Consider the following 242,500-nt stretch of genomic DNA (forward strand, 5'->3'; position numbering starts at 1 on the left):
CTCGATTAGGGCCAGATCACAGCCCAGATGGGGATGATCTTGATGTCATTACCAGGACGTCATATGGACTTTTTTGTTTGACAGGATTATTGTTATTGTTTGTGATGTTAGTTGAAATATGAGCATATAAGGTAATATTCTGGGACATATCTAACTAGTTCTGATATTTATCTGGCCTAGAATATCACCTGATTTCAACCAACATAAATCCTGTCAAACAAACCATGACCCGGTAGAGACACACACACTGACCAATAGGACAGACCTAAACCCTGGAAGAACGTCACTTTGTTGACACTCCCATTGAACGCTCAAGTGTGAAAGTTCAAGGGTAAGGGAGTAATGCTGCTATAGGCAGAGGCGTTTCGCTTCCTTACGAGCCAGATATCTGGACGTACCCTTAGACTAGAGAGTCCGCCCTGAGACTGGGAGGTCGGAGTTATGATCCCGGTCGGCGGTCGGGTCATAACCAGTGCCTCCTGCTTGGCACTCAGCACCAAGGGTTTGATTGGGGCTGAGTCCCTGCGACATGCTAGCGCCATGTCCTCACTCCTGAGGTGTGCTTACTTGTACATCAAGCTGCCTCACGCTACAGAATCAGGAGATAGGCTCCTGCCCTATGGTCCTCAAGACTCGGCAAGGCTTACTTACTTTACTCTCCATATATGGGCATAAAAGGGACAAGGACTAACAGATACAGAGGTCTCTATGAGCTAGTAGGGCATAATGTCAAATTTGCGGGTCGGAACCTCTAGTATTCAAAAACTGCGGATTTACAAGCTTACAACAGTCAAGGTGCGACAGCTTCTAGTATATTAGAAAAATCTTGAAAAATTGTGGAACATTTTGAATATTTTCTAAAATGTTTAACAACACACACACACACACACCTGGAGGCCAAATAGCTATCAGTTTTTTAGGGGACATAGACATGATGTAACTTAAGAATCCCCGTCTGTTAGACAACTCCCTCAAAATCTTCAGCCATCTCTCTCTACACCCCCCAACCCCCCACCCCCTTGTTTTTCTAATGTCTTGTTCTCTCTCCATCACTATTTATATAATCTATCATATCTCTATCTATATATCATCCATCTGCCTGTCTATGCCCCACACCCTCTCCCCACCCTCTCCCAAAAGGTCAATATCATCTGTTAAATCTAGATTTGCTGACTGCTGCATTATTTATCAATATGGAGGGAGAGGAGATGCTCTATTAAAAGCTCAATTGACTCTGTCTATGTCTCTGGCTCCATTATTCTCCTGGTGATGTTTCCTCCTCCTCTGGTGTGTGTGTGTGTGTGTGTGTGTGTGTGTGTGTGTGTGTGTGTGTGCGTGCGTGCGTGCGTGCGTGCGTGCGTGCGTGCGTGCGTGCGTGCGTGCGTGCGTGCGTCCATGCGCGTGGGAAACTATTTAGCTGCACACCGTTGTCACGCCCTGAACATAGCCGGTCTACAAGCTCACATAGCGTGACTCGTTGTGAGCTTTTAGAAAATGCTATCTTCAGCAAGTGACGTATATAACATGAGAGGGAGCTTTATGAAAAGATGTATACATTGCAGTACAGTCAGTGTGCAACTAATTATGTATGGATGAAGGTATGCATGACTTGGTGTATATATAATATACAGATCCCTCTCGAAAAATTTGAATATTGTGTAAAAGTATATTTTCTTGAAACTTTCATATATTTCTTGAAACTTTCGTATATTCTAGATACATTGGACATTCAGTGAATTATTCCAAACCTTTTTTGTTAAAACTTTGAATTTTAATGGCATACGTACAGCTCATGAATATCAAAAGGCCATATTTCAAAATATTACAATATTACACGAGACCACTCAAAACAAGGATTTATAATAGAGAAATGTCAACCTTCTGAACGACATCCTTATTGAGCCAACCCAGCTAAGATCCTCATTGTGGTCTGTCTGTCTGTCTGTCTGTCTGTCTGTCGGTCTGTCAGTCTGTCGGTCTGTCGGTCTGTCTGTCGGTCTGTCTGTCTGTCTGTCTGCCTGTAGTACCCTTCAGCAGGGGACTCCCTTGGAGAGATGAGAGAGACAGCGAAGGAGGGAGTGGTTACCACATGGCTTTGGTGACCTGAATTAAACTGCACTGACTGAGACGAATGGGACAGAGGAATAGAAACAGACTTTTTACGACATCGGTTCGGCCTGAGACAGAGACACATGGGAACAGGGGTCCTACAGTAGCCTATATGCCGCATTGGCTCTTTATGTCCTCATTTAAATTCAGCAAACCAACACTGTACAACAAAAACAGGCATGCAGCTTAGATGCCAACAGATTGAGAAATATATATATAGTAGATGAAAGAACGAGCCAACAGGCTGACAAAGACAAACAGAATTACTGACGAGGACAACAGCTTGGGTAACAACAACCAGACTGGCAGACACAGTGCAAATGCTGAAATTATATATATGTATGCTGAAAAATAGAATTTAATATATGCAGAGGAGGTGGTTATCCTTTTATGATTTCCTGGAAACAGCTGGAAACCAGACCGAATTTAACCTGAAGAAAGAAACAGAAAATGGAAAAACTCACGGTATCAACCAGCCAGCACAGTCCACTAAGTGTCTTACCGTATAAACATGTGTACCTAAGAAGTTACTTTCATTGCTATCTATTAACAAATCTTTAAAGGTCATTACTTAATTAGGATTTTGATTAGTTTTCCCAGAATTTCATTTTATTAGATATCCCCTACCCACTGAGCACGCCGTCTAAAAGTGGTCTAATAGACGTATAGATTTGAAAGTTTTTTAGTTGTCTAAACTTAGACTAGACGACTAATAGACTTCTAATAGTCGTCTACCCTAAAGATAGACCGTCTACATTTAGACGACTATTAGAAGTCTATTAGTCGTCTAGTCTAAGTTTAGACAACTAAAAAACTTTCAAATCTATACGTCTATTAGACCACTTTTAGACGGTGTGCTCAGTGGGTAGCTTTTAACCCATTTAGAACGGGTACACATTATTGTGTATCATTATTTTATGCTTTAACTATTGAAAAATAGCAGATATATAAAAAGCTCACAGCGCGGCTGCGAGCTTGTAGATCTGCTATTTTTTTTTTATTGTGAAAATTTGAATTTTGACCAGATTCTAAAGTGTCTTTTGAATCCTTCTAAGGTTTTTTGAAAAACCTATGTTTCTATGTCAGCAATCTGGCTAAACGTCGTCAAAGAAAAGGTCCTTTTCACTTAACTGGAGCTCAGTTAGTCTGTTCTTGAGAGATTACTATGTCAGTGGTTCTCAAACCTTTTCATGTGAAGGACCCCCAAAGTGATATGTATTTGGCCACGGACCCCCATCTCAAAATATTTAGTTCCGGGGACCACCCAGAAGCAAAATTTGAGTTACAAACGTTCGCTTTGAAAATTCATAATATTAAAATATTTGCACACATTTTCACGACTTTTCCAAAAATAGCAGATCTACAAGCTCGTCGGTGCCGCGCTGCGAGCTTGTATATCTGCTATTTTTCACTGGTTAAAGCATTCAATAATTCTAGGCCTGAATTGTAAATAATTTGTCTGCTTCTTCAGCTAGATACAGCTATGTCAATGAGTCTGACCAGTGTATTCCTGGGTTTTCCCAAAGGACTTGCTGATGGAGCATATCATGTTGTTCAGCTGGATGTGAGAGATGCCTTACATGAGTTATTCTCAGGTCCATGAACCCCCAGGGGTCCACACAACCATTCATTGATTAATTAACCCTTAGCAAAGTATTTATTTGCATATTTCGGATGTGGCACTGATTTACTATAGCTGGATTACTGCCTGATGAACACTTATACCAGGGGTAGGCAACCTGCTGTTATAGAGCCATGTGTGGCTCTTAGGCCCTCTCCCATGGCTCCCTGTTGCTTAGGGTAAGGGAATAAAGGTTTATTTTGTACATAACAAAAAGTTATTCTTACATTCTTCTATTGTAAAGGGGAAAAACGAAGGTTTCGCCTATACACCAGATAATAAGGAATACATTATTGAAGGAAAATAAAGAATGTATTAAAGCTTCGATATACAGTATCTGTTTGCTTTCACCACATGAGACTTTACTGGTATACTTATCTGCTTTGAGAAATTAGCAAACAATAATTTAAAATAATAATATTGTGCTTTCCAGAAAAAGCACAAAGAAGCAAACATTTTGCGGCTCCAGACAGATCTTTTATTAATTCTTGGACCAAAATTGGCTCTTTGGATAATAAAGGTTGCCTACCCCTGACTTATACAAATTCACAGTGCAACTGCTCTACAGTGCTAAGCAGTCATACCACACATTAAAGGTGGTCTCCTAATTTGCTGAGTGGCTGCTGATGTGTATTGTGGTTGTTTGTTATTTCCCCATTTGTTGCATCAGACACAGACTACACAATGCATTTTATGCTAAGGGACACAAGAATTGCACAGAGATATAAAACTAAACTAAAAAATCGCAACATGGCTACATCTATCATTTTAAAACTAAAACATAATTTATTATATTAGTCATGTATTAAATATAATAATAATTCATGTTATTTGTATCATTATAAACTTGATTTATATAGCACCTTTCTTACCAATGTGCTTGTACAGATTATTTAATGGGAAATAAAATGAGACATGAAATGCAATTATACAATACATACTGTAGCGGGTGATACCAACAGGATAAGAACTAAAGGCAATTAAAATAAGCAACATGTGATGTAGGATCATAACATAACATAAAATGTTTAATCCCTATAAGGTACATTTTCTGCAAAGTCAGAAGGATAGTCAGTGGGTGGATGTAGAATGATACTACATAGCTGTCCAATGCTGTCAATATTGTCCTTGACGAGTACACTGAGCTGATAACAGCTGTATAGAATCTAGATAAAATATAGATGTGTACACAGTCAAATCCAAGCATTCATATAAGTCAGGGTTAGGTCCATTTGGTGTCATTATTTTGTACACTCTAATAAAAGTCAAATGAACACAGCATGTTATAGTGTAGATGTGAACAAAGATGGAATCTTTATTGAACTCTTGGTGCCACAACAACCAGTTATAATTTTTACAGGATCAGATATAGAAAAAGAACGTCAAGAATGATCTCCTTCTTATTCATCTTTTTCTCTTTAGCGTCCCAGAAGAACAGGATAGATGAGATGGGCATGACAAACTCAGAATATTCTGGGAAAAAAAACTCTTTCAATCTCTGTCTCTGTCTCTGTCTGTCTGTCTGTCTGTCTGTCTGTCTGTCTGTCTGTCTGTCTGTCTGTCTGTCTGTCTGTCTGTCTGTCTGTCTGTCTGTCTGTCTGTCTGTCTGTCTGTCTGTCTGTCTGTCTGTCTGTCTCTCTCTCTCTCTCTCTCTCTCTCTCTCTCTCTCCATGTTAATGTCTATACTATCTATGTAGGACTCTTTCTCTCTGTCACTGTCTCTCTTTCTCTCATTTTGTCTGTCTTTTCATTTTTTTTAACACACGCACACACGCACGCACGCACACACACAATGCACAGGTCAAGCATGCACACATATCTAACATTGGAATGTAAAGGGGGTCATCAGTTATTATGACTTATGATCATTCCAACAGTCATAATGGCCAATGTATTTTTAGACTTCAGTCACACAAGGCAGGTTTGGAAGTGATATGAAATATGTATGAATATTAAATATGCATCGCAGATATGTGAGCAATGCTCTTGTCTACTTAGATTTGTTAGTTCTAAAATGTAGAAGGCTATGCACACACAGTAGCCCACACAGCAAGTATGCACTCACACACACACACACACACACACACACACACACACACACACACACACACACACACACACACACACACACTCACTCACTCACGCGCACGCACGCACGCACGCACGCACGCACGCACGCACGCACACACACACACACACACACACACACACACACACACACAATATTAAGCCTTCCTCTTCCAAACACTTTCTACATATTAAACTGATTTTACTGCCAAGCCTTTAAATAATAAAGCAACTCTGATACTCTCATGAGTCTCATATGTATACAGTATGTTTTACACTTTCAGGGATTGTTTTAAGTATCCAACATTTATCAACAGACTAATTCGCTCCAACATTGCTACAGCCTTGCAGTTGTGGTTGTATGCATGTTTTGTTTATTTAATGAAGACCTGCATCTTTAATGCATTCGGTGTACATGGCAAATGAACCAGATGCTAGAAACATGAACCAATAAGTGGAGCTAGTTGCATAAAACCTCAGGTCATTCCACAGCAGAGGTCTTCAACAGGGGGTCTGGGACCACTAGGGGGTCCTCAAAACGACTGCTGTGCAGCCACCAAAACTTTGTATGATAGGAACTTTTACTTGACATGTTCTCCTTCACCACTTGAACCCTATCATCCCTATTCTGGATTCACCGCAGTTCTGCAAGCTCACAACACGTGATGTTTTCGGCAAAGAGATTTGGTGTAGAGGGGAAAAGGAGCAGATCAGGTACAGATCCAAAGGTCAAGTTTACAGGGGCGGCTGTGGCTCAGGAGGTAGAGCGGCTCCTCCTGTCCACATGTTGAAGTGTCCTTGGGCAAGACACTGAACCCCACGTTGCCTCCAATGAGTTGGTGGGTGCTATCCTGCCACCAGTGTGAAGTGGGAAGTGAGGACGCTGGCACTTCACTTCCCAATGGACCATTACATCAGTGGCGTCAGTTCAGAAAAAGCTAAGGTATGGCAACATGACTGGTATCTTGCACGCGTGCCTGCGCGCGCATGCAAGACACCAGTCATGTTGCCATATACCTTATAGTGGGAGAAATATGTAACAAAAATAGGCTAATGTGTTCACTTCCGGCAGAAAGCGTGAACATTTTTGTGCGCCGATTTAAAAAATTGACGGTCCCAAGCACTTTTCCCATGGGATCTGGTGGCTCTAATTCACTTACCATACTAGGGAAAAAAGACCCCCCAAAAAATCTTCTTTAAATAGCATGTGAGGGGTCTATCTAGGGGGGTTTCATGATTCTGAATCCATTGCAAGCATTTGTTTTGCACAAAAAACATTCCTTGGGCTAAAAATGGACCCTACACAACTGTGAAAAGTGATGACTCATCACTAAACCATAGTTTTGCGGGGTCCATTTCTTGCCCAAATTTTCACGCTTTCTGCCGGAAGTGAACACCTTTTTCACATATTTCTCCCACTATTAGCAACAGGCAGGTGGTTTCAACGGTTTCTTGGTCTGGATATGGCAGACTGGAACGGTTGTTCCAAGTGCAGCTAATGTTAGTAAACGTGCCACAATTCACCCTTTGTTAGCCTCCTGGTTGGTCCCTGACTGACCAACCAGCAGGCTCTATCTGCCTTGTCCCGCCCTGGTTCCGCCTTTTTTATGTTGAATTAGCTAAAACATAATTTTTGGAGAAATAAAAACATTTAAAACATGCTGATTCACTATGCTGCCACTGAGCAGCTCCAATTGACTGAAACAAAGTTTGAAATTAGAATTGAGCACACAGAATAACAATATGAAGCAACTGAATTAACATGGCAGTGGATGGAATGTCCCACTGAATGTCCCTCCAAGTCAAAGCAACCAATGGGTGTGGAGAGGGGCAGGACAATGGGCGGGACTTGACAAAGGGTGAATTAACAATAATGCATTGCACCTGTGCAGCTGACCTGCGGAACCTGGGAATATACCATTTTGTCAAGATGGGGAGAATACAAGTGTGGAGAATAAAATTATAATACCTTGTTGAAGTGACCATTTTGTAAAATGTTGCATTTGTAGTTATTTTACTGTAATTTAACAACATAATAACCAGCACAGATAGACAAAGAGACATTCATTGATTTATATTAAAGGTAACTTTTATTTTCCCCCCTGGACCCAGGGTATGGCAGCTGCATACTCCTGGCATACCCAATTGACGCCCCTGGGACCATCCCTTTTATTGCCAAGGAGATCCCTGTGATGCCAGGGGAACCAAATCCCTTTTCTGCCCATATATGGAGATCCCTTTGATGCCAGGGGAACCAAATCCATTTTATGCCCATATATGGAGATCCTTGATGTCATCAATATTAAGCCCATATCTGTGAATGCCAGTATATAATCACTGTGATGTCAGGGGAAACAAATCCCCTTTATTGCCATATATGGAGATCCCTGTGATGTCAGGGGAACCAAATCCCTTGGGCCAGATGGCCAAGACATGGCGCTTCTCGCCCTTAGGTGTCTTATATGGTACATCTACTCCTCCACATATCAGAGGCAAATCTTACCATTAAACTACTTTCTAGTCCACTACAATTACTTGACAGCGTGTTACTATTAGATTAGGATATACAGCAGCAAATGAAGTAATTACAGTTAGCTCCACCTTCATCAGTCGCAACACAGTAATGCATTATTAATTACAATCCAATAACATAATTGTGAAATGGGCCATTCTGCATACTGAGTGGCCTACTTGTACGTTTGGTAGCATAGGTATTAGGGCATTAACGACTTGTGATTTTTGCAAGTCGACTCGACTCAGTAAAAAGTTGAGTTGAAATCGACTTTATCGTTTGATGACGTCATCACATCACACACAACCCTCCAATTATTTTGGGGGGTCCCCAGATGACTAACTTTATGTGAAACATTGTTTTTTCACTCAACTGTAAAGAAACATAACGTTTAAGTGTATGAGGGTATCTTCACATTTCTAAAGTGGCAATTTAAGACTTTTTAATACCTCTAAAATGAAATAAAATATATTTATATATTTATATATCTATATATTTAAAATATATAGAGGCAGAAATTGTGAAAATAGCAGATCTACATGCTCACAACGCCGATCTGCTATTTTCACAGTAGAACCTTTTTTTTTCAACTTCAACTTTTGACTTTCTCTGGTGGGAGTCGACTTGTGTAATGAAGTCGACTGAGTCGACTTGTCAACTTTTCCGTTAATGCCCTAATAGGTATGATTTCATGCCAATACTTTAGTAGGCTACTTTTACTCAACTCGATAACACTTTGAATGGAGGACTTTAATTTGGATTGAGGTATATTGCCACTTTTACTCTTTAATGACCATTTCTTTCACTGCTGATCTTACATCCAAATAAGGCCCCGAAGCATCGACGTACAAACCAACGTTATGGTCATTGAACATGCTGCCAGTTTATGCAGGGTTTGTCTCTTACCAACGTCACTGAGTCCAGCTCTGGGAGGTGACACATCATGCACTATTCAGTTCTATTTTAGGGTGGATTTCACTATACTGAGTGTAGGATTCATATGGGGATGAGGTGGAGAGGAGAAACCTGAGGAGATGAATGAACTGAACACCAGGCTGTTACAGCATAATGGGCCGTCGGGGCGGGGGGGGGGGGGTGGAGGAGGGTGGGGATGCACATTTCCCACTAGGAAAACCTGGTGTTAGCACGCGGCACATATTCACTTCATCTCTCTCCGTCTATTTCTCTTTCTGCTTTATGTCTGTCTGCCGGGCTGTCTTCTTCTCTCTTAAAACACCTTCATCTTTCTCTCTCTACCTCTTAAAACACCTTCATCTCTCTCTCTCTCTCTCTCTCTCTCTCTCTCTTCTCTCTCTCTCTCTCTCTCTCTCTCTCTCTCTCTCTCTCTCTCTCTCTATCAAGATGCCTCTTCCTCTTGTCCTTACTATCACTGTTTCTCTCTGTCCGTTCTTCAAACTATCCTTCTCTATTCTCTCTCTCTCTCTCTCTCTCTCTCTCTCTCTCTCTCTCTCTCTCTCTCTCTCTCTCTCTCCCTCTACCCCCCCCAACCCTCTCTCTCTCTCTGGCCTATGGATAATTCATCAGTATTTCTCAAAGAGCTGGCGTCTACGGGGTCCGTGGCTGCCTGCCTGCCTACAGTGATTTCCACAGGGACCCTTTCAGAGACCATTCCCACCTCTGCTGGGAATTAGAGCCACGGCTACAGAGGGAAATTAATCACAACCATCTTACACTAAACCCCACACACACGCACGCACACACACACACACACACATGCACGCACGAACGCAGGCACACATACACACAGTCACAGGAAGGAAGGCAGGTAGTATACACGCCCGGAGACACGCACGGGCACAGCTGCACGCACACATACATACACATATACCAGTAAGACGCCTACGGGCGATAGGGCGAGGTCGCACCATGTCTTGGCCATCTAGCCAGTGATGTATATCGGACCAGTTACCCATATATGGAGACCCCTGGTACCCATACTGTATATGGAGATCCATGTACTGTATATTATATGCTGTGAGACCCCCAACATGCTTATAGGCCTACTCAGTTTTTCATTGACATCTGACATCATACATACAATCCCTTTTATGCTCATATATGGAGATCCCTGTCTGTTTGAACCAGCCACACAGATATGGGCTGTCTTGGCCATATGGATTCTGTTAGTGTGGTATGTGGCCTCCATATATGGGCATTCCCATATGAAGTCATGTTAGATGGGCTTAATATTGATGACATCAGGGATCTCCATATTGGGCATACAAGTGGATTCTGTTAGTGTGGTTCCCCTGACATCACAGTGATGTCACAGCGTGATGTCAGAGCATCAAACCCATAGACCGTAAAAAAACGTGACACGCACCGCACGGAGACAAGATGTGCCGCTTCATACTAAACTGCGACCTGTGATGTTCATTTCTCTCTCTCTCGTACACACAAATGCACTACCTCTCTCATGTGCTCAAACACATGCATGTGCGTATGTACAATGGATTGCATTTTTATGTGCGTATGTACACACACATACACATGCACACCTCAGCTGAGGTTGTCCCTGTAGGTTTGTATCCCCTGAGGAGGAATATACCGGTACCTGGGCTATAGCAGCGATGATGATGATGGCTGTTTTATAGTATTCATATAAACTGGGCTGTTAACTGCTAATGTTGGGATGCACAGGTTTGGAGGTGCACAAATAGAACACATGCGCACGCACGCACTCACGCACGCACACACACACACACACGCTCGCACACACACACACACACACACACACACACACACACACACACACACACACACACACTGTACAACACAACACACTCTCTGACCAGGCCTATAGCCAACCATATACTGTATACAGTAGGGAATGAATAACAGAGGGCGTCAGATCATCAGTCAGATCTTGGATATCAATCAGCCTTGCTGTTCTGCTCACCATGATGATGAGGAGCGTCAAAGAGAGTAAGATGAAGAACATGGTGATGAGACGATGTGAGGGAACGAGGAAGGAATGATTTAATTTTAATAAATTCATCACTTAAACCACTAGTCTTAGAGAAGTGGACTTGAGTTACAACTGATGTACTTTGACCGCTTCTTTTTTTCTACTTCCACTGAATCTCTTGGCCAAAAATACCTGATCTAGCTCAAAAGTCAAAATGTTCCAACTCGTTTTGGAAGGGCTTTTTATGGCTTCAAAAGGAATATTAATTTGGACATCCTAATTCAAATCTGGCTCAAAATATTGGATTCCAACATAGAACACTTTTCACTTTAAGGTTGCGAAGTCTGCACTCCACAAAAGGGACAAACACAAAATTGTGACTTTGCTGCAAATCCTCTGCATCCAACGGAAAACACCACATAATGTACGCAGAGCAGAATTACGAAGATACTCACTAATTATCCTAATTCAAAAGAGATCATTTGAATTTTATAATAGCATAGAAGAAAGTGACCAAGGCACACTTTATAACAAAAGACTATAGATGCCCCCTCAGCCAGCTGGTTCTGGGACTCTGCTCACAAACACAAGCAGAGCCACCAGACAGAAACCCCATCCCCATGGGACCAAATCAAATGATAAGAAAACAAAAAGGAAACTATATCTGACACATGCAGAAGAATCAACAAAAAACAAGAACGAATTGGAATGCTATTTGGCCCTAAGTAGAGAATACACAGTGGCAGAATACCTGCTGTGACTGATCCAAAACGAGGGAAATCCTTGAGCATGAGCCGACACAGTGAGCACAGCCTTGCCATGGAGAGAGGCCGCCACAGGCAGACCTGGCTCCCAAGAGAAGACAGACTGTGTGCACCCACTGCACACAAGATGAGCTGGAAGCCAGGGGCGTCTCAAGCGGGGGAAAAGTGGGACTGAGTTACCAGGGCCAGGGGCGCTGGAACTCCCAAATCCCAAGGGGAGCTGAGCCTGGAGGAGTTCATGTCGAAAAATTCACGTTTTTTATCCGGTTTTGGGTTATTTTTATTACGGTTTCGGGTGCTTATTCCCCGCACAACGGTGTAACAAGGAGCTGTATAGTTACTAGTTATTTTAGCACACCGTGCAACACACAGCACGCATGCACACACACAGTCACTCACGCACACACTACAAAATCGGGTATTATTTTTGTAACAGTTTTCTACTGTTTTTTATTCCCCATATATAACGGTGTTAGTTTGCAACAATGAGACTATAGACAGTTTCTAGTCCTCAAATAAATAGACTTTGGTGTGCCATCAAAGCGGGATTTAAATTTGACTTCCCTTCTGACCGGAAGTGGCAAGGTGACCATGTGATTAGGTCACCATGTGATAATCAAATACCTTTTTTCAACATATTTTATTCCCCAAAGTCAAAGACATTATTGTTTTAATATAGCTCTGTGTGTGTGTATATATAGGCTTATTTAAAAAAAAAAAAAAAAAAAAAAAACGTTTTTTTTTTTTTTTTTTACTTTTTTTTTTCCCCCTCCCCACCACCAGGGGAGCTGCAGCTCCCTCAGCACCCCACTTCCAGCGCCCCTGACCAGGGCCCAAGGTGAAGGGTCCTTAATTATTTTATACTTTAGCTATTGATAAATAGCAGATAATACAAGCAGATAGCGCGGCACCGAGTGCCACGTTGCGACCTTGTAGATCTGCTATTTTTGAAAAGTCATGAAAACGTGTGCGAATCTTTGAATATATGTATTTTTTTAAGTGAACATTTGTAACTTAAATTTTGCTTCTGGGGGGGGGGGGGGGGGGGGTCCCTGGAACGAAATATTTTGAGATGGGGGGTCCGTGACCAAATACATATCATTTTGGCGGTACTTCACGTGAAAACGTTTGAGCACCACTGACATAGAAACATAGGTTTTTCAAAAAACCTTACAAGGATTTGAAATGTGCACAATCTTTTCATTTTCTTTCAAAAATAGCATCCCAGGGCCCAGAATTTGGTGTGACACGCCTGCTGGAAGCCGAGCTACTTTCTAACCATCTGCCAACTGTATCAAGACATCAGAGCCACATACTTCCCACCGAAGAGAGTTTGAAATCATGACTAATGTTTAACAATAACAAAATATATCTGCCCATATCTGCAGGGGGAAGTACAAGCAATGTGTAAACAGCAGCAACATTAGTGAACTGCCGTGACAGGGTAAATATGTCCAAAGGAATACAACCACTGTAAAGACTGTAAATCATAATAATGTGTATTCTTGCTTTATCTGCACCATACTGATCTTGGTACATTCTATACCTTTAAATAATATATTTGAAAAATTGCAGCAATTTTATTTATTATTATCTTATATTATTTATCACCGCCAAAGGCCAGAGATTATGTTTTCGGTCCTGTGAGTCTGTCCGTTCGTCTGTGAAAGTTTGCACACACACTCCCAGTAGACCAAGGAAGAACCTCTACCCCAAATGTTTCAAATTAGGCTCATAGTGGATTCACATTTTGGACCATACACCATAAAGTTAAATTCATTGGATCATGATGCAACTCCCCATAGTACATGTCATGGCCATTTCTGCTTACAAGAATTTTTGCCATTTTGCATTTCTTTGCTAAACACACTGTTTTGCTACTACTCCTATATTTAGTCCAAAACTCACGTAAAGTGGTACAGCTCTGCAGTCACATGATCAAGATCTGTTGGTGATGGTGCGCGGGTGTCCACAGTAGGCCTACAGTTCTAAGAAACGGCTAGCATTACATGTATGCAATATGCGGCTAATTTGGTCTCCCAAGGTCAGTTTGGACAAACACACACACACACACACACACACGCACGCACGCACGCACGCACGCACACACACACAGAGCAGAGCACGGTTTCCTCTCTTGTAACAAAGTAACAACAAAAATAGTGTTTCGAGGAAATCATATCAAAAGTGAGTGAGAGAGAGAGAGCTGCATGAGAGGGAGGGAGAGGAGCCAGTATTGATCAGCGATAGAGTGGCTCCCTGCATGAGCACTACAGGAGCGAGTGGAAGCTCAGTAAATGTCACTGTTAGGCATACCATCTAAAAAGAAAAACACTGTAAAGTGTATGTGGATGGGGGCATGCTGCATGTTGTATGCATTTCTTTACATTTATGTGAGTGTGGACTGTGTGTGTGTGTGTGTGTGTGTGTGTGTGTGTGTGTGTGTGTGTGTGTGTGTGTGTGTGTGTGTGTGTGTGTTCACTATTCATGGAAGCATTTGTATGTACAGTACATGTTTTGGTATTCTAATTCATGTGTGCATATATAATGCAAAATATGATGCAAATATCACAACATTTTAAGCTTTCATAAATTAAACTATAGCCTACGACTACATACATACTCACAGAGATTTCTCGCATTTATTGTAAGATTCTCAGGATTTAGATTTAGAAAACATTTGAAAAATATGTATTTTCTAGGTCTTAGGTTTCTAAGTCTTCTACGTCAATGGTTCCCAAAACTTTTATTGTCGAGACCCAAAAGAGAGAGGACTGTGTTATGAGCTTGTAGGTCGGCTATTTTCACTACTCTTTAATTATTATATATTTTTTACTCATGGAAATGTATTAGATTTGTTAGTTTTTTTGTTTAAAATGTTTAAAATAATAGTTAAAAAAAGTAAGTAAAGTAAAGGTCTGGAATTCAAAATTTACTTGAGTAAAAGTACAAAAGTATTGGTATCAAAATGTACTTAAAGTACCAAAAGTAAAAGTACTAAATGTTTGAAAATAGCAGATCTACAAGCTCACAACGTGTTGCGATGCGACGCATTGTGAGCTTGTAGATCGGATATTTTCAAATTAGTCCAGTGATTTTAGGCCAAAATTAGGCTAAACCTAAAACAAATTGCAATAGTAGCAAACTCAACTGATTTTGTATCCTCATTATGTCCTTAGTGAGAGAAAAAAGTCCCAAGGAATCCCATCAGGGGAAAGTTTTGAAAACGACCTACCTACCTTCACACTATACACTACACTATAAAGGAAAAAATGACTCCCAAAAAATCTGCTTTAAGTGGGATGTGAGGGGTCAAACTAGGGGTTTTTAATTATTCTGAATCCATTGCAAGCATTTGTTTTGCACGAAAAACATTCCTTGGGCAAGAAATGGCCCCTCAAAACGCTGGTTTGGGGGCTCCGTAGTTTAGTGATGAGTCATCAATTTTCACAGTCTTTTGGGGTCTGTTTTTAGCCCAAGGAATGTTTTTCATGCAAAACAAATGCTTGCAATGGATTCAGAATAATTAAAAACCCCTAGTTTGAACCCTCACATCCCACTTAAAGCAGATTTTTTGGGAGTCATTTTTTCCTATATAGTGTAGTGTATAGTAAGTGAAGGTAGGTAGGTCGTTTTCAAAACTTTCCCCTGATGGGATTCCTTGGGACTTTTTTTCCCTCACTAAGGACATAATGAGGATACAGAATCAGTTGATTTTGCTACTATTGCAATTTGTTTTAGGTTTTTTCATATAATGACTGGACTAAATAGTCAAGGTACAAAATAGAGCTAAAGTGGATTAATGTATATTTTATAATATTATAATGTATGTATATCGGCAAAGTAACTAGTAACTAAAGTTTTCAAATGAATGTAATGGAGACTAGGAGTAAAAGTACAATGTTTGGATCAGAGATGTAGTGGAGTAGAAGTAAAAGTATTGGAAATTGGGAATACTCAAGTAAAGTACAAATACCTCAAAATTGTACTTAAGTAAATATACTTAGTTGCTTTACACCCTAACCCTAACCCTAACCCTAACCCTGCCCACTGTTCCAGCCAGGTTTTGTAGAGAGTAAAATGTAAAATGCTGATGGAGAGGATGAGAGAGGATACAGCTCAATTGATTAGAGTCAATTAGAGAAAAGGTCAGGCCACCGCAGGGCCCAAAAGGATGCTAGCCTATCTGCCAACACTGCAGCGCTCACACACACACACACACACACACGCACGCACGCACGCACGCACGCACGCACGCACACTACACGCGCACACACACACACACACACACACACACACACACACACACACACACACACACACACACACACACACACACACGCACACACACACACACACACACACGCGCACACACACACATACGCACGCACACACACACACACACACACGCACACACACACGCGCACGCACACATGCACGCACAATCACACACACCTTATCTTCACACGTATCCACATGTACTGTATTATTTATTCACATACACATGCATGCCAACCCCCCCCCCCCCACACACACACACACACACACACCACACCACACACATACACACCTCCTTCTGCTTAGCTGATTGCTCTTCTGTGGATCGATCCACCTCACATGTGATCAGTGTCACTTTACTACGCTGTGTGTGTGTGTGTGTGTGTGTGTGTGTGTGTGTGTGTGTGTGTGTGTGTGTGTGTGTGTGTGTGTGTGTGTGTGAGAGAGAAAGAGAGAGAGAGAGAGTGTGTTTGTGTGTGAGAATGTGCGTGTCCACACACAGTACAGTTCTAAGAAACGGCTAGCATTACATGTATGCAATATGCGGCTAATTTGGTCTCCCAAGGTCAGTTTGGACACACACACACACACACACACACACACACACACACACACACACACACACACACACACACACACTGGAGCAGAGCATGGTTTCCTCTCTTGTAACAAAGTGTTTTTTCCTACAGACATCCCTAGACACCCGCCCACCCACTCTCATAACATCCATATCGTCTTTCTCTCTCTTCTCCCCATCCTTCCCCTGCCGTCTCCTGCATAACCATCTCTCTAGTCTCTCCTTTACTTCACATCCGATGCTCATTCATCCCTCCTTCTCCCTCGCGTAGATCTCTCCTCTCTCCAGGTCCTCACACACTCTCTCTCACTCGCTCTTCTTCCCTCGCTCCTTGTCTATCGTCTTCTTAATCACTCACATCTTCCCATTTTTTTTTATTTGAAGGTTCATTGACATCCCAGATGATGGTCTTGTTTTTAAAAGGAGCAGATTACAGTAAGCTGCCTGGTTGGGTCAGCCAGTTAGTGCAGTTAGTGCACAGACCATAATATGGTATGGGGGGTTAAACCCAGGTCCTCGCATGCTCCTTGTGAGCCAGAGGACCTGGGTTTGAAACCGACACCCGTCTTGTCTCCTATATCTCTTCATCTCTGCCCTTGGTTTACTATCTCTCTCTGAAAAAAAATGAAATGGAAAAATGGAAATACTTACAATACTGTAACTGTAACGACCCTGCAAGAGATGGGGCCGTAACTCGCCATGCCAAGCGGGCTAGCCTTTTTGGCGTTGCGGGTTGCTTCCTTGTCTGCTGAGTGGGGGGCTGGGTTTGTCTCCCATAGGAGGCGAACTGCCTCACTCAGCCTAGGGTGACCATATTCTGAAAATCCAAAAAGAGGACACACACACGCACGCGCGCGCGCACGCACGCACGCACGCACGCACGCGCGCGCGCACACACACACACACACACACACACACACACACACACACATATATATATCTTTTTTTCTTTTCTTTTTTTCCCAAAATAATTTATAGTACTAGTTTACAGCTCAATTATGTTATTAGTTATGTATTCATTTTTGAGGGGGTTCCAATTGGACCCTTTACAAATCTATAGGCTAGAGAATGAGATCCACTGATAAAGTATGCCTTTTGACTCCTGTATGAACGTTCAGCTTTGTAACGAGAGGTAACCCAAACCGCCGTTCTGCTTTACAAGGTTGTACAAAAGATTCTGTCAATTTAGTTAGCGGAAGAGCTCTCACCTCGCACAGACTGTCTTGTAGACTACTTTGCAGTGTTGATATGGGCTTGAAGCAGAATAATTTTTATTTGTAAATGCCTAAATAGACACAGAAGAGTACCAGCTTTGCTGGCAGAACGCTCTGCTTCTCATTGTTGGTCACTGGCACTTTGTGTGCATTTCATCAGTGAAACAGCATTAATTGCGTTAGCAGAGCGATGCTGCCGACTGCCGAGCTCGCGCTGCTCTGCCTCTGATCTGAAAGCGAGACAGGCTGAGGGAGGGGCGTGTATCAAAACAGCGGCGCAGTTCGGCCAGTGGGGAACGAGAGGGGCGTCTCCACTGGCCGAACTGCGCCGCTGTTTTGATACACGCGAGGGAGGGATCGCAGCGCAGGCAGAGAGTAGTATGAATAATACACGTTCCGGGGTTAGGGGTGGAAACTCGCCTCTCACAGTGTGTTTCCAAACGAACCATTGAACGTGCATTGTAAATGCTCGTGCTTTAACTGTGATATGCGCGAAACCCCGGACATTTGAAGGAATTTATAAAACCCCCCCGGACAGGCCGGACAGCCCCCTAAAAGAGGACATGTCCGGGCAAAAGAGGACGTATGGTCACCCTAACTCAGCCTGCTAAACGTTACATCCCACTTCTGACACCAATGTTACAATACAAAAGTATTGTGTGTATGTCGGTTTCTCTTTTTATGTTAATTGCTCTATGCGTGATGTTTATGTGAATGCATTCCTTTGAAATGCTGCTGGTTTCAAAACAATAGCTTTTCAGGTAATAATAAAGTTCCTGCTTATATTTTATTTTATATTGTATATCCACATTTTAATATGGGTAAGGTGCTCAAGCACCTTGTTCCTTTTTCATGCATCTTTGCTGCATGCATTGTGTATCAAAGATCCCCAGGATAAACACATTTTTAGCACATCTGCAGCATTTTCTTTAATTTACACTGACAGAAACAGGTCAGTGAGGTGAACCCTCTCTAGCATCAAGGGTGTAGCCGTCTGTTTCCTGAAATTAGGGAGAGATAAACAAAAACGTCTCTAAAGTTCCTGGTCCTGAGTTAATAAGCCTGTGTGTACAACAGTGTAATCCAGTGTGCATGTGGTCATCCTCTATATTATTGCACATCATATATCCATGCCTGTCTTCAGTGTCCGTGTATCTAAAATGATCGTCTTGTTTTTTATTATTATATATGCTGATTGCAGCAATTGTCTGTCTTTACCTTCTGCTGCCAAAGGGAAATTTCCATTTTATGTAGATTTTATGGACAATAATGGCCTCTTCCCTTATAAATCACCCACCCTCTCATTGGCTCTAATGGGATAATACAAGAGAGAGACTATATGACATGGAACTTGTACCATCTTCCAGATACACACCAACATTAAGACATCCCAACCATGATATAATACATCTAACACTAAGCATTCACAAATGTGGTCCTCAATCATTGGAACCCTGGCATGTAATCACCTTTTAGTCTCCTATAACATTCATCTTGTGTGATTTACAACAGTACACAATCAACAAATTGTCAGCGTACCGGTATGCATGTGGAAAGGACCCAAATGCAGGACGGGCAGCCAGGCAAGGTTCAATGCAAAAGGTTTAATAACCTACAGGAATGACAAAACATAAATAAGAACTTGAACTGGTAAAACTGAAGGCTCACAGACTAAACACACACACACTGACACTAAAATGACCAACTTAAGAGGACCTCATTACACAGAGGAGTTTAAATAGACAAAGTACTAACAGGACACACACAGGTGAATCAACTGAATCACAAGAATGCTAGGGCCCAGGGGCGTGCAGAGAATGTTTGCGAGGCAGGGGCTAACATTTTTAAAAAGGCCTTTTGGTGGAAATATCGAAAATAGCAGACCTCCAAGCTCACAACGCATTGTGCTGCGACTCGTTGTGAGCTTGGAGGTCGGCTATTTTTGGTGCTTGATACCACACTGAACAAAGCATAATCAATTGAATACTGGAGATGTGGCGTATACGGCATGGATTTCTACATAGAGAGGGCAATTCTTTCAACATAATATGCTGAATTCAAGTTCAGGAGAGAACTTTGGACAAGGCTCTTGAATGCTACCTTCAGGAATGGCATGGAAAGAGGGGCATTTGCGTTTCTTTCACCATAGTAAAAACTGCATTCATGGTCTGGAGAGGGCACTTTTTACAGACGGGTAAAAGGGCAGATGCTCAAGCTCCCTTTGATGTCTATGTGTGTGTAGTGATACGCGGAAGCGGGGATTGAACCCGGGACTCCCACTTGCCAGTCCAACGCACAACCAGTCGTGCTAATAGGGCTGAGCCCGATTAGCAGGGCTGTTGTCGCTGGTTCATGGCTGGTACTAACTCTGGGGGCTACAATCACCCCCCTGATCTTTGGAGCGCGCCCTCGCGATTCACACTTCACGCCGTGGACCGCCGCACACGACGTGGACCTGTCCCTCACGCGAGGATACCACGCTCCTCATCCTGCCGACAACGCCAGATTGTAGTGATACGCGGAAGCGGGGATTGAACCCGGGACTCCCACTCGCCAGTCCAACGCACAACCAGTCGTGTTAATAGGGCCCTATTAGCACGACTGGTTGTGCGTTGGACTGGCGAGGCCCTATTAGCACGACTGGTTGTGCGTTGGACTGGCGAGTGGGAGTCCCGGGTTCAATCCCCGCTTCCGCGCATCACTACATGTGCACGTGCCTGCTAGGGCCTACCACAAAATAAGATAGAAACAAGAAACACCTGGGGAATTAACAGAACTCAGACCTAGACATAAAACATACAAAACACACATGTCACAGTTACAGAACTAAACAAGAAAACTTCAATCAGGCAAAAAAAAAAAAAAAAAAAAGAAAACTAAAGACCTAAACCAAACAGGGAAATGATGTCCTAGTTGACGAATGTCAGAAGGTTGAAGAGCAAGCCGTGATACAAATAGGTGAAAAGATAGCTTTTATGGATTCAAATTCAAAAAGTGATCATGCCACTATTACTGTTGCCCTTCAGAACAAATAAAAATTAATGTTGTTCGAGGGAAGACATTCCCTTTGGAAGAGTAATTAAATTCTTCCATGACCATGTGGTTGCAGGTATCCACATTAGCCAAGTAATGTTTGAAGTCAGAGAAGAGAGGATTCTGCCTCTGGATTCCTCTGTGATAATAATGGTGAAGAAGAAGAGCTAGCTGTCTGAAGGGTTCAGAAAAAGTCTTCAGAAAACCCCAGAGACCTTGGCATTCCTGTTTCCATGGTTCACAATAATGACGTTTACTGCACATGGACCTGTCAAGAATCTCCCAGGATGTGGTGGCAAGAAGATGTTGTTATGAGTGAAAGCATTAAGCCTGATTTATACTTGATTGCTCGACCAAAAATTGCCAGGGTGTAGATTGCCTATTTTTGGCAGTTTGGCACACAAAACTGGTGCGCGACTATAAATATAAGAGTTGGGTGGAAAAGTCCACGACAGTTACTATGAAATGGAAAGATAAAACTGTGTTTCAATGGAACCAAATTTAGTCGTAAGCTCATGTTACTACTTTCCATTGATTTAATATTTATAAACCCCACACACCGACTTAACCACTTTCAACCTCGATGCCCTGTTTTGGCCATATCATAGATGAACATTTTCAAAATCTCTCAAAAATGAGTTTGTAGATTGTCTTTTTCTGTTACGCAACACTGTCATACAAAGGTGTATAAATTACATTCATATAAAATATGGAGATTAAGGTTTCTACCTGACAGCGATGCGAAAAACTACTGACATACAATAATTTCAGAAATAGTTAAGAGTGAGCACTGGGTGTGTACCGGTATGTACACGCTTAGGCGTACTACCTTGCTGTGACATATCAGCCCACTCTGGGTTGGAGAAACTGATACTGGTCCATTCTGATGCTCTGCTTCTTCCAGTGGGGAGGTGACCTGGCCTGTGTGGGAGTGGAAGCAATGGACAATGGACAATGGACAGAAGACACACAACCTGGAGGACGAAGGGGGAGAGAGAGACACACACATGCACACGCACGCACGCGCGCACACACGCACACACGCACGCGCACACACACACACACACACACACACACACACACACACACACACACACACACACACACACACACACACACACACACACACACACACACACAGTCTGACAGAGATTTAACGTTTTAGTGATTATCTTTGCACTTATTAGGAATTGGAAGTGTCCAGATTGGTGGATTGGTGTCCTGCTGCCTTGAATTTTGGACATCCCCTTAAATTTTGAACCCCTGAATCTTGAAATGTGTTTTCTCAGCCCCACAGACATCAATTATAAATCAAAGTTAAGACCGGTTCAGCAGTTCATTCCGGACACACCAGGGACGTGCAGAGAATGTTAGAGAGGCAGGGGCTGAGATTTCTGAAAGGGCCTTTGGTGAAAATATTGAAAATGGCCGACCTCCAAGCTCAGAGGTCGGCTATTTTCGGTACTTGATACCACACTAAACTAAGAATAATCAAGTGAATACTGGTGGGATGTGGCATACAGTATGGCATGGATTAGGGGCAATTCTTTCAACATAAGATGCTGCATTCAAGTTCAGGAGAGTTTGGACAAGGCAATTCTCTTGAATGCTACCTGCAGGTATGGCATGGAAAGAGGGCATTTGCATTTCTTTCACCATAGTAAAAACTGCATTCATGGTCTGGAGAGGCACTTTTTACATGGGTAATAGTCCAGTCATTTTAGGGTTAGACCTAGAACAAATTGCAATAGTAGCAAACTCAACTGATTTTGTATCCTCATTATGTCCTTAGTGAGGGAAAAAAAGTCCCAAGGAATCCCACCGGGGCAAAGTTTTGAAAACGACCTATCTCTTCACTTACTATACACTACAATATAAAGGAAAAAATGACTGAAAAAAAACCTGCTTTAAGTGGGATGTGAGGGGTCTAACTAGGGGTTTGTCATCATGCTGAATCCATTGCAGGCATTTGTTTTGCACAAAAAACATTCTGTGGGCTAGAAATGGCCTTAGAAAACAATACACGTATGGGTGCGTTTTCATGTTAGTCGGAGGCCTTAGGGGTTTTTTTTCTCGTGCTAATCAGTCTAAAAGTTCAAAATTTTGCACAGATGTAGCTCAGGGCATGCTCTAATGATTTAGCTAGGGCGCGCGAGTCTGCAACATTCGGGGTCGCTACAGCGGCCAAGTTGGGCTCCCATCGACTTTAGTGATGAAAAGTGACTTTTCAGAGTTTTGTTGGTGCTGTGGTGACCCCGAAGGTCGCAGACTCGGGCGCCCTAGCTAAATCATTAGAGCATGCCCTGAGCTACATCTGTGCAAAATTTTGAACTTTTAGACTGATTAGCACGAGAAAAAAAAAACCCTAAGGCCTCCGACTAACATGAAAACGCACCCATATGTGTATTGTTTTCTAAGGCCATTTCTAGCCCACAGAATGTTTTTTGTGCAAAACAAATGCCTGCAATGGATTCAGCATGATGACAAACCCCTAGTTTGACCCCTCACATCCCACTTAAAGCAGATTTTTTTTTCAGTCATTTTTTCCTTTATATTGTAGTGTATAGTAAGTGAAGGTAGATAGGTCGTTTTCAAAACTTTGCCCCGGTGGGATTCCTTGGGACTTTTTTTCCCTCACTAAGGACATATTGAGGATACAAAATCAGTTGAGTTTTCTACTATTGCAATTTGTTCTAGGTTTGGCCTAATTTTGGCCTAAAATGACTGGACTAATTTGTACAGCCTGCAAAACACTATATGAATCTTGCCAAAAACTGCATGGGATTAGCATAAATCTGGTATGTCTGTATAGGGGAGGCTTGTAGGCACCCATGGAACCCATTTCCAGTAACATATATTGAGGTGGAAGGTCACGGGACCATTTGAAAAATGATGATGTCCATATTTCTCTCGCCAAAAAAATCATCTAACTTTGAATCATTAGGTATTTAGCCCTCTTCCCAATGAGCTAACATGACATGGTTGGGCCCATTGGAAACCTGAGATTGTCTTGAATCAAATGCTATCTTTACTTTTGAGCTACCTCAAAATCTGAGCGCGCCACAATCTCTGAAATACAGTGTCGTCAGTGATCCTGCCAGCAATCGAGTAGGTGTCATAGGGGTAACAAAACAATGAAAAAAACACATTTGCCCCGGTGGGATTCCTTGGGACTTTTTTTCCCTCACTAAGGACATATTGAGGATACAAAATCAGTTGAGTTTGCTACTATTGCAATTTGTTCTAGGTTTGGACAAATTTTGGCCTAAAATGACTGGACTATAAAGGGGCAGGGGCTCTTTGATGTCTGTGTGTGCACGTGCCTGACACACACACACACACACACACACACACACACACACACACACACACGCACACACACACACACACACACACACACACACACACACACACACACACACACACACACACACATCGTCAAAATACTCTCCGTCCAATCAGCATGCAGCGTGCAGCTGTGACACACCAACTTGGGAGAGTTTGGGAATATAAAGGTATCGGCACTGCACTAAGAAAGTAGAACTTTACACCTGTAGTGGGAGCTGAATCATAAAACAGCTACTGGAGTACCGTGTTTTACGGGCGGTGGCCACTACTCATTCAGGGCATGCAGTGACATCAGTCAGTGCTATCGTCTCCACATATGGGCATCTTGACAGACTGACAGACTGACAGATAGACAGACAGACAGACATATTCATTCATTCCTGGAATTTATAGATAATAAATACATAATAATAATATATATATTACTGTATGTTTAATTTTAAAGTGTTCGGTGTTGGTACAACGGCGGCAGCAGCAACGACAACACTTATGGTGCGTTATTATGCTTACATGCAGAAAAGAGAAAAAAGAGCCTTAGAGGAAATGAACCAGATCTTCGTCAAGGAGAAGAATGAAAGGAAGCAGACGTCAGAAGACAAGCTGGTTAAAATGCTCTTCTGGCAAGAAGAGAAGATTAAAGACATGGAGGAAGAGATGAAGACCAGGGAGAACCGCCAGGTCACTGCCACTCTCAAGGAAGAGAAGATGGAGGAGAGGAGAAAACTGGAGGAGGAAATACTTCAAAAGATTCAAGAGAAAGAGGCTCTGTCAAACAAATGGGCGGAGGAGAGACTCCAATTGGTCAGAGAAAAGGAAGCTTTGGCAGACAAATGGGCGGAGGAGAGACTCCAATTGGTCAGAGAAAAGGAAGTTTTGGCAGAGAAATGGGAAGAGGAGAGACTCCAACTGGCAAACAAATGGGAAGAGGAGAGACTCCAACTGATTCAAGAAAAGGAAGCTTTGGCAGACAAATGGGAGGAGAGATTCCAACTGATTCAAGAAAAGGAAGCTTTAGTAGACACGTTTCTCTCTGCAGAGCCAAATGTCAAGGTCACGGAGGAGGAGAGGAAGTTCTCATATGTGTGTGAACTCACACTGGACCCAAACACAGCCAACGGAAACCTCTCTCTGACTGAGAACTGCAGAAAGGTGACATGTATGAGAGAGCACCAGTCATATTCCTATCATCCTGAAAGATTTAGCTCAGAGCAACAAGTTCTGTGTAGAGAGGGTCTGACTGGATGCTGTTCCTGGGAGGTAGAGTGGAGTGGATGGGTTCATATAGCAGTGACGTATAGAGGAATCAACAAGAGTGCACAGGGCGATGACTGTCGGGTTGGATACAATGACAAGTCCTGGAGTCTGGAATGTTATGAAGGGCTACATTGGAACAGATACTATGTCCATCACAATAGGAAGGTAATAGTCTTCACTGTCGGTCCCTCTCACTCCAACAGAATAGGCGTGGAACTGGACTGGAATGCTGGCACTCTGTCCTTCTACAGACTATGCTATAACACACGTCCACACCTGTACACCTTCCAGTCCACGTTCACTGAACCCCTTTACCCTGGGTTCGGGTGCTGGTTGACGGACTCCTCAGTGGCTCTGACCTCCTCGCAGATCATGGAGGCTGCTAAGTCAACGTCACCTGTCCCAGCTGCTGAGAACCTGGAGATTGCAGCTGGCGGTAACATCCCGGAGAAAGAAGAGAGTTCTATAGGTTTGCATGGTCGCACTGGCCCGGTCACAGCTCTGCCTGTAGACCCCATAGATTTGGCCTTGTCCAAGACTGATTCAGATGCAGCAACCAAGCATGATGAAGACTTTAAACAGGCAGGAGGGAGAAAGAAAAATAAAGGATTCAAGTTCAGCCACCTGCGTGGATTCTTCTCAAAATCAACAGCCACTGGCAGCCAGACCAACCAGAGGCGAGGACTCTATTACAATATCCTCATGCTTCCAAAGACAGCATGGTCTGCTAAACAGAAGAATGACAAGAAACATACAATGCACAAGAGAGTGAAATGGTCAAAGCTGTAATATCGACATGCAAGGTGTGTTGATTGAGTCACAGTGTCTAACTATCCATTGAGTAACAAGCAAGACAACATTCCACCTTCAAAGTTGAAAGTGATTTAAATGATTTTTTTATCGAGTATATCTAACGTTAACTAGTAATAATGATTAAAAGTAAGCTAACCGTCAATTGATGTAGTTAAACGATAGGCCTATTTGCTTACCTCATAAACTCGGTCTAAAATGTGATTGTGTGATCAGTTATACAGTAGTTGACTAATATATGCAGACTTGACACAATAGGAACAGTGATTACCTGTAAAACAAGATACAACCGTGCAAGCATGACGTGCGTGTCAGTGCTGTGCTCCCCCGGTGTTTAAACCATACGTCATAAGTAAGATTTAGCCAATGAGGAAGCAGCAAAAACTTAGCCTGGAACCAGACCAAGCCGCCTGGCCAAAAAAACGTGCCCTTTGCGAATATGGGTCTGGCCCCGCTCAATTGTGAATCCATTTCCCCAATATTTGGGGGACCAATCAGGGCCCAGCAATGGTCTGGTCTAACCAATCGTGTCCAGAGTCCATCTGTTTAACCCACCCCTTGGAAATGAAAATTTTGCTCGCAAGTCCAGACAAATATCCGATACGCAGTGAGGAATTAGTATGAGCAACGCTAGGCTAGCAAAAACTGCTTTTAGCCAATGAGGAAGCTGCATAAAGGTGACGTCACGAGAATGCTGGTTCCTTTTTGGCTAAATGTTACTCTATAAACTCAAACCGAGAACAATTGTGTGTCGCCCTTCAGGCAACCACGCTGGAAAATGAATTCTGTCTTACAATTTATATTATACTAGTCCTTTCCAGTTCTAATGTGCTCCGAGTGCTCAGAGTTTGGGTCTCAGAAGTAATGTTGGAAAACTCAGTGGCTGTTTTCATCTGAAACAGTGCCCAACACAGATATAAAAAGCTAGATGCCTCATCCTCCGCTGCAGTCCATTGGAGCGATGTGCAACAACGGAAATCGGACAGACAGACATTCGGTCATTTATTATGTATAGGAAATAGTGATATCAAGTAAAGCATAGCCTCGGAAACCCAGACTTTTATTTTGGCGATAGGAAAGTGAAGCATGACCAAAAGCTTCACTTTCCTGTTTTGCAGCCGCCCAAACCGGATAAGATTACTAAGTTTACAAAACACAGGTTCACTTTGCGGGGAAAATATTCTCTGACCAAATACTAGAAAGGTGCAATTCTGGGAAATTGCAAGTGTGGTTGCCTATTTATATTATACTAGAGGTTTGCACCCGCTCTTCCCGTTTTATAGTAAGATATGATGTCACGTGAAAACTGGTTAGCTGAAATGTCATGTGAAGCTCACCAATCCACCAATCCTAAAGCTTATTGGACATATGCCCGTTTATGCCCATCTGGCTACGGGCATGGTCCCTTATTGGCTGTTGATGGTGATGATGGTGACATCATCACCCAGTTCATGACGTCACTCTGTGTTTTTTCAAGGGCTTTCCCATTGGATGACGTCACTCTGTTTGGAGATTTGCCTAATTTATAGTTGCCAGACCCATGAAATGGGTAGGCCTACATAAGCAAATGTCGGTCTGTCTGTCCGGGTTTTCTATATAAAGGGTATATATGATGATGACATGATGATGACATACCTACAAAAGGCATGATGTCATAAATGATGATGACAGACAGGGGGTCTGGCACAACCAGGTTGACCTGGTCTAGTTATAGATTAGAGGTCCCGTGAAACTTAACCAATCATGGAGATTGTCCCATTTATAGTCAGGGTTAGGCTCACCAATCCACCAATCCTCAATCTTATCGGACATATGCCCGTTTATGCCCATCTGATTGGCTGGGCATAGATGGCTCCTCTCGTGGCCTTATACATGCCTAGATATTATGACGTCACCCTTTGCCCCTCTATGATTGGCTAGGGGCCCATGGCCCGTGATTGGCTATGGCCGTAATTTCACGTGAATCTTGATAAATCCTCAAGCATGCACCACTCTTCCTTTGACCTCAATGGACTTTTGGGGTTGCCCTAGAGAAGCATATGTCATGAATGGTGGTATACGTTCATATTCCCAGATGTGTGCTGTCAGCATGAACCTCTGCATTGCTTTGAGGTTGAGCTCAGTACAGTTCTAATACAGTGATGGCAGTGATGAAGCCAGTCAGGATGCTCTCAGTGGTACCTCTGTAGAAGGCCCACGGCCAGGACATTGCACCAGGACCCATACCAAACTTCTTCAGTCACCTGAGGAATTAGAGACATCCTGTGCCTAGTTCGGTGTGTACATCTCAGGTGAGTTTCTCACGCTTGAGCTGTTGAGCACATCACACTAAAGCACAAAAGGTCACTTCAGTTGCTGGAGACTTTTAGCCCCATTCCAAACTTGCTGTAGAACTTTGCTTGATGCTAGGTGCAGCTGTACTCATAAAAACTGCATAATTTGTAACTGACCATGTCCATTTTTCTCTGGCTTGTGAATATGGCCAATAACCTGTCCTGCAGCAGCTAACTTGAAGAAGAGCATAATGAACCAGTTTAGTGATTATTTTAATCCACTTTAAACCCTGGCAATATTATTTGGGGCATGTCATTGTAGCAAAATGCTTAAAAAGGAAAATAAAGTAAAAGAAATGCATCAGCGTGTTTTTAGATTATAGAACAGCTATTTTCACTATTTTTCATACGACAAGGTATATCAATCTATGAATTCATGAAATCTGTGTGTGTCTCTGTCTGTATGGCCGTCCTGGGCATAACTCTGGCATTGCCTGAACGATCGACCTCAACTGCAGTGTATAACGGGTATGCTGATAACAGGTACATTGGGTATTGCATAACCAGATGTGGCACGCATTCTCAGGTTGCATACTGTATGAATATGCAATTGACCCGAGCTAAAGCTCCAGATGAATCAGATAGCAGATCTATCTATGTCAACGTTGTAATTGTACAATATGTGTGCAGTTGTGTGCACCATGCAGGATTTACATTTTGGAAAAAATGATACAAAAATATAACATTACTGTGACAGTAGCTGCTCATGGCCAACTCTATACAGCCACTCTAGAGGCCCGTCAGCATAAACGTATCTATTGTGGTGGATGAGCAGGGAATAACTGACAGCATTGTGTATAAGGAACTCTTTTAATTATCTGTAAGTGATTCATTCAAACAAATGTTTGTAACAAGTTTGTTTTAATAATAAAATAACATTCTGCATTCATAACAAATTCTCTAATGAGTACTGCTTTTCAGAAATAAAACTACATTGCTGGCTACATGTATAGTGTATACAATATACATGATTGATTACAAATATAGATTACACTCAAATGTGACAAGGAGAGCTGGGAGGAGGGTCAGGTATCGGAAGAGTGGAAACGCCTGAAGGACGCTTTATAGTGTTTCCAACCACTCCTGGCTTCTAGAATAATCATGGAACTTCGGCCCCGGGAATGTCCATCGTTTGTGTTGTCCATCTGTTCTTGAGGCCACTTTGATCTTGGCTGTTCAGATCTCCATTGTGTTTGATGGGCAGCCTCCAGGAGTCACACACACACACCCCTAAAGCACTTCAAAGCAAGCCTTGATATTATCATTCACCAGAATGCACTCTTTTCGTCTCATCTCTCTCAATATTGGCAGATGTGTGATATTTAAATGGCATCGTGGACAGTAAAGCAGAGCATAGGTTACACAATACACAAAAAAGGTCCCCCACCCTGTAACTCATATAATAAAACACATAGAAGATCCAGTTCCACATGCTCATTCTACAAGCAAATATGATCAAATAGTGGCATTTGAATCATATCAAAAACGGTTTAACCAAGTACAAAAGAAACAAAAAAACAACAAAACACAGAAGTGGGCTACCTGTTCTTCTGACCCTCTTTACCCCACCCCCACCCCAAGCACATACACAATGTATAGCACATATGAACAAACACTATATGAGACAATTATGAAAAGCAACAACAACTTGCACAAAGGAAGACAGTGATAGACAGTGACAAAAGTAATGTAGGATCAACAGTAAAATATGTCTATTTAATATACAGTAATTTGTTTTTAACTACTTTTACAGTGTCCTGTGCATAAATAAAGCTGGAAATGAAGTTCTGCCTATATAGTTTAACTTCCTCTTGCAATTCCGCTCAACATCCGTCATTTTAAGTACTTGTCAATTCACCCATTTGTCAAGTCCCAGCAGTGCCCATTGGTTGCTGTTCTAGGTAGGCCAAAAAGCTCTCTCTATCCACTACCATTGAAAACACATGGTTTTCAGTTGCCTTGTATTCATGTTTTATGTATTCAGTTCTTATTTTAAAATTGGTCTTAGTCAAAATTAAATATTGTCCTCATGTTTAGCAAACTCGGCAAAAACAACCGCCGGAAGAAGGCTGACAATTGGTGAATTAAGTTGGTAAATTTTATTGGTTTAAAAGACTGTTCAAGCTCATGCATCTGCAAGGCTGGTAAAAATGGCAGATATGAATTTGGCTGCTATGTACAGTATATAAATGATAATTTAACTGTAAATATTCACACTATATACATATAGGGTGTATATGTAACATAACTCAATATGTAATGTACAACATAATTCCTATAGATCTTATAGATTTGTAAAGCTTTTGTTTAAAAAAACATTATGCTATTATTGGCGTATAGCACTGTTTGTGTTGGTGACACATGGCATGTGTTGCTATAGAATCCAGTTGAGGGACATTTTTCATTTATGTTTACCAAGATAAATAAATCATTCCATTCCACTTCAAACAAAACAAAACACACGCACGCACGCACGCACGCACGCACGCACGCACCCACACACACACACACACACACACACACACACACACACACACACACACACACACACACACACACACACACACACACACACACACACACACACACACACACACACACACACACACACACACACACACACACACACACACACACACACACACACACACACACACACACACACACACACTGTACAGTATATTGGTAGATCCCACAGTAAATAATAATGCACTATTGTAGTTAGTTTCCCTGCTTCGTATTTCATTGATGAATCCCAATCCTTTTACATTAACCACAAATTAAAATCAGGGCCGCCACACAGTAATGCTCCCCTCTAATAATATGTCCTTGCCCTTCCCTTTTCCCTAAATATAGGGAAAGGCTAAATATAGAGCTCTAATGGATTGGAAATACCATTTCTCTTTCTGAAACCACAACACAATACATGTATTTTGTTTAGCTGATATTGATAATGAGAAAATGTCTAATTACAGAAGCTGTGGGGAGTTAGGGTTTCATTCATTATCCATGGCTGGTCACTAAAGCTTTGGACATGGATCTGTTCTTCTGGTGAGTCTGTGCGGTGTCTACTGAACTGCATCTAATCCTTACGCTTTGATTTAGGGGATGGAATTAAGGATCTTTAGACTTGTTTCCAACTAGGCTCCCCCTCCATGTAGCCATGGCCAGAGGCATTATGTTTTTTTTGGCTTGTCTGTCCGTCCATCCATCTGCCTGTCTGTCTGTCTGTCTGTCTGTCTGTCTGTCTGTCTGTCTGTCTGTCTGTCTGTCTGTCTGTCTGTCTGTCTGTCTGTCTGTCTGACTTTGTCCACTTGGACTCATGGATGGTCACAGGTAAGGTCACTATATGCATAATCAACTTTACTCAAAGAGACTTTGGGGGGGGGGGGACTGCCAGACAGCCCATTCTGCCCAATGGACAACCCCTGGTTGCTCAGGGCCTGTTCAATTTGAAACAGTTGAAGCTCTAAATCCACATTTGGATTTAACAGTGTTATATTGTACAATTCCTACAATCATTACTATGGAAGAGCCACAACCAGCACGTTCTTGTTGCCAGCAAACAACTGCCTAAGCCAAGGGGGTAGTTAGTGAAAGAAGTGATTGTTACAAACACAGACGTGGTACTGGCTTGTTGGTGAACACACAGTGTTGAAATGTCATCCATGTCTCATTCCCGCATTCCTTTATTTTTCAATCTGGTCCCCTTGTTAAAAGACTAAACTAGTGGACAGATGCTGGGGGCTACAGATACAGCGCCCCAAGTGCTGTGTTGGTTGCAAAGTCTTGTATTTCACTGTACTTCCCTGCTCAATAAGACTGCCTTTACACAGCCAGCTGAAATGTGATTTTCCTGCATATCATACATGATGCATATGTTGTCAGGAAAGAAATCAGATTTAGTCTTTTAGACCACGTTATAAATGTTATCTGACTGTCTGTGAGCCGGAAAACAATACAATTTGAGCAAGAGTGTAAACCTCTAATCAAATGAGGCCCGGTTCCCTCAAAATGAAGCCCTAGTTATATTGACATACTGTATCATAGTGCAGTAAGTGCAGTGCACGTTTGGTAAACTCCCTAGGACTGCATTAAAAATAACATATATATAACATATATTTTTTTTAAATTACTGCTTTTGTAAATTAAGTGGAACCCCTAATCCCTAATCATAGGGATAATTCAAGTTTAAAATCACCTCAAACAGAGTTAACCATCCACACTCTGTTTCCCTACCACAGAAGTAAATGTCTTCTTGAGAAATACACTGGATGTTGGCTAATTGGATTGGATTTTCTCAGTTAAATGCTGACTGTTTTTATGTATGCTTGTTCCACTTAAAACTCTCACTTGGATAGTATTTACTAACGAGGGTCTATAGTTTCGGACACTGAGATCCAAGATGGTACCCAACTTTGGTTTGGTTGGTACCTACATGATAGGAATGACAATGAGTTGGATGAAAGAGTCCACCTTCTCGGAGAAGGCTTCTCCCTATGGTCCCCATGCAGACGAAGATTTATAACTGTCTTCAAGCCCTTCATAATAATCCTCTGTTCTACGTAGAAATCGACGTATATGTAAAACAAACCAGCCTGTGGCAAGGTAGATTGAGTCAACTACTTCCCAAAGTGAAACAGTTAAGGGCTCTCTGTTGTCTTATTCCACCAATCTAATCCACCAAGATAACTAACATTTTGTTCCTTTGAGATCCACTGCAGATCATTGCATAACTGTTTATAAAGATAGGCTCATTTGACTCATTTTAATTGAGGAGAGAAATGTACACCCACACTTTAAACCCTTGTGTGTAAAACAACTCATTGCCAGATTGGTGGATTTGATCTACAGTAGTAATTGTCAAAGAGGAAGTGTTTATTTCTTTTAGGTGTGCCACTCTGTCTTTCTCACTGTCTCTAATAATACTGCCTGTGATTCTGGTTCAGACAGAAACAAATGCTACCCGGAGCCACTTAAAATAACAAGCAGCTTTGGCAGGTCTTGCAGGGCCAAGCAACGATTCCCGGAGCATGAAACTCACTCGGCATTACAGTGAATTCCAATTCCGACTACAGTGTGCACAGTCTTATGGTGCACTGTAGCCTAGTGGAGCCTCATAGGACTTCATACTTGGGAAACTGCAAAATGAAAAAGACTCCCAGCTACTGTATACTCACTGCACCTCTGCTTATTCTGCTCATTAGACTGCAGTGAACTGAATGAAATTAAACAAATTTTAATGTAATGAACCACACGGAATGACATGAAACAGATTTTACTGCAATGAACTGAACTGAACAAATTAATATGGACTGAAATGAAAACTGCACTGAATTAAATGTTTTTCACTGCAACAAACCTCACTGAATTAAAAACATGATTACATGATTTTACTGCAATGAACCACACTGAATGAAATTAACCCTCTAAGGCCCACGGTTGTAATATTACAACGTTTGTATTTTATCCAAAAAAAGGTTTAAATCATTTTATTTTAGCTCCCCCTACCACCTAAACACCACCATTGGATTCTATTGTTTAGTATTACAATGCCATTGGCCACAATATTTGCATATAAATACCCCCCACAGGGGCTGACATTCACACCCGCCACACCCGCTGAAATTCCAGAGTTTTGACGAACAACATCTCACTTTTTCATGGAAGCTATACCTCACAAAAACATAAGTAAAATGCCTGTACTATTTTTTTTGGTGATCATTAGAATGTCTAGAACATGTACATATGTTATTATTGTGAAAAATATCCCCCATATGTAAATTAGAGCATGATTTATGATTTTTGATTTATGGCTATACAATCTTACAAAAACATTTTTTTGAAAAAAACATTACATTTTCCTCTTAACACCTTCCAAGCCAAGGGGAGCCCCTTAATGTTAAAACCGTCCTATATCGGACTTCCCCCCAGGTCCCCTCAGCCACGTCGTACTTAATCGGACTTTGTCTTTAAAACCGTTATAAAAGATTTTGATCCGAAAATCGGCGATCGTCTAGCCTTCCCTGGCCCTCACTCGAGCATTCATAGCTCACCCAGGCCGTACATGAAGCAGAGGTGACGTCATGGTCCTATCCTTGTCCAAGCAGCTCTCCCAGCCATTTGTTTGCTGTTTGCAGACCCTAGCTTCTACTGCAGCCATAGTTGCAGCTATGCAGGCGAAACTTCTCAGTGTTGTTCTTCAATCACACATGGATTATTTGCGGGGACATTTACGTGAATGGATCGCGCACGCGAAACGCACGGAGACATCGTTGATCGGCCAAAACGCCCATTCTATCCCAACGGAGATCGAGAAAAACATGGTGAGTTACTGCCCTGGGAAAAAAAAGAAAAAAGAAAATCAACGCCGCTGTCCAAGATGGAGGGGCGGCAGGCTCGTGTTTATAAACATAATATTATGTCTCAGATCACAATACAATAATAGAAATTTCATGGCTAATCCACCAACCACCATTCTATTTCGGACTGCAACGTGTTAATAGGACTCCTACAACACCATCTGATTTTTTTCAATTTTTTATTTCAAGTATTTCTTAATGCGGGCCTTAGAGGGTTAAACAGATTTTTTCTCTATAATTCTTATCCCACGATTTTGTAACCCATTTTCAACCCAGTGCCAATTGCCTATGTAATCCTGGGCTCTGCTCTCCCTCTGCTGCGCCTGGGGAGACAACGGACTGACCTCATGCTTCCTTCTATGCATGAGGAGTCCAAGTTGCTTCTTTTCACCTGACAGTGGGGATTTCCCCGGTTTGGACGTAGCGCGTGGAAGGAACACGTTATTCCAACCTGTTCCATTCCCCTCCATCAGGCGCCCCTGCTGGCCAGGTGGAGGCATTATAGAGACCAGGATTACTGCATGTTTTTGTGAGGGTATCTACCCTAGGAGACACGGGGAGAACATGCAAACTCCACACAGAAAGGCCCTATCGCCAACCCCACCTAGGGTGTGGGCGCTGATGACGCGGAGGAGGGAACACGCCCCCAGCGCCCATAGCGTCCCCCGGCGGGAATCAAACCCAGGACCTTCTAGCTGTGAGGCGACAGCGCTAACCACTGCGCCCGATTAAACAGATTTTACAGAAATCAACCGCACTGAATGAAATTAAACTAGTTTTTACTGCAATGATCAATACTGAATGAACTTAAACTGATTTTTACTGATCTGAATGAATCAGATTTTACCACAAAGAACTCCACTGAATTAAATGAAACAATAGTGATAACATGACAAAAGTGGCTTAGTGCAGTAGAAGAAGGTTATGTTTTTCCAATCCGTAAGGTCAGATATCTTTTTACCTTTCTAATTTCATCCTCATTTTGAAGGTTATTTGGTACATGTATCTCTTATTTCTAAAAATAAAAATGTATTGTCCGGAGTCTCTGGACACTTGTGCGTAGACAAGAGAAAGAAGATAGCTGGGGCGCTACTGGTATCCCTCAAACCACCGCTGCTCATGAAAGGGAATACAATGAGCAGAAGAGGACAAAATGTGCCACAGCCTGTCCCATAACCAACTTATTTAGTTCATACTTGTGTCCTAAACTTAAGGCTACATGTCTGATATCAGACAGTATGGTGGCAAGCTGCGGACATTAGGCCAATCTCCATCTGACAGGAGTGCTGGCATGATTTAATGAGCCAGCCAGAAAGGGAGCGATAAAACACACAGAACTCCATATCCAGTAGATAACGAAAAAATAAGAAGTTAGGTTTACATCACAGTAAAATGGTTCACATAAATCTAACAAATGAGTGTGAGCTATTTTCAGGATGTGCTCTATTCTTTGCCTTGTTTTCACATTTTTTCGCAGCTCATTAATATTCTCTCCTCATTACTGGCACAGAGAGATTTCCCCGGAAAGCTTTCATATAATCTCACACTAACAAGATGTAGGGAGAGATATGTTTCATAGAGAGGGTAAGAAGAAAGACAACTTTGTGTTGTTCCATGTGTGGTGTACATAATTGTGCATGGTTGCTGGTAACTGTGTGCATTTGTAACAGCACAGGATACAGTACGTTTTTGAAGTGGGCCGGCCAAACTGAGCCCAGCAAGCACGGTCAGGACCTGGACCAATCAGTGACGTCTCGATTGGGGCTAGATCAAGTCAAACCATGACTAGTCAGATCTGGCCTAGAATATCACCTGATTTCAAACCAGCATAAATCCTGCCCACGAAAACGGACGTTCCGGATTAATCAGAGAGGGTCTGATCGAGGCCAGATAAATATCATCAACTAGTCAGATATGTCCCAGAATATAACCTTACATGCTCATATTTCAACTAACATTACAAACATTAACAATAATCCTATAGTTCATATGACGTCCTAGTAATTACGTTAATCATCCCCATATGGGCTGTGATCTGGCCTAGTTCTGAACGTCACTGGAGTCACCAGAGGACGTTATCATAACGTCATCATGACGTCATTTGGCTTGCAGGGAGAGCAGTTTGCTCCTCCACCCCTCCTCCCCCTCCTCCTCCTCCAGCTGATCTGAGCAGCCAGAGGCAGGACAGCCCCCCCTCCCCCCCACCCTCGACTGATACAGCGTAATAATTCATGGATGGTGTCTTACTCACATGGGTCGCCTACGATAAACTGCACCAATCACATTAAGAAACTCGGCGATCTCATAAAATTGTCACAGTGTGCTGAGCATCATTGTATGGAAATTGGATATATTGTCGAGAAAGGGATTTGATCATTCTGCTAATGGTTGGCTGTGATATATTGGACGTATCCCCGACCCCGATGTCTCTCTGAGATCCCTGTGACAAAAACCCCAATGCAGCGTGGAGGCACCCAGCCGACACTGGCACAGGTATGGCATGCAAGGGTTTCTCTCCCTAACTAGGGGTGGGCGATATGGTGATAATTACCGTTGAGACGATACAATGTCTCCACGATATGCCTTTTCAGAGATATTGTATGTATCGTGATACAAGGGAGGGAGCCTTGTAAGAAAATCCTGTTTAATCGTTAATACAGAGATTCATTGCAGAATTCAATTTAAACCTGCATTTTGGTCTAAATCAGTAGTTCTCAAACTTTAAAATGTGAAAGTCTCCAGACTCTCCACTTAACTCTGACAGTATACAAATGAAACCAAATGGACCCGTAAGGGTAAAGTTCAAATTAGACCTCCCAAAAGGAACCCAGAGAGTCTAGTTTTTGTCAAGTAACTTGAAAAATAACCATAAAAACCAATGTGAAAAAGAATCGTGATAAAATCGTGTATCGTGTACAGCTTGGGAAAATATCGTGATATTGTATTTTTCTATATCGCCCACCCCTATCCCTAACTGAAGTTCCAAATTGTGGCATAACTCCTGAAGGACATGCCGTGAGAGATGTCACTCTCCATGAAAAGATTCCTTTTGGGAAATCAGACAAAGATGGGGGTGGGTCAGACAAAGATCTGAATACTGATTAAGAATAAAGCCTAAAACATTTTAAATGTGTCATTGTAATTTATGTTACCTGTTACCCCGTTGATGTAAACAATTACAAAATACCTATAATGTTAGAGATATACATGGTCTAATCAAAATATGAATATTTTGAGTTTTCACATACAATAGGTTGTTATACCCTCAGATGAAAGTGACATATTATCTAGCTTATTATAGTGATGTGTAGTACCTGCTTATTGTAAATCGGTTTGGATTAAAAGCGTCTGCGAATTGCCTAAACTGTAAACTGTAACTGTAAACAAATGCCGAGTGTTGTGCTGGAATTAGCGTACGCCCAATGAGGGTCAATGTGATTAGGGATGTAATGCTGTTTCTCCTTCTCAAAGGTGAAGGGGAGAACCTGGAGGGGACGTGTCCCCCTCGACCGCCGGGCATCCCAGTGCATTTGTGTGAGTGAGCTAGTGCCACGTACGTGTGTCCATGTGCACTGAACAAAGAGACTGATAAATAGACAGATAGATAGAGAGACACATAGACAGATAGATAGATAGTAGGGCATTAACGAAAAGGTCGACAAGTCGACTCAGTCGACTTCATTACACAAGTCGACTCCCACCAGAGAAAGTCTAAAGTCGAAGTTGAAAAAAAAAAAACTTTCTATTGTGAAAATAGCAGATCTACATGCTCACAACGCCTCTATATATTTGACAATTTGGACAATGTTGGTTTGTTTACAGTTGAGTGAGAAAACAATGTTTCACATTAAGTTAATCATCTGGGGACCCCCCAAAATAATTGGGGGGGTCGTGTGTGATGTGATGACGTCATCAAACGATAAAGTCGACTTCAACTCAACTTTTTACTGAGTCGAGTCGACTTGCAAAAATCACAAGTCGTTAATGCCCTAATAGATAGATAGATAGATAGATAGATAGATAGATAGATAGATAGACAAACAAACAAACAAATACAAGTCAAAGAATATGTATGAAAGAGCACACCCAGGTAAAAGTTACATTATCAAAAATGACTTTGGGGCTTCTGAACATGCAGTTAGAAATATTCAACTCCTGGCTTGAGTAGAGAAAAAAAGACTGGAGGAAAAATATATACAGAGTTCACAAGTCTTCTACACCCGTTCCTGTCTGTGTGGCAACAACTATATCCACGACATCAGAAACAGCAGAGGGAGAAGTAAAACCAGGAGGAAGTGTGAGCCGGGGCCGTGCAAACGGGCAGCGTGCCCTCGTAGGGACTCCTGGTTGATGTCCTCCTTGCCGGGTGGGGGTACGTGGGGCACGGCGGACGCCCCCGGTTGGCTGCTGCGCTTGGAGCACATGTCGTACAGGTTCCCAGAGAACTGCATCTTCTTAGACTCCTGCCGCAGAGACTCCCAGACGGTCGCCGCTTCCTCCGGACATCCGGCCATGGCCACGTTGGCACAGTCGTGGAACTCATCCCACGACCTGCAGAGAGGAGGGCAAAGAAAGGACAGGGACGGATGAGAGGACACCTTTTACATTACATCAGGGGTCTTCAACGTTTTCAGGCCAAGGACCCCTTAGTTGAGAGAGAGATGAAGCAGAGACCCCCACAACCTTTTCATAGATTCCATATAGTTTCATTGTTTGACAGCACGATCATCAGTGTATTTTGTCAATTTGTGTTTTATATTTATAAAATATTTAACCACTTGAACCGTTAATACTTAATAAACTTGACCTTTCACTCTGTACTTTGTCTGCTCTTTTTCCCCTCTACACCAAAGCTCTTTGCCAAAAATAGCCAATCTACAAGCTCACAACGCCTCGCAGCGTGAGGCTAATGTTCTCAGAATATGGACACTAAGTGGTTAATATAAAAAAGGAGAAAAAAAGTTTCTATCACGATTTGGAGGACCCCCTGTAGTAAGGGGTCCCCAGAGTAGTAAAAGTATCAATACTGCAATGTAGAAATACTCTGTTAGGGTGCACCCACACCAATGCATTTCAATGGGAATGGAGCAGTTTCATGCCAGTAGAGGATTTCTGCAAAAAAACACACCATTCTCATTGAAATGCATTGGCGGAATGGGGAATCCACTCTAATAGGTACTTGGTGCGAGTGCAGCCTTACAAGTAAAAGTCTGGAATTCGAAATGTACTTGAGTAAAGGAAGTGTTGGCATCAAATTGTACTTAAAGTACCAAAAGTAAAAGTACAAAATGTTTTAAAATAGCAGATCTACAAGCAGATCTACAAGCGTGCGTGCGTGCGTGCGTGCGTGCGTGCGTGTGTGCGTGCATGGAGTTATGAATCCAACAGAGCTTTCAGAGCTTTTGGGAGAAAGCTCTTGGGCAGGCTGATCATTGTGGGCAGGCTGGTCATGCAGGCTAGTATAAGATGGAAGGGTGGTGTCCAGGGTGTGAGGGCTCTCTGAAGATCTTGGAGTGGATATCACTCAGGCGTGGTAGTGGAGAGCCCATGATCCACTGCTCTGCAGCTCTCTGCTCTCTGCATCAGTGCAGCTGGAGTACTGAACCAGAGGTTCTCAAACTTTTACATTTTAAGGCCATGATTTTTCCCCCACCTAAAACATGATGATCAGGTATTATTGCGACCGTAGGTCGCATTTACTACCAAAACCTCCACCGGCTGTCTGTGAGTGAGTGAGTCACACGTCACACGTCACACTTTTGCCCTGCTCATATCTCCACAACCGTTGCCCCGATCCATGCCACATTTTGCACACACACTCCTTGACTGCCAAACTACAACCTCCAAGGACCCCCGGAGCCCCAGGGACCCCCAGGTTCCTGGGGGACCCCCAGATGTAAAAAATGCCCAAATGTGCTCACACGTCACACGTCACACTTTTTCCCTGCTTATATCTCCGCACCCGTTGACCCGATCCATGCCAGATTTTACACACACACACACACACACACACACACACACACTCCTTGCCTGCCAAACTACAACCTCCAAGGACCCCCAGATGTAAAAAATGACCAAATGTGCAAAAATGACCAAATGACCACCCCAACGGGGCTGCTCACGGGGAATTCCCGGGGACCACCGACTCCTGGTGCTCCAGAACGGATGCAAAAGTGGTGGCGCCCCCAGTGGAGGACCCCCTGCCACTGCAGCGCACATAAAATGCCGTAACTCGGGCTAGGAGCGTCCGGGAGAGCCGGGGCTGGTACCTATTCGTCCGCCAAGGCAACGCGGAGACCCCACCCCTCATTTCTCACATGGCCCTATTCTAGCGCCACCTTCAGGCCGATTTTTAAAACACATTTTGGGACACTGCTCCTACAGTTTTTGCCCTAAAATCACGAATATCACTACACAGCATGTCTACACTCATGTCATCAACATGGATCAGGAAGATTTTGGAAAAACACATTTTTGCCCTATTTGTGGAGATAAGCCACCTACGGTCGCTTATCTCCCGATTAGGGAGTCTTACTGGTGAGTATACTAGGAGGAAGATTCTTAAAAAAAAGAAGTGTACAGAAAGTGTTCAAATTGGGTTTTTATGTGGCCACACCCACCAGTTCATTAGGTTTGCCTGGTTGTCTGGTGGCTGGTGATCCAGCTTTTCTTCGTGCCCACATGAACATGAACAGCAAACATTCTGTGAAAATAGCAGATCTACAAGCTCAAAATGTGTCACAACGTGATGCGTTGTGAGCTGTTGTGACAAAGTGATTTGGTGCATGGGGGATAAGAGGAGCAGACCAAGTATAGAGCCTTCAGCCTTGGGGGACCCCAGTCAACTGAGTACATGGGTTTAAGTGGTTATTAAGTAGAGGCTGCTGAGTGAGCTTCTATCGTGGATCATGCGTTGGCTGAAAGCTCGCCGGCGGATCCCAGAGTTTATACGAGTGCTAACTAGATATGAGGAGGAGGGAGGGCTTGGTGGGGAATATGACGGAACCAGATGGCTGTCATTAACATCTGCCAAACATCATCGCCGCACTTAATGCCACCGCACGCAGCGTGCTCCTCCCACCTGCATGTACAATACATGTAATCTGTACTACACATGGGAACGTCATGTCATGAGTGTGTGTGTGTGTGTGTGTGTGTGTGTGTGTGTGTGTGTGTGTGTGTGTGTGTGTGTGTGTATGCGTGTGTGTGTGAGAGAGAGAGAGTGTGTGGAAGGCAGCGTTGAAACCAGTCGTGCTGATGTGTTCCATTCCGCTGTGCTCAGAACCGTGGTGTGTATCTGGCGGGCGGCCAGGGCCTAAACACCCCAGTGGTCTCCCCTCCGTCAGAACAGCTGCTAGGAGGCTGAAGGGGGGCTGCTTACCTGCTGTTGTGGGGAGAGGAGGGGGCGACGGTGGGAGGGCTGGCGGGGGTGTTGAGACAGGCAGCATCTGTTTAATTTTTATCCAGTGAGTGTTTTCTTTCACACACACACACGTGTGTGTGTGTGTGTGTGTGTGTGTGTGTGTGTGTGTGTGTGTGTGTGTGTGTGTGTGTGTAACATTCATGTCAGTGGGTGTGTCAGTGTCATTGCGACCGTCAGATCGCAGTTACTATGAAAACCTGCAACTCATGTCCGTGAGTGAGTCTGTGAGTCACGCAGACACAACACTGACTGGCTGTGGCGTTCACCCACACACACACACACACAAACACACACACACACACACACACACACACACACACACACACACACACACACACACACACACACGACCTGGCGGTCGCCACTCGCCATTAGGCCGTGATACTTGTCTGTGTACAGTATGTGTATCATGTGACTTGGTACTTCTAAGAGAGAGAGAGAGAAAAAGAGAGAGAGAGAGAGAGAGAGAGAGAGAGCAAGAAGCCTGGTGCATGCACTCACGCATTTAGAAAGATTCAGATTGACATACAAAGTGCAAAATCAGATTAAATGGTGTGCACCCAGGTCAATATATGACAGACAGGGTAAATGGTCTGTAGAGTGCAAAGAAAACAATTAAGTGCTGTAAAGTAACTAGCATACCAGTAAACATCAAACCAAAAACAAACATGCTATCTAAATAACATGCTTACTATTATATGTGCAGTCAGGCAACAATATATCTAAATAAAACACATAGCATACTGAATAATAATAATACCGTAATAATAATACAAGGAATGGGGAGTACTAGGGGTGTGAGGTAGGCAACCTGGCGTTTCCCAAGGAACCTAAGCACAACAGTGGGGGCCAGTGGTGGGCAAGGAGGTAGGGAGCGCTTTGCTGTATTCACTATGACCGGGTGGAGGTGTCGAAAGTCGGGGGACGAAGATTTACTATTCTGTCCATAACAGTACACAACTCGGTAACGGCACTGAGTCGGCTCATGCGACCGTCGCAATGCTCGACACGGCGACTCGCTCGGCGGTGTCTCGTGTGGCTCATGGTCGCCTGAGACGGCGCGCCTCCGTAGTCATCACCGAAAACAAGCGCTCCTTTCCCTTGCAGCCCCCCGCGCCACCACCATTGCGCTTAGGGCAAGGGTCTTCAACAGGGGGTCCGGGACCCCTAGGGGGTCCTCAGAGTTATTACAGGGGGTCCTCTAAATCTTTATGTGATAGAAACTTGTTTTTTTCCTCCTTTTTTATATTAATTACTTGAACCCTAGCGTCAAAAATAGCTGATCTACAACGCCTCGCAGCGTCAGCTTGTAGATCTGCTATTTTTGGAGGGGAAAAAGAGTAGACTAAGTACAGTGAAAGGTCAAGTGTATTAATTATTGACAGTTCAAGTGGTGAAATATCTGAAAACCCACATTAACATGAATCCAAAATACACTGACGAATAACTATATGGAATCTATGAAAAGGTTGTGGGGTCCCTGCTTCATCTCTCTCTCCTCTAAGGGGTCCTTGGCCTCAAAACGTTGAAGACCCCTGGCTTAGGGTCATTGGGAAAAACGTGGACGCGTGGTGAGGTAGAGTCCGAAGAAGTGAGTTTTCAGACCGCAGAGGAAATGAGTGAGTGAGGAGTGAGTCTGCACTGCAGTCCTGACGGAGAGGTCATTCCACAGATTGACAGCCAGGACAGAGGATGTGCATGCGCGTGTGTGTGTATTCTTGTGTGCACTTGTGAGCCTTAATCTTCCTCCAGTGTATGGGCGAGCTGCATGGCAGAAGGGTCTCTGCTCCAATCACAGGTGGTGCCGAGACAGCAGAATCACAGTGGGAGACTGACAGACAACCAGCTGCTTTCGTAATAATAATGAAACCTCCCGAGGCAACTGCTGTGCTCCCGCTAATATATGCACTCAAATGTTTGCTTTACTTTGTTCTTTATTAACCTGAAATAAATGTGTATATTATTGGTTTGCGTGGATGAGGCTGCAAGAGTCTTCTAGAAGACAGGAGAGGAGTTTATAGGGAGTTATTGGTCAGTTGATTTATGTATTTCCCTCTTAAAATATACATACAGTATACTGTATATCAATTTCAGTCCAGTGAGGGTTTCAGGGTTGAGAAGGAAAAGACGATTGATGCGTGTGCCTTACGTGTCCGTTTTACTTATTTTTACTGAGCTAGATGTTACATAAGCATTTCCTTCACCACATTTTTATACCGCTAATTCTAGCCTCAGTATGATGAATCTCAAACCAGTCCAGTGAGTGTCCAAAACATTTCACCAAAAATAGAATCAATGTGTTCCTCAGTGCCAAGGCTGCAAATAACATACAGTAATCATTATCTGTTGTTCCAACTCAGCAGAACTACATTTAGTTTAGTTGAAATCGACACATAGAATTTGATATTGAATCAATGGAAATAACTTATTTCTTCACTATGTACTAGTATGTACTATGTACTACTGATAAGAACAGTAAAATGTAAATCACAGAAAATACGTCTAAAAGCATCTACAGTAGAGCATTGTGATTGCATCCAGCTGACTATATCTAATGCTAATTCAATACTGTTCTGTCGGCACATTAGACCTTAACAGGCAGCTACAACATTTTCGGTGCAAATTTCCTTTGTGAACTTGTTTTTTTAAGCTGCCGACAAAATAACAAAACCAAAGTTTTGCCAGTAAGTTTGGATAAACGAGTGACCCTTCTTTGTTTAAAAAAAAGCTGCCCGTGTCTGCAGAGACCTTGGAAGCTATACTATGCACTAGTTTGTGAATTCTTAAGTTTAGAAAGAGAAGAACATTGTGTGTAATGGGAATTGTAATAGGGTGGGATGTTAGTGAAGCTAGCTGACCCCCTGGCCATGGACTGAGGATGTGCCAGACTGAACTGGCTCTCGGGAGCAGAATGGAGGTGATCTTAGTTTCACCTGCTCTGGGTATACAAGAGAGACAGGAAATAAGGTCATAGAGGTTTGCAAACTATTATGTAGATAGGGCAAACTGTGGGTAGAACAGGGAATAGCTGGGGCGTAACCAGGGGCGTCACAAGGGGTAGGAAAGTGGGACTGAGTTACTAGGGCCCAAGGTCTTGGGGAGGCCTTAATTATTTTATACTTTAGCTATTGAAAAATAGCAGATATACAAGCTCACAGCGCGGCACCGAGTGCCGCGCTGCGAGCTTGTAGATCTGCTATTTTTGAAAAGTCGTGAAAATGTGTGCAAATCTTTGAATATATGTATTTTTTAAACGAACATTTGTAACTCAAATTTTGCTTCTGGGGGGTCCCTGGAACTAAATATTTTGAGATGCGGGTCCGTGGCCAAATACATACCATTTTGGGGGTCCTTCACATGAAAAGGTTTGAGCTCCACTGACATCGAAACATATTTTTCAAAAAACCTTAGAAGGATTTGAAATATTCAAAGATTTTCATGATTTTTCAAAAATAGCAGATCTACAAGCTCGCAGCGCGGCACTCGGTGCCGCGCTGTGAGCTTGTATATCTGCTATTTTTCAATAGTTAAAGCACAGGGGCCCCACAGTGAATCCTTGTACCCGGGGCCCAGCATTTGGTGCGACACCCCTGGGCGTAACACTTCCTCCTACCATGGGCACTCACTGACAGTGCTCGGTGCACAGTGAGTGATCAGGCATGAGACTTTCTCCTACAGAACATTCATCATAAACTCAAACAAAAGAGTCCATAGAGACATGCACCTTTGATCTATTTTGGAACCACTTATTGCAGTGATTAATGACTATTGTTAGGCCTGCTAATGCCAGCGATCCAAGGGTAGCTCTGGTGGTCATCCGTCCAGCTGTCCTTTGGAGCCAAACAGAATTATCTAAAAAACGACTCTATTGCCTAGGGCAGTGGTTCTCAAAGTGGGGCCCAGGGACCCTCAGGGTTCCTTGAGGGGGTTCCGAATGTATCCGTACAGGTCTTTGATATTTAAGAGTGTGAGAATCACTGGCCAAGGAGACTATCACGCCGAGACATGTTGCTTAACTATATCGTCAGCAAAACGGAATCACTTTTTGCCCCGCGTATTGCATTTCTCTAGCGGTCATTAGATGTGCATAAAGTAAAAAAATATACCCACGAGTTTCCAACGCCCCATAGTGCATTGCGCAGACGCTGTACCAAGCTTCCGGCGCCGCAGCCGAGTGTGATTTACAAGCTCACAACAGGATGCATCTGCGACGCGACGTGAGCTTGTATGTCTGCTGTTAAACCGGAAGTGTGGTCCAAATAATCTCCAGTCGCCTCCAGCAAACTCCCGCGGAAAGAGGTGGATATATTCTCAACTTTTCAGCACAAGGGGCAAAGTCACACCACTCCTTCCTGTTTTGGTGCCAGCCCAGTACATGTGATAGGAACGGTGGACAATGGCAAATACAGAAGAAACTGTATTTTTTCACGTGATCCATTATTTGATTACCCGGTTATGCACGCAGGTCCGCTCTCACACTTGCACAAAATGTGCTGTTTTGCCTGATGGGCTGTTGGTGTTTCTGAACCATCTTTGCCATTTTTCGATGTAATCACCCCATTTGGTCCAAATGTACATTCACAGGGGCTCCTGCCTGCCTGATTTCCATTTTCAAATAATATGTTGCTAAATCTAACGGTGGTGATCAACATGCATCTTACTGTGCGCATCCGTGCTCCCCAGAGAATGAACTATACTGATTTTGGTGACCCCATGACCTTTCCTCTATCGCCAACGCATAATGCAATATTTGCATCTGACACAGGTTCTCAAAATTCAATGGCCTGACCATGAACTCTAAACATTTGAATGACCTCATGACCTTTCCTCCTGGGATGGTGTTGGGCATCTTTTGATGTCTTATTACTTAGTATCAATACAGTATGAAAATCTACCTGGAAATTACATTTTGAAACTTGCTTGAGATAATCCAACACACTAAATATCATTGCATTTATTTTTAATCAAAGTTCATAATGGGTTGGTTTGACTAGTCCAGGGGTCGGCAACCCAAAATGTTGAAAGAGCCATATTGGACCAAAAAAACTAAAAACAAATCTTTCTGGAGCCGCAAAAAAATATAAAAGCCTTATATATTGTCGTTGTCGGGTGGAAACCTTGTATGTCCAAAACTACGTTTTGTATTTATCATTTACAAAATGAACTAAACTAGTGAAAACAGCCGATCTACAAGCACACAACGCCTCGCACCGCGAGGCGTTGTGTGCTTGTAGATCGGCTGTTTTCACTACTTTTGTGCGTCAGTTGATGAAGCAGGACTTTACTTTGAGGGGAAAAAAAACATACAAATTTGAAACTTGGAGATAGGCCTAAGGTTTCTGCCCGACAGTGACAATATGTTAAAAGTCTATATTAGCTATATTAGCCTACTGTCAAAATGACTAAGTAGGCTACAAATACATAATGAGCATTACATTTAATATTTATTTTACACATTTTTACAGCATTGGAAAGCGTTAAGAATGTTTGTGTCATGTTTGTCCTCCTACAGTAACCATATTAAAACAAAAAATATATATTTTCCCCCTTATCTTTTTCCCTTAATACATTTTTGAAAAAGCTCCAGGGAGCCACTAGGGTGATGCTAAAGAGCCGCATGCGGCTAAAGAGCCGCGGGTTGCTGACCCCCGGACTAGTCTAACCAAAATGAGTCCCTGGAGAAAAGAGAAATTTACGAATGCAATTCAAATGTTTCAAACCGTTGATTGACTCAATTATTTAATGTCAATTATTTGGTGTCATACTGTATGTTTTAATGACTCTATATTATTGATCTAAATCTAAATCACATTGTTCTGTGATGAAGAAAGAAATTTCCCTTTAAACACCAATACCACCATGGACAACACTTGCGCGATAAGTATATTGTTACAGGTGCACCTATGCTTTGTTGCAAGATTCTACTATTCATGCCACTGCAAAAAAAAAGGGGGGAAAAAAGTACTGAGTCTTCCAGACACTTTCTTTATATCTCTTGCCATGTCCTTTTCCAAGACAGAAAAGAAAAAGCATATAAAATGTCACCATATATATTCTGGAGCCATATAGTGAAAGATTCCAACTGCATAATTGCAGAGACACAAAGTATAACCAGCCTTGCAGTCCTGGGAGAGCGAGCTGACAGTGGTGCAGCCTTGGCCTAGATGCAAATCACAGCCTTCTATTCAGACTATAGTGTAAAGTGCCAGTGTGTGTGTGTGTGTGTGTGTGTGTGTGTGTGTGTGTGTGTGTGTGTGTGTGTGTGTGTGTGTGTGTGTGTGTGTGTGTGTGTGTGCGTGCGTGCGTGCGTGCGTGTGTGTGTGTGCGCGCGCAAATGGTAACCTCATTTGTAATATTACTATACCATAGTAGGTGCATATGAATGAAAGTTTGTATGTGTGTGTGTGTGTGTGTGCGTGCGTGCGTGCGTGCGTGCGTGCGTGCGTGCGTGCGTACACACACTGAAGATGACAACATATGACTTTTGAAGGGAGCACAATGCAACCTTCTCATTAGCTTGCCCTGCTAGGACTCTAGTTTAGAGTTCCTGGATGGGGAGATGGAAAGAGGGGGGCAAGGGGTGGATGGGAGGAGGGAGGGGGGAGTAGGATGGGAAGAAGAAGGACAGAAAGAGAGTGCGGGAGAGAGAAAGAGAGAGAGAGAGAGAGAGAGAGAGAGAGAGAGAGAGAGAGAGAGAGAGAGAGAGAGAGTGTATTTAGACTGACACACTGGCCACTTGTTCCAATTATTCATAATAAAGAATGAAATTAGAGACTTTTATAGGGTTAATTAGAGGCTATTACTAGGGCGCGACGTTGGTGTAGTGGTTAGTGCTTGTGCCCTTCATGTGGAAGGTGAGGGGTTGTGGTTCAAACCCTATAGGCCGACCTCAGCAAGGGGGAGAAGACGACAGCCACCTCATGGCCTCCCCAAGTAATAAGAAATCTTGTGATATAAAATGTCGTCAACCAATCATCAAGGACGATGATACACGAAAGAAGAAGAAGAGACTATAATAGGTTTTTTTTGCTTTTTTTTTATATAATTTTGACATTAGTATGTCAAACAACACACAGGGAAATAGACCCAAGGAGCAAAACCTCAGCTCAAATCTGCACAACTATTATTAGCACATTCTCATCCTCACACTTTGCAAAATACTAAACACACTTTGTTACATTAGACGTAAGCAATTTACCCCGAGTGAGAGGACATTATGCTCTCATAATGTCCGCAGTGAGGGTGTTATCGGACGAGGCGCAGCCGAGTCCGATAACACCCTCACTCAGGACATTATGAGAGCATAATGTCCGACCCCGAGTGGTAAATAGCTTTTCTACCACTTTTTCCCTTATACATGAAAGAAAACACATAGTTGTAACTTGCAAGGATCTTAACTCATTTTGTGCCCGCGATTTTCGGTCGCAATGATGTCCAGAGTGCCTCACGCAGGCTCCATCCGCTTGCACTCTCTTATTTTGAAAGCCAGAAGTGCCACAGCGTGATCACTTCCGGTCTGACGTCATCGGGTCGTGCGCCGGAACCGATCATTGTTTACGTGGTGCCATGCTGGATTGCAATGGAGCGTTTATACATGTGTTATATAAGCGAGCATCTGCCTCCATCTTCGCTTCTAAAGTGTTGTTTTGAGATAATGGACATTAAAGATGAGATCGGCCGTCCACCTCAATGTTATGGGATGACTATTGTGTGCTCGTGGAGCCGTGATGATGACAAATCAGCGCGGATTTTCGTCTCCGGACATCCGGCCATTCTACTCGGTAATGTACTCAACGTTACAGTAATTTATTACTTTTTGCGCGACATCACGCATTCGGCACTGTAAGTACTCTAGTACTTATTGCGTGACATCACGCAAACGGCACTAGATGAGTTAAGTTACAATCATTATTGCCTATAAAACTTCCGCGAGACAGCAGATAGTTCCACCAACAACATCTTCTACTCACCAACAGATGGCGCCAACTCCATACTAATCCATGCGTCTAGCTTACAGCTAAGCTAACGTCAGTTAAAAGCACCGTTCCGGCCGTAAATAGAGGCTGTTCGCTTCCAGAAAGGCATAGGTTCAGAGAAAAGGGGCTTTAAAGTTGGCGGATTGCATTGGATCCAAATAAATCGGCGACGATAGTACGCACGTTAGTAAACATAGGACCACTGCGACCTTCATTTGTTGGTTGGGGGAAAGTCCCCGGATGTACACTGAGGCGCATTGATCTCGGACACACAACTTTGCGGCAGTTGTCCTCTCATAACCTCCGGAATTTAGCCAATCAGAATCCAGTATTTGAACACGTGACTAGAAAAAGTGGTAGAAACAGAAATATAACATGATGACTTGAAGGCACTGCACTTCAAAATACTGCACCTGTCGATCAATGTATCAAATAGTGCTGTCAGGTGTACAGACACTTAGGTGCTCAGTTGTAAACTTTACCAGTAAGCATTATAAAAACTACAGCTACAGGTGCGTGATCTGTGTTCAACAAACACAGGAGGCAGTGTTCCAATAAGAGGAAGAGGAAGTGATAGAGACATGGAGTCCACTGTATTTATGACCAAATCCAGCCACAAATGTTATTGCTGTGTTTATGTACTATGTTCTATTTTTAATAATACCAGTGCAAAACACAGCCGTTGGAAATGCACGGATGTATTGACTGATTTTACAATGTGCTGAGAAATCAATATTTTCATCAAGGGCCAGTACTGTGTGTTTGATCAATATATTCATGTATGTTTCTCTAATATCTCAGGAAAAAATCACACCCAGAATATATCATTAGAAAAGTAGAAATAATAAGGTGTTTTCGATTGAGCACAGTACTGTAACCAGCTCAAAAATCTGATCATATGAACCATGTGCGCCATACATGCGGTCGGTAATCTATTTCATCTATTCATCCCATGTCTATAGGGCATTATAAACATTTATTTTTGTGTATTTATTTACCAGGAAGGGACAGTGCACATTAACATTTCAGTTTTCACTGAATTTCAATGTACTGTAAATTAGCTAGAGCAAACTAGAGCAGTGATTTGCAACGAGTGGACAAGATAAAATCTCAAGACGAACCTTCTACAAGCTCACATCTACAAGCTCACAACGCACTGATATGCTATTTTTTTTGTCAAATGTATGGTTTATAATGAAAGTGGGTCAAATAAAGTATAGCCTCTGTATTGGGAAAGGAGTGCACAAAGTATTGAAAGAGGACATTTAAAAACTATTCATAACTTTTTGTATTAAATGGCAATAATAATGTGAGGTTGTCACAAAATCCCAAGGCAAACCTGGACTTGACACCAGGGTGCTTCAGCACACTGTTTGAGAGCCACTGCTCTGTTACCGTGTATGTCGGGTGGAAACCTTGTTTGTCCAAAACCGTTCGTTTTTATCATTTAAAAAAATGAATTAAACTAGTGAAAACAGCCGATCTACAAGCACACAACGCCTCGCACGCGTTGTGTGCTTGTAGATCTGCTGTTTTCACTAATTTTGTGCGACAGCCTTGTCTGATGAAGCAGGGCTTTACTTTGCGAAAAAACATACAAATTTGAAACTTGGAGATACGAGGTTTCTGCCCGACAGTGACGATATTGTAAAGAAAGAGAAGGTCCACACGCCGCCTTGATGCTCCCAAAGCAATTTAAAAGTAGAGAAAGAAAGAAACGTCAGGTATACTGTACCTGTACCTGTTACGCAAAATGCGTACAGGATTTAAGGTCTGCAACTCTCACACCAAGGTGCTTTGGTGGCAGAATGAGTTTAATTGATACCTCAAGGAATAGAAGACAAGAACAGCAGCGATACCACAGGTGGTCTGCAGGGCATTAGCCACGCACGCACGCACGCACGCACGCACGCACGCACGCACGCACGCACGCACGCACGCACGCACGCACGCACGCACGCACGCACGCACGCACGCACGCACGCACGCACGCACGCACGCACACACACACACACACACACACACACACACACACACACACACACACACACACACACACACACACACACACACACACACACACACACACACACACACACACACACACACACACACACACACACACACACACACACACACACACACACAAACTCTGCTTACTAATGATTGTAGCCTATATGGTAAACAAATTAGTAACAAGTGTTACTAAAACTATGATTTAACATTTGACTCTAAAATACTGAACACTAGTGAGAGGCCTGGAATAGCGACGTGCTGTAAACACCCCCCCCCCCCCCCACAACACACACACACACACACACACACACACACACACACACACACACACACACACACACACACACACACACACACACACACACACACACAGATGCTGATAGACTGAAGTAATGAGGTAATCATAGTCCTAAAGGACATATACACTGTAGACCCACCTTATGTGAAGTATAATTTAAGTAAAAGACAACGATCTCTGTGTGCACAAATAAGGTCTGGAACATATTAGCTCTATTAGCTCTGGAGCATCTGATACATGCGTTATCATATCCTTGGGATGGGACTGTTATCAATATTGTCATGCCTTAGCCAAGGCTCAGTAGTCAGACTACCAACTACCAGGAGCTGGGTAGTCCCAATATCAGCCTTAATATCAGCCTTGGTCTTGTCATTGCAATGCGCATGCACCAACACACGAGGGGAAAAAAAGAAGTCACGCTGGGATTCGAGACTACAGGGTTGGGAATTCTAGCCATGCGTTCTTACTGAGGACGCTACTGAGATGGATGCACTGCTCCGACATTTTTATTTAGCATTAGTTTTAGCCATAGTTTTACTGAGGTTAAGGTTAGAGTTAGGGTTAGGGTTAGGGTTAGGGTTAGGTTTAGGGTTAGGTTTAGGGTTAGGCATAGTATTGTTCACCGCCGCGTCGCGTTCCGTTACCGAGTCATGTGTAAAACCAAGCAAAAAAAAAGAAAGTCCGCCAGCTGCCTGGTTAGCTCAGTCGGTAGCGGCGGGGACTGGTAATCCGATGGCCCGGGTTCGATTCTCACTGAGGGAGCGACCAGTACATTGTTCCTGTGAACGTGCGTTGGCGCATGCGCATTGCAATGACAAGTCTATGGGCGATAACGGATCTACCAGCTCCTGGTAGTTGGTAGTCCGACTACTGAGCCTTGGCCAAGGCATGACAGGGGTGATAACAGACCCATCCCAAGGGAGGATAACATGGAAATCGGCTGTCTGGAGACAGGCAGGTTCAATGCCACCCCAGAGGAGGAGAGATGTTGTTTGTTTTGTGAACTTGGGGAAATTGAAAATGAGGTTCACTTTTTGTTTTATTGTCCTAAATATAATGATATAAGAGAGGTATTTGTTAATCTTCCATCTATGATGATTTCCTTGACCTAGACGATTATGAAAAACTTGAGATATGTTTTGCCAAAGGAGTGATTATTGTGTCAGATTGTATTTGTCAAGCTTGGGAGAGAAGACAAAATACTCTGTATAATTCTGAAAATGTATAAAAATCAATGTATGACTATATTTTAAAACATAATGTAAACTTGAAATGGTGTCTTCTAAACCCATGAGGGTTGGGCACTCTGTGTGCAGGACACGAAAAATAAACTAATCGATCAATCAATCAATGTTCTGTACTGTATGTGGTGTGCTGAGTCCCAGGGTCACACTGAGACAGGTTGTAGATCTACAGTATTAGTGTAGTCGCTTGTGTGATTTCGTTCAAATTTTTGGGGGATTATGAAAACATTTTTTGGAGACTTAAAGGTAGGCCTATAACAAATCAGAAAATCCATATACAGGTATGTGAAATGGCACATGCTGACTCCGTCTGGACGTGTACACTTTTTTACAGTCAGGGCGGCAAATATGGGTTTGCCGCTCTGACATCACGCTCTGACATCACTGTGATGTCAGGGGAACCACTCTAACAGAATGGGTTTGCCGCTCTAACATCACGCTCTGGCTTCACTGCGATGTCACACTAACAGAATCCCTTTTATGCCCATATATTCACACTAGGCGAACAAATGCCACTTCACATTTTTTCACAAATCAGCCTCTTGGTGTTGCTATAACAAACCACAGTACACAGTTTCTCTATTGTCATGTGATCACGACAGATCTGTCTGATATTTCATATTCCATCCTAATTGCCTAATATCGGCTTTCACATTTTGCAGGATTGGTCTGTTTTGAACAAAATACCTCAACTCATGAACACAGCTTGCGATAGTTGATTTTGAATTTGATTGCATTTGATAAATGCTACAACTGACAATGATTAAGCAAATGAAAGCAAAAATGTCTGTCTCAGATCATCCAGCAGTCCTATTCTAAGATCCTTTTATGAGTAATGCATTAATGCCACGTACAGTCAGAGAGGATGTGACGTTACAAGAAGACGGACGAACGAGGAGGGTATTAATAGATAAGTGGCGCAGACATGACAAAGAGAGGGGCAGATGACAGATGGACAAAGGATATGGAGAAATACTGTAGAGGAGGAAAGAAAGAAAGAATGAAAGAAAGAAAGAAAGAAAGAAAGAAAGAAAGAAATAAAGAAAGAAAGTTCTACATTTTTCATCAGGCCTTTCGGGAGTTCAGCAGAGAAAAAATACAAACTAAAGTGAGGAGAAAACAGACTGTACCTGTGTTTGTGTGTGCTTGATCATCAGTAAATTATGTAAAGTGGTCCTACATACCGCTCGCTTTAAAAATGCATATTGGTCCTGTGACCGATCACAGAACTTTGATCTGTAACAATGCCAGTGTTATGTAAACATCATGTACAGCAGGGTTCCCCAACTAGAAAATATTGTTCCTTCGAAACAATTGTGGGCTCGCTTCAAGCCAGAAAACAATGGCTATAAAAGTACAAAATGTCAAGATCGCAGGCAGTGCTCTCTTTGACGTTACTGACGCCATCGGACGCTGTATGCATGATTTGAGGCATTTTGTTCCAAAAGTTGACCCGCTGGTGGCGCTATAACAGGCCAATGTGAGAAGGGTGGCATCTGTTCCTTGACCTAGTGGGAATGTGCTTGCAAGATTTCACGCACATCACAGGCTGTGTTCATGATTTGAGGTGTTTTTGGCCACTTTATCACTGCTTGCAGCTATATTTATTATTATTTATATTATTAAAAAAGAATTGTGCACTTCATAGGCATGTTAGATAAAGGTCCTTAGATTGCGTGTAGAATGTTTCATGCAAATTGCTCAAAAGTCCCAGGCAAAAAACGGGTTTAAGCGTTTTACAAACTGCTCAAAATTATATAGCGCCCCCCTTTGGCCATTTGGGGTAAGATTGGTTTCAGTGATATTTGAACTAACCCTCTACACTATTTCGTCATGAAAATGTGACTTTACGTGTATGTTTTAGAGGCAGAAGAATAATTTGCATAAAACTGCATTATTCATTGAATTATTAAAAAAGAATGTTTCAAATAAAAAAAAAATCCGATCAGACAGATCTTTAGATATCGGTCCAAAGTTCATGTAAAAAAGGTTCTGTGCACGTGACGCGAAAATCCCAGAATAAAAGCGGGTTTAAGTGTTTTACAAACTGCTCAAAATGGCAGAAAATCTAAGGGCGGAGCTTACTTAACAAAGACACAGATGTCTTCCGCTTGAGTCAAGGCACGCGTGTAAGCAAGTTGCATGTCTTCAAACAAAACGAGTCATGACTTATGCCCGTTTGAAGTTTGAATTTTCAAACGCTTCGTATATCTAGTCCTTGGGCTGGACGAGATATCGGTACCGCTGAGGGGGCAAAACCTTACCTATACTAAATTGTTTTTAGGGTCAATATAAGTAAATTAAAATATGATAGACTTTCCATAGGAGTAGCTTTTTATATTTGTTGCCATTTTGTTATTTTCCTCTATAGGCGGATTTTCATTCATGCATATCTTGTTATTGGCTCATGTTCAGGACATATTGCAAGGTTTTATATTATATGTTTGGTATTGTTTTTAAGGGGACACTTTGAGCTTTAATTCAAGCCCTTTTGTGAATATGTATGATAAGTACAGTGGTCACTGGAGCTCTTCAAAACTTTAATAACTCAGATTTTCCCACAATTTCCGCCTAAACCATATATTTTATTTTAGTTCTGTGGCATCAAGAAACATCAGAGACACAAAACACAACAACTAGAATACAGGCAAGACCCCAAGGATTCAGGAAATGTATAATTTACCCACAGTATTTCATTCTGAGGTGGTCATTTTCATCCAAATTAGATACAGTCTTTTCGGTGCACGGCTCAAAAGAACATGCGAGGTGAAGAAGTTGCCAGCACTCAAGGAATCTCCTTTTCTTTTTTTTTAAAGTTTTATTTACCTTACAACAAGCTCAAAACGGACGCGTTTCGACCATCTAGGTCTTCATCAGCGTTTGAAGACCTAGATGGTCGAAACGCGTCCGTTTTGAGCCTGTTGTGAGGTAAATAAAACATTTTATATGTAGACTATCTGCTATGAAAGAAATACATTATGCTATTTACAATTTGATCCATGCTCAGCTCTGCACCAAGCAAAGATACTGGATTGGTTTTAAAAATGTAGACAAAAGACACTGGTGTCTACATGACAAGAAAGAGACTGAGGAGAAAGTGGTACAGTCAGCTGGGGCCTCAGGGAATGCCAGTTTTTGGAGGGGCACAAGGCCAAACCGAGGTGCAATGAAAGCCATGGCCTTCTTGGCCTCCCTGAAATTCCTTCCCTGATAGTATGCTCTAAATAAACGAGTGGTTCTCAAAATGTGTAGTTTCAAGAACCTCTATAACTCTGAGAGGGTACAAATGTAACCACATTATGTGTCCATTAGGTTCCATTTTCACACTCCCAGAGTTACAGAAGGAGTTACATTGCATGATTGTTTGAATATATGAGCCATTACTTTGGCACCCAAGGTGATCAATCACCAGTCTGGTTTGGGACAGTGAATGTGTTGGCACAAAGAGGAGACCTGGTTAACTCCACAGCTACACCCCTGCTCATTCACACCACATAGCTGGGGCCAGTAATCGGACGTGGGACCTTCAGTGTCCCAGGTGGTCTCTCAGTTACGGCCATCCATTGCCTTATGGATGGAGAACAGGGTCTCCATTTACAAGCTTATGGAAAGTAGTCTTTTTGCCAAGACCAAAATCTGAGAAGTCTTGTCCATTGTAGATGGCAGTTTTAAAGTGTACTGTATGACAGCAACCATTTAAAAGAACATCTGCCCCAAATGACCAACTTTCTTAGAGCACTGGTTATCAAAATTGGGGTCCACAGAGGGAGTCTAAATGGACCCTTATATGTCTGTAACTCTGGAAGTGTGCACATAGAACCTAATGGAAACATAATGTGGTTACATTGTACCCTCTCAGAGTTATGGAGGTTATTGAAATAAAAATGTTTGACAACCACTGTCTTAGAGCATAATAACACATCATTGGGCAGCAGTGGCTCAGGAGGTAGAGGGCAGCTTGGGAAATGGAACGTTCCTAGTTCAAAACCTGGGTTCCCCCGGAGTTGGTATCAAAGTGTCCTTGAGCAAGACACTGAACCCCTAATTGCACCCGATGAGCAGGTTGGTGCCTTGCCATGGTTTCCATCAGTGTGAGAGTAAATGTTTGAATTTAAGTACATTGTAAAGCGCTATATCCACCTGTTTCCGCGGGAGTTTACTGGAGATTATTTGGACCTGTTTGGACCACACTTCCGGTTTAACAGCAGACATACAAGCTCACGTCGCGTCGCAGATGCAACCCATTGTGAGCTTGTAAATCACACTTGGCTGCGGCGCCGGAAGCTCAGTACGGCGTCTGCGCAATGCACTATGGGGCGTTGGAAACTTGTGGATAGATGCAGTCCATTTACCTTTATGGTCTGGATGAGAAAAGAAGAGGGTATGGTAGCCATGAGCTGGGGCTGAAACCTGAATGAATGTTTATCTAGCCTAGACGGTCTCATGAAGGTCATTCATATCTGCTGCTCTCTGTATGTAAATGTATTACTGTCTGTGGACCATGTCAACTTCTTAAGGAATGTGACAATCCGTATAAGTTTCTTCCAGAGGAGTCAGAATATGGCAACGAACAGTGCATACATAAGACAACAAGTGCCTATAGGGCTAGTAGATCTTGCTTACAGGATAACTTGACTACTTTGTGGTTATTTAAGTGATTAAAATACTAATACATAGTATACATGCTTCCAAAAGTGTTTCCTAGTTTTGACATTAAATGTGAGAGTTAGTGTTATTTATTGTTTGTAGTATAGTAGTATAATGGGACATCATCTTGGGAGGGACGCCATCTTGCATTTGGCATTAACATTTGATTAACTGGTGTTAATTTCACTGATTCAGACACATTCCTTGAACCCCAAAACCTTGGGTTAAACACCAAAACCACCTTTCTAGGTTGCATAATTGAGATATACCGGTAGCCATTTTAAGCTCCCGGCAGCCATCCTGGGTGCCATCTTGAAAATGATGCCTTTATGGTAAATATATTTTCCAAATTTTTCGGTTCTCAAGCATGCCTAAAGGTAAAAGAACCAATTGAAACACTTTTGTATCAATGTTTAGGGAGGTTTAATGCTATTCTTTCATATAGGCCTATTGACCTGTATTTCTCATAAAAAGTGCCCGTTTAAGATAAGGCTGAAGATTACCACCTCAGAATGAAATACTGTTGGTAAATTATACATTTCCTGAATCCTTAGGGTCGTGTCTGTATTCTAGTTGTTGTGTTTTGTGTCTCTGATGTTTCTTGATGCCACAGAACTAAAAGAAAATATATGGTTTAGGCGGAAATAGTTATTTTTATGTATTTATTAAAGGTTTGAAGAGGTCCAGTGACCACTGTACTTATCATACATATTCACAAAAGGGCTTGAATGACAGCTCAAGGTGTCCCCTTAAAAATTATACCAACCATATCATATAACACTTTACAGTATGTCCTGAACATAAGCTAATAGAAATATATGTACCTGTGTCTAAAATGCCAATTTTCAAAGGGGGATGGTAACTTTAGCAGCTGATAACACCACTTAAGCTACCTGTCTGCAAGGTCTATCATATCAAAACTTAATCTAGAGATGTATAGGAATATAAAAATCACAACTAGAATTTGCCCACCCAGGTGGTACCGATATGTCAAATGTTGAGTATGAGCCTAAGGACTAATCGCCCCCCTTTGGCCGATTGGAATAAGATTGGTTTCAGTGATATTTGGACTAACCCTCTACATATTTGCCAAAAGCCATGAACGTGTCACTTTGCATGTATGATTTAGAGGCAGAAGAATAATTTGCATAAAACTGCAATATTCAGTGAATTATTAAAAAACAATGTTTCACTTGACCACACACAGTTTGACCGAATTGGTCCAAAGTGTTGTGCACTTGACGCAAAAATCCCAGGAGGAGATAGATTTTTACTGTTTTTTAATATAATTCAAAATGGTGGGAGAACTAAAGGTCAGAGATCAAAAGTCAGAGTGTAAAAGTTGTTCGGCATGAGGGGACGCATAAGTGTATACAGGTTTCATGGATGTACCTCAAACAGAGCATGAGCTATACCTGTTCAAAGTTTGCACTTTCGAAGGCTTCCTACAGCGCCACCATTTGGCCGATTGCTGTAAAAAACACGTTGCCACAGTAAGCTGAACACATTGATGTTTTTATTTTCATTTTCTGTCTAAGTATGTAGGAGTAGAAAGGTGCCAAAGTTTTGAGGAGAACTGTTGACTGACTGACTGACTGACTGATAGATAAATAAATATTGACAATATCTAAAGTGTGCTCGCCTTTCAGGCGAGCCCACAATTAGTTTTCCCCAAGGGCCGAATTATGTCTAGGGTACCAAGCCGAGGGCCACAGCATTGCGGGGGTACGACAGCGGTGTTCCCGCTACTCCAGCGACAGTTCAGATAAACTAGTGTTGTTGCTGTTCTTATACCGCCATTATTATAATTATTATGAGAAATGCACTCCTTAAAATTGAAACAAAATAAGTTAAGAACCAATTAACCAGTCTGCTTGAAAGGTATGCATGTGTACAACAGCAGCTAGTTGACAGTGCAGAGACTGAACCATTAACGAGGGGCCGTCAACTACTAACTGGCATCAGCCAGACACAGACACGCACACACCTTCCCTCTGCAGTGCTCTGTGTCGGTTTCATTTCTCTCCAAAAGCCCTTGAATATGACTGAAAATGATTAAGGATTATACTGTGATTATGGTAAGCTTAGGCTATGTTTCATATTGCATTCAACATACCTGTAACTTTCACTACTCCCCCCAAATATTCTTTTGGAAAAAATAAATAAAAAGAAAACTTGAACAATGTAAATGTGAACAAGCAGTGCTGAAACTCTGATCTGCGATGCCTGCCAATATACAGCCTGGAACTGCACTGTTGACAACTTAACAATGAGTAGTCGACTGACTGACTGGGTGGAATAATAAAGTGCTCAGCACTTTCACATTGAAACTTTGATGTAATTGTTTTGCTCGAGTGGTGGAGAGACACTAATAACATTACTTTCAAAATCAAACCAGACAATGCACAGCAATCACTGTTAAACTGCAGTTGCTGAAATCCTCTCCAAGTTTTAGCAACGGGACCCTACAGGGAACTGTCCGTCCATCCAACACTTTGGTCCCAAATAACATACCTCAGAACTAATGGCCTTTCCTGTATTGAAAGACTGGGGGCAAAATGCACCTTGTAGATTTTTAATTGCGACCAAAGGTTGCAGTTTAGTATGTGAAACGGCACATGCTGACTCCGTCTGGACGTCTGGGTCTGGACGTGTACATGTTCCTTTTAGGCACAGTGTTCAACTGTACTTGTACTGTACTACTGTACATTTCAATTGTATTGACTATACTTGTACTGTTCTCCATTTTTGTCTAATAAAATAATCAATCAATCAAAATGCACAAGGCCCTAAGTATGGCAACATCAGTCATTCAGTTTGGGTGCACCTAGCAGAGCTTTTAGACTTTGGTCCATATTGGACGTCGTACGGAGACACGCTGGGGTTGTTTACGGTTAAGGTTATGATGGAACAGCAAGTTAAGGACAGCTTTTGGCATGAGCTCAGGTTGGCAGAGGGACGGTAGTGCCCATGCAGGATTACAGTTTAGGCATTGGCACTGGGTGAAAATGGGGTGGGGAAAGGACAGCTTTTTGAAATCTTCACAAGGACTGTATAGTGACACGGTTGTGTGTGTGCGTGTGCGTGTGTGTGTGTGTGTGTGTGCGTGTGCGTGTGCGTGTGTGTGTGTGTGTGTGTGAGGTCATCAATTAAATATTGGCATGATTTACAGAAACTGTGTGTGTGTGGTATGTGTCAGTTGCGGTCTCACATATCCCTCTGTGAGAGTATAACAGATATGTGTACTCAATAATACAACCATTGCCATGATTTATTCATTCACACAAGTGCATTATGGAACCCTGCATGCTGCTATACCAGTCTCTACAGTCTCCTCAGGTATTACATAATATCGTAGATAGTTTTTACTATATACTGTAATGCACCTATAACCGAGACAAATTCCTGCAAACATACTTGCTAATAGAACGCACGCACGCACGCACGCGCGCGCGCGCGCGCGCACGCACGCACACACACACACACACACACACACACACACACACACACACACACACACACACACACACACACACACACACACACACACACACACACACACACACACACACACACACACACACACACACACACACACACATCGCAAACACGCACTCCATCGCAAACACGCACTCCAGCTACCCAATCCCAACGGCCTTTGCTGCATGTCACTCCCCATCTCTCTCCCCCATTTCCTGTCAGCCTTCCTGTCTATCCCTATCAATAAAGGCATAAAAGCCCCCCCCCCTCCAAAAAAAAGAGAACACACAAAGTATTCAAATATGAATGTCCTTGGACCATTTGAGTGCGTGCATAAAGAGCTCTTGAGAACAAGAGCATAAATGACTACAGAAACGACTACATTACATAATCAGGCAAGTTTAAAAGGTTTTTTGGGGAAAAAAGAGAGGCGAGGTTGGGATGGTTTGGTCGCGTGCAGAGAAAGATGCTGAAGATGGAGCTGCCAGGCAAAAGCGGTGAAAGATGAAATGCAGAAGACTGGAGTGACTGAGGAATATGCAGAGAACAGAAGCAGATGGAAACAAGATGATTCGATGCTGTGATGACCACTGATGGGAATTAGCCAAAAGAAGAAGACTTTGAAGAAGGATATTACTGTAAATGTCGGCCTACTTGTGCAACAGAATGTCAAATGCGAGTTTACGCGAGTGATCTTTATTCAAAGTGATCTTATTCTGGCCAGCTCGTTTGTGCTTCCCGCACCAGATCTTTCTTCAGCACATCCACGTACGTATGTAGGTAGAAGTAGGACGTCCTTGTCCTCATCAGCGCCCACACCCTAGGTGGGGTTGGCGATAGGGCCTTTCTGTGTGGAGTTTGCATGTTCTCCCTGTGTCTCCTAGGGTAGATACCCTGACAAAAAACATGCAGTAATCCTGGTCTTTATAATTCCTCCCCCTGGCCAGCTGAGGTGCCTGATGGAGGGGAAAGGAATTGGTTGGAATAACGTGTTCCTTCCACGCGCTGCGTCCAAACCGGGGAAATCCCCAATGTCAGGTGAAAAGAAGCAACTTGGACTCCTCATGCATAGAAGGAAGCATGAGGTCAGTCTGTTTTCTCCCCAAGCGTGGTAGAGGGAGAGCAGAGCCCAGAATTACATAGGCAATTAGCACTGGGTGAAAATGGGTTACAAAATCGTGGGATAAAAATTATAAAAAAAGAACTAGGACGTCCTTTTAATCGATGTGTTGTACAAGCTCCCGCTGGAGATGGCAATGACCAGCTAGTTTCATTTGCCTGACTGCTTTCATCTCTGATACATTTGGTAGTGCGCAACACGCTACTTTCAGTATTTTCACCGTAAGTGCCCTTTTAGAAATGTCAGCCCCTGCACCTCTAACATTCTCTGCACTTCCCTGCACAGCAGTTAACACACATAATAACAACCCAATCGCATATAGAGAGCGCTCAGAGCAGCCAATACACAAACACCATGTACACAACTGGGGCGGTCACACTGAAAAGTGAGGGGACAAAATATCTGGGCGCACCTCCCCCCCGGTCCAGCCAGCGGCTACAGTATTAACAACACGTGAACCCACTGACCTGCAGATGGAGTGGATCTCATGTGTGTCCTCATCCTTGTGTGCGCTGTCCGCCAGGCTGTCCCCCAGGGCCATCAGACACTGGGCAAAACCTTTGTAGATGGAGTGACACCTTCTGGCTGAAGCGGCAGCAGCGGGATGCGGGCTCAGCACTGGAATGCGTTCACACGTACGCACACACGCACGCACGCACGCACGCACGCACACACATCCACATCCCACACACATTCAAGAACAAAAAACACAGACAAATGATTTGCACTTCAATATAAACAGCCTTGAACCATTTCAGAGTGTGTGCTCACCACATACATAAAACTGACAGAGAACAAAGAGCCCACTGAACAGGCTGCAGCATACTGTACTTCTTGCCAAAAGGTTTGGCCAGGTAATAAAGAACAGAATGGCATATTTTTTTGTGGAGAAAGCGAACAAATGCTCACAGCACTTTGCAAGTGTAGATCTGCTATTTTCAAAAGGTTTTTGACAAATCTTGACAAATCTTCTGTTGTGGTGGTGGTCCCAAACTCTTTTCAAATCAGTGGCCGCGGACAAATACATATACTTTTGGTGCTCCTTGACATGTAAATGTTTGAGAACCACTGTTTTAACGAGCCAAACATCACAGCAGATGACACGGATGCAAACATTGTGTGTGACTGGGCAGCGAATCAAGATGTTTGTGATTCATGTTGCGTCGTTCCTGCTGGCAATGTACAGTACAGTACCATGGACAGTTTTGAAGAAAGGTTGGCTTATGGGTGCTTAGAAGGTACAATCTCTCTGAGGGACTACAAACACAAACAGATGGAAATTAATTCATGGCGAGAGATAGCACACATTTGTGTCCATGGAAAAGGACGGTCACCAGTAATGGCGAAATCTCAGAGACAAAGTTCGAGACGCGATCCCCAATGTCAGACCCCCAGGGTGGGGTCAGGTGTAGCGCTCAGCAGTCAAACAAGTTAGTCCACAGAGAAAATGAATTGGAATTGGATTGATTGTGTGAGCGTGAACTGCATGCTCTTTTAATTCTTCAGGCAAATCATTTGGTTGAACGCACCCAATGAACAGGTGCACAATGAGGACAACTATGAACTTGGATGATTAGCAATTTGTAGTTGTCATTATCTCAGCCAAGCCGAAGGCCAGGGAGAGAGATTGTTTCCCCCTGTGTGTGTGTGTGTGTGTGTGTGTGTGTGTGTGTGTGTGTGTGTGTGTGTGTGTGTGTGTGTGTGTGTGTGTGTGTGTGTGTGTGGCCTTCTAATCTCACAAACTACTAGACCAATATCAGCATCAAGCCTTTTGTGCACGCTGCCATTATGATGGTGATATACCAGCCTGATTTACGTTTTGTCCAACTACTTGTACATTAAACTTATTTTTTCCCTTTGATCATGGTGCAATAGGCCATGTCCATTTCATCTAACTACATTTCCTGCCATTTTGCAGTTTGTTCAAAACACACGTTTTGCTACTGCGCCAAATTAGAATTGCATGTTAAAGAGGTGGTGCCATGATTTTTTCCCCCTCTAAAACATGATTATCAGGTATTATGATTATACTAGGAGGAAGATTTTTTCCAAAAAAAGAATACAGAAAGAGTTAAAATTGGGTTTTTATGTGGCCACACCCCCAGTTCATTAAGTATGCATGGATGTCATGGTGGGTGGTGACCCAGCTGAAGTTAGCCACACCCCACAGTGTTGGGTGAATGGTAATTAGGAGAGGAGTTGATACTGTGACATACTTAGTATCTGTGTGTTTTTTAACTGACACTTTTGACCACAAGGTGGCAGCCTCCAAGAGAAAACAAACAAATACCAAGAGAATACATCATTTCTCATAAAAAACACCAGGGGGTCTAATGAAGTACTTTCAACCTCCTAGACACATGAAAAACAGAAAAAGTACAAAACTATGGCACCACCTCTTTAAGGGGTCTCTGAGTGAGGGGATGCAACACATGTACAGAGTTGAACTGTATATCTAGTATGACATACTACTGTATGTCCTCTTGCTTTTTCCTAGGGTCCTGACACTGGCCTGGCAGAGATACTGTATGTGCTCCACCACCGCAGAGAACCGCTTCTAGTTGTTAATGCAGCTTTTTCTTGAAGCCATCTGGCTCCTCAATAACCACATCGAGCGAGCCCCTACCCAATAATGTGGTAATGAGTTCTGGTCCAAAACAGGTGGTGGAAGTAAAAAAAAAAAAAACTATGTTTCTATGTAGGTGGTGCTCAAAATGTTTCATGTGAAGGACCCCCAAAATGAAATGTATTTGGCCACGTACCCCCCATCTCAAAACATTTAGTTACAGGGACCCCCCGGAAGCAAAACTTGAGTTACAGATGTTCGCTTAAAAAATCATGACTTTTCAAAAATAACAGATCTACAAGCTCGCAGCGCGGCACTCGGTGCCGCGCTGTGAGCTTGTATATCTGCTATTTTTCAATAGCTAAAGAATAAAATTATTAAAGCCCCTCCACCAGTAACTCAGTCCCAATTTCCCCCCCTTGTGACACCACTGGGTGGAAGGTCCTGAGATAAGAGAGAGGGCGAGATCATTTAGCGACCTACAACCGGGTCGCGACGTGGTCGGTAATTTTCAGCGACTGGGTCGCTAAATCGACCGACTGGGACAGTAAAACCACCGACCGGGACGCTAGAACCACCGACCGGGACGTTAAAACCACCGACCGGGACGCTAAAACACCGACCGGGTCGCTAAATCGACCGACCGGGACGCTAAAACCACCGACCGGGACGCTAAAACCACCGACCGGGATGCTAATTCCACCGACCGGGACGCTAATTCCACCGACCGGGACGCTAATCCAGCGACTGGGTAGGTAAATCCACCGACCGGTGGTCGCTTCCACCGACCACCGGGCTACTAACCCTAACCCTAACCCTAACCCTAACCCTAACCTCAGTAACCTTACCTCAGTTAGGCTAACCTGCCACGCAACCTCCCGACCGGGTCGCTAAATCACCGACCGCGTCGCTAAATCACCGACCGCGCCGCAAAAGCGAGCGACGGGGTCGCTAAATCGACCGACTGGGGCGCAAAATCTTCCGACCGGGTCACTAGATGTACCAAACGGGTCGCTAAATCTACCGACCTAAAACTGCAGGCAGGTCGGTAGATTTAGCGACCGGGTCGGTCGGTTTAGCGGCGCGGTCGGTGATTTAACGACCCGGTCGCTCGATTTAGCGACCCGGTCGCTCGATTTAGCGACCCGGTCGCTGAAAACTAACGACCACGTCGCGACCCGGTTGTAGGTCGCTAAATGATCTCGCTCCTACTGTGAGATAAGTCTAGACTCTAGTGTATAACACATGCCTCACACTATAGTCTAATTGGAACAACTTTGTGCTGCAGATTGAACTGAATGACCAATTTATTGACTATAAGCTGTCAATACCACAGCACGAAACTCCTACCTCTCTACAACAACCACATCTCACTCACAGCCAGTTCCTCCATAATTCATTTAATTCACATATCCAACTACTTTAATTTGGAAGCTAGACCAGTGATTGATAGCTCATATCCCACAACTATATTGCACAGATTTTTATTCCAATTCAGTCTGCGTAGAATATAATGTACTATACCATTATGTTGATGAGTAAAATGCGTGATGTCTGATGTAATAATACTCATTGTAAAGCAATTTGAATAAATATTTTTTTCATTCGAGGCACACCATTCATGATTTTTACTCCCAACGTATATTTATTGCATATTTTAGCGATTATGTTGTGAGGAGTACATTGAGATAATTTTGGTTAGAACTGACTGAAAATAACTTTGTACTTCAAGTTTAAAATTATACTAAATAAATTCCAAATATTATCAAATTACCTCGCGGCACCCCTGGACTGCCGTCACGGCACCCCAGGGTGCCCCGTCACCCACTTTGAAAACCCCTGCCTTAAAAACACTCCTTAAAAACCCATGAAATCAATACCTCTTTTAAGAACAGCATGGAATGCCATAGCCAATTAAGGCAGTGAAAGACTACAGGCTACATGCTCAACATGCTGGTCTATGGTTTTAACCATACTGCTTTCTGTGGAGAGTTATTAAACACCACCACAGAGATGATCTCTAGACTCCTGGCTTGTGAGTTGTGAGAAAGACAGTTGAGTTGAAGCCCTGGATACCACTTTAGTCCAACTATGGATTCACGCTATCAACAGCTAAAATAGCCCTCCCTGAAATAGTGTCCATCCTGGCGACATATTGTCACGACAAGTATAAGAGACAGCTAGTGCTTCAAAGGAGGCTTGTCGTTTCTCATAGAACCAGTGATAGGCTAGCGCTCATTGTCCAACAGTTAGAGGCATGGTTGGAGGCCGGCAGGTGAACAAGAGATGCTAATTGTGTCAGACAGTGCATCACCAGAACTCTCCTACCGGTACGTGTCCCCAGAGATTTAGTGATAAATATTTAATAAGTCTGACTTTTTTCCCCCCTCCTTTTCTTTTCTGTAGCAGGAAACCTATTGATTCCAGGCAGGGCTGTTCACAGGGCTTTAAGATTATTGGCTTCACTCATCCCCATCAAGTTTTAATGAAGACCTGAGGAAAAGGGGTGTGTGTGTGTGTGTGTGTGTGTGTGTGTGTGTGTGTGTGCGTGCGTGCGTGCGTGCGTGCGTGCGTGCGTGCGTGCGTGCGTGCGTGCGTGCGTGCGTGCGTGTGACTGATGAAAGAACATGAATTGGGATAAGCAAAACAAGGTTGGACTTAATGACGAAGAGATTACGAGTGATATAAATATTCAACTATATCTTTACACAGGCTCCAAAGACATTTAAACATTAAAAAATCACACTCGTGTGAACTGAGCGGTGGTGTGTGTGTGTGTGTGTGTGTGTGTGTGTGTGTGTGTGTGTGTGTGTGTGTGTGCAACAGCGCCCCTCCCTTAACATGTGTGGTCAGAAAAGGTTACTGCAGGCTACAGACAGACAGACAGACAGACAGACAGACAGACCCACACACACGGCCACGTATAGGAGCGTTGTGACCACCGCTCAAAAACATTTAAAAAAGCATTTGAAAATACTACTGTTCTATACTGGTCTATAAAGCATTGATTGATTGGTTTAGGGACAAAATACATTTCTGATTTCTGAATACGATGCGATATCATGAACCGTTCAGACCAAAACGAGAAGCAGCATTTAGTTTTTATGCACCACATACTGTATCTGGAATAAACTCCTTGAAGCAGATCTGCTGTAGCTTAACACAGCTAAACAACCCACCCATGTTAAAACAAGGTGGGAATATATACTGCAGTTAGTTAGCTGCATTAGTATATAGTCTGGCCAAGCCAGGCTAGGTCTGCTGCAACTCTGGTACTCTGCTGCTATTCACAAGAGGTTGTCGTGTTCTTTCAGTTCTCTGGACAGCCTTTGTAACGTAACCATTAGGTAACCACCATTCTCTCCAGACAGAGTCATGATAGCTTACGCTTCTGACAGAGTCACGACAGCTTAGGAAGAGGGACAACCCGAGTGGGCGTTCCCTTTTCTTTGACAATGGCTAGCCAGATTGGGTAACCACTGACAAATGACATCCTGATCATATTGTAATTGCGACCGTTAGGGAGCAGTTTACTATGAAAACCTCCACCGGCCGTCCGTCGGTCGGTCGGTCGGTCGGTCGGTCGGTCGGTCGGTCGGTCGGTCACACGTCACACGTCACACCTTTGCCCTGCTCATATCTCCGCATCAGTATATAGGGCTTGTTTGTTTATTGTATGACATCACGCCACATCATCAGCTGTGGACTCTGTGATGTCATCGTATCGCATCAGTATATAGGGCTTGTTTGTTTATTGTATGACATCACGCCACATCATCAGCTGTGGACTCTGTGATGTCATCGTATCTCCATATATGGCCATCTCCGTATATGGAGATATAAGTCGTCCATGCCCAAGTATGGGCTGGTGAGGTCAGACTTTGTGTGATGCGTAGGTTATCTCCATATATGGAGATTCAACATTCCAGGCAATGCTCTCTTCCCTGGTGAGAATTGCCCCTTTATATAGGGCTTGTTTGTGTATTGTATGACATCACGCCACATCATCAGCTGTGGACTCTGTGATGTCATCGTATCTCCATATATGGCCATCTCCGTATATGGAGATATAAGTCGTCCATGCCCAAGTATGGGCTGGTGAGGTCAGACTTTGTGTGATGCGTAGGTTATCTCCATATATGGAGATTCAACATTCCAGGTGTAACTATGGCTACCCGTATGACGTGAGAGGTGGAGGTTGTGATATTTGTGGAGATAAGCGACCAACGGTCGCTTATCTCCCAATTAGGGAGTCTTACTGGTATTTAAATCAGGGGACTTCAACACCCCCTAGGAGGTCCTCAGAGTTACTACAGGGGGTCCTCCAAATCTTTGTGTGAACTTAGCCACGTACCCCCATCTCAAAATATTTAGTTCCAGGGACCCCCCGGAACTTGTTTTTTTCCCCCTTTCTTATATTAACCACTTGAATCCTAGCGTCCATGCATATTCTGAGAACTGCAAAGCGTTGTGAGCTTGTAGATCGGCTATTTTCGGCAAGTGGTTAAATATCTGAAAACACACATTAACTTCATCGTGCTGTCAAACAATGAAACTATATCTATGAACAGATTGTGGGGGTCCCTGCTTCTTCTCTCTCTCAAATAAGGAATCCTTGGCCTGAAAACGTTGAAGTCCCCTGATTTAAATTGCTCTAATTGTATTCCCACCACGTACTTCTTTAAATTGTACTGGTGTCCTAGATTAACTTTGCTTGGGTGTTTCTGAAGTTATGTAAAACTGAGAAAAATAAATAAATAAAGAAAAAACAGTCCAGTCTCCAATACCCCAAATGAAGTAGAGCATCAGATCATTTAGGCTACATCTTCAAAGTGATAAAACTATGACACTATAACTCCAGTATGTATGTAATAATGTGTGCTGAGACTGATGTTTTTGCTGTTTTGAAGATACTAAGGAGGTGTGCTGTGTGCCCTATCTATTGAACTTGAACTGTGTGTGTGTGTGTGTGTGTGTGTGTGTGTGTGTGTGTGTGTGTGTGTGTGTGTGTGTCGTGCGTGCGTGCGTGCGTGCGTGCGTGCGTGCGTGCGTGCGTGCGTGCGTGTGTATTGGGGTATTGTTTGAATGACTTTGGGAACAAAGAAACATTCCTTTAATCTTTCGTGTTTCTTCCTTCAGAAATGCAAGTAGCTCACCTTCTCCCTTTTGCATATCCAGCACTTTGAAATTTCCCTACGACTCTAAGGGGGAATTGTTTTTCTGCTAATACTTTCTCACAAAAGGAAAAGCACGCGTGCAGAAAGTTCAGGGTTGTTTCAACTTTCACCGGATCCTGGTTACACATTGTAAACAACAACCATTCTGCTACGAAAAGCCATAGCTTTGTATTCTGTGAAGAAAGAAACTAACTTCAATCAAATCAGAAAAGTTGAGTTTTAACGAGGCTTTGACTTTTAAATAATACAGGGCGCGTGAGGCACACTCAATTAGACAATGGTCTATTCTGGCTGTATGGGAAGAACACAACACCCCGTCACAGTCATTCTTAGTTGAGCGGAGTCGCTCAGGGCTCTATATACAGTATTTTCTGTTTCGCTGAAAGTATAGCCTATCGACAAGTTCACAACGTGACGTGTTGTGAGCTTGTCGATCTGCAAAAGCTTTCCTCTCAAGTACAGATGGGGTTTAAGTGGTTTAGGCCCTAGCCTAGCCTAAATGTGTTTGCTAAATATGTTTGCTATTTTTGAGGTTTTTGGGGGGAAATGTTTGAAAGTTATTCCGTACAAATTGGGAGAAAATGTGTTAATTTAACAATGGAGGACAGGATAAGGCATCATCTTTACCCGTCTGGAAAATACCAAGCCACTGACCAAGCTCAAGATTGACAGCATCTTGTTATATTCTCAGCTCAACCTACAGTATGAACTGGCTCCACGGCTTTACTCATTGACATGTCAATGTACCATTTTGTCAGAGAGACCACCATTGCTGTGCTGTTACTTGTCTCTCAACACAGTAAATTAAAAGTATACAACTTTTCTTTTCTTCTTATTTTCCGTGTGGATTAATTATTTTGTCCCATGGGAATAAGATTCGAGTTTGATGTTGTTATTTAAAATATTATTTTTAAGGCATTATAGAGACCAGGATTACTGCATGTTTTTTTGTGAGGGTACCTATACCCAAGGGGCCAACATGCAAACTCCAGACAGAAAGCCCCTTTCACCAACCCCACCTAGGGTGTGGGCACTGATGATGCAGAGGAGAGAACATGCCCCCAGAGGCCAGAGCCCACAGCGTCCCCTGGCGGGAATCGAACCCAGGTTCTTATAGCTGTGAGGCGACAGCACTATAGACTGCACCCACGTGCCCCCGATTCAACCATTTTTTTTACGTTTGTTCTCAATTTTCAAAATGGTCAAATCCTTGCATTGTGCATCAATATCATTATAATAAATGAGTAAATCCCTTATTTTAGATTTGGTTCAAATTACTCAAAATATCATTAATACTAATGGAACTTTCAGCTAGTTCAATTCAGCTAGATCAATTTGAATCAAGTTGTTTATACACTCCTTTAATATTGCAGTAAAGAAATACTTGATATCTATCTATAAATGCGAGAAGTCTCTGCGTGTCTGTCTGTCTGTCTGTGTGTCTGTCTGTAATCCGCGTATCTCGAGAACCGTTCGTCCCACCGGCTTCAGATTCGGCACGCGCGTTCCCCGCCGCGGCACGGAGTGCAGTGCCGGGTCTCGACCCGACCCGACGCGCGGTTTTCCCGAACCGGCGCGAAACGTTCGGAATCTCCTTATGCGGGGTTGATTGTTGACATCAGGCTGTTCCGGAGGAAATCGGCGAAAGCTCTGACTCATTGTGACATCACTTCATAAAAGGCTCTGACATCACGTACGCCACATGAGTCAACAAAAAATCTCTGTGAGTGTGTATGTATGTATGTAATCCGCGTATCTCGAGAACCGTTCGTCCCACGGGCACGCGCGTTCTCCATATATGGGCATAAAATGAATGCCCCCATATATGGGCAGAAAATGGATTGCAGACAGACAGATACAGATATCTCCATATATGGACATAAATGGACAGAGGCAAACAGATGGTCAAAGATCTCCATATATGGGCATAAAATGGACGCAGACAGACAGATACAGATATCTCCATATATGGGCATAAATGGACACAGGCAAACAGATGTTCAAAACGGGTCCTATGACAACAGGTATAATGAGGTTTGCATTAAAGGGGGAACCGGCACTGTGTCTGCAACACAGTTGGAGGCACAGACAGATACTCCATATATGGGCATAAAATGGACGCAGATAGACAGATATCTCCATATCTGGGCATAAAATGGACCCAGAACTATAACTGCAGTGATCTCCATATATGGACATAAAATGGACACCGACAGACAGACAGACAGACAGATACAGATATCTCCATATATGGGCATAAATGGACACAGGCAGACAGATGGTCAAAACGGGTCCTAAAGGGCGGGGCATTCATTCCCTATTTACATTGTTCCGAGTTGGCCAGGTCGCCGACTAGACGCGGGCGGCCCAGCTTCTAGTGTGTTTTAATAGTCCATTTTGTGATTTTGAATGAAGGAAAAAGTTGAGACAAGGTCCAACAATAAGGACCCCTGCTTGCCCGGAGCATGTTAGAAAAACAGATGGGCAAGCAAAACCTATCCAGGCAAGCAATACCAATTACAATATGTGGTTTCTGTTCTTCAATTCTCCTATCAGTTGCAGTGATTGTGCAATTAACATTTCACCGTCCTGATTGCATTAGTGTGACTGTGTGAGTTCTAGATGATCATAACATATTTTACTGTGCACGTCTTCGACCCAAAACTGAATTTTAATGATGGACACCTCTGAAATGTGCACACCAAACTGGCACTACAGCACAGCTAGCCTACATTCACTTCCACAGTCCGTTTGGTCTGCATACCAAACTCCTCTTCAACGCAACCAGTTGAATAGAAGAGAAGATAAAGTTGTTTCATAAATATGTCGCTCACATCATGAAGCCCTCATTCAAACCATGTTGGTTTGGGTGGGTTTTGAAATAGTGAACAACAGTGGCACACTGTTTCTGAGTGAATCTGGGACAGTGACAGACTGATTGGACCCAGACGTCCTCATAATAAGAAGTTTGACTGAAACACACACACGCACAAACACATGTGCACACGTCGCACACACGTTGCGCGCACACACACACACACACACACACACACACACACACACACACACACACACACACACACACACACACACACACACACACACACACACACACACACACACACACACACACACACACACACACACACACACACACACACGCACACACACACACACACACACACACACACACACACACGTACAAGCGCACGCACGCTCATGCATACATGTACACACACCCTGCTGATTGTGGGCAGTCGTGGACATCTACACATGCACAAACACACACACACACACGGCACACTGATCTATTCATGAGACTAGTTGTGCAAAGGCTGGCAAAGATCACTGCTGACTGTGCAGAAATGCTGCTGATGCCTGCTGCTCACCTTACATTACAAACACACACATGCACACTCAAACACAAACAAACACACACGTGCACTGTGTCTCCAGGGAACGCATCCAGATTGATCAGGCCCACTGCTATTCTTCTTTCTGTCTATCACTGAATGATGCTCATTGCTCTTTACCACCGCAGACTACAACATTCAATCACACGCACGCACTCCATCACACACTCACACACGCGCTCGGGCGCATGCACACATACAGGCACACGCATACGCACACGCGTGCGCGTGTTTCATGTTGCCGACAGATGAAAGGTTTGTGTGTGAGTCAATTGGGTTTCCATCGAACAGTTTTTATGCACCATTTTTTATTTTTACATAAAAATTCTTTAAATGTCACGTTAAATGGGAGATGGAAACACTTTTGCCAAATATAGAGACATTGACATGCGAGTATATTTTATTTATAGAGCACCTTTTCACCTTCTCTAGAAATTCACAATTTTGATATTTTGGGTAGGGCTGCGAATCTTTGGGTATCTCACGATTCGATTCAGAATCGATTCTTGGGGCCATGATTCACAATTTTTTTAGATTCTTTCAAATCCAAACGATTCGAATTCAGAAACGATTATTTTCCGTTTTAAAAACAATTCTCGATTCAAAACGATTCTCTATTCAAAACGATTCTCTATTCAATTCAAACATCAGGATCTACTCCAGTCTGCTGGTATGAAAGCAGAGTACATTTACGTAGCTTTAGTAATTGTAAAGGTTTTATCAACTTATTGCAATAATGTAAACAAAGGTAAATCCAAGACAACATGTCTGATTTATTCATGCTTGCACACATTCTTTTAACTTGTACAAACCAAAATCTGATAAATAATATCTTCGATTTTTGGAAAATGAGAATCGATTCTGAATCTTAATTTTGGGGTTTAGGCGATATCTTATAATATTATATTACATTTATATTGGTTATTATTTTATTACTATTTTTCATTTTCAAAGCCATTAGCGTTTGCCGTTCACATAATTATTTTGTCAATGTGGGTGAAATCCATATACTAATTAGGGAGAGCAGTCAGTCAGTCAGTCAGTAGGTCACTCACACAATGGATTATCTATTCACTCGCTTCAGCGACTGATCTCAAATTTAACATGGCATTGGCCATTAGCATTATACACACGGTGACGGAGCCCGAATTCCATTTTTCCCAAATTCTAGCTATTTATTAGCGTTTCTTCACTCTACAGCTCTACAGCCTGTTGTCAGGGTTACAGTCCGTTCCTCCAGGCCATGGGATCTGTAGCCCCGGGCCTACACACACCTCTCTCACAGTTAGGAATGTTGCAGTCTCTCTCTCTCTCTCTCTCCCTCTCTCTCTGTCTCTCTCTCTCTCTCTCTCTCTCTCTCTCTCTCTCTCTCTCTCTCTCTGCATGGGTCACGCATGCAACGGGTGATGTGTGTCTCATCTTCCAACGGGTATGGAAAAATTATGTGGAGCAAGCACATACATACTCATACTTCTATTCACCTAATTTTGGTGTTAAATCATTTGTATCCATCATAAATATACACTCCTCCATGGGCTGCTCCTTACATTATGATGCTCCCACATATTCTCACGCACGCACCATGCAGTTACAGTTACTTTCCCCATAACCCACACTCTGCACATATTTTGCAGCACATATCTTCGAACGGGTAAGGTCTAGTATTGGTAAATATCGGTAAATATCGGTGAAATAGGCCTATTGGTCAATATCTGTGAAATAGGCCTACTGGTCAATATCAGTGAAAGAAATATTGGTCAATATTGGGAAAATAATAATTTTGTTTATGCAATATTCAATACTGATATTGCATTTTTAATGAAATATCGGCAGATATCGATATTCTACACATCCATAATTTGGCGGGATTTCTTCAGTCAAGGTGAAGATGGGCAGCCTGGCACAAGAACAGTGTGTAATTAACAGTAATGTGAGTGCTCAGATGGGAAGAGCAGAATTGGTACCAACCAAGTAGTTAGTCTAAGTACTGACTCAATTCAATCATGTCTGTAACGTAAGCTACGCTATGTAACTTTTTTAGTTAATAAAACAAAAAAGACCAAATAGGCCACGATTACTCTGGGACAAGCAAGTTTGGGACTACGGAAATTTGGGGCAATGCAAGTTAACGATGCAAATTGTGAATGCATCCCACAACTATTTATGCAGGGGTTCCCAAACTTGTTTGGCTCAGCGCACCCCTATGAATATTTTTTTCATTCGAGGCACCCCTACATTATATTCATGATTTTCACTCCCAGCACCTTATATTTATTGCATATTTTAGTGATTATGTTATGAGGAAAACATTGAGATAATAGCCATTTTGGTTAGAACTGTACATCAAGTTTAAAATTATACTAAATAAATTCCAAATATCAAATTACCTCGCGGCACCCCTGGACTGCCGTCACGGCACCCCAGGGAGCCCCGTCACCCACTTTGAAAACCCCTGATTTATGCATTACTCATTGTATTTATTGTCAGAGAGTTTGCACTACTCTCAGAGTACCCAGTGCCATACGACCGATCAACAAAAATTCGGTCTATCCTCCACAGACTGAATATTTGTGTATTAATTTGCATTATTCTTTTGCCAATCATGTGAAAATGGTTAATATTTGCGATACATCTGAATGGAAACCCAACTACAGAAGCCCAGCAGGCTGGATGAGAGTGATAATTTTCCATGCTACTACGGTAACTTGTACTATGGTAACCCTGGTCTCTGGTGTGATATTGCCATGTTAATAAGATGCTGCACTGCAGGGTGGCCGGTCCCATTGCGTGACAAACCAAATCCTATTGAGACCCTGGAAGGGGTGTGTGTGTGTGTGTGTGTGTGTGTGTGTGTGTGTGTGTGTGTGTGTGTGTGTGTGTGTGAGTGTGTGTGTGTGTGTGTGTGTGTGTGTGTGTGTGCGTCCGTGCGTGTGTGCGTGCGTGCATGTAGTATGGTGTTGTCTCAATTAGCCTTCAAAAGCTAAGCTTAGAGGCTTAGGCTTGCAATGTGTGTGTGTGTGTGGGGGGGGGGGGTGTTTGTATTACTATACTCGTGAGGACCTTAAGTCCCCACAAGTATAGTAGAATTTGAAATGCTATAGATATAGGCTTATAATTAGGAAAGGATTCAGGGTAGAGGTAGGATTAGATGTTGGTGTTGTGCACTGGAAAATATCATTTTTTTTTTACCATTTTTGCTTAGTAGAGAGACATTAGTCTGGAGTGTCCATGCAATAGCCTGGCGGGCCATCCCACATACTGCGTTCACTCACTCATTCCTTCCCCAGTATGAGGTCTGGACTTCGTATAGGCAGCGAGTATGAGACATTGGTCCCGACCATTTTCTGATCGGGGCCAATCAGTGACTGTGTTTCAACTGCTGTCCGCAAAACAAGTGAAAAGCTTCCCCTGATTGGTCCATGTGTAGATGGTGACGTAGATGTTTGCTGCAGCATTTTCAAAACAACATAGCTGCCCTTGATGCAACAAGTGTAACAGTTAACGCTGAAACAATAAAACAAGCAATACGTGTAGTTATTTCAGAGTTGGGATCAATTACAACAATTAAAAAGGAACAGGAGTATGCGCTAGCGGAGCTCATCGGCCGAAAATATGTCTTTGTTTGTCGTTCTTCCGACTGGCTGCACTTTGATGACAGATGTTTTGCTAAGCTGATTGGTTAGAGGAGTCTGTCTGTCAAGGCAAGTACTCCCGCCCACTTTTCAAGCTGCCTATCCACAAGTTTCCAACATCCCATCGTGCATTGCGCAGAAATTGGACGGAGAAGCCGAGTGTGATCTACAAGCTCACAACGGCTGCATCTGCGACGCGACGTGAGCTTGTAGTCTGCTGTTAACCGGAAGTGTGGTGCAGTGTGGTGCAAAACATTCTCCAGTAAATTCCCGCGGAAAGAGGTGGATAGGCCGAAGGCCAGACCTCATACTGGGAAAGGAATGAGTGAGTGAACGCAGTATGTGGGATGGCCCGCCAGGTTCTCCATACAAGACTTCAATATGACTCATCAACCTAATATACTATACTATACCTTTCCATTAGGGACTCAAGAAACAGATAGAAGGACAGAGAAGGGGGTGGAGGGCACAGAATGAGAAGAAACATACTGCCTGGTGATAACGTGGAACATGCAGGACGTGAAGGAGTGTAAAGAAACAAACTAAAAAACTAAAAAAAGGAATGGAGAAAAAAAAGTCGACATAAAAAATATATAATCAAAATGAATCATTCTGAAACTGCAAAAAACTGAGAAACAATTAAGACACTATAGAGCAAATGAGAGGTTTGGTGTAGGGTTGGGGAAGGTAACCGCCGTACCGCCGTATACCGAGGCCTACAGCGGTGTCAGTGTGCTTACCGCGGTCAAAAAAGACAAAACAATTGTCTAGTTTTTTATTGAAAACAAGCGAGTTTTAAAACAGGGGAGAAGCGAGGACCGCAAGCGCTCCATGCCGCTCTTCTCTGGGCCGTGTACCACATGTTTGGAAGCCACATACGTCACTCGGAGACACAGACCTGCAGGGCAGCTATAGCAGCAGCCTCGTTGGGGAGTAGAGTACGGAGCATCGTAAACTTTCTCTGTAATCCACACACGACACAAGTATGTTAATAAATACCGTGTGTTGTGTCAGTACTTGATGGCAGTTTCTTTTTTATTCATACGGATTACGGGCGGAGCGCCGGCCGTGTGGACTAAAACCGAAAATGAAACTATTTTACTTTTTCCACCGCGTTGCGCGTTGTGTCCCGTCGGCGATTTTATAACCTTTTCTGTCAAGTCTTGTAACTAAAACCTGTATATCAGCACTCAATCACTGCGATTTGAGACCTGAGTTACTGAGTTTACAGAATCACTGTACATGATCTGACTGACCCGTCTCTCTTCTGGTTTGTTGACACACAGCTGTCTGTCTGAAAAGCCCAAGTAGCCTATGTTTCTATGGTAACCCGACAGTGTACGGATCTAAAAGCTCAGAACGCGTCGCGGATGCAACGTGTTGTGAGCTTGTAGATCTGCTCCTTTCAAAGCCAGACCCGCTGTGCTGTACGGGGAAGTATAACTCGGGCAGTCAGGCTGTGGAGAGGCGACTTTTGGGAAGACGATTGCAATATTTTGGCTGATCGCCGAACCTTAATTAATAGATACGGGGGTGCGGTAATTACCGCAATACCGGCGGTAAATGGGAAGACGGTAACCGCGATAACAAAATGTTGATACCGTCCCACCCCTAGTTTGGTGTTCAGCCAGCCAAATGTCAGTCCTCCAGCCTCTGTAAAGAGGGTCAGAGGGTCCTCCACACAGATATAAAAAGCTAGATGCCTCATGCAGTTCATTGGAGCGATGTGCAACAATTGTAGTCCGTACTTCCTGGAAAAACTAAGGGACTGCTGCCAGTCAAGTGACTACTGGTCAATGCCGCGTCGTCTCTTTCGGGACTTGTCTATGGTCCTCCATCCAACAAATCGCCCAAACCAGCAGGGGGTTCATTAGTGGCTGAGGGGCCGGAAGAAGCTAGCTTTGGAGGTGTGGGGAAGATCATTGTATAAAATGGAGAAGGCTGCTGAAAGGTGGCAATTTAGCGCTTGTTAACATGAAAAGGCAGAGGTAGAGCGAGAGACAGAGAGTAAATGAAAGAGAGAAGATGAGATTCTCGATAATAAGCTGACAGTCAATTCAGTCACTCTCTCTCACTCTATTGTGCTCCTTTTCTCTCACTACCTCTCTCTCTCGCTCTCTCAACATACATCTTTCTACCCTTGTCTCATCCTATTTTTAATGATGTCCTGTAAACTCTGCAGTAGATTACATTTTACAGACTCCTTCTGTCTCTCAGCAGAGATAGAAAACATGAAAGCATCAAATGCATCAAGGCCACAGAGCATTAATGTGAATCCTTTGCTGTATTCCTTTTGTACGGTGTTGTTTTCCAAACACACATGCACTCGCATGCACTCAGCATGACTGATGGCTCAGCCAGTGCACAGACCACATGCCCTTTGTGCTTTGCACCCAAGTTTGAATCAAACTCCCTTCATACTGTATCTTATGGGCCCAATTTTCGTCCATTTTACTATTTTGAAAAACAAATTTTAAATACTGTAGTTCAATAGCTGATCTACAAGCTCACAACGTGTCAATGTAGATTGGTTTTTGTGTTTTTCAAAATTGTAAAAAAGGCAAAGACGTTTAGGGATAAGGGGTAAGACATGGACAAAATAAAGCTCTGGGGAGACCAAGGAATGTTTTTCGTGCAAAACACATGCTTGCAATGGATTCCGAATCATGAAAAACCCCTAGTTTGACCCCTCATAGTCTACTTCAATTTAGCTGTGACTCAGGAAGGGTTATCATACCAAAATATTATCTACAGATACCGGTATATAGCTTCTCAAAAATGCTAAGTAACCTTTGCCACCTTTCCGAGAGCGACAACTCGTATGGCCCATGGACTATCTAATGAAGCAAGAATTGCCCAAAGAAATTATCATTAAAAACAAACAAAAACTTACATGCAATGTCTGTTCTCTTCCTGTCCCTCCCTTACGCACGCACAAGATAAACACATCATACCTCCAGGCTACGGGATGTAATCTATCCTCTGTAACTAGAAAGATGCAATTGGAAATAGCAAGGGTGGTTGCTGTGACGCGAGTCACACTTGCAAATTAATTTTGTCTTAACGTTTTAATTTCCCCCCATTCAAGTCAATGGGTTAAATTAATTCACTAATAAATGAATGGCCATTAGGGCTGTCCCGATATGCCTAATCCACCATTCAATTCAACTTTCGATTCTAAGGTCACGATTCGATTACATTTTTGATACGATATACTATTAGAACCTCCTTTTTTCAGCACTGACAGCTATATGACTATTAATTTAGGCTATTGTCTTGATTTGTAACTCTTTTCTCAATAATTCACTTTTATTTGAATAATAACATGAGAATGAGAATAACAAAAAGTTTGAAGTGTTGCCTGAGTGAGGGGGGATACGGCACTCGTGTGGAGAATATTTGACCCGTTGAGCGCCTTCATAATTGACAGGGAAGCCAAAATATTTCCACACGTTTGACCTGTATGAAGCGGGAGGGTTTTCCAAATCTTCCGTGGGCTTATCATCATCACTGACTGCAGCAGTGGAATGAAACGCTGTCTCTCTCTCTCTCTCTCTTTGTGAGCAGGGACGTGCTGGCCATTGGGAAAAGCGGGACAACTCCCGAACGGCCGGCTCATTCCCGGCCATTAGGAAGAAAATACAAATAAAATGTCGGCCTTCGTTCCATTTTGGGGGCTGGGCAGCCAACAAAGTAAATCGTCACTGTCCGGCAGAAACCTTGTATCTCCAAGTTTCAAATTTGTACTTTTTTTTTTTGCAAAGCAAAGCCCTGCATGCTTCATCATCCAAGGCCGTTGCACAAAAGTAGTGAAAACAGCAGATCTACAAGCACACAACGCCTCGCACCGCGAGGCGTTGTGTGCTTGTAGATCGGCTTGTAGATCGGCTGTTTTCACTAGTTTAAATCATTTTTTAAAATGATAAATACAAAACAAACGGTTTTGGACATACAAGGTTTCCACCCGACAACGACGAAATATAACTCAAGTAATTGGCCCACTGCCACTGGCTTGTCACTTGTCATGATCTGAAATGGCAAATCTTTGAGCAGCAGCAGTGCTATAGAGAGAGATCTCTCTCTATAGCGCGCAATGAGGGCCTCTACAACTCTTTTTCCCGGGCTGAATCAGGGGCCCAGCACGTCCCTGATACTCTGTCTGCACTGTGGTCTGTGTTCAGTGTGTGTGTCACCTCTCTATGTCACACATAACACGGTTCAGACGTGCAATTGGACGTTTGCATGCGCAGAAGTGAACCGCGATTCGGGTTGTAATTTCGATGAATCACTGAATCGAACGTCAATTTAATTTCGGTTCTAATCGAAGATCGTGACAGCCTTAATGGCCATATATGGAGATCTCTGTGTCAGTCCTCCCTTTTATGCCCATATATTGAGATCCCTGATGTCATAAGCCCGTATCTTGGAATGTCCATATATGGACATACAGTGTCAGTCTCAAGCAATGACGTCAGACATCTATGATGTCAGTCATCTCCAAATTTGGGAAGAGCTTAATCTTTTGCATTTTCCCATTCCGGTCAATGGAGAAAATTAATTCACAAATAAATTAATATAAATTTAACAATATAATGTATCTCTTAGCAAAACGCACCCAGATGTGTCCGGATGAAGCCGGTCGATTTGACATATGGCCCAAAACTGTGGGAGATTTATCTGGAAAGATGGAAGGAGGGCAACCACACTAACTAGTCAACTGCAGATCAAGCACCCCGGGATGTACTGTAGTGAGCGGAGTGCGGATATGGCCTTCCTCACCTAGACTGGCTCCGCTGGTTGCCCGATACTAGAGCTCACAGGCGGATAGAAGTGCAGTCAGGTTGAGTCTGTGGTGGTTCTAAAGTTCAGTTCAGTTCAGTTTGTATTTATTTATAGTGCAACATCACCACAAGGGGTCTCGAGTCTGTACACTTCACAACAAAAGATTGCAAAAATCAGACAATGATCAGACAATCATTAAAGGCAATAGACTTTTCTAAAAAATAGAAAGGGCAAAAAACGAAATCACAGAAAATGAACAACAAAACATTTAGTGTGTTTTGAGTTTTTTATTTTTAAAATGATTTCTCCCCCTCGCACATCAACGAAGGGGGATGTCAGTTCTTTGTGGACTACAATGGACTACAGCCCCAAGTTTTCTGTAGTTCCAAACAATATGCTTAATTTAGGCTACTACTTTTATTAGATTTTATTATTATTTTTGTGCTATATTTATTGTTATGACATGGCAAAACAAAACATTAGTTTGTAATAATGTAGGAATATGTTTTATTTGTCTCTTTCTAAGAGTAAGAAATACAAATATTCTCTGATGTCCTTGAAGCAAAATACACTCATTTGTCATAACAGCAAATTACAGCTGAAAAGACTATTCCTCTAATATGACTTCACACAAACACCAAATCAATACGCTGCAGCAGTTAGTCATGGCCTCAGAGAAAAGGCAACCCTTTATTTCAACTGGTACAACACAACTCTGTCATGAGGATCCAGCTGAGAAAAGTTGAGGCAGCTCAACATATCCAACTCTGATCTTAAAACATTTGGTTCATTAGAGAGCTGGCAGAGAGTGGGAGGTTTAATATACCAACAAGGCACGCAAGCAAAAGTTTTCTCTCAAGCACAGATGAAATAAAAAGAGCCTCAGAGATTATAGATGGGGTTTATCTCTAATGACGCTCGTGATCAGTGATACAAATTGGCTTTAATGGCAAGAAGGAGGGGGACAGAGTACAGTATGCTCTATATAGTTTTAGGCACTAGTATGATATAAATTGGAGAAATTGCTTATGTTACGTTAGGGCAGGTGTTCAAGCAGGAATAAGATTCGAAAGGTTTTCTTTTTTCCGGCTTCTCAATCCGCTTTGGTCTTTTCTTCCATCATTATCTACATTCTAGAGAGAGGTCTTTCAATTTCTACCCCTTCTTTTTCACTCTTTCGCTCTCAGCTTCCATCTCTCTCATCCTCTGCCTTACGTACCCCTTTAGTTAAAGAGAGACAGACTGTTGACTGAAACCATTTTCAAATGTTTCCACCTAACAGTCTGTACATCGGAAGCGCAAAAAATGCTAAGACAATTAAGTGGATGTCCAACCTTCCATTTCACCTTTGCAATTGCGTAAATATAATTTAAATTAGATTTTTTGTAAACACTGCAGTGTGATCGGTCAAATACTCTTCCGGTCTGAATGGCAGACACATGGTTATAGACCGGGATCCATTCACTTTGCAGGTTGTTGATCTGGTCTGGGTCTTGAGTGGATACGGAAACTGTGTGTGACCGGATCACACTGGTAAATTCGGAAACAAAACCAGGCTTTCCTGTGTGGAAAGCTTGGTGATGTGAGCTTACGGACAAAATCTAAATACTGACGGGCTACAATAAAAAATGGTGGAGAGACAACAAAATATTTGTTAAACATATAAACAGGGTTTTCCTGTCAACAATTAGTTTTTCTTTTATAGTGACTTCTTTTCCAAGTCATCTTTAGTCTTTTTTAAAAATCGTGATATATATGGTGGATTTTCTTTTGTAATATTACTGATATGACAAACATCACGCAAATCAGTACACATTAGTCCTGTCATCAAGACGGATGGCCAAGTTTGGCTTCTATTTTTACTGCTACTACTTTGTTCTTGTTCTCTGCCCTTACCTGTATCTTTGTTTCATCCTTACAGCAGTGCTGCTATGACAACTGAATTTACCCTAGGATCAATAAAGATTCATTATCTATCTATCTATCTATCTATCTATCTGCCTGCCAGCCTGCCTGCCTGCCTGCCTGCCTGCCTGCCTGTGCCTGCCTGTCTGTCTGTCTGTCCATGATCCAGCCATAGGTTTCATCTAGCCTTGTTGAATGCGACGTGACACTGCAGTTTTCCTTCAGTTCATTCAGTAGATTTGCTGCACCGGGGTCATGCTCACCCACTCTGTCACTGTTCTCATCCTTGTGTTCCAAAGAACACCTTGGGATACCATTCTCCATACCCATTTTAAATTACTGCAGCACAGTGCTATGATGGCAGCGGTGGCAGCTGAGCGTGGGGAGCGTCATTTTGAGGGAGGTGGGTATATTTCCACTACCCTATGCATGCGGTAATTAGATTGATGGATGACTATGCTTTAATAGTATGCCTAAATGTCTATCCAGAGAAAGTGGTGGGGAACACTCCCATTCCCTCAGCTATATCACTCCTACACTGCTCTGTTCTGTTCCTCTCTCTAACAATTTTATCTCTCTAACACCAAGCACTATCCTTTTCCCATTTTGTTCATTGATTCATTCATCCATACACCACTACACACTACACACTCTACTCACATTCCCTTCGCCGTTGGGTCTGCCCCCTCCGCTGAGTCTTTTAGATCCAGGCTCAAAACCCTTCTATATTCACAAGCCTTTGAATCCCCCTGATGAATTTGCCCTATCCTATGATGTTAAGAAGGGCTTGCCTTGCTGCTTTTAATGTGTGTCTAGTGTTTGACTACTAGTACTGTGTATGTGTGTAGTTTTATGATTGAGTGTTCTGCTTTGCTGTTTGTTTTGACCTGTAAAGCAGTGAGTTGTTTTTAAATGCGCTATATAAATATATTTGATTTGATTTACACTTCCGTTGAATCACATCTTACTGCAGGAATTACTGAGGCGTAGTAGTAGGAATAGCAATGTAACAAGACTTTAACACGTTGGTGCAGAGCCGATTACACTGACAGACAGCCAATTGTGCCAAACATATTTCACATTGATAAATAAACATGGTGTGTCAGAAGAGAGACTGCGGCTAGAGTGGACTCACTGCGGCCGGTATGTATACGTTGCCCCTTGACTTATAAAAACGGACAGACAGGATTTGAAATTAACACTGGCAAATTTGAGCATATGTTTTTGGGCTAATTCTGACCCAAATGTTTTTGGATGATTTTCTACACTTTAAATTTTGTTATCAAACTTTGTACCTCTTGGTCAAATACTAGGCATACTATCCATGGAATTTACTGTGCACATGCATGTTTCCAAGAGAATGAACACTACTGGTTTTGGTAACAAGTACTGATTCATGGCACCAAGATGATCAAAATCTAGTGGTCAGATGATTATGATGAAACTTGCTCAGACATTAAAATTACATTTAGCTGATCCAGATGATCCAGAGTGACAACTCACAATAAATGGTGTGAACCCTAGTACAGTGTTTCCCAAAAACTAGTACTTGAGAGAAAATGGAAAATAGAAACGTTTATGTCACTGTTATGTGTAATGATAGAAATGACAAATGTATGTGAATATGCTGCTCCATAAAGCTTTAAACCAAATTAAGTATGATTTTTTACTGAATAGAAAACGGGCTACTTACTTTTATTTTCAAGATATTGACATAAAAACTGGACTTTTGATGTCACTATTTTTTAGTCAAAATGTTGTTATTATCAGGAAAAAATACTGAAGCCCAAAAGGTTTGAGAACCACTGCCCTAGTCAACCAAAACAAACAAAGTGCAAGCACAAGTGTGGACCAATACCAGCAATACAATGCAATGATGGTTTTGCTCCACACTGTGTTTTATATCAAGTTCAGAGTCAACACAGCCATCTACCCTGGGAACTTTAGAGCACTTTGCACTTCCATAAGCTTTAAGCTTTATGGAGATGATTTCCTTTAACCAGAAGCACTTGGCACCTGCCCACAAAGGTTTTGAATATTTCACTGCATTCACAATGAATCTAGAATATATATATATTACAGAAAAAATGAACAATTTTCTATTTTTTGGGGATTGATCTGTAAATAACATACATACCTGTACATCTTTGCACAAGCAACAGCAAAAATCACTGAATCAAAATCTTTAAAATAATCGACTAAATCTATGAGTCTGATGAACCACTTAACTCTGTATTATACTTCATTGGCATACAAAATAACTGATCTGCAACCTCACAATCGGTCGCAGCACGACACATTGTGAGCTTGCAGACCTACCGGTACTTTCTATGTTAGAAAATAATTAATCAGAAATCAGAATTAATCAGAATCGAGGCAAATGTAATCAAGATCAAGATATAGTCATATGAACCCAGCCCTACACATGCATATAGTACACGTGTGCACATACCTGTACAGACACTAGACGTACGACAACACACACGCACGCACGCACGCACGCACGCACGCACGCACGCACACACACACACACACACACACACACACACACACACACACACACACACACACACACACACACACACACACACACACACACACACACACACACACACACACACACACACACACACACACACACACACACACACACACACACACACACCTGCCATCCTGCTTATCCCTGCTGTTTCAATCCCAAAAGAACCACACTGGGTTGATGAAAATTATACTGTTTGGCAAATAGCACTCATCAAGGAATGTCTTTGTATTTTTCCAAGGTGTGTGTAAGTGTGTGCGTGTGTATGTATTCCTCTAGACATTACAAAGCTGAATGTTACCCTTGCGATCCATTCCCACGCACGCACGCACACACACACGCACGCACGCACGCACGCACGCACGCACGCACGCACACACACACACACACACACACACACACACACACACACACACACACACACACACACACACACACACACACACACACACACACACACACACACACACGCACACGCACACGCTCACGCTCACGCTCAGTCACGTCTGTTGTAATTCAGGCATCAGAGGATATAATGGTTTGCGCAGGAAGCTTTTAAAATCACCTCCAGTGCTTTATTCAACAGAGCTGCTCCCATCAGCTCTGCGTGTCAGGATGACTACTGGCTATAAAACAAACACACCCGACCACAGGAGAGGAGGGAACCACAGTGGGACGGCAGAGAGAGAGCAGCATGAAAAGTGGCTCCTTCTAAGTGAGATTAATCACTTGTGAGAAGTGTCACATGCTCTTTGAAAATGATTTGTTGGCATGAAATGGAACGTTGTGAACGGAAACATCGCTGGTGTTTTAAGGAATCTCGACACGGTCCTTCAATGGAGAAAAAAAAGTAGTGTGAGTTTAGGGTTAGGGTTTGTATTAGGGTTAGGCTTAGTCATAATGCACAAGATTACAGTTCTACTGGATTAAAAAGAAATAGGGTGATCTTTCCCTTTGATTCTGTCCTGTTATCGGCTTGACTGATGACTTAGTCAACTCTGTGATAAATGGTCTTAAGGGGAGAAATGCTCATTTCGTGCAAATCAGTCTGAAGTCTAAAAGCGCCAAATTTTGCACAGATCTAATCTCTAATGATTTAGCTAGGGCGCCCGAGTTTTCAACCTTCGGGGTCGCCACAGCGGCCAAATCAAGTTGGGCTCCCATCGACTTTCTATACAGGAGGAAAATACCCAGAAAAAAATCTGCTTTAAGTAGGATGTGAGGGGTCTAACTAGGTAGCCTATCTCAGCTAGACCATCCACAAGGTGGAGTCTTCAGAGGTTAGTCTTTAGATGAATCAAGAAAGCTTTATTTATCAGTACCCCATACCAAGAGAAAAATGGAACTTGTCTCCATGGGGTGAGTAATTGATAGAAAGATTATCGCTCTAATTACCCTTAACATGAGCACACAGCAAACTGGACTGGATCATGTTCTGTTGGTTCTGCTGCTGCAGGTGAAAGAGATCTCAGTGACAAGAGATCCTGTCATCTCGTCTTTGTCTCAAACATTGCGGTTACAAGCTTTAATTGATGGACTGATCATTTCATTCAACATCTGGCCTTGGCTCTCTTCCTTTTGAGCAGATGTCCAACTGGTATGCACTTGAGCAAGGCACTTAACCCAACAACCTTATTCCTGGGACCACTCTACCTCCTGAGCCACTGAAGCCCCAGGGAGTTTAACTACAAAACTGAGCTACAGTACATGTGACTTCTGTGGCTAACATAATCATAGCATCCACTTTACTGAGACACTGAGGAGTATAATCCATGCTTTCAAACAACTAATTTGCAATGCAGAATTTAAAACACTCAATTGGCATGCACCGATTGACTCTACCCCAAGAAAGCCATTTTGGTAAGGGGAGAATCAAATATTCTACAAAGTCACTGGGTGTAAAAACCAACACTTTAATTTAGAGGGATTTATTTTTATTATTATTCTCGCTTGCCAAAGCCAGAGATAATTGCCTTGGTTTGTAATTCACTGTGTTGAAGAGGCTTGGCTAACACCATTCAACGAGTATGCAAATTTGGCCAAGCTCTAAAAATAATCATTATAGTTTCTGTCAAAATGATGCACAGTGGACCCAAATGGACCCATGGGAGAATTGGATCCATTTTTACACCCTTGGAGTTGAAGTGAACACCACAAGTGTTGCCACTGTAAATTGCCTGCTTTATGCAGAAATGCCCACACAGCATTAGGAGGACTTGTGTACAGCAATATGCAAGAGAGCAGTGCAATATTTCCTCTAATGGGTCTTCAACAGGGGGCCCAGGGCCCCTAGGGGGTCCTCAGAGTTACTACAGGGGGTCCTCCAAATATTTGTGTGATAGAAACCTTTTTTCTCCTTTTTATATCAACCACTTGAACCCTAGCGTCCATATTCCGAGAACTTTAGCCAAAAATAGCAGATCTACAAGCTGACAACGCCGTTGTGAGCTTGTAGATCGGCTATTTTCGGAAAAGAGCTTTGGTGTAGAGGGGAAAAAGAGCAAACTAAGTACAGAGTGAAAGGTCAAGTTAATTAAGTATTGACGGTTCAAGTGGTTAAATATCTGAAATTGACATGAATCCAAAATATACTGAGGATAAACAATGAAACTATATGGAATCTCTGAAAAGGTTGTGGGGGTCCCTGCTGCATCTCTCTCTCAACTAAGGGGTCCTTGTCCTGAAAATGTTGAAGACACCTGCTCTAATGTATCAAACCATACTGGTGCACCTCACCTTCACGCCGTAAAATCCCTTGTTAATCAGACTGTTAATCTGTTGACTCAGTGTACAAATTCAACTAAATGGACGCATATACAATAGCCATAGATCACATCATGGTCATGTTTTACTGGTATTTCACAGTAAAACATGGTGAAATGATAATCTGGGAGCCAGAGTCACACCCGGAGGAGAAAGTTAAGTTCAAAGGTGCCATGCCACCCCAAAATAACATGATTTCACTAAGGTAAGTCCCTCTGTGGTGGCAATAAGCCCACTTCACATTTTGGGGTTGTAACACTTGAACCAGAGGTTGTACAATCAAAATGTATTTTACCCATGCTTCGTTGGATCATGTCACAACTCCCCACATATGCCACGCCCATTTTCACAAAAGGAGCACTTAAGCCATTAATTCATATAATTGGTCATCACTAAATGCCCATTATGTTTTGTTTACTCTGTCTGCTTGTGTCTCGTGAGGGCTATGGACAGCTCAGAAATCTGTCTAACAGCAGTATCATGGGGAATCCAAGATCATAGAAACTGCAGTCTTTCTCTTCATGGAAAGTTAGCATGCTTAAATAAAAGCCATTGCACTCACTCTAAAATAATGTAATTTTTACATTTTACATAAGACCTTTTTTTTCACTGGTAGGCAAGTTTCTGATCTGCCCACAGTCCGCCTCTGAGACGCAGACGAGTAGACAAAAACAGTAACATATTTGAGCATTAGTTTGAAGACAAGTTGAATCTGAATTGACATTTCGTTTCACTTCATTATTCAGTCTGAGGTCGCTCCCACCCAGGGCGATTGCTGGGATGGGCGTTGCCAAAGAGGCAGTCTTCTGCGATTGGTTCACCGTCTGACCAACACATGACGTAGTGTTGTTATGTGTGGCTGGCTAGTGGCTAGCCTGTTGCTTGCTAGTGCTACTTGCTAACCAAAGAAACAGGCAGAATAGGAGCACTACGAACTAGTAATCAAACACAACATAACATGCCTGCTACTGGTGTTTCAAAGCGAGATCGATACGATCGCATTTTACCGCATTTTACCACGACGCAATGCACGGTACGGTATGGCGGCGGCGCTGGTTTACTTGGAAACGCACATGAGTTCTGGGAAACCCCCACCCACGCTGATCACAAGACGCTGATTCATGCCGCTGATTCACCGTACGGATTTTCGAACGAGGAAGGCCTCTTCAATGAGAGCGATTCTAGACCCCTGAATCGCCAAAACAAAAATTTAAAGGGGTGTGGCTAGCGATTCAGGGTCTGGAACTAGGCTAGCTCTTGGGAACACCCTGAACAGTTTTTGAATTTCTTCATTCAGTATTTAGATATTTGATAATTCATTTCCCCCTTCCAGGACCTTCCTATACAAACCCATTATAACTTCAAACTCTATTTTAACCATGATAGATTCAATGAAAACAACCGTCCTTTTTTTTTTATTGTTCTTTGCTCATTTACTTCCGCAGTGTTGGGCAGATTATATCAGGAGATCAAAGAGAGAGAGAGAGAGAGCACCATCACCTTATTAACAGTATAGTTACCACAGGTTTTCATTTAATACACTAGTATCTATTTACAGTACTGACATGTGACATGCCAATATGCCAATGCCAATAACAAATATGTATTGTAACTGAAAATAGCTAGATGAATCAATCAATAGAAAGATCGCATGGTATCAAACACTGCACACGTGCATATCTCCTTGTATGGGCCGTTCTGTCTGTGACGTCACTTACATGTGTATGAGCACAGATCTCCGTACATGGAGATCTGTGTACACACAAAGTGAAATGCTAATACACACAAAGTGAAATGTAGGAGCGGTTTGCACCGCTCGTAAATATATTAATGTAGATCAGAGCTGATATATTAGCCAATAATAGACCCCCCCCCCCCCCCCACACACACACCCCCAGTAAAATCACTGAAAACTCGAGGGAAAGCTTCCTTGGATCCTGACAGCTATAGTACAACCTATGACATTCCACAGAGTGACCCTTTCTAGTTTTTAACTGTGTTTTTGGACATAAGGCCTTTGGACTTGCTCTCAGAGGCATTGCAGTCTATTCATCAATATCACCCCCTCTCCATGGAGGATACAAAAAGTTAGATTTACAGTTAATCAATATTGAATCAATAGTCAACAGATGTCATTCCTCAATGTAAGTGACTAAATCACTATGCTGTAGTCGCTGGGTGTTTAGTACGCTTTGGTCCAGCCGAGCTTCCAACTGCAAAAGAAGCTCACGCTTCTCTACGATCCTAAACAATTAAATACATACAAATGATTAAAAACCCAGCAAGCACGGTCAGGACCTGGACCAATCAGTGACGTCTCGATTGGGGCCAGATCAAGTCAGACCATGACTAGTCAATGATCATCCCCATATGGGCTGTGATCTGGCCTAGTTCTGAACGGCACCGGAGTCACCGGAGGACGTTATCATAACGTCATCAGGACGTCATTTGGCTTGCAAGGAAGTCCCAGAGTGACTGACTGGTAAGTTATGCAGCGAACACAGCAGGGAGAGGATATAATGACAGTCTGAGGGAAAGCAGTTCAGAGGGGTTATAGAACGTGGCTCTCATTCAGTCTCTCATTATTCAGATGACAAGAGATGAGGATGATGCTTAGAGAAGACTGTACATACTGTAGTGTAGTATACCTTTATCATGGTCTTATTAAAAAAAGAAAAGGAAAGAAGTGCAAAGCTGTGCTTACATTGTGTGACTCCCACCCTCAGTCAAGATAAAGCAGGCAGCACAGCTGTAGTACGTTGAGAAACCAGATAACTTGGAGCAATAGGCTACATCAGGGGGTCTGGGACCCCTAGGGGATCCTCAGAGTTACTACAGGGGGTCCTCCAAATCTTTGTGACTTTTTTATATTAAGCACTTGTACCCTAGCGTCCATATTCTGAGAAGTTTAGCCAAAAATAGCAGATCTACAAGCTCACAACGCCTCGCGCTGCGAGGCGTTGTGAGCTTATAGATCGGCTATTTTGGCTACGAGAGGAGAATAAGAGCAGGGTAAGTACAGGGTGAAAGGTCAAGTTTATTAAGTACTGACAGTTCAAGTGGTTAAATATCTGAAAACACTAATTGACATGAATCCAAAACACACTGATGATTGTGCTGTCAATGAAACTAATGAAACTATATGGAATCTATGAACAGGTTGTGGGGGTCCCTGCTTCATCTCTCTCTCAACTAAGGGGTCCTTGGCCTGAACACGTTGAAGACCCCTGGGCTACATAGCTGCAGTCCCAGGTTGGCATAACCTGTTTCCTGTTCCAGTTCAAGACTGGTGGGCCAGGAGGACCGCTGACCTAGCGGTTCGGGCACTTGGGCTCCAATGCAAAGCCTGACAGTGTGTGGTGGTGCTCGAATCCCGATCCCGACGACCTTTACTGCGTGTCACTCCCCGTCTCTATCTCCCCATTTCCTGTCTATATACTGTAAAATATCAATAAAACCCCAAAAATATGTAAAGAAAAAAAAATGCTGCTGAGCCAATCAAACGAAGCGAACAGAACTACAGTCATGGACAGACCCATATAATTAAAGAAATTATATGTAACTTTAAGACTATTAAAAAATGTATATGTATGTACATTTTTAGCAGTCATTTCCCTTCATCGGTAACTATATTATTGTGTTGGGGTGTTTCCTTGCAGAAAGACACATCCCCTGGCTGTATTTCTGTTCTGTTCCACTCTTTATGTTGACATTAAATGTCAACAGAAACAGTGGAGGGACATTTTTGTCAGGGGGAGCTCAGCCAGAGCTCTTAATTGCTCCCTTTGAACTTCAAAGGGGTTGTGCACTAAGGTAATTGATTGGGCCATAAAAGTGTCAAGTCCTCGTTAGTGATCTCTTTAATCAATGAAAGCATCAAAGACAACTACCTGTTTGATGCCTGTCATAGAGGGGAGGGGAGGGGGGAATGTTTTTGTGTACACACAAGCTTGCATATTTTTCCTTTAAGAGAGAGGCCTGAACATTGCAGAATACTCAACCAGAGATACTGTATGCGAGTGTTTGTGTGTGTCGTGTCCGTGTGCGTGTGTGTGGAGTGCACGCGCACGCACATGTGTGTGTGTGTTGCATGTGCAGCAAGTATTCTCCACTGAACGATCCTCTGCAAAGTACACATTTCAGCCAACATCTGGCCATGGCTCACTTCCTTTTGAGCAGATGTCCAACTGGTATGCCCTTGAGCAAGACACTTAACCCAGCAACCTTATTCCTGGGGCACGAGACTGGCCGCTGTGATGCTGACAGCAGATGGGACCGATGGACGGTATACACTGACTCTCTGCAATGGAAATGAATCGCACCTCAGAGACCATCAATCTACATGGACTGCGACTGCTGATACTCTCACATACTATACAGTACAGTATATCGTCACTTCGGGCAGAGACCTTGTATCTCCAAGTTTCAAATTTGTACATTTTTTTGCAAAGTAAAGCCCTACTTCATCATACAAGGCCATCGCACAAACGTAGTGAGAACAGCTGATTGTAGATCGCCCGTTTTCACTAGTTTAAGTCATTTTAAAAATGATAAATACAAAACAAACGGTTTTGGACATACAAGGTTTCCACCCGACAACGACGATACGCATGGGCACATGCACACATGCGTGCACAGAAAGGATGCTACCTACGGTAGAGGTCGCTGGCCGCCAGCTGGTACATTTATTCAACTTAAGAACATGTTGAAGAGAACTCACAGCGGATTGATGATGAATGATTGATGTAGAAATACAGTATGGTTAGACCCGCTTATGAGAAGCAAACCGGGAATAGATGGAAAAAGAGAGGGAATAGACAATGTCAATAAGGAGAGAGAGAGAGAGAGAGAGAGTGGGAGAGATAGAGGAGACACTGGAGGACTGGTTTTCACTCAGACTATTTTTATGTAATACTTGTATAAAGTTGACTCAAAAGAGTCAAAAGAGAACCTTTTTACTATGTTTAATTTAGTTATACCAAAAAAAAAACATTGTCGTCCCTCCTGCCTTCATTAGTGGATATGAAATGCACCTCTATTTTAAGTAGGATGTCCTGAGATATCAGAGGAGAGGAACAGAGAAAGAGAGTGGGAGTTAAGATACACAAGCAGATGGACATAAAGAAAGGGAAGACAAACTGACAAAGAAAGAGAGATATGGGGCAGATGGAGGAAAAAACAGAAAAATAATGGGATTAAGACAGACAGAAGGAGCAACAGGACTATAGAGATTATTAGAGAATGAAATTTAGCTCAAGTGAGCTATAAAACAAGAGACTAAGAGCAAGTAAAAGTTAGTAGTCACTAGGGGTGTCTTAAAAAATTCGACGAATCGACGCATCGTTTTAAGCCAATTGTTTGAGTCGAGCCGTCAAAAATATATTATTTTTTATCACACCGGTGCGGTATGAGAGCGCTGGACTGTCATGTTCTTCCTATTTAGTCCATACTTCCTACTGCTTGCAACTAGACTTAAAAATAAAACCAGTTCACGTGACTTGAAAGTTGCCTTGATCATATAACAAGGTGCTCTTATTTTGAAGTTAACCGCTTTGAGAGGAAATACGTCGACTTGTTGTTATTCTACTTGTTAAAGCTGACCAAGAAGCAGCAGTGCGATGCGCTTTCACTTTCACTCACTGCCGCTGACTCGCTGAGTGTGGCTCTGTGGTGGTGGTCTAAGGCAGAGGACTGCGGTGGAGTAGAGGACTTCTTAAAAAGTTTTAGATTATGACAATTTGCTTGCATTGTGATGCAGCCGTGTACCGTTCTGCATCGACGCAGTGATGTTACATTATTGTTACCTTTAGCCTACTTTGGTTAGGGTTAGGGTTAGGAACGGGGCTAAATCGTTAGCATGCTAGCGCTTTAGCCCTGTTCCTTTAGCCTTGGAGAGGCATAAAATCATTACAACCCGGCAGTTTTCAAAGCAGAGAATCCACCAATCATAGTGGTTTACAACAGCTGTTGTACCGGTACTCTATCAATGCGTCGCGGTCGCGCCTCCTCTCCAGTCATTAAAGCACAACTTTTTTTATACGATTCGTCGACGCGTCGGATTAACCCCCGCGACTCGAGTCGACTTGATAAATCCTGAGTCGAAGACAGCCCTAGTAGTCACTGAGTGCATTTGGGGCAAAGAGAGAGATCTCACTATGCATAATAAGGAACTTCAGAGGTGCTAGCCAACATCTCCATCTGAGACACATTGTTAAACTTATGACCTCTCCCGACAAAACATAGCTCATTACAGCTTGGGGCGGCAGTGGCTCAGGGGTAGAATGGCCGGTAGAGCGGCAGGATGGGTTCCCAGTTCGATCCCTGTCTACCCCAGAGTGTCAGAGTGTCCTTGAGCAAGACTCTGAACCCCTAATTGCTCCCGATGTGCAGGTTGGTGGCTTGCATGGTTTCCTCTGCCATCGGTGTATGGATGTGTGTGTGAATGGGTGAATGTAATGCACAATCGATGTAAGATGCTTTGGATAAAGCATACAGTAAATGCACCATTTACAGCTAAGCATGATTAAAGCAGCCTTGCATGGTAACCTTGCGTTGAACGCGGCAAAAACAATCATACCATGTCCTAAACTCTAAAGTAAGCACATCATCAGCCCTCATTATCAGATGAGTCAGGTGGAAACCTATCTCCACGTTTCAAATTTGTACGTTCTTTTGCAAACTAAAGCCCTGCGTCACCATACAAGGCCGTTGCACAAAAGTAGTGAAAACAGCAGATCTACACGAGGCGTTGTGTGCTTGTAGATCTGCTGTTTTCATAGTTTGAATCATTTTTAAAATTATAAATGCAAAGTGAACTGTTTTGGATATACAAGGTTTCCACCCGACAATGACGATATGTTAGTTTAGCACTGATACTGGATGAAAACATTTTACCTAGGAGTTGAACCAAGAACTGTAGTGAATGACCCGTAATAAAGTTGTCAGACTAGGTTACAGGTTAATCTAGGTGTGACAGGTGTCTACTCTGTTCTACCCAAGAATAGCTGTTATATAATGAACATCCTCATCCTCATCACTATCATCCACCATTGCCAACATCATTATCATCATCATCATCTCTCTCCTCCAATAACGTCCCCCTTTCATCGCTTTCATCTTCCTCCTGCACCCTCATTCTGAAGTAGAACTAAATGAACCTTCCAAACCAATTGATCCGGTACACACTTGCAAGTTGCAACGCCACACCACACACGTGCACACTGCACTGCATACACACAGACGCACGCACGCACACGCACGCGCGCGCACGCACGCACGCGCACGCACACACGCGCACACACACACACACACACACACACACACACACACACACACACACACACACACACACACACACACACACACACACACACACACACACACACACACACACACACACACACACACACACACACACACACACACACACACACACACACACACACACACACACACACACAGCTACGGCTCTCCCCAGTGAAGAAGACAAAGTGGGGGGTATATTGCGGTGGACGTAGCCAGTGACCCTCTCGTTGAGTTAATGAGCTTTTATTGACTTCAGCACCTGGGGCTGCCGCTGTAACTTATCACTGTTAGCATCTTATGCTCCCTCACCACGAAACGATCAGAGGAGCGCACACACGTGTGACTGTGCGTGCATACACACGCACACGCGCACACACATACACGGAAAAATATACACACACATTCTCACACACACAGGGGCGTCAGTCACACCAAATTCTGGGCCCTGGGTACAAGGATTCACTGCGGGCCCCCCCACGAATGTTAACTATTGAAAAATAGCAGATATACCGAGTGCCGCGCTGCGAGCTTGTAGATCTGCTATTTTTGGGAAAATTGTGAAAATGTGTGCAAGAAACCTATGTTTCCATGTCAGTGGTGCTCAAACTTTTTCATGTCAAGGACCCCCAAGATGATATGTATTTGGCCACGGGCCCTCATCTCAAAATATTTAGTTCCAGGGACCCCCCCAGAAGCAACATTTTAGTTACAAATGTTCGCATAAAAAATACATATATATTCAAAGATTTGCACACATTTTCACAACTTTTCAAAAATAGCAGATCTACAAGCTCGCAGCGCGGCACTCGGTGCCGCGCTGTGAGCTTGTATATCTGCTATTTGTCAATAGCTAAAGTTACTAGGGCCCCCTCCACCTTGGGCCCTAGTAACTCAGTCCCACTTTCATCCCCCTTGTGACACACCTGCACACACGTACCCTGGTACTTTAAATTGTGTAGGTGCATTTGTGTGTTCATTTCTCTCTTCCCCCACAGAGATCAGCGTGATCTCCACGGGGACTCTGGAACAAACAGTGGGGAGGTCACGTTACTGTCCTGACCTACACCAAAAAACTAAACAAAAAACAGGAAAGAAATTCAGTGCCATCTCACTGGTTTTGGTAGAGCAGGTCACAAAACCAATCTAGATTATTGATTTACCGGACAAAATACAAGTAAAAAACGTATTCCTATCAAGTGAAAAAAAGCAATGCTTTGAACCAGGGGTGTTGCACCATCTGGGCCCTGGGGACAAGGATTCACTTTGGGCCCCCCTATGAATGTTCTTCATAGGGGGAAAGGGGTTTCAAGCCCCCCCCCCCCCCCCCCCCCACCTTGGGCCCTACTTAATTAAAGGATAGTTGGTCAGAAGATCAAAAACAGGAAAAATGTACTGTTTTCCAGTTGGTTTCACTGAAGGGAGAAGTGGCTCTGACCATTCATTGACCGTTCATCTCTGAGTGTATAGTGTACAGTAAGTCTAATTGACAGTGTGTGCGTGTGCGTGTGCGTGTGTGTGTGTGTGTGTGTGCGCGCGTGTATGCGTGCATGTGCACACGTGACTGTTCACACATGCACATTCATGAACAATATTGTGCGTGTACACAGTAAACATTTAGGCTACCGTGTAGTGTGTGCGTTACTAATGTAATCATCATAGATGATTATTTACACAAGAGAAACTTCTTTGATTTTCCTAATGAGTAACATCCATCTTAGTAGTCTGTTTGGCAACACCACTGTCTGTTAAGAACAGCGATTCCAAGAATTCCGTTCCAAACACAATCAGAGAAGTACTGCTCCAGAGCAAATGCTGCAGGGTCCGAGCACAGAGATTTTGGAGAGCAACATTGATAGCAACATATTATGTCAAGTTGCAGAAACGCTGTATCGATAGACCGTGTTCCTGAGCGTTCCCCTGTGGAGAGCGCCGCCGCCATTTCTGCGGTGTGAACCGCAGCCAGTGGTGAAGTAGAAGTCAAATTATAAAAAATTGGAAATACTCAAGTAAAGGAGAAATACTCAGAATTGTACTTAAAGGAGTAGTTCACCCCCAAAATGACTTTTTTTTCCTATTGATTACGATTAGTCACGCCATGGAGACTAGAGTTCAATAATATTTTTAGTTTTTTGTCGCATTCCTAAGACAAAAATGTGATAATAAATGTACCCCCATTCGTTCCGGATGGGGACCCGTTTCGAAACGGGTCCCCATCCAGAATCAATGGGGGTAAATTTACTCGAATCAAATTTTTGTCTTAGGAATGTGACAAAAAACTAAAAATATTATTGAACTCTAGTCTCCATGGCGTGACTAATCAATAGAAAAAAAGTCATTTTGGGGGTGAACTACTCCTTTTTTTATCAGTCTAACCATTGATTTTATAGCGAATGCTATATAATTTTTACCCCTAGAACTGATAGTTTTAAAGTTGGTTTAGAAAGTCGGAAACACACCTCGGACAGCTTTTTTTGGGGCAGTTTCAAAAGATAATGATATGGATAATCGACTCCGCCCCTCCCCCCATATTAGCCCAATCAAATTAATTTATTTCAGTTACTGTACAGTAACTACAATAAATTAATTTGATTGGGTCATTTAACATGGGGGTACATGACATCATTAAAAAAATTGGCTAATTTGATAGCCTTAATTAGCTGTTTTGGCCATGTCACTCCACCTTTAAGTAAATGTAGGCTACACGTTACTTTACACACTGTTTATACCGCAGAAATATAGGATGTCGCTCAGGAAATCGGTCTATAAAAGCACAAAATCACTGTTAGTGTGTGTGTGTGTGTGTGTGTGTGTGTCGATGTGATCCCCATGTGAGGGTGCATGTGTACAAGTGTGTGCACGAGTGTCTGTACGCATGTCAGTGTGTGTGGGTGTGTGTGTGTGTGTGTGTGTGTGTGTGATCAGCTAGCCGTGAGCTCCACAGTGTGACGTATACATTTGTCTCCCTCAACAACCTCGGTGGGTTTTTCCCTGTGGCTTGAGTTTACTTTTTCCTTGAATGTGTCTGCTGCTGGTCGATGGTAGACACTGAGCCTTAAAGCCTCAGATCCTTCCTTATACCCAGGAACCTGGCACAATGGCTGCCTGTCCAACTGAACTTCACTTCACTTCAACCTCACTTTACCCCTTCCCGTCAGTGATTATTCCTACCGTAGGAGACGGTGTCACATAAATTAGAAGGCGCGTCTTGTGATTGGCTGGAGCGGAGGTCTGGAGCGTTCGGCTGTGGTCACTTGGACCGCGCGGGTGTGAATGTTAACCTCTATGCCTAAACCTAACCCAAACCCTAACCCTAACCTCAGTAAAGCTATGCCTAACTCTAAGCCTAACCTTAACCTTAACCTCAGTAAAACTATGTCTAAACCTAACCCTAACCTCAGTAACCCTGACGCTGGTGAGTAGCCGACGCGCGTGAACGGAAAATAAGCACTCCTTCATCCACCGTCTCCTACGTTTGGAATAATTGCTTCCCGTCACAGACATCTGTCCTCCTGTCTGTCTCAATTTTGTTGATCACATTAGACAGAAATGCCATGAGGACCTCGTCAGTGATCCATGGCTGTCTGTCCGGTTCTGTCAGTAGGTACAATAAGGAAGGTATGTTCATTGACGAATAAAAGTTGTTTTTTAATTCTTTATAATAGTCTCATTTTTCCTTATATATCCTTCTGTAATATGATATGGGCTAGCACTCATTCTTCACATCTTCAAAATATTATTTTACTTCAAAAAAGATTTGTTAGACTGGCAACTTCCTCTGATCGATTTGAACCATCTGCTCCTCTCTTCAAGAAACTAAACATTCTTGGACAATCTAACAAATGGTTTTAATAGTTTCTTTTCATTCAATTCTGATATTCATTCATATGTCCTACGGCAAGCATAAGACCTTCATGTACTGAGTGCATGTACTTCCCTCAGGCAGTTTGCAAAGATATAGAGGAGCTAATTTATGGAATGCCGCCGATCCAAGGCAAAAAGAATCTTCATTAACGGTCTTTAAAGCCAACTACAAAACATGCTCATATCATAGAACGCATTATTGTATAACGTTTTATTTTTATTTTGTATACCATTACTTATGTCTGATTTTATAAATTAGGGGAAGTTCTTCATAAGCATATAGGCTTCTTAACTTCTCCTGCACAATATGTCATAATCATTTAATGTTTTCTTGTATTTCAACTATGTGCTAATAAATAAAATAAATACAAAAGAAAAAGCTCTATATTCTGACAATATTCACTGCTATACAGGTACAGTGATTCATCAGGAGAGAGTACCCATTTGTCAGCTTCAATTTCATTTTGTCTGATCACTTATTTGTGTAATCACTTTCAATTTCGGTTTTATATGTTGTATCCTGAATGAGCTGAGTTTTCCCTCCTGATTGGATAAAATTGGTCCTAAAGATTCATTTTGAGCTGGAGAGACAGGGAGACCCCTGATACTGAGCAAACACTCTATAGCAGGGGTAGGCAACCTTTATTATCCAAGAATTAATAAAAGATCTGTCAGGAGCCGCAAAATTATGTTTGCTTCTTTGTGCTTTTTCTGGAAAGCACATTATTACTTTTTATTTTTAATTATTGTTTGGTAATTTCTCAAAGCAGATAAGTATATCAGTAAGGCCAGCAGCGTTGGTGGTGAACGCAAAGAGATACTGTATATCCAAGCATTAATACATTCTTTATTTTCCTTCAATAATGTATTTCTTATTATCTGGTGTATAGGCGACACTTTTGTTCCCTTTACAATAGGAGAATGTAAGAAAAAACTTTTTTTAAATATACAAAAGATCCACATGCAGCTCTATATCAGAAGGTTGCCTACCCCTGCTCTATACAATGACTATCAGACTATAAAGCTATTTAAAAACGTATTTTAACAAGACATATCCCTTAACTGCACCTTTGCACCTAATACCTTAATTTGTTGCACAACCAAAGATTGTTGATTTAATACAGTACAATATGTGACATATCGTGTCATGGTTTTGAAATTAAGTTATTTTCATAAGAAAAGCATTATCAATTCAACTCTTTTAGTTTTTCCCCATTACTATACACTTTAATATTCTGTTATTTTGATTCTGACATGGTGTTAAATACATCAGTATCAGTAAGCCAAAGTGAAGTAACAAAAAAACAAATCTAAAGTAGCAGTGTTCACAATCTCCATATCTGATTGTATTTTGTAAAAAAGAAAAAATCTCTCTGCTCTCTGTCAGTGAGAAAGAAGCGTTTCTTTGTCCATCTGTTAGCAACTGAAGGTTTTGCTTATGTGTGTGTGTGTGTGTGTGTGTGTGTGTGTGTGTGTGTGCGCGCGCGCACGTGCGTACCTGGGGGTGTGCGTACGTGTAGGCAGAGGACATAAGAGATGAATAGGGAAATATATCGTCGTTGTTCGATGAAAACCTTGTATGTCCAAATCTGTTCGTTTTGCATTTATCATTTTAAAAATGATTTAAACTAGTGAAAAAACAGCCGATCTACAAGCGCACAACGCCTCACACCGCGAGGCGTTGTGTGCTTGTAGATCTGCTGTTTTCACTACTTTTGTGTGACGGACTTGTGTGATGAAGCGGGGCTTTACTTTACGAAAGAACTTACAAATTTGAAACTTGGAGATACGAGGTTTCTGCCCGACAACGACGATATTATAGTTCCAATGTTCAAGGTCAAGGACACTTTGACCAACCATACAGTACTTCTCACTATAGGAACCTTCCCCTCTTAAGCTTCCCCTTTCACTATCTTGCCATGTCTCTTTCTCTCTCTCACACACACACACACACACACACACACACACACACACACACACACACACACACACACACACACACACACACACACACACACACACACACACACACACACACACACACACACACACACACACACACACACACACACACACACACACACACACACACACACACACTCTCATGTGTGAACAAACAGACACGCTCAGATTAAAGCCAGCACACACAGTGAGAATCAGAGTTGAATTCAATTAGAGTCATTACATTAGTATAGAGGGCAGCCCTCTTCCTCCCTCAGTCATTGATTCATCTATGTGTGCCCGCACGCGCGTGTGTGTGTGTGTGTGCGCGCCTGCCTGCATATCCGCGTGCATGTGTGCGTGCGTGCGTGTGTGTGTGTGTATGAATATTCATGGTCAGTGCAGTTTGGGGATAGGTAGTGCAGATGAATATCACGCTCCACTGGCACTTCACAACGTCAGTGTGTGTTTGGGGACCATATATACTGAGGCTACATCAACACTAATACGTTTTCATTTTTAAATTAATTTATAAAACACAAACAATCTCTGTCCACACGGGCACGGTTCAGTAATTACTTCCATCCATATTACACGCCTGGAAACGCAGATCACATCTTACATTTGATAACAACGGCCATGAAGCAGTACTTGTTGTCACACAACGTTGCACTTCAAAACCGTTTTACCTTTTCTGTTGATGTAGTCTGTGGATTTAGTTGTTTTACTTCTATGTGTGTGCATTCAAATGCGTCCAAGGCAAGCATTGTCACATACCATGTGTTTGGTAGATGTCGACTACAAGATCCGTCACTTTGGGATATGTACTCTGTGTTTAGGCACAGCATTGGCTTTACAGACTTGTCATGATGACTGAAACAACTTATCAGGGTAGTACAAATGCAGTTGCAGATAATGCCATGACATGGGAATTGTCAATAGCTTTCCTCCTGCACATAAAGTACTGTATTGCAGTAGTAGTATAGCGTTATAAAACGCAGAATTTAACTGCACGGCAGCTGCAAGTACATGAGGGAAGGATGTCGGGACTGAGAAGTTCTAATCAAGAAGTGAATGTTCATGACTACATCATCATCTTCAAAACTCTATTCCTGCCTGTCGAGACAAAAATGCAACACTGGATTTTTCAAACAGAACGGGGTCAGTGGTGTTGTGAAAAGTATGCGTATTAGGGGTTTGAAATGCCAGGGTAGTGTGGATGGATGATGGGTGTACTGTAAACATAGCAAAGCTTAAAAGTGATTTCAAAACAAAAACGTATTAGTGGATGTAGTCGCACATACACACACGGCACTCGCACATGCTACGTACATGAGTGAACATACATCAAGGCACACACTTTGAAGGAATTCAGAGTATGTTCACACATGCAATTACACTCACACACACGCACGAACGCACACACACAGCAAGACATAATATAGGACAGCACAGTATAGATATGGCCCAAATATGTATTATAGGCCTACATAAAACACACTTACACATACATGCAACCCGAACTATTGTGATGCAGTTAGACACATGCACAAGAGCCTTTACTGCACACATTGTGAACAATGTAATACAGTTCAGAAACATGTTATTTTATGTACACACAAATGTATGCAGAGTACAAACACCCTTGTGCACTGCACACAGCTTTATTACAACCTAAAATATCCAATTTTCAGTTACAGTGTACAGCAGGGGTCTTCAACGATTTCAGGCCAAGGACCCCTTAGTTGAGAGAGAGATGTAGCAGGGCCCCCCACAACCTTATCAAATAGTTTCATTGTTTGACAGCACAATCATCAGTTTATTTTGGATTCATGTCAATTTGTGTTATCAGATATTTAACCACTTGAACCGTCAATACTTAATAAACTTGACCTTTCACTCTGTACTTATTTAATATGCTCTTCCCTCTACACCAAAGCTCTTTGCCAAAAATAGCCGATCTACAAGCTTACAACGCCTCGCAGCGGCTAGAAACGGCTAGAAGGGAAGTAGGACAGGTAAATCCCTCATTTATACCTAGTTGTACAAAGCTGTGCCGCACAAAAAGAATAGAGAATAGATCTGCAAGCTCAGAGTATAGTAGACGGAGTGTAAATTAGGCATGAAGTGAAAATAGAGAACTCAGACAAGAGGAGGAATAGTGGTGAAGGCATGGAGGGACTGAAGGGGCGAGGATGGTTGCAAGGGAGAACACCATGTTGGCAGTGCATATCAATCGTAAGGCTTGGTTTCTTTCCAATGCCTGCAAATTAGCAATTATAGGGCTAATCATTTCCTATTAATGTTTTTATTGTATAAGCCCTTTGGACTTTTCCTGCATCCTCCTCGCACTTTTCCTTTTTGGAGCGGTGAAGCACCTCCCTACAAACTAGTTTGTCTCCCTGTCCCCCTGTCCCGTAGAGTACAAATAGCTACAATACAGGCCTGGGTCACCAAGTGGCGCTGTTGAGCAGCCGAGACGCAGACACACTGTTTCATTAGTACAGTGCTTGGACGGTTTAAGAAACACACAATAAGATGTTAATTTCCTTTGTGCAGGCACATGCGTGAGTGTGTGTGTGTGTGTGTGTGTGTGTGTGTGTGTGTGTGTGTGTGTCATCTTGGTGGTGAATGATGTCATTTCCAATTAGTCATGAGAGTATCATATATGGATGGATGGCAGACTTCTCATGGGACTGTGCAAGGCAGGGGCGTCCTTTTCCCTGAGTCAAGCCTATAGGCTGACCGCATACCTCCTGGCTCCAGTTTAGGCATTTAGCAAAAGCTCCCAATCCAAAGCGACCCACAACAAGCAAAGCAATACATACATCAACCCAATAAGCAATACAACAATCAATGAGATTAGTCATGAGAGTAGCGTTCATCTTATGGATGTTTCATTAGTACAACGGTGCGTGGCCGGAGTTATCTTTCATTAGTACAACTGTGCACGGGCGGATTTTTAAACTATAACAACAGGAACAGATTGAGAAGACCACTGTTGTGCAGCCTAGACACACTCACGCACACACACAGGGTACAGCTTCACTGCTCCACTTCGAACTGAGGTTTGATTTTTATATTTTATTTACAGTTTTTTGTATTTTTGTCTCCGCCAGGAGAGTATGTTTTCGCCCCTGTCCGTCCGTGTGTCTGTGTGTCCGTCTGTGTGTGTGTCCGTCCCATTAGTTTGTTACCAGCTAATCTCCGCTGGCCCGGTCATGCACCAGCTTCGACTGCTCTCTTCGCATTCAATCGGACTTTTTCACCATTTCTCAGACGTTTGAATGCAGAGAGTATCCACAGGGTATCCACGGAGTATCCACGGGGTATCCTGTTTCCGTGCACTTTGATGTACGCATGCGCCGATATCTGTCGCCTTGAATATTATATTCCCCTCACGGGAATCGAACCCAAGCCGTGGGTTTGTTGCATCCGTGCTCTACTGACTGAGCTAATGAACGGATGTGACTCCTTTTTTGTGCATTTATCTTTGACGTGGATAGTGGGGTAGACGTGCAGTGGGGTAGACGTGGATAGTGAGGGACTGAATATTTACTATTCTGTCCATAACGGCACATATCACGGTAACGCGGCTGAGTGGGATTGGTCGCCGTTCCCACCGCTTGTCGCGGCAACTCGGCTCGCTAGCGCTCGCCTCGGTGGCGACTCACGGGGGTCATCGGCGCCCAATACCGCGCCGCTCCGTCGGGGTCTGTGGCGTGGAGCATTACACCGGGGAACAGAGAATCCATGGCCTCTAGTTCGAAGCTGGAATTCAGCTCAGGTTTTATTATTGTGTACCTCTGAGGTTGACCACTAGATGTCGACATTTCACTACTAATCAAGCCACTGAGGGAGAGGAGGAAAATATACCAGCAGTCCTCCAGGGCCTGAACATCGACGATGGACCCTTCACAATCAGCGCTGCGACCTAGACAACCTCATCCTAGACTTTTGCAACAATGCTCTACAGCACAACAAGCAACCTGAAATATGGTCTCTGTCTAACATCATCCCGGTGCCTAAAGCTGGGGACCTCTCAAAGCCAGACAACTACAGAGGCATCAGCCTGACATGTATCACTGCTAAGGTCTTCAACCGAATGATACTGAACAGGATACGGCATGCCATCGACCCTCACCTGAGAGAGAACCAAAATGGTTTTCGAGAGGAGAGAACAACCGTAGCACAGATCCTGGCATTAAGGAGATTAATAGAGGAGGTGAAAAAGGACAACCTAGCAGCTGTACTGTGCTTCATTGACTTCAAAAAGGCTTTTGATTCTATCCACAGAAGCAAGATGGTGAAGATCCTTGAGGCCTACAATGTCCCTCCCAACATTCTCCGGGCTATCGAGACCATGTACGCAAGAACAAGGGCCAAAGTGGTGACCCCAGATGGCAGCAGTGAGGTGTTTGACATCCGAGCTGGTGTAATGCAAAGAGACACCCTAGCCCCCTACCTCTTCATCATAGTTCTAGATTATGCGCTCAGGAAAGCCATAGGTGGACGAGAACAAGAGCTTGGCTTCACGCTAACACCAAGGAGGTCAAGGCGGCATCCCGCAGTAGTTCTGACAGACCTGGACTATGCGGACGACATCAGCCTGCTCTCCGACAGCATGGAACAAGCACAAGAACTCCTGAACAGGGTGGAGATAGAGTGTGCCAAAGTTGGTCTCAGGCTAAATGCTAAGAAAACTGAGGTTATCACCTATAACCTACCTGATCACTCACCTCTGACAACAACAGAAGGAGCTGTGTTGAAGGAAGTCAAGGACTTCAAGTACCTGGGCGCATGGGTCGACTCAACTGAGAAAGACCTTAAAGTAAGGAAGGCACTCGCTTGGAGGGCCCTGAACGGCATGAACAGTGTATGGAACTCTAGCCTCTCCCGCCAAATCAAACTTAGCTTCTTCTTTGCAACAGTGGAGTCTGTTCTCCTCTATGGCAGTGAATGCTGGACCCTGAAGCCAACCCTGCAGAAGTCTCTAGATGGGTGCTACACTAGAATGTTGCGTGCAGTACTCAACATCAACAGGAGTGCACATGTTACCAACAGGAGCCTGTATGAGGGAATACCAAGGGTAAGCGAGAAAATTGCCACCAGAAGAATGAGACTAGCAGGACACTGCCAAAGACACCAGGAGCTTCCAGCCAGCAAATTGGTACTGTGGGAGCCAACACATGGGCACCGGTCGCGAGGACGTCCCACAAAAACATACGTGGACGTACTCAAGGAAGACGTAGGGACACAGAACACCAATGAGCTGGCCAGATGTATGGAGAACCGAGATGACTGGAAACAACGATGGAGGGCTCGTCTGAGGACGACCTAGAGAGAGTTTCATTGTTTTTTTCTCAACCATCCACTGTGAGATACCGGGATACCCAGTATCCGGTATCTACGGATACCTCTGCATTGAAGCGTCTGAAAACACATGAGAATTTCGCATTAAGTGCGTTGATATCATTCGAAACAGGTGGGTCATGACCAAACTGTGCTCACACACTCCCTGGATGCCAATTCAGAACCTCTGCCCCACATTTCTCACATGGCCCTGTTCTAGTGCCACCATGAGGCTGATGTTTGCAAAACACATTTCTGTACATTACTCCTACAGATTCTGTCCACAAATCATACGAATCCGCAGACAGTATCTCTACAGTCATGTGATCAACATGGATCATATTCCATCCTAATTGGCTAAAATTGGCTTTTACAGTTTGCAGGATTGCTCCGTTTTGAACAAAATGCCTCAAATCATGAACACAGTGTGAAATCTTGGTCAAATTGGGCATGCATGTTCCCACTAGGCAGAGGAAGAAATGCCAATTAACATTTCTCGAATCAGCCTCATGTTGGCGCTATAACAGGCCAATTTGTGTTTTACCTCCACCGATCAATGGAAAACTTGCGCACTCCATAGAGGCAAAGGAAAAACCTTTGCCCTGCATTTTTCACATTTGCCTTTTATAGCGGCACCAGGAGGCCAACTTATGTAAAACACATTCTTTGCTATTATCCGATTTTCTCCAACAATGCGAATCATACACAGTATCTCTATAGTCATGTGATCAAGACCGATCTATCTGATATTTCATATTCGATTCTAATTGGCCAATATTGATTGATTGATTGATTGATTGATTGATTGAAGACTTTATTAGAAGTTTGCATAGGAAAAGTTTCATGACGGTACAGTTCACTGGTACAAGGTCTACTAAAAGGAGATCCATGAAAAGACTAAGCTTATTTCCACAGGAAACCATTAAAGTATCTCATATAACATTGAATGACAGACGAATAGAACACAGTACTATGCAGTAGATATGTAAAGAAAAGAAAATGAGAGAACAAAAAAAAAGAAAACAGTAAGTCTAAACAAACAGTAAGTATATACAAAGAAAGGGCAGGGGAGGGTAGGGTTGGGGTAGGTTAGTTTTTTTTTTTTACCAGTTGCGAACGGCTGCTGCCTGTAAGTGGTTTTTCAGGGCAATTTTAAAGGATGCTAGTGATCCACACTCCTTTATGGCCTTCGGTAAGGCTTTCCACATTTTGGTGTTATAGCAGAAAAAAAGAGTTTGACCCTTTGTTGGTTTTGACTCTGGGTTGAAAGTGATCTGTGGCGCTGCCTCTGGTGTTGTAATTATGGACATCCTTAATGTTTATAAAGTATTTTGACAGGTACTTGGGTATCATAGTGGTGTAGTGTATCGTGTACACCAGGCCAATTGCAAGTTGCTGTACTCTGTCATCTACTCTGAGCCACCCCACTCTTAACTGGTGAGTAGCGGTGAGGTGAGTCTGATAGGGAGGGTTAAGCAGGACCCTAATTAGTTTATTTTGGGCTGTTTGGAGTTTAGTTTTCAGGGCTTGTGGGGCGTCACGATACCATACGTGGACTCCGTAGTCAAAGAGGGGCTGGATTATTGCACCAGCTATGGTCTTCAGTGTGTTGAAATTGACCATTGGGGCGATCCTCTGTAGGAAATTAGTTTGTTGGTTGATTTTATTTATTACTTTAGAAGTCATCTTTTCACTGGAACGATTAGCTTCAAGGATACATCCTAAGTAAGAGATTTCGTTTTTTCGTGTTATGACCTTGTCACCCACTTTGATTGTGAAGTTATCGATATTGGCTTCCAAAGTTTGCAGGATTGCTCGGTTTTTGAACAAAATACCTCAAATCATGAAAGCAGCTTGCCATTGTCCACTAGGTCAAGGAACAAATGCCACGCGTTTCACATTGGCCCTTTTATAGCGCCACCAGCAGGTAGATTTTTGCTAAACAATGTTTTTGGAACACAGTGACTCAAATCATGCATGCAGCGTCCCGATTGCCGTGAAAGGCCTAAGAATGGCGAATAAGACATGCCACCCTTTTCACATTGGCCTATTATAGCGCCACCACGATGCCTGACCTGGCGGAGACCTGTGCTCGGAAGAGCAATGTTTCTAGTCTGTTACTGAAGAGCTGGCTAGATGGGGAGACCCGTTACTGAACAAACACTCTAGCAATGATTACTGAGAATAGAGATATTTAACACTTACTTTAGTAAAGGAATCACTTACTGCATCGACAGGATGTACATTGAAAGAAACAGAACAGAGGGATGGAGGACAAAAAAAGGACTAAGAATGAAAAATGGGAATGCACAGAATAGATACCTGTACTGCTAATACTATAACACATTATAATGTGTAAGGACCAGGAAATAACAGCAACATTGCAATGTCCAGAGTGTTAATTTCACTTTAGAGAACAGGTCAACATTCATTTTTATTCTGAGTAATAAATACCCTCGGATGAGGGTGTGGTCTTGCTAGAACCAGGCTCTTGATGAGATGACTTTTAAATGGGGGCTTAGAGGGAAAATGTGTGTGTGTGTGTGTGTGTGTGTGTGTGTGTGTGTGTGTGTGTGTGTGTGTGTGTGTGTGTGTGTGTGTGTGTGTGTGCGCGTGTGCGTGCGCGTGCACAGATACTGCATGATCTGTGAGGTAACAGTAATGAAGAGCTGCAAGCGAACAGAGGTGGAAGGGTATGGGAGCAGAAAGGGGGAGAGAGACAGAAAGAGAAGGGTGGTGGCAGAGGCAATTTTCCATGTGACTTTTAAACCTATTTTTAACGAGGAATTGTCTTCCACATATGCTTATGCTAGTGTGTGTGTGAGAGAGAGAGAGAGAGAGAGAGAGAGAGAGAGAGAGAGAGAGAGAGAGAGAGAGAGAGAGAGAGAGGAGTTAGACAATTAAAAGCCAAATATAATGGCTTTGCTTCAGCAGCAAACCACAGCCACAACACTGTCCACAGGATGGTTGGTGATTCAGCGAGGCTTTCACTCATGGGGAAACTCACTAAACCCGTTCTTTGCATTTATGGCTTTCTCAGTCAGTCAGGCCAATGAATAAAGCCCCTTATATCGACTTCATAATTAAACTTTGCTCTGATCTACAGCAACTTTCATGGGCTGAGCAAATGAACTAATGCAGTGCACCAGACAGTAAAACTGAACTGCAACACCGATGGAGAGATATAGGAGGCCATTGATTGCATGTGCCTGGCAATTTTCCTTCGCACCTTCTCCTGGACAAATAGTTTGGCAAGACAACAAGTCAAGTGTCAGAGAGAGACTGAGAAAGACAGACAGAAGAGTCACAGACATATTATTTTCAAGAATACTCCTGCAACAGCCACATCAGTGTCTCACAGATGCATCATTACTAATGATGCACTAATGATTCATAACTGGTCTGGTTGCCCAAGCAGACTACAGTAGCCTACTTGTCAGACTTTCTTCCATCTTTCCGGATAAACTTTTTTCCACACTACTCCTCCCACAGTTTTGGTCGCACGCTCTTGGGCCATGATGTCAAATAGACCGCATCATCGCGGCTCGTCTGCTTGCATTTTGCTAAGATATACGTTATATATAGTTTAATTTATTTTAATTTATTTGTGAACTAATTTTCTCCATTGACATGAATCAGAAAATGAAAAAGATTAACTTTTCCCAAATATGGATATGACTGACATATAGGGTGTGCCGGTGACGGAATTGTAGTCCTAGAGCGGCCATATTTTGGGTCAAACACAGGTGTTTCAATTGTTTGATTGGCATAGAACTACTACTACCCCAATCAGAACACCTGTGTAAGGCTGTGTTTAACCCAAAATACAATTGCACACCCTATATATGGGCATTCCAAGATATGGGCTTAATATTGATGACACCAGGGATCTCCATATATGGGCATAAAAGGGACAAGGGCGGAATTCATTTGCAAGTGTGACTCAAGCGGAAACCATTGATTGATTGAAGACTTTATTAGAAGTTTGCATAGGAAAAGGTACAGTTTCATGACGGTACAGTTCACTGGTACAAGGTCTACTAAAAGGAGATCCATGAAAAGACTAAGCTTATTTCCACAGGAAACCATTAAAGTATCTCATATAACATTGAATGACAGACGAATAGAACACTTGCATTTTCCCAGAAATGCCTCTTTCTAGTTTTAGTGTGAAGCCAAAGCAGCAGTTGAGAGAGAGTTCCCCTCGGTTCTGTCAGTGGACTCCCATCCCCTGGGGCTGTGCCTGTACTGCTGAAGGGGACAGGTGCGATTCATTCATGATTTATTTACGTCGGCATGTTTTTTTTCCCCGCGCGCATCCCCGGGGGCCCCCCCGAGGCTGTGACATCACCTCAGTGTGTGTGAGGTGGTGAATTTATAACCATCCACTTCAACGTGGACTCGTGGTGGTGGTATGTGATGCAATGCAATAGTGTCATAGTAGTAGCTAGATGGGGAGGAGGGGGGGATGCGCGGTCAGCGGTGGTGCACCGTGCGCTTCTCCCCCTCGGGTTAAATGCAGTTTAATAAGCCACGTGCATAACATTACAACAGAAACAGAACGTTTGCGTAAAACAAAAGCTCTTAAGATTATATACGTCGCTACTCGTGTGAAAAACGGAGGATAGATAATAGGGATAGGCAAGCACCGCTGACTGCAGATGCAGGGTGGAATTCTCCGATGCGCACACATCGCCAGTTGGACAGCCTATCCTATTGCATGAGTGTGTTTAAGTGTGTTGCCTCTACTACAGCACGAGGAGGACCGGTACCAAAACTCAAGTCAATGAAAACGGTGGCAGCGGCTGCTGCTATACACGAGAAGCCACCGCCTTTGCCATATAGCGGTTATAATAACTGTACATTGAATGTATAATTGTTATACTGCTGCTCCCCGTCTCCACCTGGGCATGGTTGCGTCAAGGCGCGATGCTACACATATCAAAGGTGTGACTGAACGTAGCCTCGCAACTTGTGATACAGTAGCCAGAGTAGTAGAGCTTTCAGATTGACACAATAAAGGGTATCCTATTAAATAATATATCAACTATAACTTGAAGCCAGTGTGTCGTTCCGCTACAGCTTAACTTCTAGTGCCAATAGAAAATCCATTATTTCATATTCGCAATTCATCATATCAAGGCAAAGAGTTCAGAAATGACACGACACCGTGCATTATGTTCTGTACTCACCCAGATAGAGAGCAACAGGCAAGAGGATGAGGCAAGCAGAGTTCACCAATGATGCCATTCTTCTGACCCGAGTTCTTCCAACAACAGCGTACAGGCTTCGACCGAAATGCCAAGTTTTCCCCGTCTGTCTGCAACTCACTTTTCCCGTCGTATTTGCGTAATTAATGTTTCTATTTGTTTCCCCGCTTTCCTTAACGTGGCTGCTCCGGTGCAAGTTGGGGAGGAGGAAGCTGGTGTGAGTGAAATGAGAAGAACATACTACTCCAGTCAGTGTGAAAAGATACAGAGACAGTGCGCTCTGCTTTAAGGGGAGGGCACGTTTGTGCTGAGTAGGACGGTCTTCGATCCTCTGTAGCTTCCCCAATTAGCTGGAGAGGAGTGCAGCTGTACTGTAGCTAAACCCAACAGTTAGTATGAATCTTCACCAGTTCACCTCTTACAATCTATCTATGATATCCACCAAGAAGGCTTTTTTTTTTTAGAGCAGGGGTCTTCAACGTTTTCAAGCCAAGGACCCCTTAGTTGAGAGAGATGAAGCGGGACCCCCACTACCTTATCATCCATTTAGTTTCATCATTTGACAGCACAACCATCAGTTTATTTTGGATTCATGTCAATTTGTGTTTTCATATATTTAACCACTTGAACTGTCAATACTTATAAAACTTGACCTTTCACTCTGTACTAAGTCTGCTCTTTTTCCCCTCAACACCAAAGGTCTTTGGCAAAAATTGGTGATCTACAACTAAGCTCACGCCTCGCAGCACGAGGCGTTGTGAGCTTGTAGATCTGCCATTTTTGGCTAAAGTTCTCCGAATATGGACGTCCGGGTTCAAGTGGTTAATATATAAAAGGAGGGGAAAAAAAGTTTTTTATCAGGAAAGATATATACGGACCCCCTGTTGAAGACCCCTGTTTTAGAGGAATACAATGTTAGTGTATTAGATGGAGATTAAAATAAAACAATACCATACATTTATTAACAAGACTTATTTTTTTATTCAAAAAATGCTTAGGGTAAAAGAAACATTGTAAAATATACAACATAATCATCCAAGCACAGGGAAATGAATACAATATGAAATATGCCACAGACAAATGAAATTAAACCTTACTTATCAACAAACTAGGAAAGAGGGGGGAAAGCTATATTCTGTTGCATTTATGTGCAGGCTTCCTGACATTCTAGAGAAAACTCTGGTGGAGCCAAACTGCTGAAGGAAAAGAAGAAAGAAAAAAGACAAAGGTACAATAAAACGTGGGCTACTTGACCAAGGTCACTTATTTGCTTGCTTTGTCCTTCCAAAAGTGAAGCCTTGATAGAAAAATGTCAAGATGTGTGCCACATTTGGACTACATGACTCATTTATCTACATGCAGGCTTGCCCAGTGTTTGATAAATGTGTTTATAGTGCTGCTATAGATAAACTCAAAAAACCAATGGGTCAACTCACTGAGGAGAGAGGGGGAAAAAAGTTAACAAAAAGGAATTGTAAAGGCAATGTAAATCTAATAATGTTTTAAGTGTTGGTCTGGGCCCGGTTGACATTAACATTGTTTTTCATCACAAATCCCAGGAACGGATATAAAGTGTGGACAACAGAATCCTTCAACCAACCAACGTTATATTCTTTCTGAGGCCAACGACTGAAACGGAAGAATAAAAGTTACTCAATCTCTCTCACCCCCAAGGTTCCTTTTGTAAATAATTGACGAGTGGGAATTTGCTCCAATCAGTGCTCACGAATTAAATGTTTGCAAACCTAAAACATACACGCTCTCCTCTGCTGTGCCATTTGAGGCTTACTTAACACTATCCTGTAGTAGTCACTTTAACTGCTATTTACGTACCCAAATTGTTTTAACTATTAACCCTTGTGAACATAAAAAAAAGAAAGACTTAGTGTCTTATATTTGTGTCTACAGGTTCAAATTAGATCAAATGAGAAAAGTACAATAAGGCACTTACCATACAAATTCAGTGTAACGGATTCTAAACATGACAACCAAATGAACACAACCACTGAGCATTATACAATCTGAAAGAAAAAAAAAATCAAAACAAAAAAATCGGACAACCTGCAGTTAACAATGACATTCAAAATTGAGATATACAAATTATCATACAATTAAAAACAAACTTCAAAGATGAACCAATGCAAAATGTACAACCTAAAAGTCATGTTCTTGAATGTTTTGTTGTAGTTTGAACTAGACTAAAAGTCCAATGCCAGGAATGCTGTTTGTATTCAAAACTGATGCAACAGAAATGTTTACAATTCAAATAAGTGCTGCCCCCTAGAGCTACAGAGAAGTAACTGTACATTAAGTTTACAAAGGATGATTTTAGAGTTGCCCTTTTAGAAAACGTTGACAATATTTTTTTAGAAGCATTATCTAATGGATAACCATTAGGGGTTTAAGCAAGTAAACATCTCTTACAAATATTGAGGGTATAGAAAAAAAAGTGGCCAGTGTAAAGAAGAAAAATCAGTTATCCTAGAAGGAACATGGGAGTGAATGGCGAGGATGGTCTTAACAGTTAACCGCATTGAGGTTTACAAATGGACGGCAGCCTTTTTGGCTATTGGATTCAATAACTCGCATTTTGAAAAAAATAAAATAAAAAGCACACAGTATGCTTTCCAGAATCCAGACACATTTCAATATAATTTCCTCTGCCGTTTCTCATGTTTATATCAGTCTCAGAAACGCACCTTTCAAATCTTTCTGGAAAAGAGGCCAACTGGAGAGGTGATACATCTGCAAATTCTACATACAAGTCAACTGGACATATCCCTGCTAATATGTACTATTATTAGCACGGTGGAGTCGTGACTGCCAGGAAGATGTAGTTTCATTGTTACTATAAAGTATGTCAAGTACAGTGTGCAATGATAGTGAACCTAAGTCAGCTTTTAAGAAATGCTAATTCAAACCGAATCCTTAATGCTTCTAGCGAACAAGATGTGAAGACGATCTCCAGGCCAGGCCACGATACAAAGACATTCTGAGGCAAAGTACATGTTTAGTTTTATCAGTGATCCAATATTCCTTTACTGTATTCTCACCCCCTGAAGCACATGTAGCTAGCTGCATTGATTATAGCCTAAAGTATATTCCATAGTATGATGAAAATAAGAGTTATTTTCAGCAATTTCGCCATAGTGCAATGGAGTATAAATTAAACTCTAGGTCAATTTGCATCACTGCTGAAGGCAACCTTTTATTCCCTCACTTATTACCGAACTTGATTGCCTCAAGAATGGCCCATGTATCACTACCATGATTCCAATACACAATCACTCATTTCTATGACAAATAATGGGTTATAGGAATATGACGGATCACAAAGAGACAGTCTGGTCACAACAACCAGCCTGGCTGAATGTGCTTTAAATGTCTTGTGGAAATCGTCTGATTTCCAAGGTATTATGTCAGGTGTCAGTGTCAGGTATTGTCTGTAACTGGCTGGCAGATACAGAATGCCCAAGAGTTTTCAGTCCAACGGTTAAGTCTCTTCTCACACAGCTTGCGTCTTCATATGATGGGGTAGAAAAGGGATCAAAAGTGAAGTCAAAAGATAGACATTTCTCAAGGTGAACAATGTATGGATTAACCAAGGTCTGGAAGCATGAACAAGACTCAGTCTTGCGGTCACCAGGAGGAAGGCCTCCTAGGAACAATCCCATCCAGAACAATCCCGTCTTTCCTTGCAGTTTTGTCCAAAAAATAAAAAAAGTTTCAATCTTCTAACTGAAGCACTGTTCACTGGTGCACAGACAGCCAGGGAGGCCTGGGATGAGAGGGCTTATGGAACTCAGAATACTCGTCAAAACCTCTCCAACAGCTAACCTCAGTCCCGCCTCATATTCGCATTCAGTCCAGGTTCAAACATGTTTTTGACCCCTCTGAGGCAGCAGCAGCAGCAACTTCTACATCCAACCATCCTTTCCTGGCTCAACAAGCAGGACACTGCTTGATCTCCTCAGCGCTCTACCATGAATCCCTTTTCTCCCAATTGTAACGGTCAGTAAAGAAATGATTAAACTAAAAGCAGGATCTTATAGGTCAGCCCCCTTCCCCCTCCCCCGATGGCAAACTGAATGTCTAGTGGTTGACCAGGCCTTGCAACATCATCACTAGGCGACGGGCCCTCTTGATGAGTGGACTGGGATGGTCCTGCTGCAGGAAGGCAAAGAGTTTGGGTCTGACCTGGGATAACACAGCCGCCATATGGTCTCTGGTCAGAGGGTCACTGTGGTCTAGGTTCATCACGGCATCGTCCAAGTAGCTAGACAGAGAAGAAGGGCAAAAAAGATAGACATAGTCATCTTCAAGGTTTTAGGTTTGATGAAGAGGGAATGAAAGCTATACTTTGTTAGAGATCGGTGCACTAAGGCAGTGGTTTACAACCTGTGGGCTGGGACTTTGGGGGGTCCCCGTATGATTAACTTAAAAACTGTCAAATATTAGAGACATAAATTGTGAAAATAGCTGATCTACATGCGCACAACGACTCGCGCTGAGAGGCGTTTTAAGCATGTAGATCGCCTATTTTCACGATAGAACTGGATTATACAAAATGTAATGTCTCAACTCTTAGAGCTCGTCAGGGTGGGGGGGTCCCCAAGTTAAAATATAATTTTTGGGGGTGGCGGCCTGAAAAGGTTGAGACCCACTGCACCAAAGGAACAACCTAGACAGAGAGGAGGAGGGGAAACATGTTACAAGTGGCCTCCTGAACAATTTAATCTGGTACTGTGGAAAACCCATTGTTTTAACAAGTCGCGCGGCACGCCAGAGAAAATTGTCTTCACAGAAATTACAATTAACACTGCAGTTGCACTTTGTGGGGTGCTCAAGTTGGAATCCCTCCCCCACTGCCTTTGTCATAAATGTGTCCTGTTCCCCTTTCCCCCACATTCCCCCGCCGATATGAACCTCATTACTATATTTTTAAGCTAGACATCTGGTGTGTTAGGTAGTTTTGGTGCCACATTTATTTCAATTTTACTCCCTCCCTTCCTCCCAGAGTATGTGTGTGTGTGTGTGTGTGTGTGTGTGTGTGTGTGTGTGTGTGTGTGTGTGTGTGTGTGTGTGTGTGTGTGTGTCTCTCTCTCTCTTTTGAATTTAAATGGCCATTTGCCTCTCTCCGTACAATTTACCTATTCCCCATCCAATATCACTGGAGCCACCTCCACTCCCCATCCCGTTGGCATAGGGCCATATTCCACAGAACACACACACTAGAGGGCTATCACATCCCTGTAACACTGCCAACATGCTCTTTGAAGAGACATTTAATGCCCTTGTCCACCAAGCCAGGGAAGAGACATTGATACACCCAGGGCTTTTAAAAGTTATATCTTGAAGGAGATAAGCTGGCTACACATTATTCACCTTTGCTTTTCTGTCTACAGCTCTTTCCAGGTCTTTTGAAAAACACCCCACTAAAGTATCAACTCAACAACTTAGATAATTAAAGGACAACTAAAGGACAAAGAAAAGAAAATGAGTGTTAAAATGTTTTCATTTACTTCTTTCTATCGTTTTAGCGATTTTAATGACTTTGATTTCAGTGGTTGAGGGCATGGATGCAAGTGGCTAAATATGTCTTAAGACACAATAAGCCCATTCCCAAGATGCACCACAATCCTTCAGGAAAGGGGGGTCCACGCGCAAGTCGCGCATAGGGTGGATTTTTCAGAATCTTAAAATATACCCTTTAACAACTTGGGGGCCCAAACTCTTTCAGTAACGAGATACGGCCACTGGAGGTCGCTGTGCCAAAACTAAGTTGTCTCGTTGAGAAACGAGACAAGGGGTTAACTGTGCAGCGTGCAGCTGCGCGCATGTTGTGTTCCCTGTGAAAGACCCTGGTCCATACGTCATAACGTGGCTCGCACAGAAACAAAATGGACCGTCTAGGCTGCATACACTTCCATTCTATGCTGAAACATAAAAAGGGCTTTATCTCTGAATAAGGTGCAAAGAACGCCAGGGAAGCAGAGATCTGATTGTTTTCACGGCGACACTTTACCGCGATGGTCGGCCCCGGTTTGGATTTTAGTTTCGCGAGCGTTTGTAAACAAATGGATTATCTTCCTCAATCGTCAGCGGACACTCACGTGCACACGCACGAAGCTTCCGAGGCTCTTCAAAATAAAGCGTAAGTGAACGGCGGCACCAGCAACAGGTAGAAATGTTAGAAACCTTGGCTTCCGTTGTGTTAAGGATTAAGAAAAAAAATCCAACCTATGCGCGTGGACCCCCCTTTCCTACTAGACTATGCCGTTTCAGGTAGGTTGGTCCTCCACCAGCGAGGAAGGCCCATAATAAGTTACATCAAAGCAGGGACATTTACTATGAACATTCAACCACACCCTTCTACCCATGTCCATGGCTCCTCTCCAGATGGTGCAGGGAGGTAGCAGAGGGACCGTATTAGCAGCAGCAGTGGGCAGCCTACAGTTTAAACTCAGAACAGCAGATTGACAGCTGATGTGAGCCTTGGGCCACTTCGTTAAGGAACTTGAAATGGTTTATAGGCTGTGGTGGTGGTGTGCATGGGGAGGGTGGGGTGGGGGATTCAGGACACTGCCATAACGAGTGATAAGACAAGGGAACTCTGAGATCCAGATTATCACATTTAGAGGTGGGGGGAAAAAGGCACAACGAGCTGAGAGGGAACAGATGAAGTACAGCAACAGCGAGAAGAGAGGAGGGAGGACATTATACTGCTATTCAGAGTGCCATGCATGCTCCCCAAACAGCCATCTAGTGGGGGCTACAGACGGAACAGGGTGATGGGGTCAGCAGTTTAGCACCGTTGAACACGGAGGGGAAGAGTCATAATGGAGATCCAATAAAGATGAGATGGGGGAGAAAAGGTGTTGCTAAAGATGGCCTCTGATACTGATGAAGGGCAGGGCAACGCGGAGACACGATGGCAGATATTCAACAGTGTGTGTGGTGCAATGCAACATTATTTTGTCTGCTGGCAGGCAGTCCCCTAAAATAATTTTAAATTAACGGATTATGAAGATGAGAATTTGAATCCCATGCTTTCCGACGGCTACCTATCAAACCACTTGTCGTTAGCTGGATCGACCGATGTTGCTGCAGTGCACAACGAGCCCGTTCCCTGCTGCAACAAAAGCAGGCTTTACCTCAAGGCTCACTGCAGTAGGACAGCTCAAACCACTTTTATTAACCCATTTAGGCCTAGGATTATTGACTACTTTAACCATTGAAAAATAGCAGATATACAAGCTCGCAGCGCGGCACCGAGTGCCGCGCTGCGAGCTTGTAGATCTGCTATTTTTGAAAAATCGTGATTTTTCTTTGCAAGTCTTTGAATATATCTATTTAAAAGCGAACATTTGTAACTCAAATATTTGCTTCTGGGGGGGTCCCTGGAACAACATATTTTGAGATGGGGGTCCGTGGCTAAATACCTGTAATTTTGGGGGTCCTTGACATGAAAAAGTTTGAGAACCACTGATTTTGGAGGAAGGATTTAGTAGTCGGGTCAAAGATCGGGTCAAAGATATTCATAGACTTGCACACATTTTCACGATGTTTCAAAAATAGCAGATCTACAAGCTCGCAGCGCGGCACTCGGTGCCGCGCTGTGAGCTTGTATATCTGCTATTTTTCGAAGGTTAAAGCATACAATAATGGTTAAAGTGGTTAAAATCTAACGCGACTCGGGCGCGTTCCAGGTATTTGAGAGTTAAAAATCACACCCGTGTGAAGTGGAGCTGTGTGTGTGTGTGTGTATGTGTGTGTGTGTGTGTGTGTGTGTGTAGATCATGTGTACCAATTTTTGTGACATTTGAAGAAAATATGTAGGAAAAGGAGCAAAAAGTGTGTTTTGGAGAAAATTCAAGATGGCGGAAAATCTATCCTGGCGCAAATGGGCGTGGCCTATATGGTCTCGTCGTCTTGACCCAAGGAATCGAGGGAAAAAAGAATTTTAATTTTCCGATCCACGGTTCAAGAGTTACGGGGCAAAACGTAAAGTGGGCCGTTATAGCGCCACCATGAGGCCGAGTGATGTAATTATTTTTCGATTCATTCTTAAAATCATTATGAATCTCCTCTCCGATGTTTGAAACTGTAGCTCCTATGGTTTACGAGAGAAAAATACTTGAAAGTGATTTCTTGCATTGTCCCATTATAAGTCAATGGGGACAATTAAGCGTCGTTTTTTGCCGATTACGTCGGCATGGTAAGGCGGATCGGAACGAAAGGTAGTAGAACACCATTCCCGGCCGAGCCGCACATTTTGATGTATATATTGCGCGAGTGGCGTAAATGGTGCGGCACTAGTTACGCGCCGAAGTCAGGCTACATACACACACACACACACAGACACACACACACACAGACCCACACAGCCACGTATAGGGAGCCTGTGTTTCACACAGCTCCAAAAAGTATCACTGTATAACAATACCCCCGAAAGTCATGTTGAAACTGTGGAGCAGAGAACTCTCCTAAGGGAAGGCAATTCTCCCATAGCAACTCTCTGATTGGACAACAAAACTAATGAAAATACTTTGTTGAATCTATGTACGTGTGAAAAAATAACCTGAGTGGCTTTGTAGTGGACTTACCCCCACAAAAAACAAATCTTTGGATATTATCTTTGCATCCTGTATATTTATGTGACTGAAGAGAAGATTGTGCTGGGAATCAGACTATGCTAGTGAGTCTGCGAGAGCATTTCAGTGAAGTGGACACAGAGGAATTGAAATAGAAAATGTGTTATTCAAACCAAACTTAAAGTTATACCATGTAACTTTTTTTATAAAACAAATCTTAAAATTGTCCTAACTGTTAAATCGCTAAAGTTTTAAAACCTCCACTCCGTTAATTTCAGCTTCTAAAGCCTTCTCTTTATATGTTTTCTATGAGCCGTGAGGGGGGGAGAATTTCGCGGCAAAATGATGTCATCTGCATCATGTGTATACGTTGGCCAATCATATTGCCGATCATAAACACATGGTACACTACCGGCCAATCACAGGCGCATCTTGCTGACTTCTCAGGAAGTAGCTTGCCTCAACATAACAACTACATACTCGGGTGAAGGAGTGTGTTTCTCCGGAATGCCTGAACGCACAGGAACCAGGGACCCCTCTAAAGATAGATCTCGGCAAGGTGGAGACGCGGTGGCGAGAGGCCCGGTCCGCAGCGAAAAACGGCCGAAAGACGCGGACGCGACCGCGGTTTGACCACTAGTTGAGCAACTTACACAGTATAGCTTTAACTTCTGTTGACACTCTTGACATAAAGCGACGCGAACAAGCAAGAAAACATAATTAAAAGACGTGTTTTAACCACTCTCGTTACCAACGGCGAGCGCGTTGTGTAGCGATGATGTCCGACCATCAAAACATCACCTGCTGTCTCTATTCTAGGGTTTCGCGGCGTGTCCTCACCTCAAGCCATTTTTATAGGTAGAGATCTGCATGCTGCTTTGCACCCGTTGGAATGCAGCCATTGATAGAAGAGTGAAGGAAATTGGATGTTCAAACGGCATAGTGGACAGATAACGGTAGTTTCTCTAGCGCTTTGCTCCTGACGCACTTCATACATATATATCAGTTTTGTTCACGGTTTAGTGACCCCTTGTTACCTCATATTCATATCATACATATATATATATTTCGGTTTTGTTCACGGTTTAGTGAGCCCCTTGTTGCTTCATATTCATAACCCATTTCAATATAAACTCTTAAAAAAGTTAGGAAACGTAACTTCGGTCGATTATTTCTCTCCTTCAATAATACCAATTGGTATTGTACATTATTGTATATCGTTATCATTGATTAGTCATTTTTACAACAAAGGTGTAACTCGTAAGGGGTAGCGCCCCTAAAATCTCCCCAAATCCTCCAATGTTTCTGTTGGTAATCGCTCTCTTTTTGAGTGACCTGCACACACTTGCTGGCAGGTGTGTGACTGGCATGGATAGCATGGTTCCTGCATCTTTGTAGAATCTGCATCTTTATCAATGATAAAGATACAAAATATAATACCAATTGGTATTTTTGACCGAAGTTGAGTTTCCTTTTAGAGGAGTTTAGTTCAATCTGTATAGTAAGAACCTCATTATTTCATACTGTATATACACTACAGCCTGTTTCTCAGACTATGGATAAATTAGAGCCTCATTACTTGTTCTAACAGTCAAACAGTATAGTGAGAGCCTAATCTAGTACTACTTTTACTGAAGGAAGGGACCAGGGGCCTAATCTTGCACGCTGCCTTACCCCTTATCCTAAGCCTAAACCTTTTTGGCATTTAAAAAATGTATATATTTTCAAGTTCAAATAGCCGATCTACAAGGTCACGACGTGTCGATGTATATCGTATATTTTCACCATTTTAAAATGTTTTTCAAAAGTGTTTTTTAGATTTTTTTATTGTTTTGTTTTGGGGCTTTTATGCCTTTATTTACAGGAAATGGAGAGAGATGGGGTGTGACACACAGCAAAGGTCATCAGGAAAGGGACTCGAACCCGCGACACACTGTCAGGCATTCTAGCCTATATGTGGTGTGCGCCTGGACCACTAGGCCAGCGGGCGCACCACCGAGTAAAAAAAAATGTTTAAGGGAGACCTGTGACACCTGTCTATTCATACTGTGTAACTGTTTGTACCTGCATGAGTAAGGAGAACATTTCTGAAGGACTGGAGACGTGCGCAGGGGTTAAAGCAAAAAAAAATCCCAAGACGGAAATTTATTTTCCAACCCCCCCCCCCGCGCCGTTTGAAAAGCGTCTTTTTACCGTTGATGCCATAACATAGCTTTCTGTTGCACACCCAACAGAAACAGGGACCTAAATGGCTTTCCTGTGTCAAACGTTTCATCCAGCCAACCACAGCTAAACAATCCACCCATGTTAAAACAAAGTGGGGATGCTATACAGTACTGCAGTTAGTTAGCTGCATTAGTATAGAGTCTGGCCACCTCCATTTGTTTTTGACTGTGCTAAGCATGTCCGAGACGAATCTTCATTCACAACTAAACCAACCGCTCCATATTGTCGCTGACTGAACCACCACACGTGGGTAATGTTATGAGAGAAACACTGCCCACGTAGTGGAGAAACCTCCGCCTAGTACAGCCATGAGCACCAATCATGATAGGCTACGCTGCGTCGGTCCCAAATGAAACACTGCCCCGAAGTTTTGAATTAGCATCTGTATGGATACAGGGGTTAAAGCAAAAAAAAAAAAATACCCCCCCCCCCCTCCGCGCTTGAAAAGCGTCTTTTTATCGTTGCTGCCATGCTGCCATATAACAGATTTCTGTTACACACACACAACAGAAACAGGCTCCTGGTTCTCTCACCGTTTGACACCAGGACCTGAATGGCTTTCACCTCCATTTGTTTTTGACCGCACTGAGCACGTCCAAGCCTTATTGTCGCTGACTGAACCGATGCCACACGTGGGTAATGTTATGAGAGAAACACTGCGATGCAGTGGAGAAATCTCGCCTATTGCCATGAACAGTGAACACCAATCACTCATGATACGTTGCTTTCGGTACCAATGAAACACCACCCCGAAGTATTTCATACATCTGTTTGGATCACTTTTGTGAGTGACAAATAAATCCCCCCAAATCTCTGATTTGCAAACATAACAAGTGTTCCGTTGCTTATTTACAAAGGCAGAGTGCAGTAACTACGTTTTGGGACACACCGACTTATTTGTGTCGCCCAACGGTCAAATTAGCTTTCTTGATATTGGGGGATGAACAATTACCTCAAGAACAGATGTACAATCAGTGTAATATCACTTTTATATCTTTATCTCATTTGGCTGATAAGCTGTAACACTTTTAAACCCATTTTTTGGTGAAATTGGAAAACGTAGTTACTGCACTCTGCCTTTGTAGGGCAGCATAGACTGTAGGAAGCAAACGCGTATTGTCAATTACTGCTGCCCCCTGTAAACACATATTTAGATAGTATAGCCTACCTGCTGTTTACATGTAAAACTCCAGTGACTTCATCTTTTGACACAGCCATCCATACATTACAGACAGAGCGACGTCTCGTTTCTTTACAGCATGATATAATAACACCACCAGGTCCACTCATCTATTGGAATTCAGCGTAGGTCCAAAAAGTATAAAAACTATTGCGAGTAATCGAAGTGTTGTTTTGTTTATCCAGCAGCATGCATCGTCGCAGTTAGCTTACAGCAGCAACAAGTAGCTACAAAGGCATTTCCTCTCAGTGTAGGGCGGATTTCAAAATAAGAGCCTAACGTAATCTGATCAAGTCAAGTCAAGTCACGTCAACTGGTTTTATTTTTAAGTCTACTTACAGGAAGTAGTTGATCTAAATTAGAACTACATGACACACCAGCAAGTCTACCGCACCACAGTAGTAACTGATGCTATTATAATTAGCGCAGACGGTTCAGCTTTTTTTCTTTTTTTGCGAATCTTCTCTGATCTCATAAATAGCCCCTAGGGAATCCTCAAGACGGAAATCCGTCCCCAGGACGGAGAACTTTAACCCCTGCGTGCGTGTGCGAGCCACGCTGTAGCTTCATGAAAGAGACATTCCTTTCCTCTCCTCTCATTAGTTAGATGTGATTGGTTCAGGCTATGTTGCAACTCGGCGCTACATAATGGGACGGCTGACACTACATATCAGGACAGTAAAATGGTGTTGTAAGTTACTCTTGTTATTAAACCCATTTAGGCCTGAACACATTATGACGCAATATTTTATGCTTTAACTATTGAAAAATAGCAGATATACAAGCTCACAGCGCGGCACCGAGTGCCGCGCTGCGAGCTTGTAGATCTGCTATTTTTGAAAAATCGTGAAAATTCGATTTTTGACCCGATTACATAAGTGTCTTTTGAATCCTTCTAAGAATTTTTTAAAAACCGATGTTTGTATGTCAACAATCTGGCCAGCCATCGTCAAAGAAAAGGTGGTTTTCATTTAACTGGAGCTCAGTTAGTCTGTTCTTGAGAGACTACTATGTCAGTGGTTCTCAAACCTTTTCATGTGAAGGACCCCCAAAATGATATTTATTTGGCCACAGACCTCCATCTCAAAATATTTAGTTCCAGGGACCACCCAGAAGCAAAATTTGAGTTACAAACGTTCGCTTTGAAAATACATATATTCAAAGATTTGCACACATTTTCTCGACTTTTTCAAAAATAGCAGATCTACAAGCTCGCAGCGCGGCACTCGGTGCCGCGCTGTGAGCTTGTATATCTGCTATTTTTCACTGGTTAAAGCATTCAATAATTTTAGGCCTAAATGGGTTAATTGACCATGAAGGTATCAACGCCGTCTATATTCAATACCAGATCCTGATCCGTCAAGAGTCAGGTGGACGGACAGGATAGGAGACAGAGACATAATAGTCAAATGGAACATATATGTATGGCCATTGCACTATAATGGCACTTTTCCACTGCATGGTACCAGCAGAATTCTACTCAGTTTTGGGACCAGATACTTTTGTTTTCCACTTCAGATCGTACCTTCACAATGTAGCTGGTCGTCATAGCGACCTCCAAAACTATATGTAGCTGTGTGCTAAAGGAACAACAGTGACTGGTCTGGAAATGATCTCTATGCCACTGATAACATTTTAGGTGAGAAATAAGCCGTGCCTTTGCACAACATTGATTCATTTCACATTTTAAAGGGGAATTTAAAAGGTTAGTCAACAACATCAAGCGTGTCCATGCATTTATATGGGAGCCTGTCATGGTGATTGTCCCTGATCAATCAGTTAGTCTGCAGTGTTTTCTCATCACCTTTGGGTATTAAGTTCACTTGGAACGTTAAAGCAGGCGATACAAAAAACGTATCAGGCCCTCTCCTCAATTTCTGCCCAATGGAAAACAAAAAAAGGCAAGTAAAGTCAAGTTGCGCCAAGACCAAGTAGTGAAAAAAAAAACGTAAATGTCTTGTATCACCAGGCACCCAAAAGCTTACAGAGTTATTCTAATAGAATCTGTCTGGAGGGAGAAAGCCAGAGAGACCTGTTAATGTTCCATGTTGTGTGAAGGTCTGTCTGTGTGTGTGTCTGTGTGTGTGTGTGTGTGTGTGTGTGTGTGTGTGTGTGTGTGTGTGTGTGTGTGTGTGTGTGTGTGTGTGTGTGTGGTACTTTACAAGGACGCTTCCCACCTTATCTTGAGCTCGGAGCGTGTGGCGAGGTTGGACGAGAGCTGCTGGATAAGAGACAGCAGCACGGGCTGAGAGAGGGGACATGGGTGCTGACCAAACACCTGCTGGGAGTCGATCGTCTCACACACATACAGCACCAGATTCAGGTCTGTTGCTGAGAGAGCCTGGTAGAGAGACAGGGTGAGCAAGCTATTAGTATGATACAGGTGCACACCACATACAGTACCTAATCTATGTTCTTCTTACAAATCGACAACAGGCAATGGCTAAGGCAGTGTTTCTTAAACTTTTACATTTTAAGGTTTCCCTTTAACTCTGACAGTGTACAAATGGAACCAAATGGACCCGTCAGGGTTCATTTGGTTCCATTTGTACACTGTCAGAGTTACAGACTTGTATGGGTCCATTTAGACCCCCATAAAGGAACCCACAGAGTCCCTTGAATTCACTTTGAGAAACAGTGGGCTAAGGGATAAGTGTAAAAGGAAAAGGGAGGATGTTTGAGAGTTGGAAAAGAGTGAAAGAGAATGAAAAAGAGAAATATATACATCTTGAAAAGTCCTCGTTCCTTGTTTATGCGTATGTTTGTACACACACTACAACGCACTATTGGAGAACATTTTTGCCATGGCCTTGTTGTATAAGCTCAAGCATTGTCGGCTTGCTAGATCTGGCAGTATCAGTGTGTTTGTCCATGTGGAGTACCTGCTGGAACGCCTGGTTGAGCTGGCCTTGCTGTAGAAGCTGCAGTATGTTGGCTTGCTGGGCCTGGTAGTCCATGTGTGCTGTAGGGACAGGCGTGCTGGCCGCAGACCTCATGGCCTGCATGATGCTGGAGGTCACCACCGCCTGCTGCTCCTTCATGGCCTGGGTCACCTCCCCTTTAACAATACGCTGCACATGGCTCAGAATAGACTCCTGCAGACTGGGGAGGAGAGAGAGACACGGAAGAGAAGGGAAAGTTAGTCATATTCTTGCTCATTTGTTTTGCACAGCAGAGCGGGTAGTATTTGATGCAGCATGTTGAGTCCAGCAAGGTACAGCTTCAAATGTTAGGTTTTTACAACTAGCTAAACGCTCCTGTGTCTTGCCATGATGGCAAGTTTCAAAAAAGCGATTATGTAGAGTGATATTACTATGACAACAATGTTATCAAGTCTGTCTACTTTAATGCATTTGTGAAATGATTAGTATTTTTAAGCACTTAAACCTATACTTGGAAAACTGGACCAGAGTTGACGCTTGTTCTCCAATTATTATTTTTTATACCTTTAAACCAAATCTCCTTGCCAAAAATAGCCATTGTACAAACTATTGCGGATGCTATGGTTAAAGTGGTTAACCATTATGAAGATTTCTACAGATTTCTACAGTTTATTTAGAGATGGTCTAGATATCCAAATGTGGGTACAAATAAAAAACCCATATCCTTTCAAAAGCACACCCAATACATTTATGAACTCAGACAAACGTTTACTTCAGAGCCAAATGTCTCCATTTGGAGATGTTAAAACACTTTACGGAGTAAGTTTGGCCAGTTCCTACCTTCTCTCTGCTGCGGCCCTGACAAATCTATAAACCCCAGAGGCTGTGGAATTAATTGCAGAGGGAACAAGAGGCTCAATCGAATTTGTGTTCTTACATTAGCCCTAGGATTAAGCTTTCCTTGTTTCTCTTCTCCAATCCATTACACACCTGCTCAATAAGCAGTGACTTCGGCCAGGACTGCTGGCATATGCAACTACAGCTATGCATATCTGATATTCCTAATGTGGGATTGGGTTATCAATCAATGTTATCAGACCAATTACTGCGGGGGCCATCAATCAACTTTTAGCGGACAGATTTGGTTGCGGGACCCCTCTTTAGCAAAAGATCAAATTATGGACTGCTCACAATATTCTATTTTATTACAAAATGCCACGTGTTTTGAACTTTAAATAAAGCTTTAGAGTAAAGCATCATGTTGTGGGAAGTGGGAACATGAATTGTGCGTGAAAAGCAAATAGCAGATTTAAACTCCAATAACAACGGCTACAATCAATTAACTCTATCAATACACATAGCAGTATAAATGCAGTGAGATCAATGTGCAGTAGGTCAGATACATACTTTCCCACCATCATCTGGAGCTGGTGCTGGACCTCTGCCCGCACACTGGTTGTGATGCTATTGGCCAGCTGGTCGGTGGAGCTCTGGAAGTTGTCCAGCATTTGCTGGAGCTGGCCAATCATGGGATCCCGTGCCTCCTGCTCCCTCAGCTTCCGGTTCGTAACGTGAGCCTCCAGTTGTTGAATATCTTCAAGGGGGATATTATTGTATTAGTTTGTATGCATGGCACGTGCGCACGCATGGGCAGTCGTATTGTAGTCTCCCCCAGGAAGGTACCGGGAAGCCAACGCATACATTTAGTCTACATCCATACTAGGTATCCTTGGAAACATGAACCACATCTAGTTGTCAGATTGCATCCCGATACATCTCACATAGACTTTGTATATCAAAACCATAATAATCAAGGACATTTTCTTTTTTCTTTCTCTTTTCAGTTTTCAGATAAACAGACACTGCCTGCTGATTGTGTCAACAGAAGTCAGGGCCTGTTTATTGCTGCTAGAGTAACAGAAGCAATGCAATGGAGGCGTCTAGACAGGGGAAGTGGCAGTCAAGACCTATGAGAGAAACTTCAATTTGCTTTGGCAAGAATTACACAAGTGCCTGTAATCCCAGGGCCCCCATAAAATAATACAGCAGTGACAAAGAAAGTACATCACTTGTTCTGGTGAACAGTGCAGTCTTATCCTGCGCTCACACTGGTGGCAACAACAAGCAACAAACATAGCGGCCAGCAGTCATTCATATTCCAATAGAGCTCAACAGCAACTGCCCACTTTTTGAACAGCGCAGATGACTGAGGAGAATTTCCCATGAATGAATTATTCTTAACAAATTTGAAGAAAACACAATGGCTGCCATCTCAAGAATGCCTTAAGGGATTTCCAGTGGATTTTTTGTTTGAAAGCTGTGAACAGTGTGCACACGTGGTGCATGATCTGTGCATGATCCGGGCACTATGGATTAAATGGCAGTATTAAATGGCTGAAAATGTCAATTTTTAAAGGGCAGAGTATGTGTTAACTCATCTAGTGCCTTTCGCGTGATGTCACGCGATAAGTACTAGAGTACGTATAGTGCCGAATGCGTGATGTCGCGCGAAAAGTAATATATTACTGTAACGGCGAGTAAAAATATCTAGTACAATGGCCGACGCTCCGGAGACGAAATCCGCGCTGATTTGTCATCATCACGGCTCCACGAGCACACAATAGTCATCCCATAACATTGAGGTGGACGGCCGATCTCATCTTTAATGTCCATTATCTCAAAACAACACTTTAGAAGCGAAGATGGAGGCAGATGCTCGCTTATAAAACACATGTATAAACGCTCCTATGCAATCCAGCATGGCACCACGTAAACAATGATCAGTTCCGTCGCAGGATCCGATGACGTCAGACCGGAAGTACTTCCGGTCTAGACTTCTGGCCTTCAAAATAAGACAATGGCCGTTAATGGGGCCGGGAGGGGGCACTCTGGACCCCCTAATCCGTTAATGTCCTGGGCTCTGGATGAGTTAAGTGATAATTTAGCATAATTCATTGTCTTACACTCTTGCGTGCCCTGCTTGAAGCTGTCGTTGATCTGCTGGAACATGTTTTGACATCCCCTCTCAAATACAGGTAGCACAATATTCTGAAAGGCATCCTTATAGGCTGCCTGGATGGGGCCCTGCAAAGCCTCAGCCGCTGCTCGTCCAATTGCATCTGTGGTGTTCTGTAGAAAGGGCCAGAGGAGTGTGGGGAAAATCAAGTTATTGCTTACTGCGTTGCTATTGAACAATCATGGAGGAACACAGGACAAAAAAACGTGTTGAAAACTAATTCCACATAAGGAAGTGTGCGTGTGTGTGTGTGTGTGTGACAACTCACCTTAGATTTCACAACCTTGCTGACATTGTCCTTGAGGCTTGCCTCGACCGCTGTCAGCTTAGCAGCGATGGTGTTGCTCATCTGGCCCGTCACTGGCTCCAGGCTCTTTGAGATGGCTACACGAGACAGAGAGAGAGACAATCAAGCTCTGCCATTGTTTTCCCTAAAAATGTTTTTTGATTTCTGTGTGTAATAACAAATGACCAACCACTCAATTACAATATATATATATATATATATATATATATATATATATAAAAAAATAAATGCATCACAGGTACACTTCTCTAGGACCAGGGACATCTCCTCAATGATTAACTACTTAAATGTAGTGCTTCATGTGCTAGGTTACGGTAACAAAGGTTATCTATCCCCTCATGAAATACCTAGTATAATTACCTAAAGAATATATTAGCAGGCGTCGCTTGCCAAATAATAACTGAATAAAGTCAGGAGGATGTGAGTGACCTGCTTGCGTGACTCAGTCGCACAGTATACAAACTAACATACTGTATGTTTTGGGCTTTACATCTCATTCAACCTCAGTATGCAGTTTTGTTAATGTTAAGTTATGATGGCGCAAGGAATGTCTGCAATGTGTCACCAACTTTCATCACTTTCTCCTGTACTTGCTCTACAATATCCATTATCCATGACCCATACGAGTTCAGGTCCCGGTTTTATTACCATCAATTGGGTCCGGGTTCATTCAGATTCTATCACTTCAGGAGGCCCAGTTCTGTGTGTGTGATGTGTGAGAGAGCGTGAGTGATCTTACTCTGTGGAACAGTCCTTTTCATTTCGTCTCTCAGTATTTTGTCCATTTTGTTGGTTAAGGCAGAGCCAAGGGTGTGGCTAAGCTGCTGGCTGAGCTGCTCCTGCAGTTGTTGCTGCCGGCCCTGGCTCTCTGCTAGCACACGCTCCAGTCTGCGCTCTGAGGGCACCGCACGTTAAGGACTACAACACTATGGAGAGCATGCTGTGAAAACACTCAATGGTGAACATACAGTAGCCTTTCTTTTAGAAACAGCAACTAGTAATACTCGTTGTCGTTGCAGCCCAGTAGTCATGCGACAGTACGCATTGTATACATTACATTATGATCTATGTTATGGATAATTTCATTGTTACATAGCTGGCTTTACGTGGAACTGTGACGCTGTTTTACCAACTCCGAAGGCCATGAGAAATGTTTTTCTATGTATTTTTCTTTTCACGCAGTGGAGAAAATGTCAGCAATCTATTAAAGCTCTGAAAGGTGCAGAACATTTGAGTTTTTTCAGGGTCAACGGAATAATGCCTTTTTATACTAGTTTGTGTGAAATAGACTTCAGGTTTCTCAGAATGAAGACAGCTACTGTATGTGCAGCCTGACTATATTTCAAAGCTTGGGGGAATAATGTTGCATAATGTGCAACATTATTAAATTCATAATGCAACTATGTGCTGGCTAGTTCTAAGTGAAGGTAACAGAAATGGCCATCATTGCACCAACTAGTTCCACTGCAGCAAACCTACTATATAAACTTATCTAACACATGATTCAGGCTATGCCAGAGGCAAATACACTTAGAAAGAATTGGCTGACAAAGATGGTGTACACAAAAGACGACAGATAAAAGGTTTTACACTTGTCCTTCCTTGGCTAATTTATTTGCACAAGGACATCTTTGGTCTAGCAGTGTTTTCCGCTGAATTCCATGCCTTTGAGTTCAGGCTGAATCGTCAAGTACAGTCCTACTTCCTGCTCAAGAAAATTGGAACTAGACACAAACTTGAGTCCGAGCAGTACAAATGAAGACATTATTTAACAAGAAACACTAATATATGACTATTGCCTACTCTTCCACATATTATAAGGTATCTAATAAAAGAGTGCAGTAAAGCAGGGGTTTCCAAACGTGTTTGACTCAGGTCACCCCTGTAACTAACTTTTTCATCCACAGCACCCCTGAATAAATGTTTAGAATCTTACATCATATTACGCGACATAAATATGCACATCTTTCCACCTGAGATATAGTAGGCTCTGTCACATAGAAATATCAGTTTCCATCAGAACTGACAATAATAACTTTATAATTGACGTTTAACACTTGAACCCCAGCATCACTATACTGGGGAAATAGATGATCTACAAGCTCACAACGCGTTGTGAACTTGTAGAGCTGCTATTTTTGGTGAAGAGAGTTGGCCAGAGATGGAAAGATAAACTCATCAAATACAGTGCAAAACAGGTCTGTTTTACAAAGCCTAATGAATTCCAATTATTATCAAATTATTCTGAGGCATCATGGCACCCTTTGGGAAAGCCTGCAGTAAAGGATACGATCTTGTTCCTGGTGGCTGACCAGAACATGCTCTACTCGGGCCATGATTGAGCTCTGCATGACGTCCATCTGACCACGCAGCTCAGCTAGTTCTCTCTGCTGGCCACGTAACAGCATCAGCAGCTCCTCCTGAACCTCAGCATTCATCTGTGGAGAGATAGGGCATTAAAGATAGAGAACAGAGGAGAGGGAAATTGTTTCAAATAGCGGCGCAGTCAGGTGGAAACCTTGAATGCCCAAATCCGTTACTTTTTGGGGAATCTCTCAAGACAGCGAACAGCAGAATCTGTATGTGCTACAATCTTAGGCGACATTCACGTTTTATGACGATTAAAACGAATCCTATAACGTATTGTTGGAAAATACACAACGGTTGGGCATGTGTGAAGACGCATCCGTATTCTTTTTCGAATAAAAGAAACGAATGCAAATCCACAAAAAAACGGTGGTTTCGATGCGCTACCGCAAACGCTTCCCTGTTGGTGTGAATCCATCCGTCTCAAATACATGCAATGAAACATTGTGGTAGGCTATATAGAGCCATGTGCGGGTTAAATCCATAGTTATTTATAAAAGGTTAAATCCCCCCGTCTGTTCTCATTAGATTTCTGACGATTCTGGCCGCCTCCTCCCCTCAGTTGATTTCTGATCACCGCTCCCTCGATCGCACATGGTGTATTATTTGTGAGGAGTTGTTGCTCACAGTTAAATAAAAGGAAAGTGCCACAGGAGTCACTTGTATAGCTGTATATCATATAATATAGGCCGATGTGTGGGTCTTGCTCGCGCGCGCGGCTCTCTGTGCCAAATCGTGTCCAGATGGAGACGCTTCATGCGCGGAGCGCAAAGAGGGAGCCAGCGGAGGGAAAGACGAGGGTCAGAGAGAGAGAGAGAGAGAGACTGAGAGAGAGAGAGAGAGAGAGAGAGAGAGAGAGAGAGAGAGAGAGAGAGAGAGAGAGAGAGAGAGACGTTGACGCTCTACTCTTCGTAGATATTCATATCTTGCTAAAGTAATTTCTGTCTGGTTTATTGCTGGTAGATTTTGCGAGTCCCTCCCGCCGCCGCTGGTTTTATTTTGTGATCGCCCGTTTACGACCGTCGACCGCAGATAAATAGGCTAATGCGGCGCTTGCGGGGGTCCTGCGGTTACATTGTGAGTTGAACTTGAAGAATTAATAAACACAGGGAGATGGAGGAGGCATTATTATGCAGCTTGGATACATAGGATACATGTCCCGTGGACAGACGTGGACTCAGTCTCAGTGATTCCTTGTTTCGGATGCAGTGTGAGGGCAAACGTATCAATTAAATATGCAAGAATGTGGCAACTTCACCCCTCCCATTCGCACGACTAAACCGAATTATATTATGAGAATGTGGCCTTAAACATGTAATGTTGTTGTTAGTAGGGATAAACACAGGATTACCCGTTGTTTATTTTTTTATTATTTTGTTTTACCAAATGGGTTAATACTTTTGATTGGTTAAATGTGTGTAAAAACCCATAGACTTTCAAATCTATTTCAGACATGCTATTATAAGCGATAATGTTTCAAAACGTGACATTTTTGTTCATTGTGGGATGGCAAGCAATAAAGGAATAATACAAAAATCAAACCTCGGTTCGAAGTGAAGCGGTGAACTTTTATTCTGTGTGTTCTAGAGCTATGAACTCTGTGATCTATACATTCATCCAATTCTGAATGAATGAATGATTTTATCTGGAGGGCCGAATTGTCATGTGAAGCTTGACCAATCCTCAAAGTATGGTCTCATTGGACATTTTTAATCATCCAATCATCAGACCGGGACGGACGTTACACACATATTCTGGATGTACGGGACAGATAAAACCTGTTCATTCTGGACTGGATTGACCATATATGGACATGAACGGGACACACATGGGACACACACGGGACACACATGTACGGGACAGATAAAACCTGTTCATTCTGGACTGGAATGACCATATATGGACATGAACGGGACACACAAAGCCACTCCTTAGAAGCGGCTTTCACCGCTTCAAAAACAGTAGGCATCTGCTTAACTTGTCAGCATCATTAATTCAAGCAACCTTGTGGTGAATTGATCAGCCTTTAACCAGTCAGAATCGCAAATGGATGCCATACATTCAGCAGTCAGTTGGTAAATTAAACTTGCCAAACTCAGTCAAGACAAACCTCTTCTCGAGAAGGTCCTTCTGTCAAAAATATTTTGTCATGCTTTACTTAGATAGCAGAGCGCATGGAGATAGGAAACCCAGAGCAGGGAGTGAGGGGAGACAAGCTAGACACGACAAGAGATGGATTCAAACTCGGGTCCTTGTGACTCAGAAGGAGCATATGGCCAGTGCATTAACTTGCTGAGCCACCCCAAATCAAAACGAATTCTGGTGCCGAGTGCTGGCCACAATTAATTCTCAGTGGATGTTTTTCAGATTAAATATATTTTAGGGAAAACTGAGCTGACGGGATTTGGGTAAGGCTATGCAAGGTAACAATCCTCCACCAAAATAGAAATAATATTACAACCACTTACCTGATTATAGTCTACCTGCCTGGACTGAGTGTGAGAGGACTCTCTAAGGAGACAGAAAAAAGACAACACTCAAAATAATGAATGAGAAAAGATTTCAAATCGATGAACAGCAACGGATTTCAAAACAATTCCTGGAAAAAGATCACAACATATGAGTGTTCACTCACTATTTAGTAAAAAGAACCCACCTGCAAGATGGGCAATTTGAAAATAACTGGAAATGAGTTAATTGGGGACTTTGTGATTTTCAGTTTTTCTTTTTTTAAGAGAATTGTGAGCCTGTAGGTCTCATTTGAGCTGCCAATGGGCAATGCACATAGATTATGTTGTTGTTACAAGGCTATAGAATATAATGTAACAAAAAGGAAATCGCCTTCAATAGGAAATATCAACACACCCATCCTCTTTCTTGCTCTTCCTCTTCAGTTTGGGCGAGCCTCGCGGTGAGGTCTTCCAGTCCTTAACCGGGAGTCTGTGAGATGAACGAGCACCGCAGTTGCCTGAGGACGACGCGAGGCTGGCCACCTCGTCATCATGGTCACTGGAGAAAACACACACGCACGCACGCGCACACACACACACACACACACACACAGAGTACAGGCTGTAAAGACAGTGTGTGAAGTCATGGTGCACAAATCAACAGGCACCTAATGACTTGCAAATGATTCAGATGGCCACGTTATAGTTTTTGTTTGTTTTGTTCATCACCAGAAAATGTATCCAAGCACACCGGTAGACATTCTGGGAAAAGAAATGTTGGGGTCACTCAATGTGACAACCAAGGTGAAGTTGAAGAGGCGAGGTGGTACGTTCCTTGACAGTCCTGGCATCATTACACTAGCCAAGATCATGTCCTGTAATGGCCTTTTTGAGCGGTGGTCACAACGCTCCTATACGTGGCCGTGTGTGTGGGTATGTCTGTCTGTCTCCGTGTCTGTCTGTCTGTCTGTAGCCTGCAGTAACCTTTTCTGACCACACGTTAAGGGAGGGGCGCTGTTGTTCAGGCCAGGCCAGGCCAGACCAGGCACACACACACACACACACACACACACACACACACACACACACACACACACACACAGGGGGGAAGGGGGGGGGAACCACCGCTCAGTTCACACGGGTGTGATTTTTTTGTTTGGTTAACACTGCAGACTGCACCCTATTGTTAAAGATTAGCAAATGACAACAGATGCCAACATAAAGTAAGGGATTCCAGATATAGAATATTAAATACGTGGAGGTTACCTCTGCTCTGCACTGGCATCTTGACTGTCATTCTGTGTAAGTTGATAAGAGCGTCTGTGGTAGGGTGAGCTCATGTGTCTGTCCTTCAGCTCCTCTCTGGAACTACACCAAAACAGATGAGATATAAATAATTATATATTGAGTAATCCAACAAAAAGTAAGCATATTTAAATAACTAGAGGTTTGTCACACCATCGATCTGACCGATATTTCTGAGTTTGTCAGAGTACCCGGTATACCTGTCTGTGTCCATATGGAGATCTCTGTATCTGTCAGTGTCCATATGGACATCTCTGTATCATTCGGTCTACCTGCCCAGCCCTCCCATTAACCAATTGAGCCACATTTTTCAAATCGGCGTCATGGTGGTGCGTTAACAGACGCTGGATGTTTTGGCCTACAACTCTTGACCCTTAGGTCGGACAATCCCAAAAATGCCGGAGACCTGTGCTCAGAGTTAAGATTTTACGGTGTAGATGAGATGGTGCCAGTGAAATTTGCACGTGCACGCGTGTGTGTGTCGCCTCACCAATCTCCTAATCCATTGTCTCTTAGGCTGTTCCTGGTTTCTCTAGTGATATCAGGTGCTGCTGGCCAAGCAGTGAGGCTCACGCCGCCATCAGAGGCTCCGCCCCCAGCGCCCCCAGTGTTGTCCTGCGACAGTGCGTTCTCCAGCAGGGAAGGAGTGTGGCTGAGTCTGGGTTCAGGCTCTGCTGCTCCACCCACAGATACAGCTCCTCCCCCAAGCTCCAGGGACAGCAAGCTGTGAGGATGACAATGTTTGCAATTGCAATTTTTTACTAAATTAATTTCCAAAACTTTTCCAGAATATTTAACCCATTTAGGCCTAGCATTATTGAATGCTTTAACCAGTGAAAAATAGCAGATATACAAGCTCACAGCGCGGCACCGAGTGCCGCGCTGCGAGCTTGTAGATCTGCTATTTTTGAAAAAGTCGTGAAAATGTGTGCAAATCTTTATTATGTATTTTCAAAGCGAACGTATGTAACTCAAATTTTGCTTCTGGGTGGTTCCTGGAACTAGATATTTTGAAATGGGGGTCCGTGGCCAAATAAATATCATTTTGGGGGTCCTTCACATGAAAAGGTTTGAGCACCACTGACATAGTAGTATCTCAAGAACAGACTAACTGAGCTCCAGTTAAGTGAAAAGGACCTTTTCTTTTGATCTGGACAAGCTCGCAGCGCGGCACTCGGTGCCGCGCTGTGAGCTTGTATATCTGCTATTTTTCAATATTTAAAGCATAAAATATTGCGTCATAATGTGTTCAGGCCTAAATGGGTTAACCCAATTTCCAGCACTATATAACAATCATTCAGTGCAATAACGAGTCCCTATGTGCAATTCCCAAAGACAGGCAGTGAAGCAAATATAAAGCATGGAACAGATCGTGCACCATGGACAGGCACGCGCCCACGCCAAAAGTTACAAAAATTTGGGCAGGGCAAAAATAACAGATCTACAAGCTCGCATCTCTGCACTCGGTGCCGCGTTGTGAGCTTGTAAATCTACTATTTTTCAATAGTTAAAGCATAAAATAATAAATGGCTTAAAAATCCTCCATGTTGTTCCCATTACCTGCTGTTATTCACACGTGGTGAGGACAGGAGGTGCAGAGCGGAGGCAGCAGAGGCCATGCTGTCTGTCTGAAGCGCTGGCAGAAGCAGGGCCTCTGGGTTTGAGACCAGCCCTCGCTGGAGCTGCAATGTCTGGGAGGCAATCTCTGGCATGTCCTGGGACATGGCCGTCGAGGCTGAGGAGATGACATCGGGAGATCGCGCCCTAGTTGGGGAGGCCTGGGTTGGCAGGAGGGGGGGGTCCAGCACTTGAGAACCGTCAAGAGAGAGAGGGCCACTGGGAGCCTGGGGGGCGAGAGGAGATACAAGAAGAGGAAGAATAAGAAAAGTTAGAGGGATAAAAACCTGGTACTGAGCATATAACAATTAGAGATGTGGATGGTAATAGTATAGCCTGAGAAATAATCAGTTTCATAATTATTACACATATAGATCCATCTAAAACAAATTGAATATTGTGTAAAAAAAAGCAGGCAGATGCCATAACACCCCAAATCATAACTGAGTGCAGAAACTTTCCACTGGACTTGAAGCAACTCTGACTTCAGAAGGTTGACATTTATCTATTATAAATCCTTGTTTTGAGTGGTCTCGTGTAATATTGTAATATTTGGAAATATGGACTTTTGATATTCATGAGCTAGCTGTATGCCTTAAAAATGTGCAATACATTTAGAATATATGAACGTTTCAAATTCTGAATTATATTAGAGAAGAAATGTTACTTTGACACAATATTCAACTTCTTTTAGATGGAACTGTAGATTTATTTATACCACCAGATTTCTGCCCTAATAGTTGCATCCTTGGAGAGAGAAGCCGATTGCAACGAGAAACAGCACGTGTACATAATGTGTCTATCTGACAATCTTATTGGACTGGTTAGGGGATGGAAAGTATGCCAGCTGAGAGTCGGTGTCTAAAATTCCTGCCATGTTGCAGACTTCAAAAAGAAGATTTAGAGGCAAAATCGTTTGATCTGCTCATATTTTAATATACCCTAATAATTTAAACATAGCACAGTTTGTGTGTGTATAAACGTTCTGACAGTTAAAGTGCCCCACTTGATTAAACGGGAAGAGATATTTACAGATCTGAATAACAGTGATCAAAGCTACTCAAGCAACAAATTAATGGTTTGATCTTTATTTACACAAATATGCTGATTGTTGTGCAGCTCCATTCATAAACATATTAGAGAGAAATACTGTGTCCAGTACAAGACGACTTAAGAAGTGGGGAGGAGGCAAGCAGGCAGAAATCTGGATGTGGCTATAGGGCTGCACGATATGGACAAAATGTCATATCGATATTTATGCCAAAAGTGTCGCAACAGTGAAAACTAAGCATTATTCAAAAAACTGCATACTGTAAGTCAATATCACTCTTGATTTTAATTGCTATTGGGATCCCACACTTGTTTATAAGTGTAGCAAAAGTAAAGACTAAGCATTATTAAAAAAAAAAAATATGAATATCCAAAAGTAAAAAGCTTACTTTCCTTGGACACAAAGTCTTTTTTTTTTAAGTGTATTCTCTTTGGACTTGACACGAACAAGCAAAGTCAAAGCCACAAAAGGCAACAATACTGTTGCCTTTGTCAATACTGATATTACGCGTGGTAATACCGGGATAATGATATGATAACGATATATTATACTAACCTGCTTGATTCCTCCAGAATGCCATCTAATCCTCGTCTCCTCGCTCGGAGGCGGGATTAAGACGCCAGTGAGGTGAGTGAGTGTGGAAGTTAGAGTATTGTTGTAATTTGGCTAGAGAGAGAGAGAGAAATTGTCTGCTGCTTCATTTATACTTGCACGTGCCACTGTTGTGATCAGCTATATTTGTATACCAAACCAAGTATTAATCTGTGTATGTGTGTGTCAGTGTTGTTTTTGACAGCAAATTTTGATTTAGTTTTAGTCATAGTCCTTTGAATAAAATGTAATTTAGTTTTAGTCATAATTTAGTCACCTGAATTTTTTTTGTTTTAGTCTAATTTTAGTCGACTAAATATCATAAGATTTGAGGTGACTAAATCTACCTTTGATTTAGTCAACTGAAATGTATTTTGGCAGGCCTTGATGGCATCGTAATGACTGATTTCACACTTGGTTGCATGCTGAAAATAGCAGAGCTGCGACGTGTTGTGAGCTTGTAGATCGGCTATTTTCAGCACACAACACATAAGAGCAACCAAACATAAAATGACTACAAAAATTCACTCTTGTGTGTGTGTGTGTGTGTGTGTGTGTGTGTGTGTGTGTGTGTGTGTGTGTGTGTGTGTGTGTGTGTGTGTGTGTGTGTGTGTGTGTTCTCCTACTGGCAGGTTCTCCAGTCCAGGCAGTAGTATAGATGAGGCTCTGGGGCTGCTGGTGGAGGCAGAGAGTGTTAGGCTACTGCTGCTGTTATTGTTCTCTGCTCTGTTAGGGCTGGGGCTTACATCCTCTACAACTCTGCAAACACAGGAAATATATAAAAAGGCTTTCTTTGGTTTTTGTTCTTTTTTTGTCCTGAGGCAATACATAAATTAGGAGACGAGAACAGGTGCGCTTCCTCTGATTGCTGCCACTGATTTGGGCAGTGGGTGCTTAGCTCTAGGTACAACTGAACACAGGGATCCACAGAAGTGGAAAAAGCAGCACACCAAAATGCAAATAAATGCAAGTTTAACCCATTTAGGCCTGAGCATATTGACTGCTTTAACTATTGAAAAATAGCAGATATACAAGCTCACAGCGCGGCACCGAGTGCCGCGCCGCGAGCTTGTAGATCTGCTATTTTTGGAAAAAGTCGTGAAAATGTGTGCAAATCTTTGAATATATGTATTTTCAAAGCGAACGTTTGTAACTCACATTTTGCTTCTGGGTGGTCCCTGGAACTAAATATTTTGAGATGCGGGTCCGTGGCCAAATACATATCAGTTTGGGGGTCCTTCACATGAAAAGGTTTGAGAACCACTGACATAGTAGTCTCTCAAGAACAGACTAACTGAGCTCCAGTTAAGTGAAAAGGACCTTTTCTTTGACGATGGCTGGCCAGATTGTTGACATACAAACATCGTTTTTTCAAAACATCTTAGAAGGATTCAAAAGACACTTATGTAATCGGGTCAAAAATCGTATTTTCACGATTTTTCAAAAATAGCAGATCTACAAGCTCGCAGCGCGGCACTCGGTGCCGCGCTGTGAGCTTGTATATCTGCTATTTTTCAATAGTTAAAGCATAAAATATTGCGTCATAATGTGTTCAGGCCTAAATGGGTTAACTTGCTCTGAAGAAGGCTTCGCGGCGAAACGCGTCAGCGTTCAGAATAAAATGGAACTTAACATCTGAGCCTGTCTTGTATTTGCATTTCGGTGAAATACATAAATTGTCAGATATCATACCATTACAATCAGGAAAACATCAACAGGCAAAATATGACATCTCACAGCCGGTAAATTCTGACCATTCAATGGGACAGTCAGGGAATATTATCAGAATAATATCAAATCTGGGAATACATTCCTTACCAATAAAAATGTGTTCGTAATGTTACAAGAAACACAATCACAAAGATTGAAATTCTGTTTCCCTAGGGGAATTTGTGACAGCTGCTGAAAGTTGGGGTACCAATAACTTTACTATACAGGAAAATACAAAATAGTGCATGTGAGGGGTCAACTAGGGTGTTTTCATGATTCCGAATTTGTTTCGCACGAAAAAACAATGCTTGGGCTAAAAACGTCCATAGCCACTTTTCCAGGTCATCACAAGCCATTTTTTTGTGGGGCCGTTTTTAGCCCAAGGAGTGTATTCCGTGCCAAACAAATTTGCAATGTATTCAGAATCATGGAAAACCCCTAACCATGCTACTTAAAGCAAACCCCCCCCCCCCCCCCCCATAGTTAAATGAATGGCACCCCAAATTTCAGTAGCTGTCACAGTTTCCCCAAGGGAAACTAAATTTCAATCTTTGTGAGATATGTTTCTAGATACATTTACAAACTCAAGTATTCGTAAGGATTTAATTCAAAGGGTTCTTTTTTAGGAATACTATATGGGATCTTACACACTGTTCTTGGCACCCTGTAGCAGTTTGTTATGAACACTGAGGGTGTTCCATATAGAGGGTATGCGCGTCATCAATCGTACCCGGAAGTTATGCAGGAACGCCTACTGAGTGGCAAAAAAACCTACTTTCTGGCCTTGACAGCCCATGCATCCAAACAGAAAAGTCTGATTGCATTGAATGACGTTAAACGACATTAAACTGACTTTGCCACTCGTTTTGCCATACACGTTATGCATGCGCATACCCTCCATTGCAGTGTACATGGGAAAGGGTGTGGACAGGTGACCGTCTACTACTGAATTGCTAAAATGACAATAGTCAGCATTTTCAACATCACCAGTCCTAGTTCAACCATGCACGTTTGTAAAGAAAGGCTAACCTGCTGGTTGAGTCGGAGTTGCTGCTGATGGCTGTAACAATAGTCAGACTGCTGGCACTGCTTCCAGGAGAGGCGGGTACCTGGATGGGCACAACCAGCAACCCATCACTGCTTCTTTGTTTCTAAAGTTGGTGGGTTGCTTTGATGTCATTGATTGATTTCTTTACAGTCATTTGCACATGCAGGCATATATGTATAAATAAACATTTGGATTGGCAAGGACAAGACATAATAAACCCAAAACAAGTAAAAAAAAAATTATGGTCTGGATGGTATTCACCCCTGAATGATCCTATCAGTTTTCCTGATGATTATTTTAGAGTGTAAGGAGTCAAAAGAAAGGCGCTCTCGTTTAATTTCTCATATCATGAAATCAAGAACGTAAGAACTGCAGCTTGAGAGATTCCAAAGATATGCTCAGTAAGCTGATTTTATGCTGATGCCACTCATTATCCCTCGCCCTTTTTGATGTCTAAAATCCGCAACACACCAAACTTTGTTGTCCACTTGTCCAGTGTAACCCGAATAAAGTCGGGAGCTCAGTCGGTTGAAAGGAGTTGGGGAAAAAATGCATCAGACTAAAACGTTGTTTCGATGTGCAAAACTGCTGTACAGCAGGGTTGATTCCCTTCATTTCAGCATGGGACAAAAATCAAGTTGCAAGACTTGAAACTAGTTTGATATGGGTAATCCAACAGTTACCCCAAAAGAAATATGATCTTTGTCGTTTTAAAGCGCATTGTGATTTAACCCATTTAGGCCTAGGATTATTGACTGCTTTAACTATTGAAAAATAGCAGATATACAAGCTCACAGCGCGGCACCGAGTGCCGCGCTGCGAGCTTGTAGATCTGCTATTTTTGAAAATCATGTTTTTTTTTTGAAAGTCTTTGAAGATATCTACTTAAAAGCGAACATTTGTAACTCAAATATTTGCTTCTGGGTGGTCCCTGGGATAACATATTTTGAGATGGGGGTCCGTGGCCAAATACCTGTAATTTTGGGGGTCCTTGACATGAAAAGGACTGAGAACAGCATGATTTAGATGAAGGATTTAGAAGTCGGGTCAAAGATCAGGTCAAAGATATTCAAAGACTTGCACTCATTTTCACGATTTTTCAAAAATAGCAGATCTACAAGCTCACAGCGCGGCACTCGGTGCCGCGCTGTGAGCTTGTATATCTGCTATTTTTCTAAAGTTAAAGCATAAAATAATGGTTAAAGTGGTTAAAATCTAACGCGACTCGGGCGCGTTCCAGGTATCTGAGAGTTAACCAGTCTAGACAAAAAAACGTTCAGAGAGGACAGATTGATCCAATAGAACTGTCATTACAGAGACATTTTATAGCAAAAACATAACATTTAAACTAAAATGAATTGAAAAGAACATTTCTGGTTACTGGCTGCTTGTAACCATGTCAACTAGTGTTAATACACACCAATACTACTATGTACTAGGCATAAAACAGCAACAAGACAAACAGACAAGAGGGTTATGACCTGTTGAGCACTACAGATGTTTAGAGGAAATGTGTTCATGTTGATTATGATTACCCAAATGCGTTTGGGTCCCCATCCGGAATCAATGGGGGTAAATTCATTGTAATCAATAAATTACTCCTTTGAGTGTTTGGAAGCACTTGTTTTCTGCAGCAAGAGAGCAAACTAAATGAGAGCTAAACCAGATATGGTGTGGGTTCATACCGAAGCGCTTGGCGTCATGAAGGCATCAGGGGTCATCAGCTTGGGCATTGCTGCGCTGGCTGCACCCGAGGCAGACAGGAAGTCAGTAGGAGCAGGAAGTGGTGGAATCTTCATCTTCAGATCATTCTCCGAGCCGTTGACGGACTCCTTGTCAGAGCTCTGGTCTGTCAGGTGATCTGAGAACCCTGCTGCAGACAGACAGTGGTAGCTCAAGGATTAGAGAGGTTGACTGGCTGGTGATTGGTAGAGTGCTGATTCAGAACCTGCTGGATAAATCTAGGTGAAGGAGGAGCAATGTCCTGTCTCTCTACAGATACTGATTGAAGTGTACTTGAGAAATGCACTTAGCGCTTGCAGAACTGCAGGGTAGCCCATAGTATATGGCTAATGAGTGTGATTATATTGTGGCAGTAGGCAAGATGCTGTGGCCTGGCATAATTTAGAGGTTTATTATAGCACTCAATCAGGCCCTAAATCAAAATCAGTCACAATAATATTGTGGGTTTCTCTCATTCAATAACACTTCTAGCATATCACTTGACATAAGGAGTTTACGCCTATCACAGTTGTAGGCTATTAGCTTAAATATTTCTCTCGTTTAACACAAAAACCCTTCTTACTGAGTGAGTGAGTGAGTGAGTGAGTGAGTGTCACCAGTGCATGCATAGTAAAAGGAGGAGAATATACCAAAGCCATCCTGGGAGTCAGAATGGGGCAAGAAAAGGGCAGAATTGGAATCCATGTTGGGCTGAAACCAAATCTGGACATCCTGCAGAGATCTGAAAATATATCATGATCATCAGGAATATTGTCATGAGGAGAGAATGATTTCCTCAACAAAATTATACATTTATATTTAGTAAACAGTTTCATTAATGTGTAGTTTTTTCTTCTTCAAACCCTGCCAATGTAATTTCACCACTGGAGAATCATCAAATATGGCAGGGAAACTCACTTGGTGTGGACACAGTAGAGTTTAATCTGGATCCCAGACTTGGACTCCATAGGCCCCTGGTTGCCCTCTAGAGGTATACACAAGAACAACAGGGTAAACGCAGTGTTCAAGGTTCTCCAAATAGATCACCAAATGAGTAATAATGACGGGTGGCATTGGTAAATGATGATTTTGTCAAGATAAGTTTTTCAGACATCTAAAACATGTCACCACATGATGACAAGAAATAAACGCAAGATGAAAAATAAAGACATTTATAATTTAAAGACATAGATTTAATATAAACCTTTTAAGATTTTTTCTTTTTTTTAATTTAAGATGTCGCATATTATGTAGCCTATGTGATCAGTACGAATGTACCATTAATTATGGCTCGATTGACAAATCTCACATGGAGTTGAGAGGTCTGATGAAATCAGGTGTACTGTATATGAACATAGGTAGACTGCAGTACAGAGTTGAATGGTTTAGGGTTTGTGTACCTGTGGTCATGCTCTCGCTCTCCTCCTCTGCAGGCAGGACCTCAGTGTGTCGCAGTCTGCTGTGTGTCACCTCCTGGACCCCGAAGCTGAGCACGGGATGGGTCAACAAGAACTCAGACACTGCTGTGAAACTGGCCTGGCCTTTCTCCTGGTCCTGGTGGAGCTCCATCACGTAAAGAACCTGGGAGAAAGGAGGCAGGGTGATAAGTGTGTGGTGAGAGATGTGATCCAGTGGTAGCGGGATACTTGAAAGAAATAATATAATCAAATCTTTCTGTGCTAGGAAATGCTATGTTGATTCTATAACCACACGATTATTGACAAGTGACAACAGACAGCTATAAACTAGCAGATCCTAGGATGAAAAGACATCTTGGCAAAGATTTGGCAAGATGTCTGAATGAAGCTTATGAAAAGTAGCTGTTTCCATCAACCAGTTTTTATGCACACTTTGGAAAAATGCAAAAGTCCTGAATGCAAACAAAAATAATCCAAAAAACGAATCTTGATATAATACACAAACGTTTTTTACACTTGAGATCATACGCTCATACTTTTGCCCGAATGTGTTCTTACATAGAAAGCATAAACTCACATGACTATAAATTTTGCACAATTGTAACTTGCGAATAAATAGAGGTTGTCAAAAAAACATTGATGTGGAATGGTTATTGTGAAATAACATACCAGTGAAAGATTATATCCAAAATAACTCAGGTGACAGGTTGTTCCAAATAAAATCCATAGGCCTAATATGGTTGGGCAAAACTGGGCAGAACTGATAATCTATGTGTGATTCATCATGAAAAGTATTTCCATTTCCAGACTGCCTGATTAACTTGACTCCACTCTGGAGACATTTCTCCACTTGACTGGAGAAATAGTGCAGCCAACTGCTTAGATCATGAACCATCTCCTAATATCACATAATAGTAGATGAATGGGGTGGCGATAGCCAAGTGGTTAAGGCTTGTGCCACATAGGCTCTGATGCCTGATAGCAAGTCAGGAGTTCCGATTCCTGAGCCCGGTTGACTTTGCCAAACAATATATATATTTAAAAAATACACAATAGTATCTTTTGCAGATTTTATGAAAATTCAGTTAATATTTGCGATAAAAAGCATTGCAAACTAATGTAATTCATTTTAATACTGCACATGGTATTTGAAGACCGGGGGTAACAGTTTGAGAAGGATTTATAAATGTATGACAGCAGGTGTGAAATGTTAGACAACACCTACATTCACATAATGGACATAGATACGTTTTCAGTGTTGCATTATAACAATACAGAAACAGTGTTGTGCTGCTGACCTTCCTCTGTACGTCTGTGAGGATGAGGCACTCAGCAGACAGGTCCAGACTGGCCTTCAGACTGGGCTGAACCGAGTTGAATGGATCGGGAGAGAATCTAGAAACAGAAAAGGAGAGGAACCTCACTGATGATACTTGGTCTTGTTTAACAAAAACACTGCAGGTTTAGTCTGAGTTGAATGAGATGTTCTCAAGAGTCGAATCTCCAACGAAGGATTGCTTCCTTCAGAGGGGTGTACTGTATAGTTCAGTGGTCATTAAGTTTGCTGCGAGTTGTCGTAAATCACCTGGGAACATATCGACCGTGAGCCTAGGCCCCTCGCACTGTGGTGGAATGCAGTGTGTTTGCTACTGGGAACCGTCACTCAGTGGCAGACTTCAAAACAAATCAACTTTGAAACTCAGTTTATTAGTGGTTTCCAAACTTTTTAGCTTGAGACCCAAAAGAGAAATTAGACACTTGCCTGGGACACAAACTAGTGAAAATATCAGGCATAAATGGACACAGGGGTCCTATGACAACAGGTATTATGGGGTTTGCACAGGGGTTAAAGCAAAAAAAAATCCCGAGACGGAAATGTATTTTACCCCCCCCCCTCCTGGTCCTGGTTCTCTCACTGTTTGACACCAGGACCTGAACGGCTTTCCCGTCAACCTTTTCATCCAGCCAAGCCCACCTCCATTTGTTTTTGACCGCACTGAGCACATCCGAGCCTTATTGTCGCTGGCTCCACCCAGAACTCATGTGCAATTCCAAATAACGCGTCGCTGACTGAACCGATGCCACACGTGGGTAATGTTATGAGAGAAACACTGCGATGCAGTGGAGAAATCTCCGCCTATTGCCATGAACACCAATCATTCATGATACGAGGCTAATCGGTACCAATGAAACACCACCCCGAAGTATTTCATTAGCATCTGTATGGATCACTTTTGTGAGTGACAAATAAATCCCCTCGAATCTCTGATTTGCAAACATAACAAGTGTTCCGTTGCTTATTTTAATGCAGAGAACGTAAGCAAACCATAGATAGACTGTAGGAAGCAAACGCGTATTGTCAATTACTGCTGCCCCCTGTAAACACATATTTAGATAGTATATCCTACCTGCTGTTTGGTTACATGTAAAACTCCAGTGACTTCATCTTTTGACACTGCCATCCATCCATACATTACAGACAGAGCGACATCTCATTCCTTTGCAGCGTGATATAATAACACCACCACTCATCTATTGGAATTCAGCGTAGGTCCAAAAAGTTTAACAAACTTCCAAACGGTGTACATCGTTTAAGCCACAGGAGCATGGTTTTCTATCATAAAATATGAACTTTAGCCAAACTATTGCGAGTAATCCAAGTGATGTTTTGTTTATCCAACAGCATGCATCGTCGCAGTTAGCTTACAGCAGCAACAAGTAGCTACAGAGGCATTTCCTCTCAGTGTAGGGCGGATTTCAAAATAAGAGCCTAACGTAATCCGATCAAGTCAAGTCAAGTCACGTCAACTGGTTTTATTTTTAAGTCTACTTACAGGAAGTAGTTGATCTAAATTAGAACTACATGACACACCAGCAAGTCTACCGCACCACAGTAGTAACTGATGCTATTATAATTAGCGCAGACGGTTCAGCTTTTTTTCTTTTTTTCCGAAACTTCTCTGATCTCATAAATAGCCCCTAGGGAATCCTCAAGACGGAAATCCGTCCCCAGGACGGAGAACTTTAACCCCTGGGTTTGCATTAAAGGGCGGGGCATTCATTCCCTATTTACATCGTTCCCGAGTAGGCCGGTCTCCGACTAGACGCTCGGCCGCCCGAAGTGATTCAGAAGACACCATGCCATTGGTGTTAACACACCAGCATCAGATCACTGCACATTTGTACTTTGTTTTATATGATTTGTTTGATCTTAACCTTTGTTAAGATTATGGTGATTAGTATTATTGCCATCACCTGTGTGCCGGCATTGCAGTTTAAGTGCAGATTAGTTTGGGCAAAGTGGTGCACCCTTTCTGGGTACATTTCTTGATTGTAACAACAAAGACACAGAAGTTATAGAGAATGATGATGCACTAACCTAATTGTTTGCAAGCAGGTCCATGAAACTGTGCACCACATCTTTAACTCCTGGTTCTGATCCGCTCCAGTTATTAAGAACCGCCAGAATGGAACACTACAGAGAGGAGAATAAGGGCGAAAGGGAGAGAGGGAGAGAGAGGGCGAAAGGGGGAGGGAGGGGAGAGAGAGAGAGAAATCAGACTGATTTAGTTTCAAGGGACTTCATAAGTCACGCGTTTGCTTAGAGAATAGTTGTGTGTACTCACTCAGGGTCCTGCTTCTTATGATTGTCACAGAACAGTAAGCAGGATAGAGGACGTCCTCCATGAGGCGTCCACTCATGGAGACACCTGGAGGAAGTTAAGAGGATGGAGATGGAAATAAATAACCTTTTAGGAGAAAATGAGATCTAGGCCTGTAGTTTGAGAGCACAGCAGTGCAATTGGCACAGGTCTTGCCAACAGGGCCTATTGAAACTGGACAATCCATAACAAGGACAAGTCTTTTGCAGGCATGAAAGATTTTACAGTTGTTATAACAAATTCATACCAGAAATGTAGTATATTGCTTATTGTCTTATTCTGTGCAATTGGAAGCAAGATGTTCCACAACAGCAATGGTGGCAATAACGTTAGTGGATAGAATGTTGCTAACTTGTTATTGAAGCCATTTTGAAAAGACTCCAAAGATTAATTCAAGAAATTCATGATGTTCAAAAACCAACAGTGAAATAGGAAATTCATCACCAATAGTGTGGGTTAGCTTATTTTTGTGGAGAATGTACATTTGCAGCGTGGTGTGCAGTAAGTGTAAATGTCAAAAAAGATAAGGTTGCTGAACAGTTTGTTTTTGTTTACCTGGGCTGGTCCTGTCCTCCTTCTATGTAAATTTGCCAGAACTTGACGTATCCGTCATGGCTAGCTGTAGCGAGTACTGTCCCGTCAGGAGACAGAGCTCCTTCACTGACTCGCTAGAGGGACAGAAATATCAAACACCTGTTATTTTAACATGACAAACAATGACATGGCTTAACTATGCAATTGAAAATGTTGCCAGAAAGTTTGATTGGTCTGCTTTTGTGGGTACAGAGATAAAGAGCTAGAGAAACCCTGTTCTAGATGGCTAGGCCCCGTCGGTGCCACACTATATATGCCTCTGTGTCGTTAGCCAGATAGCAATCAAAACACTTAAGCTAGTTAACCACAACTGCTATTAGGAGGTATTATTTTAAGTACGAGGGTAAGGGCCAGTTACATAGATAGGCATAGACCCATTGCACCCATTGTTGGTTAAAATCACAGCTACGAATCTTTAAAATTCTGCATGGCATGTGTAATTACATAGAGCCTTCAAATCCATTACTTTATCATATTTATCCAATCCCATGGGATCAGAGACAGATTCCATCTTTTTAGAGATTACTCCTAAAATAACATTAACCAAGTTATTCTGCTCCATTAGGTCAAGAGAGCTGCCTTCAGCTAATAAGAAAACCCCTGGGATATCAAGACGCCACAAATGTTCCATGTCATCCTACGTACCTGGGTGTGTCCCTTAACTATGATGAGGCCCTCCTTCAGGTCTGAAGCATCAACAGGCCAACTGCTGTTGTTGGCACGCAGGACCTCAAGGTCCCACACCTCCGCCTGGAGGAAGATGAGGAGCCAACAGGTCAGAGGTACATACAGGCAGAGAAGTGGAACGGAAAACCATAATGAGGGAGGCAAAATGAAATACACGCTACAAGGAGGCACAGAGGTTGACACAGCTAATCTACAAGCTCATGACGTTTAAATTTCAGCTCATTTCAAGCTTTCCCAGTAGAAACAACTTTGCGACTATTTAACTCTACAGGCAGGCGTGTAGGTGAAATGAGCACGGCTGCATTCCATGGTCCCACCTGTGATAAAACAAAAGAAACACCACCTATTGTCACCTGTGCTGCGGTTCCCTAGTCCCTTAAACAGACATGTGAAAACATGAGAATGTAGAACATAAGCTGTACTTGCCCAATAGACTCTCAGACCATAGTGTCAACCTCTGCAATGGCATGTCATGTAGACAGAAATCAATAGCTTTAGAAGGACTGAAAAAACGTGGACTAGAAGAGGTTAAATCCTCCTCAAAGGTGTTCCCAGCTGAACAGAAAAACATCAGATACCTTGTCATCGTGTAGAAGGGCCAGGGTCTGGCTGGCATCATCTTGGTTGTCCTCATTGTCCTCCACTATGAAAGGACACCAGATAAGGCGGCGGTGGGAGTTCAGAGGAGTGTCCTCTGGCCTGCGAATGTGGACCACAACCTGGTCACTGTGGGGGTAGAAGTTAAGGATGGTGGTGGATGAAAGGGTTCAAGTCTCAAAGACCTGACACTAAAGACAATCTCAGGTCATTGCAATCACAACAATCATACTGATAGTAATATAACTTTGTACAAAAGACGTGCAACCATGATGATCAATAGACATTTAGGGCGGATTCACACTGCGGTCTCGGGAACGTTCTCGAGGCTATTTGGCAGATGTTTTGACAGTGTGAAGCCTGCGGTTTTCCTCAGAAACGGATCAACGCAACCAGCTGCATGGTGCGTCCTCGAGAACGGTGCACTGCAGTGTGAAATTACCGTCCACAAAAACGGAACGTGACCTCATATAAAGTCGACGAGTCAGGCATTGCCACAAATAAACACTGGGTAACAGTTGTCGACATGGCCTGGTCTAACAGAGAGATTGCTTGCTTGTAGGGCTGTCTTCTAAAATTCGACGAATCGACGCGTCGTTTTAAGCCCCGCGAATCGACGCCAATTGTTTGAGTCGAGGAGTCGAAAATGGATATATTTTTATATCACCAGTTAGCCTACTACTGCGGTGCGCTGGACTGGTGTCATGTACTTCCAATTGAGAGAAGTAGCAATTGGCGAACAGTTATTTATTGTCTCGCACCAGCGCACTGAGCGCAGGTGTGAAAGTGAGACGGAACGGCCAGAACCGCCGCTCCGTTAAAACATTCGGAGCCGGGACGGTGCTCTGTTAAGAGGAAGAAGCAAGCTGTCAAAATCCCATGTCCAAACGCAAGTAAACAATCTAGCCTACTAATGTCAGATTAACATACACAGCTACTAGTTACATTTTCTAATTAAGTGCTTCTGAATTGTTCCAGTGTTTTTGTAATCCAAATGCTGTTTGTGTTTTGCGGCCTGTGTCCATGACATGTCCACACTGCTAGCTCTCGTCCATGAGCTGTGCCTCCCCCATCCGTTTTTTCTGATACCGTTCTCGACACTGACTCATTGCTCTGTGTCCCGCGACTGCGGACTGGATCCCATCGTTCATTTAAAAGAGCAGTTCAAGAGAGCCGAACGTCTGTATTCACCGGCGAGGCACTATGTGCATACCGCCACCTATAGGATCGGGATGTATAGTGCTAGTGTTCTCCAGGGAGGCCATAATCTCTGCCAATGTGAATGCTGGCCTGCATGAACCAGCAACCGTTTTCAGAAACAGTTCTAATCAAACGGATTGCAGTGTGAATCCGCCCATAGAGTACACGTGTGTATACACTCTTTGTGGTCTCCCATTAAAAAAAACGAAGCTTGGTCAATGTGACCCTGTGTGTACAACAAACTGATCAAGATGTACGCCGTGCTTCAGAGCCCGACATTTAGTGGGCGTACAACAAACTTTGAGCGCTTTGTGCCAAGATGTAGGTCACGCTTCATGTCCCTGACAAAGCCAGATGTTGGAGCTTAGCTCCTTCCAGGAGCACCGGACACACACACGCGCACACACACACACACACACACACACAAAATCGATAGCCTTCTATTATGGTCATAGCAGGATACAATATCTTGTTGCTGGAGCAGGTAATCTGCCAAACCACCAGGTTGCCAGCTTCATCAACACAGCCCAGCAAGGATGAGTCGAGGTGGGCAAAGGCCAGGTCTGTGACAGCGCCGGTGAAGCCCTTCAGCAGGGAGCGTTCAGCAGACTCCAGGCTCAGCACACGAATCATTGCATGGTTGTTGGCACCTAAAGGTTCATGGTCATTTTGAGAATTTAATTAAAAAGACAGACTTGTCTACAATATATGCATTTAATACTGTATGTGTAAGTTATCTTTTACAGCACTGGATATAGATATTTCCGCCCCTTGGGATAACAATGAAGAACATTTTCAAGACATTTGTAATACTTTCATATTTATTGAAGCCAGGTGGGATGTAAAATAACACATTTATAATATGCAGTTTTCTTTAAAAGGGCTTACGTCATGAAATGTAACTTTTTCTTAGTTTCCAGGAGCCTCACTCACCTCTGATGGCATATGCCAGGAAGGAGTTAGACACAGCTATCAGGTTGCCATAGTAATACTTGTGCTCCCAGTCATACTTGGCAACAGGCTGAATCTTCACCTGCAGTGAACAAAAATCCACAATTAAAGCAAACCAATAGGCCTCAAGTCTCAGCTTTGGATAATTTGAGTGAAGGTTAAATGGGAGCTAAATTAATAGAGGAAGCCATGACTGTTGCTTATGACATGAGGATAAAGAAAGGCCAATCTTAACTGCCTATCCACAAGTTTCCAACATCCCATCGTGCATTGCGCAGAAATTGGACGGAGCTTCCGGCGCCGCAGCCGAGTGTTATCTACAAGCTCACACCGGCTGCATCTGCGACGCGAGCTTGTATGTCTGCTGTTAACCGGAAGTGTGGTGCAGTGTGGTGCAAAACATTCTCCAGTAAATTCCCGCGGAAAGAGGTGGATAGGGGAGCACGTAGTTCCAAAAGTGCATTGAAACCTGCATTATAACACAACTTCCTCTGTCATATACCTTCATCTTAACCGTCTTATCTTTTGCTGTTGGATGTCTATCATATCCTCTAGCTGAACAAAACACTTAGAATGGACAGCATAAATAAACAACAAAAACTGAACCGTCTTACCTTGCTGCTACCTCGAGCTTTACTGTCAATACTGGAGTCTCGACTGGCCACAATCTCCACATTTTTGGAGACAATGGAGATACAGGTGGATCCGTCATCACCAGAAAGGCAGCTTAAGTTGAAAATAAACACACACACACACACACACACACACACACACACACACACACACACACACACACACACACACACACACACACACACACACACACACACACACACACACACACACACACACACACACACACACACACACACACACACACACACACACACACACACACGAGTTCTATTGTGGACTAAATAAAGGCTAAGGCCAGCATAATTTATAGCCTACAAGAATTCAGAGACTAGAACAACACACAAATCACAATGTGGTGTTCAGTGGCAAATAGAACAAGCTGGCTGCTTGTGTGAAGGTCCTAAGTGCGGTGATAATGGCCTCATTTAGGCCTATTGAAAATAGCAAACTTTATATACCTCACCAATAGCAACAGAAATGCGTCACAAGAACAGTCGGTTGGAATTTGTTATGACATCATTTGACATTAACTCACATTATCTGACTCTCCTGACTGTTGGTTAAGTCTGATGCACTGGGACAAGAGGATTCAGCCATGATTGACCTGTCCCCACTACCCAGCAGGCCGGCTGCTCCCAGTCCCAGCAGCCCATTTAACTCTCCATTAAAGGAAGGTTTTCTCTGGTTGTTGCTTGACTGCTCTGTGAAAAGAAAGACATGTAAGGGTTAGGTTATAGAACAAATTAACAGCACACCCCACCACACCACACTCACAAGTCACAATGTTACATTTTAAATAATATCTGAACTTCTGAATCAGACTTAAGTCAGGAGACTTACTAAAGGAACTTGAAATTGTATACCCCTACAAAGATGACACAGTTACTGTATGTGCTTATCGTGTGTGTATGGTGAAGCATCAAATGTACATCTGTGTGTAGAATTGGAACCACATTCTGTGGTCAAAAAGCCACAGAGTATGATGAAGCATAGAGATATGTTGTATTTAGTGAAACCTATCTTATTTCCTTCCGCTTTCTGTTCTTGGACAGTTTCTTGCTTAGATTATATATTTTTTATCCAATGTATTCAGTTTCATTAAACCAATGTTTGAAACTGTTATTACGTTTTGTTTTGAAAATGTCTTTCACTTTCACTTTTCAAATAGTGTAAGCAAAATCGAAGTTTCTTTTTCTTTCACTGTTTACAGTTTTGTTAAACTGTGTTAATACATTTTGTTTTTAAACCTTAGTTAGTGGGCCCCACTGGCCTAATAGTCCAGGACAGGTGCATACTCTGCCATAAACCTGTCAGAGCTCTGAGGTCATCCGAGTCCGACCAATCATTATACTGGCTTTACCAAGTACCAGTGAAAACCAGGGGTGACCAACCGTGCCTGTCCAGTGGCTTGGCTTTTAAACACAGCTGAGCTTAATTTAAATTTACAAGTGCTCCAATTGTTACACTTCCTTATGGTGACACATTTCCTTGTGAAACGGGCCATCGTCTTAGGTTTTTTTTCGTGCCAATCAGTCTAAAAGAGCCAGATTTTGCACAGATACTGTATATTCCAGGGCATGCTCTAATGATTTAGCTAGGGCGCCCGAGTTGTGACTTTTGGGGTCGTCAGCAGCCAAATCAAGTTGGGCTCCCATCAACTTTCTATACAGGAGGAAAATACTCAGAAAAGAATCTGCTTGCTTTAAGTAGGATGTGAGGGGTCGTCTAACTAGGTGTTTGTCATGATCCATTGCAAGCATTTGTTTTGCACGAAAAAACATTCCTTGGGCTATAAATGGCCCCACAAAACGCCCACAAAACAATGGTTTAGTGATGAGTCATCACTTTTCAGTGTTACATCTGTGCAGAATTTGGCGCTTTTAGACTGATTAGCACGAAATTAACATTCTATCTCCCTAAGGCCTCCGACTACCAAGAAGGCAGGACATAGTGCTGGGAGGAATGTCAAAAAGTAGGCGGGCAATAACTCATTGAAGATATTAATATGCAAAAACAGGCAGGCTGTAGCGTCGCTCCCATAGACTGTCCGTGGCTTGTAGGCCAGTGCGAGACATTAGTTCCGCTGTGTGGAGAGGACGGACGGGGAGGCGGGAGCCACACGAACCAGCGCAGTTAACGGTGGCTCGTAGTTGAAGTTGATTGACAGAGCGAACTGTCAATCATTCTGACCTCATGAATTATTAAGTAGAGTCAACATACGTCATCACGTGACGTTTGTGTTTAGGGCAAGTACCGGTAACTGGAGTCGAGTCTGCTGCGCAGATGGGCGCAGATGGGCGTGGCGTACGGTCTTCGAATGGGCGTAGCGTGATGGGCGTGGGAAAAGCTGCCACGAGCCTATAGCCAGCAGCTCGCCGTTCGGCTCCCACTCCCACTCTCGCAGTTTCTACCGTAATTACACAACTTAATGCGCAGCGAATTTTGGACGGGGGTCGGGGGCTCATTTTACCGGGGGTCCGCTCACTATCCTGACGGGCCGCTGTTCCGACTAGCGTCGGCAGGTTAGTTACTGAGGTACGGTTACTGAGGTTAAGTTTAGGGTTAGGGGTAGAGTTAGGGTTAGTTTTAGTGTCGGCGACGAGTGGCACGCGTGCCGTGGACCACCTCCAGGGACCCCTGGCTATATAACAGGGGGACATGCGGATATAAGAGAACCAGGGACACGGGACGGCCGCCGTTCCACTCCTATCCGAAGTGGGCTGCAGAGGCGGCGGTCCTCCGCAGCGGCGCGACCACATTTGCGTCCCCCGGAGCGATGTCCCCGGGCGCCGTCCGTGAGCCACCCCGTTAGAAGGGTCTTTTTTCCGGCTACACTGGGTGTAGCGCGGCGCGGCCAGGGGGTCCCCGGAGCTCCGCGATACCTCCAGGTGTCCCCGGAGGGCGGAGGTGGTCCGCGATACGAGCCACTCAGCCGTCCCACTCCGATGCTCCAAAGTCGGATAGTAGTGGAACGGCTGCCGCCCCGTGCCCCTGGTTCTCTCTCTATATATATCCCCTGTTATATCGCCAGGGCAGGGGTAACTGGAGGCAGTCCGCGGCCGAGACCCCAAACTCAAAGACGGATGCGAGTGGAGCGGCGAGCCGCTGGTTCTCTCTCTCTCTCTCCCAACACTATCGAAGACCTTTCCCACACAAGTAACTCCCATATCATCGTTAACTCCCAACTCCCAAGTAACGCCCAATCTGCGCAGCAGCACAGAATTCGCCGCCATCTTTAGCCTCCAGTTACTCCTGTCTCGTTTAGGGGCTGTACTTAGGGCTTTAATTGTTTTGTTATAATACACTCTTAGGGCTGTAATTGTTTTGTTATAATACACTTTTTTTTTGGCATCCTGTGTTAGGTATGGCCATATCACTACAGAATACAGATATGCTCTAAAAGTGTGAAAAACATATTTTTCATTTCACTGCATCTTTAAATGTTATCACATTTCCCATCTTTAAATGTGTACATACTGTAGGTGAACAAGTATAAGACTCTCTCTGTATGCGTGTGTGTGTGTGTGTGTGTGTGTGTGTGTGTGTGTGTGTGTGTGTGTGTGTGTGTGTGTGTGTCCTGCACATGTGGATAACTGAATACATGTTCTATACATACACGTATCATATGTACATATACAATACATTTGTTTTATGCTTGTGTTTATACGCTCACTTTGAATGTATTGCTTTGCTTTTTACCTACATGTTTTAGAGTGCTCTATAAATAAAGTTTGATTTGAAAGTTAACAGGTTATTGCAATCTGTATTAGCTGCCCTAATTTATAGCCTATTCTGCACCAAAGTCAAAGTTAATTTGTTTTGTTTCAAGGCAGTCTCTGTCACTGTTTTTAAAGTGCACCGACCTTGTGCGCAGTTATGAAGGCCCAGGCTATTTCCAGGTAGTACTACCAGGAGGAATATTTCCCTGAATGCACATTAATATGGCTTATTATTATCGAATAAAATTGCCTTTGCGACAAGAAAGCACACAGGCTGCACTGCACGTGGTTCAGTAATTATCACAGGCTGTGGGACAGTTTTAATTAGCTAGCGGCTATGTATTCACCATCACCAGTAGCTTTTGAACGTTCCCGCATTTAGACTGAGCCAAAAGCTAGCTGCGTAACGGCAAATACATTGACTTCGACCTGAAACAACCTTTAAACTGCGCCATGATCACAGCCAGGCAACAACTTTTAACTTGTTCAAAGGCAATTTGGCAGTGATGCGTGCAGGTCAAACAGTTAGCTGGCTACAGCTACTCTCTCATCCTTCGAGCGCTAGCTTGCCAGTGGCGTAAAGTAACTAAATACATTTACTTAGGTACTGTACTTATAAGTACAATTGAGGCATAGTTTTGTAATTTACTTGATTATTTCCAATTTTCAATACTTCATTATTTCCAATTTTCAATACTTACTTAAACTCCACTACATCTCAGAGGTAAATTTTATACTTTTACTCCACTACAAATATTTGAAAATGTTAGTTAGGCCTACTTACTAGTTACTTTTGAATATTATTATTATTATTACAATATATTAACCACTTCAGCCTAATATACATTTCGGCCATTTAAAAAAAATAGCAGATCTACATTTTTTGCTATTTTCAAAGGACTTTAATACATGTCATACACGTACAATTTTGAAATAGGACATTCTGCATAATGAGTACTTTTGGTACTTTTAAGACAAGTACATTTTGATACCAATACTTTTGTACTTTTACTCGAGTACATTTTTAATTCCGGAATATTACTTGTAGGGTATTTCTACACAATGCAGTATTGATACTTTTACTGAAATAAAACAGCTGTACTTTTTTCCACCACTGAGAACTAGCTTGCTCTCTTCTCCAGGCATGAGGCGCCTACTAAACGTTAACACGGCACGCTAGCCTCAGTGCTGCTAACCGTAGCATATTAGCAGCAATGCCGTATTAACACTGCTTGGTTACCATTATGGCTGGACCGCATACCTCGTCGCACGACCAGCTAAACGACAAATGCCACACATCTCAAAAGACAACAGTGTCGACACTTTTGTCAGTTGAAAATTAACGTTTCTCAAAGTGACAGGCTCGCGCGACTCCGTATAAATTAGCGTTTAGCCTAGCCATTTGGTTAGCATGTTGTTATTAGCCGATGATGCGGGCCTTGCCAGTCAGACGCAGTCGTCCCTTCTTGTCATTATCCAACTTACCGGTGCTGTTCCCCGGGCGGTCCAGCTTGAGAATGTCCCGAAGATGCTGGGTCGCACCCTCAATGTCAATGTTAGAATTAGACGCCATGGGTGAGGTAGGGAAGGGGGGAACTGGGCAGTTAGAAAGGGGAGAAAGTAATATCTTTTTTTTCCAGTGCGATGCAATCAGTGCTTCACTTCTTTCACCCCCAGCAACCGTCTAAACTTCCGCTGTCCGCACGATGTTTTCCTCCGACAGAAACATCAAAAGATCCCGTAGTTTTGTGAATCGTTAGTTCCTACCTGAACCTGGTTGTTTTCAGAAGCGTGCCCACTGAGCATTCACCAAAACTCTTCCAAATATCAATTTGCATTTATTTCGATCTGATCTCCCACTTAGGACAAAAAGTCATGGCTCTTCAGAGCGATTAGATTGCAGTTGTGAGTGAGATTAGGTGTGAGTGACTGCAACTTAAAGGAGTAGTTCACCCCCAAAATGATTTTTTCCCCCTATTGATTACTCATACCATGATGGAGACTTGAGTTCCATAATATTTTGTTTTTGTCACATTCCTTAGACAATAATTTGATCATAATAAATGTACCCCCATTGATTCCAGACATCTGGAATCAGTGGGGAGGTACATTTACTAAAATATTTTTTTTGTCCTAGGAATGGGACAAATACGAAAATCAAACCTCGGTTCGAAGTGGAGCGGTGAATTTGAGCAGCTGTACCCTATGTGAGTGAGTGAGTGAGTGTAAACTGTGCCTGTGAGTGAGTGGTGAGTGTGCCTGGCCTGCACAAAACAGCGCCCCTCCTTTAACTAGTGTGTTGTGTGTGGCCACTCAAGGTATTGCCCAGGCTACGGACACGGCCAGCCAGCCAGCCAGCCACCCAGCCAGCCACCCAGCCACATACCCACGGATATACCTGTTCATTGGGAGCGCTTTCACCGCTCCAAAAAATATTATTGAACTCAGTCTCCCTGGCGTGAGTAATCAATAGGGGGAAAAAAATCTTTTTGGGGGTGAACTCCTTTAATTCCTAAAATTCCTAGGCTATTACAGTAAACACATGCCATCACGTGATAGCTATGCAGGTCATCTAATATTTCAGGTGACTCATGCTTTTAGGAGGACAGACTGGTTCATGAAAACAACCTATTCATTAGATATTATACAATAATAGTCCACACTCCTTTCTTTGCAGGGCTGCCATCATTGGACAGTCAGGATCCAGATTTTCTTTCTCCAAGCAGGGGTCTGGAGGTCCTCCCAAACTACCCCCTAAACCTTTTAACAGAGTAGATGCATTTTCCTGTGTTCTGGTGTACTTTGCGATTTTGATTATTTTATCAGGCTTGCTTTACTCGCATTAGAAAATGGGTACAATTTCAGCCATTAAAACACAAAAAGTAGGTGTACAGAAATTGATTTGATAAGAAGCAATGTATGACCCATCTGTAGCCTAATAATAACCATTCACTACTTAAGTGAATATGATTGCATGCACTTCCCAAACCCCCTAAGCCTGGGGACCCCCAGACCCATATCTATATATATATCTAGTGACCCATATCTAATTTCCTGTGTTCTGGTGAATTTTGGGAGTTTGATACCAAATTCAGGAGAAATGACAATCATCAAACAGTCATCACATCACACATGCAGTTTCACTCGGACACGTGTTGCCACCCAAAGTCCAATCCAGGAGAAATGACAATTCAGGAGCACCGCAGGAGATGGGATCGAAATTCAGGAGACTCCTGCCGGATTCAAGAGGGTTGGCAGCTCTGCTCCTTTGTGGTATTTTTCACTGTATATTTGCATACACAGTGAAATGAGGCATCTTCATTTCACCCATCCTAAGTAACGTGAGCAGTGAGCACTACGGGGGCAGCGACTCTAGGAACAGGAGTGTCCTGCTAAGGGAGTGACGTGACACCTTGACGAGGCGTGGACTCAAACCTGGTAACTGCTACCCAGGTAGGCTCTCCAACCATTCAGCTGTGGCTGCCCCATATAAAGATAGAAATGATGACAGCAAGGTGAAATAAACAGATACAGAAAGAATAACAAGTTGCACGCCAATAAGAAAAAGTCCCGATTTTATTGTATAACGTGGCTGTAATATCCATGTTGACTGCCAGAGAGAGGCCGACAGAATGAGATAGAGAAAGAGCACAGGGTAAGTGCTGATCACACAGCAAGGTGAAAACTCATGGCCTCCATGATTCTTTGGCTTGCTAGAGCAAAACCTAACATGACAACATGAATCATGGCAAACGTAATGAATCCTTTTGAAAACAACATAACAATTAGTTATGGAACTCAAAACGAAAGCTAAAAACAACAAATGGGTACCTACAATATTTTAAACGAAGAAGTAAAAACAGAAGTTGGATCTCGATCATGGATCTACACCAGTCAACAATAGAGTGCCAACAGAACTGAAATGAGAGCTGTGTGGAGTCATCATTGGTAGAGCAAAGCAGAACTGATCAGAAAGTAGAAGACAACAGGGCAGAGTTAGGTACAATGGAGTAAGAGTTATGGCATCAGTAAGCTGGTAAATGTTTTCCTGGTCTGGCTCGAGTTTAACGGGGGCTCTCCCAGCATCATGCAGATCAGTGGAGGGGCAGACGGGAGCGTCTGATTGGTCAGCCGGCTCTCAGCACAAGCAACATGTTGCATTTCTATTGGTTGGGGTGGCTCGAAAGCCCACCCACATGAGGTTCTGTGATTGACATCTAGAATCCGATGTTTGTCAAACAGGTGTGAATGAGACAGGGAGGAGGGAGGGATGGATGTCCTCTCTACTTCTTATACTCCACTCCAACCCCCTCCCCCACTTCCTTTTCACACTGCCCCCTCCACCGTGGCCACCCCTGCCCACCAGAGTGGGTGCAGGAATTTAGCCAAAGTTGTGTAGTGCCAGCCTGAACATGTCGTTGGTGCACACCCACGCGTCGTTAATGTTCTTGAGGATGAAACTCTGGTGGAATCCCATTATGGGGTCTTCATCTGCCTGTAAACAGACAAGTTCACATCACATTTATAATGGTGGATGAATATTAGTACTGATTCAAATAAAAAAACGATTTGCACATAATCCAACAAGATTTTTATTTCACATATAACGAAAGATGTAAGCCTGAATTATACTTGGTTGCACATTGTGTCGCGAAAAAAATAAAAATAATAATAATTTTCAGGGTGAAACACCAGAGTGCAAATAAATATAAATCAGGCTTTAGTGGGAGAATGAGTCAATACTTAAGGGAAAGCAGAATAAGCAGTTCTGCTTACTTTTAGCTGTCCTACGACCATACTCATGATGCAGCTGTCTGGGGTTGGTTGGTGGTCCTGTGCTGTTATACTGTGAGCAATTTTTACGAAGGGTAGACTCTGACAAAAAGGGAAGAAAAAATAACAATGCAATTAATATTTTGACAAGATGATATTGATTCACTTTCTTCATAAGATACCTTTTTATGGCAAGGCTGTGTAGGCCAATCGGTCTATTACAAGTAGGTACTTAGGTAAGCACTAGTAGGAATGTATGTCCCTCAAATTAGATACATTTCAGCTCATGCCGCAACCATTAACTCATTTTCTGCTATCCCCGTCGAAACCGGAGATTTCCCGCTGTACCACTCTGCGATGCCCGTAGATCCCGGAAATTTAATTAGCTTTAATCATTATGAAACAATTCAAAGTATGATCGCTGACTGTATATAGCCGATTCAAACTCTATAGGCCCGCCTCCTAACTGTATCCGGCCCTATTTCCGGTTTAGACCGGATCTAGGTTTCCATATCCGGTCTGAGAGCCAATCATAGCTCCGGGCCCATAGTTTTCTATTGTAAACAAGGAAGCGTTTTTCTTTTTATTTGGTAGCTGTTTGATTCCACTACCCGCCTGGCATATGATCCGCGCACATATCGTCTGCTATGTGCGCGAACGTGTCCACGTGTTACCATAGCGCACAGCTGGCTGTTTCCAATGTTTTCTTATGTAAATACTGGCGGATACAGCAGGGATACAGCCTGGCAACGGATATGTCTATTCCAATGGATTTTTTTTAATTCGAAAGCTGTCATCGAGTCTACCCGTCTACTACATGAGTCGCGCACAGATCATGCACTATGCGTGCGCGTGCCCACGTTAAAAGGTAAGGACAATTTGGCAGGAAAACAGTTCAGCCTATGTTTAAAATAGCAGCAAATGAGTTAAAAACAGATCAAATCACAAAAAAGCCGAAGCTTGTTTCCATTGTGGTCTACTCAAAACAATAAACACCTTACCAACAGACAGGACAACTTTAGCTAAGTGTACAAATATTTCCATTAAGCCAAAATGTCCTCATTATAACATTCACACAAGCAGCCAATCTACAGTATATAGAAGAACTGGGGTGTCAAACTCGTGGCCCGCTGGAGAAATGCAGCCTGCAGAGAGGTCCAGTGTGGCCTGCGACATGATTTTCAAAAGAGGAAAATCATACTACACTGTCACTGCTGTTTTTTTAGGCATGTGCATTATCAGCCAAAATACTGACAACTCTATGTAACCAAAGTGATTCTATAATAAGAGGAGACAGTTCTTAGATATTTGGAACCACCATCTTGGAGTGATGGCTCTGCTCTTAATTAATGTGTAGGCCTACAGTAGGTCTATATCATGTGTTACTGTTTTGACAGTCATAATCCATTAGGAACAGATTCTGTGCTCGAAAAAAAGCAGCAGAGGGCAGTGTTTTCATCCCTTTTTTAATGATGCGGTTTAATCATTTCTATTTGGTACATTAACACATCATATAAACATGTGGCTGCACGCAAACGTGCATTAGCAGTGACGTCATTACGTGCGCGTCCCGCGTGAAATACGCGTTCATGTCGCCCAGAGACGCATTCACGTCATGTTTCTGGGGTCCCTGGGACGCGCCTCCATTATTAATCCATAATTTACCGCATCGTGGTAAAAGAAAAACATTAGCGATTAGCAAATTAGCGAATTAGCGAAAGGCCGCGATGTTCGGCTAAGTAGACTTCCCAAGCAATATGGAGACGTTTACATTTTTTAAATCCCTTCATAATTGACTACGCAATGATCAAATCAAACCGTGGTGTCTGTCTTTGCTTCCTATTAAACCTGCGGAGAGGAGAGGAGCCAACTGTCTGTCTAACAGCACGTACAAGTTTATTTCCGTTCCAACAGAGTAGGTTCCAACGGAGTAGGCCTACTCCATAGCTACAGGTAGTGAATGTTCTTGTAATCATTATCTATCTATAAATGCGAGAAGTCTCTGCGTGTGTGTGTGTCTGTAATCCGCGTATCTCGAGAACCGTTCGTCCCACCGGCTTCAGATTCGGCACGCGCGTTCCCCGCCGCGGCACGGAGTGCAGTGCCGGGTCTCGACCCGACCCGACGCGCGGTTTTCCCGAACCGGCGCGAAACGTTCGGAATCTCCTTATGCGGGGTTGATTGTTGACATCAGGCTGTTTCTGAGGAAATCGGCGAAAGCTCTGACTCATTGTGACATCACTTCATAAAAGGCTCTGACATCACGTACGCCACATGAGTCAACAAAAAATCTCTGTGAGTGTGTATGTATGTAGGTAATCCGCGTATCTCGAGAACCGTTCGTCCCACGGGCACGCGCGTTCTCCATATATGGGCATAAAATGAATGCCCCCATATGAGAACCGTTCGTCCCACGGGCACGCGCGTTCTCCATATATGGGCATAAAATGAATGCCCCTGAAATGGACGCAAATAGACAGATATCTCCATATATGGGCATATATGGGCATAAAATGGACCCAGAACTATATGGACGCAAATGGCATATATGGGCATAAAATTTACGCAGAATCACAAAGATCTCCATATACGGGCATAAAGGGACACAGACAGACACACAGACAGACGGATACAGAGATCTCCATAATGGGCATAAAATGGACGCAAATGGCATATATGGGCATAAAATTTACGCAGAATCACAAAGATCTCCATATACGGGCATAAAGGGACACAGACAGACAGATTCAGAGATCTCCATATATGGGCGTGAAATGGACGCAACTAGACAGATATCTCCATATATGGGCATATATGGGCATAAAATGGACCCAGAACTATATCTGCAGTGATCTCCATATATGGACATAAAATGGACGCTGACAGACAGACAGACAGATAACAGATATCTCCATATATGGGCATAAATGGACACAGGCAAACAGATGGTCAAAACGGGTCCTATGACAACAGGTATAATGGGGTTTGCATTAAAGGGCGGGGCATTCATTCCCTATTTACATTGTTCCGAGTTGGCCAGGTCGCCGACTAGACGCTGGGCCGCCCGAAGGGCGGCCCAGCTTCTAGTAAATATAATGTCCTTAAATCCTTATGCATTGATAAGCTGCCGTTTGTCATAAGCTGAAAGTGAAAGTGATTCTGTGCAACGGTGGCTACCCCTCCTCCTTCCCCCGCACACACAACTTTTGGTGTGTGTCTTAGGGTGCTTTTTTTTGCCTTGATGAAACTTAAGCAAGGCAGCGACATACGGTACTTTCTTCCTTGACAATAATGAGAGGCAGACAATACCATTACTGACATTTTGCTGAATATAAAAACGTTATATTGCTAATAGCAAAGTAAAAGGGAATCTTTTGGAAACTTAATGGGTCTGTAACTCGGTGAACAAATGGAACCAAATGGACCTGTTCCATTTGTACTCTAGTTTTTTAACATTTAATATAAATTGGGGTCCCAGTGATATAAATATAATTAAATGGGTGTCTGTAGCCTAGTGTATTTAGAAATCCTAGTTCTAAGTTCAAACATTAGCCAAATTGTAAAATAAATATAAGAAATAGGCAAACATTTTGGAAATAGCCGATCTACAAGCTCAGTCTTTAGACGGCCTTAATAACCTATTGTGGTGTGTAAAATAGCCTACAGAAAAAAGTTAATAATAATAATAATAATGGTAATAATAAGGGTAGTAATAATAATAATAATAATAATACATAAAAAAGTATCGAAAACGGTATCGAAAAAGGTATCGTATCGATTCCCAGGTATCGAAAAAGGTATCGTATCGATTCAGAGGTGAACGATACCCATCTCCGCGGCGTTGAATTTTTTGGGACCCATAAAATATCCCTGGGACTCATCCGAAAAACCCTTCTGGGGTCCCGGGACTCATTACATTAAAAACCTATTATCATCACTGCATTAGCATATACACCCATGTGCACACATGCACCCCGAGTCCCTGACATTCTGAATGAATATGTTACTATTAGTAACTAATTTCTGCTTTGATCCATTGATAAATATTATAAATAAAATTGTAAATCATTATAGTAGTATGCATATATATAATACTTTTTTGCCGTTCAACACAGACCTGTTCTGTAGAAACATTAAATATATCATAGTAGAACAGAACAAAAACAAGTTTTTACTTGTATTGTTTTTTTTTTTGTTTTTTTTTAAACCACCAGAAGTCGTCATCACTCCAAGAAGGCAGAGGCAGATCTCTGCTACTGGGCGCTGGTTGTTGTAATGGGATGTATAGGGAGTGTCGTCTCTTATTATAGAATCTCTTTGATGTAACATAGAACGTAAAACTGAAGACATCTCCACGTTCTCTGTTTTTTTGTTTGCTGATGGGTTCCCAGATTGCTAACTTACATACCAGGGTGAATACAACATAAACTCACAGAAAGTTTTTCGACGATTGCTGCTTTTCCCTGGAACTGCTGTCCCTCCCATGTAAGGCATGAGGCGTCGATCTAGAGGAGAGTGAGAATAAAGGTAGTGAGTTGGACATGTTTATCTACTGTATTCACTACCTATGTCCTCTGAGATTGAGAAGCCACGGCACAATTACCAAATCATGAGTCTGAACCCTAAACTACTTCCGATGAGCAGGTCGGTGCTTTGAATGGGGTCCTCTGCCGTCGGTGTGTGAATGGGTGATTGCACATTGTAAAGCCCTTTGGATAAACGCGCCCTCCCTCACTTCTTTCAAAACCACACTCAAAACACATCTCTTCAAGAAGATAGGACTTTCTCAGTTGAGGTCTAGTTAGGCTGTCTCTCCCAACCCTTGCCTAACTTTGTATCGTTTTACTCTAGCATTTTTGGTCCCCTACCAGCTACCCTATTAAAGTTGGTTTCTCCTTTCCCTTATGTAAAGTACTTAGACTTAAAGTACTTATACCAGTAAGACTCCCTAATCGGGAGATAAGCGACCGTTGGTCGCTTATCTCCACAAATAGGCCAAAAGTTTGTTTTACCAATTATTACACTCTATGTGAACATTTACATCAACAAATCCCAAGTACAGGGCATCATCTGGGATACAATCCCTTTTATGCCCATATATGGAGATCCCTAACATAATCCCTTTCATGCCCATATATGGAGATCCCTAACAGAATCCCTTTTATGCCCATATATGGAGATCCCTAACAGCATCCCTTTTATGCCCATATATGGAGATCACTAACAGCTAACAGAATCCCTTTTATGCCCATATATGGAGATCCCTAACAGAATCCCTTTTATGCCCATATATGGAGATCCCTAACCGAATCCCTTTTATGCCCATATATGGAGATCCCTAACAGAATCCCTTTTATGCCCAGTTGGTTGCTAGGGTAAAAAAACATGGTTGCTATGGTAAACAGTTGGTTGCTAGGGTAAAACCATGGTTGCTAAGGTGGTTGCTAACGTACACTAACAGACCAGCAACAACAGACTGTTGCCACAGCAACGTACACAAAGGTTTGTGTACACATGTGGTGTGATGTCATACTGAAGATATATGACATCACACCGTACACAAACAAAGGTGTGACGTGTGACGGACGGACGGACGGACGGACGGACGGCCGGTGGAGGTTTTCATAGTAAACTGCTCCCTGACGGTCGCAAAAAGCGCTATATAAAATAGCTATTATTATTATTATTAATGCACCATTTACCATGTTTATGTCCGTGCACATTTAACTCAGAACTCAAAAACGTCTGTAAAATAAACATTTGGAAGATCCATCTTCATTATGATCTTGCATAAAAAGACAGAAGCCTCATACACAGACTCAGTGTTTTGCCTGGAGGCGTTCCACAGGGCCACCGTGACTCATTTTTCTTGTTTTGTAAAATGCAAAAACAAATATGCTCTCATTGCCAGACCCATGAAATGGGTAGGCCTACATAAGCAAATGTCGGTCTGTCCCTTTTCTATATAAAGGGTATATATGATGATGACATGATGATGACATGCCTACAAAAGGCATGATGTCATAAATGATGATGACAGACAGGGGGTCTGGCACAACCAGGTTGACCTGGTCTAGTTTTATATAAATATTCACCATCGCTACAACGTTACAACTTCATCCTAGGGTAAACACTGGAGTGAGAGGTGAAGGAAGACTGAGACAGTAGAGACCGTGCTGGGCAAGTCAGCGGCTTCGCAAGTCGCTGTTTCCTGAATCAAACAGCTTTTCAGTAACAAAGCCCTTTTATTGATCAAGTAGTGGGGTAGTGTCTGCACACACTACATGTTCTCAAGCGTTTCTGAAGCTCAAGCACAGTGGAGCTTTCTGCTGCGGTCTGAAATAAAACTAAGGGTTAGTGCCATAAAAGTGTCTTTAGTGTAAGAAAAGATACTTCTTTTCCATGCCATAAAAGTGTCTTTAGTGTAAGAAAAGATACTTCTTTCTGTTGAAAAATGTGAAAAGCTTCTTGTTCTTGTGTCGCATGATGAACAAACACCTCGTGAGAAGGCCACCTCATCCTCTACTGTCTACTAGTCGACTAGTCTATTAAACTGTGCTACTCCTAGTACACGCTTACTCAGTAGTAGTTGTTTAAACTAGGGATCCTGGTCACAACCTCGCAGTGAACTAGTTAAGGAGAGTTACAAGCCAGTGGCTTCCAATGAAAAACTTGAGTCACTTCCTGACTTGCCTACGCAATTGGTGACATTTGGAAATACTAGTCAAATAGGACCCTGGCCAGACTGAGACGCAAAGAGTAAACTAGATCTTGATTCCAGGCTGGGTCCGCTCACATCTCAAAACAAGATGTCCATTTGGGTTCAGGTCCGTCATTTTGGACCTGTGAAAAGCTCTACCACGAAGTGCCACTTTAAGGCAACATTATATTCATATTTTTAGCATTTAAGTTAAATACACTCGCAGTGGACTCTGATTTCAACACTGAACTGTGAACCTTGAATCTTGAACCCTTAGGCTAATTTCAGAATCATAAGAATCAGTTGAACAGACAAACAGAGTCCTGTTCTGAAAGTGAAGTTCTGATTAAAAAAGGAAACCGTGTGGTACAACATCACTCACATATATTGCTCCTAGCTGCGTTCTGTCAGTGTCAAACAACTGGTAGTAGTGTTGCACAAAGCTGGATCCTATCTGCTCCCAAATAGGCTTGTCCCCCATTCTGTATCACCCAGCAACACGCACTGTGGAGAATGACAGAAATGTGAGATGAGACAGAGATACAAAGAGAACAACAACATATTGAAGATGCTTTCAGTTCAGTTCAGTTCAGTTTATTTTTATTTATAGTGCAATCATCACCCCAAGGGGTCTCTGTGCACTTCACAGCAGTACAACAAGTGATTAAAAACAGTCATACAACATCAACATCAGTATGTATAAACAATGATACAACAAAAACATTAGTAGCAAAACAACAACAATAATAATAACAATAAATGATCTAGCATGCATGGTGAAATAATAACCATGTGGCAGAGCACGGCTGCAAAAGTGTCTAGATCAGAATAATTAAAATCAAGGAGTTCAACTCACATTAAGTACAACTAGGGAGAACCATAATGCAGGGTGAAAAGATGGGTTTTCAGCCTAGATTTAAAAATGGCCAGAGTGTCGGCATCTCTGACAGCTCGGGGGAGAGCATTCCAGAGATGGGGGGCACGATGTGTGAATGCTCTGCCCCCAACAGTTGTTTTATTATAACTTTCAAACAAGCAATAGAGTAGATACACTTGTGTGTGTGTGTGTGTGTGTGTGTGTGTGTGTGTGTGTGTGTGTGTGTGTGTGTGTGTGTGTAATATACACACATTATTATGTACTGAGCTGATGCTTATCCAGAGGTATCTGAATAGTAAGTAGAGCTGATATATTGTGCAAATTTGTCTTTTAGGTGTATGGTATGAATACACATAGCAGCCACTAAAACTCCATTTGCTACAGTCTCCACTTGACATACAGAGCACCTAGCCTTGTAATGACTGTGATATTACAAACATTTCAATTCATGTATTACAAATACACACAGCCATAGATCGCTCCATCACAGCCTGATCTTCGCTGAATTAATCTTTACCATGTTGTGTGTGAAGACTGTGAACACACTCAATAATGAATTGCTGTGACTTGTTGGAGTCAGATATTGTTCATCCTAAATTCTATATCCATTTGAAAGTTATGGCAGAAAACGTGTGTTTGGTGAAATATCTCCACTTTTCCACAAACTGCACACAGACAACATTCTCTGCTTGGGAAGCACTAAAGATTGGTGCACACAATTGAAAGGTGCATTGCGATCGGTGTGGGGTAATTAATAACACTGTCGTTTGCTTGCCCCATACATTTGTGCTTCCCAAAAGAAGTTTTCATTTGTTCAATCCAGTACTCACTTCGGGCCCTGTCGCTGACAGATGTTGTTGTCCGACCGCGACTGTATATTTGGAATACATGAAATGTATGCAATATCATAGCCATTCTAGGGCTTTACACACCCCCGTTTAAAAAGACCTGTCTGTGTCACCTCATATCAATAAATGGTATTTTACTGTAAATAACATTTATTTTATATCTTCTGCATAGTATTGTGTTTTATTTGCCTGTCATGACTCATTGAATGTTATACGAGTTAAAACAAAAGAACCCCAATTGAAACAAGCACGGAGGCTTTCTTGCAATGTTTATCCTTTTAGTTGACCTTGTACGAGTGAACTGTACTGTGTCAAGTAACTGTACCTTTTCCTATGTGAACTTCAAATAAAGTCCTCAATCAATCAATCAATATACCCACCCAAAATACCTGCCACTTCTACCACACCCGAGTTTTAAAGTAAGTCACAGTTGATTGACCATTTGAGAGTTCCTAAAACAGGAGAATTTAATATAAATGTGATTTATAATTGAAAAATGTGTTTGTGTGGGAGGCAATAGTTGTAGCACAGGTTTTGGAGAAGGATATTTCTGTGAGCATGTTGTTTTACTTTCAACAATTTTACTTCCCTGAAAAGTTGAGACTTATTTTAGAAAAGGCAAACAGCAAGAAATGTTTTCAGTCTGTAGTGTTTAGCTCATACTGGTGCCAATCATTCTCGAGTGCAGTTATACAGTGCAACACTAGGGTTAGAGAGATTCGTGCACTTTAATACTAAATCTGACAGATGTATTATTGAAACAGATTTAAGAAAACGAGAGGTAAACAACCCATATACTTGGCTAAGGCTAACTGCATGCAATAGTGTTTTCTCTAGTACGTTGTTATAACTGAATCATGGTCCCTGCCCTGGTCAGACTGGTGACAGACAGCAGAAGTCATGTGCTTGCTTACAACTACGTTGTGCGAGAACTTTCTGCCATGTTTGCAGATCCACACTGCGAGGTTCGGTTATTTCCGTACCATGCGTTGATCGGCGCTTGGCTGACTGACAGAAAACAACAGCAACTTGCAAACTTTAGCATTATCTTTAGCGCACATCACGCCGGGTTGTTGGGAGTAAAACCCACACTGTAGACGAGTATGTAATGTATGTAAAGTAACTAAGTACATTTATTTAAGTAATGTACTTAATAACATTTTGAGGCAATTCATATTTGTACTTTACTTGAGTATTTCCAATACTTTTACTTCTACTCCACTAGATCTCGGTTCCAAATATTGTACTTTCCCACAGTTCCATTTATTTGAAAACTTTAGTTAGTTACTCTGTAGATTTGGATTACTATAACAAAATATACATTAACCATTTCAGCCATATACATTTCGGCCATTTGAAAATAGCCGATCTACAAGATCACAATGAGTCTTATAGATCTAGATCTGCCATTTTCAAAAGATCTTTGTAGATTTGAAAACTTGAAAATGGGACATTGATTGTGCATAATGAGATCTTTCTACTTTTGGTACTTTAAGTACATTTTGATAGCAATATACTTTTGTACTTTTACTCAAGTACATTTTGAATTCCAGACTTTTACTTGTAACGGAGCACTTCCACATTGCAGAATTCATACTTTTTACTCAAGTGCAACATTTGAGTACTTTCCCCCCACCACCACTGTCTGTTTACGACAACTGGAAGGCCTATGCCTCCTGACTAGCAAGCCACCACTAGCTTGTTAGTAGGCTACTAGACTTGGCTAACACTAATGTAGCTAAGAAGCTCAAGATGGCTATCGAGATTCACGCCAAGCTAGCCGCTACGGGGATCGCCAGAAAATGCTATTTGCGGTCGCTAACCCGACTTTGCTTTGCACTGTGTTCTAAAAATATCACCGACTACTCCAAAGTGTTGCCGTCTCCTTTCCCGCTGTGCCCGGCCGGGCTACACTCTACTCTACCCGGGCCCATGTTGTCGACACTGTCATGCCATACATAGGCGTGTCCTATAGCATTCTGGCCGGAGCCACCCTGTCGGGCGAGTTATTGTGCCATATAATACCAGTTCAAAAGTTAGAGGAAAAAATAGATATTTAAATATGGATATGGGTTCATTCACCATTCCGTTGCACGTTTTAACACAAAAACTTACCGCGAACCAAAACCCGTGCTCAGCTGCCCGCTATGTCGGTTAGACAGTCCACCAGTGTCTGGTCGGGAACAGCGCATGCTCAGAATCACACTCACAGCATGATGATTTCTGGGATTGTAGTCTTCGCTACACTGGAGGGATTGTAGTCTATTACCTGTCTATTACACATAAATACACTAGTTAAAGGTAAAGCGCCGTACCTATGTAACCTTCCTTGAATACAATTACATTTTGTTCAATCTGAATAATGGTAGAGTATGTTAATATAATTCCAGTAGGCCTAAGTAAGACACCTAAGGGTGAAAATGGCGAGGTTGTGCAATATGTGCTTAATATTGATGGTATAAAAGGGATTCTATTAGTGTGGTTGCCATAACAGGGCATCATCTGGGATCATCATAGTTAACTCATATAATTGGGGTGGTTATATTTTGTCTAGCTGCTCTTCTATTGAGACATTTAGATAGTGTCAAAGGATGATCTGACACAAATTGTGACCTGATGATGGTCAAGATTCAATTAATTCCCTGAGCAAGCATGCATGTGGGTTGAGTTTGCCCTATTAGTGGACCTTGTATGTTGAAATGAATGTGCGGAGAGTAACTAATGAGTAGAGTGGCAGATACCTCCCCTTGGGTATGTGTGTGTATTTCTGTATTTATTGTTGTTGTGTATGTATTGTTTGTTTTGACTCTTGTTTTCTCTGTGGTTTACTCGGGAAAAAAAAAACACAATAAAACATAAATGAAAAATAATGATGTATTTTTCACCAATACAAATTTATTACGTGTCAAAATGCATTAATGTCGTGCCAAAATTGCTTTAAGCATAGGCCTATATAGGCCTGTCCATACTTTCTCTGACTTTTCGTCGGAAAGGTCCGTTTCAACAAAATGACGTCATTTGTAACTTTGAAAGCATTACCCCAAATTAGAGTTTGGAAAGCTGCAGTCCGAAAGTCGGAACTCTCTGACGAAAAGGGGGGGTTTGCACAATGATTTCCACAGTAGTAGTGAATGAAGTGAGACCAGGATTTGATGGAAAAACTATGAGTGAATAGAAGGATGGTGTTATTTTTTTATTTTTGAAGCGGTGACTAGCCGCTTCCAATGTATGGTCATGTCTGTCCCCTTGTCCTCACTCACTCACTCACTCACCAGTATGAACAGGATCTGCGCATGCGCGCGCGCGAGAGAGAGAGAGAGAGAGAGAGCCGAGAGAGCCAGACAGAGCAAGCGATGCTGATTTCTAAACCGAAAGTGAAACTTACAAACTGCACGGAGAAAACAGAGAGAGAGAGAGAGAGAGAGAGAGCACGTTGCGGTAAAAAAAAAAAAAAAAAACACACACACACACAAACACACCAGTAAAAACGGGACTCATAAAATGTCCCTGGGACCCATCTGAATCAAAAACATAGATCTGGAACTGCTCTAATTCACCGCTTCAGTTCGAACCGAGGTTTGATTTTTTTAATAATTTTTATCCCACAATTTTGTAACCCATTTTTTCACCCAGTGCTATTATTGCCTATAGGTAATCCTGGGCTCTGCTCTCCCTCTGCCGCGCCTGGGGAGACAACGGACTGACCTCATGCTTCCTTCTATGCATGAGGAGTCCAAGTTGCTTCTTTTCACCTGACAGTGGAGATTGCACTGGTTTGGACGTAGCGCATGGAAGGAACACGTTATTCCAAACCAGTTCCTTTCCCCTCCATCAGGCGCCCCGGCTGGCCAGGGGGAGGCATTATTGAGACCAGGATTACGTGCATGTTTTTGTGAGGGTATCAACCCTAGGAGACACGGGGAGAACATGCAAACTCCACACAGAAAGGCCCTATCGCCAACCCCACCTAGGGTGTGGGCGCTGATGACGCGGAGGGAGGAACACGCCGCCATTGCCCACAGTGTCCCCCGGCGAGAATAGAACCCAGGACCTTCTAGCTGTGAGGCGAAGCGCTAACCACTGCACCACCGTGCCCCCAGAAGGATGGTGTTATTGTTGAGGGGGTGGAGGTTCAGCACGGCTGGTGTCAGCTACAGAGAGGTGATGAAGGATAGTTTGTGTGTCCAGCGTCGTGTCATACTGTTTCAGCTCCTCCTTGTTCACCTGGTGATAACATAGATAGACTGTACTTGACAAACGCCATCTTGGTGGTTTTGAGAGCTAAGGCCACTTTAGCAGAGGGGTTCGGGGCTATATTGTTCAAGCTAGTAAAGTAAAAATATGCCTGAATGTTTTGTTGACAATTCTTCTGTATTATTTAAAATGCTTTGACAAAACTATTTTGCCATGATACACATACTGTATACGGTACAGTAATACAGCAAGTTATATTCTACAAAGACTATTCTATAAAAATATAATAAATAAATAATTAAAGTATCTCAACTTTGAAAACAACTACTACATTATCAACCCTTAGTTGCTCTCAACCACAATTTCTGTTCATTTCTGTTCAATTGTATTGATTTACATCACTGATGTGGGTGAAGCCATGTCTTTTTTTCTTGCCACCCTTTGGCCAAAAGGCCCATTGTAGATTTTCTATTTTGTTGCTTTTAAGTTAGACCATTTCATTTTAAAGTATTTTATGTTGTTTCTAATATCATATTTTTTTTATCGTTTTATTCTATTTTTAAATTCAGTGAGAGTGCAATGCTGCCAGGATGGCAATGTTGGTCGTTTCTTTGGTCTTGTTAACAAAAAGGGTGACATGGCAATACAATAGCAGCACTACCTTTTAATGGCCCACTGGTTTACCTGAAAGGCTAAACATAGATTCCAATCCAGGGCATCAGAGTCCAGAGCTGGATCAATGTGCATCAAGGCAGCTTGCAGATCTGCCACTGATACCTCACTGTCACATAGAGAATAAAATCATTACAAAAAAAATCCTTGGGAGGAGTAATATAGCTTTATGACGTAGTGTGTGTGTGTGTGTGCATGCATGTATATGTGTGCCACTGTGCCTATGTATTTTATGTGTTTGAAAGCTCGTGTTTGCAGGTGTGTGGCCATTGTAAAGTAATAAAGAGCAATGTGTTACTATGTTTCTATGTTTACTATATGTTTCAGGCCACTGGTTACACCTCCAACCTGAGACTACACACTTATTAGAGCTAACTGTGGTTGTGTTGCTGTCAGCATGAGAAAGAAGTAGAACTCATCAGTAATGGATGTTGGATTGTGACTGGACTAGGACATGAGTAAGACAATGAGCAAGTTTGCTCATTTGTTTAGTAGGCTGACAAACAGCTGAGCTAAATAGCTACCTTTCTGTCTGAGTTTCAGCTGCAGTTGTTATTGTTATGTTGTTATGTAGTTATTGTAATGGCCATTCCTCAGAGGGACACCAAATTTAACCATGGTACCATATTACATTACTGCACTTTTCCCCCATCTCTCTCTCCTTGTCACAGCATATATTGTGTTACTGTCATGTAAGACCCTGTGTCTTCCACTCCTACATTGCGCATCAATCATTTTGTACTGTACTGCATGGGTGAGAGTGTGTCTGTACTGTACTTACTTACCCTTTGTCCTCAAGCTGTGCACTGAGCTGTCTGATGTACACCTCCCTCTCTTCTGACTGTTTTTTGACCACGCTGAAGAAGTCTTTATCGTCTGACTCCTACCAGTATACAATAAAACATGTTGTTGACTTAAAATGTTAAAGGACAACTTTGTTTTTTTACAACAAGGGTTCATATTTTAGATTGTAATTAGAGAAAAGAAAAGATGAAAGTTAAAATATTTTCATTTAATGCTTTCTATTGTTTTAGCCTTTATTTTCACAAAAAGCTAAAGTTATCAGAATATGGACGCTAGGGTTCAAGTGGTTAATATAAAAAAGGATTTAAAAAAAGTTTCTATCACACAAAGATTTGGAGGACCCCCTGTAGTAACTCTGAGGACCCCCTATAGGGATCCCGGACCCCCTGTTGAAGACCCTTGATATAGAGCTTTAACTTTCTAACTAAAAACTTATATCACTTACAATAACTTTAACGGACTCACTACATGTCATGTGTGGGCAAAGGTTAGACTGGTTCTACCTGACTTGGGCTGCACAGTCTACGGTAGGAAATGTTGTCGCTGCTGCTGGCCAGTTCATTCTGAGCCATGGCCACCAGCTCTTCTGTAGCCTGATGTGACTTCAGAGGGAATGTTGTCCTCAGAGCCTCCCTGGACACAGTAACACAGTAAACACAGCATACATACCCACACTCGGATAAACTTGAGATTGTCAATATGTTTATACTGTAACTGAATGAGATGAAATAGATAACAGGAGTGTGTGTGTGTGTGTGTGTGTGTGTGTGTGTGTGTGTGTGTGTGCGTGCGTGCGTGCGTGCGTGCGTGCGTGCGTGCGTGCGTGCGTGCGTGCGTGCGTGCGTGCGTGCGTGCGTGCGTGCGTGCGTGTGTGTGCATAGGGAATGTCACCTAAACTCCTGGACAGTGAGTGTGCCACTCTCAGAGGAGTCAAACTTGATCAGCTCCTTCAGCAGTTTGGACTTCAGAGGGTTCTGTTCGTGGTGGTGCACATTGTCAACTATTTGTTTCAAACACATTTATATTCATATAAAGAAGTATGTTATTTTTATTGATCAAGCTGAAATATATTTTTTCCATGACCAGATTGCACATGATAATCATGTCCCTGGATGACTCATCCCTGGCAGACAACAAGCAATCCAGCAGGGCTGAAACAAAAATACTTTTCTCCTTTTCATCATTTGATATATCTTATCTAGGGCTTTTCCAGGAGAGTGGGAACACTGAGACTACAGTTGTTAATGAGATAATCTTTGGCTAAATTATGGTTCATTAATTTCCTAAATGGCTCATAGACTAAAAACACAGTAAATATGGATTTCTAACACAATAAGACAGAAAACAAGTTATTTATGGGTTTTCTTTTTAGGAATACTACCTGTATCGCTCTGGTGACAGAGTTCTCTGCCTCAGACTGTATGTTGTCTCTCTTATGAATCTCTAGAAGGATGTCATATTCGCTCTTCAACTGGTCGAAGTCTCCTTGGAGCCTTTCCAGCTGCCACATAGTGAAGGCATGAAACAGAATGAAGAAAAGTTGAATATGTGCATATGGTCCCTCTTTGCTTGTCGGTGGTTGAAGAATGCCACTGCATTACCTGCTGTAAAGTGTCTTTGTGTGTGTGCTCCAAAGTCTCCCAGTCATATCGAGGCACCACGTCCCAAAACTCTGCCTGTACTCTGTTGAGCTCCACCTGGGCTTTTTTCAAGTCTTCTCGACACACCTTCAGAGCTAGCTTCAACTTTATAAGGTCATTACCCTCCCCCTCTACATTGGGGAAAATGTGGATACATTTATCACGTTTGCATATGAAGCCAATGCTCTTACACAGAAAAATAAACACATTCATTATTGCTTTCGACTAGAATGCAGTATATATTTTTTTAAAGAAACTGACAGCTTATACTGTTTATATCTAAAACATCAGTAATCAGAAACAGTGAGTCAAGTTGGACTGGTTTGAATGCATAGCTACTTTGTATATTAGTATCTCAGTATGTAAATATTTTTTCTGTCCTGACCTACCAGCATTTTCATCTGTGGTGTTCTCCTCCTTCGCAAAGCTGCTCAGATTGTTGAGCTTGACAATAAGCAACTTGCGAGCATCGTGCTCCTCTCTGTACTGTAAGTACTGGTTAGATAGTTCAGACTGAAGATGGGCCACCTGTAAGTAAACAATGTCATGTTTGTCACACATTAAAACTGGTAAAGTACGCACTGATGTCATATGCATTCATAACAAGATATAGTGGCGTGATTATGACAACACAAACAAATAAAATCTATTGAAAATGAACATGACTGTCAGTGAAAAGACAAAAACATGAAACCTTTTCACTCTTATTATCACTTTTGGTAAGCGTCACAACTGCATGAAAAAGTACAAATTAGGCTTAAGTCATATACCACTGCTTGCATGACTTTTTCTTTTTCCCTCATGTCTTCCATGTCCCTCTGCATTTGTTGTTGCTCTCTTTTCAGGTCTCGGATCTCAGTACGTTCCTCTGCCCAACGTGCCAGGATCTTCCTGTTACATTCCTCTGTGACCAGATTAAGGCGCTCCTGCAATGGCTCCAGTTTACAGATCTGATCCTGCAGAGATGCTAGCAATAAAAAAAAACATATTTTAATATGCTGTGTATTTATGTATATCGTATGTATTTAATGGTTATATATGCACTTGTCATGATGCGGTTTTCTTGGCTTGATTTCTGAGTGTAATAGACTCTAAAGACACTCTTGCTATTGAAAAAATACAGACCCAGAGTGTTTTCATATTCTTTTTTGATGGCATCAAGGAGTGGTTTGTAGGTTTTAAACTCCTCTATGAAACATCCAAAGACTTCCCGGTAGACCTGTACAGAATGCAGACAACCAGAGTTGTGGTGATAAATCTATATCCACAAGTACAAAAGTGTGTGCGTGTATGCATGCGTGCGAGTGTGCATGACAAAGATAGAGACAAATAAAGTGTAGTATTCTGTTAGTTGTTTGTGTGTTTTCAGCCAGTGGTTGACCTGTAGTTTGAGCTCCTGGAATTTTGGTTCTGTGCAGTCAATTGCTTGGAGTTGTCTGTTGACATAGCTCTCTGCCTGCTTCAGAAACCTGGGCTTCCTCCCTGGCCCGGCATACAAGTACCCACTCCTTGTCTTGCACAACTGACAAGAAAGGATTGGATCAGTAGGAATACATTGACCACTACTTTTACAGTGACCTGTCAATGACAGGACAGATTAAGACTTAAGAGTGAGTATGTCAGTAGAATGTGTTGGTCAATGGTGTCTGCTTAATTTGACAATGTTCATAAAACAGCAGCCAGTAGCGCTATCAATCTGCTGTCTTGAGTTGTGATGCCACTTAATTTGATCCTGCTAGTTCATCATAAATCATACAGTTTATAAGCCAAAAATAGAGAGATATGATCAGTGTTGCCAGACGTACGATAATTATCGTATTTGTACGATAATTTGACCCTCTGTACGATGTACGATCAATAATTCCAAAAATGCCCAAATGTACGATAATTTCGGCATATCACCCAAAAGAGCGTGAATTCGCTATTTTCCCTGGCTGCTGATCTGGGATCTGGTTTGGCGTCTCAAAATAAGCCAGGAAATCAGTCAATCTGACCCTAGATCTGTACTTGGAGGCATTAAAAACACCGGTTGCATCTTTCCAGACCAGTTTCAGGCTTTTATTTGTGTAAGCTGATGCGTTTTTGTCACGCAGGAGTCTCAAACAAGGTCGTTTCTTACACTAAAGACGCATTTTTGGGTGAAATTACGTTTTTACGCGAGAGATTTCTCTTTTTTGGCTGTGTACGATAGTTTCATGTTAAATACGATAATTCTGAGCCTCCGGTACGATAATTCAACATTTCCCATCTGGCGACACTGGATATGATTCTGTGCAGGCATAATTATCAACATTCCTTACATGTTCTTTTGCAGATGGTTTGGCAGTTACAGCATCAGTACCACCTCCTCCCCCTTTTTCTGACACCCGAATTGCTTCTGAGAAATGATGTGGATTATGGTCGTTTAGCAGCCTGCAGGAGAATACAAAATGTTAAAATAAATTATAGTTTATACAGACAATAACATTACAACTGGTAAAAGTTAACATTACATGGCTGTATCAAGCAAGCACCAATTGTTATCACTTGCCTTTGCTTTTCTGACAACGGTGGAGATGATGAAACATCTTTGTGGCAAGCCATCTCAAATTTGTTGTATCTCTCTGTGTCGAGCAGAGTAGTATTGCTGTGATATGGTTCCCATGGTAACGCAGAAGGACAACTCAAGTATAGCCTACGCCCAAATAGTAGACCATGGCGTGCCAAATTAGTTTTCACGTTTTTCCAGAGAACTTCTGGAACTCAGATTAGCCTACTTGAAAATCTTGTACCCACACCGTAGCCTAGTTAGAAATGTTCATGAAAATATTGCGTCATTTCTTTTCTCCAAAAGATTTTTAGGAAAAAAAGGAAGGATGTTTAATTATAATGTATCTCTTTACATCGTTTTACTGTATATTCATCATCACTACGTCCATTCGTTGGAATGTGGAAGAAAAGTGAATGACAAAAATGAAGCCAGGACATTTTATAAATAAAAGTAATACATAAAAATAAACAAGTCTATGAATAAACCACTTTCAGAACTACATTTCCTACGGACACGGTTTCAACGGAAATCGACAAAAAGGAGGCGGAGCGTGCTTCTGTAATCTGTAGTCCATTCTAGAGAAACACACAGGAACAGCTCTGTAGGTGGACTACAGTACCCACAGTACAGTCTCCATTCAAGCCTTTTAGCACAGAGCAGAGTAGTACTGCTTATCCGGGGATGTCATACCACTGCTATTTTCTCTCAGTCAGTCCATCTCACTCTCTCCCTACTGGTCCAACGGACTGACATAGAGATTTTAGAGATAGAAAGACAAACAATAAAAAGAAGACTTCTCCGAACTAACAAAAGAATAAAAATGGCAGAGCTTGGAGCAGGAAGCCTGCTGTTAGGGGATCCTGCTTTTAATTACCAGGAGCATGAACTGAACGAACGGTTGAAGCGGCTCTACCCGGCCGTGAGCGAGGAAGAGACCCCTTTACCCCGATCCTGGAGCCCCAAGGATAAATACAGCTATATCGGGCTATCACAGAACAACCTGCGGGTTCATTACAAAGGTTAGCAAACGACCCAGCCAAGCCTTGACCTGTTTTACAAGGTGTCTATAACAATGCATCGGGCCCGTCCGGGGAAAGGGGGTGGGTGGGTTTTCTTTTCCTTTTCTTGTTTTGCTATTGTTTGTGTTTGTCTGTTAATTGCATTTTTCTTTTGATTAATGTTTTACTTTTTCTTGGTCTATTCATATGTATGTCTCTAATTTCATGTTATGGAAAATAAAAATAATTGATAACAAAAAAAACAATGCATCGGGCCCAAAAGGGTCTCGATCAGCTCAAATCTGTCACTGTACTGCGGAGGGGGGGTCACACACACATACACACACACACACAGAGCGTTGTAGCCTGTAACTGTATGCGATTATGTATGTGTGCAATCTCCAGTCCTGGCAAATCTAGTTTGATCTGCCTCTCTCGTCCTTGCTTGTCAAGCTTTGTTTCACAAGAGCGGAAAGGAAGGGGAATGTTCAAAAAATGTGTGACAATTAAACTCGCCAACTGACACTGTCTATTTTACACTCATATTCTTACATTAACCTTCAACAACATGGCCTTCCTTTGTTATTTATCCTTGTTGTTTTCGTGATTAATGGGCCCATGTCTTGTTTGGTGCGTAATGTAAGCTACGTTTGCCATAGTTAAGATTAGGGCAACAATAACGACGCATATCCATTGATCTACCAGCAAAGCTAACTAATGACATCTAATCAAATATATAGGAGCTAACGCAAGCTAGCTCCCAATGAAGCAAATACAGTAGCAGCTTGTTTGCTGCTAGCAACCTGGCTAAAAGCTAACCCAACTTGGCTAACGTTACCTTGTGCCTTTGTTATTGTTTTGAAAACAGTAAGCTAAGTTAACAAACGGTGGTTTGATATGAACTGAAGTTGTTGTCATCCTCCCAACGCCCAGTAACATGCAGTGCAACTGGGATGTGTTCACGGTACATTTTGTGAGGTCATTATTGTCCAAAATAAGCACCCAAAAACACAGTTAAAATGGCATTGTTTTTGTTTCTCGCGTGAGCTCAGTGACAGCGTTCTAGAAGTCTGTTCCAGAATTTCGAAATCATTTTTTCCCACACTGGAAGCAGACATTCCGATTCCATCGAGATCTTTATGTACTCAGAGCAGAACAACAAGGGCTCTGCTTTCAATGTCTGCCATGTCTAACCTCCAATAGCCAGGCAAGCCTGTCAGCTCGTTTTGTACAGCTGCTGCAAGGGAAGGGAGGAGGCCTCTGCGCTTTACATTACGACAAATGTATTGATCTTCAGATAACTCACTCGTTTTGGTCAGACACTGGCACGTCGAAGACAAAACAACAACATGCTAAACAGACAAAGGCATCTAGATGTAGAATGGAATGGCTAAAATGCACGACAGTGCTATATGTAGGGTACCAGATCTGCCACTTCTTGGATGATTAGATCTATTTATTTGCTGAATCAAAACAACGTGACATCTGTGTATAGGCCTATATCGTCTTGTCCTGGCCTGGCCTGGGTGTTTTTCGTGTAGACATGAACATCTGTGTTTCTCCGTCAGGCGACATGTTTGGGCAGCCAATGATCCCCCTAGCAGTAGACAAGCTAGTTGTGCATGTACGTGAATTAGTCATATTGGTTTCTCTCTCTTCCAGCAAGAGCAGTGAAATCCTGATACCTTGTAACACCTAGTTGGGGCCTGTTGGCTTTTGTTAACACCAATGGAATACACAGAATGAAATGGGGATAGGCTATATTTGGTAATTATTTAGCAGTGAGGCCAATTCTGAAGGAACAGTAGTAGTAGATCACAAATTGTTACTTTGATCATCTCACTGTTTATGTGCATAGCGTTCTAAATTGGTTTCAACCTACATTAAAATGTTTTAGTGATGCCATTAATGAGAGGACACATGCCTGCAGTGTATTCAGCAAGAATGAACTTGGTGTTTTCTTTCAAAGTTATCCTATGATTTCTTGGCACAAACATACAGTATGAAAGAGAATGGTATTAATATAAAAAGACAGACACTACAGTGAACTTGATGCACACCCTTTTTTTAAAGCCATTACATCTATATTGCCCTGAAATAAGCTAGCATTTATAAATATGACTCTGCATAAGTGCACAATTATGACATAAATAGACCTATTCTTGGCTGTGTAGGCTAATTTTCCTCCTCTTGGTTGTTCCATCTCCTGCTCTGTTCTCTCACCCTGGTGGTTTGGATGCTATTTTGACCAGTGTGCCAGTTTCCTCTGTTCAAGGCCATGGTGCGTAGCTAGACCTTTTCTGTACTGACGCAGACACAGGACTTCACTCTTTGATGGATTGAAATAGATTTTTAGATTGATGGTTACTTATTTAGGGTCACACCTCTGTCAGATGGCCCATCAAGAGTGTGGCAGTTACACTTTCTGGAAGACTTTCACCTATTCTAAGTTTTGCTTGTAACAGTGTGGGAGCTTATACAGGTTATTGAACTGCAATGGTGTCCATCTAGTGTCTTGTGATTGAGTTCAGCACTTAAATTTGACCTGTTGAATTACACTTGCAAAGATGCACTAAAGCTTTTTTCTAGACTTCACAAGCCTGCTGTCAAGATATGTATTTATTGGCAGTTTTATCTAAGCAGACAGGTTAGTCAAGAATACATTCTTTATTCTAAATGTATAATTTGTCTTTGACTCACAGTCAGAGTTAAATGTCTGACTTGTTGAACTGAAACAAATCAAATTAAGACAGTGCCACGGGACAGCGATAGAATAAGCCTACAAGAAAATGACTTAGAAGCTTGGTTCAATGAATACTTTTACAAGACTACCTCAGTAAACCTAAAACCAAAAGTAGTGTCACATTACAGCAAGCCTATCAACTAAGTGGCTGTTAATAATACACCCTATTAGAAATATTAGTTAGCAACCTGTATTTACCTTTGTCCAAGTGTTAGTCTTCCTTTGCATGTTAAATGTGATTGATTCGTAGTGTAGGTGAATTATATGTATTATTTTACCATTAAAGTGGGAGAAGGTTGGGAAAGTTCCCATAGGTTTTCCATTGTACAAGTAAACAGACTAACGGTGCGTGTCACACGGGTGACAGCCGGCCATATTTTCCGGAAGTGCGTTATTTGTCACCCGGCAACTATTTGCGATAGCAGGTGAAGAGGCGATTATGGAAAGTGGGTGGAGGAACATCGTCCAAAAACATGAAAATATTTTATCTTTGGACGACATCGTCTGGCAATTAGCCTGGGTACCAGCCTATTCGCTCCGTTCCGCGATTTGTTTTGTCTCTCCGCATCAGTCTGGAAATGATTCAGTTGACTCGCATTTCTGAACGTCCATTGTGACGTAGCGAGGTCGTTGCTGATTGGGTGTTGTTCCAATGAATCAGAGTAGGGTTAGGGTAGCTACATCATCAGCCAGCCAATACAGACTGGTGTATTTGTCCCTCCCCGCACCACAGACCAATCAGAAGCCGCGGTGGCTGGAAAGCCACGTGGTGTTGTTCCAACGAATCAGAGTAGGGTTAGGGTTGCTCCGCACCACAGACCAATCGGAAGCCGCGGTTTGCTGGAAAGATGTCTCCATCCCTAAGTGCCAACTTCTCCAAGTGGCCACATGTCCATAGTGCCCACTCGGCCATGTGCCCACATGTCCCTAGTGCCCAGATGGTTTTGGTGGCCGGTTGTCCAGGTGGCCACATCTCCAAGTGCCCACATGTTGTCCATAGTGCCCACTCGGCCATGACCCTAGTGCCCAGATGGCTTTGGTGGCCAGTTGTCCATTTGGGAACGTCTCCAAGTGCCCACATGTCCCTAGTGTCCAGTTGTCCAGGTGCCCAGACTGCCCACCTCTCCAAGTGCCCACATGTCCCTAGTGCCCAGACTGCCCACCCCGCCCAGTTGTCCAAGTGGGAATGTATGGTTGGGATAAAATGTTTTGAACACTTGGCAACTACAATATGGCACGTCAGTGATTTAAAACATGAAAAATAAAACATGGAGTGCCCTTGCTTTCTAGTTGTCTGTCTTTTAAAAACAAATGAATACTACTCAGGTGATCTGACCGCTCAGCAGTGACAAAGCAATGCTGTAAGTTAAAATAGCTATTTCATATGAAACATCTGTTATTTTTACATTGCCACTGTGAACTGAGTGATTGCATGCTTGTGCTGCTGGTATAGGCTGGTACAGTAGCTAATATGTTGACCCTCTGTTACTTGGCAATACGTCTTCCAGGGTCTCTTCCTTCAGTATCTTCTCTGAAAACGCTTTTTAGGTAGACAGAAAAGACTTCCACATTGTCTTACTCCGTATTTTCCCAAGCAACCTACTTAAATTTAAAGATGTGGTGTTAATAGATTTTCTCTGGCATGTTCATTGGTGCCATGGAAATTGTATGGCTTGTTAATTGTAGTGGTTAGGCTTTAAAGGTTAAATGACATTCTGTTTTTACCAATCATAAAAGTCTTTGCCCTGGTCCTAAAAACATGTTTTAAAATGTTTAAACTTGAAAATCCACTCCATGGAGCCATGGTCTCTTTCTCTGTTGAGGTGTCATGAAAAACGGTCTGTCACCTGAAATACTCTATAATCACCACTAGGGGAGCCTCTCTCTCCCACTCAGTCTAACAAATATTATTATAGCTTGAGTACAATTTTGAATATTTGTACTTTACTTGAGTTTTTCCAATTTTCAATTATTATACTTCTACTCCACTACATCTCAGAGGCAAATGCACTTTATCTCTCCACTACAATCATTTTGATTATTAATACAAATCACTCACTTCAGCCCTTTAGGCCAGCAGTTCTCAAACTATGGTACCCAAACGTTCCCTTGCACTGGCCACACACACGCACACGCAGTCACGCACGCACGCTCTCACACGCACGCTCTCTCTCTCACTCACACACACACACACACACACACACACAGAGGACCGCCCCGGCTCCAACACTGACCGAGACGCGATGCATTTGTTTCGCTGCTTTGCTTTGGTACAAGACACACTGTGACAGACACACACACACACACACACACACACACACACACACACACACACACACACACACTGACACACACTGACACACAGAGGCTGAGCTGAGCCCTGAAGAGGCACACACGAACAGCATCGAGAGTCGCGAATGTTTTTTCTTACCCCGGGACCGAGGTTACCGGATCTTTGGCTAAATGCCTCCGTTTAGAGAACCACCTATTGCTTGTGTTATCATAGCGTTTTACTGTCTGCTCGCCGGGTCGCCGTGCCCGTGTGTGTGGGGGGGAGGACAGGGCAGCGTGGAGTTATAGTATGCTCTCCACGGAGCTCTGCTGCCCCAGGAGCAGAGCGCTGTCCTCTGCCTCGGTAATGAGGAGGGAGGCGCTGTCCACGGACCTAGCCAGGGCGGAAAATACATAGCGATACATAGCGATTTTCACTATTTCACAAAAGCATAAACTGACTACTTGATATGAAGGATATTGATGTAAATAAGATATTTGAATGGACACATGTATTTTATATGCCCATATTTACGATTAAAGGACAATATAATGTAGAGATTACTTCCTCAAAACGTGGGCTGTGGAGAAATATAAACAGGGAGAGAGTAGAGCCCAGGAGGAGGAGGAGGAGGAGGGGGGGGTGCACTAACTGCTAGTGACGACACTGTCCGAGAGCCAATGATCAGAGCATCAGAGCCTCATTATGCAGAAATCGTCAAAAAACCACAGATAACAGGGGAACGACTGCAAGTTAAAAGTTGGTGTTTTTTTTGGTGTAATTGAGGCCAGGAAACATTAAAAAAAGCATAAAAAACTCAAAATTTATTTTTGGATGTCACCACCCCTTTAAGGACAGCAATGTCAGTCTGTCCAACAACACTTTGGTCACAAAATGTATTTCGAAAACGACTGGATTGCCATGTAACGATTTGCTTTCATGCTCCCGGGAGTATAAGACCCTACTGATTTTGGCGACCCCATGGCCTTTACTTGAGCATCATATATAGGCCAATTTTCCCCTTTTCAGACAGGATATCTTGAAATCTATTGGTCATATTGGATTGCAATGAAAATTGCTTAACAGAGGATGAGCCCTAACCAGATTTCAGTGACTGTGTGTGACCTTTCCTTTGGCATCATCCATGCCAAAATGTCCACTTTGCAGTGTGCACAGTGAGATACATGATACTTCAGAATCTAGGTGGCGGTTCATGCTGCAGATTGCAGGATGATGAACACATTTTGGACAAATTTTGTAAGTATGCAGAAAACCGGGGCCTTTTTTCAGTTTTTCATGGAAAACTGGGCACTTAGAGAACCTTTGTATTTTGTATTTTGGAGGATAACTGGGCGCTACTGGATCGCACTTCAATTTATTGTCCAGTTCACGTGTATCGATTTGAATAATGTCCATTTCTTGTCGAGTCTTTCATCACCCCAATGAGCATGTTAGTCTTAAAATGAGGTGAGCTCATTACATTGGTGGCACATTTGCTATCTAAGGGGGAGTGAGAAATGTCAAAAAGCGCTTGCGCTAAAAACCTGGTCTAAAGTCCAGCGAAATATTTCCCCGCTCTTCAAAGAGCATATAAGGTAATCGGCTCTACAATGCACACATAATTTACATTACAGGGCATCGGGTTCGTTCAACACATCACTCAGATGTGACAGATGACATACAGACAGATGTGCAGGTGACATTGCTTAGAGACTCATCACTGCGTTCAAAATATTATGAATACATTGCCTTCAGCAATAGAGCTGGGTGGCTTTCATCAACCCAGCTAAAAACATAATCACCACTCAGGTGATCTGACTGCTCAGCTAATAGGCCTCCAAATAAAAGCCTTTTTATTTATTTAGGTGTGATACCACTCATCCCAGTATCACATGTTTGCCCCTCAGTTGTCAGTAATAATCAGAGATCACCCCTCTCCGGTATTTCCGTACAGTATGTAATTGTGTGTGTGTGTGTGTGTGTGTGTGTGTGTGTGTGTGTGTGTGTGTGTGTGTGTGTGTGTGTGTGTGTGTGTGTGTGTGTGTGTGTGTGTGTGTGTGTGTGTGTGTGTGTGTGTGTGTGTGTGTGTGTGTGTGTGTGTGTGTGTGTGTGTGTGTGTGTACTAAGGGTATGTGAGTACTAGCATGCAGGCAAGTGTTTATATCACAATGAAAGTGACATCACAATATCAGCTTCTTTGTGTTTCAGGGACTAATGAAGTAAGCTAGTGACTGTGTGTGACACTGTGATGAGAACTGTGTGCTGACTGAGTTAGAGTGAGGTATTAATACCCCAGACAACCTGCCAGTTTGTGTGCATATAGACCCTGAGTGTGTAGATCGAAGTGTGTATATTTATGAGTTGGTCCTTGGCTTTGTGTGTGTGTGTGTGGTAGTTGGTGGTGGATTTTGTGCGCTTCTATAGTTGTATCCACATATCACATAATATATTTGTGTGTTGTATCCATTTTTCCTGTCTGTCTGCATGGTTGCCCAGGGACCTGTTGGTCTACTGAGGATAAGTTTCACAACATGGGGCAGTTAAAAATAGACAATACAAGTCTTACTGCACGCACGCGCACGCACGCACGCACGCACGCACGCACGCACGCACGCACGCACGCACACACACACACACACACACACACACACACACACACACATTTTTGGGGGTGTTATGAATAACAACAAGGGATGAGTGAGGATGTATCCAGTCTTATAATGGACAAAGCTGTTTGCTATCAATGTATGATTTTAAATAATTGATTTATCTCTCAATTAAAATTTACATTATTTTATTAATCTATGTGATTAATTAACTAATTGACCATTTTGGTCACATAATGTGGCCAAGATGTAATCTGTGTCTTTGAAGCAACAAAGGCAAACCAACCATGACCTGAGTTCACTTCTTAAGCTGAGCCACACGAAGCATGAGTTTATTAGTGCCTGTCAGGATGTCCGCACAGCGTCCATCGGAGGGTTCTGAAATGCACAAAACTAACATTTTTTTTACTATTAACTATGCAAACTCCTGGTTTTGCAGTGTATGGGCCAGCTGGTATATTAAACCGGAGGTTCTCAACATTTTCAGGCTGTGACCCCCAAAATAATCATATTTTAACTGGGGACCCCCCACCCATTACATTTTGTATAACACGGTTCTATTGTGAAAATAGCAGATCTACATGTTCACATTGCCTCGCTCTGTGATTTTGCAGAAATTGTGAAAATGCCTTTCAGAGCGAGGCGTTGTGAGCATGTAGATCTGCTATTTGCACAATTTATGCTTTTAATATTTGACAATTTGGCTAATGTTTAATTTGTCATTCTAGAGGTATTAAAAAGTCCTTAAATTGTCACTTTAGAAATGTGATACCCTCTATACACCTAAACCTTATGTTGGTCTGTTTAATGTTGAGAGAGAAAACAATGTTGCACATTAAGTTAATCATCTGGGGACACCGCTAAATATTTTGGCGAACCCCCTTGGGGTCCTGACCCACAGGTTGAGAACCACTGTATTAGACCACTATTATTAACCTGGTTAATGGTTACAGGTTCCATGCCAAATCCTCTACTAGAGACATTCTACTCTGAGCTGAGGGAACAAGTCTCTCTCTCTCTCTCTCTCTCTCTCTCTCTCTCTCTCTCTCTCTCTCTCTCTCTCTCTCTCTCTCTCTCTCTCTCTCTCTCTCTCTCAGGCTCAAGGTGTCTGTTGACAGTCAGCTACATCGTTTAGGGTTACATGCTACCTACATATTTAGGCATCTTCACACTTCACATGCAGACCATTTTATGAACAAACAGACCTCAGAAAGGTTACAGACAGCTCTGCTGTGCTGTGATTAGGCTACATAAACAGTTGGACAGGTCACAGACACAAGCATACCGTCAAGCCCTACAGCAGTTATACCACTATACTGTATACAGGCATGTGCCCTGAGGGGTTGGATAAGCAGCAGAATCCTGGATAGCAGTCACCTCGCTACTACTTTTGATTGGTCCAGACTCCAGTCCAGACATAGTCTTGTGTAGCCAGACAACTATTCCACCAGTAAGACTCCCTAATCGGGAGATAAGGGACCGTCAGGTCGCATACACAAACTTTAGAGGGCAATGGTAGGCAATCAGGAGGGAATATGGGAAATGGGACAGATCCATGTTGATGACATTACTGTGTACCGCTTTGTGTGAATTTAGGGCAAAATCTGTAGGAGCAGTGTCCAAAAATGTGTTTTGCAAGAATCGGCCTCATGGTGGCGCTAGAAGAGGGCCATGTAAGAAATGAGGGGTGGAGGTTGTGGTTTGGCAGCCAAGGAGTTTGTGTGCAAAGTCTGGCATGGATCGGGGCAACGGTGGCGGAGATACAGTATGTGTAGGGGAAAAGTGTGTGTGACGTGGCGGACAGACTGACTGACTGACTGACAGCCAGACGATGGAGGATTTGATAGTAACTGCGACCTGACAGTCGCAACAATCTCCGAATTCTATATAGAGTCTGGAAGCTGGAAGTTTTGGTTGACAAAAATATATTTTAAAATATCTTTACTTTGCATTTCTTTTCCATCTCTGCTAAGCAGCATGTTATATATGCTATGCTTTAGATGATTTTGATTCATATTAGGATACATTTGCGCGACTAAAGACGAAACGGAAGTGGGGAAGAGGCTTCACATCCGCTTTATCGCTTGCTCATGATCAGACCTTCCGTGCTCAGACTGTGACGGTAGCATTTGGAAATTGTTGGAGGCAACAGTATGGCCAGCCCACGGCCACGCGAAACTAGTCCAGACTGACATAATACATGATCCCCATAAGCCTGTTATATTTATCCATATGCACAGAGCTACACACACACACACCACATGCTACACAAGTAGCATATCGTCGCTAACTATGTCCATTCTGTATGTTTTCTTTAGTTAATTAATGGCCTACTTCGTCATGCAACAGTGTCACACAAAAGTAGCAAAGATAGCTGATCTACAAGCTCGCGCCTCTAGCAGGTATTTTGAAACGTTTGAAACTTTTGGAAATGTAAGTAAGAACACCTGGCAGTTACAGTATCTTATTCATTCAAGATGATCCTTCCCATACAGACATATATGATCAGAATAAGAAATCTGATGGCGTCTGCCGTCTATACAGTATGTACTGTAGACTATTATATTAAATGTTTAAGCCATACAGTACAAGCATGGGCTAACATTTTATTTTTCTTCTCAAGGCTGTAAACCAAAGTGAAACCAATATCAGTCATACTCGCATCATGGCAAAGTCAGCCCAAAGTATCACAGAGTGCATTAATCTGTTTAGATGATCTTCAAGTCTCTGTCACACTTCATCAACGGATGGCTTTCATTTTAAGCCTTAGTGCATCAAGTTACATTTATTTTCACTCACATCACATACAGTATGCTGTAGGTGTGACTAACCGTCCATTTCAGTTCTGGGTGTAAATAAGAACTTGTTTTTCATTTACATCCCTGCTTAAATGCAACTCAAAAGCAACCAAGTCTGAGCTTGGTTTATCCTTCTCTTTCTAATGTGTCCATGTACAGTATGTACCCCATGAAGCTACCACAAAAGACAGCTTCACTGTGCCTCTTTTTCCAACTGTGTGAAACAAGCTATGAAGCATGAAATTAGTCAATTCAAAACACCTCTGAAATCATTATCCTTGACTTCTTAATCCAAGTGTCTTTATATTTGTCCCACGACAGGACACGGCAAGAATCACAAGGATGCAGCTTCTGTACGCGCCACACATCCCATCCCTGCTGCCTGCGGGATCTACTACTTTGAGGTCAAGATCGTCAGTAAAGGCAGAGACGGGTAAGTGGATCGCGGATTGGTAGCTGTCCAATGCAACAGTACCTGTCCTTTTATTTGATGATGATATTCATAGGCATCTTGGTTGGTCCATTGAATCGGTGCATTTCTAATTTCTGAACTCTCAAAGAGATTTCTAATTTCTCCTAAATACCAGAGTCCCTAATTGGGAGACGTTGCATACACAAACTTTAGAAGGCAATCTTAGCCAATCAGGAGGGAATAGGGGAAATGGGACAGATCCATGTTGATGACATGACTTTAGACATACTGTTTACCACTTTGCGTGATTTTAGGCCAAAATCTGTAGGAGCAGTGTCCAAAAATGTGTTTTGCAAGAATTGCCCTGATGGTGGCGCTAGAAGAGGGCCATGTGAGAAATCAGGGGTGGAGGTTGTGATTTGCCATCCAAGGAGTGTGTGTGCAAAGTTTGGCATCGATCATAGGGCCAACTGTGGCAGAGATGAGAGTAGGGGCAAAAGTGTGACATGGCGTGACGGACAGACAGATATGTCATTTATTTAGCTCATTAATTCTTTTTGGTTGATTGTTTGATGGAACGAGATTTTAGCATCTCTATTTTGTGTCTAAGCCTAAGAATCGTGTCCAGCCTCAATGAATCACTTCTTTGGATCATTTATTTTCCAATATAATAAGAGGGGCTGGGCTATGGAGAAAATAATTCACTAATAAATTAATATAAATGAAACTACATGATGTATCTCTTAGCAAAATGCACCCAGACGTGTCCCGATGAAGCCGGTGGATTTTACACATGGCCCAAGTGCGTTCCACCAAAACTGTGGCAGGAGTAGCATGGCAAAATAATGTTTATCTGGAAAGATGGAAGGAATAAAGTACTATAGTACAGGGCAACCACAATAATAACTTGTTCAAAGTTAACAACCACAAAATTGTGGTTGTAATAAACTGTAATAAACTTGAATTTCAGTCCCATTTAGGGATGGGATGATAAGCGATATTATCGTCTATCGTGATAAAAAATACTCACGATAATCGTATCGTGGAGATTTCATTTATCGTGATATGGTCCTTTGTCATGCACTGGGATCAATTCACCTTTTATTTGCCAAGCTGCATATCCGGTACAACTTAAACCCTCCATAATTGGTAAAAGGTACTTATAATATACGTACTTGATACAGTCTTTTTTCCCCACTCCATCAAATGTCTTTCCCAAAAAATAGCCGATCTACAAGCTCACAAAGCGTCGCAACGCTTTCCGGCTCAGGAAAAATGGATTTTGATTATCGCGATAATATCGTAAATCGCGATTTCTTTTGTCACAATAATGGTGATATGAAATGTTCATATCGTCCCATCCCTAGTCCCATTTGGTATGAATGACATCAGTGACTCATAAAGGTCTACCTGTCTGAAGGAAACTGGAGAGTGCAGAGAAACCGTACATAATGGCAGACATTTTAGCTGAGACTGGACACCTTGGATTGCTTTTGACTGATGACATCAGCATGCACTGAGACAAACCCAACCATTTTGCCAATTGTATTAATTTAATTATATCATGATTGAACAAAGGTTTCTGTGTTGCCAGATGTTAATGGTGCTGCTTACATTATGTCACTAAATTGCTCTCAGTCCTTGAACAATCTCTACTCATGTAACTAACTATTGCATCACAGCTTAACCCTATGTCTCTCAGGCTTCTTTTGATGAATGTTTTTCATAGCTGTTTAGCTAACTTCTGACAAATCCTCATAAGTTATGTTATTGGCGGCAAGGTGGCGCAGTCGGTAGCACTGTCGCCTCACAGCTTGATGGTCCTGGGTTAGATTCCCGCTGGAGATGCTGGGAGCATGTTCTCTCCTCCGTGTCATCAGTGCCCACACCCTAGGTGGGGTTGGCAAAAGTGTTTTACTGTGTGGGTGGAGTTTGCATGTTCTCCCCGTGTCCCCTAGGATAGATACCTTCACAAAAACATGCAGTAATCCTAGGTCTCTACTGTATACTGCCTCCCCCTGGCCAGCTGGGGCGCCTGATGGAAGGGAAAAGGTTGGAATAACGTGTTCCTTACATGCGCTACATCCAACCGGGGAAACTCCCCCCTGCCAGGTGAAAAGAAGCGCCTTGGACTCTTCATGCATAGAAGGAAGCATGAGGTCAGTCCGTTGCTCTCCCAGGTTGGCAGAGGGAGTGTAGCGCCCAGGGTTACTTTAGAGCCGACAATAATTGACACCGCGTGAAAGAAATGGCTTACAAAAATCGTGGGATAAAAAAATTATAAATAAACTATGTTAGAATTAGGTCTTTAGCAGATACTGCAGAGTGCTTACAAACCTGTTGTAATAAGATAACTCATAGCAACTTATTTTACAGTGTTATGTAATGTTTTACAATGTAGCTTTTTTTAATAGTGGTTGTTTATCTGCAGGTATATGGGGATCGGACTGTCTGCCCAGGGAGTCAACATGAACAGATTGCCTGGTGAGTAATGGAGATAATAATGCATGGTTGCATAGACTTAGACTGTTACTCTGTTGAACAAGTGGTTTGATGCTAATATGGATGAAACGATGTGTTCTGTATTACAATATTGATGTCTATCCTACTTTACATGGATGTATGTGTGCGTGTGAGTGTCTGTCCTTAGTGCATCTCGACAGCCGCCCAACCGATAAACTTTAAATCCGGTGCGCCTTTTTCTTTTTTAATAATTCAACATTTTCAGAAAACGTAGTTTAGAATTATAGAAAACAGGAGGAAGTGGCCACAGAGGAACGTGTTCTCCCACCCCCCAAAAATGCATATCCGGTTCCGCATCTTGGCTCAGAACGGAAGCACTGTCTCTGTTACTTAGTAACCCCAAAGCGGCGATCCGCTTTTGGTTCGTTTTTATGGAGAGGGAAATCATACAGGACGCAGGATAAACAACTGAAAGTGCAAGTTATGACACAAAGAAATAAGCAGACAAAATTGGAATTGGAACACAAGCAGCATGTTTACACAGCGTGGCGACAACGTGACTTCCGTGGATATTCAAAATAAGAGTCGGATGACTGAATGAATTCATACCTGGCAGAAAAAGTGTTAAGTGGTGACACCTTATTTACCCTTTTTAGTTTAGGGCGCCATTTTTATTTTGTAAGAAGCCCACACACACTACATGGATCAAAACAACTTACAAGCTCATTTCTGCTGCAGCATCTAAGAGCCACTCTCGGACCAGGCACACTTGTGTTTGTAGCTTCAGACAAAACACACAGACAGTAATGATCAGAGACAGGGCTATGACACACTGTAACATTATCAATAGTTAACCCTTTTTACTGTACAAATCAAGGATATTGCCATGCTGATGAATGAATGCATCGATGAGTGTTATAGGAGTCGATGGATGTTGTGATGAATGTATTTATGGATCTGTTGTAGGAGGAATGGGTGACAGGGTGAAAGGTAATGCCTTACACGGTCACTCAACATGAAGTGGTTATGGTGAGGATCTCATTGCAGGGTCTGGCAATATCACTGGGTTGTTGGCCTGAGGCCAGATTCTCTGCCAGTTATTATCAGCCCAGTTGGACAAGTGGACATGGGAGAGAGGGGGAAATACTGTACCAGTTATGCCTTCTTACAGTATTACCCTGGTTTCACATATCCAAAGTGCAGGAAGTACAGCGGACATTTTTAAATATGTTTCATTCTGGCTACATACAGGAGGACAAGACTGCATGATCCGTAATGATACAATTAATCAACTCTGTGTGCAGTGTGCTGCTGGCCATCATTTGAACCTTTTCCAGCTCTTCGATAGCCCTGGCCTAGATCATAATGTTAGACATAAAACTATTCAAAACGGTTTTATTTCATGAAAACACAGAGGCTGTCAGTAGTACCAGTGCATAGTTTTTTGTTCAGATCAGCTCAATTTGGTGAAAGTAGAAGTAGTGACTGGTAAGAGATTGTGGATAGTGGATGGAGTTTTAGGGTGGAAGAAGTTGTGGAGAAGTATTGCCAAAATGTAGGGTTTTGGGGATGGGGCAGGGGGTGTAAAACGTTTGGTGTTTCTACATGAATTGTCTCCGCCAGGCCGAAAGGCACGGCTGAAACTACAGTATATATTGCACCCTGTGTGTCCTTCCGTCTGTGAACAGCTAATCTATGGCACCGTTGGCACGATGGCAGCTAAACTGTGCATGCACACTCCCTGGGTGCTAGAGCAGAACCTCTGCACCAAAAGTTTCACATGGGCCTGTTATAGTGCCACCAGGAGGACGAACACATTTCTGGACAGTACTCCTATAGATTTTGTCCAAAGAGCATGCACATTAGTCTCTCTATAGTCATTACATGAAACAGATCTTTCAGATTTTTCATATTCCATTCTGATTGGCTATGATTGGCTTCCAGAGTTTGCAGGTGTGCTCCGTTTTGAGCAAAATGCCTGAAATCATGAACACAACGTGTGATGATTGAAATTATTCTCATTCCCTTAAGGCAGAGGAAGAAATACAATAATAATCAGCCTCACGGTGGCGCTATGAGAGGCCAATTCATGTTGGTGCTATAAGCATCTGATTGCAGTGAAAGTTTCCACGCATATTCACACTACATTGAGGAACAAATGCCACCTTTTTAACATTGCCCTATTATAGCGCCACCAGGAGGCAGATTTTAGCTAAACCGTTTTTTAATTACTTTTATTACTATTATTTTGTCCAAACATCACGCAAATTGGTACGCATTATCTCTAGTCAAGTGATCAAGACAGTTCCGTCCAATTTGTCATATTCCATCCTGATTGGCAAATTCCGAACCTTGCTGGCCCACAATAACTGACCTGACCTGGCGGAGACCTGTGCTCGGAAGAGCACCTTTTCTAGTTGTACAGTATGTAGATCGAGTGTGAAAGGTCTGACAGTTGTACAGGGAAACATGTCTGGGCATGTCTGTATATGTACTTATTTCCAGTAGATGGTTTTTTGAAGGTTGAAAATTTTCCTGTCCAAATCCAAAATACAGCAGGTTCTTTCCCTAATGCAAAATGTTCCCAAAGCCCAAAATAGCTAATAAGTTTCTAAAATGCCAATGACTTGATTTTTCATGAATGTTTGAGCCCAAGCCCAAACCTGAACCCAATCAAATGAAATTCAGTCTGACCTACGTGAGCCTGAGAGGGAGCCAGGATACAAGAGCAACTATTTGCCATAACAATTATTATAGCAAATGTTACCCTTGTATCCTGGCTCCTTCCCTAAATATTGATGATCTGCTCCAGACAATACCTCGTTACATCAATTAATATTCAATGAAAATAAAATGAAAATAAGATAAGTGTGCCACAGAATCTACAAAGGTTATATTTATTTTAAGCCACTTGGCAGACTTTTTTTTTTAACCCAGAACCATGCTGCATGGGGAGCGTTTCGCTGTTACTACGTGTCATCTTTTCGACACCCAACTCTAACCCTTACCCTAAACCTAACCTCCATGGGGTGAGTCGCTAACCCTCCCGACGCTCCTTTGTCGAAATGACGGTCGTTCGAAAGAGCGAGATTTCCCCTGCTGCATGCTTTTACGTTGCATGCTGCTATTTATTCGGCAATCATTCATTGTTGGCCCGATGCAGATCCTGACTTGCTAGACCACAGATTACCGATGTTTTGACCAATATTTTGTAAAAAGAAAAGATTAAAAAACAAGGCAAAATCAAAACCTTTTAACTTAAATAGTTTCAGCATTATATGATGTTGCATTGGTCATGCTGTGTTGCACTGGTAACAAATGTCACAAAATCTTAGGAATCTCACAAATGTTTTGATGGAGCATCATGTGCAGTTAATCATGTGATTTCCTACTGTAGTTTTACAACACTACTTCCGGACACATTCCCCCAAACACATACATACTGTACAGAGCCACCTCCCGACAGATCGTATCGCTGGACATATTATACTTATTAAATGTTTGGAACACAGTTCTTATATTTTCTTTAAAAATGTCTATTGGCTCTTGATTTGGAAAAGAATCATTGTCCACGGAGCTTGGGTTTGATATCAGATCTTGGTACTCTATAGTTGTATACGTATCCACCTCTTTCCGCGGGAATTTACTGGAGAATGTTTTGCACCACACTTCAGCAGACATACAAGCTCACGTCGCGTCGCAGATGCAAACGTTGTGAGCTTGTAGATCACACTCGGCTGCGGTGCCGGAAGCTCCGTGCAACTTCTGCGCAATGCACAATGGGATGTTGGAAAGTTGTGGATAGAATCTATGTAGGCCCAACTCATTTAACCCACAAAATACTGTCACAAAATAGATTGACATACTGTAATAGAATGCAGTAACAAAAGTTCTGTTCACTCAATCTCTTTTTCTTTGTCCCTCTCATTCACGCAACTTGACAGCTGACTTTATACATTTATAATATCTCCGCCAGGCCGGAACAGCTGGGGATGGGGATTTTGTTTTCACTCCTGTGAGTCTGTATGTCTGTCTATCTGTGAGACTGTCTGTGAACAGCCAATCTTGGGCACCGCTAGACTGATCTGCGTGAAACTTTGAACGGACACTCCTAGAAAGCCAAGGAATAATTTCCCTAAATTTACATCAAATTTGCAAATTGGTCTCATGATGGTGCTTTACCAGGCGTCTTCACATCTTGCCTACAACTCTTGAACTCTAGGTTGTACAATCAAAAGGTTTCTCCCCGGGATTCCTTGGATCATGGTGTAACGTCCCATAGGCCTTGCCCATTTCCACCTGACTCGACTTTGCACCATTTTGCATTTTGTTAAAATGCAAAACAAGGTGTCTAATGTCCACCTGTTTATTAGAACAATCCAGCCAACAATGGAACATAATTTTGTGTGCAAAATGTGATTTCTCCATCAGAACACTTTACCATCAAAGTACTCACACACACTTTTTTTCCCGACCAGTGTCAGCAACTTTTATCGGATTCCGTATAACTGCTCACACCCTAATACAAGTAAACAACAATTCAGGGTATGAAGTACTTCCAGTTTTGTGAGCAAATACATGCCGTATGGGGAGAAAATGTATGTTGCTGACAGTGATGTCGCTGTCAGGGAGTAGAACAGAAAGCCTGTTTGAGGACACATTTCCAGAACAGACTACCAATAAATTACTAAGTGTTCACATAGGTTTAGGTAGAAGAGATGCCACAGCCTCCATTTCTTTTTAGCACTTAGCAAGAAGAACAGTACATCTCTATATTTAATCAAGTCTTTATTGGGGACTCATTTATATCCAAAGTGAGAAGGCCATGCTATAGTAAATATCAAGCGTTTCAAGTCATCATTATGACCTTGTTTAAAAACATTTGAATCTCGTCTACATTGGAATTGAGATTATAGGCAGAGATTCCACTACCAGGAAGATTTTTAAAGCAGCCAAACAAGGCAATCCCGGAATGGTAATCGTGTTCCTCATCTATGTATATAAATATCAGTAAGACCCCCTTGGGGCGAAAAGCGACCTCACCCTAAAGGGCGAGGTCACGCAGGACAGAATTCGCACAGGACGGAATTCATTTGAAAGAGTCTCCATAGTGTTCTGCATTTATATCAAAAGATCTTTGGAAGAGCGTTACTAGTGCAAAGATCCAGAGGTTTGTTAAGGTCAACTGAAACAAATCTCCCCTTCCTTTCCTTCCTCTCGGAGCTTGATCTCTTTTCTTGTGCTCCCAATCCCCCTCTTTCTCAACACAACGCACATCCACCGACAGCCACACAATGAGATCAGTGAATGGTTCAGCACGCTCTGATGACATAGGAGGAAGCATCGCAGCCATATTGTAGCTTAGGGGACCCAGGGGTGTCACACCAAACTCTGGGCCCTGGGTACAAGGATTCCCTCACATTTTGTGCTTTAACCATTGAAAAAATACCCTTTTTAACTATTGAAAAATAGCAGATATAGCTGCTATTTTTGAAAAATCTTGAAAATCGGTGCAAATCTTTGAATATTTCAAATCCTACTAAGGTTTTTTTTCTATGTCAGTGGTGCTCAAACTTTTCCATGTGAAGGACCCCCAAAATGATATGTATTTGGCCACGGACCCCCATCTCAAAATAATTATTTCCAGGGACCCCCCAGAAGCACAATTTGAGTTACAAATGTTCGCTTAAAAAAATACATATAGACCTATTCAAATAATTGTACACATTTTCATGATTTTTTTCAAAAATAGCAGATCTACAGTATATCTGCTATTTTTCAATAGCTAAAGTATAAAATAATTAAGGCCCCTCCACCTTGGGCCCTAGTAACTCAGTCCCACTTTCCACCCCCCCTTGTGACGCCCCTGTAGGGGACGACTAAAGCACCATGCTGCTCCAAGCCAATCAGAACAAGCCTCTCTTCTGGCCAATTGCACGAGTCCAGTCTGTATCATCTGCTCTGTGGCGAGTCAAGGTTTCCCCCATTGGGTGTGGGTTTATGGAATGCCATGGACCCATCCAGCCAATTCAACACACTCTAGATCTCACACACACACACACACACACACACACACACACACACACACACACACACACACACACACACACACACCTATACACCTATCATTCATTATTCCTCTTTATTATTCACGTTATTTCAGATGTCTCACAAAGGTTGGAACAGAGTGGAACAGTGGTGAATCTGTTTTTAAAACGCTTACTCATTGTACTCGTTGATATGAAAATATTTCTTTGGTCGCTAGGATTCCAGTGTACAGTAGATGGCCCTGGTAGACCTATTGCTGTGTATTGCCTCAACTCTGTGGGGGGCGTGTTTGTCTGAATGCATGTGTGTCTGAATGCTCATGCACATTAGTAGGGGGACTGCCCATAAGTCCGAAGGTTCATTAGTCCCAATTTAGTTAGGGTTACTGAGGTTACGTTTAGGGTTAGAGTTAGGCATAGTATTCTTAAAGGTGATACACCATGCATTTAAAAAGTATTTATGTCATATTGTTTATGTCCTAAAAACATTTTTCAAAAGGTTTGAGGCTAAATTACCACTCCTGAATAGAGAGCCTCTCATTTTTGAATGGCTCTCAGAGCATTTTCAGCTGCAGTACCACCTTTGGCCTGAACTGCGCCAAAATCCCAATCCCAACCCAAATCCTTTTGAAAAATAATTTCTTTTTTGAAAAAGAAAAATCTACGGAGCCCTCCGTTTATGACTTCACAAACGGCAGCAAATCTGGACAGCCTGTTTCAGACACAACGGTCTGAAATGGGACTTTGTGAGGATAGAAGGTGCTAGTGGGACCCCAAAAAAAGGTTTTAAAATAGGAAAAGTTAATTTTCAGGGTGTATCACCTTTAACAAATTCGGACTAATGAACCTTCGGACTAATGAACCTTCATACCAATGCCATGGCACCCATTAGTAGTACATATATATAGTGTGTCTGTATGCAATATGTTTGTGTGTCTGTCCCAATAGAAGTACACTGTTTTCCACCACTGACCTCTGTGTCTGATCCAGTGGTAGAGACCTGCCCATTTCATTAGCATGTTGGAGCAGTGAGCCTGGCTTTGGAGGCAATATCCCTGTCAGCAGATTAATCTAATACCCCTCCAACACACACACACACACACACACACACACACACACACACACACACACACACACACACACACACACACACACACACACACACACACACAAGCACTGGCACACATAACTGTATGCACACTAGCACACAGAGCACTTACTGTATGTACTTGTGCATAAACAAACCATAATGAATGCATGCACAAATCTAAGCTTAAGCTAATACTTGATGGACACACTCAAATACATGCACACACAACACATATCTTAGGTCTCACACGCATCTCACTTTCACGCTACTCTTTTTGGCAATGACAGCCCCTGATGACTGAGGGAAGGTTGCCTTCAACTCTGAATGGTCTGTCATATAGCAGAATTGGGGTTAATTCACTTTCAATTCTGGAAGCAAAATGTCCTTAAAATTCAAAAAGGAAGACATTTGAATCATGAAAACATTGTCATCAATGTAACATATCGTCGTTGTCGGGTGAAAACCTTGTATGTCCAAAACCGTTCGTTTTGGACGAACACAATGCCTCGAGGCGTTGTGTGCTTGTAGATCTTCTGTTTTCACTACTTTTGTGCGACGGCCTTGTCTGATGAAGCAGGGCTTTACTTTGCGAAAAAACGTACAGATTTGAAACTTGGAGAGATGAGGTTTCCACCCGACAACGACGATATTAAGCCTAATCATTGAGAATGAACGGTCTGTGAGAAGTAAATAAAATGTTTCTTCTTCTATTTTGGCTTGATTCATTTGAAAAATGAAACCAAGACCGTGACTGATTTATAACTGTTCTGAGTACGAAATTATTATTATTGTACAATGAAACCACCATTTTCGGGCCAACGGACTGTGTTAAATATGTGTGTCAAATATTCCCAAAAAACAGGAAATAATTTTAAACACTGGAGAGCTTCTAACATTCTTTTATGCCTGTTAAAAGTACCAAGTTGCTTTGCTTGGTTTCCTGGTGTTAGTCCAGTCCGATGTTGTTGTCTGCATTCCTATTGTATAAGTATAACTTCACATTATGTTATATAGCCCAAGCTGAGAGGAAGTATGTATTCTTTGTGCCATTGAGTTGTGAGTCTGCAAATAGAATGACGTTGAGTGGTTAAGTAAACACAGCATGTAGTATATCATCATGGTTTGTAAATGAAAATATGTTCTCCTCAAAAATCAACATTTGAGGCATGAATACATGAAGAAAAACATTATTTTTTTTACATTGAAGATCATGCAAAAATATAGGATTGCATTACAAGGACAAGGACATTTGATGGTGCCCATGGCCATGAATCTCAAAACATCACGTACCGTATATACCTTGTTTTTAAGTATATTTGGAAGAAATGACGGGTAGAGTCATAGTTGGTTACATATATGTGTACTGAATTACACACTAAATATTTAGTAGTGCATGATGACACTTCCTCCCTTCTCCAGTACACACAGTAAAATGAACCCATGCTCTCCTTATTTAGCCTCATGAGCCTCTTGGGCTGCATGGCAATGACTCACCACCGGGGCTTTGTATACCGCAATCCCCCTACTGGATTTCCAAAGAATTACATGCCATCTGAAGGCTGTAGTGCTAAATAGGCTTGCATGTGAATTTGCATTAAAATGGCTGGGGTTGGTCAAAATCTAAGGGAAGAGAAGTAACTCTAATTCCTCCTCCAGCAACTACCATCAGTGGCCTTGGTTTAAGCATGGTGTCTAATGTCCACTTGATTTTTAGAACAATCCAGCCAACAATGGAACAATGGTTGTAATAAGTAGTAGGGCAGTAACGAAAAAGTCGACAAGTCGACTTCATTACACAAGTCGACTCCCACCAGAGAAAGTCGAAAGTCAAAAATACTTTCTATTGTGAAAATAGCAGATCTACATGCTCACAACACCTCGCAACGCTCGGCTATTTTCACAATTTCTGCCTCTACATATTTGACAATTTGGACAATGTTTAATTTGTCATTTTAGAGGTATTAAAAGGTCCTTAAATTGGCACTTTAGAAATGTGAAGATACCCTCTATACACTTAAACTTTATGTTGGATTGTTTACAGTTGAGTGAGAAAACAATGTTTCACATTAAGTTAATCATCTGGGGACCCCCCAAAATAATTGGGCGTTTGTGATGTGATGACGTCATCAAACGATAAAGTCGATTACTGAGTCGACTTGCAAAAATCACAAGTCGTTAATGCCCTAGCTGAAAACCAGTTGCATCACAGATTGCTAGTTTCAAAGCTGGTTGTTCACTGCTCTTGTTTATTTCTTTGTGCAGGAATCCCAAGACAAGAGGTACAGTTATGAATGTGGGGGAATATCATTTCTTAATGGAATTTCTTGCTCTAATACAGGATGGGACAAGCACTCGTATGGGTACCACGGAGACGATGGCCACTCCTTCTGCTCTTCAGGGACTGGACAACCTTACGGCCCAACCTTCACCACAGGCGATGTGATTGGTTGCTGCGTTAACCTCATCAACAACACCTGCTTTTACACAAAAAATGGCATCAGCCTAGGTCAGTCAGTTTATGCATTACAGCATATGGATAGGATAGCTATACGCTGTACCCACAGCTCTGTTGCCTTGTTTGATTAAATAGTTAATTGGTTGTTTGATTTAAGTTTGAAGTCATACTATTTGCTTTTATTGTGAAGTAAGTTTTAACTGTGACTCAAATAACTCACTGTTATTTTCACTTCTATCTCATAGGTGTAGCCTTCACAGACCTCCCTGTGAGTATTGCAACAAATATCATATTTGATTTAATATTATATAAATATAATACACTCTACATACTACCAAATGTGTTGTATTCTACCCCCCCCCCCCCCCCCCCCCCAACGCTTTTTCTTAGCTGATTTGTTTTAATACATCCTTATAGATCAGTAAGTCCCCAGTTGATTTGGATTAGCTTATTTTGCAACACTTTTCTCTCTCATCATTAAACAAACCAACCATATAATACCACAGTATAAGTGTATACAGGGTATCTGCACATTTCTAAAGTAACTATTTAATGATACCGCCAAATACAAGTTCACATGTGAGCTTGTATTCGGCTATATTATCTGTGGAACCAAGTCAAACTAAATGTAGTACCTGCACTTCCAAGTGCTTGTCTAGGGGGGAGGGTCCCAGATCAATATGATTCTTTTGGGGGGTCGTGGCCTGAAAAGTTTGGGAACCCTTGTTAGAGATGAGGGTGCCTGGTAGCTCCTTGTTTGAATGAACTCCTCATGTCTCATGTGTCTCCCCTCTCTCTCATCTCAGTTTCCTGTCTCTCTACTACCTAACAAAAGACATAAAATGATCTTAAAAAACCCTAAACTATCCGCTTCATCAACTTTGGTATGTTTTCTGTCTCCAGCCCAATCTATACCCCACTGTGGGGCTTCAGACCCCTGGAGAGATTGTAGATGCAAATTTTGGCCAACAGCCGTTTGTCTTCGACATCGAGGACTACATGAATGAATGGCGGGCAAAGATCCACGGCATGATCGCACGCTTCCCTATAGGAGAGAGGCTGGGGGAGTGGCAGGCTGTTCTACAGAAGTAAGATGTCGAGACACACACACACACACACACACACACACACACACACACACACACACACACACACACACACACACACAGATGACACACACACACACACACACACACACACACACACACACACACACACACACACACACACACAGATGACACACACACACACACACACACACAAATGACACACACACACTTTGGATACATGCATATACACACATGCATATTGTTTGGATCTACATAACGATTAGCTTATTCTGGTGGCATATACATAACAGTTATGGTAATTAGGGATGGGACAATGTGAAAATGTCATATCACGATTATTGTGACAAAGAAATCGCGATTTACGATGTTATCGCGATAATCAAAATATCCCTAACATCCATTATCCTGGGGTGAAACATTTACCAACAAATAGCAGATCTACAAGCTCACAACGCGTTGTGAGCTTGTAGATGGGCTATTTTTTGGCAAAGACATTTGATAGGGAGTGAAAAAAAGACTGTATCAAGTACGTATATTCGAAGTACTTTTGTTAATTTATAGAGGATTTAAGTGGTAGCTAGGCTACCGGATATGCAGCTCGGCAAATAAAAGGTGAATTGATCCCAGTGCAAAATGGAGGATGATATCACAATGAATCTAAATCCCCACGATACGATTATCGTGAGTGTTTTTTATCACGATAAACGATAATATCTCGCATCGTCCCATGGTGGACATTTTTGCAAGCATGACAGTCTTTAAAGCTATATTTTGGTGTTTCCTCTGCAGTATGGTGTCTAGCTACTTGGTACACCATGGGTACTGTGCCACAGCAACAGCCTTCGCCAGAGCCACAGAGACATCGATACAAGAGGACCAGTCTTCTATAAAGAACAGACAGAGTGAGGAACTTTTGAAAGTTTTATTATTCACTGATATTTTCTGAATATTCCATTATTGTTCATTACTCAAAATAAAATAAAATAAAAAATATTACTGTCCTGCATCAAACAACATGTTTTGTAGCCATTTACAAATTATAGCAGGGACTGTATCAGAAATTGAACTATTCTGTATGGTCTATTCTTATTGACACTTAAACAAATGGCATCTGACTGAGACAACAGGAAGAAAACAGTGCGCGAGTGTGCATGCCATCTGATCCACGACTGGTTGCACCGTTGCGGCCCTCATCAAGTCACCTTTCGTCCAATGCGGCCCTCACCCCAAAATGGTTTGCCATCACTGGTCTGGAGTCTCCAGACCAATAAGAAGGTCAACATGATTCCATTGTGTCCAATAGGAATACAGAAGCTGGTGCTGGCAGGGCGGGTGGGCGAGGCCATAGAGGCCACTCAGCAGCTCTATCCCGGCCTTCTAGAACACAATCCCAACCTACTATTCATGTTGAAGTAAGTTACACAATCCTAACATCATTTACATTGAAAGATGTTACAATAGAACCCTGCCTCTTGCTTTTGTCTAGGCGCATAATGAGCCACATGATGAGCGTAGGCTAGTGTTTCTCAAACTTTCACATTTCACGGTCTCCCCTTAACTCTGACAGTGTACAAATGGAACCAAATGAACCCATCAGGGTCCATTTGGTTCCATGTGTACACTGTCAGAGTTACAGACTTGTAAGGGTCAATTTAGACCCCCCGAAAGGAACCCGCAGAGTCCCTGGAATCCACTTTGAGAACCACTGGCTTAGGCAACCCCCAAAATGGACTGTTTAGTGAAGTAACATATTATTACTTCAACCTTATCACCACCCATCCTACAAATGTTTGAAATGTATCCATTCCTCGAGTTTTGTGACTTGGTCTACTACATTATGCCTTTTGACCAAGTCATCAGTGTAATGAAGAAGCCGTTCTCGTTTGACTTATCTGTTAACTTAAAGCTAAATAAGTTATAACTTTACTTTCTTTAGGGATATCTTATGAAGGGTTATCATCAGGGTGTTCTATATAATGCAGACAGCTGTACAGAAACCAACACATAACTACATTTGTATGAGGCGGCTTGGAGACGTTGATCTATAATTAAAAAAATAGCCACGTTTTGTCCTCTGCATTATAACAATTAGCTCAAATATATGAAATGCAGTTCCTAACTGTAGTATGCTGATAGAAATCTTCCCCTCTGCATCTATAGAGGGTATGCACGTGACATCATACCAAGAAGTTATGCGGGAACGCCTATTGAGTGGCAAAAAAATACCTTTTGGCCTTGACAGCCCATACATCCAAACAGAAAAGTCCTATCTGATTGCATTAAACAAGGTTAAACTCACTTTGCCACTCGATTTGCCATTCACTTTATGCATGCGCATAAAGTTGTCATGGAGGAAGGGTTATTCTATTCTTAAACTCTGTCCACTTAATTCCATATTATGCTCTATGTAATTTCCAAGTTCAAGCTAATTTGGGCCAATTCGAGAGGCCAGAGCTACATTTTCTCGTTTTAATTTCTCTTCTCCATGCCTTCTGTGGTTTCAGACAACATATTCGCCCTTTTCTGTTCAACAAATTACTTATAAATGTGCAGTACTGCAGCCGGAAATACAAAGCGCTAACTGTAGCTTCACCTTCAGTAGAAGTGTGTGCCAACTATACGTCATGTCTGCCAGGTGTCGTCAGTTCGTGGAGATGGTGAACGGCACCGACAGTGAAGTTCGCTGTTTTAGCGTTCGCTCCCCCAAGTCCCAGGACAGCTACCCCGGCTCGCCCAGTCTCAGCCCTCACCACGGCACCACCAACGCACACCTGCACACCGGAGGAGCAGACAGCCCTACATGCAGTAACGGTGTGACTCCCCCCAACAAATCAAAGAGCCACGGTGGAGGCAGCAACAGCAAGTACCCCGGGGTCTCCTCCTCAGCCTCCTCTTCTTCCTCCTCCTCTCCTTCCTCCGTTAACTACTCCGAGTCCAACTCCTCTGACTCCACCAAGAGCCAGCCACACAGCGCCAACAGCAACCAGGAGACCAGGTAGGAAAGGACTGCCATTTGTAAATGTGTACATTTGGAGTGTCATGACATCATATCTGTACAAATAATGTTGCAGTGCACATCACGAGAATCACATACATTATAGTGCTAACATTTGATTTGACTCCAATGCACTCCATACCTCTCCATAAATCATCAACACAAATACAAAGCACAACTATTTCTGCTCAAGACGGCGCAGAGAGAAACAGTAGCTTAACATCACGCTATGGTTCAGGATTATGTTGGTTGGTTTTACACATTTACATTACATACAGTACAGTACAGTACACCATCAGAGACTTGAACGATTGACTTCATTTCAAGTTTCTTTAATGATAACTGCTGAGATCACCTGGCTGGTGGTCACTGGTTGGTTACTGATGTTTTCTTCAAGATATGCGGGTGACACACAGACAGACACACAGATTTATTCTAATCTGGATAGATAGACAAGTGTACGTGTGTATATGTTAGAGATGCGTGGGTCACAGTTATCCTGTGGATATCTGTGGGGGTGGGTATATTTGGGCCATACAAAGTTAGATATTAATTATTGTGGATCGGTTGCAGCCAGCTAACTATATTAACACATAATGAGGAATATAGTAATTTGTGTGTCACTTGCCATTCAATCAATTCCAAATCCATCAGCTTTTTTTTTTTGCTCGTCTGCTGTCATGTCAACTTGTGTGTGTGTTTACAGTGACAGTGAGATGGAGATTGAAGCAGAGCATTATACCAACGGGGTGGTTGATGGCTCCTCAGCACGGATCATGAACGGCACATACAAACACCAAGAGATCCTTCAACCAGATGACAACAGCCTGGGCAACGGTGTAACAGGTGCGGTATACACAAACTGTTGATGATGGATACGTATTTTACCAGCTTGTGGAGCATTATTCAGTTGCTGTGTTAGTAGTGATTTTTTTCAACACTTTCTCCTTGTTTACTTCCTTTAAGCCAATGGAGAGTCCACAATGGCTTCTCATACTCACAGAATTTAGTGCAACACTCACTAATTAACCGTCTTCAACTTACAGTAGATACAGACACATGCTACTCTTCAGCCACTAGCAAGCATTTTAAATCAACCTTCAATAAGTTTTTCACGCAAACTAAAGGGAAAATAACTAAAGAATAGTGGACAAAAGGGTGACAATCCAACATCTTAAACTGTAAACAAACAAAAATAACTTACAACTAAATGCTACCACAGTAGCTAATTTACAAATTTCATTATAATCCTTTCTTTCTTTTTGAAAGCCGTATGTTCTCTGCGAGGCGTAAGGGCAGTTTCGGCTCCGACTAAATCTCTCAGGAGGGAGAGATTCTTTCTTAAAGCCAAGCCCTAACCTGGGGTTTTGACCCCTTGTTTCACGTAGCAATACCACCAGTAACCACTAGATGGCAATATAAGACTTGGTGTAGAAGCAAGGGTCTTCAATGTTTTTCAGAGAGAGAGATGACTACTACATAATTGTATAAAATTGTGTTGCAGATTGGATCCATGTTAATGTGTATTTTCAGACACATTAAGGCCTTGTGCTGGGTGGTGTTGGGAGCTTGTAGATCTGCTATTTTTGGCTAAAGTTCTCACTTCTCAGAATAGGGATCCTAGGGTTGAAATGGTTAATGTAAAAAAAGAATTATCCTATCACACAACAATTTGGCAGCAGCCTTGTAGTAACTCTGAGGAGAGGACCCCCTTCGGGTCTGGACCCCTGTTGAAGACCCCTGCTGTACAGTATTTCATAACTGCTACATCAAGGAGCTCATTGTAAATGTCTTGAATAATGTATATGTTTTTGGCTCTACATTTACAATCCACTTTACAGTTTGCACTCACAAATACCATGTGAATATGAAGAGAGGGAGACTTTCTTACTTTACCATTAATGAAATGGAATTTCATTAATGGTAAAGATGATGGAATCATTACACAATATGACTGTTTTTTAATATAATAAAATCTGTGTATGTGTGTATTTCCCCCAGATGAGGGCTGTAGCAGTAATAGACAGCTTTGTGGAGGGAACCAGGCAGCCACAGAGAGGATGATTCAGTTTGGAAGAGAGTTGCAAGCACTCAACGAGCAACTGTGCCGCGAGTATGGCAAGAATGCAGCGCACAAGAAGATGTTGCAGGTACACACACACACTGTCTCTCTCTCCCAGGGCCGCCGCTAGGCACATACACAGCATGCACTGTGCGTAAGGAGAAAAAAGTGCAAACAAAAAGACAAAAAAGGACAAAATCCGATCATCATCCTAATAACTAATATATTTGCTCTGCCTAAATAATGACGGCATGCATGCGTGATACCTGATGTGTCCTCAAGCTGCTGGTATTGTATCATTTTTAACACCGGTGTCCTGCTCACTGTGCAGGACACTGAGCTGAAGTGGCCCCTCCGCTCTCCCCCGCGGCCCCGTCTGGCAGTGAGAGAGTAACGTGCATGGATGCTGTTACAGCGTGCAGAAGCAATCTTAAATAGCCTAATGCTTAACTGAGTTAAGGGGGTTCCAGACGGTATGCGGTCACCGCGTCCTAGTAATTCATTTTCAATGAGAGGCGGGCGGTTATTTTGGCCACGCGGAGAATTTTGAGGCGGCGAGGCGAGCGGGCGTAGTCCCGTGAAATCCCCGTGCACGTGCTCGTTTGTCCATGCACTCGCGGTTGGCGAGAGCTGGATTGTGTTCATCTTTGTGAAATACCGCACAGCGTTGACTCGCTGAGCGAGTGTGTTTGTGTCTCACCGCGGCGCGGTCCCCGCTGATCCTAGCAGGAGCCCCTGCGGCAACTGCTGCCCGTCTGTAGGGCCTGTGAAGTCATATCCTGGGTGTACTAGGGGGAAATTAATACAACTTATCCCAAACATGAGTCATGATGACCATTCATTTTCATTCTTGGATATGCACAGGTCCAACTGGGGACTGGATGACGGGATGGGTGATTATTCATCGCTTCTGCTATGAAAGATGTTTGGCATGTAGGCTATTCCTACGGGAGGCGTAAATGTTTAGTCAAATAAGGCTATTTTATCTTTTAAACTGTTGTTGATGGCTAGAAGTGAGTGATTTACTTCTGTGTCTCATTCATTCTCCGCCACTTTTGACCACATCAGTGATTTTGTTTTCCAGACCTCATTCTTCATATGACACTTTTAGTTTCTTCAATTGGACTTGCGCTGTTGTGACTGGTTATATATTTGTTTATATATTTGTGTTATATCCTCTTATTAGATGTGTCCGAGTCAGGTGTTGGTGTGTGTCTGTGTGCTGTGTATTCAAAATAGATCTGTGCGATGACACAGATGATTGGTGTGTGTGTGCTGCGTATGCAAATGTAAATAGAAAAGTGTGTGAATACAGGGATGCCAGGGTCAAGTCCAACCTCGGAGAAGTTGATAAATGAAATTTCTTTTTTCACATCACTGACTGCCTGACTGACTGCAGAGAGAAAAGCTATTTGTAGACCTGGTCAAAACTGACAGGAAGTAAATAATACTTTATGACTAGAACATTGCTTCCCCACCTCCGCTGAGACACAGCAGTCAACCTTACCTCTCTCTCTCTCTTTCTCCACCTCTCCATCTCTCTATTTCTCTCCCTATATTTTTTTCTCTGTCTGTCTCCAGGATGCGTTCAGCCTGCTAGCGTACTCAGACCCGTGGCACTGCCCCGTAGGCCAGCAGCTAGACCCTACACAGAGAGAAACGCTCTGCTCCGCACTCAACAGCGCCATTCTGGGTAAGGGACACACGACGACTGTCATCCATATCTGGGGTTGACACTAAGGCATACATGGGCAACTGGCGGCCCGGGGGCCACATGCGGCCCCCACCTTCACTTAATGCGGCCCGCAGGTTAATACTGGAATACTGATATATTATTGATTTCAGCTGTTACAATTCCAAACATGACCTGCTTTAATTCCGTCAGTCTATATTAGTCGCTTAATGACTAGTATAGTATATTAAAATGTATTTTTGTTATGTCCAATGTATTTGTATTTAGGTTCATAAAGTTAACATGAGTATATAACTAAATGCGTTAAATCAAAATGTTACATTTCAGGATTCTAACAAAAAATTATTCAGGATTCCAATTCAAAAGAAGCAAAAATAGCCGATCTACAAGCTCAAAACGCATCGCAGCGCGATGCGTTTTGAGCTTGTAGATCTGCTATTTTTGCTTCTATTGTATGCAATACTAGAATGACAAATGTGGCCCTCTGGAGGGAAGGTGGAAATATAGTGGCCCTCACCATCATCAAAGTTGCCCACCCCTGCACTAAGGTCTCAGAGGCACTTGCCCGTCGGGCAAGTACAGATCATGTTCTACCTGCCCAAAGGTCATTCCCATTTGCCTGAAAAGTAAATTGTCCATTATAAAATGATAGGTAAGATTACTGCTCAATTTAAATCTTATTTCTATACTTTCTGGGTCTGTGTGATAAAAAAAAATCCATTCCTCAATCCCTCCAAATCCAAATACCTACATAGCTTGAATATATCTATGTCTATTTATATTTTTAAGTGTTGCAACAGTAAACAGCACATTATAGGTAAACAGTGCTGTTATTTTACATTCCACAGACCAGAAGACAGCGCTCTGGCCACATTTAGGTGTCGCGTTTATAGACGGTTACTGAAAGCAAACTCTACCTGCCCGAAAGTTTGATTTACCTGCCGAGGGCAGGTGGGCAAGCCTTAGTGTCAATGCCTGCATATATTATGAACCCATAGCTATTAAGAGTATTGAGTATTGTATGTTAAGACTGTTTAGCCTACATGTAGCTAGCAGTGGAGTTCTAAGGATATCTACCAAGCCCCCGGAACCGCAGATGATTATTGAAGCCACAGAAGCTGGTGGCTAAATCTGGTATTGCAAGACTTCCGCATTTATAATTCTACTGTGCATGCTTCTACCGTCTGAAACGCTTATTGAAATGAATAGGTGGGGACGGGGACGTCCGTTCTCTAGATATATTAAAATGCACCATTTTGGTCCCAAACATCATATTTGAAAACTACTGGCTGGATTGTCCTTGGACTTTTCTCTGCACCTTCGTGAACCCCATAGGATAGTCAGTGCTGATTTTGGTGGTCACACGATCTTTATTCTAACGCCACCATCAAGCCAAGTATCCGCTGTCCTTGGAATGCCCCTACTGATTCTGGGGATCCAGTGGCCTTTCCTGTTGTGCCACCCCTAGGCCAAGATTTCCAATTACACAGAGTATATCTCAAAATCCAATGGGCAGGTTGCCATGAAACTGAATGCGCTTGGCAAGAATACACGTTAACCAATTTAGACCTGAGGCCAATTGTTAAAACGCTGTGTGTGTGTGTGTGTGTGTGTGTGTGTGTGTGTGTGTGTGTGTGTGTGTGTGTGTGTGTGTGTGTGTGTGTGTGTGTGTGTGTGTGTGTGTGTGTGTGTGTGTGTGTGTGTGTGTGTGTGTGTGTGTGTGTGTGTGTGTGTGTGTGTGTGTGTGTGTGTGTGTGTGTGTGGATAGATAGATAGATAGATAGATAGATAGAAAGCAACAGCTACATTTTCGTCATGCAACACAGCACCCATCAAGTATAAATCAGGCATTAGGCCAAACTTTCCGCATGCTTCAAGTCTAGTGGGCAAATTGCCAAGAAATGGCTGAGTGTCTGGAAGATGAACCCCAACTATTTGACCTCATGTCCTGATCCTCTAGTGCCCACCTTCAGCCAGTGTCCAGTTGGGTATAGTATAGTATACCAGTACCAGCACAGCCTGTTTGCAGGGGCTTTCAGGCTCTAGTTTTGTTACTTATAATCCACTCTGATGTTGCATTCGGACAACCATAACTAGGGCTGTCACGATTGTGACGTTTTACATGACGATTAATTGTCACTCAAATAATTGCGATTAATGATTTAATTGTGTTTTTGTCGTTGACAATTACATTTCTGCTTGGCTTTTAGGCTTTGAGGTTGAGCATGGTAGATAATACACATAACCGAAATATACAAAGAAATTACTGACATATTTGACAAATGTATACTTATACTTTTATTTATAAAAAAGAACATTGATAGTGGAAATAGCCGATCTACAAGCTCTGTGAACTTGTGGATCTGCTATTTCCACTATTTTTTACTTTAAAAAAATATATACCGGTATGAACATTTTTCAACGTGGAAACGATTATGACAATTATGTCAAATAATTGCAATTAGACGATTATGTAATAATTGTGACAGCCCTAACCATAACTGTTGCTGACTTCATGTGCTGCCTCTATTGCTGCTAACGTTCCAACAACTATTGCAGAGTCCCAGAACCTGCCCAAGCAGCCTCCACTGATGTTGGCCCTGGGCCAGGCCACAGAGTGTGTTCAACTCATGGCCCGGGTCCGCTCTGGATCCTGCTCCTTTGCCAGAGTAGACAACTTTTTGCACTAGCCCAAGTCCAGGTGAGTTTAAGTACTGTGGACACACGCACCCACACACACACACACACACACACACACACACACACGCGCGCATGTGCGTACATTCTTTTACTGGCACAGTATACACAGTATATATATTCATAAACCACAGTACATACATGCACACAAAAGGTTCCTTACCTGTCATACTGTTACTAGGGATGGGACGATAAGCGATATTATCGTTTATCGTGATAAAAAACACTCACGATTATCGTATCGTGGAGATTTAATTTATCGTGACATCGTCCTCCGTCATGCACTGTTTTCAGTTCACCTTTTATTTGCTGTGCTGCATATCCGGTACCACTTAAACCCTCTATATTATAATTGGTAAAGGGTACTTACTTGATACAGTCTTTTTTTCACTCTCTCAAATGTCTTTGCCAAAAAATTGACGATCTACAAGCTCACAAGAGTTGTGGGCTTGTAGATCTGCAATTTTTTTGGCAAATGTTCCGTCCCAGGATAATGGATTTTGATTATCGCGATAATATCGTAAATCGCAATAATCGTGATGTGACATTTGCATATCGTCCCATCCCTAACTGTTACCCCCCCCCCCCCCCCTTCTTTCCTCACAGGTTATTGTTAAGCGGCGCTGAAAAGGCGTGTCCAGCAGGTAGTTGTCTTGGCGACAGAGGAGAGAGCATGCGTGTGATTGGTGTGTGTGGCTGTCCGTCAGACTGAGCCAGCGGGACGGAGAGGAGCAGAGGAGAGGAGAGGAGAGAAGAAAGTTTCTTTTTAATTTTAGTATTATCAAATACAGAAATGTGTGACACTATTTAAAGATAATTAATTATTATTATTATGTTTATCTAGTCTTTTTATTTAGAGATTGTTGTGCTCACCTTGGACAACAAAAATTCTAATTCCATTTTTTTTTTTCCTCTTTTGTTTTTATGGGTGGATTTTGATTCCCTACGACTCAGTATTTTATTGGACTGTTGTTGTTTACCATATCACACAGATCACAACACTCATAGCTGGTTACCACAATAACACATAGTCGATCCTCCAGTTGTAAGCTTCACCGTGGACCTTACTTAAAGGTCACTGAAGGGATGTCAAACCTTGTCACTGAGGAAATGTAGCAGAACCCTGAGAGTCCCACTTCTAAAGATTTACTCCCCCTAAAGGAAGCACTTGGAAGTGCACTATTTATGTAAATGAAGCATTGGCTATTATAGAGATACCTTTTTTTACAGCCTTCACAGAAGTCCTACAATTATCTTCATATTTCTCCCACGCCTAAGAGGATTTGTTGTTTGTTGTTTTCCAATCGTTCAGTTGACACAAGGAATCAATCGGTTGTTTTAAGAAAAATGCTTTTTGTATGGTATTATTTTTTGCAACGTCTGAGAAACGATGTACTACAGAAGCCGTTCCAGCACTATTGCATGGCAGATGCAATAATGGGGAGGATTGTCATCGAGGCTGCTGCATGTAAGACAATGACGAACTCCAACGAGTGTCATACTAGCAAAACCCTTTCAGATTCTCTCCAGTTTTGCCCTGTGCATGTAGAACACGTGGACTGGTTTTTGGCTATACCGGTACTTCAAATACACAAAGCTCAGTGAGATAATTAATACATAGCCCGGTGTGAATGTGGACATGTTACCATTGGTTGTATAAACCTCTTCTCTGATTGTATGTACATGGAGCAGATACCCACCTGTGTGGATGCAGGAATTTAAACGGAGCACAGCTCCTGTTGTACCTCTCAACCCTGGGTTTAACTCCTGGGGGAAATATATTGGTTTATTCTTAACACCATTATTATCACCATTATTATTATTATTATTAACACCTTTTGGTCATTTATGACAACGTTACTTTTTATTCATCTGTAGGCCTTGATGTTAACATAGAGTAAGGAACTAAAGCTTAATTTACTGTACTTGGCTGTGAGCCAGTGTCACGTGTAAAAAAAAAAAAGTGCAGATCTACAATCACGTAGGTTCGCTCTTTTCGGGACACGACATTGGCGTGGGACCAAGTATGAAACAGGCTTTAGACCAGTGGTTCTCAACCTGTGGGCCGCGAGGATATTGCGAGTGGCCCAACGCTAAGATTTTCATTATAATAAAGCATTCATTCACAATTGATTGACTGATCATAAAATGAACATGCTCTCAAAATGCTCACGGCCCACCCATCTGACCCCAGTGGCTGCTGTGTTAAGTGGTCATTTGGGTGGGCACGAATGCTTTTGAGACTTCAAAGTGGGCCCTGGTCCAGAAAAGGTTGAGAACCATTGCTTTTAGACAGTCTAATGGCTGACACCTTGGTGTTTGTGTATGGTATAGCAAGCCATTCTTGAGGCTTTCATCAGAGCAGTCTTATTGCCAGAGATGCAACCCCTGAGTTAGACCTGTTTATTTGCATAGTTGGTATCACTATTATAATGCTGAATAAAGAAATGAAGCCATTTGCCAACATGAAGATTTTAAGTTGCCCTTTGTGTTTAGAGCTTTCTTTTACTCTATGTAGGCTTCAGGGAACCTTTTCAAAATTAGCTGTTTCACCCAGTTTGTCCCGGCAAAGTTTGAGCAACTGAGCCAAATTACAACTACTATAATGTTGTAAAGATTCAGTTAAGCTTGTCCTGTTATGGCTCTTTAATTAAAAAAAGAACAATAATTTCGAGGGCTTGGAGCGCAAAGGGCCTAAGTGACATTTTCATTTTTTTCACAGGACAGTTTTTCATTGATTGTAATAATGAAACTACAAACAACATTAAAAAAGTATAATTTAAAATACATTCATTGAAGCCTAATCTGTATTAAAGTATAGATTGATTAAACATATTTCTTTTTATTAAATAATTACAATCAATGGAAAGCTGTCCTGTGAAAAAAACGAAAATGTCACTTAGGCCCTTTGAGCACCAAGCCCTCGATTTGGTCTATTAGAAGTGTGATGTTGCTTTGTCAAACAAGTAACCGTGTTTGTCTCTTAGTTCCACAAATCTTTCCATTTGTTTCATAACTGAAATGTTGCACTAACTGGGTTTTATGTCCAAATAATGCAGTCGGAAACCAGTTTTTTATGTACATTATCTCAGTGCACAATCTTTGTCATATACACACAGGCACAAGGAACAGCCATCAGGGTGGTAGGCTGTTTCAATTGGGAGTGTTTGTACTTTGGTCCTCAAAACTGTGCTCATACTATTGCTGGTTCATTTTCACTGTATTCTGGCCACTTTCATATACTTTTTCTTTCCTCCACCATCTTAGAATCGGTTGTCCCCCTCACACAAACAAGTTGGGGACTCAAAAAGTGGGTGAGAACAACGAACCAATAGTAGTATTCTAAAGTACTTCCTTTTCGGTTGATTGAATTACTTTTCGTTTTAAAGATGTAGCCTCTCACCAACCGATTCAATGAGGGAATGTTTATTCAGGCCGCATTCATTGAAAAGGTAAATTCGTGCTAGTTATTAAACGTTTTTTATGGCCAAGCCAGCAAAACACGTTTTATTTGGTCAGTTTGAGAATGCTGAAAACACAGTGAGATATACTTAAGTTCTAAAATATCTGTGATCCCTTCTCTGGACTCAGGGAATGACAGTTGGTCAAAGAACCTAATGTTCACCTTAGGTGGCTTTGTGTTGAATGTAGCTTTGGTAGAATGTCTTTATTCTTTAAAACAAACCCTCTTTCACCTAAATGACAATCATAGTTTTTACATACGGTAATTTGATAAGCTACCATTGTTTGGTGGCAAATCGAGATCATGATCTGCTCTTTCCCTTTTTGTGGTTTAACAATTGATCAGTTTTGTTCCTGCTGTCTACAATTGAGTTGATAATAATTTTTCTAATACTTTGTTTCAACCCCTAATAGCATTATCCTAATACTTTCCTTGGATCCTGTATGTTTGTGTCAGTCTTAACCACTTAAACCCTTTAGTCTTAGTGAAAGTCCTAGATTTTGCAGTTCAACCACTTGAACACCAGCGCCAAAAATAGCTGATCTACAAGCTCGCAACGCATCACAACGTGTTGTCCGCTTATAGATCGGCTTTTCTTTTTGTGGGAAATGTTCCACCAGAATAGGGATGCTGAGGTTCAAGTGGTTAAGGTGCGGTGCTCCAAAAAGATGTGGTCTGCCAGATAGGTAATTATTACTAACTGCTGTCAGTTATAAATGCAGCACTTGCCATTTAAAGCCCTGGATCTTTTCAACCATGTATCTCTCCTCACGTTTTGTCACAGCTGTCACTCTGATTGCTGTGATGCAGTCAGTGGATGGCACATGGACTCTGTATCGTAGCCCACCCCAAATTGTATATTTCCATTCATAAGAGAACTTCATCCCATGATAGATTTACAGACTTACAGTATATTATGCTAGGGGTTATGTGTATGCAGGGAGGGATCTAGTACAGGGTATGTTGTCAAGCTTTTTCCTGGGACAATTTTTATAAACACTCCTTCTGCTACTATAGGAATTATTCTCCTGGCTACACACACACACACACACACACACACACCTACACACACCTGCTAATACACATGTAAAGGACATATACAGACACACACACAAACACAACTGTAAGAAAACGTTTTGCATACCTGTAGGGAACAAGTCTCCCAGCTCTTGTGTTTGAACTGGGTCCATGTTGCAGCACTGTTAACATGTACCCTTTGTTTATCCCGTTGTAGACTTACCCATTGGTCATCTGGCGGAATACTTTGTTCCAAGCCAAATACGTTAGATCAGTGATTATTCCAAGGAAAGGAGGCATGTGGACAGTGTTGGGAACAGGACCCGAGGCCTCTTGACAGCAAATGGATTTCGTTTGGAGAGGCCAAATGGAATTAGGCATTACGAAAAACAAGCTGTGCACAATTGACTTCTATTATGATTTTAATTTCGTATTTTGAGTTTTAGCAAAAAAGAATTGTGAAATGAGTTACTCTCTACTTAGCATGAAACTTTTAAAATGTTTAAAATGATATAAAAAAAACAGGAAAAAAAACAATAATAAAAAACATACCTATGTACTGGAAACATGATTAAAAAAGAAATATTGTATTCTGTTGAATTTTGACAGAATTATTTTTATTAAAATACACATCCATACGCATATTATTGATCTCATGTCATTATTTTTGCGTTGCGTTGTGTTGGAATAAATCTTGCAGTCAGTGTTCATAGCATTCTCTGGCCATTCGTCATGTTTTTTACTGCTTTATACACTGCAGTTTCTCTTGGTTCCTACAAAAGTTCTTATTATCCACAGTTTGGCACACACCATTTGATTATCTACAAGCCTTTTAATATTACATTGCTTCATATGAGGCAGATCTCGCCTGTCAGCCATAATCTGCACCTCTGTGGCACACACCCATATAAAGTTACCCCCACTGGCCAATCATCGCAGTTATCCACCATGACCTCTACAGTATATTAATGGTCACGGAGTCATTTTAGCATGCAGAAGCAGTCTCTTCACAAAATAGCTCCCTCTTAATGAAAAGCATTATTAAAAGAAAGAAACTGCAGAATTCTCGTTGAAGATGCCATTTTTATTGTATTTTATTTGTTCCTACATTATACATCAGTCCTGGTTCTTGCAGACAGAAATCCCCCTGGCTACACCTCAGCCAGTGGCATGTTCAAGTGATTCACAATTTACCTGTAGGCCTAAATGTCTGCGGTAACTCAGAAGCTGCAAAAACAAGCATAGAAGTTGATTTTTTTTTTGCAAAATCTTTGTAAAAAAAATCTAAGCTAAATTAGTAGCCTAAGACAAAGTTGTTTTTGTTTCTGAGATAAAATTGTAATAAATTCTACAAACCATGAATAATTATTCAAGTCAAATCCCTGCGTTTATTTCATGTGGCTTTCAAATAAGACAATGGCCTCTAGTTTGAGGGCATTAAACTGGGGCACTCGGTCAACGAGGACAGTGTTTTCTCTCAGCTCAGACACTGCTCTGGGTAGTCATTGGCTGCAGTGTGCCCCAGTTTAATGTCCACAAACTAGTAGAGGCCATATAACTGAAACCCAAATAATCACCAGAGGAGAAAACAATAAAAACCCTGTCACAAATGTTTTGCATTCACCTGTAGATAATATTTCAGAATGAATATGTTAAACAGATCACAACAGCTTATACAGTTAGCATTGCTGATCCATGTGGCCCAGAGCAGCAGGGGTGTCACACCAAATTCTGGGCCCTGGGTACAAGAATTCACTGCGGGCCCCCCATGAATGTTCTTCACCCATTTAGACTGGGAATGCATTATTACGCATAACGCATTATTTTGTGCTTTAACTATTGAAAAATAGCAGATCTACAAGCTCACAGCGCGGCACCGAGTGCCGCGCTGTGAGCTTGTATATCTGCTATTTTTCAATATCTAAAGTATAAAATAATGAAGGCCCCTCCTCCACCTTGGGCCCAAGTAATTCAGTCCCACTCCCCCCCCCCCCCCCCCCTTGTGACGCCCCTGTAGAGCAGGGCCTATATCCTGTTTCTGTTGTAGTGTGATGATGAAACATGTCAGAGCAGTGTATGTAGTTTGGTAGTGTAGTAGTGGTATTACCAAATACTTGTGGATGTTTTCAACAGCTACATCTCTACTCCCAAAATGGTGGAGGCCTACCTGTCTACCTGTCCATCATCATCTTGAACAGTCACAGGCCTTCTCTCCCACTACATTCTAAACATTTTAAAAACAGCAAACTATGTTGCTATTTCTTTGTGTACCGTATAGAAGGTCTACTCTATACAAATTAAACATTTTTTTTTTTGAAAGTAGATTTGGTGGTTTCTGAATTTGCTGAGCTTTTTCTGGAATATATGTACGTGTTGTCAGATTGGTGCATGTGTTTTCTTGGTTTGCTTGTGCTTTGTCAATGTGCAGCTCATTTTTGACATAGCACACATGTCAGACTGATGAATGTGTTTTTTTTTTTTTTTGTCTTGGGTTTCGTCAGTGTGCAAAGCGTTTCTGAAATAGGCTACCATTCATGTGGTGAATGCTTTTTCTCAATTCTCTTCACCTTGGGTTCTCTTGGCCACTGTACTGTAGATTCACCGCAGGTAGTGGGTGGGTTCCGTTAATATCCATTTTCACACAAGCAATGAATGATGCAACCTGGGTGATTCATGACTGGTCACAACCAGGGTTATTCCCCTGGCTGACATGGCTTGACTTCAGAGAGAAAAGGGGGACGCATTGGAATGTCATTGGTTCAGTTTGGCACTTAATACAAAGGCAAACTCATAATTATATACTGTAGGTAAACAAGCCTATATTCTTTTAAGCTGCAAGCTAGTGTGCAAGACTAAAAAACAAACAAACGTAAAAGCCACTATCACTTGGCCTGGAATCCAGCCTGACTCACAATCACTTTCAACCTATATAAAATGTTCAGACCCGTGTCTGGTGTGACGGAAGACAAATCAGTTCTTTCTCAGGACTACAGTGTAGTGTATACGGTCCAACCAAGATACAGTAGCCTAGCTACTAAACATGCCGCCAGATGGAAACCTTGCATTTCATATACAAAAATGTTACTTTACAGGAAATGAACCTGTGTTCCAATGGATCCATTGTAGTTTTTATTTTATTTTGTCACAAGCAGAAGTCATCGCCATCATGCTTGTGGTGGACATTTTTTCCAAAATTAATTATTTGCCACGGACAGACTTACAAAATAATTGGACAATAACATTACTACCAGAAAAACATAAAGAGCTAGCTAGCCCATAACAGGTCTATAACTCTGAGAGTGTTCAAATGGTGTGTAAAAAAAACTGACACATTTGTCTAGACTGCATGTACGGACAAATTGATGACCCCTGGTCACAAGCTCTTGGTAATTGTCCTTGGCTAAATTGTATTCAATAGACAGATTCAACCATTTTCAATCTGGCATCCCTATTATGTCCTTTTCATTATAGGTCGAACTTTCTCCAAAACCCAGCTAGATTCTGAATTCTGTAAGGGTATGGGGTATAGCCTTTAAGCCAGGTGGTTCCCATGGTCACCTATTGGGTCGTCACTTGTGTGTTAATTGTAACAGTTGAGCAAAGGGCGCCTTGAAGTGGTCACTACGTTCTCAGTCAGCATTGAGCAAAAGTGGAGAGACCCTAAGAGCAGTTTTCACACCAAACTCTGGGCCCTGGGTACAAGGATTCTCTCACATTGTGTGCTTTAACTATTGAAAAATAGCAGATGTACAAGCTCACAGCGCGGCACTCGGTGCCGCGCTGCGAGCTTGTAGATCTGCTATTTTTTTTTTTATCGTGAAAATTTGAGTCTGAATATTTCAAATCCTTCTAAGGTTTTTTGAAAAACCTATGTTTCTATGTCAGTGGTGCTCAATATTTTCATGTGAAGGACCCCCAAAATTATATGTATTTGGCCACGGACCCCCATCTCAAAACATTTAGTTCCAGGGACCCCCCAGAAGCAACATTTGAGTTACAAATGTTTGCTTAAAAAGTGCATACATTCAAGATTTGCACACATTTTCACGACCTTTCAAAAACAGCAGATCTACAAGCTCGCACAGCGGTGCCGCGCTGGGAGCTTGTATATCTGCTATTTTTCAATAGCTAAATAATTAAGGCCCCTCCACCTTGGGCCCTAGTAACTCAGTCCCACTCCCCCCCCTTGTAACACCCCTGCCTAAGAGTCTCCTTTAAGCCCTGCAGGCCTGTGGAAACCCAAGCTCATATGCAGCAGGCCTTCTGTGCCTCAGATGCAGGATGGCTGCCCTCAGCATGGTTGCTATGGTATATGTCAGTTGCCATGGCAACCTGCTACAGCGTTCTCAAGGGGAGGTGGGGTGTTAATAAAACAACACCCACTCTTATTGCCCAATTGCTGTGATGCATATTCATAGTCACACACAGGCCATAAGGGACATGTTTTATTTGTCTACCAGTCCATCCGTCTATCCATCCACCAAACTGACCTTCCTTCATAATTATTCATCCATCCTATATATCCATTCGTCCATACTCTTGCAACGCTAAATGATAATTACTGTGAGTGAGTCCAGTTGTGGGTTACAAGCTTGGCCCTGCTCTCAGCTAGATTGTAATGGGTTCATAAGCGCTGATTGAATTGATTGCCACAGTTGGAGTCTGGCTGAGACGTACAATGGACTGGAATATGCAGAGTGCAGAACATTAATCACACAACCAGAGGGTAATGCGTAATGCATTTTTATTTCCTGTTCAGCTGTAAATGAGTACAGTACAATATACAGTCATGGCAGCATTGACACTTTAGTTGCGTGGACCAGGTGTTTCATATATCATAGCCATATGCAAAATGTTAAATTGTGGTTTTCTCTTAAAGGACCACATCACCTCTGGGACAACCAGATCTTATTTTATTGTTGTTTGGGACACGATCAACACAATCTTGAGTAATTTTTTGTGTTCAATCTGTGTTTTTAGATATTTTAGTATGTCAGCATGCTACGACTGGTCATATGATGCATTTTGCATCATATGATGCAATATCATGCTACAAAGCATCATTATGACCAATTGTAGCATGCTGAAATACTAAAATATCTAAAAACACAGATTGAACACAAGAAATAACTCAGGATTGTGTTGATCGTGTCCCAAACAACAATAAAATAAGATCTGGTTGTCCCAGAGGTGAGGTGGTCCTTTAAGCACTTTGTGCCATGTCATGCCAATACACATAAAAAGAAGACAATACTGTGGATAACTGTTACAGTACTATGACATTGTGAATCATTTCCACTGTATACACAAATCCCATGATCCAACCACAAAATGCTGCGAGTTCAATCTCTATATCAAGGGTATTTTTTAATTGCTTTTATAGGTAAAGTTGTACAGTTTAAATGTCACATTTCTGTCATATTTCATTACCACTAATGCAGTTCATAATCTAGGGGTGCTCCTATTGGTCGGCCAAATTTCACTCCAAATGACTCGGATCGGTAATCGGCCAAATTACCCGACCACAAATCTGATTTATTATGATGTCTCGTTTTAATTACCACATTCATAATGTCTCACTTAGTATGTGTGTGATATACTGTATATTAAGGGAAATGGTAATCCAATACTGAATAATACTGAACTGGAGCTATACAAGAGTTTCATGAATGTTTAATAATGTGCAACCTTAATCAAAATTCAAGACTATGCAGACATGTCATCATATGTGTACAATATTATGGAGCATTCAGCCGGTACAGTGCAAGTGCTGGTAGCAAAGAGTAAACGTTTTCTTCTCCCTTTCAAAAAAGATCTTTATTGGTATCGGTATTGGCCCAAAACACCCTGATAGGAGCACCCCTATTCTACAGTTTTTCAGGGTGCAAATCATCAGGGAAAAAGCATTCACCACATGCATGCTATTTTAGAAAGCACACTGACAAAACCAGCAAATTGCACATGGTGTATGCGCATGCATGGTGCTTCAGAAATACATTGCACATTTACAAAGCACAACTGACACAATGGACCTACCTTTTGAGGAGCACAAGCTGCTGATCCAATAGAGGATGTAATGTGCGATGAAATAGGGATGACATCTAGTTGCTGTTATTAGATGCTTTAACCATTTAAGCCCTATTTTAATTTTCTTTCTTCATTTATTTTCTTTTTCTTCTTCCATTTTCTTTTCCTAAAAAACTAGTTTGAAGTTATGATTTGAGGAAACATTAGAAAATCTTAAACAAAGTATTTATTTATTAAAGGGATCCCTGGCTAATACGACAAATATGCCTTAATACATTATAATTGTTCTCTATAACTACAATGTAAAATTAAAAACACCTTAATTATTTAATTTCTTCTAGAAATAGTTCATCTTTCACTCAACAGGGGAAATGCCCGTTGCAAGTTGATGATGTCATAAATGTCATGTGTGATCTATCCCTATGGAATGTATGGCATGCATATGCAAATAAAAACAAATGTAATACTTCCTATGGTTAATATGAACATCAAATCAATATTTCAAATGTGTTTGTGTTTTTTTATTTTTGCACATGCACATGCTATAAATTCCGTAGGGATAGATCACAAATGACATTTATGACATCATCAACTTGCGACAGGCATTTCCCCTATTGAGTGAAAGATTTGCTATTTCTAGAAGAAACAAAATATTTAAGGTGTATTAATTTTACATTGTAGTTATAGAGGACAATTATAATGTACTAGAAGCTGGGCCGCCCTTCGGGCGGCCCAGCGTCTAGTCGGCGACCTGGCCAACTCGGAACAATGTAAATAGGGAATGAATGCCCCGCCCTTTAATGCAAACCCCATTATACCTGTTGTCATAGGACCCGTTTTGACCATCTGTTTGCCTGTGTCCATTTATGCCCATATATGGAGATATCTGTATCTGTCTGTCTGCGTCCACTTTATGCCCATATATAGAGATCTATGCAGACACAGTGTCAGTTCCGGAAAATCCTGATGTCAGACATCAGAATCCGAACCTTTCGTGCTGGTTATAGAAAATCGTGTATCGGGTCGGGTCGAGGCCGAGCACTGCACTACCTGCTGCGGTGGGGAACGCGCGTGCCGAATTTGAAATAGGGAATGAATGCCCCACCCTTTAATGCAAACCCCACGAATGCCCCACCCTTTAATGCAAACCCCAATATACCTGTCATAGGACCCGTTTTGACCATCTGTTTGTCTTTGTCCACTTATGCCCATATATGAAGATCTCTGGACACACAGTACCGGTTGCGGAAAACTCTGATGTCAGACATCAGCTCCGCATACGGGCATTCATTTTATTCCCAAATATGGAGAACGCGCGTGCCGGTGGGACGAACGGTTCTCGAGATACGCGGATTACATACATACATACACACTCACAGAGATTTTTTGTTGACTCATGTGGCGTACGTGATGTCAGAGCCTTTTATGAGGTGATCTCACAATGAGTCAGCGCTTGCACCGATTTCAGTTCTCAGTCTTATGCCCATATACGGAGATATCTGTCTGGTCGAGGCAAGATGCCCATATATGGAGTTCTCAGTATACGGAGATATCTGTCGGGTCTAGGGTCTGTGTCCCTTTTATGCCTATATACGGAGATATCTGTCTATATATGCCCATATACTGTATGGAGATCTCTGTATCTGCCCATATGCCCATATATGGAGTTCTCAGTCTTATGCCCATATACGGAGATATCTGTCGGGTCGAGGCAAGGCCCGGCACTGCAGTGATGTCACAATGAGTCAGCGCTTGCGCCCGGCACTGCAGTGATGTCACAATGACCGATTTTGCGCCGATTTCCTCCGGAACAGCCTGATGTCAACAATCAGCCCCGCATAAGGAGATTCCGAACGTTTCGCGCCGGTTAGGGAAAACCGCGCGTCGGGTCGGGTCGAGGCCCGGCACTGCACTCCGTGCCGCGGCGGGGAGCGCGCGTGCCGAATCTGAAGCCGGTGGGACGAACGGTTCTCGAGATACGCGGATTACAAACACACACGCAGAGACTTCTCGCATTTATAGATAGATTAAGGCATATTTGTTGTACTAGAAGCTCGGCCGCCCTTCGGGCGGCCGAGCGTCTAGTCGCCGCCCTGGCCAACTCGGGAACAATGTAAATAGGGGATGAATGCCCCGCCCTTTAATGCAAACCCCATTATACCTGTTGTCATAGGATCTGTTTTGACCATCTGTTTGCGTGTGTCCATTTATGCCCATGGCTTGTGAGATGCGTCGGTTATCTCCATATATAGAGAACAATGTAAATAGGGGATGAATGCCCCGCCCTTTAATGCAAACCCCATTATACCTGTTGTCATAGGATCTGTTTTGACCATCTGTTTGCGTGTGTCCATTTATGCCCATGGCTTGTGAGATGCGTCGGTTATCTCCATATATAGAGATTCAACACGTGCAAAGTACAGGAGTGATGTCAGAATGAGTCAGCAGAAGTGATGTCAGAATGCCCATATGCCCATATATGGAGATCTCTGTATCTGTGTCCCCTTTATGCCCATATACGGAGATTGCGTCCATTTTATGTCACAATGAGTCAGCGCTTGCGCCGATACATCCATTTATGCCCATATATGGAGATGTGCGGCCGAGCGTCTAGTCGGCACCCTAGCCAACTCGGGAACAATGTAAATATGCCCATATATGGAGATCTCTGTAGGACCCGTTATGCCCATATATGGAGATGCGCGGCCGAGCGTCTAGTCGGCGCCCTAGCCAACTCGGGAACAATGTAAATATGCCCATATATGGAGATCTCTGTAGGACCCGTTTTGACCATCTGTTTGCCTGTTTGTCTTTGAGTCAGCAGAAGTGATGTCAGAATGCCCATATGCCCATATATAGAGATCTCTGTATCTGTGTCCCCTTTATGCCCATATACGGAGATTGCGTCCATTGTATGTCACAATGAGTCAGCGCTTGCGCCGATACGTCCATTTATGCCCATATATGGAGATGGGCGGCCGAGCGTCTAGTCGGCGCCCTGGCCAACTCGGGAACAATGTAAATATGCCCGTGTTGTCATAGGAGTGTGGGGTCATGTGGTGTACGTGATGTCAGAGCCTTTTATGAAGTGATGTCACAATGACATGATTTCCTCCGGAACAGCCTGATGTCAACAATCAGCTCCGCATAAGGAGATTCCGAACGTTTTGCGCCGTTTCGGAAAAAACGTGCGTCGGGTCGGGTCGAGGCCCGGCACTGCACTCCGCGCCGCGGCGGGGAACGCGCGTGCCGAATCTGAAGCCGGTGGGACGAACGGTTCTCGAGATACGCGGATTACAGACACACACGCAGACAGACAGACACGCAGAGACTTCTCGCATTTATAGATAGATTAGCCAGGGATCCTTTTAAGTAGTTAAATGGATGCTCAGTGGGAGAACAACACGCTAGTTGATAAATCAGAAAAGTGGGCTGACAAGGATGCCATAAGGGACCTAAATAAAAGAATTGAGGATGCACAGGCATGAGTCACTGAGGTAGACTGTGACTTGTTGTCAAGAATGTGAATTTACAACAACAAAATCACTAGTCTTCCACAACGCATCACACCATGAAGCAAACGTTGTTGCAAAGGATTTGTCATGACAGTTTAAATGTTACCTCGTAAAAAATGGCTAAAAATTATAACGATGCAGTACATTACAAATACTGCATACATCACACACAAAATAAAATGCATCGTAAAGAAATTAAGACAACTTTCCATTCGCACATATTGACATGGAATTGCAAACAAAATCATATATAAGGGTGCTTAATATTTTTATTTGGTGTATAATATATAGGTATAATGCACAAAATGCAGGTTTCAAAAGCAGGGATGTGCAGAGAATGTTAGAGAGGCAGGGGCTGAAATTACTAAAAGGGGCCTTTTAGTGAAAACACCGAAAATAGCTGACATCCAAGCCCACAACGCGTCGCGCTGCAACACGTTGTGAGCTTGGAGGTCGGCTGCATGCTGCATTCAAGTTCGGGAGAGTATGGACAAGGCAATTCTCTTGAATGCTACCTTCAGGTATGGCTTGGAAAGAGGGCATTTGCCTTTCTTTCACCATAGTAAAAACTGCATTCATGGTCTGGAGAGGGCACTTTTTTACAGATGGATAAAAGGGCAGGGGCTCGAGCCCCATTTGATGTCTATGTATGCACGGCACGTGCCTATTCAAAAGCATAATTCATTGGCTTTTTCTCTCTGTTGTACACACAAACACACCAAATCCCACACAACGGTGTGGATCCCTCTTAGATTGAAGCTTCACTTGGAGAGAGATTCTGCAAACACACAGTTGCACACACACACCCTGCTGAGCAGAACCGTCAAGAGCAGCCGTTTTAATAACAGTAAAGAGTGAAAGGACACACGTTAAATCTCCTGGTATTGGTCCTCTGAAGCTCTTCCAATAAAGATGGAATCTCCGCAGGATGAGGAAATGGGAAGGATTGGAGAAGAGAGTGGAGGACTCGAAAGGAGAGGGCATGGGAGGGGAGGGGAGGGGAGGGGAGGGGAGGGGAGGGGAGAAAGATGAAGATGTGGATATGAGAGGGAGCAGGCAGCTTTATGTCATGGGGAGGATGGTAGAGGAAGTCTTCATCCTGATCTTAAGGTATTTCTGAAATCATGAATAAATACGAGATACAGAGATGGAGAATACCGGGACGGAGGTCAGGGAGAGGAACAGACAAGCGCCATTAGACGGGGAAAAATAAGATTCAGACAGATCCAGAGGTAACCCCCAGGAAATCATGTGAAAATTAATGTACAAAAGGCTTTTAAGCACTCTACAAAGGTGCTATATGAATCATAAGGTGGGGGGTGGTTGGTATATATGGCTAGAGAGAGAGAGATGCGTGCATAATAAATCCAAAGAGTTTCAGTTAAGAAGCATGTAACCATAACATGCTTTCTAAGGACCATAGAGCTATGGCTAATCTATAAAAAGGTTACATTATATAACTATAGGAATATTGGTCTAAACCTGACCGCCAGCACTGACTGACTGACTGAACAAAACATGTTGCAATGGAAGGAAGAGTTGAGAAGAGGACACAGGGAGTACAGTCAATAATGAGTGAATAAAGCAAACATATAACTGTTCATACAGTATGTTGTGTTATTCAAGCCAAATAACACACAGCGCTTCTGGGTGCAGGTTGTGTTGTGAATGACAAACATGGTGTAAAAGAATGCTAATGGGTTGTTTAGCAGTAGCCCGCCTACAGAGATTCTGCTCCATCCCATTTCCTGGTAATACCACTGGCATCAATCTGGCTGACCTGACCCTATAACTCCTAACAGACAGTGTTCTATTTCTGTTAAACCATAATGGTGGGTAAACTGCCTCTCACCTCACACTGACAGACAGCTTTCTGTCTCATTGATTTGTCTGGAGAAAAATCGTTGAATCTGTTTTAAATGAAGTCAAGCCTCTCCGAGTTTCTATATTTTAATTACCAGTGGGATATTAAAGACGTGTGACTGTTGTTGTGTAACGTATTGTTTAAAGAGTCTAATGAGTAGCCATCTTGTCCAGTCCAATGGTCATAATGTGACACTGGACTCACTAGTGCAGGGGTCTTCAACAGGGGGTCCGGGACCCCTAGGGGGTCCTCAGAGTTACTACAGGGGGTCCTCCAAATCTTTGTGTGATAGAAACTTTTTTTTCTCCTTTTTTATATTAACCACTAGAATCCTAGAGTCTAGATATCCTGAGAACTTTAGCCAAAAATAGCAGATCTACAAGCAGATAGATCAGCTAGTAGATCAGCAGTAGATTGTCTATTTTATGTAAGTTATGTATTGACGATTTAAGTGATTAAATACATATCTGAAAACACAAATTGACATGAATCCAAAATACACTGATGATCATGCTGTCAAACAATGAAACTATATGGAATCTCTGAAAAGGTTGTGGGGGTCCCTGCTTCATCTCTCTCTCAACTAAGGGGTTGGAAAACGTTGAAGACCCCTGCACTAGTGTGAGAGACATCTCTCTCTCTCTCTCTCTCTCTCTCTCTCTCTCTCTCTCTCTCTCTCTCTCTCTCTCTCTCACACACACACACACACACACACACACACACACACACACACACACACACACACATGCAGAAAGTCCTTCCCGTAGCTGCCGTGGGTTCTGCTGTATTGATAGATCGGGTTAGCGTTCTATCATTTACATAAGAGAAAGGTCCATTGCAAAAAAAATGTACAGGAACAGGTTTGTCATAACCATAATTTATGTTGTTTGCACACACACACACACACACACACACACACACACACACACACACACACACACAAACCATGCTACATTCTCTGAACAAAGTATCTACAGTAGGTTGTGACATTTGGAGGTAGATGAAATGACCCCAAGGGTCGGCGAATGCTGCAATCCATGTTCTGCTGTGCAGGAAGCGCTTAAGAACTGAAAAAAATGGAAAAACTCAGGCAAGCACCCATGCACAAACACACACACGCGTGTATGCACGCATGCACACGTACACACACTGGACACATATGGCCATTCATTTTGGAAATATTTTTCAATGTACCAAATGCTTGAAATCTTTTAGCCCTTTAGGAGGCTTCAATTTGATGGAGACCTGAAGTGTGTCCGCACGCGCGTGTGTGCGTGTGTGTGTGTGCGTGCGCGCGGAAAGAGACCAAAACATGACCTGTGCGTGGTGATGAAGTTCTGAGCTGTATACTGATCAAGATGTGGCAACTTACAGTACTATATATCAGGGGTCTTCAACAGGGGGTCTGGGACCCCTAGGGGGCCCCCAGAGTTACTACAGGGGGTCCTCGAAATGTTTTGAGTGAAACTTTTTTTTCTCCTTTTTTATATTAACCACTTGAACCCTAGCGTCCATATTCTGATAACTTTAGTAAAAAATAGCAGATCTACAAGCTCACAATTGTGAGCTTGTAGATCGGCTATTTTTGGCAAAGAGGTTTGGTGTAGAGGGGGAAAAGAGCAGAGTGAAAGGTCAAGTTTATTATTGACAGTTCAAGTGGTTATATCTGATAACACATATTGACATGAATCCAAAATACACTGATGATTGTGCTGTCAAACAATGAAACTATAGCTATGGAATCTATGAACAGGTTGTGGGGGTCCCTGCTTCATCTCTCTCTCTACCAATGGGTCCTTGGCCTGAAAGCGTTGAAGACCCCTGCGCTATACACTACTCTGCACATTACAGAATGCCTGTACTTTTCTGCTCCTCTGCTGAATTCCTCCCTTACCCTCCATCAGAGGTTACTGTCAAACCAAACAATGCACATAATGACAGCTGTCTTGGCTGGCCGGCGTGGCCACCCAGTTTAAGTTACAGCAGCTATTGATTCTCCGTGCTGGCTAGCTGGGTTTAGCACACACAATGGCAGGGCAACAATGTGGCTGCATTGTCCAGGTCACGGCAGTGAGCAGGAGAGTGACAGCGTACAGCCAGCTATGGGTTCATTAGACCTCTCCTTTCTTTCTCATCGCTGCTCTCTCTCTCCCTCTCTGGTGAGCTGTTCCTACTCAGCACTCATTAGCGTCCGGCCGTCCGCTGTGAGCCATTGGGTTACAGGTATTAGATGAGAAACATTAAAGACTATCACACATGGACGTGTACGTGCACACACACACACACACACACACACACACACACACACACACACACACAGGCACAGGCACACACACATACACCGTGCACGCAGACACATTGGAATTAGCTCAACATCCAGTCCATGTCGGATTCTCACATAAAAAAATAAAAGAATACGTATTAAGAAATAATGAGCTTCCCATAGTTCATATAATCCAGTGGTTCCGAACCTGTTAATCATATTATAACTGGGGACAGTAACATTAGCGTTTTTTGACCATCAGTTGATTCTTCATATCCATAAATTGTCACTGGAAATGTGCAGATACCCTCTATACAATTAAACTTTATGTTGGTTTATTTACTGTTGAGAGAGAAAACAATGTTGTACATTAAGCTAATCATCTGGGGACCCCCCAAAATAATTTGAGGACCCCCCCCTGCGGGGGTCCCGACCCACAGGTTGAGAACCACTGATATAATCTACCAACTCCTGTTATACAGTAGACCCCCCCCATCGCTCCTTCTCTCTCTCGCTCAAGGCACAACATGTGCTGACGAAAAAGTCAGAGAGTTGGAAATTCAATTCTATTATTCTTACTGTCTGTCTGTCTGTCTGTCTCTGTGTCTGTCTCTCTCTGTCTCTCTCTGTGTCTCTCTCTCTCTCTCTCTCTCTCTCTCTCTCTCTCTCTCTCTCTGCAAGACAAGGCACTACATGTGCTGACGAAAAGGTGTGAGAGTTGAAAATTCAATTCCATTATTCCTACTGTCTGTCTGTCTGTCTGTCTGTCTGTCTGTCTGTCTGTCTGTCTGTCTGTCTGTCTGTCTGTCTGTCTGTGTCTGTGTATGTGTCTGTCTCTGTGTCTGTGTCTGTCTTTCTCTGTGTCTGTGTCTGTGTCTGTCTCTGTGTCTGTGTCTGTCTCTCTCTGTGTGTCTGTGTCTGTCTCTGTGTCTGTGTCTGTCTCTCTCTGTGTCTGTGTCTGTGTCTGTGTCTGTCTCTGTGTCTGTGTCTGTGTCTGTCTGTCTGTCTCTCTCTCTGTCTGTGTCTGTGTCTGTGTCTGTGTCTGTGTCTGTCTCTCTCTGTGTCTGTCTGTCTCTCTCTGTCTCTGTCTCTGTCTCTGTCTCTGTCTCTGTCTCTCTCTGTCTCTGTCTCTGTCTCTCTCTCTCTCTCTCTCTCTCTCTCTCTCTCTCTCTCTCTCTCTCTCTCTCTCTCTGCAAGACAAGGCACTACACGTGCTGACGAAAAGGTGTGAGAGTTGAAAATTCAATTCCATTATTCCTGCTGCCCCTGGACGAACAATAATGGGCAGCCCCACTGAATAGTTCTATGTCATTAGAGTAGGCTAAATTATGCTCTTCACTTTGGCATGAAGGTCCTTTCACTCGGCGGGGCCAAAGCGAGAAATAACGGGCGAGGCGATAGAAAGTGTTCAGAATGGAGCTGAGTGAGTGTTCAAGGACAGCGGGCTTTCATTCCCGTTCTGGTAACGTACTAAATTAGACTAATATTCAATTATGTTGTCAAGGCCAGTTAGTGAAATCTAATTCTTATACAGAAAAGGAAGAGGGGAAAAAAAACCTTTTATCATTTTCCATCATATCCAGTGTGAATATATTTTTCCATATGCGCAGACAGTACAATAATCAATCCTATTCTCTCATTATGCTGATTTTGAATGGGTTAAGATCTCTTGGTAATATGCAAAAAGAGGAACTTCTTATGCAAATGGATATGAATAGTTGAGTCTCATTCATACTGGAGAGAGAGCCTCATAGAGATGCAAGAGATGGGACACAGTTTGTACATTGGCCTTTAATTAACACACGACTCAACATCGTGCTATAAAATACAATACAATAATGCCCTCTCAGAATGGTTCATATCCATGACCTACAGCATATGTAAGGTTAATGTATTGGTATAAACTAGTGTGTCTAACTAGTGTGATTTAAAGCCATGTATGTGTGGAGTTTGCATGTTCTCCCCGTATCTCCTAGGGTAGATACCCTCACAAAAACATGCAGTAATCCTGGTCTCTATAAATGCCTCCTCCTGGCCAGCCGGGGAGCCTGATGGAGGGGAAAGGAACTGGTTGGAATAACGTGTTCCTTCCACGCGCTACGTCCAAACCAGGGAAATCCCCACTGTCAGATGAAAAGAAGCAACTTGGACTCCTCATGCATAGAAGGAAGCAGAGCCCAGGATTACATAGGCTATTGGCACTGGGTGAAAATGGGTTACAAAATCGTGGGATAAAAAAAAAGAAAAAAAAAAAAAAACATGTACTGTATATGATTGTATTTTCTGTTGCGGATGCTGTGTGTCAAAAACATCAGGGCTCAAAGATTTTCTCAGAGTTCTCGTCTTGAAACTCACAATCGGAAGTTCATTGCAGTGCATTTAGTTGAAACTGGCAAAATCCCCAGTTCCCAGACCAAAGGAATAGAATATGCACATCCCCACAACTTTGTATATCCCAAGTTCCTGACACGAAATACAACATACGTTGTGTTGTAATAATGTGTACTCCTGCCAGACACAGCACACACTAATACACATCTACGATATAGTAGGCCAACCACCACAATTGTCGTTTTATAGATTTGATCCAATTTATAACCGCACATTTCACTAGCTCGATTAAATAATCTGATGGTTCGAAATCATGAAAAAGATGCATAATTGTGAGAAGTGAAGGTGATTACAGGAAATCTGCTGTCAGATCATCTCTGATTGCTGCCATGGCAAAAGGCGGCAGGGACTCTCTTTTGCCACAGATGAGGCACAAAATAGTGATGACAATAGTTGTTTGTCTCTCTCTCTCTCTCTCTCTCTCTCTCTCTCTCTCTCTCTCTCTCTCTCTCTCCGTCTCTCTCTCTCTCCGTCTCTCTCTCCCCCTCTCTCTCTCTCTCTCTCTCTCAGGGCCTTTTGGTGAAAATCTCGAAAATAGCAGACCTCCAAGCTCACAACGCGTCGCGCTGCGACACGTTGTGAGCTTGGAGGTCGGCTATTTTCGATGCTTGAATTCTACACAGAGAGGGCAATTCTTTGAACATGAGATGCTGCATTCAAGTTCAGGAGAGTTTGGACAAGGCAATTCTCTTGAATGCTGCCTTCAGGTATGGCATGGAAAGAGGGGCATTTGCATTACTTTCACCACAGTAAAAACCCCATTCATGGTCTGGAGAGGGCACTTTTTACAACGGATAAACGGGCAGGGGCTCGAGCCCCCTTTGATGTCTATGTGTGCACGATGTTCCTGCTGTCTCTCTCTCTCTCTCTCTCTCTCTCTCTCTCTCTCTTCTTATTGGTTCTGTGTTAATGAATTGAAGCCATGGGGAGATGTTCACTGATCCCTAACCCTAGCCCCCTTCCCCCCTTAAGGGCTTTGCACGTTTTTTTCGCACGAAAAAAACAGACGATTTAATATTTTTTGAGAAAACAATGATTCTCTATGACCTCATGCACCCTGGCTCCGAATTTGCCATGCGGCAGGTGGCTGCGGCAGTGCGTTTTTTCCCCCAATCGAACCCAGTTCGATTTGTGCGTCTTGTCGCATGCGGTAAAAACTCATTAGTGACTCCTTTTATGACTCCTTTTCGGATCCGCAGTGAGGATTCCGCACAGCCTTGCACACCAAATCCAATGCGTTTTAATCATGCAGCAAACTGGAGAAAAAAACGCAACGGTCCTGTGTGCAAAGCCCTTCACTCTCCCATGTCCACCATAACCCGCTTCTTCTTTTCAAACACCCTACCCTTTTCTAATCATCTCTCCTGTTATCTTCTCTCTCACCCTCTCTTCATTCCATACTCTTGCTTCTCCTTCCATCTCTCCCTGATGCAGCGTCACAGACAGACACACAGACGGACAGACAGACAGACAGACAGACAGACAGACAGACAGACAGACAGACAGACAGACAGACAGACAGACAGACAGACACACAGACGGACAGACGGACAGACAGACAGACAGACAGACAGACAGACAGACAGACAGACAGACAGACAGACAGACGGACACACAGACAGACAGACAGACAGACAGACAGACAGACAGACAGACAGACAGACAGACAGACAGACTGACAGACAGACAGACAGACAGACTGACAGACAGACAGACCAGGGCTGCTGTGACATTGTGGGCTGATCACTAACCGTGCCCTTTGTTTGACTTCAATTAGCCCATCAGAGATACCCAGCCAGGGAACAGCGTGCACCAGGCACCCACACGGCAGAGATATAGAATCACCTGGCCGTTTGGGCTGTGGGTTCATGAAGCTCTTTTATACAGTGGTGTAAAGTAACTAAGTACATGTACTTGTACTTTACATGTACATTTACATTTACATTTACTTGTACTTGAGTCCAATTTTGCTGTATTTGTACTTTACAGAGTACATCTACGTTGCAGTATTGATACTTTTACTTAAGTAAAAAATTTGAATACTTTTTCCACCTCTGCTTTTGCATGGCGGAAACAGATAGAATGACCCACTGGCCACAACTGTACAAGGTTGGATCTTTGGGCAGGGCCAGGCACGTGCACACATAGACATCAAAGGGGGCTTGGGCCCCTGCCCTTTTATCCATCAGTAAAAACTTCCCTATCCAGACCATGAATGCAGCATTTACTATGGTGAAAGAAATACAAATGCCTCCTTTCCAAGGCAGCATTCTAGTGTGGAAGAGAATGGCCTCGTCCAAACTCTCCTGAACTTTAATTCAGCATCTTATGTTGAAAGAATTGCCCTCTCTGTGTAGGAATCCATACCGTTATGCCACATCGCCAGTATTGACTTGATTATGCTTAGTTCAGTATCGCTCACCGAAAATAGCCGACCTCCAAGCTCACAACGCACTGCATTGTGAGCTTGGGGATCTGCTATTTTCGATGTTTCCACCAAAAGGCCCTTTTAGAAATGTCAGCCCCTGCCTCTCTATCATTCTCTGCACGTCCCTGGGCAGGGCTGAGGAGGACTGGGACTCCTGGAGGGACCATCACATCCACCTTTACTTTATGTTAAGGCTGCACGGGCCCCTGGTATGCAGTTCATGCCCAATGGAATTAAATGGTTGAAACGGCTTCCGAAACTGCTGTCCATGGTGCTGAACTCTTGTAGTTAAACTCTTTCTGTGCCAGTTCTCTCTCTCTACCTTTGCGCCAAAATGGCCCCAAGGTATTTGTGCCAGGATTTTGTATGTTTTTCTTTACTATGCAATGAATCACAGTTGTTGTGATTCAGTGGCAAAAAGAATTTTGTCAATCAGACAAATGGTTCCAGAGATAGAGCTGTTTGAATCAAAAAAAGTGTCCATCCACTAGAACGAACACACATTTTCTCAATCAGCTAAACGAGGGAGCCAACACACAAACAGAGAAAAGCATCTCTCTGATCTCAGGTCATTTTGACATCTTTAAAAAAAATATATATATCTTTTTTTTTATAGCCTTTGATCAAAAGACGTCAAAGACGTCATTGGCACCCAGGGCCAAAAGAAAAAAGACGTCATGAGACGTCATTGGCACTCTGAGTGAGGTAAGACCTGTAAGCCCTGCAGTTGCGATATAACATCAAGCTATAATGGGTTATTTAGCACCATAACGTAATTATAGTACTTTTCTGGACCTGACTTGTCCACCATATACAGGACTGTATACAGCCTTAACCAGAAAAACTGAATATGCTTTATATTTTACATTCTTAACCAGTTTTTAATTATAAAATATAAAACATATCCTTGTTTATGAGCGGTGCAAACCGCTCCTACGTTTCACTTTGTGTGTGTATCAGTCAAATAAATTGTATGAGCACGGATCCGCGCTATAATAATGTCTAAGGCTCAGCTCTGTGCCCCTGTTGTCCTAGAGCGGAACCCGCTACATTGCTACCTTGCAGCTATATTTTAAATTACATTTCCCCCATGTTCTGGTTTTATTTGATTGATTATGCCCTACTGAAAACGTAGCTTTAGCTATGAATGAATTGGAGTAGGATTCCGTGTTTTAGTCTATATCACTGCATATTCATTTGACTAATTAATTAATATATATGATAAGGAGGAAGAGGAGTAAAAACAAATGGAGGGCGTGGGAAGAATGGAACGATACAGACAAGAAACAACAATACTTGGTGAGGGAGTGAATGTGAACCCACAGCTCTGGGATCATCAATAACAGTAACGGCAGGTGATGATTGTTGACACAGAGAGGAGGTAATTATGTAGAACGCTCTTTCTCTCTCCCTCTCTCCCCCTCCCTCTCCCTCTCCCTCTCTCTCTCTCTCTTACCCCCCATGGTGGCCCTGGTGGGACAAAGCCTTTCATTTGCTCATTGCTGTAATTGGTCTATGTGAGGGGGAGGTACATGTGCTCTGCTCCCCCTCTGTGTCTGTCAGAGGACCAGAACATGGAAATGGAATTCTCCAAAGAGCAGGGTGTGCCTCCGCCTCGCCGCCTCGCCTTCATCCAACTTGACATATTTTCATAATTCACTTTCTGACAGAACATTTTTGTCTGTACTGCAAGCCACTGGGCAAATATTATGCAGTTGCTGTCCTTCAGAAGATTCTTCATAGTATCAAGATCTGAGCTAGAAAGTATAACAGGAAGTATATATAGCTGTGAAATAAATGGTTCTGTGGCTGGTGGAATGTTCTGTAGAACAAAAAAGCAGTGGTATGAAAATACCACTGCTTTTTTTGTTCTAAAGAACATTCTATCAGGGGACGATTCATGAAGTGACCTTTTGATATTTTCACAAAAATATTCCTTATTGAACTCACCCAAAGGTCAGAATATTGTCTCTTGAGACAAGCCTTATCTCAGTGTGCTTATGCAATGTATAGTCTAATATCCAATTCTAGAGAACAATGTTATCTTCATTATTTATTTATCTATCAAGTTCCGCCCCCAGAAGTACAAAGGCAGGGCCCTTAGCCAATGAGGTGCAATTGGAAATTGGCGGAAAAACAGTATTGTTTGAGCTGCAGAATATAGTCACGTTGGCAACCACACTTGCAATTGAGGTACCAAAGGGTAGATCTTTGTGCCTATGCATGTTGTTAAATATTTTTTATTTATTTAACATTTCCTACCTCCTGAGTACTGTTTATTTATGAAGAGTTTTTATTTTAGTTATTTTTTTAAATTATTTATTTACAAGCGAGCCCACACTGTTTCATAGGAACAGTATTTATAGTTATTATTATTATTGTGATCATAGTATTTAAATGTTTCAGTGGTCCTTATAACAAGAGCATATTTTAAAGTGGAGGAATAAAGATACCTTTTCCGGCATGTTTACATAAAGCCCTCTACTAGAGCAGCTCAGGGGTGTACTGTACAATGGAGTGTGTGATCTGCACTCACAGTGCTCAGGGGGGGAACAGAGAAGACAGCCAGACCACTGACCTCTTGTCAAGGGAGCATCCAGCAGACAGCAGCCAGAGATGAGGGCTTGCCGCAGGGGGATCAGGCAGACAGAGACACCAGGGCGGCCGAGGAGGAAGTGGTGGGGGAAGGTGAAGTGGAGAAC

General features: G+C 42.5%; 5 protein-coding genes across 10 annotated transcripts; 1 reads left to right on the forward strand and 4 right to left on the reverse strand.

Annotated features, from left to right (window-relative positions):
- Positions 1 to 39,455: 39,455 nt before the first annotated feature.
- nrn1la (neuritin 1-like a) lies at positions 39,456 to 113,901 on the reverse strand (the record flags this gene model as incomplete). Its single annotated transcript, XM_080737232.1, has 3 exons — positions 39,456 to 39,762; positions 63,883 to 64,033; positions 113,844 to 113,901. 3 exons carry the CDS (start codon positions 113,899 to 113,901, stop codon positions 39,456 to 39,458), a joined length of 516 nt encoding a protein of 171 aa, XP_080593358.1.
- Positions 113,902 to 114,901: 1,000 nt separating this feature from the next.
- On the reverse strand, positions 114,902 to 161,047 carry edc4 (enhancer of mRNA decapping 4). Of its 6 annotated transcripts, none has more exons than XM_080737753.1 (31): positions 160,877 to 161,047; positions 156,208 to 156,373; positions 155,651 to 155,762; positions 155,019 to 155,118; positions 154,549 to 154,735; positions 152,867 to 153,014; positions 152,247 to 152,351; positions 151,563 to 151,675; positions 150,972 to 151,055; positions 150,725 to 150,820; positions 148,644 to 148,740; positions 147,328 to 147,508; positions 146,846 to 146,912; positions 146,578 to 146,669; positions 145,891 to 146,078; positions 144,187 to 144,266; positions 142,074 to 142,119; positions 141,412 to 141,522; positions 139,749 to 140,032; positions 138,679 to 138,912; positions 138,150 to 138,251; positions 137,299 to 137,442; positions 136,902 to 136,944; positions 134,357 to 134,504; positions 132,806 to 132,961; positions 132,028 to 132,143; positions 131,707 to 131,872; positions 130,151 to 130,337; positions 128,744 to 128,963; positions 128,039 to 128,202; positions 114,902 to 118,137 (listed from the first exon to the last, which is right to left on the reverse strand). In XM_080737753.1, exons 1-31 carry the CDS (start codon positions 160,962 to 160,964, stop codon positions 117,954 to 117,956), a joined length of 4,209 nt encoding a protein of 1,402 aa, XP_080593879.1. In that variant the 5' UTR covers positions 160,965 to 161,047; the 3' UTR covers positions 114,902 to 117,953. The 6 variants fall into 6 exon arrangements, with proteins under 6 accessions (XP_080593879.1, XP_080593878.1, XP_080593877.1 ...); XM_080737752.1 differs by having other exon boundaries at positions 142,074 to 142,122; XM_080737751.1 differs by having other exon boundaries at positions 142,074 to 142,206.
- A 1,944-nt stretch (positions 161,048 to 162,991) lies between these two features.
- Positions 162,992 to 174,780, reverse strand: nutf2 (nuclear transport factor 2). Its single transcript, XM_080736579.1, has 5 exons — positions 174,705 to 174,780; positions 171,247 to 171,368; positions 168,598 to 168,669; positions 164,168 to 164,266; positions 162,992 to 163,886 (listed from the first exon to the last, which is right to left on the reverse strand). The coding sequence occupies exons 2-5, from the start codon at positions 171,343 to 171,345 to the stop codon at positions 163,773 to 163,775; spliced, it is 384 nt and encodes a 127-aa protein (XP_080592705.1). The 5' UTR covers positions 171,346 to 171,368; positions 174,705 to 174,780; the 3' UTR covers positions 162,992 to 163,772.
- Positions 174,781 to 176,699: 1,919 nt separating this feature from the next.
- tsnaxip1 (translin-associated factor X interacting protein 1) lies at positions 176,700 to 182,817 on the reverse strand (the record flags this gene model as incomplete). The annotated part of the gene is made up of 11 exons (XM_080737233.1): positions 176,700 to 176,813; positions 177,468 to 177,564; positions 178,241 to 178,338; positions 178,763 to 178,892; positions 179,151 to 179,233; positions 179,641 to 179,760; positions 179,861 to 180,030; positions 180,289 to 180,427; positions 180,670 to 180,866; positions 181,025 to 181,118; positions 182,812 to 182,817. The coding sequence occupies 11 exons, from the start codon at positions 182,815 to 182,817 to the stop codon at positions 176,700 to 176,702; spliced, it is 1,248 nt and encodes a 415-aa protein (XP_080593359.1).
- A 330-nt stretch (positions 182,818 to 183,147) lies between these two features.
- On the forward strand, positions 183,148 to 221,919 carry ranbp10 (RAN binding protein 10). The gene is made up of 14 exons (XM_080736577.1): positions 183,148 to 183,448; positions 194,168 to 194,279; positions 196,690 to 196,742; positions 206,197 to 206,364; positions 206,559 to 206,581; positions 207,217 to 207,401; positions 208,173 to 208,285; positions 208,687 to 208,795; positions 210,019 to 210,378; positions 211,085 to 211,224; positions 212,380 to 212,528; positions 214,022 to 214,133; positions 216,693 to 216,834; positions 217,437 to 221,919. Exons 1-13 carry the CDS (start codon positions 183,250 to 183,252, stop codon positions 216,821 to 216,823), a joined length of 1,854 nt encoding a protein of 617 aa, XP_080592703.1. The 5' UTR covers positions 183,148 to 183,249; the 3' UTR covers positions 216,824 to 216,834; positions 217,437 to 221,919.
- The last annotated feature ends 20,581 nt before the right edge of the window (positions 221,920 to 242,500 follow it).

Source organism: Nannobrachium achirus (assembly GCF_963921795.1).
Source record: "Nannobrachium achirus genome assembly, chromosome: 11".
Classification (NCBI taxonomy): domain Eukaryota; kingdom Metazoa; phylum Chordata; class Actinopteri; order Myctophiformes; family Myctophidae; genus Nannobrachium; species Nannobrachium achirus.

Excerpts from the sequence above, each read along its gene's own strand:
- nutf2 (XM_080736579.1), bottom strand. The coding sequence starts at position 171,345 with ATGGGGGACAAGCCTATTTGGGAGCAGATAGGATCCAGCTTTGTGCAA. Across the intron at positions 168,670-171,246 it reads CGCAGCTAGGAGCAATATAT|ATCGACGCCTCATGCCTTAC; the intron begins GTGAGTGATGTT and ends ACTCTCCTCTAG. Across the intron at positions 163,887-164,167 it reads TGGTCGTAGGACAGCTAAAA|GCAGATGAAGACCCCATAAT; the intron begins GTAAGCAGAACT and ends GTCTGTTTACAG.
- edc4 (XM_080737751.1), bottom strand. The coding sequence starts at position 160,964 with ATGGCGTCTAATTCTAACATTGACATTGAGGGTGCGACCCAGCATCTT. Across the intron at positions 152,352-152,866 it reads CCCTTCTACACGATGACAAG|GCGGAGGTGTGGGACCTTGA; the intron begins GTATCTGATGTT and ends ATCTTCCTCCAG. Across the intron at positions 128,203-128,743 it reads TCAACCAGGCGTTCCAGCAG|GCTCTCTCAGCAACAGACCT; the intron begins GTACTCCACATG and ends TCTCTCTACCAG.
- ranbp10 (XM_080736577.1), top strand. The coding sequence starts at position 183,250 with ATGGCAGAGCTTGGAGCAGGAAGCCTGCTGTTAGGGGATCCTGCTTTT. Across the intron at positions 206,365-206,558 it reads AAAAAATGGCATCAGCCTAG|GTGTAGCCTTCACAGACCTC; the intron begins GTCAGTCAGTTT and ends TCTATCTCATAG. Across the intron at positions 211,225-212,379 it reads CCTGGGCAACGGTGTAACAG|ATGAGGGCTGTAGCAGTAAT; the intron begins GTGCGGTATACA and ends TATTTCCCCCAG.